Source organism: Alexandromys fortis, unplaced genomic scaffold (assembly GCF_014885135.2).
Source record: "Alexandromys fortis isolate MF-2015 unplaced genomic scaffold, M_Fortis_MF-2015_v1.1 scaffold_97, whole genome shotgun sequence".
Lineage (NCBI taxonomy): Eukaryota > Metazoa > Chordata > Mammalia > Rodentia > Cricetidae > Alexandromys > Alexandromys fortis.
In genome coordinates this window covers 2,110,305-2,385,002 of record NW_026067981.1, presented here as the reverse complement: position 1 = coordinate 2,385,002, position 274,698 = coordinate 2,110,305, and the positions used below count along the sequence as shown (strand labels likewise).

Genomic DNA, 274,698 nt, shown 5'->3' with positions numbered 1-274,698 from the left:
CCCCCGTGGTCCTGACATCCTTGCTCGTGTTCTCCCTCCATCTGCTCCTCATTGGGACCTTGGGAGCTCAGTCCAGTGCTCCAGTGTGGGTCTCTGTCTCTATCTCCATCCATCACCAGATGAAGGTTCTATGGTGATATGAAAGATATTTGTCAGTATTGCTATGGGATAGGGTCATTTCAGGTTCCCTATCCTCAGCTTCCCAAGGGACTAACTGGGGACATCGCCTTGGGCTCCTGGAAGCCCCTCTAGGTTCAAGTCTCTTGCCAACCCTAAGGTGGCTCCCTTAACTAAGATATGTGCTTCCCTGCTCCCCTATCCAGACCCTCTTTTATTTGTAACATAACATATGAACTTAATTATATCATTTTATTTTGTCTCTTACAGACTTTTGTTTGTTTTTAGTTTTTTTACTTGAAACCTTTATGAAAGTTTCAACTATTTCTATCTTAAAATGATCCTTCCATGTATGTTTAAAATAATACTTAATTTAGCTAAGCTTTATAAAAAACTTTGAGTTTGATTTTATATAACTTGGCACTATTGTAAGTGGCAGAGATTTTTAAATTTATTTTATTGAGTTTGTTTCTTTGTTTAAGATGGGTCTTGCTGTATAGCCCTGACTGCCTTGGAACTCTTGACAGTCCTCCCATCTCCGTCCTAAAATTACATGCCCAGTTTGAGAAAGCTTTGTTCAGGAAATTCCTTAAAGATTTTTTTTTTCTGGCAGTAAATAATGTTTTATTTTTTATATCTATATATTTATATATATTTCCAATTATTACAGATTTTTATCTTTTGACATTTTGATTCTCTAAATTAACCCTGTTTATGACATTATTTTACCTGCTAATTGTTAACTTCTATTAATGCTGTGCTCAATGTTCTTAATTTTCTTGCAGGATGTCCCTGTTCAAAGCCATTTTCTACAATTTTGAGAGGTGTTCTGGTGAACTGTCTCTGACTGCTTGTTTACAGGGAGTAGAGGGTAAAGGGCAAGCCGAGGCGTCTGTTACTATATATCAGCACGTCTGTGTTCATCTGTGTGCATTTGTTGCTTCTTTTCATCCCTCACTGTTCCCTGAGCTGGTAAGTGCGCTACAAACTTGGAAAGTGGGGCTTGCACTTTGCATTGTATTTGTTTTGTAGAAGAACATGAGAATTACTGACTGTGGTAAATTCAACCTAGTCAACATTTTGTTTTGTTCCATTTGTGTCTTAAGAAATGGCAGTCCTTGATCATATAATACTACATGTACTGTTTAGCTAAAACATTTGATAAAACATTTTGTGTTTTGTGTGGGGAGATATAAGAAAATTCTATGAGAAGTGGAAACACAAGAAGGGGATGTTACCTAATGTACTAGTTACATTTCGATTGCTGTGATAAAAAACAGGAGGACTTAAAAAAGGGAGAGCTTGTTTTGGTTTTACGTTCCATAAAGAGAGTCCATATAATGATTGAGGAGGCACAGCATTTGGTGACCAGAATAGGAAGCTGAGAGATCACACCTCAAGCATAAACAGGAAGCAAACTCCACTTTGAAAATGAATCAAGTCTATAAACGCTCTGTGTCTGCTCCCAGTGATGTACTTTTTCCAGACTTCATGTCCTGAAAGTTTGATCACTTCTGACAGTGTCATGAATTGGGTCCAAATGTTCCAATACCTGAGCCTGTGGGGAACATCTTTTGTTCAGACTACTATACTCTTTCATAAAAAATGAATAGTAATATATAATGATTAGTATTTTTTAGGTGGTTTTATTTTTAATGGAATTAGATTTAAAGGTTGAAGATATTTTAGAAAAACTTGTCATATTGTTTGAAAGCTTTCAGAGAATGGTCTTTGTGGCTCACAAGGCTGAGTTAGCATAGGTAAGATTGCTTTCTGTTCCCCCTCAGCTTAACACAATGTGTAGCATATAGTTAGGTGCTCCACAGATAAAGGAATGGCGTTATAGTTCTTGTAGATACTAGCCTGTGGAGGTTTCCCGCTGAGGATCTCTTATTTTGATTTTTATAGTGCTTTTTGATTTAGTGTGAGAAATGTGACGTTAATATCTCATGAGCATCTGCCAAGGAATAAGTTGACATTTCTGTTTTCTCACTAGGATGCTGCTCTACTGAATGCAGTGCTTAGTACTAACATGACCACCTCGCTGCTAGCGATGGACGTGTGGTGTTTCCTTGCTCGGTAAAGAGTGCCTTTTCTGTGTTTGGATTGAGTTAGTAGTGACCAACATAGTTTTAAGTTAATAGAAAAATTCTACTTCTGTAATCTTTTAATGGTTAGATTCCATGCCAGTATACTAAGTTTGGAAACAAGTGCCCTTTTTTTAATGTTTAAACTAGGAGGTGAATGTTTAGGCAAATCTGTTTACTATGATGTTCCTTGGTGATGGGTATCCAGTTTGAACATGCCTAATTTGAAATCCAAAATGTCTTAAATTCCAAGCTTTGAGCACTGATGGTACCAACAGTGAAAAGTTACATTCCTTGAAACAGTTTAATGCTCAAGATTACTAGAAATATTGAATAAAAATTAGGTTATGTATATAGTCAATTATAAAAGATAAATATAATTATAAAAGATAATGTTTTGATTTGAGCCCATCCCCAAATCTCATTGCATATATGTAAATATTCTAAAATCTGAAACACTTTTAATATAAGACATTTTAGATAAAGGATATTCAACCTGTAATAGTTCACATGTTCTCACCAGGGTGTTTTCTGTGTTCTTGTTCTTCTCCTAACTGTAAACTCGTTTAATGTCTAGATATGGAACTGCTGAACTCTGTGTGCACCATGTCACCTTAGTGGCTCATCTGGTAAGTAGAATTAAATGACTTAGAACACCTACTTTCTATGTTTTCTTTGGAGATAAGATTTTATTTAGTTATTTGTTGTTTTTGAGACAGGTTTTCTCTGTGTAATAGCCCAAGCTTTCCTGGAACTTGCTTTGTAGACCATGCTGGCCTTGAACTTACAGAAATTCACCTGCCTTTGCCTCGAAAGTGCTGGAAAGAGTGATATTTTTGGATGTTAATAAAAATGGGAGAAATAATAGCTAAATTTAATGCTAATTGTTATTAATTGCTAATTTAATTCTAATACGAATACAAAAAAATAATAAAAATCCCTCTGTATAAAGTGGAGAATTTTTTCATTTTTAGAAGGGGGAAAAAAGCCTATGTCAATTGATAATGTGTTTAAAATTGAATGTAACGTGAAGGTGAAAATGTGACGGTGATGGCTAAGTGCTCATCTCCCCCTCTTCACTGTAACCTGAGGTCTCCTGTGGTTGCTGTGTTTAGTCAGGATGGTGTGAAAGGGATTCAGTGATTGTGATCCTGTTCTCAGGAAAACGAAGGAGGTTTTTACTGAGGACAAGCATAAATGGACTTAGCGATTTTTTATCTTTAATGGTGATTTTAATTATGAGGTGTGTTCCATATGAAGTACTTATGACTCGTCACTGTTTTTAATCATAGCCTTTGATAATGATCATATCTGAATCCGTCTACCCTTTGCTTCTTAGTCATATATTTCTGCATGGACCTTTAATGATGGTTATATTCCAGTGATGAGTAGCATAACCTGAATGGCTGACTTTATAGCTCTGGATGTAGCTCACAGCCTGACACATGCTGTACGAAAGAGAGGGATGCTTTACATGTCTCAGAACTTCAGTCTTTGTTACTTACTTTTTAAAATTATTATTTTTGAGTAATAAAGATATTAGTTTTTTAGATTCTGTGTGCCTCTATATGTATGGTCATGTAAATACAGGTGTGCACAGAGGCCAGAAGTGTCAGACCCCTGGGAGCTGGAGTCACAGGTGGTTTGTAAGTGGCCTAGCCTGAGTTCCACATGTTCTTCATGCTGTGCCATCTCTCCAGCCCTCGTAATGTATTTATTTATTCTCTAGACTGAGATATCTTACTTAGTCTAGTCTGGCTTTGAACTCAAATTGTGCTTGCCTCAGCCTCCGAGGGCTAGGATTACCTTATAATTGCTAACTCAACTTTTGCTATACTAATGTATATAATGTGCTTAGATCCTTAAAATTACATAAATTATTTTGAGTAATAACATTAACATACTAGCTTATTGTTAAAGTGATAGTTACTGTATTACTGTGTCCTTAAGTGTAACATAAAAGTTCCTTTCTCATTATTAAAGCAACCAAGTTTCTTTGAAGCAAAGAAATTAAAGAATAGCTATGAATTAAAAATAACAAAAACAAATTTAAAATTAGTTATAGTCCAGTCTCTCAGAAGGAGTCATTAGTATTTTGGTGTAATTGTGCCTTACAAACCGACTCTCTTGTTTTAACTCTTCTCTTCTTTCTCTCCTGTCTTTCCAGATAAAATCCTGCCCTGGAGAGTGTATCCAGCTTACCAACCTGTCAGTCCTGTTGAAGCGTCTCTTTTTCTTCATGGCCCCACCCCATCAGGCAAGGATATTGTCTGTGCCAGTGTCTTTAGTCAGCTGTGAGGAGCACAAATTAACACTGATGCTTTGGTAATTGATTTTAGGTCTATGTAGATTTTGATGTCCCTGTTTCAGTTCAGGTTACAGATGTAATCTGATTCTGTTGTTCTGGAATACTCCCTCCCTTTTCATATATTTAAGATGGACAATGAGATAGCTTTGTGTCTTTGTTCCATTTATTCTATTATGCTTTGGATGATGTATCTTAGTTTTTCAGAGTAAGTAAAATTGATTTTTAAGGAAAGATTACAAGTATTTAGCCTCAGTTGCTTACTGCTGTGAAGTCAACAAGATTTGCCATGGTTGAGTTTCTTATCTCATGGGCCTGCGTAGCCTTGTGAAGAGCTGTAGACGGGTATCATTGGAACTTCTGTAGCAGGTTTTTCTTTGTGTTTAAAAACAAGTTTGTGGACTCTGGCCTATAAATGCAGTGGTGGGTGTAAATAAGGCTCAGCAATTGGCTTTTGTTGTTAAGCACTTAATGTGATTCTGACAAGGAGTCGAGCTTGGAATCCACATGAAAGAAATTTGCCTGTAAAGCCTTTGGTCTTGGCTTGAATCCTGATTATATTAGTGATGCAGCATTAACACACATCAGAATGAATGTGTTTTACTGAAAGCTGACACATGCTAAGATGTGTTTCTCTTTCCATAGGAATAACAGTTGAATGTGTATTATAACTCAGTACTCTTACTTTAGTTGTTTCCTGATTGAGGAAAAAGGAATGTCCCTTATTTAGACATACTAATAATTGTGTGTTACAGTTTTCTATTGCTGTGATAACAAACACCGACCAAAAGCAACTTTAAGGAAGAGAACATTGATTTGGTTGAAATTCCAGGTTTAAAAGTTCATCATTGCAGGGAGGTCAAGGCAGGAAATTCATCACACCCACAGTCAAGAAGAGAGAAACGAATGTACCCATGCTCTTTTGTTTGTGCCTTGTTGAATTTTTCCACTTTTCTCACAGTTCAGGACTCCCTTCCATAGTAGGCTGGATAACTTAATTAAGGTAACCCCTACAGGCAAACCTAGTGTAAACAGTTGCATATTGAGACTCTCTGCCCAGCTAATTCTAGATTGTGTCAAGTTGCAATTAAAGGTAACCATCACATTGTACTAGTATTTTTAGGTAAGGTGAAATTTACTACATTTTCATTTTAAGCCCTTCTTAGTTTTAAGGAGGAATCTAAATTTTCTGCACAGTGTTTTCTTACATGTCACTCTTCTTGTTTGAACTGTTAGCCCTAGTAGCTTTAAAGTGATGTTTGAACCTTAGCTTAGAGTCTTGAACTCTGAAGTGATCAGTTTTGGTAACACCTTTTAAAAACATTTTTATTGTGTAGGACATAATTATATGTCATATATTCTTTGAACGGAGACACATATGTTGATTCATTTAACCTTATTATAAGGAAGAATGGTTCTTGAATTGGCTTCTCAGTCGAATCATGGCTTTCTTGTTGCACTTTAATTTTCTGCTGAAGTTGCTTATTATAAATGACACTCAGCTCTCTCTTTTTTTTTTTTTTTTTTTTCTTTTTTGATTTTCAAGATAGGGTTACTCTGTTAAACGGTCCTGGCTGTCCTGGAACTCACTCAGTAGACCAGGCTGGCCTCAAACTCACAGAGCTCCAACTGCCTCTGCCTACCGAGTGCTGAGATTAAAGGTGTGCACCACTACCGCCTGGCTTGATACTCAGCTCTTGAAGTATTCTTTTTTTCTATTTGTAGACTCTGTCACAGCAAGTGACCAGTCTCTTGCTTGTTTTGATGCACAGTTAATAAAAACTCAGAGACAGATATTGGGGTTTAACCTGAAGACCAGAGAAGCAAAGCAGCCAGCCACTGGCTTTTACCTCTACCTCAGTCTGAAAATGGTGATCCTGCTTCCAGGAAACCTCAGAATGAGACTGAGACTAAGAGCCGTCTTTTCTCGTTTTATAGTGCTGGGATAAAAGGGTGTGCGTCACTACTGCCAGGTTTCTATGGCAAGCTAGTGTGACTACTGAGGTTAAAGGTGTGTGTCATTGCTGCCTGGTCTGTAAGGCTGACCAATGTGACTGTTTTACTTTTCTGATCTTCAGGCAAGCTTTATTTATTAAAATATAAATGAAATGCCACTACATGTTTTGTCAGTTAGATATTTATTTTCTGCAAATTAAATAGAGTTCATATACAAATATATAATAGAAAAGCCCAGCACTATCAAAATTAGTTGTATTGCTTTGGACTTAGGAGGAATTTTTGTTTAGTTTTTAATGTATGACAAGTTTTCATATATTTTGTCAAGTTTAAATATTGTAAATTGAACTATCTCATTTCTTTAAAAATATACTAGTATACTTTTAAACTAGATTCTACAAATTTAGCAATTAAATACACTATTTTTTAAAATCTAACAGTTGGACTGTCTTTTGAACTTTTAGTTCATATTTTTATTGAATCTTCTTGACATCTGCATTTTAAAAGAACAGTATCTCATTTCTCTTAACACAATACATGCTTTGGATTCCATCTCAGTAGAAGACTGTATTTACCTATCACAATCTTTATTTGTGGTTGTTTTTTGTTTTATAGCTTCCTTTTGGGAAATTAATTTAGTATGTCCTCTAAGGCCGAGCAGAGCCAGCTAATCCATTTGAAACAGAACATATCATGTTCTCAAATGCAGTAAGCTAAGATAAAAGCCAGGAACATGGTGGATTATTCTTGCCATATCTGGAATATTAATTTGACTTAACTATATAAGGTGATGAGTACTTGGAAGATAGCAGATCTAATGAGTAGAAAGAAGATAAAATATCTGATGTGAATAATAATGAAATGCATTATTTATCACTTAGTGTTTTTTATATCATGCTTCATTTAAGCATGATTTTTCATTTTGGAAATAAATACAGTAGCAATAAAAATCTTTGTGCTTATTTATGTTATGTTGATCTGGTACCCAGTGATCTTATTGTGCATTTAAGAAACAGATTTTAAAATATTTTTTGTTGGTTCAGACAAACTTTTGGTATGTGGCCCTGACTGCCCTGGAATTCACTTTGTAGACTAGGGCGACCTCAGACTTGCAAAGATCCTATACTCTGTCTCCTGAATGTTGGAGTTGTGTCATACACCACTACACCTGACATAAGTGTTTAAGTTATTATTCAGTTCTTGTATATCCAATGATCTGAAGTTGCTGATTTCATTCTCAACTTATTTCAGGTGGAATTTATCCAGAGATTTTCTCCAGAAGAAGTAGACAACTTGCCTCTGTGGCAGTGTATTTCCTTCCAGGCATTATCTGCTGATCTTAGGAAACAAGCTGCATGCGACGTGATCAGAGTATGCACAGTGCAGTGCATGGACTGGTTGAGCAGCAGTCATACTCTGGCAGAACTTGATTCTCTGGTGAGATAGTTTTGATTAATTCAGCAGTTTACTTAGCACTGTTTTAGGTAATCGCTAGTCTTCTCTCTTTCAAAACATAGCAATATTTTTAGATCTATACATTATAAAAGGACCTTTGAGAAAATTTTATAGATTAATGTAAATTGAGCAGGAGGTTTCATCTGTTGGGTAAGAGACATTTGGAAAGCAGGACAGCATTTGATTCCTATCTTGATTAAGCAGATATAATTCACTCCCTCACCCTTAGAGAGGATCTCATCACTGAGTAGGCCAGGTGGCTTTGAACTCATGATCTTAGCCTCTTTAGTGCTGGATGACAGGTGTGTACCATTATGACCATCTTAGATATGATTGTTTTATTTGACAAAATACAACATACATTTTATAGAAAACTACTCTAAGCCTTTACGTAGCTTTCTCTTTAACTGATTTCTCATAAAACAAAAAAGAGTAGAAGATATATAAAAAGTGGACTAGACACAGCATATACAGTTGAATTTTCCACTTTAGTCTTCATTTGATTATTCATTTATTCAATAAATAAACTTTGAGTGTTCTTATATAATAAATTGTTTTAGTCATTGGGGGAATAGATATAACAGGAAACAATGAAGAAACCCTTCTATTCTTGTAGATGGATATTCTAGCTAAGCAGTGCACAGTATAATAAATACCGTTATGGTAAGTATAAAAAACTTAGCAGGGATAAAAGCATATATTCAAGGACTTGGAAGCTTTCTTTTTAATTTTTGATTAGAAGTTGCTGAAGGCATATATTTCCATACTAAGTTGTTCTTCTATACTTTTGTAAAATGGCAGTTGACCACAATTATTAAGATAGTTTAAAACATTTGCATAAAACCAAAGAAGTTTTGTTTTGTGGCTTTATTTATCACAGCTAATCATGAGTGGGTCAATTTAAGTTTCTCATTTGTATTTAATATGAACTAGTTTCTAATCACTCAGGAAACCCAGTCATGTTGTGATGGAGCGGCAGGCCACTTCCCGCCTCCGGCTAGCTTTACCCGAAATAATAACACACCAATTGTATTCATTTAAACACTGCTCGGCCCATTAGTTCTAGCCTCTTATTGGCTAACTCTCATGTCTTGATTAATCCATTTCTAGTAATATGTGTAGCACCAACCACGAGGTGGTGGCTTACTGGGAAAGATTCTAGCCTACATCTGCCTCGGGTCGGAGAATCATGGCGACTGCCTCACTTCCCTTCTTCCCAGCATTCTGTTCTGTCTACTCCACCCACCTATGTTCTGACCTATCAGGCCAAGCAGTTTCTTTATTAATTAACGAATGAAACAACAGATAGATAGAAGACCCACCTACATCATAGTCAGTAGACTCTCAAGATGTATTACACTTACATAATAAAAATATTTTGGGTGTATTAGGTAAAAACACTACTGTTGTAAAATTAACTCCTTTTAAATTATGGGCAAAACTTGTAAAGGAAGTAGATTAATCGTGAATGAAATGGTATAAGGCAACTTTAACATGGGTTGTAGCTATTAAATTATAGGAGTCAAGTCAGTGTTACTGATTACTACATTAAAATATGACCTTTTCCTTATATATACCATCCCAGACGTTAGTATAAGCCAGAAAAGAGATCTGAGTATTTGTATGTAGAAACAAAAATGAGTCTAGAAAAGTTTGTTTTCTGTTTCAAATTCTAGATGCTATATTTCTTAAGTATTTCATTTGCTTATAAAATTTGTTTCTGTAGCATCTCATGGTAAAAAACAGAAATAATAAAAAAAAAATCTAGTAACCTATACAGATTGCTGGGTGCAGTGTTGAAAAAAATAATGTAGCTCTCTATTGATGAGTACTTTAAATTAGGCTAACCTTGCTCACCATGTGTTAGGTTTCTATTGCTATGACAACAAAATGACCATCAACAACTTGGGGAGGAAAGGGTTTATTTCAACTCAGTCCATTATGAAGGGACAGCAGGGCAAGAACTCAAGGCAGAAACTGAAGGAACAGGACTTCCTGGCCTACTCCCATCACTTACTCAGCCTGCTCTTATTCACAGTCAAGACCACCTGCTCATGGGGTGGCATAACCCCCAGTTGACTGGGCCCTCTCACACCAGTAGCCAATCAAGAAAATGCCCTACACAATTGCTTACAGGTAATCTGATAGAGACATTTTCTTAATTGGGATTCCTTTTCCCGGATAATTCACACTTGTATCAAGTTGACAACAACAACAAAAATAGGACAAAAGCTTAGTAAAAGTCAATGTTGTTGCTATTTTAAATGAACATTTCAATCTAAAAGGAGAACATGCTTTTATGTGCAAGGAAAATTGATCTTAGTATTATAATTATACTAAAACTTTATATGTTTTAAAAAGCTGAAAAGAATAATGGCTTTATCTCTGTGGATCTTATGAACAGTTAATAAGTAACTCACATGGTGTTTATTATTGGGCCTCTGGTCCTTTAAACTAGATTTGGAAACTGAAACTTTCTTCTTTTCTCCCCCTTTAGAACACAGCACTCTCTGCTTTGCTTACTGTATGTAATTCTGCTGGTGATGCTTTTGATATTAGACAACAAACTACAGTTATTGAAGTCGTGGGTCGGCTTTGGGCTTTTATAAGCATTCAACAAGTAAGGAAAGCTACTCATCATTTCTTTAAAAACTATAGAATATTGACAAGAGAATATTAGAATATCCCTATAGATTAAATTTTCTAATTTCTTGAGGTTATAAGTAAAAGTTGTGATTAGATTTCACCTAATTGTATTCTCTTTCAGGTCGTTGTTATATATTCATATGGGGATAAAGGAGTGTATGCATATGTTTTTTGGTGTGTGTGTACCAGAGAAGACTTGGGTGTTTTCTTGACTACACTTTACCTTACTTTTTGAGACAGGAGCTCCAGAGAGCTCCTGGGATATGTCTGTGTCTGTTACCCGTTCCTCCCAAAGCACTGTGATTACAGATGAGCCCTGCCACATTCAGTTTTTTGTGGGAACTGGGGATCAGGAACTCAGGTCCTCATGTTTGACACATCAGGTACTTTACTGACGGAGCTGTCTCCTTAGGCCCTTTCAGGCAGTTTTTTTGTTGTTTATTTTATTCCAGTAATCTTAGACCCTACCACAGTGGCAACCACAGTTCATCTATCTGTGTTTATAAACTTGTTGGATCCTTTTAAAAATTAAGTTTCATCTTTTTGTTGTTGTTAGATTGATGTCTATTTGTGATTTTGTTTTTTTTTTTAGTAGTAATTCGGTTGACAAAACAGTGTGTTACTAGTGAAAGGGACTAGTAAGTGTCGTAGCTAATTTGTATTCCTCTTCCTAACAGAGCCAGGAAGTTAAGTGCTTATTAAGCTAAAACTAGAACATATTCCCTACATATGGTTGTAAACTTAAGTTTCTTATGTTAAAGATCTAAACATTTAAAGTACAATGTTTTCTTTAACTGAGCATGTGCCTCTGGTAACCAGTGGAAGTTGAGAGCAAAACAAAAACTTTGGGGAAGTAATAGAAATTATTTTGCAGATAATAGATTTTGGGGGTTCGGGTTTCCTGTGTGCTCCACCACGGAAAGACCAGGTTTATGATCCATTTCTATGGTCACCTGGCCATCCTGCAGTTGTGTCACTTCAGTAGTGGGCTGCCCTGAGTTGGACATAGCACTTAGTAGTCATTCCGGTGCCTGTGCTGGGATGTGGCTTCACAGCAGTACGACATACACACGATGAAGAGGTAGAATTTTACCAACATCCATGGATATACAGGTTTTTAAGTGGCCAACAACAGTAATTTGACCCCTTTAAATCATCTATTTGAATGATGGTGCCTCAGTTCCATCTTGATCTTGAGCAAATATTTTTCTTATCCTATGTTTTCTTCTTATTAAAATGGGATATTATCTACCACTTAGCTTATGTAAGTATATAGGTGAGGTAGTAATTCTAAACCACATATCAACTGGTATATAATAAATGCTTAGTAGACTACTATTGCTGCTATTTTCATGTGTGTCTAAGTTAGACTTTCTGCTGTGATAAACACCATGACCAAAAGCAACTTGAGGATGATAGGAGTTATTTTGTCTTACATCTTACAGCCCACCATCCAGAAGAGTCAGGGCAGGAACTCATGCAGATGCCTTGGAGCAGTGATTGTTTACTGACGTGCTCCTATTGTTTGCTAGTTATAGCACCCAGGACCACCTGTCCAGATGACACCACCCACAGAGAGCTGGGCCCTCCCCTATCAGTAATAATCAGGAAAATGCCCTACAGCTTATCTATCTACAGGTAGTGTGGTAGAGACAAAAACTGAGGTTCTTCCCAAATAACTGTGTATGTGTCAAGTTGATGAAAAACTAACTCTTCTATTATGTAATTGAAAATTCTCACCAAAATTACTTTGTTTCTTGTTCTAGGTACTAAGTCAACCCTATGTTCAACAAGCATTGAGACTTTTACTTCAGCTACTGACATTTTTCATCCAAACTGTAGATCCACAGCTGATAAGTCAGGTAATAAAGCGACCCAGTTGGTTCTTTGCTCATTGTGAATCTGCAGTGATTTATTTGGTTTACTTGTAAGCCCTTTAATCATTTCCCCTCTTCCTTCCACCTGTCTTCCAGACTGGCCTTAGACTCATTTTGTAGCAGAGGATGCCATTAAACTTCTCATCCTTTATCTTTAGAAGCATGTGGCACCATATCAGATTTTTTTGCAGTGCTGGGAATTGAATCTAGGGCTTTGTACATACCAGGCAAACACTGCACCAGCTGAGCTCCATCTCCAGCCTTTGTGATCCTTTCCTTGTAAACCGAATGTGTCAGCTTTACTTGTTTTCATCAAGATTGTCACCTTCTCACTTCTCTTAGTGTTCTTGCTGTTAACCCAGCCTTTGTCAGTTCGCAGTCACCTTTAAGCTTTATGCTCTGCTATTTAGTAGTCAGAATTTTGTGTGGCACAATCCAGGAAACAGCCTGCCAGACTGCCCAGGAAATAACCAAGTGTGCTGACCTCTGCATTTATTGTCCTTTCACTGCCAACAGCTAGCTTTGAGACTGCAACATTGCCATGTGTTTCCTTGAAAAAAATGAGATTGCTTTCAAAAACTGGTACTATGAATTTCTTCTTTGGACCCCAGCTTACCTGGCTGGGCATAGGCAGATTTACTGTCTGGAGTGTCTCTAAGGTGCTGCTTCTGAGGTAACAAAACATGGGAATGCCTTCCTCTTATCTGAAATGACTGAGAGCTTTGAAATGAGTCCATATTGGACAGAATTGATCTGCCAAATCCTGTTAGCTTTAGTTCAGGGTCAGGAAGCATAAAAAAAAAATAGTAGAAATAACTTGTTATTTAGGAAAAGTATGGAAGAGCTGGAATCCTGTCATCATATATCATGAAATGGAACACAAAATGAGCTAAAAGTAGGTGGTAAAGCTTTGTTTCAGGCTTTGTTTCTGTTTAATTGTATATACAAATTGGCTTAGTAAACAAGTACTTTAATTAGTTACATTCAGTTACAGTGTGTGTAATGTGGACTATTGCAAATAAAGAACGTGGGAAAACATACTGGATGAAGTAATGTTTGAATTTACTGACTGAAATTTCTGAGGTTCATGTTGAAAAGTTAAATATGACAATTTTAAGAAGTACTTAAGTCTTAAAAAGCTTTAAGCGACTACAATTGTACAATTGCAGTGTTCAAATAGGGATTGTGTAGTTTGTAGATTTCACTTTTGCCCCTTTCCATTGTTAGGAGCTGCCAAACAAGTCACTGGTTTAATTCACTTTGTTATTTTCAACCGAAGAGCAATGAATGGCTTTTTTCATTTTAAAGATTGTTGAGTATATGTTAGTATTGTGTGTTATTTGACATATTATTATCCATATATTCAACACAATGTACAACACAGAATGTGTCGCTTTTAAAGCCCAAATTTTTATAGAACAAATTTGCAAATCATTTCTTTAAATAATGAATTTCTTTTAGTAGAATTGAAAATGTAAAATGCTTAGCTGGCACAGATTTTGGAACACAGATGGTAATGTAAATTTGCCTATGCCCAGTCATGTAAGCTGGGGCCCAAAGAAGGAATTCAGCAGTATCAGTCTTTGAAAACAGTCTTACTTTTTCAAGGAAACAGGATCACCCTTAAGTTCATGGAGGCAGTGTTCTGTAACCCCATAGCTAGCTGCTGACAGTGCCTTTGAAAGTACTACATGAATGCAGAGTTCACCACAGCACCAGGACTCCTGACTCGGCTATTTCCCACAAAATTCTGATTGCTTATTAGCAAAGTACATGAGTTGGAGGCAAGAGACTATTATGGTGAGAAGAAATATTAACAACTCTTTTATCTGATGCTCTCCCTCTGCTTCCACAATTGAGGCTTTGCAGACTAGCTGCTCCCAATTTTGTCTTCTTTCCCTTCCCCATACAACCACACCTTGGTAGCAAGCAGCTCTACTTACAACTGCTCTTTTGTTCTTACCTCTTCAGGTAGTAACTTTACTGACCTCACTACTAAAATTGGAGCCTCCCGACCATGTCTGTCTGGCAGTGCTGGATTTTGTATCTTCTCTGAGCAGACTTTTTATACCTTCGGCTATCCAGGTAAGACACACTTTAACAAAAATGCAAAATCTAAAAACACTCTCTAGTGACTAGGGGAATTTTAAGCTTTTGATTTTTGTTTGTTTTTGAGACAGGGTCTCATACTGTAGCCTAGCCTGGCTTAGAACCTGAGGCAGTTCTTAAGTGCTGGGGTTATGATGTGAACCATGCTGGGTATAGGTTTTTGATTGCTAAAATCTTGTGCCTATACTAGCAAAGTTATAGAAAAAGAAATACTTTCTGATAAGAAGGGTCATTGTCAAAATAGAGTACTTTTTAAGTAATTTTCTTTTTAAAAATATGAGTTAGCATTCAAATAATTTATCAAGTCGCCTACTGTACTCTGGGATGGATTCTGTTATATGCCATTATCTAAAGGAAGAAGTCATTCATGTTTTACAGGCAGTAGTGTCTAGTGAGGAAATTTGGTAATGAGTTATTGTGTGGGTAGATTGATGAAACAGCATTTATTTTTTAGAGACAGTATTTTAATAATACTGTAAAGTATGTATAGATGACAAATGTGTATTTTGCTTCCAAAATTATATTCTAGTGACCTAGGGGAAGACTACCACCAAATTTTAAGACCACCTATAAAATTAGATTCTCTTAAGCCAGGAGTTTTGTTTTACTGTTATAATAAAATCCCAGGGTAAGCCGGGCAGTGGTGGCGCATGCCTTTAATCCCAGCACTCGGGAGGCAGAAGCAGAGGCAGGCGGATCTCTGTGAGTTCGAGGCCAGCCTGGTCTACCAAGAGCTAGTGCCAGGACAGGCTCCAAAGCTACAGAGAAACCCTGTCTTGAAAAACTTAAAATAAAATAAAATCTCAGGGTTTCTAGATTCTTGTCTTTGTTTTACCTTCAAAGGGGAGAATGTAAAAAGCTCTCTGGTGAAAATCTTTTCACAGTCAAAGATGGGCTGTATTTCAGTACACATGAATAAAAATCCTTGAAATGAAGTTGAATTCTAAAAAGATTTCTTTTACTTATTCACAAGAAAATGACACTAATTCACCCGTTTCTGTCATGTCAGCTTGTGATTCATGAGGTAAATATAGAGGGTGGCAGCCTTTCTCCTTTTGACAGAAATACCAACTGTATTTGAGCTGTCATCCTTTTTTTGGGAAAGGTCTTAACACGTAGCCCAGGCTTCATGTTTTCAGACATGTACTCTTTAACCACTGGCGGTGTAGTAGCCCCATTCTCAGTCTCTGAAGCAGCTGACAACAGAGTTGTGATACACGTGGTGTAGTGAGTGGTGAGCGCTATGGGAGAAAATAAAGCAGAAGAGGGGTAAGAAGAGGGAGCCCTTACTTAGGTGATAAGTGAGTATGAATATGAAAGGGAAGGAGAAAGCCATGATCTGAGCAGGGTATAGAGGACAAGTACAAAGCTTTGCAGGTCATTGTAAACCCTTGGTTTCACTCTAAAGGAAATTGGGAGTTATTAGGAGAATTTGAGCAAGGAATAGAAGAACATAATGTGTCCCAAAAGTAGACTAGTATTCTGTATTGAAGTTTTTTTCTACAGTAAGGTTTGTTTCTCCTTGTAGGACAAGGTGCTGCCCAACCTGCCTTCTATCTTTGCTTTACTGCTAACCAACAGGAATTGGCTGCTAGAGCAACATACTTTGGAGGCATTTACTCAGTTTGCTGAGGTAAGAGCAGTTTATCATATTGACCTCTGTATATTTTAGTATTTCTTTTTAAATTTTTATTTAGGAAATAATATTTTTATTGATTTTTTTTTTAAATTGAATTCTACATTTTTCTCTGCTCCCCTCCCTACCTCTCCCCTTCAACCATCTCCCAAGGTCCCCATGCTCCCATAATTTAATACTTTTAATATCCTAAAACACTTAAAAATACTGAGCTACTTATGTATCTCAGTTGTGAAATTTTCTGCTGAGAAGATATTTGTATGTTTACAAAACCTCATTATAAGGCCTAGAGAAATGAAGTGACTTTTCCCAAGGTTCTCTGATTAGCAGGGATTAAACATTTGGAGTCAACTGCCTGACTCAGACACTGCCTTCAGCAGCACTGGGGGAAGGTCTCCTTTGAAATTGCTACTGCTCTGACCCATTTCTGTGCAGTCACGCCTTAGGTTTAATAAGTAATTAAACCTTGCAGCACCATATATATAGAAGCCAAAATTACATAAGTCTTTGTAGAACTCTAAGAATCTTGGGTACTACTTCCTTTTAAAATGAGCTTTCAGGTAAGGTAGTTAAAAAACTTATTAGGTTGCTGAACTATGCGTGGTCTGTCTTGTTTACTCATCTTTTAATAGGTAACAAATCATGAAGAGCTAGTTCCACAGTGTCTCAGTTCTGAAGATATCAAGAACAAAGTTGTAGCCTTTCTGGAGAAGGTATTTATTTATGTATAAAGCCCATGTTTTATTTTTTATCATTTTTAAAATTATCTATTTGTAATCACCTTAGCTTCCTCTTGGTGCTGGGGTTTGAACCGGAGCTTTGCATATGCTAGACAAGTGCTTTACTACTTAGCCTATCTGTATTAGCATTGTGCAAAATACTAAGTAAACATCCCTAGTCCAGAGTACTTCAAAATCTAAAACTTTGTGAGCCACCAAATATGAGGCAAAAACATAAAATATACCTTGTAGTGAAAATGTATGTCATGCATAAAATTACTCATTTTAGTAATATTTACTATTTTACAAAAATATTGTATAAAATTACCTCAGGTATGAATTTCATGTTCATACTTGGAGCCTATCCCCATAGTATCTGAGTGTTTGAAAGAATTCTGAAGCATTTTGTATAAATGTAAAGGGAAACACAACTTGTATGAATCAGTTAAGAGCGTCCATTAGGTGGGCAGTGGTGGCGCACGCCTTTAATCCTAGCACTCGGAAGGCAGAGGCAGGTAGATCTCTGTGAGTTGGAGGCCAGCCTGGTCTACAGAGCTAGTTCCAGGACAGCTAGAGCTGTTACACAGAGAAACTGTCTTGAAAATACAAACAAAAGAACGTACATCAGAGAAGTAAATCACTTTAAGTCAATGTACCTAAAAGTTTTGAGATATAATAGCATTGATTACTTTGGCACTAAGATAAAAAAGTGTGAATCCCTAACATTGCTGATCATAATTGGCTATTCATGATTATAAGGCCTAGTATTATGGTTTGTATGATATCAGTATGTTTTTCTAATATACAGAGACAGACTTTATTTTTGTAGATAGGATCTCACTGTGTAGCCCTAGCTAAGTTTGCTCTCAGAGATCCTCCTGTCTCTGCCTCCCAAGTGCTGGAATTAAGAGTGTCTAAAGTGGTTAGTTTCTACAATTGTTCAGTACAGTCAAAAATTTTAAGTATAGGGATCCAGCATATATTCTGGCGTTACGATGTAAGGGAATAATTGAAATATTAAGACCTGTCAAACCAGACTTAGAATACCAGGAAGTATAAATTATACTTTAGCACATATTTAACTAGGTTCTATGTATTTTATAAATTACTTATGAGTTGGTACTAAACATTATAAATAGATGTGCTACAGTTGTTATCTGGGCTGAACTTTAAGTACATGTGGTGTTTTTTTTTGTTTTGTGTTTTTGATTTTTTTCAAGACAGGGTTTCTCTGTTGCTTTTGGATCTTGTCCTGGAACTAGCTCTTGTAGACCAGGTCTGCCTCTGCCTCCTGAGTGCTGGGATTAAAGGCATGCGCCACCACTGCCTGGCTTAAGTGCCTGTGTAAGTAATTGTTTTGCCAGCACCACACCCTGTACAGTAAGTTGAATGTGTAACATACTTATTTTTCTTGGAGAGATAATACTTAATTCTGGAGTGAAAAATGTTCTAAGGCACTTAGAACACTCTGGTCCTTAACCTAATAGTCAAAACCTTTGCAGCATGGGGTCACATATCACATATCCTGCATGTCAGATATTTATATTATGACTAATATTTATATTATGACTAATAACAGTAGCAGAATTACAGTCAACGAAGTAGCAGTGAAATAGTCACCACAACATGAGGTATTACAGGGTCGCAGCATTAAAAAGATTGAGAACCACTGCTCTAAGGGGATTGTATTCAGATTGCACTAAAGGTGAGTCTACCTAACCTAGAATTTGCCTGGTCACAGGTCAAGCCAGAATGGTTTAGTACTCATCATTTACAGACACATACATAAACTAGTTGGTTTCCTTTTCTAAATCTCATATCCCTTGGTATCTAGTAGAGAATGCTAATTTGTCAGTGATTTTTGATGATCTTTGACAGACAGGATTTGTAGATGAAACTGAAGTTGCCAGAGTGGATCATGTGAAACAGAAAGTTGCTTTCTTGGAACCCACTATAGAGGAAGCAGATGGGTTGGCTTTACAGGTATGGACTGCTTTTCAGTATGGCTAATAGTAACAATGGAACGTCTTTGCTCATTATTGATAAACTAGTTTGATTCTTGTCCTCATGTTGAATATCAAAGTCTAAACATATAAAATTCCCATTTTATGGTCAAAAGCACATCAAAAACAAAACCATACATCTTTCCTGAAATGTTATCAACAGACAAGAACTACAAAAAAATAGTTGTAAAACATTTTAACAAATATACTCTTTATTATTAGAAGTTACATATTGTATCAATGATGACATAAATGTTATTTTCTGACCCATAGATACCAATCAGCATGTTTAATTCATCTCTTGTCTCCTCATCCAGCCAGCCTCAATCACTTTTCTCTAATTATCACATGTACCTATTAATTGGAAGAACTTGGACACTACTACGTACATTCAAAATTGTGTTTTTAACCTAAGTACAATTATAGTTTGGGATTTTAGGCAATAGTAATTTTTGTTTTTTCTTTTAAGATGTAGCTGTAAGCCTGAAGTATATAAAGTTCAATATAAACCAGTTATACTCATAAGCCCTGTGAGTTTCAATTGTGACACCCCTTTGGAAAGCTGATGATTAAATATGTATGGGTCTCAGTCCCTCTTCCCCCTCCCTGTGCAAGATGTTTTGAGCCTGTGGTTCTCATCATTTACAAACTTAGTATTTGGGAAATAACATTTTATTTCTCTTAATGGTGTTTTAAAAGAATACTTAGTGATAGTTGTTGGGCAAGACAGCATTTGTCAGTGGGGGACCCTAGCATAGGAGGGTTCTCCTTGGCTGCCACTTGTGATTAGGATGAAATATGATTAGAGATGGGGAAGGGGCACTTTGGGATCCCATGACTGCAGATTCTCTCAAATTTCTCTTAAATTGTTTTCAGAATGAGCATTACAGCATTACTTTTTTTATGCTTTCCTTATTTCTCAGCCTTGTACAAAAAGAGCCCGGCATGAGTTCCCCTTTGAAGAAGAGTATAGGTCAGCCTTTCAAGCAGCAGTAGGGGCTTTGGACACAACTGAGTGGTTACTCCAACAGGCCCCTGCTCCAACCTGGCTGCCAGTGGAACTGGAGGCACTAAAAGAGAAGATTGAGAAGCTAAAATGCTGTATACCTGAGGGTAACATATGAATGGACTCTGATTCTTCATCAACCATCAACGCCTTGCCTAGATATTTTGTAAATGAAATTATGAATGTAAATTATGTTTGTACATTTTCATTGCACATATAAAAGCTTTTATAAATGTGAAAATAGTCTTTATTTGACACAGAACAAGATGGGGGATGTTTCTCATTGAGAACTTTGGTATAGTGTAATACACGTGAAACAATAACTGCCCAGGTAGGTCCAGAGGAGGGACCTTTCTTTTACTCAGATGATAAACTGTAAACAAATAAATAAGCTGCTTAAGGAACCTTAGCAGTCTGAAGTTAGAATTTCCAGCTAGACTTTTTTTTTCATAGTAGAGCTTACTCTTTTAAAGGAATGGCACAAAATTAAGCTTACTGGCTTGAATTTTTTTATTTTATTTCCAGAATTTTCCTGGAAAAAGCACTTTAGCTACTTACTTTTTATGGAACTGGCCTCGATCAAGTGCACACAGGCTCTTCCTAGAATCTGGAACCGAGAGCCTTCTGCCACGCACGGCTTAGTCAGCAACCTGAAGTTGGTCTCATGCTTGAGTTAGTTGGCACAGATTGCAAAAAGAGCTTCTGGTTTGGGGAACTCAGGCTGCTTTGGGGTTTAACATCCATGCAGCTTGCTTTGAGGTATTACTTCTTTTAGAATTCTTCCTGAAGTTTAAGCTCTCGCTCATTGTCACCAGTTGTTATCTTCCCAGGTCAGCTCTTCTTCTTCCCAGCCTTCTGCCTCTCCCTGCAACAGAACACACCAACTATCTGAGACAAACTATATACCCCGAGCATTTAAAAATGACCCATTTGTTTATAATACCAGAAGAGACCTATGCCTCCCAACCAAAAACGCTAAAGTGAGATTGCATTGGTTGTAATGCTACATGCCACATCCATTGGAGAGTAACTGTGTAGTCCAGTAAAACTGGTCAGATTCTTTCCTAAGTCAAGGAGTTACTTGTACAGGAGGTAGACCTACGCATGGCCAAGGACAGCCCTACACATGGTATAAAACAAATGGAGGTTTCTTTTAAAGACTTATTTTGATTTGATGTGTATGGTGTCTCGTGCGTATCCATTTTTATGCACCACGTGTGTGCCTGGTGCCTGTAGAGGTCAGAGAGCGACTGAATCTCCTGGAACTGGAGTTACATACAGTTGTGAGGCATTCTAAGGGTGCTAGGACTCAAACCTGGGTCCTTTAGAAGAATAGCCAGTACTGTTAACCACAGAGCCATCTCCAACCCCAAGATTTTAGTTTGGCAATGTGATTATTTAAACAGTTTTGAACTATAAACTTTGTATATGACAATAGCTGTCATATCAATAGGTTGGACATGCCTGAGGGATCAATGTTTTTTTTTTTTTTCCAATAACCATGAAAAGAAATCATTTATAGGAACTGGTTTTATTGATTCTAGGTTTAATTTGATCATTTTAATTAGCTATATATGATACCTTCATTGAGAAAAATACTTGTTTATTGTTAACTAGGACCTTCAAGGGAAACCCTGATTAGCACATTTAGTACAAAGAATGAACTCACCTCAGTCAGTTCTGTTGCAGCAAATTTTGAGGAAAACTGCATCACTGTGGAGACGTCGTCCTTGTCAGGGACCATCACTTCTGTCCTCAGTTCAGGCAAAATAAGGAAAGTACCTGAAGGTTTAATATCTGGGATCATATCTGCAAACCAGTCCAACTCAGGATCTTGTACTGGCTTCTTTTTTACTTGTATGGTGAACTCTTCTCCTAAACCAAGTTCTGACCGAACTTTAAAGGGTCTTTCTTGGGACACTTCTGGTGGTTTAACGTCCCCATGCTGTGTGTGACTGGTCTTTGAGAAAGGGATGCATTTCAAAGGCGTAGAGTGCTGAGTGGGAGGAAGCCGTGCTGCAGTGGGCTTCTGCTCTCCTGAGGTAACAGACGTGGCAGCAGAGGCGGCAGCCACTGTGTCTACTTGGGTACCAGAGCTAGACTCACAGGCATCCCAGCACTCTTCTGCCTTCAGATTCCTGTGCTGGGACTCCGCACAAGGCTTGTGGAGCCGCATCTGAACACTGGCAGTTTGGTGCTCGGACTCCTCAGGCTCACTCCAGTCAGGCCACTCCTCAGGCTTACTAGAACCTGCTGGGAGGTTTCCATTGTCCTCTGAATTGATTTTCCCATCTGAGATTCCATTCATAGGGAATTTAATAGAGTGAGAAAACTGATCACCTATGGGATATCCAAGAATTAGTCTCATAAAATGTTAAGAGCAAGCAAGCATAAAGTCTAATTACTTAAAAATATCCAAACACACAAACTCAAAGGAAGCAAACATACTATGCCACAATTAGCTCATCATTATATCTTTGACTAAATAGTCTCACACTCATTGGCATAAGTCTCTAAATAATACAGATGCAGTCTTACCTAGTAATTGTATCTAAAAACGGATGCTCAAGTAAATTGTTTTAAAAATTTTTTTTCTGTGGGGTCTCTCCCACATTCTGGGTGGTGAATGCCACAGTGCAGGTGTGGAGGCAAAGGACTGCCACGTAGTTGGTTCTATTTTATCTGGGTTCCCAAAATTGAACTTGGGGTATTATTAGCCTTTTACTGCAGGTGCTTTTAATTCCTGACCCATCTCTCCAATCCACTTTATTTTTCAAAGATTCACTTTTAATTACGTGTTTGTCTGTGCGTGGGTATACACAGGTGAGTACAGTGGCTAGCATTGGATTTTCTGGACCTGGAGTTAGAAGCCAGTGCTAGGGACCAAACTTGGATTTCCTACAAGAGTAGTTTGGTCTTTGAACTGCTGAGCCATCTTTCCAGCTCCCAAATAAGTCTGAAACAGATTTTCTTAAATGCTATCAAGGTGCTAAGAAATCTAGGTTTACTCAGCTACCACTTCCTCATACTTATTTGCAAAACATTTTCTGCTACATCTTTATTAACATCTTTACAACTCTTTATTTTTGGTATAAGACAGGTTGTGTCCACTGAACATGGTGGGGATGGGACAGAACTATGAAGCATAACATAGATAAAATGTTTAGGAAACCTTGGTATGTTATAGTTCTTAAAGTCATTTTGGTAGCAATCTAAGCCCTTGATTCTGACTCTTTTAAGAATAAAAGGCTAGTATAAGAGTACAGAGTGAACAATATTAATAACTTAATACCACAAAATAATAATGCTGAAAATAAAATAAGTTATGCTATGGATATCCGACCTTGAATGAGGAAAGCAGCTGTCTTTAACAGTTTACCAGAAAGCATATATTCAAGATTGGATATTGATCAGAAAGATTTAGTAAAATTACACTGAGTATTTCCCCTACCTTAAAGCTAGGGTAAGGGGAGTCAACTGTCATAATAAGGCTTCAGCTCTCTCTAGCACCTCTCTCTTCTTCACCCTCAGCCCTCAGGGCCTAGCACTACAAGCCAAAGAACTGCATTAGAGAGACCAGAATTTTGTAATGAAATCTTGGTCATATTCAAGGTCATACAAAGTAACAAAAAGGCAATGACATTGTTGATCTAAAGTTCTTGTGCTGCCTCCCACATAGAATAGAGTGGGAACAAACCAAAATCAAAGATTTCCTGAAGTACTCAAAATAGCTTTTATTCAATAGTCCAACAAAATCAAAAGAACTTAAGGATCTAGCGTTAAAAAAGGTCTTTAATAGTCCCTACTAAAATTCAAATATATCCTCTATCCCACAAAGTCTCCTTCTGAGACTGACTTATCCTATGACAGTGGAACTCCATATAATAACGATGCATCTGCAAGGATATTTATGGTACTACAGATTATATATACTGGTTAAAAATCTAGCAGTGGATACAACAGCTATGGCTATAAATCACTGAATTGGATTCAGTGAAATAGGTGTAAACGTGAAGTTTTTCTGTATTGACCTTGAAACACATTTTTAATATACAATACATGAAAATAAGCTATAGAGCTGGGCACAGCATTATTAAATATAATCCTATAAAATCCACATATATTGAGTGTGTAGTTTCTGTATCCCTTTGTGGGTTTAAAAAAGGAATTTTACTAAACCATTAAAGGTCACTTTGTACCCACTATGAGAGTCTGAAAAGGGAAATGAACTATCCTCATGCTTGACCATTTACCTCAAAATAAAACCTGTATCATAGAATAATAAGAACTTACTAAAATAAGGTTGAATCTTACCTTCAGGGGAAAGGTCACTAGTTTTGGTAAAACTTGGAGCAGTACGCTTAAAGATCTTGGTTCTTTCTCCACCCACAACCACTTCTGGTCCAAGTAGAGATACCAGCACCGCTAGGCTACGAAGAGTAACTGCCACAATGGAATGGCTGGTGTCACGAAGGCCCAGTAGTACCTAGGAGCAAAACTAGTCATGAGTGCAGACAGCCACTACCTCTGCCTCCTGGAGAAGAGCAATTGGCCTGCAGCCATAATGCTTTAAATAAATAATATTTTCGTAGACATTCCTCAGCAGTTCAATGTTTTGTCCTTCCAGTCCATCATGGATTGCCAACCCCACTCCCAAATAGGCAAATTATGAGCCAGCCCCAGAGCAAAGGCTCCATGAAAATGGGTGTGGACTGCCTGATAACAGCTGTCCAACAAGATACATAAACTATCATTTCTGGGAGCATCAAGGCTTATAATTTGCAGGCCCTTAGAAGCAAGCAGCTGCACCTTGATTTCCCACTTTAGTTTTCCAGTGCTTCAGTATATTTTTGTTATTTTGATCCATGCCATTGTGGTTTTTTTGGGGGGTGAGGGAGTGGGGGAGGGATACAGGGTTTCCCTGTGTAACAGCCCTAGCTATCCTGGAACTCGATACGTCGATCAGGCTAGCCTTGAACTCCCGAAGTCTACATGGCATGCACCGCCACAGCCAGTTCTGATAATTTTTTATGGCATAAAAAAATTATTACAAACTTTGGGCAAGCAAATTCTAACATTCCCTATGGTGGATAAACATTCCCTATGGTTGGCAATCACTGCTAACAATCTCATGTTCTCTGTGGTAATTATCATAATGTAATTATTGCACAAATGCTAGTGAAGGGCCATGGACCGGTCTGCTTAGGCTTGTTTTTGTCTTCTCATCCATTTACCTACAAGATGAGCAAACAGAATCATAGCTGCTCACAGACTAAGACTAAACATCTTATGTTAATTGACTGGTCAAGAAGACTGGAATGAAAATATAATTTCACCTTTTTATATCCTAGTAACTTTTAAACTCAGCCATTGTCTCAAGACTTTGCTCTACTATCTGAACAGCTTCTCCCTCCTCTCGTCTCCTAAGGGGGCAGCAGTCTTGTGCATGCTCTCATCTTCCCACTGCCAGCGTGGTCCTAACCTGTGGCAAGATGATTTTCTTCAGCTGCTCCTGCGTGAAGTGCTCCACGTAGGCTTCGATGTGGGACAGTAACACCATCCGCACATGCTCCTCGTGGACCTCGAACAACTGGAGCAGCACAGGGACCACCCGTGACTGGAAGAGTGCTGGCGAGAGCAAGCACGGAGTCTCTCCTGGTGCGTTCTCTACCCGGCATCAGAAGGTACAGACAAATCATTCAGGGGGAAGGGTCGTCAACTGAGTCCAGAATTTTACACATATTTTACCTATTTGTCTAGAATTTTAAGCCCCAAGCTAAGGGATTTCTTATGTGGATTCAAAATTACTTAAAAGATTTACTGTCTCAAGTCCTGCTTGCATCCTGTCTGGCCCTGGTTAGTGGGTGGGGCAAAACTCATCTTTAAAGAACACTGAGATGATTCACGGATTCTCCCTCAAATCGAGCAGTGAGGATGGAAAGCTATAAGGGAACATTCAAGACTAAATATGTTCAACCCAGGAAAAAAAATGCAATTCTAAATTGAAATTAACTACCCATAGTATCTGTTGGAATGACACCATTTAAGGCAATGAACTCGGGGGCAGGAGAGATGGTTGGTTAGTTAAGAACAATGGCGTTTGCAGAGGACTCAGGTTCAGGTTCCAGCACTCATAGCAGCTTACAATAATTCCTAACTCCAGTTCCAGGGGATCCAGTACCCTCTTGTATCTTCCATGGGGACCAGGTATATATGTAATACACATACATATAAGTAAAACACTCATATACATAAAATTAATTTTCTTTTTAAATTTAAGAGAATGAGTCAGGCAGTGGTGGTGCAGGCCTTTAGTCCCAGCAGTTGGGAGGCAGAGGCAGGTCTATAAAGTGAGTTATAGGACAGCCAAGGTTATACAGAGAAACCCTATCTTGATAAACAAACAAATGAATTCTTAAAGCAGGATTTAACCTAACTCTAAATTCTTTAGCATATTAAAAATAAGTTCTTTAATCTGATGTGTTACCATCTAAGACTTACAAATCTTATAAAGTTTGAAAGCAATTGCTTTGAAACCCACAGTTCCAAGAAATAAAAATGGTCTTGGAGATTTTCAACCTTTTTACTAAAAATACAACATGGGTTGCTTTCAGTAACTTAGGAAGCACAGGTCTAAGGATGACCGCAAAGATACCTGAGAGCGTATGTCTTATCCATTAAAGGTTCATATACACATTTGCATTTGTGTGTGCCTGTGTGTGTGTAACCACTTACGATGTAAGATGTTCCATATTTACCCGTGGGCTTTGGTACCCGAGTCAGAGTTGAAGCTACCATATTAGGGAGGAGTAGCCCTTCTGTGCCTTTAGAGGCAAACATTAGCTTTAGAATACTGCAATAGTACTCCATTCAAAAAAATGAACTAATAATCGCCAAACTCCTTCATAACTAATAACACTGGGAAAAAATTCACCTTTCTTAGGGCCAAGGAGATACGGAAGAAAACTCTTAACAGCCACTGGCTCAGCAAACACCAACTGGTTAAGCAGAAGAGGCACCAATCTCGAAGCTATTAACTCTTCTGAGAAGCAGCTTACTCTGTCCAGCAGAAATCTAACAAGAAAGAGATGGTGAGTCCCCAGTCTGCTCATGTGACCTCTGTTCTCTGCTCGCTGTGCTAGTCATGCATCTACCTCTGGCTAGTTCTTCTTTTACTTTTGCTTGTTACACACTTAGTGTTAATACATGGCCTTCCTGGGCCGCTGCTCTACCGCGTCGTCTCCCGCCAGTTTGCTGTCTCCAGCCTCAATTCCAAGTGCTCCCTCCACTCCCCCACTGGCTCTTCCCCTCAGCTTTATCTTTTCTATCTTTCATACCTCAGTGTCTCCTTCACTGGTCCATAGTACCCCTACACCAACCTCTTACCCACTGCTACATACTAACCAATCCCAGCCTCCCGTGTCTAAGCCTGCCCCCATGAACGGAACGCTCAGTAAAGAGAGATCTAGCTATCTCACAGACGCCTTCATCCCCTCAGTGGTTTCAATGCAAGAAGTCTACTACCTACAAATATCATCTACGAGGACCACCTCTTACCTGTTCTTGTTTTGAAATTTGCCCTCCAGTAGGATTCAAGTGCTTGCCATTTGCTACACAAATCACAGCCTTTGTGTGTTCACTCCTGTTTCTCTGTCCTGAGACCTCCCTCCCAGCAAAGCAAGACTTGCGCCCATCTTCACACTTAAGTTACCAGACTAGCTATGCCTGCATTACCTGTACAATCTATCCTGGGCATGTAGGAAAGTTCAGTAACCACTATGAAGTCAGAAGTCTGATCCACCCCTACCTAGATCACCGACATGCTTAACATAGGTTTAATTCAAGTTAGCAAACCTAAGTTTTTTCTAAACTTACTTGAAAAATTCAGTTTTTTCATCTTCACTTTTTAATGTCAAACTTCTCAAGAAATTCACAACTTCTAGAAAATCATTCCTAAATGCAGGGCAATAAAATAAAATAAAATAGGATAATAGATTAAAGGCATGTTAAGTATTGATGTTATTATCAGAGACCATACCATTTTCAGTGATGAAATGTTCTCTTTGTCATATGAAAGATTCAAAGTAGCTGATGAGATTTATGCAATGGAGCAAACCTGGAAGAGCCTCATGTCTTCAAATTCCAGAAATATCTGCCAGAGGCTATAAATGGAGACACGCATGCTAGTGTACTTTAGGCTTCAGTAGCAAGCATACTTCCCCCAACTTTCCACTGACACAGGACACTGGCACTGGACTGTCCTGGGAAATGGCATAAACATTTCAAAGAAGCTGCTGATTCCCAAGTCTCTCCTTTGGGAAGTGGAATTTCTGTAGGAGTCACAAGCATTTTCTCACTTTTCTGACTTTTGCGCTCAAGCAAGGTCAGTTTCTAAGGAATCCACAGATGGTTCCAAACCTGTAAACTGTTCCAAGAGAGCACGGCTCACAACTTACCATACGGGAGCTATTGCACGGCAGTTAAGCACACAAGCTTGGCAGCCGACATGGCACGCACAGTTACTGCCTCCCTTCCCATGTTAACATCTCCATGCGACCCTTGGACAACTCATCACAGGGCACTGACTTCCATGACTTCTTCCGCAGAGAAAGTCACGTGACTCTGACTTCTCCAAAACTTAATTCCCATTAGCCTGGTGTTGACCAGATGCTTTAATGAAAACAGTCTACTAACACACTTTTCTATGGTGCATGAGTTAAAACACAATGGAAAATACACAAGAAACTCAGAAAACCTCTTTGTACTGCATCAGCCATTTTTCCGCTTTTCTGGAGCTGATTCATATCGCGTGCTGTTCCAGGGCAACACCTGCAGTGCTGTATGCAGCACCAGGAATATGTGTACCTGTGAGCTTTCCTAGTTCATGTGTTCGTGTCTCGCTGTAAATGGTACCATATGGTCTAGAAATGTATGAGTATGTGTTCATAAACTTTAGCTTCTTATAAGGACAACTTGTTTATACTTCATGGACCCAAATAATAGACTATCTACATTTATTTTATGTGTCTATCACAATCTGTTTCTCCCTTTGATATTTCTAGGCTATGAAATTTGTCTCAGAGTTTCAATTTTTTAAACTTTAAAGATTCATGTCAAACCTAAGTGGACCTGTGCATCCTGAACCCGTCATCAGTGTCTGTCCAATCCTCTGCAGCAGAACCTAAGCACAGTGTCTTGAATCGAATGAAACTGGCTCAGCTGCCTCAGTGATGGGTGCTGACCTGCTTCATCCTGTGGCCTCCGACATATTTACTCCTCACCACAGTGGATGTGTCAAGTGTGGGTTGGAGTGGTCTTTCGTTTTTTTTTTTCTTCCCTCTATATTAATACACATTTCTTAGAGAACTTGTATTACACATAGTGGTGACAATTTACTATAGTGAATTATCTTTGTAGAGATTTTATATCATGAAAAATAGAGGGTTTCTAAGAATCATCTGCAAACATAAGAAAATACATGTTTATAATAATAATTGTTGAAAGACTTGTACATGTAAATATATACAATTGTATTTGTCAATTTAGGAACTAAATGGAGGCCGTAATCTGCTACACTGGAAAAACTTAAAACCTTAAATAGCAACTGTACTTCTGATAACTACAGGCACTAATTCAGTAGCAACCCCAAAATGTGCCTCTCTAGAGGTGGCTCATCTCAGGAGCAGCACAGCTGTCCTTTGCTCTGCTTCCTGCTAAGCTCTCTGAGTACAACACAAAAGGTTAGCTTTGCTAATAAAATTCATAAACGTGGAACTAACCTGGGCACAAGGTCTGTGGTTAGAGAAGTGAAAGACCATATGATTAAAGTACTCTTGACAATTCAATACCATCTGTGAATCCAGGAAAGTATTTACACTGTGTCCTTCCTTCTAACCGACTTCTACATATTCTGGGACAAAGGAAACAGTCTACTGCTGAAGAAACAAAACTTGCCCCCTCCCAACACATACCAGAGAACATGTTCCAGTAATGCAGTGGCAGCAGACAGAGGCCACGTTTATCAGTTAACACATAACTGTAAACTATTCCACACGGATTAGTTTCTTTATAATCAAAATCCCTAGTGAATCTGAATAAAATTCCTTCATGACAGCTAAGAATTCCTAAAACTTTCTGTGATGGGAGCCTGAGAGGCAACCAGTCTCTCTCCATCACGTCACCCGATGCCTCACCTGAAGAAGTCATGGGACAGTAGGGTGCTGAGCACTGGTCGACAGGTGGGCGTGGGATTCAGTAGAGTTGAGTGCAAGGTCTGTAGGAAGCTGGAGAGAACACCCGCTGAAACTGAAATCCAGAGCTAAGTTAGTTCCAGTGCCTTCTCCCTCTTTCCGGACCTCTCTAGCTGGAGACTGACGAGAGCAAAAACCAACCTGTAAAAGCCCAAGCACACAGAGCCCCGCTGTTGCTGCATGACTGGCGTCGGGCAGGCCAGATCTGCAGCAGGTGCACAGCGCTGCCCTGCCAGCACAGCACACGGCCACAGGTGCCTCCCTTCTGCATCCCCCCATTTCCTCATTTTAACCCACCATGTCCAAAATGGTGGTTCAAAAGGGGGCAGGTTTGAAGATCTTTCTTGGGCAGGTCCTTCTCAACATGGTGCTGACTGAATGCCTGTATTTTCAACTCTTGTACACATTTGCCACATTTATAGGTGCATAACAACAATCCCTTAGAGCCTTAGGCTTTAATTTGCAAATATTCAAGTTGATAGCCAGAGCCTTCTAATACCAGAACACTGCACATCATGGTAGGAGCTATACTGGCGCTGGGGAAGTGTCAGCAGAGTGATAGGCCACTAAGGACCTGATGTGGCACACACCTCAGTAACCTTCACAGGTGCAGAATTAATGTCCTGGAGTCCACCCCAGGGGAGTGACACAGCCTGCCGAGCATGCCATTAGAGAACAGAAGGGAACAGAGAACTGTCTTTAAGTAGACGGGCTTTAGGAGGACACACAAGAAAAAATACTGAGTAAATTTTAGCAGAAGTGGGCTTTTACATCTCAGTCACTAGGGCATTTATTAGCCACAGGAGAACTCAATAATAAACTCTGAAGACAGTCACATATGATGGGGACAGCCACTGTTCAAAATGCTTCCTACTTAAAATTCTTTTTTATTATTCATCCTTATGGAACCCCGAGCTTCTCCCCTTTTTGGTGCTGCTATCTGTCCTAAGTAAACAGTGTGGTGAGCGGCGGGTTCCCCACTACACTAAAGACTGTAGTCCTTGGAGTTCACGCGGAGCGGGTCGGGTGCTTTCCTACTTAGTCTATGCATGTGGCCATACAGCTCCAACTCACCCTGCTCATTCAAGATGGGGAGCAAGCTGTCCACCAGAGTTCCGAAGGAATAGGCATCTCGGGCATGGCCATGGGACTCGGGAAGGGCTGCAAATTCTGGAGACTAAATGCAGGAAGACTATTAGAACGAGAGGACCTGCTGTATAAGCTGTCTCCAACATTCTCCCATGTTTGCATTTATTATACTTAATTCTAACTTGATGGTACCACACTCCACAGGTTTTAAGAATTGTTAGTACACAGTATGTGACAAATTGGTACAATTGTATGTCAGTTAAAATCGTAGGTCTCTCTCAATAATGGAAAAATTTTTGACCTATTAGTTGATGAAGAAGTTTATCAAAGATTTAAAAATATCATATATGAAAAAAGAGAAAATACTTATCTGTGGCTTTCTGAATTGTGTTTGACTGCAACCCAGGGTTAAAAATACTATACTATACACACACAATGAAAACAAAAGTTCATAAAACAGTGTTTTTTCTTATACTCTGGCATGCCCAGTGATATTTTCAACATTTTCAAAATGCTGATGAACTGACTTAAAATCCACAAATCATCAGTTTTAAAAAAAATCCCTAGTCTATGCATATACACAGATTTGGTTAACCTGCGATCGCAAATCTTAGGTCTCTAGCTTACAGTTGGGCTTGCATTTCCTGTAGAGCACATTGTCTCTGGAGGTTGGGGCTTTATTTAGGGCTTGTAAAAACTGTGTAAAGGGCTCACCTTCTAGACTAGTAAATGGTCCTTTCCTCACCACGGTATTAACAACCCCTCTTGCACATGCCCAGGAGTTCCAGCTGTGAGCAGCTAGGAAGACGTGTGGCTGGGATGATGCAGAGGAAGGAGGAGGCCACTGCTTCCCCCAGAATCACGGCCTCTAGCAGAGTACAACAACTTCTCCTGAAATAGATATGATGCTCTCGCCACACTGGGGCATCTCCATCTTTAACACATACACAGTCCATAAGCTGGCCTAACTGTGACAGTAAGATTAGTCTCAGGCATTTTCACGGTCATCATGAGACACCTCTGATTTAGTAAACTGGGCAGAGGAAATGGTGAGGGTCTTAGTTTTCCGCTGTTGCACAGCAGAGGCTGACTTAGTTTCACAAATGGCATCTACTCACCATCTCCTCAGGAGGAATAGACGCTGGGTCTCTTACTGACTGGATACTCCTGAGAAACTAGACAAAGAAATAAATTAAGAAAAATAACTCATATTTGGTAACTTAATCTTAGGTCAATTTAAAAAAGAAACAAGCAGTGGAAGCAAGAGCCTGGAAACCTTTTGATCAGTGCCACACACCCCACTCTTGAATGTCCAGCCTTCCTAATCTGATGTGACTGTGGTCCCCAGCACAGCATGGGCGCAGGAAGCATCAGTGGCAGCTGTTCTTCCGTTGGGCTTGTCATCAGAGGCCCCTGAACTATCCACTTTCCCACAGACAGAATAACTGTAAGGTGCTTCGGTCAGATATGACCCATGCCTATAGTGGCCACTAGTAAGGAAGCTGAAGCAAGGTTACTTGAGCTATAAGCTCAAGGCCAGCCTGGAAGGCATAGTGAGATCCTTTTTTTTGGGGGTGGGGAGGTCAGCACACAACAAAAATTTACCACGGGAATCTTAAGTTTTGCTGTCACAGACATTAAGGCTCAGACCATATGTCACAAGCCATATGTGAGGCTCATATGGGCTGTACAGATAAAAACAACACCCACTGAATAGGCACACCTATTCACCTATCCAAAGATTATTTCTGAAAAGCTTACATTTCCAAAATGCCATTTCTAGCACAAGGACTATGAGATGAATGGACAGGATCTCCTGTCCCCAACCAGTGCTTACAACCTGGAGAGAAGCTAGCAGTTCTAATAGATGTGCCGAGCACCACGAAGCCCACAGTAGTGATTAATTCTTTCAGATAAGGAAGGATTCAGATGGACTTAGGCTCGATCTGTGTTTCCATTTTCTAGGAGGCCAACAGGAGGAAGAAGGCAGTTCGGCAGCAGAACCACATCAAAAATAGGGAAGCATCTGAGCTGCCCCCCGTGTAAGCAACAGCTCAGGAGTGTGGGGCTGTGGGTGCTAAACAGAGCTAAGGTGGAATGGGCAGGTACTGTGAGCAGCTGTGTGCCCCATGGCAAAGAATTTATGCTATGGACTACAGACTAGTCAGATCGGAGATGAGTTCAGAGAAGAAAGTGTACAACAGAGACAGAGGTAAGGAGAGGATATTTACAGAACTGGCAGCATCAGAACACAGTACCACTCATGAACGTCTAAGGGTAGAAACGGCCCAAGAAGATAGACTGAACCAACACATCAAAGGGAGAGTGTCCCCATCTTTTGGAGGACCTGAAGCCAGTTCCCAGCACCCATGTAAAGTGACTCACAACTGCCTATAACTCCAGGTACAGGGGGGATCTGACATTATGAAGGGAGTGATTTTTTTATTTCTTTTAGAAAAAGTAAGCCAGGAACCACATGCAAATGGTGAAAGAAACAGAACAGAGAATAGAGCAGCTTGTCTACTAGGGTGAATGTATAGCAAGTTCCATGGCAACAACAATTTCACCCACAACTCCACACAATATAGTGTCCTGACACGGGGCAGCTTAGACAATGTCCAGTGAACACTCCTGGCCTCCTAATAGCAGCTGCTATCGCAGGAGGAGATACAAAGTACGACATGCGACTGCCGGGACACAAGAGACACAAAAAGCCAACCTTAGCACTGAGCATCATAATGAGGCACAAAGTAGCTATGGGAACAGAGAGGCGGGCAGCTGGCTTCAATGTTGAATAAACCATTTACCTCTCAGTCTTGGGCTCCTTACATACTAAATGATACGGGATACATGAACCTCAGAACTTCTGAGCAATAAACACTACAATTTTCTGAACATGAGCTTTAACACAGAGTTCAGCTCTTCAAATCTACAATCCTAACAGTTAAGGACACTGCTGGGGTGTGAAACCCACCCCGCATCACCATCACTGGCTCACCTCTGCCGTGGCCTCAGGAGCTCTGCACACCGTTTCCATGCCTCCGAGCTTCCAGTGCCCGTCTTCACTCACAAAAATAGAAGACAAGCAGACATTGTTGTGTGTCAGATGTCCCTGGGAAAGAGACAAACAGAAAAGGAACAAGACTGACAACCCAAAACCTGAAGGTTTTAAACAATTAAATACTAGTCACCACACACAGTGCGATGTGGTCTTTGGCACCCGCAGCATAACCAATGGAGCTGTGCTTAGTTAGATGAACAAACCAGACGCAGCTAAGAAAGGAAAGGCTCTGCCTAGCGCCCCCACCTGGCAGGAAGGTCGTGAAGACACCAAATCCTATGCACAGATAGCATCACTCCCATTTCTTGGGAATTAGGAGCCACACGTCCTTAAACATCCACAAGTCTCCACGGCCTGGATCAGCTGCTTCAGTACCTTAAACAAAAGGTACAGGGGCTCCTGCATATTATGTCCCTTTCCCCTTAAAGTCTCTCTTGCCTGTAGGCTGTCATGAACCCAGATCACTCCACCCGAAAGCCCGGCAGTCAGTAGGCATTAACAACATCCTACCAGAAGAGGGGGAAATGCAATGTCAAGAACCACCACCCACCACAGAAGAATCTAGTTTAAAACTATTAAAAAAAAAAAAAAAAAGTACACTCAAATAAGTATGAGGAAGGAGAAAATGAGACCAGGGTTCGAGTAGTTAATTTTCTTTTTCAAGCCAGAAATCATCCATTCCAGGACACAAAAAGTACACTAGATATTCTACTCACAAGATCCAATGTGTACATATTTTATACAGAAGACTCTGATATATAGTAAAGGAAGGTTTTTAACAGTATAATATGCTTCTATTGGGAAAAATAGGAAAATAAACAAAATATTTGCTTGGCATTCACACAAAATTTCTCTGGAATAATGCACTGAGCACCACAGTTGTCTCAGAGGAAGATTAGATCCAAGGACGGGACAGAGGGTTAACACGCCCTCTAATCCTGCTGCTTTTCTATTATAGATAGATTTTCATCAACAAAAAAGACATTCCTCCCCAATGAAGCATTAATAGTTCTTGCTGCCATGTGAACCTCAACAGACTCTGAAATTCTAGGAAATTATAAACTGCACATGACAAACAGCTTTAAGATGCTGAGATGAGCCTGGGGCCAGCATGTGTAGCCTGCGTTGCTGCCATCCCATCTCTGCAGACTGCCGAAGATATAATGCTTCAGAATGGACACACCATACAGTGACAGCTCAGAACAGTGACAACAAACAGACCAGAAGTGAGCACAGACCCGACATCTATCCCAGAAATCACCAGAGCCAAGCTTACTAGCCAACCATGGGGCTGTCTCCTCACTGGATTCACCCACCCATTTCTTCTGAAAAAATGGCTATTTCTTTCTTTGAAATCTAGAGTGGAGCAGAGCTTCTGAAAACAAAGAGGGGCTTTGGTCTATAGCAATGGCTGGCCGCCCTTTCTCTTAGCCAGTGCTGACTGGCCATGTTTAGATAGAGACTTAAAGAACAGGGAGACAGCAGACGGAAAGAAAACTGTAAATAACTGCTCAGGGACAGACAAGCAGTGCTGAGTCCACAAATGATCTGTAGGATCCCTTGTTCCTTCCACTCTGGCTCAGTTTCTCTCTGTATCGGTCTCTAAGTACCACCGCCCAGAGGGTCACTTCAGTCCCCATCAGTCAGTCCACTTACTCTGTCATGAAGGAAGATAAGAGCCAGCAATACGTCATAGATTCCAGCACAGACTTCTGCAGGAGACAGGGTTTCCAAAGCCACTTCCAGAGGCTGCACTCTCTCAGTGACAAGATGAATGCCATCTGCTTCCACAGTACAAGATAAAAATCTTAGCAAGCACGGGTGACGAAGGGTCTTTAAGTGCTTTGAAACACAAACAGAGAGTTGATGAAGTTAATGACTCAAGCCACATTAGTTACAGGTTCATACGCACTGGAATCAAGGCATGCTTTTTGTTGAAAGTCCTTTAACTTCCCTATGCTCTCCCAGATTTCAAGGACAAAAAAAGAATCTATAACCTGTTCTAAGTTGAATAAATTTATTCAATTTACCAATGCTTAAATAATTCTACAGAGACTTCCTATTCCCTCATAAGTCCCTGGAGCTCTCACGCCCTCCAACTATCATTGCCATGCAATTGGAATGAAATGCCAGAAACGGCCAAGAACTCTGCAGAGCGCCCAGATTATGGAGCAGAGTCAAGGAGCTGTGAAAATGAAGCTCACCTCTCCTCCTGTAATGAATCACACACTAACAGCAGGCCTCAGGCACGGAGTAGGGTAGCAAGGGTACCAAACTGCACCAAAAATCTCCATATCTCTCAGGCTACACTCAGAAAGGAACCTAGGGAGGGCAGAGCATGAGACCACTGTTCCAAAAGGTGGAGAGCTGGCGAAGGACAGGCCCCATTTTCTGCACAGCTATAAATCTTCAAACTCTGGAGTCAGCAAGCAGGCACAGGGAAAGACCTAACCAGAGGAAGGAATTTGAACTACTATTCATGGGAACTTGAGGTCTGAACCTAAGGAAGGTTAAATTGGTGGCAGAATCAATAATCTCTGCCATGCAACATTAAAATATTCAAAAGGGAATTCAAAATATATTCAGCCTGAGAATGTGATCCATTTTTAATGGGAAATTATTAGAAATTAAAAACTCAAGGTAGGAATTCATTAACCATATGAATATGCCATAGTATAGAGTGAGGAAATCTGAAGCTATTAACCAATCCAAGGAATAAAAAAATGTTGCTTGTTTTAATGATTAGCACCAGAGGAACCTGTGTGACAATAACAAAAGGTCTAATCAGGTAATGAGGTTCCCCAAAAAGGGGAGAATAGGGGCATAAAAAAGCATCATTACTAAAAATATAAACTCTGGAGACAGTGGGCCCCAGTGGAGCACCCGGGCTCAGGTATGGGCAGACAGGTGGAAATGCAGGGCAGAGTTCAGACAGAAAGTCTGGGCAGTTATTGGTTTGGGGCACACTCCACCATGAAGAACACATGCACTTGAGAATGCCAGAGAGAGCAGCTGAACAGCTGTGCAGCTGTGCTGGAGTCCAGTGGACTCTGGGACCACTTCTAGAAGCTCGTGATTCCCATGAAGCCTATCTGCATCTGGACTGCAGCAAACCACAGTAACCACATTCTTAGACTGTTTCACTTCTTACAGACTGTAGGCTGGAACTGAACTTGAGTCCCTGTGAGAAGACTGTGCTCTTAGTTACAGTTGATGCATTTAAGATAAAATGTGGTCTAACAGACATTGCTACCATTTATACTGTTCTGTGACAAACCAAATAGCTGCATTTCTTCTTCCAGAGGCCAACAGTATAGTATGGTTGTTATTTTTAATTTATAGTAGAGAAAGAATAGAATTGTTTCCTAGTAATAACTGAATCTCTCAGAGGTAGGACCAGGAACCCTAGAGGCGGCTGCTAACTGCAGTTGCTTTAGTACTTGTGTATCTAGGGCATGACATCCCTAAAGCAACATGTCATGCCATATACTTCTTAAGTGCCATGGCCACTTCTTCAGACTCGAAGACATCCTGGTAACACCAACTCCTTAGCATTTTGTTGTCGTCCCAGACTTCTCAGTGTGGCTGAAGAAACAGGGAGGGGCTAGCTGCAAAGTTTCAGCCAGGACTTAACAGGGAATCTAGAGACAACAGCGGAGAACTCTTTACTCTAAGCTTTAAAATTCTTACAGCACAAAAAGTCTTCATCTCCAAAAGCAGATCTTTGGGATTTTTTCTTTTACAAAACGTATGAGCTGTGTTATTTTTACTTCAGGGCCCATATGCTACAAAAGGTAGTAATTAATAGTCTTAGGGACAGGAGGAACTAGAAAGATTGTAAACATAAGTGCCTCACTGGCTACAGTCACTCTAAGTCATAGAAGACAACACACACTCTAACAGGGCAAGTCAATCAACACGTTAGATGCTAACTGCACCTAAGAGTAGAAAGTCTGATGTCTCATCTTTTGTAAAGTCACAATAAAAATCATTAACAATACCTAGATGGCGTATGATTTTTTGCCGCGCACCGCGCCCCTGTGTCTGCGCTCTGTGCGCTGGCACCCAGTTCACGAGCTTCGGGCAAGGGGGCTGGAGGTTAAAATACACAGACACACACAGACAGAGAGACAGTGACACGGGTCATCCTTGAATTCCCCAAGAATGCCCCCTTTATTGCTTTCAGGGGCAGATTATATAGAGATAGCCACACCCCAGCCAAACCCACCAGAAACCACTCTCCTGCCATCAGGAACTCCTGAAGGTCTCGTGCTCAGAGCAGCTGTAGGCACTCAGATCAGGGGATTACAAGAAATTCAGGATCTGGGGTCTCATTGCTCCCAACAATTTTTACTCAGCATGTAGCACTCCCAGGGTGTGGGCAGGCGCACACACACAATGAAAACTATGTCCTTTCCCATAGGAACCTGTCAAAACTGTCAATTCTGTGTTTAATCTAAGACATAACATCAAACAACTAATGAGTGTGAGCAATGGAATACCAATATTGCTAACATAATCTTTATAGCCATTAAAGAAATAAAGCACGTAAGCAGCTTATGGAATTATGTTCTCCATCTATGGACTCTTAAAAAGGAACTCATAGTGACACAGGCCACGATTCCAACAAAACAGCTATCAGTTCAAATGGAAAACTTCCCAGTCCTATACAGAAACACTGCAGAAGGAACTCAGGAACACAACTGTGTTTTTCTCTAGAAACTCGCTGATGATGAGTTAGAAAATATGTGAAAGTTGGTTATCCAAGGAACTGCCAGCACACAGCACTGCTTTCTTTAAGAAAACAGGTTATTTTATTAGAGATATTCTTCCAAGGTGGGCTCATTCTTTCTTTTTCAGTGCTAGTTTTCCTTTTGTTTTTTACTTTTTTTTTTTTTCTTTTTTGGAGGACAGATCCACCTGCTCAGCCACGCCACGGGAGTACTGCACGACTGAGCCACCAGCCTAGGCATCATTTCTTCTCTGTCACCGTCCCTGACACTGAATCACACAGCAAACCGACTGCAGTGACACTCTCAACTAAGGGGCTAAAATGGACACCTCCAGAAGTCAATGACCCTGTAAGGTCTCTCGCCAAGAGCCAAAGGCAGACTAAACACTGTCTGTGACAGCCAATCTAACACACAAATTCAAAATGGTGGGGCAAAGGCTGGAGAGACGGCTCAGCAGGTAACACTTACAAAAGAATACAAATAAAATTCTTTTTAAAATGCTGTGACATTACAATGTTTCGGGGCAAGAGAGATAACATAAAATTCCTAAAAAACTATATTTTCAACACATCAATACACTAATGAGAACATCAATAAGCAGCATTTTTGTTAAACTAGATTAATCCCATCTCTTAGGTCAGCCATGTGAAGTCACCCGCCTACCATTCTCCTTAAAAGCCCTGTGATAAAAACCATCACAATAAGTTGTGTGACGCTCTTTGGCTGTGGGATGGTGTGTTAGGGACAGAACAACTGTCTTTATGGGACACCGATAATAACATACCACTGCTTGTGACCACACCTCCCTCCATCTTTAGGAAGGTCACTGGAGAGGAAACGAGGTAATAAAAAGCCCTATGAAGATAACCCCATTACAGTACCTTGGCGGCTTTGTTAACCTTGTCTTCATTTTCTCTCTTATATACAAACACGGAGGCACATTTCCCATCTTGCAGTGTGGCGGGATAAACAGCAAGTCCAGAAGGCAAGGTGAACGGCGACTCTTTCAGTGTATAGCTCTTTAAAGCGCTGTTCTCTGATCCCATCCCTTCTGCAGTGGGGGGAGTTCCTCCTCAGATCAAGCAGGTCTAAAACACAGGAGAAAACATTACATATCTGCAATATAAGCCAAGCTGGCTCTCCAGCTCACACCGAAATGTCCATTCAAACTTACGTCATTTCTGCAGTGATGACAGCTTCATTTGATATCACAAATGGTCAACGAACAGCAAGTTATCAGGAATGCTTGTTAATTAACAACTAACAACTCCAGAGAAAATGTGTGCCACCAGTCACAGGTACTTCCTTCCGCAAACCCAATCACACACAAATTAAAGGCTTGTAAAACTTTGCAGTTAAAAATAAACAGTCTTAGACGGTGGTGGTGGTGGTGCATACCTTTAATCTCAACACTTGGGAGGCAGTCAGGTTGGTCTCTTAGTTCAAGGCCAGTCTGGTCTACAAAGTGAGTTCTAGGACAGCTAGAGTTCACAAAGAAACCCTGTCTTGAACCCCTCACCTCCCAAAAATAGTCTCTGTATAAATACAAACCTAATAGTCACGACACAAGTCTCTCTTGACTTAGATTTTCCTTCCACTTGAAGAGCCACAGAATAATTTGTTATTTATGTAATGATGCTTAAAAAAGAAGCCTGTCATAGAATTTAAAACATGTATGGATGTATACACTTCGCAAGGAACACAAAATGCACTAGGGAAAAAGCTACAGAAAATCTAAGACTGTCTGTAGGTAAGAACTAACTTTGCTGTTTAGCAAACGCACTGAGCTCTTAAGTCACTAGCAATTTATCTTTCTTAGGCTCAGGGATAATTGAGGAAGAGAGAGCTTGTAAAAGCCAGAGGAACAGGAAGTTTGCTGTGGTATTGTATCTACTAGAAAGCCAAAGAGGTGATACCATTCAGTCTCATTAACATGCCTGTCTAACTAAGACCTGAACAACGAGGACCCCAATGGACATGCTAACATGAAAGGATGAAAGCTCTCCCGACCCTAGCCAAAGAACTACAGCAACTGGGGAATGCTGGGAATCAGAAGTGTTCTTCCAAAGGGAAGAGTGCCCAACTGCAAGTCCAATAGCAAGTGGTCAACCCTGACATCGTGTGTGTGTGTGTGTGTGTGTGTGTGTATACAGGTAACATTGTACACACTGAGCAGGTTGTATTTATGCATTTAGAACACACACACACCAATTAAAGAAAAAGAGACCATGAATTTGAGAGAGCAGTGAGGAGGGGGATGCATGGGAAGGTTGGCAGGAGAAAAGGGAAAGAGGGGAATGATATAATTAAGGACTAATTTCAAAATATAAATAAAAAGAAGTGACATTAAGAACAGTATCAAAATATTCAACAGCCTCAGTTATAAGAAACACCCACTTTTGACTGGAACAACAGATAAAAACAGTTCATGCAGAAAATGGAGAAAAGCAACTCCATTTATCTGGGGATGCATAGTGCTTGCTCAGTGAGGGCCTTCCTCCTGCACCTGGCCAAAGTTAATGACTTGCTTCAGGTCAAAGAGCAGTCAACTCACAGACTGTCTTCAGTGTCTACAACCGGAACAAAGGCGCAGACTCACCAGAACTGGGCAAGGCTTTTCTCCATCACTAGTAGCACATCTGGAGCTGGGGGGACCAGGGGGTGGAGACTGGGGTAGCAGGGGGTGGAGACTGGGGTAGCAGGGGTGGAGACTGGGGAAGCAGGGGGTGGAACTGGAGCTATGTTGTAGGAAGGCACGGGGAGCAAAAACTTGGTTGCAGCGAGGTAGTGAGTGGTAGTGGCGTAACAAGCTCAGGCTGGGGGAAGGGCCAGACACACCCGCAGCACCCCCATCTCAGACCTGTCTCAGGTCTGGAGGATGAACAGCTGGTTTCTAATAGTTTCTTCACTGACTAACTCTCTTAGAGTCCGTAGCTTTTCTGACTGGCCTACGCTCTTTGAGACCAACTGCTATTTCCACTCTAAGCCCTGCTTGAAACACCGCAGGCATGAGTTAGAGAAGGGTTACTTTGAAAAGTAGGTGGAGCTGGCCTGCAGGCTTGGCTCATTCCAAAGCAAAACTTTTCAAGATCAGCAAACAATAAAGGAAAAACAGAAGGAGGAACTACAAGGTGAGTGTCTGCCTGGCAGGAAGTCATGAGCCTGAGTTTCATTGTTAGTCCTCAAGGTTCATGAGCTATGCTACCCAAGGCAAGGACAATGGATATTTCATTTATTCATTCTCAATAGTAAAAAAGGCCCTTGTTGGAATACCAGGCTTTAGAATATCTATGAACCTTTAATTCAGTATTCTAAGTACACACGTGATAATAACTTGAGGTTTACAAAAGGATTAGAAAGATACTAAAGCTGCTCATTTTTCACAGCAGTGTATTGCCTATGACCCTAAAAAAAAAATCACTTTAAAAAAGGGATGACTCCGTTTCTAGTGAGAACGGTATGCCTTGTACTGCTGTCCTGAAAGCTTGGCCACGGAGAGCTGTCTACTGACACCGACCAAGAGCAGAGCTTTATGCCCAGTGCAGCAGGAAAAGGTACTGAGGACTGGATTTGACAACACCCTAAAGTGGCCATTGGGTCTTCCCACCACTAACTGAGAACATACTGGAATGCAAGGCGCAAATAACACTCCGAGCTCCAAATATTCTTTCTTGGTTTTGGGAGTGTGGAGGAAAATATGAAACAGTGCCACATAGATTTGAAAGTCACCCGAAGGTAGAAAAGGCTATTCTAATATGGCACAGACAATTTACAGAATACACTTCTGCTTTCTACAGTGAAACGTTGAGTTGACAGTCTCCTCGGATGTGAATATTCACCATAGCTATCTTTATAAAAAAAAAAAAAAACTCGTTTACCTATTTTCCTCCAACCTTCTTTCTTTGCTTCAGGTGAAGCTTCAGAAGGGACCACCTGTGGCTGGGAAGCACCCTTGCCTAATTCTCCGGGCAACATCTAGACTCAACCATAAAACCTGTGTCCTCTGAGAGAAATATGTCTCTGTTAGTTCTCCCAACAATCAGTAGAGATCCTCTTGGCTCCCGTTTCCTTAGCTTCAAAGTGCCAAAGCTTACACCATTACCCCGAGAATCCTGAGACTATGCCCTATCTGCTGGCACTTAGCTCTTGGGTGATAAACCTAGCAGCCCTGTGCTTTGATGGGTTTCAGCCATGGACGTTCCCGGTCAAGAACTCAAACCACAGTGCTAGGTGATCATGTAGTCTCTGCTGTCTAAAAGTACCCTGCCTGACCTCAAGCTCAGGATACACACGAGTCCCTCAAACCAGCGGTAACTATGATCCCCAATTTCTGCCAAAAAAAAAAAAAATGACTTTGGGAGAAAAGCGTCATTTTTATTCTACGCAAGAAGCCCCTGGGGGCCTGGCGCTGTCTGGGACCCTGCACCGCGCGACCTTCCTGCGAGACGCCAGGCCCGGCCGCTCCGCTCTCCACCGAGCGGGGGGTCACCCGAAAAGCCAGGGAGAGGGCACCCCGAACACGCCGGAGCAGGCGGCACTCAACCGGCCGCCCCAGCGCTCCCCGCGAGCGGCGACCCCGCTCCCGCCCTGCCCCGCCGCCCTGGCCGCTCGGCTCCCGGTTACCTGCGGGCGGCGGGAGGAGGCTGGCGGCTGGCTCCGACGCGCAGGCCTAGGCCCCTCCACCCACAGTCTCCCGAGCACCGGGCTCAGACCGCACCACCAGGGCCCGGAAACGGGTCAACAGACCGGCCTCCAGTTCCTCCGACGCCACCACCGAGGTGCGCGAACCCGGAACCGAGCTAGAGCGGCCGCGCAGGTGATGCTCGGGCCCGTGTCATCTTCAGGGCTGGGCGCCGGGGAAGCCTGCGCCGCGCGCCTGCTCCCAGCAGCCTACTCTGGCTGCAAAGAAACCCGTCTGCGTGTGTTTTTAATCTTGATTGCACAGGTGTCCTAGTTTAATGTTTGGGTTTTTAGCCGGCCTGATTGGAGTTCATTTCCGCCCGGATCCAAAATGGCCAACTCTGGCTTCAGACAAGTACGATATTTAAAGGGGCGGGGCAAAAGCAGAGGAGTTTGTGGCTGAGCCAGAACTTTTCCGGTAGTGACTTGCCGCATCCAGGCCATCGTGATTGGCCACGCTACCTGGGAAGGTATTTTTTTTTTTTTCAACTACTCGTGAAGTTGTCTGAAATCATGGTTGTTCAGGCTTTAAGACTTAAGGTTTCAGATGGAAAGCCTGGGATCAATTCAGTGGAAAAATAAAATTAGAAGGAATTTCTTTGGTCCTCAAGACCAAAGAAGAGTGGAAGGGAGTGGAGGAAAGTAGAGAAGGGATAGGAGGGGAGAGGAAAGGAGGAAGAGGAGGAAAAGGCGACCGTACACACTATAGGGTTACTAGCTCCGACATCGCTGATGTCTCCATGCTTGTTCGCCTTCAGCATAATATAGCCTAAGACCAAATGATCTCCCCATCTGCGCGTGGGCTGTCGCAGGTTGTGTCTAGTGAGACATAGCAGAGCTGTGCAGATGCTAAAGGAAGGTCGGTGCAACACAGAAAGCCTCTGCCTTCCTAGTAAAGAATGTGGGCATGAATGAATTGCAGCTACTAAGTCATGTAAAGAAACTCAGCATGCTAAGACTGAGTTGAAAGGCGGAAAGAACGGGATTCGCTTGGTCTTTTTGTTCCCTTTTCCTGGAGGAGTAGAATTGAGTCACTTCCACCAGCACGTGAAATCTGCCATCAGCACAGCTACTTTCCTGACTCACCTTCTGTGCAGTTTCCTTAGCCCCGAGTTCTTGCTGCCATTCTCATCCACTATGTGATCATTCAGCCAAGTCTAATTGTAGATGGGATCTTGGATAGCCTATATCCCTTTTCCCAAACACGATGGTCATCTCCTCCTCAAATGAACAATACAATTTCCTCCTGAATGAACAAGAGAAGACTGGAAGAGACTCACACTAATACTTTCTCTCCCCACTATTTATCTACTCACTCACTTGTCCCAAACGTCACTCAGGTCTCTAAATAAATCACTTCTTAAATCTCTGGATTAAGATTCCAGATGTTTTGAGGCTACAGGTTACCTTGTACAGGTCCCTCTACTAGGGACGACAATCACTTTGACTCTGTAAGAAGAGGGAGCAAGCAGTATTGGGCTGGCACACAGAGATCCAGCTATCCTAACTGGACTTGGGAGACAGTTTTGTTAGTGTGTGGAGGACAGAGGACAACCTCAGGTGATATTCCTCTGTAGGACCATAAACAGGCTCTCTCATGGTCTCACAACTCACTGATACGCTAGGCTCTCTGGGGACACCCAGGAACCCACCTGCCTTTGCCTCCCCAGTGCTGGGATTACAGCCTCCTGCTGGTACTGCACTTTTAAACACAGGTTCTAGGGATCAGACTCAGGTACCAAGCATTTTACTGAGTGAGCCATCTTCCTAGCGCCCCCCTCCCTGCAACAAAATTACAGAGTATCTGCACATGAGCCTGGGGTGAAATTCGAAAACCATGTGTAGATTTGGGCCTCACAAGATTCTTACACGCTAATGGAAGGCTGACGGCGGGCAACCTTTCAGCCTTTTTGACTTGTCTTGAAGTTACTCATTTTGGCAATGCAAATTCAGTTTTTAACATCCTTACAAGTACTATGTAGTCTGCCCGAGATGTGAGAAGGGCATTTTTCATAGGATCTTGTCTCTGAAATATACATTTCCTATTGAAATCCTTTCGATGCCAGCCCCTGAAGTGTGAAATGCTTCTCAGCTTCCAAGTGCACACGAATTATTGCAGACACTTGTTCAAATAAAGAGAGAGATTAGGGAGAAATAGAGATGGGTTGAGTTGTCTAGGTCTCCTTGCAAGGAGAATATTTCATATGGTGATGTAATTTGTTCCTTAGGGATGGTTAGTGCTTCATCTGGAAACATGTTAAAGATGTGAACTATGGGGCCCATGCAGCTGGAGTTGTGGCTTAGCAGTTAAGAGCACTTGCGGGTTTTACATGGGACCTAGGTTCATTTCTCAGCACCTGCAGGTAGCTCACCTGGAACTCGAGCCCCAGGGGATCTGATGCTCTCTTCTGGCCTGTACTGTGATCTAGCACTTTGGTCCTGTGACCTCATCTCCTTTCAGTCTTTCACTCACTTAACCTGTCCATCACACTGGCTTCCTTGATATCCCTGCAACTCAAGTGGACATTTGTTTAGGACTTTTGTACTAGCTCCTCTTTCAGTCGGCCATCCCTCAGCCTTTGATAGCTGCCTGCCTCTCTCGTGTCCTCCTACTGTGCTCAGATTAGTGATGTGTACCTTGTCTATGCCATCTAATATCACAGCCTTTATCCCTGACGATTCCATTGCCAAAGCTTCTTAACCTTTGCATGTTCCCATCACCCTAGAGTTCTAACATCGATGTTTTATGAGCTGTAAAATGACAGGTTTTCTTAATGTTGCTAGAATTTGGAAGCATTTTAACCATAAATAGCATCCCATAATTTAAATGTAAAAGTTTTTCTTAGTGTCATCAACTGTACTGGTGGCCCTTGTGTGATGGCATCATAGACTGATAAAGCACGGGAATTCCTACCTATTATGTTTCTCGTGCATTTCTAGGGGCAGAGGTTAATTTTTTTTTTTTTATTTAACAGAGACGCAAATAAGACCCAGGTACAACCAATAACTTTAATGGTTACTAGTACCCTGACCTGTAGGGCAAACATGTTAAAACAAAATCAATTACAAAGATTTTAGAGTTTTATTAGATTTTGACCTCATTTTTGGCAGTAAAGTTTATTTTCAACTATTTTCTTCCAAGAGTTTTAAAATTCTTTCACATCTTCCCCCAACTGCCGTCTTCCCCCTTGTATGGTACAAAGGCCATTATGTAAAGAGTTTACTAACCCAGTGAACTGGTACACTGCGTGTATAGAGCGAGAAAAACAAAACATACAGTACAATGGCTGCTCTTGGATTCTGGCTAGAAAGAAAAGTAGAAGACGCCTCTGATTGCCTTCTTATCTTCTCCAAGCAAAAGACCACTTCAGGAATCCCATGGAAATGTGGCCAAATCACAGTACACAAAAAGGCGTTTTAGCAATAGGAAATCAGACAAAAATGGTAAGGTTGAGGATACGCAGGGACTTTTAACAAAAACAAATGTAAGTAAGCTCTAAATTTAGTTGGTGGCATGTGCTTATAGTTCTGCTACTCACGGGATGAGGCAGGGGGAATCACTCACTGCATATTGGGACCAGCCTGGATGACATGGTAGGACCCGGTCTCAAAACCAATATAACAAGAAATAAACAAGAATGGGGAGGTTTAGGAAGAATGGTTCTTAAATGGATGCCTACAGAAACTATCAAAAGTCTGCCAGCACAAGCTTGCCCAGAGGCCACTGAAATTCTATAGAAGAAATGCCTACAAGGACATCTGCCTGGCAACTGACCCTTCAACCTTGGGATACATTTCTTATCATTGTGGCCAAGGATTTTTATTCCTAAGAGTATGTAACGATTCTCATGTTTGTCTTTGAAAACGTTTCCTTGTCCTATCACATTCAATATGCCCACAGTTTATTCTAACATGCATATTCCTTTTGCAATGTTGTGCTATTTCCAAATAAGAAGTATTCTATTATCTTTTATTTAGGTAAAAATAATAGGAATTAGATGATAATTTGATTGTACCAACGGTGTTTTCCAGAAGGAGCCACTGAAAGGGTGAGGAGTAAATTTAGTGACAGAAGGGAGCTGGGTGCATTGGAGGCTCCCTGCTCCCTCTGGTGGCAAGTATACAGTGTCACCTACTTCTCTGGGTAGATAGGACATTTGGACCCAGATTGGCTTGTAGTTTGCAGGCTGAAATACTTTGCGTGCTGTCTTAATTTTGAGAACTTCTATGGCTGCCTAAAAAGTGGAGAGACTTATGAGAAAAATACAGTACATACATCCAATAGAATTACTCCACTATAGGAAGAGATGAGGTCTTCAAGGCCTGCCTGTGAGAGATGAGCTATGAGAATGATCAGGTATACATCCCCTTCTGTGTAACATAACATAGTTATGTTATGTGAACATTTCAGAATGGTTTTTCCCCTCCTCTGAAAGTCTGGTGCTATTAAAACATCAGATTCTGGCTAATAGTGAATGATCTCATCATCAAAGTCTCATTCAGGCATAAGTAAGGCTGCTTCAGCAGGGTCTCTTCTAGTGTAGCTCCTCTTGGTCCAAACACCCGAAGGATTCAAGAAATCATCTGTCCTGACTGTTCATCATTATTTAACATACACTGGCGACTCCTAGACCAGATAACTACAAAGGACACTCTTGTGTCCAAACACATCTAACTAGTTCTCTTTACTCTGATCTCCAGCTGCATTCCCTAATCTGAGTCCATTTTGATTCCCTGGAAGGGACTGGTTTCCTATTCCATTTCCAGATGCTAGCCAAGCTGGCCTATCGCAACTTCAAAACAAGGGGGAAAAAAACTCCAGCTCTTCATGAACTTCACCAGTTTCCAAGCTGTATAAGAGCTGATCCTATAATAAACTCCCCACTCTGTATATCTGGTGGTTCTCTCTTGATACAATTCTGATACAAGATTGATTGAAAATAGCTGAGCCCATTACTATAGAACTTTTTTTAAAAATATTTATTTATTCATTTATTATGTATACAATATTCTGTCTGTGTATATGTCTGCAGGCCAGAAGAGGGCGCCAGACCTCATTACAGATGGTTGTGAGCCACCATGTGGTTGCTGGGAATTGAACTCAGGACCTTTGGAAGAGCAGGCAATGCTCTTAACCACTGAGCCATCTCTCCAGCCCACTACAGAACATTTTAAATGGAACTTCTCACTGGAGTTTGGATCTTAAAATTGTGGTGATCCCTGTCTGGTAAGGAGAGGTGTGGCAGCAGCTGTGGGATTTTGATGGATGGAATTCCAGGAGGAACAGACAAATTTATAATCTTAGACAAGCCACTCATTCCTATATGCTGGGGCTCTCTAATTTGGAAAGTCTCAGAGGTGTAGTGCCTGTAATCACAGCAATAAAACTCCCCATGTCCATGGGAGCAGATTAAATGTTGAATAGCCCAGAGGACAGCGAGGTGCTGATGCAATTAAAACAGCGGTTGTGTTCTAAGGAAAGAGCCAAGCCATGAGACTCCCAGTGACACAGCAGAGCAAACAGTGCTTCTTCAGGGCTCCAAGATCAGAGGGATTTGTGCACTCAGATCAGAGGGAAGCCCCTGCTAAAGGGAAACATCTGCGATGTGACTCACAGTGGGGACACAAAGACCACTTGTGGGTCAAGGGTAGCAATGACACCATTACCTGAAAATGAGGTTATGAGCTTATGCCTTCTACCCCATAATCATTTAGAGAAGGAACAAGATAATTAACACAATGTGCTTAGCTCTGGGTTTTGCTGACTTGCGTACAGGAAGCCAAGTGAATGGGGTGGGGGGAGGCAAATTTACTGACTATACTATGGTCAAGCAGATGCAAACCAAGTGGTGAGGAAATTAACACTCAACTCATTTGGGAAGAGAATCATCAAAGCACTGGCACCCATGAAGATGCCAGGCTGATGAATGCTAAGATGGGTGCTATAATTTGAGCGACAGGACTATAGGAAGGAAAGGCAGGATGGTGGGAGTCACACCCACCACATAGTACTTCTGTTCAAGTGTTAACTAAGCTTGTGCAACACCTTCAGTGGTGAGCACAAAGAATTTATAACTGATATGTCTGTTAAGTTTTACCATGTCAGAAAAATGTTTTTGTTTTTTTTTAATCTTCATATTTCAAAAATATTTTTCTGGGCCTATTTTTCAGGGATCTCCTGAGAAACCCAACCAATAGTATATACATAGCTCTTTAAGGGAACTTACTATGGGAATCAGCTTATGAGACGAAGTAGGTCATGAAGTCCCATAATATTCTATTTGAAAGATGCATAACCAGGAAAGCTGGTGATGCAATTCTGTTGGGGAATATTATTTTCAGATGTGTTATTTTTGTTTGTGCTGCATTTGATTAACTGTGAAGCTGTGATTCTTTGCTTTTCTAAAACACTTGATGGTCTAATAAAGAACTGAACAGTCATTAGTGAGGGAGGAGCAAGGAGGTGGGGTTGGGAGGCAGAGAGGATAAATAGAAGGAGAAAGGAAGAAGAGGGGGAGAACAAGAGAACAAGGAGAGGAGGACACTAGGGGCCAGTCACCCAGCCAGCCAAGGAGTAAGAGTGAAAGAAAGATATACAGAAGTAAAAAAAGGAAGAAGCATGGAGGCAAAAGGTACTCCAGGATAATTTAAGAAGAGCTGGCAAGAAACAAGCGAAGCCAAGGCTGGGCATTCATAACTAAGAAAAAGCCTCCGTGTGTGATTTTTCTGGGAGCTGGGTGGTAGGCCCCTCAAAAAGCTGAAAGAGCAAAAACATATCATGACACAATTCAGTCTGAGTGTAAACTTCTAAGAAGCAGTGGAGGAGTCAGTGGTGTAGTCCTAGTTTGAGGGAAGGAAGCTGCTGGTGTAATTCCCAGTGTTCAGTGGCGCAGCAATCAGGAGCAGCAGGGCCCTTGCTACAGAAGAGGGAAGTCATGCTCTTTCCTTGTTCCCACGAGCTATCAGCACTGCTGCAGATGGTGCCCACATTGGTGAGGGTGGTCCTTCCCATTCAGTCTGCTGAGCTGAAGGCTAATCTCTGCCAGGAGCACACCCACAGTCACCCAGGAAAATATTATTTTATCAGATGCATTTTTTAGCCCAGTCCAACAGATAACATGGAAAAACCATGATGGCAGGTATAGAATTCTAGGTGACCAGTTTATTCCTTTTCACATTGTTTCTGATGAGAGATTTATTATCACCTTTATTTTCTCCTCTGTATATGATGTCTTTTAAAACATTTTTTAGTTCTTTGAGAATTTCATAGTGTGTTTTGTATTCATCACCCTTCCCCATCCATCCAGCTCTGTCCTTTTATGTCTCTCAAAAACCTATCAAATATTGTGCTGTTCCACTACTGTCTTAGAGTCGTGGGGTTTGAATGGGTGGATAAGTAAACTTATCTCCATAGTGCACATATACATGATGTTAGAGACTGAGCTTTGTCTCCCTCTTAAATCCTAAAAGGTGACCTTCTTCAGAGTCTTTACAAAGGCAGTCGAGTTAGTGAGGTCATTAGAGGGGCTCTACTCCACTGACTATTGTCCTGCTGACAGGAACAACTGAACCTAGAGACCTGCAGAGAGAAGAGGATGCAGCCATGGTATAGAGTGCTGCATCTATAAAACCAGGGAGCCAGTGATTATAGCAGCACCAGATGCTAGAAAACTTAAAAACTTCAGAGGAAACATGGTACTGCCAGCACTGTGGTTTTGCACAGTTTGTTTCCACAGCTGTGGACGATCTGTTCCTAAAGCCTCATCCCACCCAGGTTTTTAGCGTACATTTACAGCAGCCCTTGAAAACCAACATGCTTCATACGTGTGGCTGATCTGGAGCTTGTACAATCCCCACTTACTCTATCCTATGCTCGGAAGAAACTTGGTTCAAGAATCCATCAAAGCCAGGCTTATGGGTTCACACCTGTCTCACAGCACTCAAGAAGGTGGGAGGGTCTCTGTGAGAAAAGCCTAGATTACAGAGTGAGCTCGTTTTAACAGAATAGTAAAGATGATGATGATGATGATGATGATGATGATGATGATGGAACTCCATGCTAGTGGCGTAGGATTTCGTATCTAGGGACCACTGTGTCTGGGTCAACTGGTATTATGTTAAAGGGACCACTGGGAAATGATGGCTGCTGCCATGGCGAGTTTTTAACACAAAAGACCAGTTCCCAAAGCCAGGGAATTAGCAAACTGGCCAAACAGAAACCATTCAATTGTGAGATTGGTCATTGCTATAAGCCACTGTTTAAAATTTGTTATATAAAATGATAATTAAAAGTTGACAAACCAGCCTAGTAACGTTCTTGCCTTTTTTATACCAAAATATTTAAATCTTTTTTTTTTTCTTGAAAAAACAACCCTAGGAAATTTCGGTCTCTGTGCGTTATTGTTTGTTTGGCAGTTATTTTCTCTCAGTTCACGAAATGCATTCTATTGGCTATTTAATTTCTGTGATATGTTATCTGCCTAATTCTTCAAGTATGCTTTTCAGGCTATTGCTTTTTGATACATTGGAGTCTCCTGCTTCTGTATCCTAGTATTGTGTGTTGTGTGCTTCCTGTATCAAACATTTCCTTCCTGTGTAGATATGCTCCTTTTGTTAGCTTGGAAAATTTGCTCTGCTCCCCTCCTTCCCCCACTCTTCCAGCTTTGAAAGCCAGGTTTAGTTCCCATTCATATCAGTTCCACCACACTACAATGAGATCTTCACATTTCCAGTTTCTTTAAAATTAGAGTGACTAACCCAAACCTGGACTAAATTAAGGGACTTTAACAGATTGCTCATGCTGACTAGAAAGACACATAGCTTGCATCTCAACCTGTTTTTAGCAAAGCTCTTTTGCTTGCGGTAGCTGTATCATCCTAAACTAGAAGAGTTTGGCTCTCTGTGGTAGAGACAAGCAGTGAAGCACTGGGAAAGGCTTTGTAAATATCTGATATGCAGGATATCTGATATGCGACCCCTGTGAAAGGGTTGCTTGACCCCCAAAGCAATCACAACTCACAATGGAGATCCACTGGTGTAGACCTTTGCTCTGTCCACCGAGCCTTGCTCCAGTCTCGTTTTCAGCAGGGCAAAGGGGTGAGGGGGAGTCCCGAGTCCATTCTTTGCATCACATCAATGTGGCTCGCTTGAGCTGGAGCAGCAGGGCTTACTCTTCTGCACTGGCCAGAGTATGGACAACCACCAATAGCCAGGACCTCTCAGTACTTTGTGCCTATGCCCACAGGAAGCATTCAAGCCTTAGGCAAGGTCACCCCACCAGTGAAAACAATACATAGCCTAAGTACTTATAATTTCAATTCTTGATCTCTCTGATATGTTTGGTTAGTGGCTAAAAATATAGTGTCAAATAGGCAGTTTTCAAAAGATGAAATACAAATAGTAAACATTAAAAAATGCAAAAATACACTAAACATCAGATAAATTAAAACTCTACTGATGTTGATGAGAGGATGGAAAGGGTGGAGTACTCTGGAGCACTGCCTTCCAGGTAGGACATGCTTGATGTCCACAGGAACATATAGGAGTGTGAATATCTGTACAAGACCCACACCACACTGAGACTGAACAGTTCAGTCATGGAAAGGAGTGTCTCAGGAGGCTCCACCTCTCCTGACGGTCGGCAGGCAGTCAATGACTGCTGGTGGAGGAAGAGACATGTCCCTTAGTGTTGCAGACCCCGGTAAGTTGGCTATGCTCCTGTAAAACCCCTCACCCGTGTTCCTGTACGCAAACCTAATCAAACACCAGTCACACACAAGCCCATGCAAGACTGTCGGAGTAGAGGGGACAGTTGGGAGGAAGAAGGTCAGCAGGAGTGGGAAGGAGATGAGAGGGTAATACAAAGTGAATCTCTTCATAATAAATTATGTCAGAGGTTCTCAATTTGTGTGTGACAACCCCTTTCAGGGTCATGTATCAGATATTCTGCATATCAGAATTTTATATTATAATTTATAACAGTAGCAAAATTACAGCTAAGAAGTAGCAATGAAATAGTTTTCATTCCTCAGTGGTCACACTGAGGAACCATATTAAAGCATCATTCGGAAGGTGAGAGCCACCGCTCTGCATGCTAGGAAATATCATGATGGAATCTATTACTACATGTAATTAATATATGGACAAAAGGGAACCCTTACACACTGCTGACAGGGATGTAAAACTAGTGAAGTCACCAAAGAGGTTTCTTAATAACCTAAAATAGATCTAGCATTTGTCCCAGCTATAGAGATCCTGGGTGTTTTCTTGAAGGACCCAAATTCAATGTATCAGAGGTTTTGGAGTATACATGCTTACAGCACCCCTACTCACAACAGCTAAATTGTGGAATCAGCTTCAGAGGAATGGATAAACAGTGTGGTATGGATGCACAGTGGATTTTTTCAGACTGAAATAAGAAAAAGCTTATGTTATTTGCAGGAAAATGGGTATGGCTGAAGATAATCATATTAAGCGAATTAAGCCAGTCTCAGAAAAACTGATTTTTTTTTTATCTCATTTGTGGTTCCCAGATTTTTGTCTGGATACATAAAACTATGTAATACATCATGAAAGGAAAAGTGAAATGGTCTGGGCAAAAGGGGGATTGACAGGAGGAAGAGGGGGAGGTAAAGAAGAGGAGGTGTGAGAAAAATACACTTAATGTACAATATATACTTGTATAAACATTGAGGCGAATAATTCAGAAAGCCTAGCATGATTTCCTTATCTGTCAAATCTGGTTCTCATCAACACAGTTTAACTCTAAACATTTAGTTTTACATGCCTGACCTTTGTCATATTTCTTGCACATGTTTTGGTTCTAAATTTGTTTCTTAAACTATTTGAAAGAGGTTTGTTTTATCGTCTGTATATGGTGGAGGCAAGGGGCTTCAAAGCGCTCTCACTTGTTAATGTAATTTTTCCACGGGAGCCTGTGCTTAGGTACCTTACCCTCAGGGAATGAATGTTGAAACTCGGGTTCACAGTACCTTCTTCTAGAAGGGGCCTGTGTTTGTTCCTGCCAGGTGCTCCAGATCTGACAGCTCTATAGACAGTGTCTCTCTGAACTCTTAAATTCAAAGAGATCTATATAGAAGGTAAAAGAATATTTAGTGTGGTGTCTAACTGCTCAAGGAAGGCATCTCCACTTATAGTAAAAGGCCTCTGAAGTAAAAAAAAAAACTCTTATCCCTTCAATTACTTCTTAAGTTGTCAAAACTATGTAGTCATCCATGAGTTAATCTCCCATGCATATATTTTCAGGAAAAATAATTTAAATTTGCATTTTGTTTTGTAGTTAATATTTATACCTGCCAAGCAACTCTCAAAGTCCATCAAATCCCTTTGTGGGGTCTTCCTCCTGAACATTATATAAAAAATGACACTATTAGGAATGGAATAAGGGTCTACTTCTGGCACTCTTTTTTTTTTTTTTTTTTTCTGAGGTAGGATTTCTCTGTGTAGCTTGGTTGTCTGGAACTCACTCTGTAGACCAGGCTGGCCTCAAACTCAGAGATCTACTTGCCTCTGCTGAACACTGGGATTAAAAGCCTGTGCCACCACTGTCCAGCTTCCTGCAATCATTCTTAAGACTATCCACCTGCCAAGTACACTTGAACGCATTGGCACAGGAGACCACTTCCTAAATGTAACCCCAGTAGCACAGACACAGAGAGAAACAATTAATAAATGTGACCTCCTGAAATTGAAAAGCTTCTGTAAAGCAAAGAACATAGTCAACAAGACAAAACAGCCTACAGAATGGGAAAAGATCTTCACCTGCTATAGAGATGGATAATTTGCAATAAATTGCGTGCCAACGTCGGTAACTACATCCACATGAAAACTTGAGAAAGCTTAAAAATTAATTCTAGACAGAAAAAAAACAGAGTTAAGAACAGAGTTTGCTAGTGGCATTTTCTTGGATGGGCTTTGTTTGCTAGAGGCAAGGAGAGGCACGGCTCCTTTAAGGGAGATTTTCCTGATTCAGCCATAGCAGGAAAAAAACTGCGGCTGTTTTAAAATGCTGGCTTTCTGGGCCCTGCCAGTGTGACCTCTGGCTCTTGCGGAGACAGAGCATTTGGTGGGGTTTATGAACAGATTGCTGCAGCTTCCTTAACGACTACATGGACTGGCTGTGTGCCTGGAATTGGGGCAGTGTGTGCAGCTCCAAGGCAAAAGTGGCTCCCCCATGCTGGACTGTGCAGAGCTAGCAGTCAGTACTGTATTTATCATAGGAATAGCACAGCTTAAGTTTTAGACTGAGCAGACAGTACCATATTTGACCTAGTAATGTTGCAGCTTAGATTCTTAAGTGCTTAGCATTTTAAGAAGTGCTTCTCATCAGAAAATAATTACAGATATGCAACAAGGACAAATCCAGATGAAAAAGACCTATAAATGGGTCACAGTGTTGAATAAATTTAGGTAGGCTTGGAATAGAAAAGAAAAAGAATATAGAGCTTCATAAAGTAAAATTATTGCTTTAAAAAAGGGGTAAAGTCTTTAAAGAGACACACTACAAATAGACATAGATTAAAAGGAGTAAAGAAAAATAAGCCATGTAAAGATGGCCTATACACAGAGGGTCTGGATTATGTATATTATTGTGTTATCTTTGAATTTTTTGGCTGTGAAGGAGCTAAGTACAGAGAGGCATTTCATGGTATGGGCTGCTAAGCTAAACCAGCACGTGTATTATAAAGGTATTTTGAGTACAGACTTTTTGTCTAAGGATATGTTGCATTGGAAAAGAGGTTTTCGTTTCCACAGAAGATGAGAACCTGTGGATTGCTTCCAGACCAATATGGTATGATGGACCAAGACCCCCTGAAAAGTCACCGTGAACACCCCAAAATTACCCCAAAAGAAAATACTTTGCCAAATGGACAGCAGGAAGAAGTTTGGACAAAACTATGCCCATATTCCCAAATACTGTTTATAAATGTTATTTTACACTTAAAGGGGGATATAATATAGATATGAATAATTTGCATTGGTATACATCTTGGTTTATTGATATAAATTTAAGGTCAATCTTGTTATATGTATATTTATGCTCTTGATTAAGGTGTTGTGATTGTGTAGTTCTTTTAAAAATGTAATGTATAATTAAGAAATATAGATTAATAGATAATCATCTATAATAGTCAAGCTTGTAGTAATGTTAGATACTCTAGATATATAGAGATATATTTCAGTTAGATAGGTATTCTTCAAAGCTTTCAGAGACCTTCAGGATATGGCATTTAAAATGTTTTAAAAATTTAAGACTTTTCATGACAACGAGACACATCTGCTCAGCAGCACCAATCTACTTCAAGAGGATGATGTGCATTGATGAGGCTCCTTATGGAGTTGGCTAGCCATTTGGGTAAGAAACTGCTCTTGCCTGGCATGCTTCATTGGACATGCAGGACCCACAGAGAAATGACTGCTGAACTTGCCTAACAGTGAGATGATCCTTTGGGGTTCCTGCTTCATGGAAGAGTCTACTAGAAGCCGGGTGGTGGTGGCGCACACCTTTAATCCCGGTACTCGGGAGGCAGAGACAGGCAGATCTCTGTGAGTTCGAGGCCAGCCTGGTTTACAAGAGCTAGTTCCAGGACAGGAATCAAAAAGCTACGGAGAAACCCTGTCTTGAAAACCCAAAAAAAAAAAAAAAAAAGAGCCTACTAGACATTTTGCAGGACACAGAAAAATGTGATGGACAAACTGCCAGTATAGGCGAAACTGTCTTTGGAATTTCCTGCATTGTGGAAAAGTCTGCTGGCCTGTAGGCTGAAGATGGATGCCCCAAGGGTACAGAAGACTTTGGGTAACTGTCCAGGCAGTGAGATGTCTCTGTCATTTCTGGAGTTTTGAAAGTTTCTTACAATGCACTTCCTGTTTACTTAGGTAATATTATATCCTTCTGGAGTCTTTGATGGAGTTGAAGAATTGTTATAGTTTTCCTTACTTATGATAAAAGATAAATAGAAATATTGTAACCGTAATTCTTGCTTGATACCTGTTTTGTTATATGTAATTTTACTATGTTAAAGCCTTCCTTTTTGTTTAAACAAAAAAGGGAAAATGTTGTGGGAGGTCCTTATGTCTATGTGTTGCTTGTATTGGTTAATGAATACAGAAACTGCCTTGGCCTGATAAGGCAGAACTTAGGTAGGCAGGGAAAATTGGACTGAACGCTGGGAGGAAGAAGGTGGAGTAAGGGGATGCCATGGATTTGCCACTGGAGATAGACATGCTGCAACTTTGCTGGTAGGCCACGACCTTGTGGTGATATACAGATTAATGGAAATGGGTTAAATTAATATGTAAGAGTTAGCTAATAAGAAGCTAGAGTTAATGGGCCAAGCAGTGATTTAATTAATATAGTTTCTGTGTGATTATTTTGCTTCTGGGTGTTTGGGACAAACAAGCAGCCTCCTCCTACAAATGGAGTACTACACAGCAGAAAACATAATGACATCTTGAAATTTGCAGGCAAATAGATGGAGCTAGAAAACATCATATTGAGTAAGGTAACCCAGACCCAGAAAGATAATTATCATATGTACTAACTCATAAGTGGTTTTCAGACATAAAGCAAAGAAAACTAGCCTACAAATCACAATCGCAGAGAACCTAGACAACAATGAGAGGACTCTGAGAGACATACATGGATCTAATCTTCATGCGAAGTAGAAAAAGACCTGAGTAAATTGGGAGCATGGGGACCGTGGGAGAGGGTTGAAGGGGATGGGGAAAGACAGGGAAGGGAACAGAGAAAAATGTAGAGCTCAATAAAAAACTTGGGAAACGGGATGTTTGGGATAAAGGAAGGTCGGATAGGGGAGCAGGGAAGCACACATCTTAATTAAGGGAGCCATCTTAGGGTTGGCAAGAGATTTGGTGCTCCCAGGTGCCCAGGGCGATGTCCCCAGTTAGTTCCTGGGGCAGCTGAGGACAGAGAACCTGAAATGACCCTATCCTATAGCCATACTGATTAATATCTTGCATATCACCATAGAACCTTCATCTGGAGATGGATGGAGATAGAGACAGAGACCCACACTGGAGCACTGGACTGAGCTCCCAATGTCCCAAGGAGGAGCAGAAGGAGGGAAAATATGAGCAAAGAAGTCAGGACCACGAGGGGTGCACCCACCCACGGAGACAGTGGGGCTGATCTATTGTGAGCTCACCAAGGCCAGCTGGACTACGACTGAAAAACCATGGGATAAAACCGGACTCTCTGAATATGGCGGACAATGAGGGCTGCTGAGAAGCCAAGGACAATGCCACTGGGTTTTGATCCTACTTCATGTTCTGGCTTTGTGGGAGCCTAGCCAGTTTGGATGTCCACCTTCCTAGACCAAGATGGAGCGGGGAGGACTTTGGACTTTCCACAGGGCAGGGAACCCTGACTGCCCCTCAGACTGGAGAGGGAGGGGGAGAGGAGTGGGGGGGAGGGGGAGAGGAGAGGGAGGAGGGGGGAAAAGGGAGACGGGGAGGGAAATGGGAGGTGGGGAGGAGGCGGAAATCTTTTTTTTCAATAAAAAAATTATATTTAAAAAAATATAAAACCCTGTAAAAAAAAAAAAAAGAATATCCACCCGCCTGCCACTTGGGATACAGGTTGGGGTAATGCACTTGCCTATTATATGCAAGGGGCTCAGGTTAAATTCTTAGTACGGCACAAGAAAAAATGAGGAGAAACAGATGAGATAAAGAAAAGCTATCTCCTTCACAAAACACTAAACAAAATTATTCAAGTGTTTTTGAGTTCTGAATCTGTCTATCCCTCACCAAAACCAAGTAAGACTACAGTTCTCAGTCTGTTCTCTTAGTCACTTAATAGCTAAAGACCGAGGGCAGCTTATTCTTTGAAACATTTTATGTTTTCCTCTCCAAGTCATTTTAAAATTTAATTCAATTATTTTATTTGAGGAAACAACCTAGTACATACATGCTAAGTAGATCTTGACCCACTTGGGTATAGCCCCAGATCATCTAAAATTCTTGTGGAAACTATAGTTTTTATCCCATAAGAAATTTTCTAGTATATGTCATTAAGTAAGTGTGACCTTCATTTATAATTCAAATCCAGTGAGGCCAGGATATAACCTACAGGAATGAATGTTATTCTTACAAGGGTCAAGTGCTGACCCTTTTCTGTTCTCTCATTGATACAATATTTCAGTTATTCTTCATTATTGATCTTACTGGCAAGCTTTCATAAACCAGGGAGTGAAACTAGTCAATGACTGAGTGGAAAAATTATAATTCTATAAATCTGTGAAGTCTTAAAACAATACAAAATATATATAAGAAATTTGTGCACAGCATTAGAAATGTTATACCTTATCTGGAATGTCTTTGTAAGTGTGTAAATGTCACTTTATTTTTGTGTACTTATACTGTGTATGTGATACACAACAGGAAAGCATTTGTACAAGGACTGCTATGTTAAAACAGAGACCGGTGTCATCACTGACTAAAGTCATTTAAGATCTCATCTCAATTTTAAAGGAGTCTATATTTTACCCTTATTTTATATCTGGGTTTGTGTAGTGGTACATATATTATACACGCTGTATAGGGAAGGTCAGAGGACAAACATGAAGGAACTGGCCCTCTCCTTCAACCACGTGGGTCCTGGCACTTGCACTCAGGTTTTCATGCTTGGTGGCAAGATGCTTTACTCACCCGGCCATCTCACTGGCTCTCACTTTAGATTGTTTGTTTTTTAACTGTAAAAATGAGAGTTGCACAGTACTGATTCAAACTTTTCTGGCTTTAATATTTTGTGGGTAAAAGGGAAACAAAGACACAAACTCTGCTGTGAGTTCACAAACAAACATCATCCCAGATTGTATACTACTTCATAAGTACCAGGTAAGAACATACCTGTTGGCTATATTCACATTTTTAAGTGTTTACTTTCTCCAGCACATGAACTGAACTGTTCCAAAGGACCTTCCCCGCTCCAGTACTGTGTGCTACATGTGTGAATGAAGTTAAATAGTATAGTTAGATTAGTGGAATTTTCAATTTAAAGGCAGAAATCTTACCTTTGATCCATGTTCTTTGGAAGCTTTGTGTTTTTTTAGTAGGAGGTGATCAAGAAACAACCTATACTAATAATTAGTTCACTTGCTTGGTTTTTCAAGTAAAAATTTCAACATTTTAAAATCAATGAATCATTTTCAAAACTCATTATTAATCCATTCCCATTACCCACTTCCATCTTAAGTTAACAAAGAGAGAAAGAACCCTTTCCTTAATTTTTTTAGGTAAGGTCAAAATAATTAGCTTGTCCACACTGTATATTGTACATTTCAGGGGAAAAAAAACCCAAAGCTTAGAATTGCAGTGCTGCTCCTGCTATATTTACAGAGGTTGCCCCAGTATTCTGCTATAGTCAAAAGGTCATGAATCCAAATCACTCAGGAGTATAATCGATCATTTAAGGTACAATACCACTTACAACATATGTTCATTTTTAGTTAATAACCTTATGAGAGAAGCTTCCAGACACAGCATGAAATAAAAGACTGAGTGAGGGTCATTTAAAAAAATTTAAAGGTAGCAGAGCTCATACAAACACTTAGGAATTTATAAGTAGAAAGAGAAACCAAAAAAGGGTACTGTATTCCATGAATATGAATAGTTCCTATGAAACACAGTAAATATGAACACATGATTTCGCTTATTCCTTTGCATGAATGCCACTTTTTAATAGAAATTAGTCACTTAATGTACATAATGTAGTATCTGCTTTTCCAGGCTAGTAGTTTCTCAACAGTCTCATGGGAAATATTATTCTCCTCAAGATGTGTTTGGATGAGTGAACACTGGAGCATCAACTGTATTTAAGAGAAGGAGTGAGGGTCAGAGTTAACCTGTAGCTAACAACGTGGAGAAAGAAGAAACACAGCCCCACAGGAGTATAAACATGCATTATTAAGTCAAGATTCAAGGTTAACCAACACCACACAGATTTCTCCTCAGCTGAGGGTACACATGGAAAGGGGTGACTTTATCGAGACCCAAAGCTGTAGTAGTAAGGTTCATCAGGGCGAAATCCATATGCAGTGGCAGGACGTCCAAGAATTCCCACAGGTTGGCCAAAGCCATCCATTCCGAGGCTGAAAAGAGAAAGACAGGTGATAAGCTTTTCTGTTTTGAACCACACAGCCACAGTGCAGGTCATCGTCAGGATCTTTGAATGTCACACTTCTAGGATTCCCCAGCAGTGACAGTGATTTTCAGAAATATTATTAATCTTTCTATTCTCATTAACATACAAATTCTAAAATATCCACCTCTGATGATCTATATTCAGACACCAGAAACCTGTCAGGCAGGTCTATTCCAAATAAAGTGAAAGACTCAACTCAACAGTTTGAACTCACAAATTATATATGAAAAAAAATCACATTCTGGCAATGCTCAGCACTACTCTACTGGGAAATGATAACAGTGGTAACTCTCTGTCTTGTGGAGATGGAGCCTAACCCCTGTGAATAGGATATGCAATCTGGAGCATTAGCAGTGAGCTCCTAACACATATATCTAAGTCATTCGAGCCGAGAAGGACAAGAGTGAGGGCTCTGCACAGCCTGCCAATCAGCTGGAGCTGACCTGTAAACTCTTAATGCTAAATTGTGTGTCTTTCTTTTTAGTAAAAGCAAGGCTACTGTAAGCTCTAGTTTATTCTGTGCAAACAGAAGCCAAGGATTTGTAAATATAGCCTGAAGCATAGATACAGTTTATTCTTAATTTATAATGTTCTTTTGTTTCTGAATAAAAGAAAATCTGTTCTACAAAGCATTTTAGCAAAGTATTAGTCATAACTGAAGAAAAGGACAAAAATGTTATTTTGCCAGGCAAATATGGCAGCTTCAACATGCTCATGCATAGCTCATGCAGCGAATGCCAGTGAGCTCAAAATAAAACGAAAGAAAATCATTTATAGTGTGGAAATGTAAGCTTTGAAAACAAAAGGTACATTTGACAACATTATTTGAGATTCTACTAAGCAGAATAATTTTCACCAACAAATGTCAATTTGATTAGAGTAAGTATTCACATTTATATTAACTTCTCACAAGAAGGATTACACTGAAACGCACTAGTAGGTATTAAGGTGCTAATCACACACATGTTCAAGTGTTTGCACATGGATCGGACCATATCTAAAGAGTAAGTGCTATGGCACACGATGCATAAGAATTAAATATAAGACATGCACTTCAAGTGACTCTACCTCTTGGGGTAGGTTTCTATACCTTTCAGCTTAAGATTTATACTGAGTGATCCTGGGAAATAAAACTTAATGAAAAATCTTGGATCCGTAATTTACCAAAGCTAGCTGCAAATTTTAAGTCTGTATTATATTTTGTTCCATGGAAGAGATAAAACTTTGAGAAGAAGGGAAAGTATTATGCAGCTTCAGAGAGGGTGGAGGTTGAGAGTAATCAGAACATATTATATCCATGTATGAAACTGTCAAAGAATACATTTAATTACTTAAAAAGATGTTTCAGAAATTAGTGGATTTAACAAAATTCTATTTATTCACAAGGTACACCTATTCACAGTTAGGGGAACAGTTTGGGAGAAGTTCTGGAAGAGACAGAAACCATAAATACAAAGGGGAGTGACGCAGCCAAACTTATGTCCTTCTGACTCAGGAAGACTGGACATGGCATTAGCAGTCCAGGGACAGTTGTGTGCCCTTACCAGCGACCTAGCAACCAAGGAAACTAAGCTGGGTGTGTGACATCTGCTCTCACTCTGTGTGGCCACTGCATTAGATAGTAGTTTGTAATGTGCGTTTATACATATGAGAATTTAATGGTGTCCTGCTTAGTATGTCTCTGTATGGACCAATTCTTTCTGCTGCCCTGAACATATGGAAAACTTGTAAATCCCTCTATATTAGCTTATGAAGCCCACTATGCTACTTTTTCTTTACAAGACTATTTATAGTGATACTTAAACTTTTGTCTTTAGTGTTAAGATAAAACATTTTAAACCACTGAATTACCCAACCTCAGTATATTTTCTTGATAATATATAATTTTAGTTAAAAAAAAGTCCCTCTCTGATAAGATAACAAGGGATGGAAATGTGACTTTGGGTACCTGGAAAAGAAAATGGAAACAAATCCTTGAAAGTGAAAAATATAACCCAACAATAGTATATTAAACACTTAGAATTTGTTTCTATAAATATACAGAGTAATTTGACACAGAGAAAGCAAAAGCTTGAAGTCTGTCAATATCTACAGTACGTGAAACAAGTCCTCAAGCAGCATTCACTGAGACTCTAAACTTGCGATGGTTCAGAGGGAAACGAATTTGAAGATGACAGGTGACCCTTTACATGCAGCGCATTCCAAGGACACGGCAGCAGCAGGAATCCCTGGCACACTCGGGAAGACAGGCACCTACCTCAGGCTGTTTGGGAGGCTTAATTAGTGCATGTTTGTAAAGCACTTTGAAATCCTTGGATGAAAAGCACTGCGTAAGTGAAAAGCATCATCATTATTTTACTATAATTACATCAGAGCAACACGTCTGTTTCTTCTTTTAAATTCCTAAGTCAGCAATACAAGTACAAGCATGTAATAAATTTATTAGTGGATGTTACTATGAAAAGTACTTTGACCATTTTTTCTTTCATAACCTCATAGTATCTAGGATCTGAAAATCTCCTTTCGAAACAATCTTGTTTGCACTTCAGTTCACAACACTCTTGAAAGCACTCATCCAGACCTTGTCTGAACTGGAAAGGAGGTGCTTGTGACTCTGAGGAGATATGTCAGGCTGCTAGAAAGTTCTCTATTACAGTCCTCTGGAACCCTATCCAAGTAGTCTTAGAATTACTCTCTGATCCATAAGTGAAGTCTAATTCTTTATGTACTGTCTCATCACTGTTTATTCAATCATCAGGACACAATCTTCAATCTCTGCTTCTCATTTGTCTTCTGAAAAACTTTGATTTACCTTTAAATCAAATATGAAGTTTGTATGATATTTATGATGTGGTCTGGAAACACTACAGCAGTGGTGATATACTATCTTGAATGTGCCCAATCTCATCTGAACCATGCATAGCATACAGTGGGAACCTCTCTCTGACTTTATTAATGCAACAAACTCCACTGACCCTAAGAAAAATGTTAAGGAGCTATTATGACAAAGTAGTCTAAGATCGAGTGTATACGTGAATGTATAGTTGTGCATATAGACAAAGACACACCGAGTTTTCACCTGCCAATAAACTGGATATCTTTATTTATAGTCTGTGACTGCCTTTGTGGATTCTATACATCATTACACAGAATATTTGGTTTCAATATAATTATAAACAGGAAACAATGACTTTTAAAATCACTCATGTTTTGTGATTCACAGGTGACATTAAAGGCTGGAGTTAATCTTGGATTGTCAAGTAAAAGTAGCTATCACTGGAGTACATGTTTCCTGACTCTATAGAACTGTCATTACATAATCTCTTAACATTATAGATTATTTCATTTGTATTAATTTAGTATCAATTTATGAAATGATCACTGAATAAAAAAATCAGCATTTTATACTCATAATTAAATAATAAATTGATCATCAGAAGAATTTTGGCATAACTATGATCTGTCATGGGAGTTCCAAGTCTGGTAACTGATTCTTTGTGCATACATCTGCTCATTCAAACAGAACAAACACCTGTTGAATTCCTACCATGTGTTAAGCACGGTGTTTGGAGTTAGCATATAAGCTCATAGGGAATGGCACTATTAGGAGGTGTGATTATTTTTGAGAAAGTATTGCCTTGTATTTTTGAGAAAGTATTGCCTTGTTGGAGAAAGTGCGTCACTGTGGGGGGTGATACATGCTCAAGCTACTCCCAACATATAGTTTATGTCCTATTGCCTGCTAATCAAGATGGAGTACTCTCAGCTTCTTCTCCAGCACCATGTCTGCCTGCATACTATCATGTCTTACCACAATAATAATGGATTAAACATCTGAAACTGTAAGCCCAATTAAATGTTTTTCCTTTATAAGAGTTGCCATAGTCATGGAGTTGCTGTACAGCAGGAGAAACCCTAAGAAAGACAGAGTTGGTACCAGGAGTGGGATATTGCCTGACCATGCTTTTGTTTGAAGGAATATGGACCTTGAAACTGTGGATTAGAAAAGCAGTTGAATACTTTAAGTGCTGCTTAGTGGGCCATCCTAGTAGGAGCATGGAAGACAGTGGCACTGCGTGTGATCTTGGCTTAAGTGGTTTCAGAGTAGAGGAATTTTAGTATGTTGCTTAAAGATCATTCTTGTAATATTTTGGTGAAGAATGTGGCTGCCTTTTGCACTTGTCTGAGGAGTCTGTCTGAGGCTACATGAAGAGATTTGGAATAATTCTCTTGGCAGAAGAAATCTCAAAACAGCCTAATATAGACTCTGTCATGTGGTTATTAGTGGTGTTGTTATTTAAAAAAAGCAGCATGGGCAAGAAAGACACCATACAATAGAGCTCAGGTGGAGAGGTGTTTTGTTGCGGGAGAGTGAATGGGAAAGGGGGGCTATTTATCAACAAAGGTTAATAAATGGTCTTCCCAGGGCTTGGTTATTATCTCAAATTTTCTCAGGACCCCATAAGATCACCAGTGCCCACCAATGAGCAGGAAATAGTCTAGAAAACTACATCAAAATTTCTAAAATATTGTTTATAAATGTTTGTTTTAATTTAAAGGGGGTGGATTATAAACTGTTATTGGTTATAGTCAATCTTTTTCTAAAAAAAGAAAAGGGGATATGATGTAGAAATGATGGGAGTAAAGGGTAGATTATTGAATCTACTTTTGTTAAAAAACAACTGTTAATCTCAAAATATTTTACATTGGTATGGATTTTAGTTTATTTAGTTTATGACATAAATTTAAGGTCATTTTTGTTATAGTGTATGTATATTTCTACTCTTGTTTAAGGTATTATATTTATGCAGCTCATTTAAAATGTAACATATAATTAAAAATACAGATTAATAGTCATCTATAATAGTCAAACTTATAGCCATATTAATTAGTTTTTTTTAGGTATATAAAGATATATTCCAATTAGATAGGTAATATTCAAACACTTTAAAGACCTACATGTTTTAAGAACTTAAGACTTTTCTCGATAGAGACATGTCTGTACTTGGCAGCACCATTTCCTTCAAAGGAAATGATGGGCATTGAAGAAACTCATTATGGGTTTTTGTTCAATGTGGCAAGGCTAGCCATTTGGGCAAGAAACTGTTCTTGCCTGATTGCTTGACAGTATGCTGTATAAACTGGAAATGCAGGACCCACAGGGAAATGACTGCTAAACTTTGCCAAAACAAGGAGTGAGTGTCCTTCATATTCCTGCTTCACAGAAGAAACTACCAGACATTTTGCAACACATAGAGGAAAGCGACTGACAAACCACCAATATAAGCAGGAGAGTCCTTTAAATTTCCTGCTTCACTAAAATGTCTGCCAGATACTACTGGCCTGTAGGCTAAAGATGGATGCCCCAGTGTTACAGAGGAATCTTGGGTGACTGTCCAGGAAGTCAGATGTCTTTGTCATTTCTAGAGTTTTGGTAGTTGATTGCAATGTACTTCCTGTTTACACAGGTAATATTATATCCTTCTGGGGTCTTTGATGGAGATGAAGACTAGGTAGTTCTAATTATAGTTTTCCTTAGTTATGATAAATGATAAATTAGATATGAAACTTTAGACTCAGAAAGACAGGATAGATGATAGGGTATTAAATTTTATCAAATGCAAATAGACTAGATATTGTAACTGTAACTCTTATTTGATAACTGTTTTGTTATATGTAATTTTACTATTTAAAAAAAATCGCCAATTTTGATTAGACAGAAAATGGGTATGCTATGGGATGGTCTTTCTGTATTCTGTGAATATGTGTTGCTCTCATTAGTTGATAAATAAAAAGCTGCTTTGGCCTATGGCAAGGCATCATAGAGCCAGGCAGGAAATCCAAGCAGAAATATAGGACAAGGGTGGAGTCTAGAAGACGAAAATGTGGTAACAAGTCATGAACCATGTGGCAAAGCATAAATAAAAATATGGGTTAATTTAAATGTCAGACTTGGCTAATAATAAGCTTGAGACATCAGCCAAGCATTTATAAGTAATATTAAGCCTCTAAGTGGTTATTTAGGAACAGGCAGGTAAGAGAGAATCCTCTGATTACATTAAGTATTTAATATACCCTGAGTGCATGTGTAATGCACGGCACTGCACTGCTTTAAAACCTGTACAACAGGACACTAAAATACAATGTGAGCATATTAGAGACACAGTACAATCTCTACAGCAGAATCTTTGAGGTTAGACGGTCCTTACATCAGTTAAATTTGAAGGCATTTGTCATTATATTTCTGCCATATATTTTGGTTGTTGCTTCTTGTATAAGAATGTAAGTACCATGGAGGGCTAAGAATGTAATATCCTTTGATGCATATGAAGCACCTAGCATACTCTAACAGGGAATGGACAAAGAGTACCAATGTATGAATGGAGGGGTAGGGCAGATAGGGTTACACAGGTTAAAAAAGAGATGCAGAAGGCAAAACAGCAGCATTTACAAAGTAGCAAGCAAGCACTGTGTTTTGGTCAAATTCTTTTTTTTTTTTTAAGATTAATGCATTTTTAAAAAATTGATTTTATTGAGCTATACATTTTTCTCTGCTCCCCTCCAACTCTCTCCCAGGGTCCCCATGCTCCCAATTTACTCGGGAGATCTTGTCTTTTTCTACTTCCCATATAGATTAGATCTATGTAAGTCTCTCTTAGGATCTTCATTGTTGTCTCGGTTCTCTGGGATTGTGATTTATAGGCTGGTTATCTTTGCTTTATGTCTAAAAACCACTTATGAGTTAGTACACATGATGATTGCCTTTCTGGGTCTGGGTTACCTCACTTAATATGATGTTTTCTAGCTCCATCCATTTGCCTGTAAATTTCTAGATGTCGTTATTTTTTTCTGCTGTGTAGTACTCCATTGTGTAAATGTACCACATTTTCCTTATCCATTCTTTGGTCAAGAGACATTTATGTTGTTTCCAGGTCCTGGCTATGACAAACAATGCTGCTATGAACATAGTTGAGCACATGTCCTTATGGTATGATTGAGCATCCTTTGGATATACACCTAAAAGTAGTATTACTGGGTCTTGAAGAAGATTGTTTCCTAATTTTCTGAGAAATTGCCACACTGATATTCAAAGGGGCTGTACCAGTTTGCACTCCACCAGCAATGCAGGAGTGTTCCCTTTACCCCACACCTCTCCGGCATAAGTTGTCATCAGTGTTTTTGATCTTGGCCATTCCTACAGGTTTAAGATGGAATCTCAGAGTTGTTTTGATTCACATTTCTATGATGACTAAGGATGTTGAGCATTTCCTTAAGTGTCTTTCAGCCATTTTAGATTTCTCTGTTGAGAATTCTCTGTTTTGGTCTCTACTCCATTTTTTTTATTGGATTATGTGTTCTTTTGATAACCAATTTTTTGAGTTCTTTGTATATTTTGGAGATCAGACCTCTGCCTGATGTGGGGCTGGTGAAGATCTTTTCACATTCTGTAGGCTGCTGTTTTGTCTTGTTGTCTGGTCAAATTCTTTAGTGTATGATACAAGCAAGCAACAAGGCTACAGGTCTGAAGTGTGAACAGGACTATATAGTAAAACTCTTCATAGGCTGTGCTAAGAATTGCATGAATTTTGAGAACTGTCAACAGTTTTAAATAATCGTCTAAATCTGTCTTTTAGAAAGTTATCTGTGGTAGGAAAGGGAGTCGGGGTGAATTCGAATACACACACACACTCAGGAGGTAGTAGAGCTGCCCAACTTAAAGAAATGAGAGTTTTAAGCCAGCAGCTTTGTAAACAATGGTGAAAAAATTGTTACAATTCACAATAAATGATAATGTGTGTGTGTGAGCATGTGAGACTGTGTGTGAGTGTATGTGTGAGCATGTATGTGTATGTGAGCATGCGTGTGTGGGGGGGGAGAGAGAGGAGAGAGAGAGAGAGAGAGAGAGAGAGAGAGAGAGAGAGAGAGAGAGAGAGAGAGAGAGAGAGAACACCTGTCTGTACGCATGGGAATGTTCAGCTCTCTCCTCCCTGTGCTGGAAGCTAAACTTAGGCTCTTAGGTTTGGAGGCAAATGCTTTAGCCACAGAAGCATCTTGATGACCTATCATTCCTCTTTTGAAGTGATCTGTTCAAAAAAACTTTACTAGATTAGACATGAAAGTCAAGGGGGAGAATTTAAAAACTGGCTAAAAATTTTATTGACTACGGATAATCAGAATGAAACCACCTTGCTCCATTAGTATAGGAAATGCTTCATGAAATAGCTAAAAGGCTACTGTAGTCCACGTGATGCAGTCAGACAGGCTGAGAAGCCGCTTGTGTCACAGTTTTGAAATTACTGTTGCAGGAAGAGAAATGATGGACAAGTAAATAACACCTAACAAGGTGTGGTCTTAGCAGAAACCCGGATGTAATTTACAGAATAGCCACTAGATGGCGAGCTTGTCTTACCACTGTACTTACTGCCCACTAGTTTCAAAGCAAAGCTAATGGGATTTAAACTGTATTTAACACTGATGGAGTGCAGTTTGTTTTGCTTCCTCATATGATTAATGTTTTCATCTTATAAGAGTGAAATAATGTAGCTCACAAAAACCAGAAAATGTAAAATCTGTAATTGTGGGTGCCTAAAAAATAAGTTAAAATAAAGAATGTCAATTGTCTGACCCTGACAACTTAACTTGCATGTTAAAGTACTATTTTTACAGCATAGTTTGAAAAATGTCAGGAACATAGTGTTTTGTAAGCTTTCCTATAATACATATGTTTTAGGTTTCTCTAAGGATTAGGTAGTCCTGGCTGTCCTGAACTCGCTCTGTAGACAAGGCTGGCCTTGAACTCACAGAAATCCGCTTGATTCTCCTCCCGGGTGCTGGGATTAATAGTTATTGTTTTGAAATCGAATCATTGTATCATTCAGAAAATAAAATCGAGGAGCACAATTATGTAGTCTTTTGATAAATCTGACATATATATGTATATATACACACACATAAAGAATACCTGTAATTTTACATTTACTTTATGTATTGTATAATTATAATTACATTTTCTTTTATTACTAATAAAATAAAGCATTATAGATAATAGTTGGGGATTTCGTTTTTAAGGTGTGTCTTTGTGTGTGCTGTGTGTACCTTCAGAGACCACAAGAGGGCGCTGCACTCCCTAGAGCTCGAGTTAAATGCATGGGTGCTGGGAACTGAACTCAGGTTGGAAGAGAAAAAATGCTCTTAATTCACTTAACCAGTTCTCTAGCCTCATAAGTAATAGTTTTTAATAAATGCAAACTAATTGTTTTTAAAATAAAGGCCAAATTACATGATTATTAGGAAGCTGTACTTAAGTCACGTATCTGGGATTCTTTGAAGTTTTTTGTTAAGGACATTTGTCAGTTGTAAGGAGAAAACTCTGCAGGGGCAGATTCATTTAGATTAGCGACTATGCTGATACCTCAGACGAAAACTAATTTGTGCCAATGACAGAAGAGGCATGTGCAAAACTGTCTCTAATTTATTCCGATGGGTAACGAAATTCCACCTTGCCTCTAATCTCAATACCTGTCTTAATACATATGTAAACTGCTGTTTCCTTCTGCAATGTGTTGTTGAGATTCATAAAGAAGATGAAGAACACCTCAACTACAAAACTTAACACCCCAATTCCCGGGAGCGCTGATGAGCACACTGCCCAGCACGGAAGGTGGTAATGAAGGGACACAGGGACTTATCTTTTTATCACCATCTGAAGAGAACTAGATGTCTTTATTTATACTGGTCCAGAGCAATGGCTAGAGCTTGTCTGGGTAAGAGCAGAGGACAGTAAATTAGGAAGAAAATCATAAGCATTGCTGTGGATTTAAGTGCTTTCTCAGTTCTGAGCTGCTTTTTTCTTTTCTTTTATGTCTACACAGGAGGAGGCCTTCCTTGATCTAGCTTGCCCTCTTACTGGAGATTTTTTCTGTTCTTGTTTTATCTATTCTGCACATTCAAGGAAACATTTCTAAATCTTGTGTTGCTGTGATTTAACACTGACTTTCTGAAGAGAACAATGGCTTGAAAGAAAGAATCACAGCTATTAAATGGCCTTTACTTTTCCTTATTTGCAGCGTAGGTGCCTAAGCCTGTAATGGTCTTAGGCCGTCTAGAGCAGTCTTTTAGTTAGGGTATACCATTTACCTGTCTTTAAATACATATCTTCAATTAAGCATGAGATTCCTTTAAACTGTTGGGTTCTATAATGTCAAGCGATGCCTTGATTCCCAGCACTTAGCAAGCGGCTTAAATAACCTCTGTGCCAATAATCTGAGTCATCAGCACCTCTTCTGAGTAAGTGTTTGTCTGCTACTGAGTCTATATTTATATGATGTCATAATGCCTTTGTTCTTCTAGAGCTACAAAAGTTAATGTTAGAGGTTTCAACAGAGACTAGCATCTCAGTAGCAATGTTTTCTCAGTGACAGATTAACTGTGCCGTCTGGTACCGAGTGGGTTAACTGTGAACACCACAGCTAATTACTATGTAAGGCTAACCTTAGCTGCTGCCTCATTTGGAGACTCTTTAAAATATGAACTGTGGATTTTACCCTATGCACTCTCTTAATGATTTGTTGTTTTAGACTGAAATCACTTCCAGCCATCAGTTATACCCTTGGTCTCTACATATGCACTTTTCCAAGCACAAATATTTCTTTTTCCTATTGGTCTGCCAGCCCTGTCAGAGCAAATTTCACTTTAAACTAAATGCTATGATACTTAAAACCTCTTGGATTACTTGGGCTGCTAGTGTGATCTATGACCTTCCAAGAATGACAGCTGAACTTTCCAATTTGCTTATACTGCTTGGGGAGCTCGAAAGCACATGCCAGGAAGGGGAATGTTTCTGATGTTGAACAGAGAGGAGAATTCTTGTTGGAGGAGGGGGCAAAAGACTATTGAGGACCAAAAAATACTAATAAGAAATGAAAAGAAACCAAACATGCTGTAAAGTGGAATACCTCAAACATAATTCCAAAGTTAGCACCAGCACTAACTGCTCTACTTGGAGTTACTGTAATTTAAGCACCACGTAGAATCCTAGTTAGGCTGCACTACTGGAGTAAGTCCTAGAAATGGAACAGCGTCTAACACCATCCTCATTACCACCAAATAACCAGCCTGTATCAATTTCCACTTTTATTTATAAAATAGAAATTTGACATCTGAAAAAAAAAACAGAAGCAATACAGTCATATAATATGCATGCTATCCCCATTGACATGCTACTTTCTCTTAAGTGAGAAACTATTGCTAACTTTCTGTGAAAAAAAAATCCTTAAATAATCAATACAGTTTGGAAAAATTTCCAGTATAGTTCTGGAACTTTTCTCTTTGTATATCACATAAAACAGGATGAACACAGATCTTAAAAAAACTAAAATGTCATAAAAATAAGGTGTTTAACATAAAGTTTCCAACATATCACCCACTTCTTTCCTTTATTTTGCTGAACAACAGACAAATCATGTCTTTTGAAAGAAATCATTGCAGTTTGTAAATACAGACTTTTTGGAAGATAAATTGAACTAAGTAATGGTTTCCAAACTTAAGAGAGATCCGTTGATTAGAAAACTATAGCTAAACACGTTAAAGATCTAGTTATGTAAGTAGCTAAAAAAGAACATCTGACAATTTGATAATAAATAATTTTTTAATTGTAAATATGCAAAAAAGCACCTTTGCCTTACTAGGCCATTCTTAACACTGAGGGCAGGAGGTGCTATGGCTACTTTGCAGCTGCTCATTCAGCCATCTCCTCAGTAAGCACAGGTAGATGCAAGATACACGCCTCAGAGCTGGCCTGCCCACCAGCCTTAAAGCAGCTCTGCATGTACTCCCCAGGCTTCCTTAGGCTGCGAGCATACACTCTTGTCCCTACACTAGCGGTCTGTCCAAAGAGCTCCATCCATTTTCTACTTAGGTTTGAGGTTAACTGCGGATCATTTGGTTACAAGTCTTCTGATAATAAAGTAGGACGTCGCGTCGCTATGCTGTCTTCAGAGTAGACACTGTCCTTGTGTCAGGCAAATGCGGTGTAGACAGGATACCAGTAACTGCTCTTCTGACTGACACCCCAGGGCCACACCGTAAGTTGTTCTCAAAGGCAAATGGAGACATTGCAAATCCTTTTCTCTATCAGTGATGCATATGGCATTTCTATTTTTGTTAAAAGACTGGGAACTGAATTTACTGAATTCAGCAAAATTAACTGACATGGACTCACTGACAATTCCTGAGCTTTATTAAAGCTAGAGAGGTACTACAGTGACTTCAAAACAAGGGCGTCTGGGTGAAAAGTCTCCCTTTACTGATAAAAGTTGTTTTAGTCTCTTTCTGTAACTTCATAATTTCTTTCTTTGAAGAAGAATGACTATCACACTTTTATTCAGGTCACTACATTTTCAGGTCTTTTTCAACTCTACTCCACTCTTAAGTATACATTTGGTACTGTTTGTATTTGGATTATAACTGCCATGTTATATGAAATGATTAAGGCGTGCCTAAAAATGCTTGGGAAATTCTGACTCCTACATACAATGCAGTAATGGTAAAGAGACAAAGAGACACTGCACCACACATGGTACGCCTCCTGCACACGCTTTCTGTTTGCCTTTCCAAGGCTTCTGCATAAGTCATGAAGATTTATGTCTATGCAGAGGCATGCTAATTATTGTTGCAGTAAAATAATGTCATGGCCAATCAGACTTTCCTTTTCCCGAAGCAAGAGTAGACTGCTTGTATAAACTGGGTAATTCAATCAAACATGTAGATTCTACATCATGATAAATGCAAATGCACAACACCTTTAGGAAAACTGGACAATATCTTACTCTACATCCCGCAGGCTCATGTTAAAGGATTAAATCAAGAGGATTTTTAGCTATTTCATGCAAATCGCTTCCCACACTGCACCTGTACCCAGGCAACTGCTAGTGGCTGTTTCTTTAGTCAGGAGCACAGGACATGAAAACAGTTGGGGTACAGTATTTTATTTGGTGGTATCTGCTGTCTGAGGTTGTAGAAAAGCTTGACAATCTGGGACTCACATGTAACTTGGGCAAAGATGGGAACTGTTCAGGGTGATGGGAATGTGCCTTCAGGTTGCAGTCAGTTGTTCCAATGGACATGCAGATGCACCTACATAAGTTGTTCCAAGTCTACAGGGCCAGGAACAGCAATTCCATTAAAGACAACTCTGGACCCTACTTGATGATGATAAACAGTACCTCTTTTTTCCAGGTGTTGAAAGAAAAAGGCAAAAAGGTGATAGTTTCTTTTCTCCATGCAGAAAATAAGGTAAATGTACAATTAATTGTATACTATTTAAATATACATTTAAAATTGTAAATTTTTGAAACCCATACATACATACATACATACATACATACATACATACATACATACATACATTTCTTTCCCCTGTTACTCTTGTGGTACTTGGTAGTATTTTTTTTTAAATTAGCTTCTCAATCATCATCTGGAAAGAAAACAGCTCTGATAAAGCACGGTCACTACTGTGTATCATAAAGCAGGGACAAGCTATTTTACACTCACAGATATGATACAGTGCTGTCCTACATCTACAGTGCTGCAGGATACAATGGAAAAGGCAGGATTTGAGACTTGATTCTACTTTTCCAGCGGAGGATGGCAAGACACACAGCCAGAAACCTTCCTTAAACTTTTTTTTTTTTTTGACAGGATCTCAGTATGTAGCCCCAGTTGGCCTCAGAGATCTGCCTGCCTCTGCCTTCAGATGTCTGGGATTATAGGCATGCGCCACCACACCAAGCTAACTTTTAAAAGCTGCTGTTTCCTTACCTCACAATATCTCACACCATCTTCTGACCACCATTCTAACTTTATGGAACTTCCCGTCTGATTTAACAGTGTCATTTCTTTGATGCTGAGGCTACCATCCAGGAGTTCATATATGTTACCACTGAGCTACATGTCCAGACCTTGAGAAGATACCTGCTTTGATTACAGTTGCAGTTTGAACTGTATTTGCCTATGCTCACAGAAGTCCCCTCTGTCCTTTCACAGCTGAGGGCTCTAAATCAGCCACATGACCCTGCAACCAATTCTGGCTTCCTTAAGGAAGCTTTGCCTTATGTGACAGTAGGGTGGTTCTTGTTATGGATTAAAACCAAGCAAACCCTAAAATGGAAAGAACTCCTCAAAAGGTGGAATATACCAATTTTAGATACAATTTCTTCCAAAGCAAACAAAGACACCACAGGTTTGTGTATGATTATCTTTCATCATTTGAAACAGAACGTTGACTACACTCACAAAATTACTGATAGTTTAAGTATTGAAAACTTAAACTATTTAAGGTCTTTAACTCAAAGAGCAGAAGGAAGCACTTGCTATGTCCCTATAGTCTGAAATTATATATAAACTCTGATTGAAAATTCAACATAGAAATTGTAAATGTACATACACATATATAAGGTATGTATAATCACCTTTAATGGAAGCACAAAGCTTACTATTTTAAAATTACTCTTTTACTATTTTTTATTATAAATTTTAAAATTACTATTTTAAAATTACTCTTCTCAACCAAAAACACAATGCAGTATTTGAAACACCTTCAATTAGAGTGCCGACCTCGACCCTCTGAGCAGGTCTGAATTCTATTTTAATCATGGAGGCTCTGGGCAGCTGGTGACAACAAATGCTTTGCCCTACCCTCTGGAAACACTGCATGCTACCTAACGTTCCTACCTGTAAACTGTACAGGAATACAGTCCTCAGTTTACTCTTCTCACTGCAGACAGCTTCATATGTGAATAACCATCATGGCAGTGCATTCTGCTTCTTTTTAAACCTGACACATTTCAACCATTCTTCTGTAATCTAAAATTCTTTAAACAAAAAGTTGCAAGAATCTTCCAGTAACTAGGATGTCAACTGGATGCTCACCTTTCTAACCAGGCATGGTGACTCATGCCTGAAGTCCCTGGAAGCAGAGGGAGGAAGTATAAGGCTACTGTGCACACATGACATCAGCTGTCTGTTGAGTTCCTTCCCAGCCACCAGCACTGTACAGTAAGACCTTGTTAAACACAAATTCTGTTTTTTGTTTTTGTCATTTGTTCCCCTGAGAGTGTATGTTTGTGTATCTACCTATGTAAAGTGAAAAGTGAATTTCCACTGAGTAGTCCTTCCCCCACGAGATAGGAGGTATTAAAATCAGCTTCTATATCATATCAACATCATCTCCTTGACACTCTGATGCAATAGCTACGCCAAAACTCACACTTTTCCAAATTACATTGTGTTGAAATAAGAGCGGCGGGGCTGCATCCCCAGCACCCCAGCTGCCTGCTAGCTCATGCCCGAAATAACAACATACAAACTGCATTCATCCAAACACCGCTTGGCCCATTTCCATCTAGCCTCTTCTAGGCTAACTCTCGCAACTGGACTAGCCCATTTCTAGTAATGTGTGTAAGCACCCCAAGGTGCACTCACCGGGAAGATTCCAGCCTGCATCCATCCTGGGTCGGAGCTGCCTGAGAGAACAGAGCATGGCGTCTCTGCTCCAGAGAGCAGAGCTATCAGGTCTGTCCGGGAGCAAAGCAGAGTCTGACCTCACTTCCTCTTCTTCCCAGAATTCTATTCTGTTTACTCCTCCCACCTATGCTTTAACCTATCAGGGCCAGCCAAGCAGTTTCTTTATTGCTCAATGACCTTCCTCCATCAACATTGTATAAGACATTAACGTGTTCTTAAAGAGGCAGTGTCTCTATTGCAAAACCACAAGCTGCAATATGGTCAACTCTTTTTTCGTTTTTGTTTTTGTTATAAGAAACCATCTAAAAACTCTAGCGAATTATTAAAATATATAAGCACAAGATTTTTTTAAGACAATACAATTTAGGAGGCTAGATTTGGTAAAGAATATGATTCTTGGTCAAATACCATACTTCTTATTCAACACATTGGGTAACCAATTATTTTTCCCATGAGAAAATACTAAAGATCTTTATTTCTTAAATAGAAGTTAAAGAAAAGCAACAAAGCAATAGCATGCTTTTCAGAAAAAAAGTGGGGTGGGGGGAAAGGGCTTCTTCATATTTTTTCAGATGACCTAGCCATCCTTTCTAAAGATCACTAAATCTATTTCCTATGAAGATATGGTCAAGTTTAAAATACATTCAAGTGTTTATTCTACTGGATGTACACACACATACAGACTTTACTCAGGGATAAGGGTAAGAACGAGCAAGAGAAGATAAAAATTGATATCCAAATCCAGATCTTAATACTATCCTTTTCTAGGCCTGAGAATACTACTGCCCTTTAAAAATGAACACAATAAGAAAGTTAAAGTAAGGAATAATAAACAGGGTACTTAAACACATTATAAATTATGTATTATATTGATATCTGTCCTAGGTCCTATTCAAACACTTATCAATTAAACAGACTACAGCTAAAAATTTAAATGATAAGACATTGGATGCATATCTTCTATCTTCACTTTGATTCTATCTTTATGTTGTGTTCTTTTAGATCTGAATAACACTTCAGAAACTACATTGAAAGCACCTTAGAAATCACAGAAACAGCAACAACAGGACTCTGAGGCAAGCGTGTGCCTTCTAATGTACTAGCCAACTACTGCTCCTTAACAGGAGAGAACGGGATGAAGGGAGTTGGATAGGATTTGTTGCTGTAGAATGTCTGCTATTTGACACTGAAAGTTAATATGAGATTCCGTAATAATATCCTTGATTATATCATCATTTCCTAGAAATACAACTTTAAAATGTATGCTGCAACTTCAGCATGGACTCATATAACACCTTGAACAGATATTCAGGGCAAGTAACCCTAATATTTGACAACTTAGGAAATTATGTGATGTCTAAACACACTGTATTTATCTTTCTGCATGAAAACTTGTCTTTCAAATAAATGTTAACTACAGAAAAAAATGTATATAGTTCAGACAGTGTCTTATGTAATTTTAGCTGGCCTCCAATTCACAATGTAGTCCAGGATGGCCTTGAACTTCTGTCCTACTTCTATCTCCAAAGTGCTGGGAGTACTGGAGACCAAACCCAGAGCATCCTGCCAGCATGCTACCTACTGAGCTGCAACCTGGCAATTCCTCTGAAAATCTAAAACTTGGTTATAATTAACTAGACTTTTAATGCTAATACTATTCTCTTTCACTATCATGGTGAAGCTAAGCTATGTTTCTTTAGGATGGATGAAATCAGATGGATTGCTGATGTGATTTTATATACTCTAATTGTAATTTTGGAGCGTTCTTTCTTTTGGAAATAAAATGTTACAGGCTATTATGTTTTACATTTAGCACAGATGAGTACTTCTTAGTATATTTAATTTGATATATAGAAGTATTATACAGCTTTACAAAGAATGTTAACTAGGTCTTAATCATAAAAGCAAGTATCTAAGAGTTTAAACCTTATCTGGATTACTAAAATATTTGTTCATAAAGCAAAGTCATATGCCAACAATTTATAAATAGAAGCACATAATGCTATATGCAGGATATATAGGACAATATATCATGGTAATGTATATTTAATACATGTTTTTTATTATACTCTTGAAAGGATGACATAGAAGAGTAAAGGTTAAGCATAACAGTAAAAAATTATGAAAAGTTAATTCACATTGAAAATAAGATACAGCATGGGAAGTGAAATAAGTTCATCTGTGTTGAAAGACAGGCCCTGCCCTTTGTAATTCATTAATTCAATTCAGCCAATGTTTATGAGAATCTAGTGTGTGCCAGGTATTACAGACACAACTCTGAATGAGACTGTCAAAGTTCTTGTCCTAGCGTCTACATTCTTGAGGAAAAAGGGGTTATTATTTTAGTAATCCAGATAAGGTTTATTTCCTTGTGGAAATGACAATCAGAGCAGATGGAGTGAAGGGGTTGCTTTTATGCAGGAATAACATTTCAGTTGAGACTCAAAAGACAAAAGCTAGGTAGTTAAAAAATCTGATGACTACTCGAGCTAAACACAAAGGTGTCAAAGTAGGAAGTACCTCTTCATGGAGGAAGGGACACAACTGGGACATAAGTAGAGGAAGCTGAAGGAGCAAAAGTGTCAGACAATGTAGAAATGCCCAGAGCATGCTGAAGAATTTGCCTTTTCTTAAAGGTGCAGGGGAGCCAGGGCTTGACTTAGGAAGATGATGTGGGATTTCTCTCTGTATGCTGTGATTACCATTAATGAATAAAGGAACTGCTTTGGGCCTATAGCAGAGCTATAGGGGAACAGAGCTAGGCGGGGAAACTAAACAGAATGCTGGGAGAAAGGAAGAGGGGTCAGAGAGAAGCCATGGAGCTGCCGCCAGAGACAGACACTGGGAACTTTACCCTGTAAGCCACAGCCATGCGATGATACAGATTAATGGAGATGGGTAAAATTAATATGTAAGAGTTAGCCCATAAGAAGCTAGAGCTAATGAGCCAAGCAGTGATTTAATTAATACAGTTTCTGTGTGATTATTTTGGGGCTAAGCAGCCAGGAACAAACTAGCGGCCTCCTTACTACAGGAAGACTGCAATGACTACCGTGAAAAAGAGTGACATGAAATGAGAGGAACATGAGGTGAGGTGGCTGCAGAATCAAGGTAATTAGGAGGCTACTGGGTAGCTCAGCGATGCTGGTAGTAGCATCATGAACTAGAGTGGGTAGCTTAGTAATGCTAGTGGTAGTATCATGGAGTGCTAGCTGTAAACTGTAAGAAAAGTCCAAATATGAGACAGTGTCCTAAGTGGAAAAAAAAAAAACCAGAAGATGGACTGAATATTGGAGAGGGCCTAGTGGGAAAGAGGAAAAATCAAGGAAGAGTCCACAATTCATGACTTGACTACTTGGTGAATGGTTGTAACATCTATTAAGATAGGACAGTGTTCATATAGATGCAACAGTTTGACAATCTTACAAGTATTTAACTGGCTATGTCAACTAGGAAGAGAGAAAAGGATAGTGTTCAAGTAAGTCTCTGAAAAAAGAATAAGATGTCAGATACTACTGAAAACCAACAGGATCTGCTTTATATCCTATAAACAGTGGGAATGAAAAGGTACTCTCAGAATAGGGCCAGGCTGAAGTACCCAACATTTACAGGTGGGGAGGAGAAGCGGTTACAAGTCAAGGAACAGTGGAAAGGAGTGAAGAAGGGCTGATGAGAAAGATCAGAAAATGGTATGATTTGAATTGAAGTAAGGGATATTTCAAGGAGCAGGGCTCCTTGGTGTTAGGCACAGATAGATGAGCTAAAAATAAGAAAAGTCTACTGCTTCAGTAATACAAAACCTACTCGCAATTTTGGCAAGAAAACTGGAGAAGCACAAAATAGAATTCAAAGATTTCTTTTTTATTTTTAAATTCCCCCTGCCTCTCTGTGTATGTGTGTGTGTGTGTTTGTTTGAATGCATGCATGTACCAAGTTCAGTCAGAAGAGGGCATCAAACTCCCTGGAACTGCAGTTACAGATGGCTGTGACCCACCATGTGGGTGTGGGATGAAGCCCACGTCATCTGCAAAAGCACCAGTGCTCTTAACTGCTGGTCCATTTCTCTTACCCAGAATTGAGTATTTTTGGAGAAGTTCTGAGTATGAGAAAGCAAGCAGTAGTTGGACTGTAATATGAGGTCAAGTGGAGTTTACAAGGTGACAGGATGAGAGCCAGTAGAAGGAAGGGTGGGACATGAAAGTCGTCTTCAGGAAGGTAGAGGATTGGGTCCAGAGGGTTAGGCGAAACATTTGGACAAAGGTCACTGTCATCATTCTAACAAGGTGGAAGACAGGAAGGTGGATATAAATATGAGTTTCTGGATTGTCCTGGGTAACCAGCTTTCTTCTGCATGCTTTACAAACAGAATGTCTGCTTTCAGTTGTGAACATTAAATGAATAAAGGCAACAACCAATAGAAATTAGCACACTCCTTCCTACGCCTCTGGGGCATGTTAGTAAATGCTAACCATCACTATTAATGGCTACGAAAGATATCAGATTGGAAAGCATTAATGGAATAACCTTTCACACACTCCAGTCTGAATAAAGATAACACTGACGTGGCATCGACACCAGCGTTGCTTCTGTTGTTCTGCAACGTTATTTTATCATTTGAACCTGTTCTGGGCTATTCCAGTCACACAGAAATGAGCTCCTGGGAACAATTTCATTTGTCTAAGATGTAGTTTTCCTTTTTAAAGAGCTTTAAAATTGTAAAAAAAAATGTTTATCTTATGGAGAAATGTTCTGTAGACTTTCAATATCAGAATTTTGGGTGGACCTAAAATTGCAAAAAGACAACACAATTCTTGAACAGCTTAAGAAGACCGTAGCCCTGTTTGAAAGCTAGGCCAGAGTAGAACCCATAGCTTCCCAGCTCACCACTGCTACACAGTACCAACATCTTCTGGAGAGCCAAAGACAGCACCTACTGTACTTCTTCCTTAAAATGCCAATCACTCTTTTTTTTTTTTTATTTTAAAGAAAGAATACTTTGAAAGAAGAGTATGGGCTGGGTGGTGGTGGTGCTTGCCTTTTATCTCAGCACTCGGGAGGAAGACGGATCTCTGTGAATTTGAGGATAGTCAAGTTTACAGAGCGAGTTCCAGGGCTGGCTCTATAGCTACTGGGAAAACCTGTCTCAAAAAAACAAAAAGAAAAAAAAAAGAAATTGTGTGTGCGCGTGCTTGTGTGCACACCCACATGTGTTTCTGTGTGTATGTGTGCATATGCACTGGCATGCATTTGGAGGTCAGGTCAGAGGACATTTGGGCGAGTTAATTCTTTCCCTCCACTATATGGGTTTCAGAGATCCAACTTAGGTTATCAGGCTTGGTTGCAACTGCCTTTACCTAACAAGCCACTTTGCTGGCCAACTACCCTCTTTTTTAAATAGAGCAGCCAATTAGTATTTTCCAAAGGTGGATCTTCTACGCTCAAGAGAATTGATTGGATGGTCTCTAATTCAGAAATATTCTCCTCAATTCTCAATCTGTTTTTAAGCACTGCTTTATGATTAGCTGAATCAGTGAATGGACATTATACACTACTCACTCATTCCCACGTTCTGATTTTTATGGAAAATTATTTATTCTATGGAAGGATTATTATAACAGTAACTGCAAATTCAGTGATGAGAAATGATAAAACTGATTTAAATTTTATTTTTCTTAATAATATTCATATGTATGGTCCATAGGAACACATAATAAAATATATTTATTTTGGCTATCATTCAAAATTGCCATAGGAGGATAAATTTCATGATACAGACAAGTTGCTAAATACCAACTGCCAATCATAACAGGGCAATATAAAAGGTAAAAGACAAGTGAACAATAAATTCAATATACAATAATTGAGTTTATCAAATAAAGGAAATGTTTGTACTTTACTATGAAGATGTACTTTCTTTTTTCTTTTCCTTTTGGTTTGTCAGACTAAAGGCATGTGTCACCACCGTCTGGTGAAGTTACACTTCTTAATATAGAAAATTCAGTAACTTCAAGGTAATTTTGAAAGTCTACAGATTTACTGAATAATTGTTATATTTATTCTACATGTATAGAGATAATTTTTTCACCGGATAAAATGGCTGAGTGGGTTTAATAATGTTATTTTTGTTCTAAGAGTAGCTCTTATAATGTGGAAATGAAGATTTCTGAGTCTCGGAACTCCCTTGGTACAACGTGATCATTTCTGTCCCTGAAGTAAAAAATAGTGTTCTTACTCATTAAATTAATTAGCTATAAGTTTATATTCACACTAAAGATATAGTCTAACCAAAGGGGACAGAAGGGTTTTGGTTGTTTAAAAGCCTTCTAGTGGACCAATTTTAACCTTAATGGCAGCATGTCAACCCCCTACTGCCCTACCCCAGACCAACTCTCAGACCTATTCACATCCTAAAATTTTCTTTCAGTTTTGGTCTTGCAACCATGTGATTTGATAAAAAGTAGGTCACTTGAAAAGGAAGAAAGCTCAATAAAATGAATTACAAAGACAACAAGATTAAACTGATTGCACTGTTTTCATACACCCTCGCAGAAACCGTGCAAATAGGCAGTTGGCTGTGGTTTGGCATGTAGCAGCATGTGACCAGTGAGGAGGAGGAAATTTTATTCTCATTAACTGTTGCAGATTTACTGCAGTGAAAAAGGGCTATGTAACCCGAGATGTGACAGTCCAGAAAGATCAAAGCCTCGGACTGGAAACTAAATAAACCCTCTGGCTACTTCCTGCAAGGAAAATTCACTTTGGCAATGTAAAACAGAGCCCAGTTAAAAACTACTCTCAGCTTTATGAGCTGTCATAGCAGCCCAAGCAGTTTGGGCTGGCTGAGTTTAGAACATTATATTTCCTTGTTTTTGTCTTAGATACTTCTATAAGGAGGTTTATAGACTAACTTCCCACCCCAACACAACAAGAAACTTCTTGTAGTCGAAACAGCACAGCCACTAAGCATACTAATGCAGGTCTTCGTTTGTAAATACCTTTTCCATTCATTACAACTTAGTATTTTGCTCTTAGATTTAACTTGGGAATATGAGATTTACTTTGACATCTCACCTACAACCTGTACAATTCCTATTCAAACTAAATGCAAATCAGCTACACAGCCCACATGGCTTTTATATGTTTAGTAAGCTATTTGTACAGCACATCCAGAGTGACTATGGGCAACATGGAGAATAAGGCAATTAATATTACATTAAAAGGCCTACGGCCCAGCATCGAGCTTCAGCTGTTCTCTTAACAATTTGAAGACAAAAAATTCCTGTTTGATGTCTTTAATATATGAAGAACTTAAAAACTGTTCATAACAGGTCACATCAAAACTGACAGGGCTGGAATGAATAATTAACTCTACTTTGAATTACACAATACTCTCCAGGTAAGGAGTAAGCTTAATACCACTGACTCCAGACTCAAAGCATAAGTGACTGCTCCACTGCTCTCATTTTAAAGGGGTGATATTGCTTATACATTTATTATTCAATTTATAATATGAATAAAGAAGCATCTGAAGTGATAATTTCCATTGCAATAATTTTTTTTTAATGCAAGCACTACCTAGGCCAAACATCTCTTATGAGCATTCACCTATGCTTAAAGACTTTAGACTGTTTCCATTTATAACTGCAATTATTTTGAAACAGGATCTCATAATCACCCAGGCTGACCTGCCTTTAGATTCTCCTGCTTCAGCTTCCTGAATTCTGGGCTTACAGATATAAGCCCAGAATAATACAGATTATATACAGATATAGACCAATATACCTGATTAAATTCATTCTTGTTTTATCTGTAGACCCCACAAAAATGTAACTAATACACTTGAAAAAGACATGAACTTTAACACTGACAATCACTCTTAAAAGGTGCCTATGTGTTTAATTTCCCAGTCACGCCAGCATTAACACCCGTATCATGTCTTTGAATACAAGGCTATACACATTGATGTGCTAACATTTTTACAGGATTTAGCCCTATTATTTTATGTCTAGATTCAATTATACCATTTTTTATCCTAAATGAAAGTCTTAATGAGAATAATGCAATTTTTATTGTTGTTATTTTCTGAGACAAGGTTTCACTGTGTTGTTGAAGCATTGTGTGTCCTGGATCTCACTATGTAGACCACCAGGCTGGCCTCCAACTCACAGGGATCCACCTGCCTCTGCCTCTCCAGTGCTGGGATTAAAGGTGTGCACCACCACTGCCTGGCTTATAAATGTGGTTTATTTATACACAGCTAATGTGCATGCCGCCAAGGACCTTGCTCTGGCACTACACTGATGACAGCAGTTCTACTGTCAAGTTCTCTTGCCTCTAAATTTGCAAAGGAAAGTAAATAACTGAAAATACCTCTCCAACTAAGCACTACGACCTCTCTAGGATAAAACATCTTCCCAAGTTTCCAGTGATTTTTGGCTTGCACTGTATTTCTCAGTAAAGTTTATAGTTTGCTAATGCTTATGTGTGATAATCTAATAAAATCTAACCTTAAAGGTTATAGGCCCAATTTACTAATAAAATCTAATTCAATTTTCCATGGGAAATGCAGATAATTAGTATCGAAGCAGTAGAAGAGGCCTTTCTCTGCTAGAAAGAACTGTCTCAGTACATAGTTTAAATAAATGACAAGTAAGGCTGAAGTACAGCAAATTCATAAGGATGTATTTTCCAAGAAAAACCAGAACCATCATGTAGAAAATACTTTACACGGGTTAGTTAGCTGAATAAATTATTTGCACAAGGCATTTATCCTTCAACACTGAGATAATCTCATTCATTTCACTCTCACTTTAATACAACTGGTTTTAATTTTTAGAGGGAATTTAAGGTAATGAACTAATTACTTAATGTGTTAATAAACTCACAGCAGCTTGCCTCCAAGTAAATGTAAATTACCAATTTGCAAAAAAACATGTCAAATGTATTAAGGCAAAATAGGTTAATGATTTGTCCTACTGAGAAATGAATGCCACATCTCCCTTTAAAAAGCGCTCTAAACTTCCCAAAAAAGGTCACTGGTGATTGATGTATCTCCTTGTCATCTGGGTCCAGTAACTGTGCAAAAACCAAGGTTGTTGCTTAAGGACTTCAGTGTTTATTACCACCCAGTCTGCTTCCATAAAAATCTCTGAACCTTGATTTCCATTTCCACTCTTCGCCCTCTCTTCCTCACATACATGATTTTGATCGAATGTGATAAGTGAAATTACACAGATTAAGTTATTTGCTTTTGTGTACTTAGATTAAATTTTTAAAAAGTCTTAAACATTTTATTCTTTGAGAAACTTAAAGGCTCCTAGGAATATTTTATCTTGAAAAAATGAAACTGGTAATATCCAGCAATATAAATAAGATTTCCCCTAAGGACTATCTTACATCACAAGTCTCCTGATGTGAAATGCACACCACTGTCACGCAGTCGCTGCCACTCCTGCTCAGCAGACTCACATCCTACAGGTCTAAAGTAGAATACCCACATCACCACTATCTTAGGCATCATATCCTCTATCATAAAGCTTATGAATGATTGTTAATTTCAAGAAATTTTGTGACATATTTCTACTCTCTTAATACAAAACTAGAAAGAGGTTAGAATTATTTCTCTGGGTTAGACCTGGACAGCATATATTACTGGGTTATAGATGAATTTTTACATATATTAAAAATGTCCTTTGGATAAATGAATATCTATTTATAATTAATTTATAATGTATTATAGAGGTTTGCATAGAGACAAAACACTGACCTCTGGCAGAATTTATACATGCACCCCCGTACACACACACACACACACACACACACACACACACACACACACACACACACATGTATTTATAAAGAAGTTGCTTTTGAAAAAACTATTTTTTTAATTTCTATGTATGAGTGTTTTACTTGGATCTGTATGCCATTTGTGTGCCTTGTGCCATGGGGCCAGAAAAGGGCATCAAATCTCTTGGAATTAGAGGTACAGAAGGTTTTGAGGCAACATGTGGGTCCTCTGAAAGATCAGGTGGTGTTATTAACTGCAAAGCCATCTCTCCAGTCCCTCTTCTATATTTCCTTTAGTCAAGACTTAAAAACTCTAGAAGCGGCCCTTTTTAAACATCCCTGCAAATATCCAGAACTAAGAATGAGTCAGTAGGTACCAAGGTAATTCATGTCAAGAACTCATATGTAAGAAGTTTAACAGTGCATGGAATATGGAATATAAAGGATATTGAAAGGTTTTTATTTACTTATCTTTAAAGATGGTATATTGCTTGATAATGGCCTAGTAAACTAGGTTTGTGATGGAGGATGATAAAGGTTGCCTTATAGTAAAAGAAATTTATATATATAGAATCCTAGTCTTAGGAAAAGCAATACATGAAAAATTAAGGAGCTGTTAAGATGGCTCAGGGTAGTAAGAATGCTACCTGGCAAGACTGACAACCTGAGTCTAATACCTAGGATCCACGATGGAAGAGAGAACTGATGCCTGCGAGTTGTCCTCTGCCCTCCATATCCATGCATTGGCATGCACTTCTACTCAATAAATATGTAAATGCAAATTATACATAAAATCACTATAAAGCATATATTTTATTTAGGGAAATAATGTTACTTCTATTCATTATGATCTTGCAACTAACATTTCAGCTGTTATTTAACGGTTCACAAAATAAGAGACTTTAGCAAAAGGCATGCATGTATAGTATACAAGCTTATGTACAAAACAAATAATAGTAAAATACTCCAAGAAAGAAAACAAAAGGATATAACACACATAGAAAATGAAGACATAGGAGGCAGAGAAGAGGTCCCTGTGCAAGTCCAGTCCACTTTGACCTCAGCAAGATAGTCAGTGACTGACATCTCTCTACCAACCACAAAGAATGCCAGGCTCTCTCAAAATTATTTTTCAAAGCCCCAAGGAAACTTAAGCAGACTCTGTAGTTTTTTTCCAGTTTATGAAAATTGGATTCCTATAAAAGGAAAATGGACCATTTTTACTGCAACAAAACCTGATTTGTAAAAGCTGGAAGCAGTTTAAGGATACTCTTAACATGAGGTTCTTGTTAGTCTTGAAAAGTAAGAGTTATAATAAAAAAAGCTCCAAAAATATGGCACGAATACGTAGTACATAATAGGAAAAAAATCACCTCGCCTTGCTCCCATTATTTTTAATTAGCTTCAATACCAAGTCCCACTTTACCCCCAACACCAGTTCAGACTTGGGAGATTTGCATTTGACACTCTGATTGGAAACCCCATAGCTAATGCCTGGAGCCCTAATGCATTTTGCATTAACTCTAAATGTCGGGAAATCCTGGCGCCAAGAGGTTCAAACCAATAGTGACACATGTCTAAAGCCAAGGATTTGCTGTTCAACTGCCAGTATCTATTTTATCAAACGTCTGGTCTCTCTTGTAGACTGAGATAGATGAGTTTAACAGCTTTCACTGTTTCCAATTAAACTGCCTCACCATATTACAAAGATGCCGGCATTAGGACTATGAAGCACCTTTGACTTGGACTTTAGGAAAAACAACAATATAGATTAGGTTTAACACGTCTTTCAATTTGACTTAGTTTCTCAGATTTTAATATATATATTTACTTACTAAACATCATTTAAGGAAAAAAGAAATCATTCTTTGAACCATTAAAAAATATATATGTCATATAAATTAGTAACTTATTCTTTTCCAGAAGTCACTTGGGATCAACTACTTTACAGGAATCTACTCAAATTGAAATGCTCCCATAACAAAGCCTGAAAAGCCATGGGGGTTGATTGGCAGGTGGCGCTTTCCACTTGTGTAATCTGTCTCATGCACTGTCCCACATATCGCTGGCAATCATTAAAAACAATGTTGGTGATACAGTTTTACCTTTTATACATTAATCTTCTATTATTCTTCCCCTGGATAACTTTGCTAGGCTTATCGATGAAAACAGTAATGAAGAAGCAGGGGAGAATTTGCGAGTCCTCTGGCTTAGGGGAAGCACCACAGATGCAACACTTGCCCCCTTTAAAGGTATTTAGAGTCAGGATTGTCAGGGTTTAAATCCATAAGGACAATATTTGTTCAAAGCCTAAGTTCTTCTTTTCAATTCCAGGAGAAGTGAAAGTAAGAATTCAACAATTTCAGGTTAGTGAATGGGACATTTATTGAAATATTCTTATATTATTTGAAATAAGTTAATAACATGGAAATTTTTATAATCAGCATTTTGAATGGATATTCTTTGATGAGTTTTAAAGTCCACCTACTAGATATTAGAAACCGAAAGCTAGCCACTAGTATAATTTTCAGATCAGGAACATTATACACCAAAATCACCATAGCCAAATATATAGCAATCAATATGCCTAAATATTTCCACAGTCAAAATAAGTACACCTAACTGAAGATCCATCGTTTGCTATTATCAAAGGAGAAAATAGCTATATTCAAAAGCGAATCCTATTTTTGAGGAGTTGTAGGGAGGAAGAAGAGGGTGAAGGCAATCAAAATACAACTCATGTATCTACGAAATTCTCAAAGAATAATTATAAAAAATATTAAATAGGTAAAAAAGTAAATTATTCCAGAATAAAATGTATTTAACTAAGAATTATTCCAGAATCACTCCAACCAAATGTGCAAAAGGTCTATGACAAGCCCGCAGACACTGTATCTCCACTCATTAGCACCTCTTTCATTTGATTTATTAGGTACAAAAAAGTCAATAGTAAATTATTTCTTCTACAAATAAAAATAAAAAAGTGATATGCTTATAGGATTTAAAGCATATAAAGTTATAAAAGATGATAAAAGACAAATTTTCTTAGGGAAAGTTCTTTTTAAAGGACAAGCAATTCTCAAATCAAGATAGTTGCAGTAAGTACATTACTTTTTTTGATTATAAAGGAGTCTCTCCAGAGTCTTTTGAAGGGTAAAAATATTTAAGTGGCTTCTTTACTTCATAACAGAATTTATCACAGTAATTTTCAATAAAAAGTCCTACCTGAATATTCCCAGTCATTAAAATGTAAAAGAAATAAAAAATACTGAAATATTTAAACATTAAACTTTATCATTAATTATCTCTCAATAAAGCTATGTCCTTTTATAAAACTATCATTGAAAATAATAGTCATTGTTGAATTGGTCTCAAGATTTATTGACTTGTATATTCAATCCAATTATCATACTGGTATTTTTTGAGACTGGGTCTTACCATATGACCCCAACTGGCCTAGAAGCATTTTGACTTTTGTCCCCAAGGGCTGAGGTCATAGGTATATACCATAGTCCTGACTATTTATTCAATATTAATCAAAATGTTTAATTTCTTTAAAGGCATATAATTACATAAAAATGAATATAAGTCTTATTTAAGGAAGGCAAAATTAGTAGCAGTTTGCTTTATTTAGATTGGCAGTATCTATAGGATGATATAGGATGATAAGAAACATACAGGGAAGAATAATTACAATGGTAGAACAATTAGGTTTATAAATGATATAAGCCATTTTTTGCTATAAATATTAAGACCATATGCCCAAATTATCTTTTATTTTTAATTTTATGGAAAACATTAATACTGTGAATTGTTATATGATAGAATTATAATTAAACAGAGACTGTATTTAAATATTTATAACTGGAATGTCAGACACCTCAGAAATAATCAAAAGTCAAATGTTTTTTGTTAAAAAAATCAAAAGATAACTATCTGTAAACTAGATTGTATACACTAGATGATCAATAATATTTATATCAACTATTATAATTATAGTTATATTAAAAAGTTTATTTCAACTGATCATTGAGAGTTATAACATACTGGTCAGGAGAAGACAGATAATGCATCACTTAAATTGATTTAGCCTTTGCTATTGATTACCCTCCACAGCTTCAAAGTAAGATGGTATTGCTGAAATACCGCTCACTCATGCCACTGACCATGGAGAAACTGAGCCACTGCCCAACTAGACACTGCACTCCTATTCACTCCTATAGTGGTGAATGGAAGGTACTTTGCAGGCTACTTGGGAGGGAGAAATCTTCAGTATTACCTAGCTACTAACACTGCAACCTACAATAGCAACCTTTCTGCAAATCATACTGGCATAATAGAGGCACAAGTGTTATAGGAATAACTGCCACTTTTTGATTAGATTCAAAGACTGTCCATGAGATGGAACCCATACCTGCCACTGACAAAGTGGCCAAGAACCTGAGAACAGGTAAGTCACAGGCCTTAGGAGAAAACCTGCTCTTATGCTAAAGAAATACAGCGATAAAATGACTCCTAATAGGACATCACTCAACCCTTTCAGACAAACTCCTTGCAATCAATGATAATTAACACAGAAACTCACAACTGGGCAAGGCACAGAGCCCTTCACCCTACACGGGAAGTAGTTATCAAACCCCTACTCTTAGGGCTCGGGGATCTTCTTGGAGGAAGAGGCATAGGTGGTGGATGACTCCCAGGAAACAAGCATCTTACAGAGACTATAGGGCTGACGCACATGTGAACACACAGAGACTGACAGACAGCATGCACAAGACTTGCACGGGACCAAATCCCAGCACAGGGAAGGAGACAGGGACACACAGTCCCACCCTTAATCAAGAAGTCACTTTCAGTTAACACCTGCTGGGGAAAGGGAGATTTCAGTTGAAAGTCAACAGTCAGACTGAAGGAAAGCGTTAAACCTTAGTGATGGCAGAAGGAAGAAAATGTCCACACATTTTAGCAATAGTTTAAAAATCTGTAACATGATTGAAGAAGCTGGACGGCTGCTGAAGTGAACTTTATTATACTGAAAAGCAATGCTGTCTTATGAGATATTGTTTTCTTTATGTATTTTACTTACTGCTAATCCTACAGTTATAAGTCTTCTACTGCTGTGCAGTGTTGTTGCACACCTTTAATCCCAGCACTCAGGAGGCCAAGACAGGTGGATCTCTGTGAGTTCAAAGCCAGCCTGGTCTATGAGGTCCAGGACAGACAGGGTACATAGAGAAACTGCGTCTTGATACCTCCCGATAAACAAACAAAAAGATAAATAAAGTCTTCTACTAGTCGAGACAGAGCTTTTTAGCAGACTGCTCTATGAATGTTAAACTATATGCCGTGTGTCTTTTGTTTTGGACACACCAGGAAACACACCTAGAAACAACTGAGTTTGTTAGTTTGCATACTACTATCTATTTCAAAGGACACTGAATATTTTTCAAAGTAATAAAACATTATTTTTTAATAAACTAGCTGAAAAATAATCATTCTCCTAGAGAAATAGGAGGTTTTTATCCTCCTTGTAATAACAAAGGCAGAGATATTGAGAACTGAAGAAAACCCTAGCTTTTCAAAACAAAGGAGTTCACACCTGAGTTCTCTCTTGGAACATAGCTTACCTGCCGGGGAATGAGTGCTGCCCAACCACATCTCCATTCTGGAGGTGAAAATCATTGAAGAAATCTGGGCTTATGGCTCCTTCAGCAGCAATCAATCCATCTAGAAAAAGTCAAAGCAGTAACTAGTGAAACATACTTACAGGGAATAAAATAGAATTACCTTATTGAGCAACACATTAGAAACCTATTTATTTAGTCTGGAAAGAAAAATGTCAGAATGGCATGCTGTTGTCCTGAGAGTATAGAGTATGCACAGAAGGCAATACTACATAAGTGGTCACCACATTTTATCATCATAATAGAGCTGTCACCTAGTCCCTACTGTGTGCTAGGTAATACCAGTGCAGGTAGACTTTCCCCAGGGGACTTAAAGTACTATGGGTAAGAAAAGGCAGGAAAAGATAAAGGCATTCTTTGTGTTAGTCAGGGACAGGCTAACAAAAGATCATGGATAGAGGTAAAGGAGGCATGGAACACCACAATGCTGGTAAACAGTAATACTTCAGCATGCATCTCATCTTATAACCAGAGAGCTTTAATTACACAGCATGCTTGGAGAATATACCAAAAATAATTTGCTGATACTAAACACTTAACAATTTAAATGGCAAACATTAAAACACACACAGACATGTATTTAAATGTTTATTTTTAAATAAACGTGATTTGCACATTGTGTTAAATGGGTAAACTGTATAAAATGTAAATACTTCTTGATGACTTGGTCTTTATTAGGTATTAATTATTATATAGCTATACCATCAGGTTATCAGATATATTTGATTTCCTGAAGAGCTCTACACTGCTGTTTTTGCTTATAAACATTTATTCTTCTAAATCTCAGCCTGTTAGTATTTCTTAAAAATGATGTAAGAATTGTATCACTTTCTCAGTTGCCCCAAGATTCTAAATGATCTGCTATTTGTAGGATAATGCAGAGGAATAACAGTTACATGTGTTTTGGCTTCAGGCTGTCCTAAGCCTAGAACAAACCCTTAGTATAAGCCTTAGGATAAGCTGTTTGCAAGACTCTGAGGACTCTGTGAGTCGCCTGTGCTATATCATTGAATGTAGAAATACTGGCCAGGTCATACTGATCAGGCTAATGAAAAATATGGAATATAACTGGCATATTATTTAGTTACCAAATGATTATTTTCTATATAGTACTTTCATAATAGTGTGATCAATTTTGTGAAAAATATACAAAATTAAAACATACAATCTCCTTACAAAAGAATTTCTCTTTGGATACAATAAAATAATTTATTTATAAATTATAGACAACAGTAGATATATGTATCATGTGGGTATTAGCACAATAAAATATAGAGGAAATTACTGTTTATAGTGGTTAGAATATCTAACTTGGGGAGAGGAAGAATCAAAGGTATAACTGATTTGACTCTTCAAATATCAGCAGGACTTAAATGACATTTGTTTGAGGGGGCAGTGAGATGGCTCAGTGGGTAAAGGCCCTTGCGGACAAGCCTGATGGCCTGATTGACCTGAGTGATGCACTTGATGAAAAGAACCAGCTCAGGCAAGTTGTTCTTTGGCTTCTATACACATGCCACAACATACAAATAAATAAATATACATAAGTTATTTGAGATAAAGGTGTATTCAAGGGAGATTCAACATACCACACTGCAACTGTTTTACTTATTTGCATATTGTTTGTCTCCCAACTCTTCCTAGAATGATAGCTCCAGAAGGACAAAGACCTGCCTTATTCACTGACACATCATTGGCACCTAGTAACCCCATTGTTATCCTCTCAAAATACTTGATTGAGAACATCATCTCACTTCTGCTTTGTGCTGCCAAGATGTGAACAGCTCTCCTACACCACGCCTTCCCCACCATAAGAGCCCTGAAAGCATGAGCCAAATAAACATTTCTTCCACTGAAAACAAAACAAACAAAAGTGTATTCAAAATTGCTCAAATTCTAAATTTAACTAATATAGTTAGCAAAAGAGCGGGCATAGTGCTTTGTACTTTAATAAAACTTCCACACTAGTAACTTGGTACAAATCATGAATTAATGGCTTTGGTGGTTATTTAATTGTTGAGTTGTTAGTATATAAATGCAGGATAGTCCTCTATACTGTGTGATACACATTACTGTGATTGGCTTAATATAAAAATTGACTGACCAATAGACAGGACTTGAAGGTAAAAAGAGTGCAAAGAAGAGGAGGAGGAGTCACAGGGTTGTGAGCCAGATGCATAAGGAGCAACATGGGAAGGTCATAGATGAGGTAAACGCGCCACATGGCAGCACATAGATAAATATAAATGGGTTTATTTAAAGTTGTAAGAGTTGGCTGGAGACAAGCCTAAGGTATTGGCTGAGCATTCGTAATTAATAATAAGTCTTTGTGTGGTTATTTGGGGAGTGGTTGGCAGGACAGTGCTGATCAGTGGTCTAAACGGAAAACTCCACCTACATACATAATGGGTATTAATTTTATTATTTTACTAAATTTAAAGAACTTGAACTTCAACTAAAAGTAACATTTGGTTCTGATTTTACATCTGCTATAAGTTAAAGATTCTATGAATCAAATACTGGGTAAACATTGAGAAGATACAAAGACAAAATCATGGGGAAATCTAACACAACAGAATGAGAGGAAAGAAGCTAAAAAGATAAAAAACTCAATTTTGTATTTAGTATTTTGTGGCAATCTGGTTAATGTTAACAAGGTTAAGATTAAAAAACTCAAGCTACTTTGCAAAATGAAAACCAAAATAACTCAGGATGAGAATATGAGAAACCTGTCAATTGTAGAATAAGTAAAATACCAAAAGATGTTAATTCTACACTTAAGACCAACACAAAGAATTTACCTGATGTTTCTGAAATATAACTGTACACAACAAAAGGGGGAGACATTGTCTAGATCTCTATGCAATACATCAAGAAATAACACAGAGGTTCATCTAATCCCTGGTGGACTTCATGGAAACAAATGGCAAAAATTCATAAAATGAAAACTATTGAGAACTTGTCTGTAGGAATCCAAATCTCCAAACTCACAACATAAAGCCTGCACTGCTAAAAGCTCAGCATCTTCTGTCAGATGAAGGAATGTAAAAGACAAAAGACAAAGGATGTCTAGGGATGGTCAAATAGTCACAACTTATTTTCCCAGCAGTAGTCACTGTTTCTAAATTTCAGTATACAAGATACATACATACACATACATGTATGTCTATGGATAGATACATAAAACATGTATCTACACATACACACATGTGTGTGTAACTTCAAAGATACTATGATTAAATTCTAAAGAGTCTTGCAGAAAATATCAACTTACATTCTAAGACACTGATTTAAATGAATTAATTTTTAGAAATGTGGTATAACTTGATGTGTTCTGACATTTTAATTGTATTAAAAACCAAAGTTGAAGATACTATGAATAATGATTATCTGGTGTGGGAGGTCCTTCTGTTTATGTGTTGATTCCATTGGCTAATGAATAAAGAACTGGCTTGACCCAGCATGGTAGGAGGAAGGCGGGGTCAGGGAGAGCCATGAATCTGCCACCTGAGACAGACACTTGGAACTTTATCTGGTAAGCCACAGCCACGTGGTGATATAAGATTAATTGAAATGGGTTAAATTAAGCTAGAACTAATGGGCCAAGTAGCATTTTAATTAATAAATAGTGGTTATTTTGATTCTGGGCAGCCGGGACGAATATGTGGCCCCTCCTCCAACAATTATCTTTCAATATTGAGAACTGATTGATTAGGATTCCTCTGAATCATATACTTTGTATTGTTTTCCTTCATAAATTCTGATCATGGAAGGGAGAGTTACATGCTATGACTCAGAAACCCAGGTTGGCTGGAGCACATGACCTACAGGCTGGAAAGGAGCAGCCCTTCCTAACTGCTGCAGAGTTTGGTTAGGAGGGAAGCTATTCCATTTGCAAACTGGAGCAGAAAAGTTTTGGAATTCAGGTGCCTTTATTAAATATAAAATGGCATGCAATAGTGAAAATTTTCAATATGTATTTATGAAATACATAAGTGAATATGTGAACAGTATACTGATTAATATGATATCAATCATTAGTGATTAGATATAATGGCAAGTTATATTAGCATTTAATCACTGATCGTACACAAACTGCCATTAATTTGGTTAGGATTACTTGAATTCTTTCGTTCTTTTGTCGGTAACAGACAAGAGCGCATGGTTAGGAAAGCTTTCTACGACCCAGTGCCCTCCAGTCCAGCTAACACTTTCATTTTTTAAGCCTTTCACAAGTCTTTACTGGAACTCTTCTCTTTTGTCTCCTCAAGTATAAATGATTTCAACACAGTATTTTTAATATTGGTGATAATGTAAAAACATTTAAAGCAAAATATAGAAAAGTTTACTGTCTCTGTGCCAAACTCATTACCCCTGGAGACAGCCATGCTCAACAGTGTTATAATAGATACATTTGTGTAATTTTGAGTAATATCTTTTTTTTTAATTTTGGTCTTTTGAGACAGGGTTTCTCGGTGTAGCCCTGTCTGTCCTGGAACTTGCTCTGTAGACCAGGCTGGCTTCAAACTCAGAGATTCACCTTCCTTTGCCTTCCAAGTGCTGTGATTAAAGGTGTGTGCCCGGTTAGACTATTATCTTTAAAGTATTAGCAGCGTTTAGAAGGGAAAACTCTAAATATTCCGAATTATCACCATATGTAATACAATAGTCTAGAATTAAAACAAAGTAATGGTAGCATTAAACTGCTTAGATAAAATAAGAAAACAAAATAAAATTAATAAATTATATATTTAATAGATGTAGAACACAGAACAAATGAGTGTCACATTGTTAAACTAGAAGTCAGAAATCCTGGAGATGTTTAACTTACACATCCTAGAAAACAGGAATCTTCTAACAGCCATTAACTATCCTGGCTACACATACTTTAAATGGAAGTTACACCGAAGATTAACTGGGAAAAAATCTTACTAGTTTTCTATGTGCAGGAACTATTATCTGAAATTATTAACAGAAGACTGCTTGTATACTAAAAATGTGATTACAAAGCTTGGGAGCATGCTTGACTGGCAGATAAAAGCCCCTTTTAATAGCACACAAATGAAGCATGTGTTTTCGCTTTGGTTATCACCTTACCTGAGTTGTAGAAAAGGTCAGGCCTTTCGAGAATGTCCCCTTCATGGATGTATGGCTCAATTCGATCATCACCATACAAGTACTGTTCGCTCTCATCCATCTGACGACTCTCGACCATCTCCAACCACTGAGAGTTATGCCAGCGAAACTTCTCACTCTGAATTTTCTTTGCCCATTCTTCATCATATTCCTATTACACACAAGCAGCAAGTGTTACCATGTAAGTCTACTTGCTTACTGCTCAGAAACATTTTCTAAGAGGGCCTTCATTTGGGTCAAAGGAAAATTAAAAATACCTGCTTAGAATTGTGTTTCAGCCATAAAGAACAACTAAGTATATGCCAAACAGGTCACTGAATAGGTGACTTGGCTTTTCTTTTATCCCTAAAAGATGACTTAGTTACAAGTCAGCCATAGTCCAAGAATAAACCTTATAACACCAGAAATCCTATTAATGCCACAAGAAATGCCAGAACTAGATGTTTCTGATCTTTTAGTTTAGCTTTTAGAAACAAGGGGCATTCTTAAAATAATAGTTGATTAGTAGCTTATTTCATTTGGCAAAAAAGCTAAAACTAACTTGTGGCTTTGATTAAAAAATGAAAAAATCTGTTTGAATTATTTGAACAAAGATATATTCAAGGGAAACATACAATCTAATTCTTTTATTAGAATTTAACTTTCAAGCACATGAGTTGAGTTGTTGGTGTAAAAATAGTAACTGAAATTCAGTTGTGGCCCAGGGCATATAAAACCACGGCTGAGCCATACCACTAAAAGCAAAAGTGGCTTCCTAATAGTAATTGTGAGATGTTACAGATATAGATAAAAGATACACTCCCTAATATATTCATAAAGTTTATTTACCATAGCTATACTCTGAAAAAAGAAAAAACCTTATTCAGTTATTATCTCATACCATTTTATAATATTTTATTATCCTAACTCAAAACAAAAATCCATCTGGGCTGGCGACATGGTTCAAAAGGCAAAGGCACTTGCATCAACGCCTGATGACCCAAGTACAATCACTCGAACCCACACAGTGAAAGGAAAGAAATGACTACTGCCCTCTGACCTCCATATGTGTACTGTGGTTTACACACACACACACTAAATACTAAAAGTTAAAAAATTTAAAAATATCTAATAAATGTAGAAGCAGAAGGCTCATCACAAGCCCAAAACTTTAGCTTCCTTTTTACCTTATGTACACTTAATGGTATTTATGTGTATGTATATTTTCTGTGTGTCTTCATGTTCACATGTATGGGTGCATGTGCATATAGAAGGTCAGGAAGGTCAGCCTTGAGTGTTGTTACTCGGGCTATCTACCTTGTTTTTGGGGACATGGTCATTCTCCAGCCTAGAACTCACCAGTGAGCCACAGGGACTCTCCTTCCCTGCCGACCCAGTGATGGGATAATAGGTGCCTCTGACCTGCTTTTTAAAAAGTGGATGCTAGAGATTTGAATTCAAATTTGAATTTGAGACTACCTGAGTCATCTCCCCATCCTTCCTCTTCAGCAGTATAACAATTGATGAACTTGAATGTAAAATATTATGAAGACTGACAAGATTGCAAACACAGAAACCAAGAATATCCATGAATATCCATGGCTGCCTTGAAACTCTTCTAGTAAAACAATTTTTTTTAATACAGTGAGCATAGAAGTTAGCAGCAAATATGACAAGGTCACGCCATGCATTCCTTTAAAAATCTTGCCCTCCTCTTTTTTTCAAGATCAGTTTATGACTGAATTGTCCTCTCAGCCTGATGCATCACGACAATATAAGAGTAAATACATATACACCAGGAATGACAGACTATACTGCAATTTTCATTAAAAATAAGCTTCTCTGCACTGGTGAGATGGCTCAATAGACAAAAGATGCTTGCAGCTAAGTCTGACGTCCTGAGTTTGATCTCTGGGACCCATGGAGCAGAAGAAAACTGCCTCCAGCAAGGTGTCCTCTAACCTCTGCATGCACACTGTGACAAGTGCATGCTACACAGACATGTAAAATGAAACTAAAAGAAGCCTTTTCTGATTTCAAGTATATATTTTTAATAACTAAAATGGCCTTTGACCCTCAGCACTGCACTCAAAACAGGTCTAATCTCTGCGACCAGCATAATGACTGACGTGTGTTATTGCCAAAAGGGTCACAACAAAAACACTCTGGGGAAAAAGGCAAAATTAGAAGGTAAAAGGAGGGAAGTTATTCAGTAGTAAGCTGTTACCACTTAGGAAATAGAAAATTACATCTTACAAGAGCTTCAGCAATATTTACAGAATCCTGCTACCAAAAACATTTGGCCATATTCAGCAGAGCCAGCATGAGAGGTTCCTTGAACTTTAATAGATACGAATACTTCTATGTTGTAACAACGTATTATAAATTCAAAGAACAAGAAATCTCAATCAAGGTGATCAAGTCTTTAAAAGACTTTTTAAAAATCTAAATGAGCTATAACATTACTTTTTGAAAATATTTTGATCTTGCAAAAGTATTTTTATTGAAATATGAACACTATTAAAATACAATATCTTTATGTAGAGAAAACTGCCTTACATCCCAGTGTATGTGCACATGTGTGTGGTTTTTAATGGGTCTCTGAATTTCAAGTTTATTCGCTTATTTATTCACTGTGGGTGGGTGCATTAGTGCCATGGTGTGCACTCATGGGGGTCAGCGGGCAACCTTGCTTCTGGCCCTCCTTCTACCATGTGGGGCCTGTGGCTAGAGCTCAGGTCCGTAGGCTGGGTGGCCAGTGCCTTCATGTGTGAGTCATTCACCACACATAGCTCATGTGGAAAATTATCATCTTTTTAATTTAGAGGCTAAGTATGACACATTTTAAAAACAATATATTGTGTTAGTTTCTTCTAATGAGTGATAACCTAACTTATGTTTTCTAATATTTACCAAACAAAATGTTTTAGAACTAAGCATCTGTTTTGTGACATACTATTCATTTAAACACTTTAAATCTAGTAGCAGTCAAGAGATCTAGATCCCAGTCATACTTCTGCAGCTAACTGAAGTATACATCTTGCTAAAAGATATTATTTGTAGTCTCAGGTTTTTCACTTGTAAAAAATAAAAATTTGGAATTACTTAAGTGCTAACATTCTGTAAATATAACCCTATAATAAATATCTTTTACTTCATAAAGGTATTAAAGATTTACCCCCAAATAGCTAAGAGTGGTGGAACCCCAAATGAGTAGAGTAAAAAATGAATAAAGGCAAGCTATTGCTATCAGTTCCCTATGGCATCGCTTTGTGGTTCCTAAATGCCCACTTTCCATCCCACAGCAGGAAACAGCCATGCGAATGTAAGCGGTTCAGCCACAGCTAGCACATATCATCCAGTTCTACCAGCCTCTGTAGGAACGCTCAAGGGAGACACTTATGGTTGACGCTCTTTTCATGAGGGGTATATCCCTGGGTTCTGTCTGCAAGTTTTGATTTTACCCCGAATTGAAAGGAAAACATGGTTTGTCTTTTATTTTCTTCTCTTCTCAGTTCCTGACATTAGGATCTTAAGCACTCAGGTTCCATAAACTCAAATGTGTCACAAAAGATTTATGGTTTGATTTTACATGGAATGTGCCATCCTTTTTGAAGTCCTACACCACACTGTTTACTAGTTAACCACTGAAACATTCTGAAGGCTTCCCCAGCCTATTATCAGAGTCTGGGCACTCTCAGGGAAACCCTTGTCACTGGCTTCCGTCACACCTTGTATCTGATTAACACACTCTAGGATAACACAGAGCTACACAGATCTGCTTTGTGTCCTGGAGCAATTGATGAGAAACAGATTTTTCCCCCTTCTTTAATCTGGCAGTCCCCTAATTGAGACTGCAATATGGTTTATTTAATAAAATTTTTCATACTAAATTAAAACAAGTCTAGGATAGTCCAGCCTTTTAAGGCTAAGTAGCTCCAAAAATGAGACTTTCTATAGTTTAAAATATTTTCCCCCCAATACACACATATATACTTATAGTAAACATACATTTAATAAAGTTGTTGGGTTTTGTACATATACTAGCTCTTTTCCAACATGGTTGTCCCTATATGGACCTTTATATAGTCTGGACTGAGACAAAATTTAAAGCAGACCATTAGGTACGATTATCTCCTCAGACAAACTTTTTTCTAAAGTACTGAGAAGACTAAGCTGTACAATAGCATTTCAAATATGCCACTTTAAACCTCAAAGTAAAATACATAGATGAATAAAATTTAAATAAGAAATCATGATATCTCTTTTATGCTTTGTTTGGGTTTCAAGTCCAACTGTGATCAATTAAATAAAAAAAAATAAAGATATGTAAGTATCAAGGAAGGAATATACAAACATTCATGTATATGTAATTTTTAATTTCTAACAAGCTGGAAAAATATCTGAAATTTCTGCTTTTGCTTATGTGATACAATAATGAACTACAAAAGAGGGCCAACCAAACTTTTGGCATTATGTTTAATTTCACTGCATAGAATTAAGAAAAAATACTTTTAAATGTACTTACATTGATACATTAAAAATGACCATGTCTGTAACCATTCAGAAACCAGAGCTAGCTTTTGACAAGCTTATTGAACAAGCTTTAGCAACAATTTATTTGAAAAGTCTCTGCTCTGTATCTACAACCAAGCTACATACCAATAAAAGTGAGAGTAAGGCTGGGGAGACGCCTTAGTGGTAAAAGGCTTACTCCTCTGGTGTGAGACCTGATTTCAGATCCCAGAACCGACATAAAGCTGACAGCCATTGTGTGCCTCTGCTATCCAGTGCTCCCACAGCATGATGGGAGGCAGACATGGGACAATAACCAAAGGCTCATGGGCTAGCTAGTGTGGCATGTGTGACGCAGTGAACGCGTCTCTAAGGTGAAAAGTGAGGACCAGCAACATAGGTTATCCTAACCAACACAGGTACCTCCACTTAACTTACACATATACACACACAGGGGTGGGAAGAGGTAAAGGGAGAGAGATTTTTAAATGTTAACTATCATGTACCCATTTTATTCAATTCTTAAGCATTTTATGATGTTTGAATGCCAGATTTCTAATCTTAACCCAATGCATTTTCTCTGTAATTTTAAGTATTTTCAGATACATTTTAAAGTATTCTCCTTGGTAGCAAGATTATTAAAAAAGCAGCTTTTCCATCTGATAGGCCTTCTTGAAAATCTTTGTGAGGAAAGTTAACAATGTATAGAGACTGCATTTATACCTTGAATAGTTTATCTCATTTAAATAGGTCATCAATCCTATGCAATATAAAATTTTCTGTACTTATAATACCTTACTTTTCCAAGTTAAAATACTAAAGCTGGGTATTAACTTGATTATTGAAACGCATTCATTCCATCCATGATCATAATTAGTTGCAGAAAAAAGAACTACTCTTCAAAATCTCAACAGATTAGTTATGAAAGGACAACAAGGACACTGGTGGTACTAGGACAGAGACATCAGTATTGTACAGAGGACATAATCACACCTCTGTTGTAAGCACCATGGAAATAGCACAGGACATCTGTTTATGGGGCCATACCACACTACTGTTCTGGGATGACTAGCTTCCGTGTTTAGATGGCAACTCTCAGTGCTCTCCAGAGTCTAGACTGTTGCGTTCTATATGCCAGTAGTTACATCAGTGACTGGCACACACTATGTGCACAGTAAACATATCTTAAGCGTATGACAACCCAATCATGTCCGAAGAGGTATTTGTCTGCCAGTTTGAAATTTTTGAGGTTCTCAAACACCTCACATGAAGTTGAGGCCATACTAAGGACACAAGGAACTGGGTTTTAGAAGCCCTGAGGAAGTCTGTGTAGGTTCTCTTCCTTTCTTGATTCCCAAGGCCTGGAGTCTTAAAACAGAAGTCCAAGTACCTATGTTCTCTCATATGGCCTCACTGCTCACCCCCACACTGGTACTATTCATGGCTCTCTAAGCTACAAGCAGCCTCAGTTGGATAGCAACAATTTACTGTTACCACTGGAGAGATTGTAGTATGCAGTATGTAATCCTCTTTGGTTTACAAAGAACCATCACACATGTTTCAATTCATGAATTCAGGATTCTGGCCCAACTACATTAAACAAATAACCACTATAACAGTATTTGCAAAATATTGCAAAATTTGGGGATCAAATACTTTACTGAAGATGGCATATTTTCCTAAGGCATTCAGTGTTTAAAGTTTGTGTTATTCCACATTATATGTCTTGAGCTGCAAATAAGTTTTTTCTTTAGATACCAATGGCCTTCAGCTATAAACAGTCCCATATATATGGTCATTTTAAAATTATGATATAATGGTTTCTGTAGGAAACCAAAATCTAGTAGTGAAAGCATCTTAAAAGGTCATCCGCTCCTATCACAGGCAAGTTGCTAACAAAGTCCTCACAGAATGAATTACTTAACCATTATTACTTGGCATTGCCAGAGATTTCACATTGTCTCTTGATAGCTTTCTTTAGTGCTTTGCCACCTTTGCTGTTTCCAATCACTGTTTCTCTTGTTTCAAATTATGCCATGCTTCTTTTCCTTCCCTTCTGAAACAGATTTAGGATGGACAATTTGCACCCTCTATTGTGATCAGTAACACTGTTCGGCCTCAATGAACAGCTCTTGTGAGGGTAGAACCGTGCGTTAAGATGGCTTCCTGCAGATCACTGCAAGAGGGGCAGAGGACTGTGAGCCAGAGATGGTGCCAACTCCAGAAGCAGCATTTTTAGGATATAACAGCACAGTTGAACATATGTGCTCAATGCTAAGACAGCATGCACAAGACCTGTATGAGTTCAAGTCCGACAAAATGCCAGGATGGGGGCGGTGAGGGACACAAAATTCCATCCCTAACTGAGAAGCTATTGGTAAAGGATAGAAAGGGAGCAATTGATTTACTTAAGGGTGTAGCCTTGGAAGATCTAACACACTTAGTAGATGGCCCCAAACCCAAGCATATATAGGCAGTACTAATGAGACGTGGTGGGTTTTAAGAAAGTAAATGAGGAAACACAGGTTGGTATGAAATAGGGGGCAGCTCTGGGAGGAGATGGAAAGTGGGTCAAATGGGAATATGATCAAAACATAATGCATAAAATTCTCAAATGATAGAAATTAAAAGATGCTTTTTCCTGAACAAGGATGCTCAGAAAACTGGGAATATAATTTTTGTCTGAGATTAACTTAAAAATTGAATCTAAATTAAGTTATAAAATCAGAGTATGGATCATTTAACAAAAAAGATATTTCCACAGCAGAAAAAGCAATTTCCTTTTTATTTTTTAAAGGTTATAAAAAAAAAACAACCTTTTTCAGTTAATTGTCATAGCATGGAACATAAAAAAATTTCCAAATTCACTCATTCTGTGGGATAGGTTCAAATATAAACAATGAACACTAATATATCTGTCCAAAGTACATATGTAGAATAATTTTGGGTTAATTAAAAGTAAACAGGTTATCTTCTTATGTCACTTAAAAATCAAAATGAAAACAAATAATACAGTTATTAGTTGTCCCAAGGAAGGGAAATGTTGGTCCATATAATTTACATATAAATTCCTCAACTAGATACACGACCATCATCTGTTAAATGTGCATGAGCATTTCTTCTAGTCCTTACAGCAAGTCTCTATGGATCAGAAACGCCATTGAAAATTGGTCACTATTTTAAGTGGTTCACTGAGATTATTTACCGTATCTGTAGAAAACAAAACAAAACAAAACAAAAACTGGTTGAATTATAAATGTAGTAGATCAGGTTGCCACTTTCAGAAAGTCAAAGATTGAATTATCATCAGAATGTCTACCTAAGCGAGGGGAAGCATGTTTTTAGGGCCTGCTATAGTTCTCTACTGTCTGGCTAAAGCTGAACCTTAAAGTTTAATAGCGGAAAGGTGAGATAGATAAGTTTTCAGTAGAACAGTTTGTTTCCACACCCTCATGCCTTTCCATTGGCTCTACAGGGTTTCACTTCTAAAAAGCACAACCTGCATATGAGCCAGTTGGACAGCACAGTAGGGCTTCCAAATTACACAAACCATCCCATGAGTATCTTTAAATACTTTAGTCTATTTAAAAAGTAAGTTATTCAAATGAATGTTTTCCAATGTGAAAAGACAACTACCACATGACATCCTATCAAATACTGATTTTACACACCCAGTGCAGAGAGCTGTACAGAGAAATCAAGTGAACTAAGTCAACCCATGTTTGGGTTTTCTTTTTATACTAACTTGAAAGAGATCTGATGACACTGTGGGGAGCCACATAAACATGGCAAGCTGTTACATCACAGCTTAATTTTACTGATTCTTCTTGAAATTTTCATGACAAGAAAGCTCTTTACAATAATTATCTAACACTGTTCTCTTTGTGGCTTTAATTTTAGTGCTGACTAAAATTTATAAGTCTCTCCAGGCTGGATGGGATCAACAGTAAAATGAAGGCTGGGAATGTTCACTGGGCTTTGACAAATGTAAGCCTTAAAAAAAAAAAATGAGTACCATTTCAATACAGTCTTGGAAGCAGAAGTCAAGATTAACATAAATTGTAAGGATGTTATGAGAAATGAGGGAATAAGGTAAAATATAGACCTTAAGAAAACACCAACATAAAACTGGCTGCAAAAAAGAAGGGTGGCTGCAGTGTCTAGGAAAAATCGCGCATGAGAGGGAGGCACCTCCAAGTATAAGATAAAGAAGTCAACTCAGATTGCTTATTTAACTACAATAAAATATTTTATCCTATAACATATTTGTATCTGTGCCAAATATTTTTACATTAAAGCTGAGGCTACTGCCAGGCAGTGGTGATACACACCCTTAATCCCAGCACTTGAAAGGAAAAAGCTGGTGGATCTCTGAGTTTGAGGCCAGCCTGGTCTTCAGAGTGAGTTCCAGGACAGCCAACGCTGCAAAGAGAAACCCTGTCTCAAAAAAGACTGAAGTTATCGTTAGAGCTACCATTCATTTACATTCTAAAAGAAAACACCTAGTATACCAATCTAGACATATCTTCCATTTCTCAGTGAGGGGAGCTGGAGCACACAAAGGTCATGCACAACACTGATGGATGGCTCACGGCTGTCCTCACTGTTTAAGCAGACTCACACGTAGAACTTTATGATGCCTCTTATACCCATTGTACAAATTTTATCAACAATGACATTGTGATATATTTGAAAATGGTAAATATGCCATTAAATTGTTCCCTAAGAGTATTAAGTATTTTATGTTTATTAGCTCCACTTTTATCAAGATATGGTATACTGATAAAGATTCTCTCTATATATACATATACATGCACACGTGTGCGCTGCACACACACACACACACGAGAGTATCTGTCTATCTACCATCTACATCTATCTATCTATCTATCTATCTATCTATCTATCTATCTATCTATCTATCTATCTGTCATTTCTCTATTCTGACTTAGATCAAAGCTAAAACAACATTGTATCAATAATTCAAAACCACAGTGAGGTAGTCAAATCTAAAAAGCAGCTGGCATCAAATATGATGAATTTCCAAAATAAAATCTGGGAAATTAACAAGAAAGTTCCTGCTGTTAATTGTCTACTTCACAACGACACCACTAACAGAAATGTTAGCCCAGTTTATTTTCAATGAATTAGTTAATTGATTTCTAAAAATGTTTATCTGTTTATTAAAAGAGGTTGCTAAGCTCCCAAGAGCACTGAAGGTGGCAAGCAGGCTGTACCAGCAGTACACAGCTAAGGTTAAACCAAGGCACATACTAGCCTAAGGTTCAAGTCCCAAAGAACTCTACTAAGTTTCCGAGAAAAATCTTTAGGATCAGCCAGTTTCCCACCTAAAATGTAGATCATCCCTCTACTTATGCATACTTTAAAATGTCCCAGCATCAACAATAACGTGAAGACATTTGTACTTCCTCATTATTAAGTACCTCATAAAACTAATCTATATATAGAACAAAAATGATCAAATAACTAAAAAAAATCATTTTCATGAAATTTGATTCATTTTATAGGCACTGACAGCACTTTTCCTTCTTTTACATGTTTCTAAAAGTGAAATGATTCTTGGATGGCACAGAGACCAGCCTGTGTTCTGTGGTGATTTACAAACCTCTCTAAAGAGCCTTGGGTTAAAAGTTGAAAGCCAAAGGATCTACACTCAGATAACAAAATTTTCTAGATCTTCACAGAATACAAATATTGTGTTGCCACTCAATAGTTCTAATTGGGTTTACATAATTTTTTCATATTTCATAAAATAAAATCAGATTTTTTTGTAGAGAGAATACTTACTGCGATAATATCTAATGTGTTATCACAGACTTTCCGGATTTCATTATTCTTATCATGCATCAGGTCTATGAGATATGCTGGAGCTTCTGAATAAAAGTGGTTAAAGACACAAAATGAACTGAGATTGTAGCTCTTCAGTTATATAGAAATTACACACATCATTATGGCAGCACAATTGCTTTCTTTCTTTTTTTTTTTTAAATTCATTTATTTATTATGTATACAATATTCCTTCCATGTCTGCCTGCGGGCCAGAAGAGGGCACCAGATCTCATTATAAATGGCTGTGCGCCACCATGTGGTTGCTGGGAATTGAACTCAGGACCTCTGGAAGAGCAGGCAATGCTCTTAACCACTGAGCCATATCTCCAGCCCCCACAATTGCTTTCTTGATCTGTCATGTCCATGATATTCAGGGAAACATTTCATATGAAAGTGAATAACATCAACTAATCACTCGAATCTCATATAGTTGCTATAGTAAAAAAGAAAAAGAACTGGAAAAAATATGTCATTTTAAATAAGGCATTTTAAAACAGAATTTAAAAAAAAATAGTAAAATATATATGACAAATATAAATCAAAAGAAAACCCAAGGAAACAAAAGTTCAATAAAGAACATGAAAGAGAAAATGAACATAAAAATAAACACAACAGACTCTTAAGTATAAGGCAGACAATAAGACAACTTATATATAAAAACTAAATGGACAAAAAGGTTAGAAAATTTAAAACACAATAACGATAGGCAAGGGAGTTAGAAAGACAGCTCACAGTAGAGTGCTAGCCTTGCAAACTTGAGTACCTAAACTCATTTCCTAGAAACTATATTTAAAAAGTGGGTGTGAAGGTGTGAGCTTGTAACCTCAGTGCTGGGAAGGTAGTAAGTGAACCCGGGACTCACTGACCAGTCAGCCTGTCTACTTGCTGTGTTCCAGGCTAAGGAGAGGTCAGGTATGGAAGAGTAAGAGAGATGGTTCCTGAGGAATGACAGCTGAGGTCATCCCCTGGCCTACACACACACACACACACACACACACACACACACACACACACACACACACGTGCCTATCCACTTGCACAGACACATGCACCTGTACACACAGGAACATGTAGACACAATACACAATAAATAAAAAATAGATAAGGAACTGCAAATTTAAATCCCTAAGACAAAATCCAAAGCAATAAAATATTAAAAAATAATAGAAACTAAGTTCAAGAGAACTTTCCAGGGGGTCGGGGAAACTTTATAGGTGAAAAGTACATTTGAAAAATTTTACTGTGGTTTCTAAGTCTACTTACAGCAAAACAACTTGATGCTAAAGAAAGTAAACATTCTTTTACTTTTTCTGACCAAAAGACCTAATCACTCTAGGACAAAGGAAATTAAACTATTCTCAAAATTAGGATAGTAAGTACTTTAACTACAGAGCTCTCCTTGGAAGCAATGCTAAATGGATGGTAAATGCCTCTAAATTGCTAAAGAGAATAAGTGTCAACCCAGAACTCGATATTTTGCTAAATTATCAGTAAAATGAGAAGCTGTTATTTTCAGATAACCCTATTTTATTATTTATATATTTACTACATATAAAAATACCTCATTATAGTTAGAAGTCAATTCAAGAGCATAACAACATAGAATACAAGCAGAGATAGGAGCCAAGGAAATAAAACAAATATATAAATTTCAGGTAAGCACTCATTTTTAAAAGGTAATAATTAAAACGTTAAGTTGTATGGAAATATTTTACAACATACACTCACACGAATTTGAAGGGAGATTCTCGAACATCTACACAATGTTGCTTCTAGAGGCAGTGAGTTACTAAATAAAATCCCCAATGTCATGTGGGAGACTTCCTGATTTGTTTTTGGTCAGGGAGACAGACCATGGAGGCCTCCAAAACAAAACATGCTCTTGTCATTACTGTTGATGGTCCACAAAAACCAGATGATAAGACCTTAACTGCATAAGACAAAACACAACTTGGCTTTAAGATATTGAGAAGCTGAGTGGCAATTGAGGTAGGAAGCATCTCCTTGCTGGCTAGCTTTCAAAGTGCCAGAAGGTAATACGATGGCTGCCAGGAGAAAAAAACGGTATCGAAGGGCTTACCTCTTTCTCAACTCTATGAACAGCAAAATCAATTTGCCAGGCAAGATGAGCCCACCTGTGTAACAGTCATGACTGTTTGGGGGAAACCAAACACTATCTTCTTGGATTTGAGGCCTGCTCCACAGGAGAGAACCCATGTCAGACACTGCAAACTCAGTCAAAAACCCAAGCCTGGAAGGATTATAGGCCCTAGAGAACACTGACTACTGTTGTTTAGATAAACTGATAAGGCATCAAACGACCTTCTAAGTATCTATGTTTATACACAGAGGTAAATGCTAGTCTTAGCCTCTGTAAGTGAAGCCCGATTTAGAACTCACAAAAATCTTTAAGATAAAATAGGTTGTCTTTCCAAGAAGTCCCCTAGTAACACATGACTTGTCATTCTGTTTTATGTCTTAACTTTTCATAAACAATTTTTTATGGTCTAAAGAGACACCTTAGTCTTTAAAGGCTATACTCACTACCAAAACTTCAAGAATACTTTGATGTTTTGTCTGTGTTCTGAAAATTTGAGTGAGGGAGAATTCAAAGTTAATGGACTAATTATTTGGTGGAAGATTCAGGCTGAAAAACCTTTCTGCTTCTTTTAGCTGTTTTTTTTTTTTATGTGTGTGTGTGTGTGTGTGTGTGTGTTTGTTTTGGAGCAAATAGCAAAGCTGTGGAAAAGATACAGATTGACCAGGAGTAGGAGTGCAATTACAGCTTAACATAGAGAGGCTCTGGGTGCTAAAGAGATCAATAATATTAAGAAAAAGTGAAGTAATTAATTTTCAGTCAGACAATAGAACAATAGGAGAGGAGCTTTGAAGGCATTTATGGACTCCATCCATTACAAGTTCTACAGTGCAAAACTTCAAACTAAGACTTCCCTCTGAAAACAGCAAGTCTCCAGGACACCCTCCTGAAAAAAAAAAAGCAACTTAGGCGAATAGAGATTGCTGCACCACCAGTGCAAGGGGGATATACTAGCATTCAAGTAGATGTGTGCCCCGGCATTGTCCACATGGACTGGTTTTGCAAATGTGCAAAATGAGAATTTATGGGCTTATGGAGGGTTGTACCAAGGTTCCAGAGAGAGTCCATGAAGGCAAGCGGGGTGTGGATGTCTTGGATTTCCTGCAGGAAGCCCCTCTGAGGCTTATGCATGAAGCTGTGAGAGAACAGTAGAAATGGAGACTCTTAGGTGTTGAAGATAGCAGGAATGCTACAGGCACCATTTTCTAGGCTAGTCTTGTGTACTTAGGTTGGTCTGTGGTCTGTTAGCTGAAGTGGAGGTTTACACTGGTGGCATTTACAGAGGTTCTGATTCTGGAATACTGCCGATTTCAGATTTCCTTTATTTCGTACTACTTTCATGCAAACAATTGCCATAGAAGAGAAACTGCCATTTAAATTCATTTCTAAGTCTGCTGTTTTCTACAGCATTTCAACATTTGAAAGAAAATACCAAAACGGAATGTTTCTGCAATTGTAAATGGTCAAATATTTTAAACATTGAAAGGATACGTGTTTCCTTGATTATGACATCTCTTGTGGCCTGATGGAAAACCATCTGGTAGAAGACATAAATTATCTGACACACAAATTCATCATCTTCTTGCTGAGCTGAAAGGAAACAGAAGCTTCCATGACAGAATTCTGTATTAATACACTGAACTTAAAACATTTGGAAACAACATAGTGATAGTGACAGGCAGACAAACAACAGCACTTGAGTTAATCACCACCCCATGTTGATTTCACATGGAAAAAGCACTGACAAAAGGATGCCATCTAGAGTTTAAGTCTTAATTAGGAATTGGGCTACTGGGGTAAAAGGCAGCTCTGTGATAAAGCACTTGCCTAGTATTTATGACAACCTGGGTTTGACCCCCAGAAGCTCAAGGAAAGAAAATGGACTATTATAAAAAGACATTTTGTTGAATAATATTCACCAAGTTAAACTTTACATATATTGGCTTAAAAGAGGTATTTTTATTTCAATCCAATTATTATGATAAAATGCTATCATAAAGGCTACTTATATTTATATTTTATGATGATAATAAATAATATAATAAATATTTAATATGATAAACTTGTTATTGCTCTTTGTTACCCACCATAACCACATTGTAAGACTCTACTGCTAAAGACAGTGTACATTTTGGTTCAGGACACTAAATCTAATCTCCAACTGACTGGGAAATTTCCTGTTGTCTAGTTTTCACAGAGCCAAAGTGCTATGAAGGCTACTGGGAGAGAAAAGACATGAACTAACCTAACACCAGACTCTGCATAGAAAGTACAGCACCAATCTGCCAGAAAAGATGTGCCTCTTAGTACAGAGTGGCAATAATGTTGTGAGATAACGAACCACCTTCTTACTGAGTTTGAGGCCGGTTCCATAAAAAGGAATTTCATGCCTGGTACTATAATCCTAGTCAAAGCTCACAGTTAGGGAGGTCATAGACCCTCTGCTAAATGGTCATGTTGTCGAATAGCCTAAGTATTTATGCTTATGCCATAGATCCGGGTTCTTGTCAGCTTTGGTCAGAGAAGCTCACTCCTGCAGTGGGCAACAGAGATATGCAGAACTGGTCAAAGTCTGAGAAAAAGAGACTTAAGTGCTTCACCCTAATGGGACATCTCAATTTCCTGGACTACTAACATGGCTCAGGTAACACTATGGAAGCAGAGGTGGAAAGAACATCAAGAGCCAAGTGATGGGCAGGGATGCTGTGCAATGCTGTCTTCTGGACATTGCACACCTAGTGCAATAATGCATACATAGTAGCCATGGTTGCCTGTCTAAGACCCACCACATCCAGCTAGCTCCACCCCTTATTGAGGAGCTACTAGCAGTGAACAGCTGCTGGAGAGGGAACAGTTGCTCACTCTTTTGATAAAGTAGCCATTGCTAGGTTTCCCAGTGGATGGCCACACCTATGCACATAGGGGCAGCACTAACTGGATTTAATGGGTTATAAAAAAATGAAGTTGGAAAATGTGGTACATTTACACAATGGAGTACTACACAGCAGAAAAAAAACAACATCTTTAATTTTTCAGGAAAATGGATGGAGCTAGAAAACATCATTTAGAGTGAGGTAACCCAGACCCAGAAAGACAATTATCACATATACTCACTCATAAGTGGCTTTTAGACATAAAGCAAAGAAAACCAGCCCACAAATCACAATCCCAGAGAACTTAGACAACAATGAAGACGCTAAGAGAGATTTACATAGATCTAATCTACATGGGAAGTAGAAAAAGACAAGATCTCCTGAGTAAACTGGGGACCTTGGGAGAGGGCTGAAGGGGAGGGGAGAAGCAGGGAGGGGAACAAAGAAAAATGTAGGGCTCAATAAAATCAATAAAATAAAATAAAAAATGAAGTTGGAAAGAGAGTGTCTTGAGGAGGGCATGGAAAAAGTTAGAGGGGGGAAATGGGATGATCATATTTTATTGTACACATATGTGAAATTCTCAAAAAGAATGTTCAGAAGATAGAGATCTCTCAATGGAAACATTAAGGATTGAGAAAACAGCAGATGCACTTCTAGAGTGCCAGTAATAATTACTTCCCTACATGGGTAATGCAGTATGGCTATGCTTACTTTGAGTTCACTGAATATAAACCTATAATTTGTGGATTTTCTTTATGTATAGTATACTTCAATCTACTAAAATTAATAAAATGTATATATATATACACATCTTATAAATGGCACTGGAAGGGCTGAGAATAAGAAATGTGCATTTTTTAGATGTCTCACACTAGCAAGTTCAATTTTCATATAATTAGCTACTTTTAGTCTCTAAGATGGAATAGAAAATTACCTCAATGAAACAATGCTAATTTCAGATAAATTTGATCTGAAATGGGAAAATAATGAACCCTAGACCCTTAAGAGAGATACGGAGTAAGGGAAGACTCTAGTTCCCCACTAATATTGTACCCTCACACTATTGTAGCTAGTTCAATTTAAATTAAATTGAAAATTCAGGTTCTCAGTCCTGACAACTTCATTTCAAGTGTTCAATGGTTACATGCGTTAGGAAGGGAAGATAGATATAGGACATTTATTTTGCTGACAAGTTCAGAGGGCAATAACCTGTGGATCTAAAAGAAAATATGATGTTTAGAATCAGCTTCTAAGTTAATGTTCTTACTGAGAAGTTAAGATATAAAAAGAAAGAGTTGCGCAACAGAAAAAAACACAACTCAAACCAAGATAAAGTTAGACAGAAAGAAGTGATTCCGTAATACTTGTTGAATCTGGGAAAGGAGGGAAATGCACATGAAATTGGCACAGAATTGCTTCATAGTAATGTCCTTAGCAGCACCTCAAGTCCTTTCATATTATTCTATCCTATCCTAGTTAGTAGCTTACTTAGTTCATTTTTGATACTACATAATTTAGTTAATTCTTTGATTAAAGAAAGAAAATACTGAAGAGATGGCAAAGCATCCTGTGTTCGGGTACTCATTTCAGCTTCCAGACATCCCAGATTCGAGATCCACTTCTCTGCTGAGGCTGGTCCCCAGAAAAACACATATAACATTGTAGATTCTGTATTTTACATTTTAAATGTAAAAGAATACCCTTTACACATTGGCATGAAAATGTGAATTACCATTCAGAAGTTCAATGAGTGCTGGGATTATTCCAGATTTTGCTAGCAGTGCAGCACAAGAGTCGTCCATAGACACAGTTCCGATCATTATAACCACTTCCAAAACAAGGTCATCCTCTGCAGCACCTGGCAAAATCAAGACACGGAAGGTTTGCATTGAGTGTCTTGAAAAAAAACCCATTTGTTCTGTTAAATTTAAGTGCATAGAAAAGATACTAAAAGATGTTAAACCCATCCAATGGATATCTGGCATGCTTATAAACTTGTCTTTTTATTTCAGATTTTTTCATGTTTCTCCAGGATAGCCTGTAGAACTGGTGAGACAATAGGATGGTGTAAATATTATATTTGAAAATACAACTGAAAGATATTGTAAGCAGATGGTAGAAGACGCTTTACTGTGTGGGGGGGGGACACTTGTTAATAAAAAAGACAGTAAAAATCTAAAAACAAAAATAAATAGGGAAGAGAAACCAATGTTAAGAAATCACTCTTAGCTGGGTAGTGGCGATGCACACATCTTTAATCCCAGCACTTGGGAGGCAGAGGCAGGCAGATCTCAGTGAGTTTAAGGCCAGCCTGGTCTAAAGAGTGAGTTCTAGGACAGGCTCCAAAGCTACAGAGAAACCCTGTCTCAGGAAAGTAAAAAAACAAAATAACAAACAAAAAAGAAAGAAAGAAAGAAAGAAAGAAAGGAAGGAAGGAAGGAAGGAAGGAAGGAAGGAAGGAAGGAAGGAAGGAAGAGAAAAGAAGAAAAAAAGAAAAGGAAGAAATCATTTTATGACAACTTAGGACAAATGAGGCCTTATAGAAAATAGGGGGCTTGGTAACAGTCTTTCTAAAAACCACACTGTTGGAATAGTGTGCTGCCTAGAACAACGGACTCACAATACTTGGTGAGCAACCCTATCCAAAACCCAGAGCTTAAGCAAAAAAATCTGTAACATAGACACAGACCTGGCTTCAGCTTATCTTTGAGGAACGGAACTAGCTTGTACTCCTTCAGAACCAGCTCCCAGTCTAGGTCTGGGATGGTCAGATTTGCCAGAGTTCCCAAACACTCAATTACAAACTCCTCCTCTTCATCACTGGAAATCTGGGCTGCAAGGTCCCCAACATAGTCCTGAGGAAGCAGAATCGCAACAGAGTTAAAATGTAGGAAAGGATCTAATCTAGTAACTGCTAGGAAAAAAAGCAAAACAAAACATAGTTCTCAATTTAACTGAGTTAATTTGTTAAGGATCCAATGGTAAGCTCCAGAGGGCATGCTGACTGGACAGCTGTAACATTACAATGAGGAGTGGGCTTTCTTTCTCTCTCTCTCTCTCTCTCTCTTCCTCTCCTCTCCTCTCCTCTCCTCTCTCTCTCTCTCTCTCTCTCTCTCTCTCCTCTCTCCTCTCCTCTCCTCTCCTCTCCTCTCCTCTCCTCTCCTCTCCTCTCCTCTCCTCTCCTCTCCTCTCTCCCCCGCCCCCTCTCCCCCCCTCTCCTCTCTCCTCTCCTCTCCTCTCCTCTCCTCTCCTCTCCTCTCCTCTCCTCTCCGTTTGTGCTCTCTCCCTTTGTCTCCTCTCTCCTTCTCTCTCTCTCTCTCTCTCTCTCTCTCTCTCTCTCTCTCTCTCTCTCTCTCTCTCTCGCTCTCTCTCTCTTTCCCCAGCATATTGAAATAAGTGATTATGGTAATTGTGCACAAAGGACCATCGATAAGGGAAGAAGGGATGTTTTCTCCTCTCTGGTCAAAACCTGCAGACCCTTGACTCAGGAAGACTTGATCTCAACTCACAGATCCATCATTCACTTGCTGTGAACCTTAAGGAAACTTCAATTTCTGAAAATAGGATGACTCCTTTTAAGAATATAATGTTGGAACTATCATCTACACAGTAGCTACTTCACACATATAAAAGCAATTATTGTCATTGCTTCGAAATAAATCTTAATATCTTATGGCTGGAAGTTAGATTTTAAGTCAAAGAGAATTTATTTAATACTAATATACTCAACAAATATTAAGTACCTGCTAAATGTGATTAATATTGTTATTGTGGCAGAAATGTTGGGGAAAATATAAAACCTGTTCTCACAATGCATTCAATAAGTCATCAGCAGCATTCTGAGACTCTCTATATGGCAAGCAAATGAAGAAATCAAAGTGGTTAAGTTTTCACTTTTGTACCTGGATAAACTGTACCCTTTTGAAAAGATGGTGTGGGAGGTCCTTCTGTCTATGTGTTGCTTTTATTAGTTAATGAATAAACAAACTGCCTTGGCCTGTTGATAGGGCAGAACTTAGGTAGGCAGGGAAAACTAAACTGAATGCTGGGAGAAAGGAGGCAGAGGCAGAGAAACAGACGCTGAACCTTGCCCATAAGCCACAGCCGCACAGTGATACACTAATTAATGGAGATGGGTTAAATTAAGAGTTAGCCAATAATAAGTTAGAGCTAATGGACCAAGCAGTGATTTAAGTAATATAGTCTCTGTGTGATTATTTTGGGGCCAAGCGACCGAACGATCAAGCAGCCTTCATTACAACAGAAAGAACATTTAGATAAATTTGCTTCTACTGGAAGTACCAAGCTGATCTACCATCTTTAAGATTTTATAGCCTATTACTGCAGAGTATGGAGATGTGGTATCTGGCAAGTTGTGGTAGGTAATGGAGAAAGAATTCTGGATTAAGCAGGTACAGCTGAATAAGAAGATCTGAACATAAGCCTGGGTCATGGGAATGTGGATATATTGTTTACGCTCTCTCTGTTGAAGACACGGATTTCTAACATCAGCTATCCACTGATGTCCAGATGTCAGTATAGACACATTTTCAGAGAAACAAACAGATAACAAAATGACCCTCACTCTGGGAAGCAGCACCCAAGCAATAGTTGGTGCAACTGTCCAAAAATGGGAAGCAAAGTGGCTTGGGCTGGAGCAGCCAGGAGGCAGGAAGACTAATTTCTGTCCTTATTCCTGACATACATGGTGCTGGGCCCTGCAATCACTTGGAGCAGCGGTGTATTTCCTGGTTGTGCAATACAACCACTTGTGAAGATTTAGCAAATGCATGCTCAGTCATTTCACTCCCATATGAAGTAAATTAAAGCTCACTAGTATAGAGCAGTAGAATCGTTTGATTAAGACACAGCATAGCCAGGCACAGCCCTTTCAGGCTCTCTTACATCTGGGTTATTGGACTTAAATTACCTCAGAAATCCTGACTCTCATAAGGTCACATAACAGTAGGAATGACTGATCAATAACCATCCTACCAACTTTAGCAGGATGCCAACTACACAGGAACTTCTTACTGTAGCTTAAACTGTATTGTTCTGAAAATCTCTGGGTCCAAATTCCCTATTTTGGGCTAGTTCATGATCAGAGAATTTAGGCACTAGGGATATCTGAATTACCTCCTTTGTCTTCTTTTTTTTTGTTTGTTTCATCTTTTTGAAGTATTTACAAATTGATGATGTGTGTTCTGTAATAGGCATGTGAATAAAGCTTTAACTCTGGAATGGATTTTAAGTAAAGTAATCATGACAGCTAATTTGTCTCAGCACTCAGTTACAGCAGGCGTTTCTCAACACTTCATTATTATCATGGCTCCTTGAGAACAGGGCTCTTTCTGTAGTCCACAGGAGAGACAGTGAGGTTCATGGAGGTTAAAAGACTTGCCCAAGCATCTGTGTGAGACCTTGGTTCTTTACTATCCTGCTCATTAGCTTTCTCCTTCAGAACTCTGGGGAAACAGTGACATAGTAACAGGAAGCACCCTTGGCAATGCACATGTGTCTGCCACGCTGGGCCTTTGCACTATACGTCCATCAAAGCAGAGGACAGCAAACCAGGTGCTCCAACTACTTTTTGAAGCTAAAGAATTTTTGTTTGTTTTTGTCCCATATTTTTTTTTATCATTTATTGCTTATATTTGTGGTGTGTATGTATGTTGTGTCATATGGAAGTTAGAGGACAACTTGAAGGAGAAAATGTACCAAACTCATAAATAAATAAAATATTACTATGGAAATATATATGTAGGTATGCATGCACACATGTGCAGACGGCTGCATATGCATGGAGGTCAGATACCAACTTAAGGAGTCGGTTCTTTCCAGTGTATGGGTTTTGGGATTAAACTCAGGTTGTCAGAGAGTAATTTAATTAGGTTAAATCACTGTTTTTTAACTGTTCACATTAATGAGCTTTGTTATAACACAGTTATGCACAGACAAAACAATTCTGACTATATCCACTCCTGTCATTACCTTACTCCTGTCTCCTTCCTTTTCCTAACAGCCTCTTCCAAGGGTTCTTTTTTTTTTTTTTTCTTGCAAACACTGTAGACAGGGAAGTGAGACTCAGAAAGAGAGATGCCTCTTGTTCTCTTTTGTGGATACCAGTTCTGAATCTTTTCTTCATTTAATCTTTTGAGAATTTTACTCATTAGTGTCGTTAAGTTAAGCTCATAAAGGTTCTCCCAAGCGCAGAGGTGGCTTGAGTCCTGAGTAAATGTTTGAAGAGAACCCAGGAAGAGCTATCTCCCCAAATGCAGCAACTTAAAACTGGGGTCTCAAGGTTTTAAGCTGGAAGCTACTCACGATGAACAAACTTTTGGTGGGTCCATCGTGCTGGGAGACATTTCTGATCATCTTCATGAGCAGGGGGTCCTTGAGCTTCAACGCTCTTTTCATGAGCATCTTTAGCCCGTTTCCTAAAACAGAAAAATGGAAATTTCTGGACCACACTGAAGTGACATTAAGCTTAAATGGCTTTTGTTTGGGTACATCTAATACAATACGGGATCCTTAAGTGTACAATTTGAATCAGACAAATGCATGTTCTGTGTAACCCAAACACACACCATACAAACTATGCATAGAATATTCTTGTTCATTCCCGTGCCCTGCCTTTCAATTTTATCTTCCCACACAACTATTTTCCTTCACCCCTTCTTTTACTTCTCTTATTTATCTTTTTAGACACAGCTGAGCTTTATGATCTAGAGCTTTATCAAAATAGGCTCATATAGTTTATGCTTTCTTGGCTTTGGATTATGGTCCACAAATAAAAAACACTTTTGAAAAATATTATACTTCTAGGACTTCTAAAAATATAAAACTGGAAACATAGAAAGAGCTAGAGAAAGGATAGTTTCTACAGCACTGTTTATGCTTGAAAAGAGGGCAACAAGATAACTCTGCAAAAGAGTAGACAATGACAAAATCATAGCTCATTTATGCTTTGAGTTTTAAAATGTTTGTTAATATTGTTTTTGTGTATGTGTGAACAGGATGTTTGCATGCTTGTGTGTGTTATGGCATGAATGTGGAGGTAAGAGGTCAGCTTTGAGTAGTCAGATCTTATATGGATTGAATTAGGTCAAAAGGTTTGTGTGTCAAGCTCCTTTATCTACCAAGCCCTCTTGTTAGCCCACTTTTATAAAAGCATTTTATCATATAGAATGATAGTCAAAATATTATTTTTATAAGACCATTTTATAAGGTATAGAGAGAAAAATCACCTTTTTATTAAAAATTTTATAAAAGCATTATACAAAAATTGATTATATTAGTTTCTGCGTGATAAGAATAAAGATTTAAGGTTTTTGTGCTTGCTCATTTGTATTTTTTATAATGAACATGTACTCCTCATAAGTAAAAACTGATGGTTAGTAGACATTGAAACATCCTGAGTAAGGTAAGTCATTTTATCAGGATACTATAGAAACAATATCCTCATATTCTTATAGTTCATTATCTTTAAAATAAATGCAAGCTGATTGGTGTACTAAATATTACCAAGGAGCATATCCATCAGAAAAGGATATCCTATGAGACCCATAAGAAGTATAAACATATTGAAGAAACTTAGAAGCATATGTTTACATTGTATTCTTTCTTCCTTCTATTATCTATTTCTCATTATATGCAAGTTACCATATGTTTAAAAGGCTACCTGTGAAGCTCTGTGCACTGACCTTCACAGATGAGCTGGACATTTCTCTTGTTAGCGGCAAGATTAATGCAGAAAGAAATCAGCTCCAAGTCAATCCGTTCATCTGAACATTCAAAGAGCATCTTCATTAACTAGCAAGAAACAAAGTTATACATTATTCAAAACACCAAAACAAAGCCCAGAAGTAGAAGTATTAAGTATTCTCTTAAATTATACATTGGAAATAAGGTAATCTACATTTCATTACAAACAGGAAAGCTTTAACTGTTAAATAGCCACAATGAGTAAATAGGTGGTAACAAATAACTAAATGGCCAGTAGTAAGTAGGAATTTCCAAGGAGTGTAGAGAATGCTAGGAAACATCAAGCAACACCTCAGCACATTAAGGAACTAAAAATATTGCCTGGAAGCTGGGCAGTTCAAATGAAGAAAACAGCTCATATAAACGTGACAAAGGAGCAAGGAGCACAACTGTTCTGAAGAACTGAAGGAAGCCAGGCACGGCTGATGAAAAAGGGGCTGAGAAGGCTAGAGCTAGATCCTGCAGCTCCTGTAACACGTTAAGGACTCTGGGCTTCATCCTAAAGACACACCAAAATTACTTAACGTTTCTGAGGACAAGAGTCAGGAAATAAAGTATAAATCAGGACAAACTGTTTTGTAATACACAGAGATTAGAATCACATTTTATTTAAATTTACAAAGAAAGATTACACAAAAATAAATAAGTGAGTAAAAAAACATATATGCAGAGGGAAAACTCAACTAAAATGATAGCTACCTGTGCCAGCTGTGTTGTGCAATTGGGGTAGAAATAAAAGAACTGATTAGATATATATATTTAAAGAAGAGAATCAAAGTGGGACTTAATAACTGACTAGATAGTGGGGCTAATGGAGGAAAGGAACCAAAGATGAATCCTGGGATCCTGCATTGAGAATGTTAGGGGTGGTGTTGCCAACATCTAGTGAAAATGTTGGAAGCTAAAAAGGGAAAAAACAGTACTTCGGGTTTAACACTGGTGGAGTTTAAGCTGCCAATGCGTCTAACTACAGGCTAGAAGCTATAACCAAGGCCTAAGCTTATGTGTTTATTGGATGTCTATTAAGAAACTGCTACATATGGCTGATTTAGAAAGCTGCAGACTACATACTGAAACTTGTCCATCGATAGAAAATGAGAAAAGAAAATCAGATAGACAGATATGAAGAGAGGGCTTGAGAAGTAACAAACAAGTCAGGTCAGAAGAGACAAGCTATGCATGCCAATAGTGATATAGTCATTATGTATATAAGCATGTGTTTCTTTGTGTGTGTGTGTGTGCAGGTGCATGGAGGTCACACGACAACCTTGGGGATCCTTCTTCAGGTGCTGCCCATCTTGTCTCTTATTGGAACCTGGAATTAACAAGTGGCCTAGTCTGGCTGACCAGCATTTCCCCACAGCCTCCACTCCAGGCTTTTTCTTTGTTAAAATATAGTTGCTGGGCATCAAAGTTGGGACTTTCTGAGTGTGTGGAAGACATTTTACGACTGGGCTATCTCCCCAGCTCCATGTCAGCAGGTGTAAGTGAGCAGAACTACACAATTCAGAAACACTCTTCTTGGGGAAATCAACAAGCTAAATTAGTTACATATTAAGTAAAGATATTTTTGGTAAGTCAAAACTGCTTATAAGAGATAAAGATATGAACATATAAGCTTTATAAGATAGATATAATAAAGATAAAACATTTGAAACGTTCTAAGACATATAACCTAAATATTTCCATGTTATATTTTAGGAAAATACCTTTTAGAATCACATATTTTCATTAAGTTTTATACTATTTCTATTATATTTTTATTTTTTGAGATTATAATTGCATTATTTCTACCATTTCCTTCCCTTCCTCTAATTCTTTCCATGTACTCCACCCCCACCACAATACTCTCTCAAATTCATGGCCTCGTTTTTTTTTTTAAATTCTTATTTTGTATATAGTAAAGTGAATAAGTTTTTATTTTAGAATCTAGCCTGAAAGCTATGGTTTTATTTACTTTCTGTGTTAGCTCCAGGTATCTATAAAAAGGACAGTCAATACAGTCAAAATCAATAAACTTTTCTTGTGAGCAACCAATAGCTTGAGAACAAAATTAATGAAAAGCACTATCTATTCCAATTGTCATGCACAATTCTAATAACATGGTGGTAATTTATATGCAGAAACTATATAAGACTGGCATGTATCATGTCCTCCCCAGAGGGCAGGTCACAAACCACAAATGTGTCACTAATGAATCTCTGAGTAAAAGATCATTAACACGTAATAATGTTGTACTATAAAGAGACTCTAAGCCAAAAATAAAATTATCTTAATTTACTGGATATGTATTTAACAGATCTTCTGTCAGCCAATTAAAAAATAAACAAATTAGCAAAAATGCAGGCGATTATCCACTAATTAACATGACTACATTTTCATAATAAAATTCAAAATCTGTTACTGCTATCTTCCTTTAGAACTTTTACTAATATAAAACTTTTTATAATGAAAATCTATTACATTGAAGCAATGCTTTAAGAAGGTAAAATATTGTAATAAATATTTACTTTAAATTAGCCCTGAAGTATAAAAATTACCCTTGAAAAATGAGGTTACAGATGACATATTTAGAAGCTATGGATTAAAAAAATAATTTCCTTGCTAAATCTCTTGTAGAAACAATCAGATATGTTTTTAAAATAACATCTGGTTTGAAAAATTTATTATCCCATCTGCAAAACTGAGAGAAAATTTAAGTATGAGTGAAATGTATCCTAATAGAAAATCATTGCTTCATCATAATGAGAACACTTCTATTTTAAAGCACTCAAGTCTAAAACCAGCTTAATTCAAACTCCAAGAGCCACAGTGTGGTTGTCTTTAATTTGATTGCTACCCACGGTACTTCAAACACAAGGGTAATTACTGACAACTAGGAAATATTAAAACTAGATTTGTTCTGTTTTAACTGTCTGTTTTCATCTTTTACTAATCTAACAGGAAAGCACTAAAAGGTCTTCAGCCTGTGCAATGAAGAAGCAATAGTGTTCAATCAGACAAGTCCCATATTGAGTATCAGATACCAAAGACCCAAGACTGAAATCACTGTGTCTAGACTCTCTGGCACCTGACTTCACTTATTTACCAGTGACCAGAGGCCAACCCCCACAGCTCTCTGTATTCTCATACACCTCTACTCCCCACCCCCTCTACTCAAACATCTTTGAATGATTATGCCAGAACTGTGCATGCCGCAGGAATCTCTTCTGACTGGCTACTCCCTAGCTCTCTTGTTTGAAGTGATGCTCTGGTTTCTGAACTCAGCAGATAATGGCAGCAAGAGCAGAGAGTGCTGTCAGAAAGGACGTTTGCCAGCGTTCAGCTAAAAAGAAGCATGCAGATCAAAGTGGGGCCAAACAGGACAACTGTGGTGGAAAACATGTGGACCACTCTGACGACTCTTGCATGCTGTTCTAGGGCAAAATATTAAATAACACCATGACATCACTACCTAACCATGTACTTTGATTGGCCATTCTATTACCAATAAATACTTTTATAAGCATCTGGATGGCATTTGCACCTATTTAAACAAAACATGCAGCTCAGAGGTCTAAATAACAATGAACTGTTAATGTGTACTTTTAACAATTATTAGACTACAACCATTAACTCCTGGTTATCCAAATATGCTTACCTGAAACAATCCACCCACTGAGCCCATTAAGATCATACATAAAAAAAGATGACCTGAACTCAAATTTTGATAAATAATAACAAATAGGGAAAGAAAATGAGAACACATTGAATAATTACAGGCAATAAAGTACAAAGGAAGAAAGTGATGCAATACGGGGTGAGATTATGGGGAACGTTGCATGCACACCCACCTATTTTGGACATTTAATATTTTCAGAATCTGAACTCTAACCTAATTACAGGTCCATCCTGTAAAACACTGTACAACACTGCACTATGAATGAGTCAGAAATGATGAGAAAGACTCACATTTTACAAGCCATACTTTTATTTGCAATCTAGACAGCACATACATATCATCTTATGTAATTAAGAATATAATCATGTTAACTATTCTCTCTGATCACTAAAATAGATGTGAATCCCTGCTGAGCCACTGCATTTCTGCCTTCAGGTTTACTATTGTCTTCTCTGAAAAATTCAAGTGTAATACACCAAGATCTTTATTTTTAGTATTTAATGAAAATATAATATCAGTAATTCAAAAAGAACAAAACTCCCATTGACCTGTGGACACTGCCACCATGATAGGGCTTTCTCTAATACACAGGTCAATTGGTGTGCTGCCCTCAGAAAGTGTAAAGTCCATTGGAAACACAAATGCTGCCCTGGACAGGAGCACATTTCTAATTTCTGAAGGGTATATTCTATTTTCATTTAACTTTTGTTTTCCTTTCTATTATTCTTTTACTTTGCAATGAACAATGGTTGACAGCAAAAGCATGTAAGCTTTTATCTAAGTATGCCCAAACTGGACAGTGTGAAATAAAATTTATAGGCCTTAAATGTACGTAAGTATATTCTAGACTACTACTTTGTTTTATTAAAATAACTAAAAGTTCCAATATAATATAATTTCGTATTCCTTCAATAATCAACATTTCAGAAAGATAAAAGAAGAGAATAAATAAAAACCTTAAAAACTGTCAAAATTTTATGATCTCCTGACAAAACTGGGAGTATGGGGGTGGGGGAAGGAAGGGAGGGTGGAAAGGGAGGAAGGGGGGAGGAGAACTTGAGGGAACAGGATGGTGGAGAAGGGAGAAGGACAGAGATGGAGAGTAAGGAAAGAGATATCTTGATTGAGGAAGCCATTATGGAGCTAGCAAGAAACCTAGCACTAAAGAAATTCCCAGGAATTCACAAGGATGACCCCAGTTAAGACCCTAAGCAATAGTTGAGGGGGGGGCAATCTTGCCTTGCCCTGTAGGCAGACTGATGAATATCTTAAATGTCACCATAAAACCTTCATCCAGCAACTGATGGAAACAGAGGCACGGATCTGCAGTGGAGCACTGGGCTGAGCTCCCAAAGGACAGTTGAAGAGATGGAGGAGTGAGAATATGAGCAAAGGGGTCAAGACCATGATGGGGATACCCACTGAAAGAGTTTACCCAAGCCTACAGGAGCTCATCAACTCCAGCTGAGCAGGGACGGAATAAGCCTGGGACCAAACTAGTCCTTCTGAATGTGGGTGACAGTTGTATGGCTGAGGCAGACTGCTGGGCCACTGGCAGTAGCACCAGGATTTATCTCTACTGGCTGTATTGGCTTTTTGGAACCCATTCTCTTTGGATGGATTCCTTGTTTAGCATAGATATAGTGGGGAGGGCCTTGGTCCTTCCTCAAAACAATGTGCCTTATCCTCTCTGAGAAGTAGATAGTGAGTTGGGTGGAGGGAGAGAGGAAGGGAGGAAGAGAGGGAGTGGGAATTGGAATTGGTATGTAAAATATAAAAAGATAGTTTGCTTTTAAAAAAATAAAAATTGTCAAAACTTGAATGGGTTTAGGGAATTTGGCTCATGGAATACAAATGACAAATGTTTTAGAAATTCCATCGTCGACATGTGTGATATTAGAACACTCTGTCAAGTATACATAGAAGAAGACTGTTTTGGTAAGGATGGGGGAACTTTTGTAGACACCAAGTTCTAAGCTGCACTTACAGCCATGTCTAAAAATTACCCTAAATGGGCTCTTCTTTTTGAGTCATTTGAAGTTTCATATTTTATTTTTGAGACTATACATTCTGTAAGAGTAGGATAACTCCAAATTTAATATTCAATGTAACAAGTTTTCCATCTCTTCCTGGTTTGTATTTATTTCTCTCTTAATGCTATTATTTTAAAAAATCTAAATCTGGGTAAAAAGTCATTCTTTGAGAGAATTTTTTTTGGCTGCTTTTCAACTAATATCCTGAAGTCAATAAAGGTCAGACACTGAAGAAGAAGGAGAAGGAACTCCCTTTGAAACTACAAAGCAGAAACCTCTGGAACTCTTGGAGCCAGGCTGCAGTGAATCACCTGTAATCTCCCCTGGACAGGGCTACTCTGTGGACAGCTTGGTCACACCGCACAGGCTGTGTGCTGACACAGGTCAGCACATGAGGATATGTCTTAGTGAAAGGACGTGCTCTGACTCCTGGGAAGGATGTCTATCTGCTGCAAACACTCGCAGGGACCCCCACAATGCAAGAGGAATGACTCTTTGGAAGAGCACCAGGTTTTAAATACATGTAAGGAAAACCTTAAAATCCTTGAAAACAGATTGTTAAATTCTGACCACTGATTGAGAGTGAATAGAGAGGGACAGTCAGAATAACAAAAAGAGAAATCTGAGTCAGTTCTCTTCGAGAAACAAGGAGTTGTGCAGCAGTAGAGTTAAGAATGACTGTATTAAGTGTGATCCAGTCTTGTGCTCAAGTGTCCTTGCAGCCTTTTATTTTAGCTATATATCTTGTGAATTTTCTTTTGCTATTCTAGAAATCTTTTCCACACAAACACAGTGAAAAGATCAATCATTGTTGTGAGCATCCAGGACTCACATTGTTGGAGTTTCACTCACTGGCGACTAACGAACACAAGAGTGAGTCCATGAGGGTAAGGTCCCCACGCCATACATCTCCAGCCTTAAATAATAGATTAAAAACAAGAATACTTCGTTGAGACCTACAGACCTAGCAGGAGATATATCACATGGATGAAGCAAAGAAAACCCGTGAGAACAGCACTATAAAACCAAAAGAATCTGGATAAGGCATTTTGCTATCACAGGATACAAAGTACTTCAAACTGTCAACTATAAACAAAACAAAACAAAAAAAAAAGGGGGGGGAGCTCAGTTGGAGCACCGGACTGAGCTCCCAAGGTCCAAATGAGAAGCAGAAGGAGGGAAAACATGAGCAAGGAACTCAGGACTGCGAGGGGTGCACCCACCCACGGAGACAGTGGGGCTGATCTATTGTGAGCTCACCAAGGCCAGCTGGACTGGGACTAAAAAAGCATGGGATAAAACCGGACTCTCTGAACATGGTGGACAATGAGGGCTGATGAGAATGGCACTGGGTTTTGATCCTACTGCATGTACTGGCTTTGTGGGAGCCTAACCAGTTTGGATGCTCACCTTCCTAGACATGGATGGTTGGCGGGGAGAACCTTGGACTTCCCAAAGGGCAGGGAACCTTGACTGCTCTTTGGACTGAAGAGGGAGGGGGAGACGAGTGGGGGGAGGGGAAGAGAGGTGGGGGGAGTGGGAGGGAAATAGGAGGCTGGGAGGAGGCAGAAATTTTTTTCAATAAAAAAATTATCAATGAGATGCAAATTTAACTGATTTCTTTTTACAAATCTTCCAGGTGCTTGTTCCTTGTGCAAGGGTCTGATGGAAGAACTAATTATTGCTACCGCACTCTTGTATTTAACTCAGGTACATGATACAGACCATTATGCAATTGCACTTAGCCTTACTTAACAACACTAATGTTTATATAGATGTAAAAAAAATTCTCATTAACTTTGTCTCTTAATGTTCCCCTAAAATGTTGTACAAGGATTACCTCCTTATATAACCCAATTTTTAAAAAAAATGTATATTAGTAAACTTGTTTTCTAGATAACTGCCATTCGTTAAATTTTACTGTGGCCCCTTGGATGGAACCTCTTCTGATATGCTCTAACTGCTGCTCTTTCTGCATAACGCCTTTTGCCAGTCCTAAGAAATTAAGAGATATATGTAACCCAAAGGCTTAAGAGAATTTCTGTTGAACTTAGAGGGGAGAGTAATAGGCAATGGGACTTTCAACTCATCCCTCTTCTTGTCACTCTATGGATATTTTTTTCAGCATTCAGAAATAAAAGAGTTGGATTGAAAAAAAATTTAAAAAAAAAAGAAGGGGACAAACCTGGGAAGTATCTGTAACATGACAGTTAAAACACTGCAAAATCAATCTTATTCATCAATAATATGAATATGCCACCAGAAAATAGAATGAAAATTTATACTAGAATAAAGATGCTAAACAGATGAACTGTGTTTACCTTCACCAATATTCTGGAAATGCACATACATCAAAATTTTGAAGCACCCCATTTTTAGAGAAATACTGCATCATTATTGTTAAGGGTGAAATGGTGGCTGGAAATACAAGCATCTTTGGTAGAAGCTAACTGGGTCAATACGTACTCAGAGCCCATTCATTTGGACCTAGGCATCCATCTGTTATGGACTGCAGCTAAAGAAAGCTCAGTGCAGAAGCACACATGGCTGCAAAGACATGGACAAACTTTCAAGACTAACTTTATCATGTGCTCATATATGTTGATGGTGCTATGCGATAACCTGGGAAAATCTGAGGATATAATTTAATTGTGGTCATTCAGCACAGTATTATATGATCACTAGAGACAGTTTGTAATTTACATGAGTATACTGATCTATTCAGCAAATAACTCCACGCATGAAAATGTTATTAATATATTATTTCTTTCATAACATACAAGGGGGCTGGAGAGATGGCTCAGAGGATAGGAGCACAGAGTGCTCTTCCAGAAGACCTGGGTTTCATTCCCGGCACTTACATGATGGTTCGCAACTGTTTTTAACTCCAGTTCCAAGGGACTGGATACCTCCTTTTGGCCTCTGGGGGTTCTGTATACATGAAGTGCACAGACAAATATGTAGGTAAAACTCATACACATCAAAAGTAAATGGATCTCAAAAAATGAAGAGGAAAGGGTAAGAAAGTGTTAGTTATCACTGGGGTGTGGATAATTATTCTGCATTCATTGCTGCTCTGACAGGCATCAAGCATTCTGGTGCTGTCACTAAGCTACACACCCAGGCCTAGTTCTATGCTTCCAAAATTCTTTTGAATTTTTTATTTATTATACATATGATGCTCTGTTGGCATGTACAGGCCAGAAGAGGATGATGTGAGCCACCATGTGGTTGGTGGGAACTGAACTCAGAACCTCTGGAAGAGCAGCCAGTGCTTTTAACCTCTGAGCCATCTCTCCAGCCCCCTTGTACATTATGAAAGTAATAATATACTAAGTTATATCACATAAAACATTTTCATACGTGGAGTTACTTACTGAATAGATCAAGTATACTCTTATGAAGTATTTTAAGGAATAGGGATCTAAGAGACAACAGTGAAAATACTGACATTTCCTTTAAAAAAGATTTAGTATTTTGTCCTTTTAACTAGGTCTTTGAGGATTTTGTACAATGTGTTTTAATCATAATCACCCACTTCCCCCAACTCCTCTCAGGCCCACACCCCTTCCCTAGCCACATAACTTTGTGTTCTCTTTATTTGCATTCATCAACTCCACTTGTGCTGCTCACTTGTTCTTCAATGCATGACCTTCTAGAGGAATACAGAAGACTAGTGGGGCAACATTTAAAAAAAAAAAAGTGGCTCTCTTCCAGCAGCTATCAATTGCTAGTGGATCCCTGGCTAGGGACAGGACATCATCTCTACCTTACCTCTCTGTAATGAGATCTGGCCTGGTTTAAATTGTACAGGGCTGTATATACTGTCATAGCTGTGAGTTCATACGTACACCTGCTTTGCTTGGCCTGCAGGACACTTCCCCAAAGTCATCCACTGCTTCTGACTACTAGTTTTCTCACCCCCGTTTCCACAATCATCCATGAGCCTTGAGGAGTGGGGATTCAATACAGATGTCCAATTTAGGGATGAACGTATTTCTTAAATGCCTTTCTCACTTAAGCCTCTTACCTGTGGTATGCAGTCAGTATATGCAAACATTGATTTAAAGCGGTCATCCATGCTTATATGGTAAAGTACACACATTGCTATTTGTTTGTAGTTTTCATTGCCTAATCACAAAAAAAAAATCATGGTTATAATGAAAGATGCCATATATGTATATATACCATACTCAAGTTAGTAAAGTTATATATAAAAAACTTCTAAACTGCTAAATCAAATATTTATATAACCTTGATCAGGAAAAATTTGGAGATCCTTATTTCAAATCTGAATATTTAATCACACTTATATTAACTGGGCAGTATAAAGACAGATGTCCATTTTACATGATATAATTTTGGGAAAAATAATTCAATTTCTAGAAATTTACTGTCCCCAGTAGCCTAGTATAAAACAGATTGGGTCATTAGTCTCCCCTCTCTTACAAATGAATAAAAATACAAGATTAATTCGGTTGATTTGCAGTCACTAGGTAAAAGATACTGTAAACAAGTATATTTGAGTTCTAAGTATTAAAGCCTGGATCATCAGTGAATTGCTGAAACAAGTAGAATAACATCAGTTTAATCACGAACTGCTAAGATCACAAATTCATTACAGTCTGGGGAATGTTCCTGGAGTTCTGAGGTACTAATATTCTGGGCTAGGGGTTTCACTCAGTGGAGAAAGCTTGCCCGGCACGCATAAGTGACTTAGTCTGATTCCAAGATTAGCACGTACAACAAGGTAATAATAGCAATAGTGACTAACAGTAATCACACATTAAGCTTTTAGCATGCAAAAGAGCCATACTTTAGACAGATGGCACAGAACTGAACCTTCCTTCAGAATAGTCTTCAGCTGACCTTATCATCCGTCACATAAGGAACCTCAAGCTTAGAGAAAGTAGATACTGATCATATATAGCCTTGGAAATGTTGGGCAGAGATTTAAAACAGGCCTGTCTGCCTTCAAAATCTCTTTACAGTTATAATAGTTTTAAATATTTTTATATCACAGGGAGGAAAATTTTTACCACATAAGGTATTATCAGGTGCCAAGAACTTTAAAACTATTAGATGATCAAATAGTTATTTCTCAAGTAGCATTCTTTTAAATTGAGGAAACATATCTTGTAAAATTGGTTGTTTTTTAGCAACTGTGACAAGGGTCATATTATTTCCAACTCTCCTAGGAAGCCATGGCAGGAAGATCACAAATTCAATTCCTGGCCTACATAGTGAGTTCAAAGCCAGCCTGAAAATTTAGTAAGACCTTGTTCAATTTAAACAAACAAACATTAAAAAAAAAAGTAGGCCTGAAAGTGTAGTCCCTTGGTAGAATGCCTGATTAGCATGTGTACAAGCCCCAGTCCAATTTCTAGTTATGCCCAAACAATTTATACCAGCAAGAAAAATAACTCCAAAACCAGATAAATATATATTATGTGCTTTAAATATGAAAAGACGAGTAAATATTTTTACCTTGAATAAGACTATGAATAATTCAACTCATTAGAACAGAATGTATGTGGGAAAGAAAAGTATTTTATACCTGAAATATTTATTTTTTCTTTATAACATTATAAGAAGTTGAAATCTGACTGCAGGAGAGAGTGCAATTTGTGTTGCTGTTTTCAGACAGGGTTTTTTTTTTTTTTTTTTTTTTGTAGCCAAGGATGTCCAGGCTGTCATGTCATGTCATGTCATGTCATGTCACAGAGATCCACCTGCCCCTCTCTCTCAGTGCTGGGATTAAAGGCACACGCTACCACACCCAGCTAGTGTGTATTATTTTTAGGTAAATTTCCGATCTCTTATTGGAAAGTGAGAAGAGTTGAAGACCTTGAACGATGAGTGGTATGAATAAAGAACATCATCTTAAAGGTACAGTTAGGAAACAGTAATGGAGGAGGAAGTAGTATTTAAAATCTTAAGATGGAGGTCAGTAATTCAATGGCTATACAAAACATAGTATTTATAACTATTATTTATTTGAGAGCATGAATTATATTTGGAGTGAAGTATGATGTAAAATTTGTGACATTCTTTCAAATAATATAAAAGCAGGAACTTCTGATGCCAGCAATTTGAGACTACAGCAATCTATAATTCATAGATTTTAAGAATCGTATTTTATATTTTGGCATTTAATGATGCTTACCTGCCACAGAAAATGTTACATGGGTTTTACGGTATATATGTGCAAAGTAAACCCATTTTAAATCCTGTTTCCTCCGAAGGCAGGTATCCTAGCCCAAGGGACTGAGCAATTACAGCATCTTTTAAACTAGATACCAGGGGAACTCTCATACTCTGTAAAGGCAACCATCTCTTGGTTTTCCAGTTATTTTCTACAAGAAACATGGGCCGGATGGTATATTCTCATCAGGATTCTTGAGATGTAAACTCCACCTAACCTGGTACAGCCTTTCTATACACATGGCAGGTCTTCCAAACAGACACTCCTTTAAGAGTTATTTATAGCAATTTTCCCTAATGGCATCACAAGCAAAAACAGGCTTCTAGCTATTGGTATGTTGGTGTGATGTGCAGGTGATGCTCAGGGCTCTGTGAATTTTGGGCACAGCAGAGGACAGATGGAATATTTTGGGAAGTATATCTTAATAAATGGATGTGAATTAGCCAAGTCTGTTCAAGTAATAAGAGTGGGCTTGAAAAAAATAGCCCAGGTATTATGATTCCTATGGTATTTATGGCTATAAACATGAATCATGATGAGCTCACTGGCTATTAAATGGAGGGTATAAGCACTTTGATTGGATTTCCTCAGAAATTCACTGTTAACTAGCTGGGCCATTATTTGAATGCGTTACTGAGTTATCTTAGTATTTGAGCAGCCAGTCTCCCCCAAACTGTTCACTCCTAGCTGAACAGTGTTAATACCTCAACAAACAGGTCATTAACTCCAGTAACTGGTTTTGTGGGAATTGCTGCACTTACAAAGTATAGTCAAGAGTTTATAAGAAGTATTGCCCCCCCCCAACCTTCTTTTTAAAGAATTTTACAGCTGTAGCTCAGCTGGAGCAGCTGAAGTCAGAAGAAAATAAGTTTTCTGGGGCACGCTCACAATTGATTTTCTGCCAACTAAAGAGAAAAACACATGCTGATCAGTTTTGCGTTTTAAAATGTCTTCATTTGTTTATTGCTGAAGTGATCAGTAGAAACACTACTCAGTCACTAATCTTGTAAGACACTGGAGATTTTCCACTCACAGATCACTCAGGCAGAAATGTGAGCTTTGAACATTAGAATACAAACCCAAATGCCTGCTCTTGTGACAGACCCAGTTCTACACCGGAGAAGAGAGTGAGAATACACATTATGAGAGATGTTATTAGCCAGACTCTCATTGCCTTCTATTCCCCACGTCATCTTTGTTCAAAGCAGAACACTCCAAGCAAAGAAAAATAGGAACAGAAGCACATAAAGCACAGCATTAGGTGACATGTTATCCTGAAAATGCCCTATGAATATAGCATGCTGAAACTGTCTAAGATTAATACAGCATTAGGGCTCTTAATGCCTATTAACAATATAGTATAAAGTAAATGTCACAGGCTAACAACCTCTCAGAAATTATCTCCAGCAATTATTGAATACATTTATCTTCTATATCAAAATATACTAAAATACATTTAAGATTATCATGAAAAATTATTTTCTGGTATTACGGATGGAATCTGGGACCTCAGGTATGCTGGATAAGCACTTTACCAATGAGTCACATCTTTATATTTCCATATAATTTATTCTTAATTTATTACAGTAAATATATAAAGATTAAGATTAAGTAGATTTGGTTTAAATTGGAATTTGGACAAACTAATTTTTAAGACTGCAACTCTACTGGCTGCTCCTTTATTTTATAATAGACTTATTGACAGCAGATATATAAGGGCTTGAACAGATAAAACAAAATAATTTTAAAATGAGTTAAGTGGGAAAAGCAAAAACATCTCTACGGTCCAATGATCAGTATGAAAGCCCAGCAAGAGCTTTGTGGTCAAACTGCTGTATTCAGTTACTTATCACAATGAGAAGCAAAACTGAAAATCTATCATTAAACTAAACACTAATTTAATTATACATTAATGACTGTTTCAAGTACTCTAACATTCAAAACTGATAAATTTTCATTTTTAAAATATGTTCAACTAGTTATTTTCAACAGATCTTCAATAAGTTCATTGCCTTGTTTATAAATTTTTATTGTGCCTCAAGAATACTATAGCAACTTGTTTGTAATAAACCTTACAATATGACCGACTTCAGATACAAATGACATAGACCAAAATAAAGCCCTTAACAAGGACTGATTTCCAGCTCAGAGTCCACACTACCCACTTAATGTGCTTTGGCCAAATTTCACCATGTAGGATGGAGACACCCCAGGCAATATTCACACACACACAGTATTAGAACCAGCTGGTGATAGAAGAATCTTAGGAAAAAAGGCTCCTCGATTTAATTGGGAAAACAGGAGGAAGCATAAATTTTACTGCCATTAATAACTTCAAGCATCGTGATATGGTTCTACCCCAGCCTGAAGGGGACATGTGCTTTTTGTTAAAGTGTTTGCCACATCTGACCCCTATTGGTTGTTCACTTGATCAGGTAAGAAAATATAGGTTTATTTACAGGATAAATGAGGCCTATTAAAATTGAACAATGCAGTAGTCTATGAGGAGCTAGGTTCTGAAACAGATGTGTGAAATTCCCTAACAGTTTGGTAATAATAATAAGGCAAAATTAGGTTACTCTTTTTTTTCTTTCTAAATTGCCTTTAATTTTCTTAAAGAAAAATATCATAAAAGCAAACTAGTCTCAAATAACTAGGTTGGAAAAACATTAATCTGACCATTTCCAGTTTTTAATAAGCCTAAAAGGCCACTCCCAAGGCACTGGTGCTCTTTCTCAAAATAGACAAGTTTCACTCATTCATTTATGAAGTTGTTGGCAAATTAAAAATTAATTTACCAACACACACAGCACGCACGCACACACACACACACACACACACACACAAATTTAACCTGGTGAGAGAACGTCAAAGATGGTTGGAACATAACTTTGCCAGCTTTCCTTAAGGCATATATATGAGAGAATGGACATAAGAAATAACTTTTAGTGTCTATGTGGTCAATGTTTACACCATAACAGTACCTTCTGGTGATCTCCAACAATAATGGGAATCAGGATTGTGTAAACCAGAATAGTCAAACATCTATCACTTAACTCTTGACCTGGATTAATTAACTCCCTTCATTTTGATGAAATTTTTCTACAAACCAAGAAAATGCTGTGAATCCCAGAACATTAAACACAATCCAGGAAAAATAAACCAGGCAGTGCTATCACCCTCAAACCCAGGTTTGAGTCTGCTCATAGAGCGAGAACCACTGTATCAGTTAAGACTCCTAATAATGTCTGCCCACGAAGACTACATCCGACACCACTCTCACTGAAACTGTGCAGGAGGCTCAACAGAAGCTTTGGAACCTAGGACCCAATAAAGTTAGTTCATGCACAAACCAACCAAATAACTACCAAGTTACATTTTAAACTTTGAAAAACCAAAGTTTGTGCAGATAGAAATTTGATTCAAGACTTAAATTTTGAAGAAAAGAGAGGGACAAAAACAGTCATTTTTCCGGGTGCCTGTAATGCAACAACTAGAGGTCTGTGGTAGGAGGCCAAGTCTAGGCAGAAAGCAAGACCCGATCTTAACAAAGGAAGAAGGGAAGGGAGGGAGGAAAGAAGAAAAGAAGACACAGAGACAAAACATACATATGTATGTAAAATAGATTCAAAGCATCATGCAAATAGCATTGAGTGTCACATCTGGACCAGAGACAGTGCAGCCTTGATGATTAAATGAGAAAATGTTTGAGTTAATTTTTTTAAGTTAACTTACCTATAGGTTCATAAATATGTGAAAATGCTTAATAAATGCTAGTCTCAAATTACATAAAATATGAATCGAATTCTTCACTTTTAAAAGAAACATTCTAATTTTTGCTTATAAATGAGTTAATGGCTATCCCGGGCACTAGTTAAGCACTGTAACTTCTAAATAATTATTCTTATATTTATTTTTAACTATGTGTCTCTGTGTCTCTGTGGGGTTATAGACACAAAAGTGCAGGTGCCCCAGAGCCAGAGGCATCTGATCCCTGGGAGCTGGTGTTATGAGCATATGTGAGCCACCTGACATGGGACTAGGAATGGAACTTGGGTTCTTTGCAAGAACAGTATGTGCTCTTAACCCCTGCCCCACTTTTGAGTTCTTTTAAAGAACATTTTGCTACCCAGGCAGGTGGCGCATGCCTTTAATACTAGCACTGGAGAGGCAGAGGCAGGTGGAACTCTGTAAGTTTGAGGCTGGCCTGGTCAACAGAGCTAGTTCCAGGACACCAACACTACACAAAGAAACACTGTCTCAGAGGGATCTCTGTGAATTCAAGGCCAGCCTGGTCTACAGGACAAGTTCCAGAACAGGCTCCAAAGCTGCATTACTTAGACACTGGACAAAATTTTATGTACTTATGTATAGAGAATATTGAAACTTTGATTAATTCATTTGTGAGTTATAGTTTTGGTGATTAATATAGGATTTTTCAAATAAAAGATTATACAATTTGGAAATAAAAATGATTTTTACTTTAAAGAAGCTAGAGAAACCCTGTCTTGAAAGACAAAAAAAAAAAAAAAAAAAAAAACANAAAAAAAAAAAAAAAAAAAAAAACACCCTATCTCAAAAAACCAATGAGAGTTAAAAAGAGAAGATGAGAGTGAGTTACCTGTGGGGGTTGAGCCATGAATTTATTTTCTTTCCAATGTGTTAGAAACCAATATTTGAGTAAAATATAATAAAAAAGAAAAAATTTTAAAAGATATACAATACAAAATAAATGTAAAATATTGTTACTACATTTAGGCCACAATATTTTATTTAGTCAAACTGTTGGATATGTAGTTTCAATTTCTGGGCTTACTCATTAAAGACTGGTAATAGATTAAAAGACTAATAAATAGATTAAATTGTTCAGTGGACCACACTCGGAATATAACTCCTGTCCTAATGAATAACAACTCATTAGTGGAAGTATGTGAGTGAAATCAAGGTACTATCCTAATGATAACTAAAGAAGGCAGATGATGGAAAATGATTTTGTTCTACCATATCTCACTGTGCTATCAGTATCCCATTCTCTTTCTTCATCTTTATCACAATGAACATGAGTGAGGCTTTCTAGTTACAGAATTAATAGAAAGCAATTCTCACACCAGATACTCTGACCAAGCTTTTGGGATAGGTCCTACTTTGCTTTCCATTTTCTAAATAAGACAAAAGGTTGAGCGAAGATCAACTGATTGACCCAATATCACTCAGTCAATAGAGGGCAAAGGGAAAGTGAGTGCATGTCTCTTGATGTGTGTTTCTTTCATCCATTTACCCACCTAACTACACACCAAATACTGACAGCCTACGTTCTAGTCCCTGGGAACACAGAAGTGAGGAAAAGTAATACAACTTTATTTTCATGAAACTTACAGTATTGGAGCCATGATGGGTAGTGGTGGTAGTAATTGTGGTTAGTAGTACAGCAAGAAAACACAAGATAATTATATAAAATATCTAAGAAAGACAGAGAAAAATAAAGCAAGAGCAAAGTGACATCAGGCTTCAAAGTTTAAAAATGTCATTAAAATTAACCAGACACTGAAGCATGAGAGACAAGACAATAGGCCATGCAAAAATAGTGGGGACTGACATTTCAGGTAAGAGGACCAAGAACCAGTAAAGGAAGAATGCTTCTTGTTGTGTTCAAGCAACAGCCAAGGAAGTCGATGAGGCATCAGCAGAAGGGAGAAAGAAAACACTAGGGGATGCAATAGAAGAAGTGAGGAGACAATATTCAACACACACATCTCGGAGGACATTTAATGGGCTCTGACGCTTTGAGATGTGTGAAGTTATTGGAGGTTTCTGTTTAATTTCTTTTTTAGATTTCTATTTCTTGTTTTATGTGTGAGTGTTTTGCCTGCTTTTATGTATGTGCACCATGTGTGTCTGGCACTTGTGGAGGTCAGAAAAGTGTGCTGTGCTGAGTTTCTTGGAACTGGAATTACAAACAGTTGTAAGCCACTATGAGGGTGCAGAGAACTGAACTTCAGTCCCTTGCAAGAGCAACAGATGGTCTTATGAACCCTGCCTCTCTCCAGTCCCCAGTGGTGGGTTCTGAGTAGAGAAGATTTTAACTTGGTCAACAGGATCACTCTGCATGCTGTGTTAACAGACTATAGGACAAGAGAGGAAACACAAGGACCAGTGAGAATGTTATTACTATGTTAAACCAGGAGAGAGTGTTGTGTCTGGGATCAGGGTTGTAGTGGTTCTATTCTGAAAAGAGAGTAGTCAGTTTAAATGCAGAGAGGGAGAAAATAAAGGACTCAAGGACAAATGGCCCAGTTTGGTCATATTTAACTAGAAAGATGAAGTAACATTTGCCAAAATGAAAAAAGATTGGAAATACCGAGTTTTATTTACAGGTTGGGTAGAGATCATGAACTTAATTCTGAACTCAGTAAGCCTTTAGTGCTAACAAAACTTATAAATTATGACAATAGGAGTCAAGACATCAGAGAGGAGGCTGGTACCATATATTATTTTACTAATATTCGGGGTCATCCTAACAGGCAGAGTATTTAGATGGAATGGACAAGTTACCAGAGGAATAAAACAACTAGAAAATAAAGTCCAGGGTAAGAACTGAGACACATTCTAATGTGTAGAATGTGTACAGACTGGGAGAAGAGGCGGAAGCAGGAGAACAAACTTGACCGGGAACCTAGGTCGCAGGAAAAGCCTTAAAGGTACCAGCCGTATCCTGGAAAACAAATGGTGACAATTCCAGGAGGGGCCACTGCAGAAATGCTGTCCAATAGTCTAGGAGCGTGTGTGTGTGCGTGTGCGTGTGTGTGTGTGGCTGTAGGAGGAGAGAAGCGGGGAGGGACAGGAGGAGTGAGGTACAACCAGCTTCCTGCATCTGCCTTTCCCAAACCCATGGATGAGCCAGCCAGGGAGTCCCCTGCCCTGTCCTGTCCCTTTCACTTCAGACATGTGCTCAGGAGGGGATTGTTGATGACGAAGTGGAGGAATAGAATTCTCACCTAGTAGTATGTTAGTCATCCAGAATTACTGTGCTTAGGACCTCCTGTCTCTTTCAATTCCATACACACCAAATAAATTGGGAAAACATGAAGAGATAATAAGGCAGGTGCTCTAACAATGTCTAAATGTAAAATGTCTGGGTCAAAATGAGAGGGTTTGTGGCCTTACCTACATACAAATATAAGATTATTAGTAAGAACATGGGGACATAAAAGAATAAATAAGCAAATAAATAAATGTAATAACAAACCCATCAAAATCCAAGAAAACCCACATACATAAAAACCTAGAAAGTATATTCTGGCAAAACTCAAAAACGTCTTTTTAGTAAGATTTGAACTGCTATCTGAAACTCGTGCATGATTCTACGGGGTCACGAGCATGACATGAGCAGTGGCAGCTGCAAAGCCAAGCTCCGAGCACCAGCTTCCCAGTGTGGTCTCACAAAGCCAAGCTCTGAGCACCAGCTTCCCGGTGTGGCCTCTCAAGACTCCGTTAGAAGGACTCAGAATCACATCATTCTATGAAACCTCTAATGCAGTACTTTCCTACTTCATTACGAAAGTTTTTAATTTTTCATTTTTATAGGTTTAAAGCTGATTTAAATAATATATGATACCAGAGAAGAGTCTGAGGGAAATATTAGAGTTAGCTGCGCGTGATGAGGCTGAATGAATCTAAAGACATGTGCAAAATGCAAAACAGGGCCACTCTTCTCACTACTGAGGACATGTGTAAAACTAAAATTAAGTTAACAGGTGGCAGGTTTATTTATTTTCACAAATGCAAAGATTCACATGTTTAAGATGAGACTTGTATATTTGTGTAAGTTTTTTAAACTTGAATTTAACTTCGTTTGGAAATGAAGTTAACATTTTAAAAGCTGATGTTAGAACACCGCTCAATTTCAAAGGTATGCCAAAGCACCAATAAAGCTATAACTTTACAGAACAGTGCACTCTGCTAAGGTGTGGTTATTACTATTATTATGAAATGCACACTTCTGACGCTGTATCAGGAGGTGGCCGTGCTTTTTCACAAAAACCACTGTCATGATCAGCTAGCCTCTTCAAATAGTCAAATTTAGTCAGGTATCGGGCTAGTTTCTGTGCTAATGCTAGTCTCTGACATACCAGTCGTTAACTCACAAAACTCCTATGCAAATGTCACAGAGAATCTCAGCAAATGTTCGCCTGGTACATCAGTAAAACCTTAAGCAGTGTTCCCCAGAGCACTGATGAATGAATGGACTGTGACAGGAATTTCCATGTCACCTCCAAAGCTTGAATACTCTGACAGAAGGAAGCACTCTCGAGACACATCAATAAAAATGTCTTAAGGAGTTTTGACAGATTCTTACATGAGCCAAAAACAAAAAAATCTTTAAGCACTTTTAGAAAGTTAACACTACTCAAAGCCAGAAAACATCATGCAAGTAAAGCCAAGCTTTCTAAATCACTCAGTTTGCATATAATCCCACTCACTGAAAGAGCAGCATGGAATCCACCCTCCCAGATGGCCAAGTGAGCAGACTCAGAAGCTCTGCTCAGAGTGTGTAAGGACCACAGAACACGAAGGCTGCTAACTGGCATGGCTGAGCAGGAATAAACAAAGGGTCCTTATGAAACATCAGTAAATCTGATAGCAGCTTAGAAAAGGAAGACAAAGGGATCTTATTTATATACAAGGTTTTCTATAGAGCCAAACAAAATTTTGTAATGATTTAAGAATTAATGCCTTCTTTTCTCCACAATTAGGAACACACGAAACTATTCAAACAAAGCAATTTCAGCAAAGACAGAAAAAAATCTAATAATTGTTTTTAACATTCCTTATCAATTATTTTGTGTCTTTGATATTAAAAAGGAAAAGCAAGAAAAGAAAAAGAAAAAAAAGAAAAAAATTTAACTTTAAAATTCTTAAACAAAATAATTTATATGATAAAGTAATATTAAAATAACTTTTGATTCTATTTAATTTTTGATTTTCTCAGAGACACACATACTAAAAGAGCTGAGGTCTAACACAATTTCTCCTTTGCCTTTAATAATTATTCAAACTATATAACATTTTAAGTGTTTGTGTTACTTCAGTTCATTTCTCACCTACACTAAAAAGTGTGCAGCCTTTAAGGCCAATCTCACAACCGCTGGGGTTGCAGTGCACGAGTCACACACCCAGGAAACAGCGCGGTGTGAGCAGGGCTCTAAGACTCATATTCATTGTACTGTAGTTAAATCTATTATTAACAAAATGAAGAAGCTTAAATTATGGAGCCCTCAAATAATAAAAAGAAAATGGACTTAAAATTGATAATATTTTTTACTGAAACAACATAAAAATCACTTCTGGAAACTTCCACTACAAGCATGGCCCTATGAAAGTGTCAAAACAAGGTTTTTCCATTTTCTTTCAATTTCAAGTTCATGGAAATCACTCTTAGGACACGCCAAAACATAACCTAAAATAACTTAGTTTATAAAAAGCCCAAGACGTTAAAATTATTTGAAAATAAAAGAAACCTAGGGAAAGATCAGAAACAGTGACAATTTCTAAAGTCTAGAGGAGAACAAGTCTAATTACTTCCCCTGGTTAAACATGTTTTGGGGCTGAACATTACATCAATCAGTGAACATAAAATTAATGAGTACAAAATAATTATTATGTAAAAAATAAGTAAAGTATATACTGCATACAGAGGAGATAAATATTGCTTTGTAAATGTTAAATTACATACACCAAATGAAATGTATTTCATACATATACATGCAGGTATAAACAAATGCTTGTATGCATATCATATATTCATTTGGGCACTGGATTGCAGCAATGTTAAATACAGCTTACTCTGAGTCTAAAGTACCTTTTCAAACCACAGCTTTTGTAACACTCTCTTTTTTCTTTTTGAGACAGGGTTTCTCTATGCAACCCCAGCTGTAATGAACTGTAGACTAGGCTGGCATCTAACTCACAGAGATCCACCTGCCTTTGTCTCCTGAGTGTTGGGATTTAAGATGTACGCTACCACTGCCCAGCTAACACTTTCTTACTATACTTTTTACATAAGCTTCATGGCCAAACATCAAACATGTTAAATATATCACTAAAGATTCCCCTGGGAAGGTTAGTTTATTGAATTAGGGACTGAAGATTCAATTTTCTACACATAAACCAATATGCTAACAAACGTAATATCAGAAAATCAAGTATATGTGAAATGCAATCTTTATGAACAAACCAGAGAGGGACAATAAGGGAAGCAGGTTTGTTCATTTCAAAATGTTACAAGTCCATGCAGAAAGCATCAGAGCATTATTACCAGAATGGAAACCCCTGAGAAATTAATTTGGAATTCCATTTAAAAATATACAATTCAAATAAGTTCAGTAGTCAGTTTCCAAAGTCTCAGAAGATTAGAAATAACACATCATTATATGAGAGGGAAATTGCTGCTATCCACATGCTCCTGGTACGAAAGAAATGAGACATGATGGCCAAGCAGAGGGGTAAGAAAACTATATTAAATGAAAATACACAACATCTTGAAGTCATTCAGAAAGTGAAAACTCTTGAGTATACTAATAATATTTAGAGCCTTGTACTAGAAATTACCTTCAGAACTGTACACTTGAATAAAAGATAATGATAGCTATGCATATACAGCATAGCCAGCACCATGAAACTGCTTTTGCTAAAACATCCTAACTTCTAACTCAGCCCACAGGGTAACTAAAAGCTGGGTAAGAAGCCTTGTGTTTAGTCACTGTCCTAAAGACAATGTTTCCTGAGATTACAGGAACAAGAGGATCAGTCAGTGAGCACCTTTATGATAGCATAAGAATCCCAAAGCACCCTCGAATAACTGACAGCCACCAGACTACCATGCAAACGAGAACAATTATTTATGATAGTGTGAAATCCCACCTCAACCCTGGAGAGCAAAAGAAATCACCCTGTGGAAACCACTGTACCCCCTGAGGACTTTCCAAGTCACCTCACAGGACAGAAATAAGACAATGACCAACAAGACAACAGCTTGCCCAAGACCGCTTATTAATGTCTATGTTTTCCCCTCCCCTGACGTGGGTCACTGAACTCCTTCATCTCACTCTTCCCAGTGCACTGCACTGACTGCATCCTCTCACTGGTCTCCCCAATCACCCACAGGTCAGCCAGGCAAGTCTTGAGAGCCAGGGCTCTTGCCCTAAAACTGCTAACAGCTCCTGATCACGGTCTTTCAGTTCACACTTTCAATTACAACATTACTGCTTTAATAGTACGTGAAAGAAAATGTTTCAGAAAATATAGTCATAATTGACTTTAAGAGACTTGTTACAAACTGAAAGACTATATCCCTCACACACCAGACACTGAAACCTGACCGTCAGGGTACAGATGTTTCAGGGTGGGACTCTTGGGAGGCAGATACATCATTAGGTGGAGTGCTCTCTGGAATGGACCATAACGTGTGTGTAGAGCACATCGTGGGTAGAGTCCAGCGGCAGTCTCCCCACCCACACCACTCATACACACTCGTGAGAACTGACTCCCTAAGTGAAGGGCACCAGCTGAGAGATCACAGCACTCAGTTTTAGATTAGTAATCATGCAGATACACTGAAGAAAGAAAAAAGGAAAGTTCCTTGTGTCTCAGTTTCCCCAAACACAAGCAATGCTGTATCCAAGGAAACATCTTCCACTTTCAGAGGAAAGGGAATTCACTCTAGGCCTTAAAGCAAGACCCTCCCCCATGTGAGCACCATGTGAAACAGCACTGAACAGAGGTCCATGGCTAGTGCCCCTGGCCAGTGGCCTTAAACAGACCCTCTGGACTATGTCTGCTTGTCAGTCAGCGGACTGCTTTCATTGCCCTTGGTTTTACAGAGGATAAACGAAGAACAGGTCAGTTCTAAGTGAGTGAAATCCCACATCAGTGGACCCAACAGTCCTCGACTCCAGGCTAATGTCTACAGACAGAGCCTCCAGGCCTGCCTATTGGCATACTGAGACCCAAGACTCCAATGAGACGGAACTGCATTCTGGCCATCATCCCCTGCAGCTGGTTACAGAAGTCTCAGGTTGGGTCTTGGTTGCGCTCCCAAGAGGCTCTGGGTCCTGGTGTAACCCAGCGTTATGGTGTAGGTGACGAGAAGACTGCCAGCTTCACACCATCTTGAAACCCAGGCCTCATAACAGAAAGAATCAAGGTCTACTTGGGAGGAGGAGGAGGAGAAGCAAGGAGATACCACTCTTTCTGCATTTAGGATTGGTCCTTCCATGTTAACTAAGAAAAATCCCGCTGAGTCTGAATGCAGGAAATGAATAAAGATGAATTTGTGTCTGCCTTAGCCTCAATAAAGGTTTGAAGTGATAAATTATCCTTTTAGGGCATTCATGAACTCCATCTTAAATAATACATTAAGTTCACACTTGGCTTTGAGTTTGTTTTCTTTTTTATTTTTAGTTTTTTTTTCATTTTTATCTATCTATCTATCTATCTATCTATCTATCTATCTATCTATTAAAGAATTCTGTCTCTTCCCCACCACCATTTCCCATTTCCCTCCTCCTCCCCCAATCAAGTCCCCCTCCCTCGACAGCCCAAAGGCCAGCTGGCCTGGGTCTGAAAAAGCCTGGGATAAAACAGGACTCGCTGAACATAGCGGACAATGAGGACTGCTGAGAACTCAAGAACAATGGCAATGGGTTTTTGATCCTACTGCACGTACTGGCTTTGTGGGAGCCTAGGCAGTTTGGATGCTCACCTTACTAGACCTGGATGGAGGTGGGTAGTCCTTAGACTTCCCACAGGGCTGGGAACACTGATTGAGTTTGTTTTCTACAGCAGAAACAATGAAGGCACACCAAGTACTGACACACTGTAAACTTGTACTTAGGCTACCACCTGGTGGTGACACAGCAACAGTGAACACAAGTGCAGAGAAAATAGGCGTCCTGATTTAGAAGTCTGAACAGATGACAGAGAATGGATTTTATCTAAACGTTAAAAGAATAGGCTATTCCAACAAACACGAGTAAATTTCAGAGACCTATTTTCTCTCCACATGAGCATAGCATAATAAGGTGCCAGAAATTGAGCAATTGATGTTTATGAACTCAGAAAACTTAAAACTGCTATTCTCTGACAACTCAAATTCAAGTAAACACACAGAAAGAAATCAATAAGAACTTATCAGGCAAATCAGAAGAGGGAATAAAGTAACAAAATCCAAGCAAATCCTTGAGCTGGAAATCATGCTAAATGATATGGAAAATGTGACAGAAGGCATCAACAGTGGAACAGATCAAAGTTCAGAGACAGGCTATGGGAAAATACAGTCACAGGGGCGAACAAAGGGCTAAGGTGAACGGAAGACATCACAAAAGATGAACTGTTAGGTTACCAGACTGAATTATACTTGAGGAGCAAAAGCAGTAGAAAGTTTATTCAAAGACAATAACAGAAAACCTCTAAACTCAGAAACAAATTCAAATAGCTAAATACAGAAAGCTCAAAGGTTACAAGTCAAATTCACAGTTTGGGTTTAAGAGAGAGGAAATATTAAAAAGAGGTAAAATAAAATATCAAAAATTCAAAATGCAGAAAGAGTCAGAATGCAAGCATACTGTTTTATTTGAAAATAAGACAGGAATTACAAAGGAAACAAAAACAAAACAAAAAACCCAAACAAGTTATATAATGGTTATAGGAAATCCGGACATGAAGAATGACATTAAATTTAAACCAATTAAATTCTCCAAGTAAAACACAGAGCAACAAGGGAGAGCTGGAGGGCTGGCCAACTCTGCAATTACCCAGGTTCAGAAACAGGTTTGAGTTCAATATCTACCTCATCAATGATCTGCAGGAGCATGTGAAGCGGCCAGTCCAGCAGACCCAAAACTGCAAAATCTCCATGACACAGGGCAACAACAGGATATTCAATAGGAGTCCCAGTGAGGGCCCAGCACTGATAGTGTAGCAGAAACCAGAGGCCTTGAATCAGACCAATAATCTTTGCAAAGAACACTTGCAAATAAAGATATATGGACAAAAGGGTTTACTACGTGACTCATTGTGTCACACTACAGATTCTAGGACGAGGTTGATTTTTTCCCTCATTTTTCTTCTTTCCTATTTCTCTCTCTCTCTCTCTCTCTTTTTTTTTTTTTTTTTTTTTTTTTTTGGTTTTTCGAGACAGGGTTTCTCTGTAGCTTTGGTGCCCGTCCTGGAACTAGCTGCTCTTGTAGACCAGGCTGGCCTTGAACTCCCAGAGATCCTCCTGCCTCTGCCCCCCCCCCCCAGTGCTGGGATTAAAGGCGTGCGCCACCACCGTCCAGCCCTATTTTTCTCTCTTAAATTTTATTTTTGGGAGACTGCAAAGGCAGAAGGCAGATAGGAAGGGACAGGGAAATGAATGGAATTGAGATACATGATGTGAAAGACACAGAGAATAAATAAAAAGAAATTTAAACAAATAAACAACAACAAATGCCTGGGTAATAATCTAATGAACACAGATGAAAAAATACTTCCTACCAAAATATTAATTCACTAGCATATAAAAATGCTCACTACCATTAAGTGATATTCATGTCAGAAATGCAAGGATGGTTTAATGCACCCAAATCAATAAACATGATATAACACATAAATAGAATGAAAACTCTATCTAATTAGACAAAAAACAAAGCAAAGCAAAGCATTTAACAGAATAAAATACCCCTTAATGAAAGAAAACTCTGAGCAAATTATGTGTCAGGGCATTGTATCTAAATATAATGAAAGCGACACACAACAAACCCATAGATAATATACTAAACAGACAACAGCTAGATTTCCTTCTAAATTGCGATCACTTGCAAATTATATGATCTCATTTGTAGAAAACTTCCCAAATTCTACCTTATTTAAGTTAATTTTAAAAACTCAACAAAATTTCCATATGCAAAATGAACATTTACAAGTTAGTGGGACTCCTCCGTAACAAACAGTGAGTTACAAAATAGACATGGTGGATGCAATCTCAGTTTAAAAAGGTAAAAAAAAAAGTGCCTGCTAATGAAGTTCAACCAAAATCAAAGAGCTCCAAAATGTCTACAAAACCCTGATGAGTGACAGTGAACACTGAAGGACACACACACTCACACACACTCACGAAATGCACTATGTGTTCATGAAATGGAAAAACAAATACTACTAAAAGCCCATGTTGTCCAAAGCAATTTATAGATTCTGTACAATAGTTATCAAATACCAATGACATTCTCCATAGAACTAATAAAAACAATACTAAAGTTCAGATGAAGCCACAAAATCCTGACCAATCAAAGCAATTTTAGGAAAATAAAAGGTAAGAGACATTACTTGCTTTCAAAATCTATTAGAAGCTACAATAATTTGATAATATAGGTGTTGGAACAAAAATAAGACAGAAAAGTGAAACAGAAGAGAGAACCTAGGAGCAAACCCAAATCTACATGAAATTGATTTCCAACAAAAGGTGCTGAGCACAGGTGTCACATAAGGACCAAGAGATGGCCTAAAAGAACATCACATACATACAGAAGAAACTAGACATTTTAAATCATTATACATAAAAATCAACTTAAAATGTATTAAAGACTTAAATATAAGATGTCTAACTATGATAATATTGGACAAAACTACATGAGAAATGTTTTGAGACATTACTTTTGGAAAAGATCCCAAAAGCTTAGAGACAATCTATGGAATGAAAAAAAATGTTTGTTTTTTTTTCCAATTCATAGGGTGTTGAAATCCAGAAAATAGAAGGAACTCTAAAATTTCAGTGTTAAAAGTGTGCAACAAATCTAAACAGATATTTCTTTAAAATGGCAGGGCAGTGCGATCAGAAGAGCTGGTCATGCGTTGACAGTCAGGAAGCAGAGAGGGAGTGGGAAGTGGGACTGAACTATAAATGTTCAAGACCTGCCCCCAGTGACCACTTCCTCCAGCAAGCCTCACATCTTAAAGGATCTACAAGGACTTCCCAACCAGCACCAGGCACCAAGTGTTCAGGCACATGCGTCTACAAGGGTATTTCACAAAGGAGTAGTAAAGTCCAATGGTTTAAGTGTCCTATTCCAGTTCATTCTACAACGAGGAAATCCTGGGATAGGCTACATTTTATCAATCTGCTTTTTTTTTTTAACTATTCAATATGTAGTTGAAGAACTTATAAGGGATGATTTTTCTCAGAAGTCTTTTCTATACAAAGTTCAACTTTTCATTAATGCTGGACATTTCCAGAACTATCATCATCAATGTAAAGCATACCTAGGAGTGCGGTGAGCTTTGGGAGAAGCCCAACTTGTACCATCTTGTTCCTCAGGCCTGTGTCAAACGAGAGGTTTAATAAAAGCCGGAGGGTAATATTTAGGAGATCTTCATGTTCACAGGGTATCATTTTCACCAGTTTTTCAACAATATCCATCTCCACCTATAGTAAAAAAATAAAACACATTTACATTAGATGGCAAAATAAGATATAAAAGGTTACACAGCCTGTTTTTATATGAATTAGTAACTATTTCCTAAATATGTATTAGCTTATATTCTCATTTCAACCTATAAATGAAATTTTTAAGGAGGAAACACGCACTCCTATATCACCCATTCCCTTCCCTCACTTATCTGTCTTCAACCTGATAACAAATTGCATTTGATCCTTGAAAACTGCAAATTGAGCACGAGCCACTAACATTCTAGAATTCTACAAGAACAAAAAAGGTTTCATTTGGTTTTCAAGAGTATATATATATATATACAATGTGATAAACAAGTAGTATATATATACACAATGTGATAAACAAGTAGTATATATACAATATGATAAACAAGTAGTATATATACAATGTGATAAACAAGTAGTATATATACAATGTGATCCTTTGCTATCTCAGCGTAAAATCAGGAAGCTAGAGTGACTACATGTATTGAGGCACATAATGTCTAGCTTAGTTCTAAAATACTAATTTCATAAGATGCTGTCACATATAAGGGCATTTCTCCCACATAAAACTGGAACATGTGTATCTAAAGTAAAAATCTGAATAAGATTAAACACTTGTAATAACTCTGGATGAAAAATTAACTTTATTGAACCTCATTATTTTCTTCCCCAATAAAACTGATGTATGATGAGATGTACTGCTTTCTATCTTCTGATTCTATATTACTGGATTTAAATGTAAATGAAAACTAATGTTGAATATATCTGGTAGGTTGACCACTTCAAGGTTGATCATACTTAAATATAAGCATTTGGGCTAAACTGCATACACTAAAATCAGAAATGCAAGACGTTAAATAGTTAAACACTAAATGAACCTGAAGTATAAGCTATTATTTTTAAGATATCATGTGTGTCTATTCTATGTCATATTAGACAATACTTTTATCTAGAAAGATGCAATTATCTAGAAGAGAGATGATATTGGCTATATTTCCTAATGAGGCTGTTACACTTACTATAAATTACCTGAGTAGGGATTAACAATGTTTACAGTTTATCAGAACATGCTAACTTACAAACAGCTAATACAGACCATTTGAAATAGCTTTGTACCTTACCATGTCATTTTTATTCTCCATAAAAATACTGAGTTTCTTTAAGAATGACACAACTAGAATGAGCAGCTCAAAATTGTCCCGATCAAGAGCCTTCACCAACATGTGAACTATATTCTTGTTCCTCATCTTCAGTTCTGTACGTGTGTCCTCAGCAAGATTCAAAAGTAAATAGAGAGCAACTGAGAAAGAAAACACATGAGAGTTGAATGGCTGGCATATTGAATCAATAATTTAAAAAATCAGTTCTACTTACCAAGGTCATGGACACAGTTCTAAAAAGTTCTAAAAATATTATTTAAAAATTTTTAACATAATTAAAACATTCAAACTTTATCAAATGAGATATGGATATTATAAAACACAGGATATTCCTTTAATTAATCTACTTTATTAAGGTTTTAGTTAACACACAATATATTAAACTTCATTATGTATTTTCAAATTTCCTTTGTTTTTGCTAATCCTCCTCACTCTGCAGCATACCCAAACCACCTTGTGCCCAGGAGCCTCATCTCTGCTTCCATGTCACATGTTCTGTGTGCACTATGTTCTTATGAAGCCAAAACCATAAGAACGAGTCTAATGGTTTGCACTCTCCAGAAGTTTCGAGTTTAACAGTAAATAAATGACGAAGATTTATAAATAGGCAAATAATAAACAAGGGGAATAACTTTATACATACAAAAATAAGGAGTTATCATTAAACAAAATTTTAATCTCTAACAGCTTCTTGCCACACTAGGGATACATTTGACACAACTGAGGATATGAAAGTACCTATTTCTCACATTTAATCACATCTTCTGTTAGTCACTACAAGAGTCAAGAAATACAACTGTTATGTCAGATGGTGCTAAGGGCAAGCTCTACTAGTTCTAAGTACAGTTTCCTTTAGAGGCCTGCAATAATGACATCAGTTCCCTACAGAAACTCCACAGTCCTTTCTGAAAGTGAGAATTGTATGATTCACTGGCAGGTAGTAGTTTTCATTGCCTTGATACGAAGTTTCATAGTAATACTTAAAAGATCTTTTTCTGTCAAAATTATGTATATTATTGATGAATATAATCCTTTTGCCTTTTCTTTAAAGTCTGAATGTTACTCATTATTCTAACATTTTATCTATGATTCTGTCTGTTTAGACAGGAGTTCACCATTAGCCCATGCTGGCTCTGAACTTGTGATATTTCCATCTAAGTTTCCCCAATGCTAGAGTCACTGGTGTGCAACACCTTCCCCAGTCCTCTTTTAATAGTTCTTTATCATCCACCTTGAAACCTTTGTGCAAAGAAGATGGAAATATATACATGTGCTTAAATATATTAATGTAAGTTGATAAAATCTATTTAGCAAATATTTACGACAGAAAGGCAAATGATATGTGCCTATATGACAGTTATTATACTATTTAACAAAAATAAACAACTCATTTTAATTCTAAAATATTTATAAGCAAAATAACATAAACATCTTAAAGATGGGAAATACATAACTTACGCAACTTTCCCTGTCTACACAGGTAGGAGGCAGCAGAACTAAATGAAAACACAAGCTCAGCGGAGTCTCCAGCTCTATGCTGCTGCATGATGCCAAGCTTCCATGTAAGATAATGCAAAACTTTAAAGCTATGCTGAAAGCATACAGAAACCTTCTGTAAAGTAGACATAGTAAGTTGAACAGTGCCTACCTAAAATTTAATAGGACCTTAGCATTGGGTTTTATCTGGAAATATCAACTTTGCAACTGTAGTACATAAAATGATGCAATAATGAATTAAGAGATACTCTTAATCCAGTAGTTGAAGCCCTAGTTGAAGATGAAAGCAGGCACTGGAGTGATTAGCAACAAGCCAAGAAATGTCAGACAGTTGAGAAATGCTAACATGACAGAGAGGTAATAAGCAATTCTTCTCTAGAACCAGCAGAAGAAACATGATCCTGAGATCACGTTGATTTTGGCCTTCTAGCCTTCAGAACTGTGAGAGAATAATTTCCATGGTTTTAAGAAAGCCACTTTGAACTACTTCATTATAGTAGGCATTGGCCTTAAATTGTCATAGAAACAAACAACAAAAGATTAGAATAACAAACTCAGTTTTTCACAATAATAGACATCAAATAATTAAGTACAGAGTAATCTGAGAGGTAGGAAACAAAGGAAATAGCCATGTGACTGCCGAGAAAGCTGTCTGGGGAGTTTCTACATCACCACACCAGAAAGAAGTCAGGCAAAACCCAACCAATCTCTAAGCAAAGCTAATGGACTGAAGGGTCTGATGGAAGCCAAGAGTTCACAAAGAAAAGCATTGGAAATCAAACTGTGTTCTCTAGAAAGGCAGCCAGTGTTCCATTAATCCAAGTCTCTAGCCCTAATAGGGTAAATTTTCCAACATCAACAGAGTACAAAGAAATGTTCTCCCTAGAATTCCAAACCCCATTAAAATATTTTAAAAGAAAGAAAAAGTTATTTCCAAATGTCAAAAGATTAAACAAAAATAAACAAAAATAAACATTTTTACCAATGAACCTTGATTTATAAAGAATATTAAAGGAAATCCCTTAGACAAAAATTAAGAGCAGAAAGGAATATATGTCCACAAATTAATAAAATCATTGGAAATGATCACTATACATATCAATGTTTAAACTCATTTCTATATTATAAAATGTCAAAATTAAATATAAGATTTATAATGTAACAGATTTTACAGTTGAAAGGAGAGAAAAATGTTTTCTGTTTGCTTGTATTTGTGTTCTGAGGCAGAGCCTTGCTAAGGAGCCCAGGTTGACCTTAAATCTGTAATCTTCCTGCAGTATCTTCCTAAGGGGTAGGATTACAAGTACCTGCCATCACATGCAGTCAGAAAAAAAATAGCTTTATTCACTAAATAAATGAGATATCACTTGACAGAAAACTTAATATGAGACAAGTTAATGATGTACACTTAAATACAGACAACTGAAAACGAAACCCCATGGGATGTAGCAGGCTGCATATTCAAGTGTACATATGACCTTCACTGAGAAAGACTATATTCCAGACCATAAAATAAGACTCAGTAAGTCTCAGAGGTGTGAAAGCATAGAAAGCATATTTTCTGATGATGGTGAAATTAAAGATTAATGATATTAAGATTTCTAGAAAAGCCCTACTTATATGGACAGAATACTGCTGTGTAAATAACCTATGGGTTAAAAACAAACAAAAATAAAATGGACATTAACTTCAACTAAATAAAATTACAAATGAAAACAAAACAGTTGAAAATATGTGGGTTGCTGACAGAAGGAACATTTGTGTTCTAGAACCAAAAAAGTGACCTCAGTTTCCATAGAAAAACAACAAAATAGAGCAAATTAAACCCCAAATATGCTAAAGAAATGATCATCTTGTGCTGTAGTCTTTAAATGACTGTGTTGAAGGCAAACTATTTTAAGTTGATTTTAGAACATTTGATGCCCTACACATGATGTGGGATTCCCCTCTGTATGCTGTGATACTATTGGTTAATAAAGAAACTACTTTGGGCCTATAGACAGGGCAGAATAGAGTTAGGTAGAAAAACTAAACTAAATGCTGGGAGAAAGAAGGTGGAGTCATGAGAAGCCATGGAGCCACCAGTCGGAACTTTGCCAGTAGGCCATGAGCCTCATGGTAAAATATAAAATAATAGAAATTGGTTAACCAAAGATATAAGAGCTAGCTAGCAATACACTTAAGTGATTGGCCAAGCAGTGATTTAAATAATATAGTTTCTGTGTGGTTATTTTGAGTCTGAGTGGCCAGAAACACACAAGTGGCCTCCACCAACATACACAGCTGACTAGAAACATGTACAGTTGTGCATGTAAAATTCACGTATTATATAAAATTAACTAAGTTAAAAAGCATGTAAAGTTCACCCATGCAAATTAGGCAAGAGCTGTGGCTCAGAACAATGCACCTGTAGCAGCCATTGTAGCTCAAGAAGAGATCGCCTCAGCCACCTGAACTAACAGCACAGCAGGCCAGAATATGCCCTGCTTCCCTCTGACCATGGACCAGGATAAAAAGTCTGAGCTAACTCTGAGGACAAAAAGACTCAAGTAGCCACAACACCTGTATGAGAATGTGAGACTACTCCTACAGAAAAACAATATAAGCCTTTTAAAGATTGAGAGCCATTAGATATTTGTTAGCATGTATCCAAATTCTTATTTTTCAAAATAGTTTTATTTTTTATTGCTGTGTTCTTTGTAAAGCCTTCTAGCTAACCACTGTGTATTATCTTATAGTTGTGCATCTATAAAGTCTTAGAAGTAAAGTGTTAACATTCTACAGGACTACAGCATCTGACAAGGGAGCCAAAACATTTCTGAAATGCTATGACATTTCCTACAGATAAAGCAGAATGAACTTCAGATAAACCTGTCTTAAGAGCCATATCTTCTATATTTCATTGCTTAAATTGGGCCTAAAGGGCTTATTGGCACTAACTCCTTGACATCTTTCCCCAGTGTGGGTCCAAATCAGACCAACCAGGATGAGTCTTTCCCTAGCATTGTGGAACAATGGAGAACAAAACATCAGACGGTTAATCAACAATGTCCTCAGAAAGTACTGAGAGAATAGTGTTAGGGAGACTGTCAGAACTGAAATAGTCCCAGTGGGCATGGAACCCACCTCAGGAAAACTCAAACAAGAGGATCATAATTTTGAGGCCAGCCTAGGATTTATGATAAGACCCTTTCTCAAACCAACAAATGGAATTGCTTGTGCCAACCTTCCAAAAATAACTAAAAGTCTGAGGTTATGAAAAAAAATGGCTCTTACACATGGTTACCTGGCACTAATGAAAACCACTCTAACCTCAGTCCCTAGTTGCATCTGCATATTTGTTTCAGACATATTTATGTTCCCCTCAAGATTAAGGAGCTAAAACATGAAGTGGGGAAATGTCAGAAGTCTGGCAGGAATGATGACGTTCTAAAGAGATAGAAGCAGACTGCTGAACAATGAACCCCAAAGAAATGGGAATTTGCTCAGGAATCTATGCTGAAAGAAGGAAAAGGTCACAGCCAGAGGGGGATCTTGTTTCTGATAAAGAGACTTCTTCTACACAGTTCTAAGGACTTCTCAGATCACCGCACAGGGTAAGACTGAAGCCCAGACAAGGATAGGTCAATAGTGGGATGGACCACACCTTGATGTGCAAATTTTTGACCCTCTGTTTAAATATTGATTTCACTTCAGAATACCAAAAAAATACTTGATTGGTTCTCCCTAGCTCTTTGCTCCTCTTTCCCATGTGACTACATTGAATATGTCTTTTTTTCTGCTTTATACTTAAAACAAAGTTATGTAAAAACTTTTCTATAGTCAGAGCACTGTGCTACCAGCAATAAACTACACAAAAGTGATGGACAGAAGAGGACAGGGTGCCAAGCAGACATGCACATCTATGTGCAAGTAGTCTTAGAAACAAACAGGTGCATAAATAGCAACACATTCATAAGCAAAACAAAGAGCTGATTCATTCAAATGTATTCAAAATGCATCACTGACTTAATTGCAAATCCTGAAGTGATAGAATCTAGAACAAAACATAGCTGAAAACCATTGTACACTCCAGTTAGGTACAATGTTTTAGATGCAATGTCAAAAAACATGATCCAAAAAAGACTAAACAAATTATAACTCACAAAAATTAGAAATTCCGATTTTCAAAAGACATAATTTAGTGAGTAAAAAGATATAACCACAGACTAAAAGTCTTTGTAAATCATGTATTTTATAAAGGCTTGTATAAAGCAGATCATATAATCACACACACATACATATAATGCATATACATATATGCATAGAGAACAATCCCACTAAGGACTAAACAAAAGACATGAAAGGGTATTTCAACAAAAGATATAGAGATCAATATATGAAGAAACTCGACCTAAATAATGGGCAGGTAAATTAAAATCAAAACTATGATACATTATAAGTTAACTAAAATTAATAAGATTGAATCATGTCAGTCTTTTTTTTTCTTCCGTCTTTCCTTTCCTCTCTCTTTTTCCCCGTGTTTATGTTTGCTTTTGAACACAGTTGTAGCCCTGGTCATCCTGGAATTTGCTCTGTAGACCAGGCTGGCTTCAACTCAAGACATCTGCCTGTCCTTGCTGCTGGATCCCAAGTTCTAGGATTAAAGCAGTGTGCCACCACTACCCATCTTATACCAGTCTTTTTCAAAAAAGTAATTTGAGACTTTTCTACACAAATGGTTGGACACTGGGTAGGAGACTGCAGGGGCCCATTTCTTTGTAATACCAGTCTTCTATGACGCTAAGCTTTGCTTACTATGCCGTCTCTAGGGATGGATATAGATGGAGGACATGATGATATCTGCCCGTATAAGGATACTAAAAGGAGCATAGCAATTGCCAAAACTGGAAATTTTCCAAATGACCACTAACAAGAGAATACAGAGAATTATAATGAGTAACTAAAAGGAAAAATTCCTGATAAATCCAACAACATGGACATGTCCTTATTCTGCCCAAGCAAGAAGCTGTGTAATTCCATTTATATCTCTAAAATTACTAGAGAACAAAGGGGAAAAAAATGAAGGAGAAACAAACATATAAGGAAGCTTTGGGAATGATGGACATGTCTACTTTGAATATGGTCTCAGTACTGTAACTATTTTCATACATTGAAATTTACTAAATTGTGTATGTTAATAGTATACAGTTTACTGCCTATTAATCATCTTTCAATAAAACTGTTTAAACAGAACATAAAACATTTGCTTAAAGAAAGTATTTTGGTTAGGAATAGAGTTCACTATTTTACATATTAAAAAATCAGCTTAGTGTTTTAAAATTCTAACAAGACAATTCTTTTTAGAGATCTAATGTTATCATGACTGACATTCTAACCCAGGTAAAGTTACTATGTTCTAGTCTCTTTAAACATTTGACATTGACAAGGTGGCTTTTTCTACAACAGTCTGAACTTAACCACTCAACTTCAAATCTTTAAAACAGGCCTGAGGAGACATGGTTCATTAGTAATGTGCCTGCTTAACAGTGCAGACTTTGGTTTGGTTCCTAGTACTGCCAAACCAAATAAAACAACAATAAAACTTGAAAAATTCAGTATAGTAAGAAAAGTTAAGAACTATCAGGGAATAAAAATTTATTCATGTGCTAACATTTCCATGTACAAAGTTCATCAAATAAGCAATGAAATAAACCACAATCCACAGTTCATTCTAAGCTAGGATTTGAATATTCACTTAAAGGATCCATATCATTCTAACTAAACCTTAAGACTTTGCATCTAAATTGACAGCAAAACTATATAATATTAAAGTCTCTTATTACTCAACAAACCCTTAGAAACAGGCTTTATTCTTTATTAAGTGAAAAATATTTTAAAATTTTGTACCAGTTTTCTAGTGTCAGATCTCAGGAAGTGTTCAGGAGCTCATACCTCTCAATAGCTGTTCTTGTTTTACCACAAGTCCCTGGTACTTTTTAAAGGTTTTATCATAATCCTTTCTCAACGTTTGATTTTCAAGGTCTTCGTCAAGTAAAACTCAAGTTAAGGATCACAAGTATGAAGTGAAGAAAACCTACTGAGAACAGTGCTATTATGTTTTATCTGCAGATTATTATTTATTGAGACAGGGTTTCCTTGTGTAACTCTAACAGACCTGGAACTTACTATGTAGACTAAGATGGCTTCAAACAAATAGAGACCCACCTACCTCTGCCTTTGGAAGCTGGTATTAAAGACACTGACTACAACTTTATTTCCCATCCAACAATTCAACTAGAATCCTAACTGCAGAACTATGCATAATAAGACATATTAGCCAAAGTACCCATAATTTCTTTTAAGTCCTACAAGGATGAACTGTTTGAACTTCACCAAATACTTGGATTCTCAGTAATATAAGCCAATATCTTATGAAAGTTGCCAAGTCTATAACTTCCAGCAGACTATAAGTGAGTCCATTAAAAATATGACTTACTTTAGAGAAATTGATGCAGTTGCTAAGAATAAAAGACTCTATTTAGGCAGACACCTAAAATATGTAGATTAAATTTGATGCTTTTTAGAAACTTGCTCAGGTTAGAGACTTGAAGAGAAAGAAGCAGGGCAATGGTGGCGCATGCCTTTAATCCCAAAATTCGACGCAGAGGCAGAGAGATCTCTGTGAGTTTGAGGCCAGCCTGGTCTACAGAGAGAGTCCCAGGATGGCCAGGCTTATACAAAGATATCCAATCTCAAAACACCAAAAGATAAAGAGTGGGGAGGGAGGAGAGAGGGAGAGGGAAAGGGAGAGAGAGAGAGAGAGAGAGAGAGAGAGAGAGAGAGAGAGAGAGAGAGAGAGAGAGAGATTGTTCTAAAGAATAAGGCCCATGAGTTTCACATGGAGATTTAATAAATGCACCACACTCTAGCCAGACAGGACTGGGTAATAGCCTTAGGCCATGGGGAGTTGAGTCAGGGTATTGGGCAATAGCCCCTAGCCATAAAGAATGGCTTAGCCCCAGCCTGACTTCAGCTCTACCTACACAAACAATATGCCCAGGTATGGAAAACAACCCACTCTGGTCCCATTCAAACCACAAAATATAACCGTAACTTCCTAGTAGCTATCTATGTGTGTGTGTGTATGTGTACCTGTTCCCCAGCCCCTCTAAAAGCACTCAGCTTTCATCTTGTGGAAAAGCTGGGGCCCCTTGCTATTCCAATAAAGCAGCCTCAGCCTGTTATGATTAAGTCTATCTGCCTCTCTGCCTCATTTTTTCTCTTATAGGAATGATGCTTTCATTTCCAATAAATACAAATAAAAACATTGTATTCAAACTATGCCATGCCTGCACCTCACTGATACGTGAAACTTCATGTTAAGACACATATGAACAGTTGAGGACCTTTGAGTTAGAATTAAATTGTAAAGACACTATAGTATTTTCAAATGAGATTACAGTAATTTTAAAAACAGCATCCTTATACTATACTCAGTATGAAAGACAAATCAAGAGATAGAAATGATCAGAATGTAGACTATAGCTCAAAAAGCAAAGGGACACTAAAGTAAATGGAATTCCAACCCCAAAATGCCTTAAGCCAATGGGCAATGACACTGTTAATGAAAAGTGTGTGAAAGCATTTGTTAAGAAACCTAAAAAACAATTCCTAGACCATAAAATACGTTAAACCAGAATTTCCAAGGTTCTTTTCATAGGTTCTATCATTCTATAGATTTCTCAATTCTGCACTAATATTTTTTTCACTTAGCCAGAAAAACTGAACTTCATAGAAAAGTAGAACTGTAGTTTCCTGGAAAAATTAGGTTTATCGAGAAATTTAATCCATCCCATCAAAGTTCCTTGGAAGTCTACTGCAGCAGTGGGAAGCCATGGTGCTCCCATAGTGCTGTCCTGCAGAGACTCGTCCACTTATCTAGCACTGCTGCTGACCTCACTCTTCTACCTTCTAACCAGTCGAATGTGGACAGGCAAAACGTCTGCCAGCCTGGAACTATTCTGATAATTCCAATCTCTATCTTTACTTCTGCAACATTTTTACATAATTTTCAAATAATATGACAGGAACTAAAAACGGAAAGAACACCCCCACCCCGCCACATCTGTCAAAAGCATCTAAGCATAGGCAGCAGGTCAAAATGGCACCTAAAGGATATCAGCTTTCTTCTTCTTAGAAAGTTCTTCTTGCCAAAGCTCATGTCTTTTTAACTCATGATCAATGATATTCATACACAGGGCTCCAATTTTATAATGTGTGATGAGTCCATGAAAATGAGAAAAGCTTTAAAGGAGAGATTTAAAAAGAATACATCTAGTTCAAATAGGAGATTTGGTTTTGGCCTAAACTACCATAAACTATACAAAACATAAGTATGACACACATTTCAATGAATGAATATACTACAGTAATTTTGAAATTATGAGATTATTTTAAATATGTATTAACATGCTATCCTCATTTTAAATATTAATCAAGTTTTCATTCTTAATCACAATAAGTACTAAGACAGTCTCATAATATGTTTTGGAATATTGTCTAACAAACTAATGTTATAATAAGGCTTTATTTGTATAAAATTGATGAGAGAGAATAAACTAGTAACATATTAGCAATCAGGTTATATATATGTATATATATATTGCTAAATAATTAACTTCTTTAAGTATTTATTCAAGAAAATATCTTTGCCAATGTTGCTTTATTATTAAAATCCAATTGGCTAGAAAATTTTCATAAAATCTCAATAATACCTCTATTAATAATATATACATGTAAATAGAATATATTCAACTATTAAAAGAATAAAATTTCATAATTTATTAGACACAATGGAACTGGAGGACATTATGTTAAAATAAGTCAAACAAAAAAAGTAACTGTCATATGTCCTTGTTCTGATATCTGGAAGGAAAGAGTTGACTTCATATAAAGAAAGTAGACTAGAGACTTCTAGAGATTAAGAAGGGTTAAAATTAGGGAGACTAAAGGGGAGTTAAATCACAGGAGGAATAAGTTCTGATTGTGCAGCACAGTAGGGTGACTACAGTTCACAACAATTTATAGGATATTTTAGAAAGAACTGCAAGAGAGGAATTCAAACATGTACAACACAAAGAAATGATAAGTGTTCACAGAGTTGGAAATACCAACCACCCTGATTTGATCATTTATATACTGTCACATGTAATCAAACTATCAATCTGTATCCTTGAAGTATGTACTAAATTGGTAAAAAAAAATGAGATACAGAAGTATGTGTATTATAAATATGCTATTATTTGCATATTCATAAGTATATCTAAGTACAAGAGTACTTACTATGTACCAGGCTTTTAACCTAAGTTTCTTAATCATTTAATCCTAAAAACTACCAGAAAAGAATGTGGCTATTACAATGAAAACTTTACACAGGAACCAAGGCCCAGGGTGATTAGGCAAAATAACCAAGAGTACATAGTGAGTAAACGGTAGGCATTACATTCATACTGAGATAATTTTCCTCCAGAATTGTAAACACATTCCAAACTATTATGCCGAACTGGTGTATATGAACATGTGTGTGCATGTGTACAGGTATAGGGAGTTGTAGACACAATGAAAGAATATTAGAGTAAAAAGCCAGCAGTAAGAAGCAGAGCATGGACAAATACACAAAGACTGAGAGAACCAATGGGCTGCACACTGGTACAGGCAGGCAGCAACAGAGATCAATTAGTCCTTTTAGAATCTTTATACTTACCTAGAGAAACAAAAGAAGATATAAATGATGTTTGTAGCTAACTCAACACTTTGTTTCCAGTCTTCTCTCAGGACTCTTGCTAGCGCACCAAGGGCAGTTTCTACAGAAAAGGAGACATACGGATATGATCATTTACCTGGGCTTTGATATAAAGGGAGGTTGGTTTTAAATGTCTACTTATGAATAAGTAACAAAGCCAAGATGGAACTGGGACAAAGAAGTAGGATGTTTCTTTCCAATACAGAAAGCTAATTTAGAAGTATAATAAAACTTTCATTCAAAACTCCTGACATACAAGTGTGTGCAGTAAAGAAATTGAATGTGATTTAGATAAATGTGACAGCAGATCATCAAAGGCTGCCTGCTTCCTGATTGTCTGCTTCCTGATTGTCTGCTTCCCGACTGCCTGCTTCCCGATTGCCTGCTTCCAGACTGTCTGCTTCCTGCCTGTCTGCTTCCTGCCTGTCTGCTTCCTGCCTGTCTGCTTCCCGCCTGTCTGCTTCCCGACTGCCTGCTTCCCGACTGTCTGCTTCCCGCTGTTGGCTTCCTGACTTTCTGCTTGGAATCCTACTACTGCTGTGCTACCTTTGTTTCTCTCTCTCTCCCTCCCTCCCTTTCTTCCCTTTTCTTTTTCTTTTCTTTTTTTTTTTATTTATTGAGACAGGGTTTCTCTAATAATTCCTGGAATTAATTTGTAGCCCTGGCTGTCCTGGAACTTAATTTGTAGACCAGGCTGACCTCAAACTCACAGAGATCCACCAGCCTCTGTCTCTGCCTCACAAGCGCTGGCATTAAAGGTGTGAACCACCACTGCCCAGTTTTTGTTTTCTTTTTTAACATTTGATTTACTCTATTAAGACAAAGACTAGAATATACCTAGAATATAAATGAGCAGTTTAGCCATCTTAGCTTCATTAAGGTAAAAAAAAAATAAAACTTACGTGAAGAAAAGTAACATTTACATATATTACATACCAACAGACATAAATAACAAAATAGAAGTTTCAGATAACAACTTCTTGGAAGCTTGTGAAAAGCTGGGCTCAAGGGGTACAGGGAACATTCAGTTGTCATTTGTTTGACTTGGAGCTTGCTGTGCCTTAAACAGCCTTATGCTGTTAGAGAAAAGCACTGTGGCAGCATTACAATGCCCGAGATAGGCTTAACAGTTTGTTAGCAGGATTAACAAAAGGTTATTGACATTTTTTAAACAAAAGCTAAAATCAGGTATTTTCAGGAGCTTTAAAGGGGTCAGATGTACTTTTGTTAAGTCTAGAAAGCCACATATAGACAGGTACACAGTTGTAGGCCTCTCACAGAAAGACCCAGAAAGTTCTGGCTGAATTTTGAAACTGTCTAAGAAGAAAAGCAGAGTCTTAAATGTGAAGTGCCTCAACACTTAGGACACACCCTAACATACACAGAGGTCTCCAGTAAGGGTGGGAGATATTATCATCAAGCAATTAAAGAAATTGTAGCCCAATCATTGTCTAATAAACTAAGTAGAAATTGCACTGCTTCTAAAAGGATATCAAATTTGTAGAATTAATCCACAAAACTTGGCAAACAAACAAATGGCATTAATAAAAAGCCATGGGGTAGCATGACTGATTTCCAGAGTTACCATATATTGTTTCAACAAAACCAACTCACCAGAGAAAGAAATAGAACCATGTGACCCATGCTCAGGTAATAAAGTTATCAATAGACTGTCCATGAAAAAGTAGATTCTGAGCTTATTATAAGACAGAGTTTAAATCAGCTATTATTACATTCAGAAAAAGGAGGGACCGGAGAGATAGGCTGGCAGTTAAGAGTACTTGTTGTGCAATCATGAGGACCACAGTTCAGATTTCCCAAGCAAGTCACCATGCTTCTCTCACACCTTTAATACAGCTCCATGGAGGTGAAAACAGGAGCACCCCTGAGGTTTGCTGGAATCTAGCCCAGTTGTGAAAACCTGTGTCCTAGATTTAGGAAGAGACTTTGCCTCAAAGAATGGGTAGAAAATGATAGAGGCATACACCCGATGCCCTCTTCTGGTCTCCAAATACACACGTACACAGCTACACACATTCAAATGCACAGACACATATACACAGAAATAAATAACATTACAAGATTAAAGTAAACCATTTCTATAGATTTAAAGGCAGTTAGTTACATGAGTGAACAGGGATGACATTTTATCAACGAGACCACAAATTATAAAAAAAAGGCAAAAATAAGAAATATGTACTTGAAGAGTACAAAAGCTAAAGTTAAAATTTACTGGAAATCTAAGCAACAGGTGTGACATAAGAAAAGTTAATATAAGCATTTTAGATTGGTCAGTCTGAAGAAAAAAAGAGGAAGTCAAAATGAACAGGCCCTCAAGGACATCTGGAGGAGAACAAAGCACAGAAACATCCATGATGCAGGTCCCAGAAGCATATACAGGTTCAAGCTGAACATTTAATGAGAAAATAGCTAAAAATTTCCTGTTTGCTGAAGACCAAAAAGGTAAACACACCAAATATACCACACTGAATGATATCAACACTTAAACATGTCACAGTCATAGTCAGGTTTGCAAAAAGGCTAAGAGAACCAAAGCGTGAAGAGAAAAGCAACGCTGTGTGTTTACCATCAATAAGATGGTAAACAGGTTTACCTCACAAATCATGGAGACATGCAGATAGGAATGACACATGAAAGTGCAAGAGAATTTCTGTCACCTGTTGGGGGTACAAAGCTTCTTGTGCCCACAGAGCACCGTGAAACCAATGATGCTAAACATGCAGGGCCTCTCCTCAAAGGAGAAATTACCTGTTTTTCACCCGGAAGGTCGGGAGTGAATATTGTTAATGACCAGGTGACCTTTCTGCTATTTGAGAGGCAGACCTCACCCACATTGTGCTATAGAGGCAGACCTCATGCCGAATGTTTATACCAGACTCTTCCCTCCCTAGATCTTTAGCTCTCAGTTATTGGAACCCATTCTTGGGGGAGATGTCACATGTACTTCTCTACGACATCTTCGACAGAGACCACACTAAATTCTAGACCTTGTAGTTACAGAAACCATTCTTATGGCCACATGTACTTTGTAAAGGAGTTTCTATGTAGCCATACCTTAATCTTTATTGTGCACCTGGAATGGGAATAACTGTTGCCTGGAAACTTTTACCCAAACTGTACTGTGTTTTAAATATGAACCTCCTGGCATTAGACTTCCCAGGTTTGATCCAGGTTGATGAAGGCGATCTGAACTGAGTTTTCATTTTCCCATCTTCGCGGATCACTGCCTGAACTGACACTTTACAGGGGCCCTCAGCCACCTGCCTGTAACTCCAGAGCTCTGAAGGTGGATTACTGGAGCAAGCTAACTAGCTAGACCAGCCATATCCTCATGCTCTGGGTTCAACTAAGAGACAATAAGGCAGCCAATGATTGAGCCAGACTCTTGATATCAGCCCTGGGCCTCTACACACACATATGAGAATGTATATTTCTATAAACAAGTATACTCATAACACTTGTAAACATGCATACAGATATGCATATAGCACACATATACATATGCAAGAAATAAATCAGTATTATTACAGCACAAAGGAGTGAGGAGGGAAAAGAGCAAAAGTGTATATTGGAACAAATTTCTGTATACTGTTAAAATTAAATTAGTTGTAATTTGAACAAGATTGTTTGAAACTGTCAATTGTAACGTTGGGGAATCACTAAGATAATAACTCAGGTAAACATAATAATAGAAAATTAGCTTAAAATGATAGACTAGAAAACATCTAGTATAGAAGGAAACAATAGCAGAAGAAAACAGAAATAGAAGAGTAAAAAGAGTTAAGAATCATAACATTTTTCATAATTTACAAATATATATGTTAAAAGTTTCATCATTCATAGCAAATACAAAATAAAAAAACCTACTTTATGAGTATTACATCAATGTTAAACAGACTAAAGACACCAATAAACTGAAATGGAAAAAGAACACATGGTGGTCTAGTCATATGCTAATTCCAAGAAACATTTGAGATTCAAAACCATAAACAGTGTGAAAATAAAAGAGTGGATACAGAGACCTACCATGAAAAGAGAGGAGAGGACGATAAAAGATTTAAAATATTCCTAATATATACAAGAAAAAAGAAACTTCAGAATATAAATATTTAAGACATGAAAACAAGTATATGTGCATTTGTATACATAAAATATTTAAGATCTGAGTACAAACTTTGAGGGTAGGTTTGCTTTCCATAATTTTCTATGTTCAATATTTAGGAAAAGAAATTACCATTTAATAGTAGTTCTTCCAAGTTATCAGGATTTCGAGCCAGCTGTAGGATCAAGGCAGAACCCCGAACCTTGTCTGGAATATCTTCATACAACAGCTCAATGTACTCATCCATGTCATTAATGTTGGCCACTTCGTCAATCTGAAACACAGCAGGAAGCACTCAGCAGCTCTGATAGGCAGATCGCTGTCAGATAGATGACGATATTTGTGACGAATATATCACTTACAAACAATTTCCAAAAAATGGATAATAGCCTCTTTTGTGGATGGAAATTTTAGGTCTTTGTATAGTAGAATGATAATACTAAATTATAAACACAATAAAATGGAACATATCTAAAATTTGTCTCTTAATGTATTTTTAATGTAATACAAAGTTATTTGTAACTACTATAATAGATTAAATATTTTAAAACTTATTCCAAAATGTTGAGAATATTTTTGCTACTTACTTTAATAAAATTAAAATGTGTTAAACAGCACTACCAACAATTTTTGTTTTAATCAATTAAGCATTGATCAAATAAGATGCCTTTTTAAGGTATCTCTAAAGTGAACCATTTAAAATTCTACTTCTGAACATGGCCATATGCAATACTGAAAGGAAAGGTGATGTCTGTAGTATTTTGTTGAACAGATCAGAATTCACACAGTCTTACCTCCATCCCTTCAAAAGGAGGTGGATCTTTAGGCTTGCTTGATTTTTCTTTTTTTTCTGTAAAAAAGATTTTAAAAATCCTAAGAATTAGGTTTTAAAGGTTTGGGAGTAATTATTTTCAGTAGTTGAGATTGATGCTGCCTAACCTGGGAGTATAAAACTAAATATTTGATGAAATTTTTTTCAGTGCATAAAATATTTCCATGTAAAAATCAGCTATTTGTTCTAATGATGCTAGTAAGGAGAACATAAACTAACAAAATCTGTCACAAAATTATACTTCTTTTAAGATGGGAATGCATAAATCAATAAGGCAAAGAAAACAGTGTAAGTAATACAAAAATGATGAACATGAAAACTAACGTTAACACAGGAGGAGTAAGAAATAGTAGTTAAATTATAAGCTAAAGTAACTAAGAATGAGTGATTTTTGTCTGAAAAGTTAAAGGACATAAATTAAAAGACGAATTTTTGATATTTACATCAGCTTAATCTTCATTTATTCCCAAGGAGGCATTCAAACGTACTGAACACATTTATTACTCTATTCAGTTAAAAGCATATTTTCATATTCTAAACAGAAACAATGCATTAAATCAATAATAAATTAAAAAGGAAATTAAATAAATTAGAAAAAATAAAAAACTGTATAATTAGCAAATAAATATGGATATAAAAGACTTGGCCATTACAGGGGACAATTTAGAAGAAGAGGATCAGCAAGGATGCTGGAAGTAAATATGAACTCTACATTCATGTATCAATCTGTCCTAATGAAAATCACAGTTTCACACAATTAATACATGCTACGAAAAGAAATACTGCTATGAAGTACGAGTGATGGAAAATGAGAAACACACTGTTGACAATAAAAATGTCAGGACAGCCTACTCTTCCAAAGAGACACAATACAGAATTAACCATTTCCACTTCCAAGGGCATTATCCATGAGAGGTAAGGGCATATTATCAAATAAATTCTGTGTCAAAAAAAATTTTAGTTAAAATTATTTTTAATTTTAAATAAAATAACAGTAGTTCTGACTGGCAAAGAAAAAGAAATCACTGAAGTGATGAATCACTGTGCCACAGTTTACTACAGTCCTCCTGCCATCTCCTTAGGGGGAGGCTTCTGGCTCTACATTATCACAGTAAAAAGTTATAAACATCTTGATCATTTAGACAAGTACAGTTTTAATATGCAGTAAAACATTATATACCTTCAACTACTAATGTGCAGAGAGAGACTAATACTGACTTGAATTATTTTATCCATATATAATGAACACTTTTCACAGTTCTTTTTTCATATATTCTAATCACTAACATTCAATAATCCATTGGGATAACCTTTTTATTTGAAAATATCTTCTATATTTCCTGAGTTCTAAAACACTAATGGTACAGTTCTTTCATGAAGGAGTTGAGAACAGGAAAATGACAGCAATGAAGACAATGATAAAAGAAATGTGATACTTTTCTTAGGAAAATTCATGAGAGTAATATCCCAGGGTTATCTAAAGCACGAGACATCTCTCATATGTATATTAAAACTTGAAATAAATAATTCACTAAAGTTATAAATGATGTATAAACCAGAAATTTAGAAAAATAAGTCTAATTAGAAAAGAGAAGATCTCTGCCTTCAATGTTCCTTTTATTAGTCTACTACCATGATGACAGACTTATCTCCTTATTCCAGCATATGTGTGCATGTGCACACACAGTGAAACAGAGTCTGCCCACTGCATGTAGAAGCATAAAACCTCCAATTCAGGAAACAAGTACATCTGGTTATCCTAGCACTGGTAAGAACTCACAACCAAAATGAATACAGTTTTCATAACTAGATTTGTTTGTTTGCTTACTTGTTTTGGTTTTTTGAGACAGGGTTTCTCTGTAGCTTTGGAGCCTGTCCTGGAATTCACTCTATAAACCAGGCTGGCCTCGAACTCACAGATATCTGCCAGCCTCTGCCTCCTGAGTGCTGGGATTAAAGGCGCATCATGGCCCAGCTATAACTATGTATTTTTATACTACACATCTATTTACAAAGTAAACATAATATTTGTGAAGGCCACCTTTGGTGTTAAATCTAAAACCCTACCTCCTTCCACTCACCTTTTCCTGACAATGAATCACGGCGGTTCTGTAGATAGTACAGCAGCTGCTCTACCTCATTCAGCTTTGAGGGATGAATGAGTTTACATTCTTCAACTACTTTTCGGGCCAGAGAGGTGATATCTGTGTTAGCATTGAGACTCTTCAGACGAATGCTGCAAGCACATCCAAATTCCCAATTCAGATATTATAGAAAGTACATGACAGATTCAAAAATACTATTTTAAGATAATTTATACATTATACATAGTCTATACCTATCTAGCCATTGAATCTTATTAAAGTAATAATTTAGATACAATTAGGCTTATATAAGTTCAAGGCAATCATTTCCTGTGAGCTGCATAAAAAAGTAGTAAAAGCAAGATAAATCTTTTAAGACTTTCTGGACAAGATATCCCTAAGCCCTGTTTGAAGCAGTACTTCTGATGTAAAAACACAGTCTTTACTTATTACTGAATATGAAATACACACTGTCAGAAATTATATCATTTATACTTAAATATGACAACATTTTCCAACTTTTCTTTACTTGTGCTGGGATTGGAACCTGCCACTTGCTAGGCAAATACTATAAACTGTGAGCTACTCTGCCATTCCTTCCTCTTAATTGAGTCCAAAACAATCACTGGGAGTCTGTCCTAGTGAAAAGGAAGAAAAGACAGTGCAGAGGAACACACCAGCCTGTTTACATGGACTCATGGCATGAGTGACAACTATGAAAACATAAAATCAGGACTGTTAAGTAAATCCTCCTATACAAGACTCATACTCAGTAGGAGAAAAAGCCAAAGTACCCACTGCATAAAATTATTTCTTTGTGAAGATAGCTAATTTTTGTAGGAAAATAGCAGGCTACTACAGGGATAAGTGAAAAAGAATCCTGAGAAATATTTTTAACATAGCATCTGTGAAGTCAGTATTCATAGATGACTTCTGCTAAATCTAGTGTTAGCTTGAATTAGATATCCTTCCCAGCTTAAATTTTCTAGAATAACACTCTTTACCTGTTCTGTCTTAAATCTATTTATTTTTGCTGTTGACAACTTTTAAGTGTTTAAAATAACTGATTTTATTTTGGACAATTTTAGCTGAACATTAAAAGGCAGATGTAGCAAGGATAGTCCACAGAAATAACCCCAAAGACATCTTTTTATTCAATTTTAACAAAAACTCAGAAAATTTGTCAATAAATCTGATTGAGAAGAGATACAGGAGAAACTACATCAACAGCTGGGCATGATAGGAAAACCCAGTTCCAGCACTTGGAAGGAAACCTGAAGCAGAACCGGTGAGCTCAAGACCAGCCTGGGCTATACAATGAGACTCTATCCCAAACAAAACAAAAACGAAACTCAATAAGCATACCTTCAAATTTGTTTTAGGCTTTTAGAGCAGATTAGTTTTCTAGAAATAGTGTTCACAAATTACAGAGAGAATACACTCACCTCTCTCCCAGTTTCTACTGTGTGCTTCTTCTACAATTAGCATCTTGCCTGTACAGCATATTTACTATCTTTATCAAAACTCACAAACATAAGGAGTGAACCCTAATGTAAGCTAGGAACTAATATTGATACATTTAATTATTTATTAACTGAGGGCCAGAGCTTATATTAGCATTCATTCTATGTTCTATGAGTTTTTATAAATTATGTATCAATCATTATAGCATTATACATAGAAGTTTTATTGTTCTAAAAAGTCCTATCTTTTGCCCATGGTAACCTCTAACTTCTTTATTATACTTACAGTTTTGAGTCCTCCATTAATGTCAGGCAGTAGGAATTGCATAGTATATAAACTTTCCAGACTGACTTCTTTTGTAGGGTCCCTCCATGTCTTTGTGTGCTTACTAATTCATTTCTTTACATTCTTGGATAATGCTTCATGATATGGTGGTGCCAAAGTTGATCCACTCACTATTGGTCATATTTTGGTTGCTTTCAATTATTAGGTATTTTGTATAAAGTGTCTATAAATATATGTGTAGACTTTTGTATAGACATAAATTTTTAACACATTTGAGTAAATATCTAAAAACATGATTAATGGATATTTTATGAGCCTGTGTTTAGATAATTGCCAGTATCTGGTGTTGCCCGTCTTAGGGGCCTTAGCCATTATAATGGGTGTGACATGATTCTTGACTGCTCTAATATGCACAGATTTTTAAGTCTCTTCTATGTCTCTTTTGTAGCAACATACACATTGGCAATGCAGTTCAGCCTGAGCTGACGGAAGCCATTTTAGTCGCAGTGTTAGCCTCCTAAACCTGCATCTATTAGAGGAAACTGGAGAAAAGGTATACTTTCATTTTTCCTGTTTTTGAACATGGCAGTTGTGATTACTCACCTGTTTTTAATCAGCATATGTACTTTTGTTAGGCACCCAACATCTATTAAAAGCTAACAAAATTTCATCTGTATGATTTCTACACCATAACCATCAGTTTCTCAAAATGAAATCAGAAAGGCATTCTAAGAGGCGGAAGCGCCAGGCTGTGGATCTAGACAGTCACCGGTCTCTCTAGTTTGGTGACAGTTTATGTCATCCCTATCTCAACCTACACAGACTTTCTCTTCTCCACCATTAACAAAACCTTTCGGATTAACAAAACACATTTTCCTTTTGGTAGGGTCTTGTGGTACATACCTTTGGTTAGTGAATGTGACATACCTTTTGTTAGTTAGTGAAACCCTCAGAACTAAAAATTAAATTCCTCTCCTGAAGTGCAGGTTTTGAGATTATAAAGTTAAAGACAGCTTTTCTTTAGGAAATCTAATATTGAAATCTCAAGAGATTTTCATGAATGTTCAAGTCTTATAGTCTCAGGTAAGGAATGACAAACAGAAAAGAACAGAGAGAGAAAGACTAAAAGGGTGAGCTGGACTGCAGTGTGAGTATGCACACATATTCGTCAGTGTCTTGTATAGTCTAGAGGATTCATTTATCGTCATGAGCCACTAATGTCAGTCTCCTGATCCCGACAGAAAAACCAATGAAGACAGTAAAATGAGACACTAAGCAGTTTCTCTTTGTAGGGTGAAGCAAGCCAGGGCTTTCAACTATAGCATTACTGAAATTCAGGCTTAATAAGTGTTTCTTGTAGGAGGCGATTGTGTACATATAGTACTTGGATTCCACCTCTTAGATGAAAATGTGACCGACCATCTTATAATGACAACCTAAAATATCTCAATGGGAAACAATGTTCTTTGTGGGGAAGAAACCATCCCCAGAGTGTTTAAGGATTTGGAGTCAATGCTTATACTAAAAGTGGCACCATCACATGCATTCCTAGTAGCTCGAACACACTCAATTCCAAACATGGCACAAGTAGAAATGATTTCTGACTAATTACCAAATCAACACTGTGTAGCTGGGAGAGGGCTGAGGGTGAACATTAAGTGATATCAAATCTTCTCTATTACCATAAAACTATGGGGATAGAGAGATGGTTCAACAGTAAAGAGTATTGTCTGCTCTTCCAGAGGTCCTAAGTTCAATTCCCAGCAACCACATGGTGGCTCACACCATCTGTAATGATATCTGGTGCCCTCTTGAGGAAGAGACCTGGCCAGTGGTCCTCATCAACTTAGACCCTGAAACCCAATATGAACAAGTTCAACAAAACCACCATATATGGGCTGCCCACATATGCTTCAGCATTGCCAGGGCATAAATTTCATTTTCATTTTATTTCACCATAAAACTATAGGAGGAAGGTAAGATAATTAGCAGAAAACTGCAGAATGATGAAAAAAGGACAGTTCCTGAGGGACTCTCTCAAAACCAAGAAGAAAAGGAAGTAGGACACCAGAGGATCTAAGAGCACTCTTATTACTAGCATTTTTCAGAGGACTAGGTTGTTTTCAAGGACTAATTAAAGATCTGTGCCCCATTTGGGAACATCTGAACATCAAACCACTCCCAGCAATTCTAGGGGGAAAAGGATACAGGATTTTAATACTTAGATTTTCCAAACTGAGCAAAAAGTTCCTATATAAATGTAGCTTTTGTGATTAATTTCACTTAGCATTTCAAAAATATTACTTTCTCTAGAATATATTCCATATTTATATAGTCTAATGTAATCTTTCATTGACTAAGATAAAGTCTGTCTAGAAGTGTTCAATAAATATTTACTACCTATAAAGATTAAAATATTAGATTTGAATAAAGTTTATATAAAGTCCCCTATTTTAAAGATGTATACAAATGAAGAAAACTTACATTTTTTGACATTCCTTTCTTTCCCCCAACATGGGATCCCCCATTTCTCCAAGAATGGTAGCTTCCACTTCATACTGAACGATGAGAGCTTTTTCTGATGGATGGACATCAATATTTCCCCCTTTAACTTTCCTACAAAGATATAAAAAAGTACATTAAAATCTCACAGAACAGCCATAACTTTCACACAGTTTATGTCTAAAACATGAGGGTGAGACTGACGCATGCCATCCAATCTCATTCTGTGAGTCTGGGACAAGTATGTATTTCCGCCCAGCAGAACGTATTTTCATGAATAGTCTTACCTTGAAAAAAAAATGTATTTACCCAAAGAACCATGTATAAACGCAAGTGAAACATTTATAATTAAAATTGTCTTTGCAGAGGATGGCTCTGACTAAAATGAGCTTTTTAATCACAGCCATTTTGATTCGCATTTCCCTAATTGCTGGGGATAATTAACATTGTGGGGAGATATTTCTTAGTCATTTTTAGATCTCCTTCTAAAAACTCAATGTTCAAATCCATAGCCCATTTTTCGAATGAGTCATGTTTTTTTTTAAGTTTCCTATTTCTCCATATATTCTGATATTAATCCTCTATCGAGGATAACTCGCAAAGATTCTCTCCCATTCTGTGAGCTTCTTCTTCACTCAATTGTTTTAGTTGTGAAGAAGTCTTTTAGTTTTATGAAGCCCCACTTGTCAATTGTAGGCCTTAATTCATGGATAAATGGATCATATTCAGAAAGTCCTTTCCTATACATATGCCATTTATATACCGTGTGTGTGTTTTATTCTAGCATATTCAGTGTTCCAGGTTTCATATTTAGGCCTTTGATCCATGTGAAATTAGTTTCTCTGCAAGGTGATAGATATGGGTCTAATTTCATTCTTATATATGTGGAGCATCCAGTTTTCCTAGTACCACTTGTTGAAGATTCAATTTTTCTCCAGGGTCTGATTTTGACATTTTGTCAAATATGAGATGGTTATAGTTACTTTCACTGTACCATGTTTGGGTCTTCTATTTTGTACCACTGATCTACATGTCTGTTTTTGTTCTGGTGCCACGTAGATTTTATCTGATGGCTCTGTACTGTATCTTGTAATCTCTAACAGCAATCCATCCAACACTGCACTTTTTGCTAAATATTGCTTTGGCTATCCAGGGTTTTTTATTGTTCAAAACAAATTTTAGTATAGTTCCTGCTTTTCTACTTTTGTGAAGAATGACATGGAGTTTTGATTGGGATTGCTCTGAATCTGTAAACAGTTTTTGGTAGTCATTTTCACAATATTAATTGTACCATTCCATGAACATGGGATGTTCTGCCATTGCCCAGTGTGTCTCCATCTCTCTCTTCAGAGATTTAAGGTTTTCATTGTAGAAGTCCTTCCTAGAGATTTTATTTTCTCTGGGGTTACTATGAATGGGAGTGTATCTATGATTTCTTTTTTGTATGTTTGTTGTTGGTGTATAGAAAAGCTCTTGATCTTTGCGAATGGATTCTTATCCTGTCACTTTGCTGAGATTGTTGATTGTTTCTAGAATATTTCTGGTGAAATTTTTGGGGTCTCTTATGTGTAATATTGTACCATCAGCAAATGAGGATAGTTTGACTTCTTTTTTCCCTGCTTGTAGCCCTTTACTTTCTTTTTCTTGATTCACTGCTCCAGCTAGTGCACTGAGCAGTGTATTGAAAAGAGGTGAGGGTTGAGGACAGCCCTGTCTCACTCCTGACTTCAGTTTGCCTGCTTAAAGATTTTTTCTATTTAAGATGCTGCTGGCTGTGGGTTTCTCATATATAGCTTTTATCATCCTCAGGTATTTTCCAGTATTTTTGCTAAGCCATTTATCAAAATGGCATGAAAGATTTCATTGAAGGCTTTTTCTTCATCTATTGAGATAATCATTTGATATTTAAGTTCATTTATGTAACTTATTACATCAATTCATGGTGAATGGTTCCTGTGGTTATATGGTATATAATCTTTTGGATATAAGCCTACATTAAATTCATAAGCATTTTAATGAGGATTTTCAATCTGTGCTCACAGGATATTGGCTTATAGTTTTCTTTATGTTGCTGCAGCTGTGCCTTAACTAGTTTGGGTATTAGAATGGTACTGGCTTCTCAGAAGGAGTTTTGCAGTGTGCCTTCTCCTTTTGAATAATTTAAAAAGGATTGATTGCAAACCATGTTTGAAAATATGGTAGGATTCTGCTGGGATTCCATGTGAGTATTTTTTTTGTCAGAAATATTTTGCTTATATTTTATGTGCATGGGTGTTTTTATGTGCCTATGTATGTACTTAAAATCGGCAGAGACTCAAAGAGGGTATCAGGTCCCCTCTAACTGGAGTTACAGTGGGTTATGAGCCACTATGTGGGTGCTGAGAACTCAACTGGTGTCCTCTGCAAGAACATCAAGAACTTTTAATTGTTGAGCTAACTATCTAGCCCCTAAAATTGTTTACACAATGGATGTACCTCATTAAAATTTATATTTATACTTTATTCTGTTTTTACTTTTATAAGATGAATGATTTTATTTTAAATGCTAAACTGTCAAACAGAATTGAACATAGCATTTACAACATATGAGGAATATCTAACTTCTGAGATAATTATCTCTCAAATATTTTATCTCAATTCTTAATTTGATAAAATTATTGAATTTTTTATTTACAGCATCCTATTACTAAATTGATATCTTTTAACTGCCTGAAAATGCCTTCTTAGTAACACCACTTTGTACATATGTACCAGAGAACTGCACCCAAAGATGATAACCTAGCTTAGAAATATATTTATATTTATTACAATTGAAACCACAGAAATATTTATTAGAATCCTTTGGCCTGGAGTGAATTAGGCAATAAATTGAAACCAAATGAGGAAGTAAAGAAAACTGATAAAGGTAACTATGTAGCTAAACAGAAAAGCCACTGTGTACCTTTAGTCTAGAATACTTCTTTAAACAGATGTAAGTCTTAATTATAAAGTAACTACTTTATAAATTAAATTCTAATAAAAGGCAATGACTTCAAGAATGGATAATTAAGAAATGAAGCAAATACATATACATATGTATGATGTGTATATGGTAGACACTTCAGCTCTAAAAACATGAACAGATTAAAAGTTAAAAGATGGGAAAAGAAATACAAACAATATAAAAGAAAGGTAGGGCACTTATACAAAACCGGCTTTAAAGTAAAAGCTAGTACAAAATGTAACAACAAATGCTGTGGTGAGAAACCAATCAACACATCCAGAATATCTAACTATTACAAATGTAAACTTGAGAGTAGAGACCTAAACCATATGAGGCAAGGACTGAAGTAATGAAAGAACAAACAGGTCTATAACAATAGTGGCAGACTTCAATATCACTTGGAATAACAGATATACCTATATAGATTACTATAAATAAAGAAATTGAACATTATAACCAATTAGACCTAATACATATAAAGGAGATGAACGTCCCCTTTACAAAGTGTAAACTGGGTATTTTAAGAGCTAGATCTTACGTTATGCACAAGTCATCAATTTGAAAACACTAACTTTATATAGTGTATGTTCTTTAAACACAAATGAATAAAACTAGGAATCAGCACAGAAAGCATTCACAAAAATATGGAAAATTAAATAATCCACATCCATATAGCTACTAGGTCAAAGAGTAACTCACCAGAGAAATTATAAATAAAAACAAAACAACAAAATTTAGGGGTGTGACAGAGCATTGCTGAACAGAAATTTGTAACTATAAATGCCTGCATTGGAAAGATACCCAAACTTAATAAAAGCAATATACAGCAAGCCTATTGCCAACTTCAAAATAAATGGAGAGAAACTCAAAGTAATTCCACCAAAATCAGAAACAAGACAAGGTTGTCCATGCTCTCCATACTTATTCAATATAGTACTTGAAATTCTAGCTAGAGCAATAAGACAACTAAAGGAAATCAAGAATCTCCCCGGGAAAAGGAAACATAAGGGATTTCATGAGTGGACTGAAGGAGGGTGGGATTGGGAATACAAGCAATCAGGCTGGGGAAGTAGGAACCAAGGGGGAGGGGTACTAAAAGAGACTACTGGAAAGGGGGGCGGCATTTTGGGGTCAAGTAAAAATCTGGCACAAGGGAATCTCCCAGGAGTCTATGGGGAAGACTCCTAGCAATAGCGGATATGTAGCCTGAACTAGGCATCTCCTGCGGCCGGATGGGTGCCTAGCCTAATTGTAATCAAAGAAGCTTCATCCAGCAACTGATGCAAACAGTTGCAGACCCACAGACACAAACAGGCAGAGTTCAGGGAATCTTGCTGAAGAAGGGGAGAAATGATTGTAGGAGCCAGAGGGGTCAACGACACAAGAAAACTCACAGACTCAACTAACCTGGGCTCATAGGGCTCACAGACTGAACCAGCAACTAGGGAGCCTGCACGGGACTGATGTAGGCACTTTGAATATATGTTACAATTGTGTAGGTTGGGCTTCCTGTGGGACTCCTAACAGTGAGAACAGAGGCTGCTCTTTTAACTGGCTTTTGAGACCCTACTCTCCATACTAGGTCATCCTGCCCAGCCTTAATACATGGGGAGATGCTTAGACTTACTGAAACTTGATATGCCATGTTTTGCTGATACTTGTAGGATACCTGTCATTTCTTAAACAGAAATGGAAGAGAAGTGGATTGGAGGGGGTGGGAACAAAGGGGGTGGGGGGAAGAACTGGGAGGAGAGAAGGGAGAGAATGTAATATATATATATATTATAAATATATATAAAGAAATAATTCAATTTTACACCTCAAAAAACTAGAAAAGGCTGAGAAAAAACTACTAGAGTTTGTAGAAACAATAAATAGGAAATAAATGTTGGTTGTTTAAAAAGATCAAAAAGCCAGGCTTTTTTCTAGCACTCAGGATGCAGAGGATTGGCAAATCTCTATGAGTTCTACGTCATCCTGATCTACAGAGAATTTCTGTCCAAGGAAGGTCACAGTGAGACCCTATCTTATTGCCTAAACAAGACCTAAGCAAGGATTACATCAACAAATGTTTGTACAGGTTTACTTGTAATTTAAAGAAAAATAAACACCCATCCTTCTTAAGATCCTCCAAAAAATAAGAGGAGACAGAAAACACTTTACAATACGTTACATTCCAAAGTGAGGCAAAGATATTACAAAAGTTGTAGACTAACATTCCTGAAGAACACAGCTGGGAATATTTTCAGAGTGCTAGCCAGCAGAATCTGCAGCGCATTAAAAGACTACACAGGCCATGCGATATTACTCAAGGAGTTCAACTTATTAATAAAATGAAGAAAAATAGTAAATGATTATCTCAACTGACATAGAAAGCCCATTTCATAAAAACAAATTCTTCATTCAGAAATTGGTAAGGAATAAAGGAAAACCCCCTCCATATGATACAAAGCATGAATGAAAATTCTGCAGTTAATGTCATAATGATGAGAAACACCTATTTTAAAATCACAAACATGGCAATGTCCAGTTTCACCATTTCTATTTCAAATATCCTAGAGATTTGAACCTAATGAGACCTATGTAAAGAAGTAAAAAGAATCTAGATTTGAAAATAAGAAATAAATTATATCCATCTGTAATGAAATTATTTCATTTTTATATTCTAAAAACTACACAAAATTGTTTAAGTTAATAAACATACTCAGCAAAGTTGTATGTTTAAAAGTAAATTGTCTTTTCATTGATAGTAATTAAAAATTTAAAAACTAAATTAAAAAATTCAATTTCCCATAACAACAAATAGATCTGTTTACAAATAAATGAAAGTAGGGAGACTCAACACTTAAAACTCTTAAAAGTTAAAGAAATTAATAAAAAATTAAAAAAAGGGAAAGCCATCCTATGTTCAAGGGCTGGATAATTAATTTTTTAGATAGTACTATTTCCCTTAGATGATTAATGGAGTCAATAGAACCACTATCAAAGTCCTGACAGCCGTTTCTGTCAGAGACGGAAAAGACAACACTAAATTTCACATGGAAACAAAAGACTCTAAATATTAACATAAGCTTAATAAAGAATAACAAAGTTGTAGGACTCACACTTCTCAACGGAAAACCTCCCCGTTTAGGCAATAAGAGTTATTAGCACAAAGAGACACACATTAGTAGACCTGTTGATGAGGACTGACGGTGCAGGAACAAACACCTACCTTTATAGTCGATTTTTAATAAGGATGCTCAAATATCAACGGAGAAAAAGAACAATATCCTTGACAAATGATGTCAAGATTAGATATTCTTTTCCATATATTTTTGAAGATTTTATATGTGTGAGAGTTTTGCTTGTAACTTTTTTTATTAGTAGAGAAAGCACCAGCTGACCTTCCTCCTCAGCTGATGTCCCAGAAGGCTCCCCTTGTCCGACTCAAACAAAGAGTCTCCTTTCTAATTCCTGTGCACCTCTCTATTCACCCTCCTGACTCCCCTGTATTCCATAAGGTTTTTCTTAATAATCTTATGTTCACGTCCTGCCAACTAGTTATTTGCTCCATCTTTTGTGCTCCTACTTTTAGCTGACTTTATTTAATCCTGTTTTGCTTTTTTTAAAAAAATGAGATACATTTATTTATACATTTATTTTTGAGACAAGATTTCTCTGTGGAACAGTCCTGGCTGTCTTGGAACTCGCTTTGTAGCCTATTGCTGGGATTAAAGGCCTGCAGCATCACAACCCATTTGATTTATTTATTTATTTATTCATGATTTATACAGTGTTCTGTTTGCATGTATGCCTGCAGGCCAGAAGAGAGATCCAGATCTTATTATGGATGGTTGTGACTCACCATGTGGTTACTGGGAATTGAACTCAGGACCTCTGGAAGAGCAACCAGTGTTCTTAACCACTGAGCCCTCTCTCCAGCCCCAAAATTAGATATTCTTAAGCGCCATATACAATAATTAACTCAATTGCATAAAAGGCAAACATTTAAAAGCTAAAACTATAAAACATAAGGGAAAGCTTCATGGCCTTAAATTTAGCAATGGCTTATAAATATGTTTTCAAAAGCAACAGTAGCTATTATAAATTAGTCTTCAACAAATTAAAATTGTTGACACTTGACATATTCAACAGAGTAAAAAGACAAAAATAGGCTGCGAGAAATGTTTGTAAATTGCATATTTACAAATTGTATTGAGAATATATTTCAGTAAAAACTTTTTCCCAAAATAGGAAGACAAATGGCTAAAAAGCATATGAAAGAAGCTCAACTTACTTAGTTATTAGGGAAATGGAAATCAAAATCAAAGAAAGACACCACTTCATACCCCCTAGAATAGCTACAGTTACAGAACACACACGCAGAACAGTACAAAGAGAGAAGATAACAGGCATTGGTGGAAAAATTGGAGCCTACATACATAAGAGGGACCATAAAAGGTACAGACACTGAAAAAGTTTTTGTTGGCTCTTCCATGAGCCCAACATAGAATCACTCCATGCTTCTGCAATCCCAAGCTTATGTATGTACAAAATGACTAAAGAGAAGTGTTCACAGAAAATCTCATCAAGATCCTAACAACTTTGTTTATAGGCAAGTGGCAAAAAAAAAAAAATCACCTAAATATCTCTACACTTGGGTCACAGATAATCAGATTATGATATACTCATGCAATGAAATATTATTCAGTTACAAAAACGGAATAAAGTGTCAATGCACAGTATAAGTGGAACAGAATTATACAATGTGAAAAACTGAACAAAGCATCCTACTTATCATATCCATCAAGTTCCTGCCTTTTCCATTAGCTCTGTATATCATATATATAATAATCGTCTCTCAGATATCCATGTGTGCATGCATATATTTAACCTGAAGGTAATGCAAAGTTTATTCTGTCAAAATTAGATAAAACTAAACATAGTACTTTCAACCCCTTTCCAGATGCTAATTCCAGCTTAAAACATCATGGGAACTAGATCAGTTGCATTTATTGTTTCCTAGATGATGCAATTTTAAGAGCGCCCACACTAGTCTGAGGACCCTGAGGAAAACAACACCATAGCATATGGAGCAACCATAGTATATGAAAATCAGAAAATGGTACAATAGCAGCACTTTCTTTAAAATAAACTCAGGGTTAATGTGAAATTAGAAAATTTAATGCTCTGGACAAAAAATTTGTGTGTATATGCCTGGAGGTGTGGGGGTAAAAGTACATGTGTGCATGTTGTTAGCAAAATGATGTAGGGAAAGGAGTTCTGCCTCCTTAAGTATTTCTTATGATTATGTGTTCCATTTACAAATCTCTATTCAAAGTCTCTTCATTTGCCATAAACACATAAAATGAAAAAGACAAAGACTATGTTTCCCGGCTTGCAAAGGCAGGATAGTTGATTTATCTTATAAACATTGGACTCTGTTTAAAAGGCCACTAACATTTGTAAGGTGTTTTTGTGACAGCTAGAACCCTACCAAGCAAAGGAAAAAATATACTCATTAAAGCATATTAGGACCTAGGCTGATCTCACCACCTAACATGCATGGTTTCTCTCTCAAAAGTATTATGTCCTTATGGCTCTCATTTTAGATGAATTATGTCAAAAAAAAAGTATGTGTTTTTTGTAGGGAATCAGCAACAAAGCTTTAACTAAAAATAGAGACCCCACATTAGCCTTTAATTTGTTCACTGCTCGCTTGCTCTGGTCCAGCAAGAGGTGTATTCTTAACCCTGATGTCCCTATCTTTGACAGAAGTTAAGGAATCTCTATAAATTTTCTTTCTTTCTTTTTGGAACAGCTAACACCACACAAACTTAAGGTAGAAAATGGGGAGCTCTTTCATGCCAAGGTCTTGATAATAATGCACTTCCTATATAAATTATATTGTGAATATGACAGTCAAGTGGGTGAAGTGGACCAAGAACAGCTGGCTGAACATCTCAGGCCAGTCTTGCACGAAGTAAAAACCACCACGTCCGTCTTTATTTCAAAACCCCTGTGATTTATGAATCTCAAACTAAACACAAATTGGTGCTGTGACAGAAATCACTTCCACGCTCCCATGGGATTCATCTATTGAGAAAAGCAGGAGAATGGGTCAGGGGAAAAACAAAAACCAGAACAAACGAAATAGAGGGCTTACCTAACCCAACCTGCCTCTCACTGCGGATATGAATTAAAGAAGCAAGGAAATCAATTGATGCTGTCAGGGCCCCGCCAAGCCAAGGTGCATTAGGGACCTCGCGCCCCACAGGGCCGCGTCTTTCATTCCACCCCATCACTTCCCCTCTCTTTCTTTCTCCTTCCCTGCACCCCACCCCTCCTCTCATCTAGCTCTGCCCAGTGACAACCCATATCAGTGGGGAAACGCCTAAGGACCTGTTCAGGGCGGGGCCCGGGTCGTCACCTTTTGAGGTATCTGGCGTCCTCGCCTTGCATGGCGGCGGCGGTAGCGGCGTGGGGAGGATGGGAGTGTCTGAGAGTCTGGGAAGGCTACTTCCGGGGACCCGGCCAATGTACCCTCACAGCCGAGGCGGTGACAGTCCCGAGGCCTGCAAGGCTGGGCGGCGGCGGTGCTGCGGTTACCACGGTGAGGCCGCCGGCTCCTCCCACGGCTCCTGGGCCCCCGAAACACTGGAGCAGCCCAGACCCGCCCAGGTCTACGCAGGCGCATGCGCCCAAGCGACTGCTGCAGTACGCGCAGGCTCAGTTGCAGGCCCTGGCTCCCGCGACTAATCTGACGCTCCCAGAAACAGTGCAGGAAGGGTTTGGTGCTGATCAGGGAGTCTGTGGTTAATAGTGAGATTCCTGGTCACTGCCCCCTGCAGGATGGGATAGGAAAAGGCATTGCAATCTCCAAAATTGGAATTCAAAGTCCTTAGCGTGAAATAAGGCAAGGGTAACCAGTTAACTTTTTAGTTAACTGATTGCAGGCTTCAGGTCAGCCTTTGACTAACAACCTCTACGGCGGGGCTTCTATTTTGAATATGTGAAAAGTTCTGCTTTGATTGCCCCGAGTTCTAGCTGGTGGAAATACTGTGTATGATGGGATGGGTAGAATTAGGGTCAAGTTTGTAAGTAGCCTTTTAAATCATAGATGTAGAAAGTACCCCCCCCTCCATCAAAACAAGCCAACTTCTGAACTTTAAATCGCCACTAATTAACCTTAACTCAAAATTCACTAGTAATTGTTTCTTCTAAGGCAGGTGAAATTGCTGACAATTTGTAGCGAAAAGAGCTGCTTTTTTAGCGGTAGCAAGCCACCTGCTCTGCTTTGAGATAGCCTTTCCTCTAACCTGTCCCTCGTTTACTATTTTCTAGTAAACATTATTACTCACTCCTTCTTCAAATGAGTTACTATAAAACTGACCGACCTTTCTGTTAAAATGACATACTGATACACTGTATGACCCATACACTCCAGAGAGACATTAAAAAGATGTGTTATGGTCCCACCCATTCACACCGTCTATACTATTTCTATAAAGTCATAACTATTCTTTCAATCTATCAAGAAAGGAATTTGGAGCAGACTCCAAATTTGTTTATCAAAATTTCTCACTGAACTGTCACGAAATTCCCGAGAGTCCTGCTAGTCTGCTCCTTCTTCTCCATCCACACTCCGCTTAAGCAGTTCATCTATAGAGTTCCTCCTAACTAGGCTTGCTGTTTTCTGTGTTTTCTCAAATAGTCATTCTTCAAACTAATGCAAAAATGGACAAATTATCATTCACAACATTTTTAACAGTAATAAAAGCTGGGCGCATTACTTTAAAGCAGTGGTTCTCAACCTCTGGGTCTGAACAACCCTTTCGCAGGGGCTGCCTAAGACCGTCGGAAAACAGATCTTTACAGTATGCTTCGTAACAGTAGCAAAATTACAGTTATAAAGTAGCAATGAAAATAATTTTATGGTTGGAGGTCACCACAACATGAGGAACTGTATTAAAGGGTCTCGGCATTAGGAAGGTTGAGAACCATTGCTTCAAGTTTCTATAAAGGTTGGCATGATGGGCCATTGGGTAGCAACGCCTGCCTCGATTTCTTATGTTGTGAGTTCTATCCTTGGGACCCACATTATGAGAGCTTAGGAACCTACTTCTGCAGATGTCCTCTTACTTACACATGTGTCCTGTGACAGACAAACACACCACAACATAAAAGAAAAAAGACGTAAAGCCTCCATATACCTGAGATTAGAAGATCAAAATGTAATATATATTAAAATGAACAATTAGTGAAGATTCAAGCAGTTTAAGGTTTTGTCCCAGATAATCTGTTTTGCTCACTCTTTTTATACATATTTGGCACTGAACTAATATTTGACTATGAATCGTGGTTTGAAAAGACAAACTAAAACCACAGCAATGAATAGATAAACGGAGATGGGATAAACTAGAAAATCTCAGCTGTCAGTTTGTGCCAGAAAAGGTAAAATATGAAATACGAAACTGGCACTTTTTACGTGTGAAGTATGGAGACACACAAAGATAAATGAGGCTCTGAAATAAGGAGAGTGGCCAATTTGAAATAATTTAATTTCAGGAGGACTAATGACCCAGGTGAATATATATAGTAAAATGTGCCATACACTGCTAGTAGTACTGTTCAGTAGGGAAGTACTCTAAACCTTGTAGCTTGAAACACACATGTATTAGCTTACAGTGCCACAGGTCAGAAGCATCCAATGAGTCCTACTAGGCTAAAGCCAAGATGCCATCAAAAGATTTGTTCCTCTCTGAAAGCTCTGCAAGGCTGCCCATGTCTCTGCCTTCCCCATCTTCTTGATGCCATTCCTTCATACTCCTCTGCTGTGGCCCCTTCTGTCTCAAAGCCGGAACTACTACCCCAAACCTTTCTCATCCTGATGTTTTCCTGATCCTTCCCTCATCATATCGGTCTCCCATAGGCAGGAAATATTTTATCCATATAAGAACTTACATGGACCCATTTGGAAGCCTCAAGACAAGCTCTCCATGAAGTGAAAGCAGGCTTTTTATTTTAATAAAATCTGTTAAATTTTCTCATAAGGGAACACATTTATAAGTTTCTGGAGAATGGAGTGTGAACATCTTTTTTTGCCTGCTACAATACACTATAATAATATTAACCTGTTAGATAGTAGAATGCATTGATAAAAATGTGGAGCAACTGAAGTCCATACACACCATTGAGAGAGCAAAACAATAAACATTTTGAGAACAGTTTGGCACTCTCAGCCGTTAAATACATACTTACTGTATGGATTTAACAATTCTATTCCTGTATTTTTATTTAGAAAATGAAATGCATGTTCAGAAAATTATTGTACACAGGTATTCATGAAAGAACTATGAACAACTCATCAATTGATCCAAATGGTGGGATAATGTTTGGTATAAATCAGAGTAAAAGAATATAAATATTTCAAATGAAAAAAGTATATGTCTTATTTCTTTCATAAGAAGTTCTTAAGTAGAAAAGCTGACCTATTGTGCTAGAAAATAAGACAAGTGGTTTGATGGGACATGTGCTAAGAACAGGTAGACTGCAGATAATCAGCTGGAAGCTTTGGGGTAATGGCTACTCATTAGAACGTGTTTATCAAACTTTCACTGTTATAGGAGGCTGCTTGTTTGTTTCCAGCTGCTCAGCCCAGAAATAATCACACAGAAACCCTATTATTTGCAATACTGTTTGGCCAATAGCTTTAAGTGTATTTCTGGCTAACGCAAATCCTACACTAACCTATCTCCATTAATCTGTGTATCACCATGAGGCTGTGGCTTACCTGGTAAAGTTCTGGCAACTGTGTCTGGCAGGGCTACATGGCTTCTTCCTGACTCTGCCTCCTGTCTCCCAGCATTCAGTTTAGTTTTCCCCACCTAGATCTGCTCTACCCTATCATAGGCCCAAAACAGATTCTTTATTAACCAATGGTATTCACAGCATACAGAGGGGAATCCCACATCACATTACAATGTAAATACGACTCCTTAACAGATTGATTTAAAATAGTGAGCCAAAACTCATGGATTAAATAGTGTATACACATTTGAGAAAATCATCTTTGAATAAAAGGGTTAGTGGGGTGAGGGTAGGGTGACTCAGTCAAACGCTTGCCATGTAAGCATGAGAACCTGAGTTTAGGTCCCCAGTGTCCAGGTTATAATCAAACATACACATCTGTCACAGCACTGGGAGTGGGGTAGGTATAGACATACATATATATATACACATATGATACACGTATATATATATGTGTGTGAATATACATACATATGTGTGTATCATATACTGCACATGCTAGACAGGCACATATTCACCTGACAACATGAAAAGATACATATGCCATGTACACATAAACAAAGTGTTCTTTTGAATTCTTTACAGAAGTGAGGGAACAATTTTTTGAAGATTAAAATAGGAATGATATTGAAATTATGAGATCATAAGAGCTGTGGTTGCCTGCATTGGGCCCGCTCAAGACTGGGTCCATAAACAGCTAACCGTGGAGAGGGGGAGTCATGAACTTTTATCATTTTGGGGAAACTATGGGCTGTTGATAAATGCTGGAGGTTGAATTATGTGCGATTGGTTAGCCAATCAGGCTCAAAGAGATAATTCCACACCCATGGTCATACAGACAGTCCTGGATAGCCTCAGTGGGTCACAAGATGAAACAAAAAGACATGAATGTCAGAGAGGACCTAGCAGGGAGGAGTTGGGGGACGAGAGGGTTGAGGAGGAGATAGAGGGCAGAGGTATGAGAGTAATCGAGATGCATTATACTTATGTGTGAAGTTTTCAAAGAATATATTTCATTAATAGAAAGATAGGAACAACATAGAATCTCTAAGTATTTTATACGACTATTAGAATAAAATAAAAGACAGAGCAGGGACAAGAAAACATGTAAGAACTAAAAACTGTCCTGAGTTAGGTCATAAATCCCAGGTAAGGTAAAGAGACAAATCAATACTTAGACATAACATATTAAAGAATTCTACAGATAAGAAGAACTACCATGATTCCTTTGGAATTGTACATATTTATTAATTTTATCTCTCTCTATTTATTTATTGTGTGTGTGTTTTCACTTGTGTGTGTGTGTAAATTAGAGGACAATTTGCAGGAGTTGATTCTTTTGCTTCCATTATGTGGGTCCTTGGGTTTGAACTCATATCATCAGTCTTGGCTCCAAGTGCTTTTACCTAATCAGCTATCTGCTGGTCTTATATGTTATATTAGTTTTGCATTTCCCTCCTATTCCAATCTCCTAGAGCTGCCATTCTTAACCTGTGGGTCTCGACATCTTTGGGAGTCAAATGACACTTTCACTTCAGTCTCATCAGAGATCTTTCATATCAGATATTTACATTACGATTCATAACAGTAGCAAAATTACAAGTATGAAGTAGCAACATAATTTCATAGTCGGAGGTCACCACAACGTAAGAAACTGTATTGCAGTGTGGCAGCATTAGAAAGGTTGAGAACCACTACTCTAATGTATTACAACGTGCTTGGGGTAAGAGATGAGCCATTTTCATGACTGAGAAAATATTAATGACATGTAACAGTTAAGAGCCTGACTTCTGGAGTCAGAATTGGGTTTAAAGTACCCAAAGACATTCTCAAAAGATGAAAAAATGTTTAGCAGAACATATAACAGGGATGTTCCAGGAAAGACAAGAGTACAGGGAGGGGCAAAAGTGTGAGATCCACATTGGGTCTAGGTAGCAAGAAGTAGTTTGAGATAGAAAATTAGGTCTGAGTGAAAGAGCCAATGGAAAGCCAGTTCAGAAAAGTCAGCAGGGTTATCACTATGGGGAACCTGATACATTTGGAAATGTCCTACAGGCAAGAGGAACCATGAACTTTAGTATGGGAATGTGGTAGGCTAAGATTTATTACTTAGAGCAACCTTCATTATTCTGCACTTATATAAATAGCAACTGAAAACAGAGGTGTAGCAATTACATTTAAAAATAGTTCAAAAAACTGTTTAAAATTTCCATCCTGATTTGCTTCAGTAAGTTTTTTATAGTTTTTCTTACCTTGTGACTGCCTTTGGGACATCATCAAATGGCCATTGTGGGCCAAAGAGTCCACATCCACTGGATATTAATGCAGTCATCTTCAAATTTCAAATTAGTTTGAGCTCGTGATACACATCTTAATACAAAGGAGATTTCAATTAAAAGGAGTCTTTACAATTCATCTTATTCTTGATGGTAGCAACCTCTATCGACAACCAGTATGACATAGGAAGCAATTATGACATCACTGGGTGCCTCCAAGAGTCAGAATAGGGAGGGAAATGGCCCTTAGGGATAAGGAATCTTGAATCTCTGTTTTTCGCTTACAGTGTGATTAACCCTTTAATAGCTGTGTGCCGTGTGAACCTGATGATGCTTGAAGACACACATTCAAATGAATGTAGTATCTTATATACACAGTTGATATGAGTTTAATCACACACACCTGTCTTTGCAATTTTATATATGTGGGTTATATGTTCAAATAGAAGTTATAAAACAGTACAGCTACTGCTACTCTTGTGTATTCTTTTTGGAGAAATGTACTTGGGATGATGAAGAGAAGATCTGAACTTAGCATATTATAAGCTGACTTATTAATTTCCCCAGAATTTCTACGCAGGTGTTTCTTTAGACTTGGATATACAAATATGCGTAGTCATAATTTCTGACTTGAGTACATTTAAATGTAGTACAAGTACTCAGTATTTCTGCTATCTAAGACATATTTTCCATACATCTACATCTTGATTTTATGTGTTGTTTTTTTCCCTTGACCTTTCTACTGAATTTTTTAACCTATTAATTATATTCTCATGAGCCGGGCAGTGGTGGCACATGCCTTTAATCCCAGCACTCGGGAAGCAGAGGTAGGCAGATCTCTGTGAGTTCGAGGCCAGCCTGGTCTACAAGAGCTAGTTCCAGGACAGGAACCAAAAAAAAAGAAAAAGCTACGGAGAAACCCTGTCTCGAAAAAATCATATATATATTCTCATGAAAGATGGCATACCATCTCTTGTCGCTTTGTGGCTTCCAATTCCATAACCTCACACAAATATTTGAGCTAGATATTCAGTGAATACAATCTTACTACATATTTGTTGGTGTGTATTATATATTCCACACATGCTTCAGAGCTAAAGTAATAGGTAAAGCAGTAGTCAAAGATCATTCTGACCACTTGGAGAAAATTTAAGCTATGGAGATATTGGCTTTCAGAGATTTCCTCTGAAGCTTTAGTAGCAGTATTAGAAAGAATTTAATGCTGAAAATGTATGACAGCTGGGGCACAGTTCTGGAATGACTTGAAGAGGGTATAGTCATCAAAGAGGTTCCTTCATCACCTCTGTAAGAAAAGTTACTGCTGTAACACGAATGTTTGTGATGTAACCTCTGGATCATTAAGAACAGAACAAGAACTGCCAGGTCATTCCAGCTAGCACATATTTCCAGGATTAACATAAATTGTTTTCCATTGGGTAACATCATCGCACCTTACTTTGGAGCCAAAATCTTGTCATCTTTAATTTGACTCTAAGATTTTAACTTTATCCCTCCCTCCCTCCTCCTAAACTACCCCCTTCCTTCTGTGATAGGCAGAATACATGTTATAGAAATAACTACACTTCAGAAAGATTGTTTCCAATCTGTAAACTTTGTCTTTCTTCACTAGTTGTCATTGTCCTCTAAATTCTTTTTCACAATTTCTTCATTTGCATGATTTTTTCTTTTAACTTTCTATTTTAATACAACATTTTTATATTTAGTCATGCTTGTGTACTAGAATAGATTATTTTTAATTTTTTTTAAATTGTTTTTATTGAGCTATGTAGTAAGGAGACTACTTGGTCATTCTGGCCACTCAGCAGCTCAGACCATAAATAGCCACACAGAAACTGTATTAATTAAATAACTGCTTAGCCCATTAGCTATAGCTTCTTATTGGCTAACTTTTACATGTAATTTAACTCATCTTCATTAATCTGTGTATTGTCATGAGACTGTGGCTTACCAGGTGAAGTTCTGGCATCTGAGTCCGGCACAGTTACATGGCTTCTCTCTAACTCTGCCTGCTTTCTCTCAGTATTTAGTTTAGTTTTCCCTGCCTAGCTCTGTTCTACCCTATCAGGACAAGCCAGTTTTCTTTATTCATTAATGGTAATCATAGCATACAGAATCCCACATCACCTCCCCTTTTCTGTTTAAATAAAAAGCAAAATTTTAACTTTAGCATAGTAAAATTACATATAACAAAACAGTTATCAAGCAAGAATTATAGTTACAATATTCATATCTATTGTTTATCATAACTAAGTAAAGCTATATTATTACTATGTACTCTCCAATTCCATCAAAGACTCCAGAAGGATATAATATTACCTAAGTAAACAGCAAATGCATTGTAAGCAACTTCTGAAACTCTAGAATTGACAGAGACATCTCACTGCCTGGATAGTCACCCAAAGTTCTTCTGTATCACTGGGGCTTCCATTTTCAGCCTGCAGGCCCATACTATCTCACAGACTTTTCTAAAAACCATGAAATTGGCAGTTTGTCAATCACATTTTTCTGTGTCCTGCAGAATGTCTAGCAAACGTTCATGAATCAGGAACCCCAAAGGATTCTCTTATCTTTAGGCAAGTTCAGCAGTCATTTCTCTGTGGTTCCTACATGTCCAGTCATCAAGCAGTCCAGAGAAGAGCAGTTTCCTGACCAAATGGCTAACCAAGTCCATAAGGAGCCTCTTCAATGCCCTTTTCCTCTTGAAGTAATTGGAGCTGCCAGGAGAAGATGTGTCTCATTCTCATGAAAAGTTTAAGTTTTTAAAACACTTAAAATGTCATATTCTGAAGGTCTCTGAAAGACTTGAAGAATTTCTATCCATCTGAAATACATTTCTGTACATCTAGAAAATCTAACATGAATACAGGCTTGACTATTATACATGATTATCTATTAACCTGTTATTTCCCAATTATACATTTTATTTTCAAATGAGTTGCACAAACACAATAACTTAATCAAGAGCAAAAATATATATACACAGTATAACAAAATTGACCTTAAATGTGTATCAGTAAACCGAAATCCATACCAATGCAAATCTCTATAGCATATCCCCCTTTAAATGTAAAGAAACATTTACAAACAATATTTGGGAATATGGACATAGTTCTCTCCAAACTGCTTCCTGCTGTTTATTGGGCAAAGTAATTTTTGGGGGTGTTTATGGCAGCCTTTTGGGGGATGTTGATGCATCAAACCACCTTAGCCTGGAATGAGTCCATAGGTTCTCATCTTCTGTGGAAACAAATAAAGAACTTCTTTTCTAAGCAACACATTCTTAGATTCATATTTTGAAATCAAGATACCTTTAAAATATATATGTTGGTTTAGTTTAGCAATCCCCAGAATCAAATGTCTCTCTGCAGTCAAAAAAATTCACAGAATACAGAATAGTATACACATTCCAAACTCTCTGTGAATTTTCCATCTTTACATGGTTTATTTTTTTTCCTCCTTTTAATCTATGACTGTCTGTGTCCAACTCTTTTTCTTCTCTCTCCCAAGCCTATGTACATTTATCCAACACTGTGACCCATTTAGAGGTCTTTTCCATCTGAATTTGTCTTTATTGTGTATTTATAATTATTTTCTGAACAAGACTGCTTATTAAAATGCTATGTGCATCTTAAAAACTTAAGCTGCGGCATTGCTAGGACAAATATGTCCTTGCCTGCTTGCTCCACTCAGTCTAGCATGGCACAACTGTTACTTGCCTCTGAGAGCCATGTACATTGCCCCATTTCCAGGCACACAGTGGGTCTATGTTGCCATTAAGCAAGTTGTAGCAGTCTGCTCACAAACCCCATTTAAATGCTCCATAGCCAGACCTTGTCAGAGTTCGTACTGGCAGCACAGCCCAGGAAGCTGCACCTGTTTCAAAACAGCATGGCTTTTTTTCCTGCTACCACTGAATTAGGAAAATCTCTCTTAGAGAAGCTGCAGCAAGCAAAGCCCATTTGAAAAAAAAAATGAAGTTAAACTTTGTTTTTTAGTGTCTAGAATATTTTTTAAGCTTTCTCAGATTTGACATGGGTTTAGCCAACCACGTTGGTGTGTTAATTTGTAGTAAGGAGGCTGCTTGATCATTCTGGCCACTTGGAAGCTCAGATCCAAAATAACCACACAGAAACTGTATTAATTAAATCACTGCTTAGCCCATTAACTCAAGATTCTTATTGGCTAACTTTTATATCTTGATTTAACCCATCTCCATTAATCTGTGTATTGCCACAAGGCTGTGGCTTACTGGGTAAAAGTTCTGGCATCTGTGTTCAGTGGGGCTACATGGAATGGTATGGGACAATTGTCTGTATTCTGTCAATTATATTTTAAATAAACACTGATTGGCCAGTAGCCAAGCAGGAAGTATAGGCAGAACAACCATGCAGGAAGTAGAGGCTTCTGGGAAGAGGAAAGCTTATTCCACAGTTGTGACCTCGCCAAAGAAGAAGCAAGATGTGACTGCCTTGCTGAATAAGGTACTGAGCCATGTGGCTAGCATAGACAAGAATAATGGACTAATATAAGTTATAAGAGCTAATAAGAAGCCTGAGATAATGGGCCAATCAGTTTATAACTAATGTAGACTTCTGTGTTATTTCTTTGGGACTTAATGACTGCAGGAACTGGGTAGGACAGAAAACTCAGACAACATAACTCTGCCTCCTTTCTCCCAGCATTCAGTTTAGTTTTTCCCTGCCAAGCTCTGTTCTACCCAATCAGGCCAAGCCAGTTTTCTTTATTCATTAGTGATAATCACAGCATACAGAAGGGAATCCCTCATCAGAGCTATATATTTTTTCAGTTCCCTTCCTATCCTCTCCCTTCTCCTTTTGCCCTCTCCCATGATCCTCATGCTCCAAATTTACTCAGGAGATCTTGTCTTTTTCTACTTCCCATATAGATTTGATCCATGTATGTCTCTTTTAGGGTCATTTTGTTGTCTAGGTTCTCTAAGATTGTGAATTGTAGGCTGGTTTTTCTTTGCTTTAGGTCTAAAAGACACTTATTAGTGAGTACATATTATATTTGTCTTCTTTTTAAATTTCCTTCTTAATTTTGACATTTGTACTTTTATAGTATTTAGTAGTGTAATTTAATGCACACATATAATCTTTAAATCTTTAAATCTTTAAATCTTTAGATAGTCTTATTTATATGTAATCGGAACTTTTAACCACTTCCCTCTAGTTATTTTTAAATGTATAATTGGCTGTTTTAGACAACAGTTAGCCTGTGGTACTATAGAGAATTAGAACCTATTCCATTCTAACTCTGATATACACTGTTGACTCTGTCTGTATGCTTCCCTCAACCTATGCCCCCTAGCTCTAGTGAATTTTAGTCTACTCTTAGAGCCTATTAAGTTTTACTTATTTATTTTGCTACTATGAATAAATGAGGCATTTGTTTTTCTGTTCTTTATTTCCCTGAACATGATGTCTTCCAATCTGATCCATGTTGTTACAAACCATAGGGTTCTGTCCTATGATGTGAGCCAGCAACATTCTATTCTTTATACTTCCTTTGCATAGTCCACAGATTCATCTTGGATATCCATGTTGCAAGTTTGAGTCATGTTGCAAGGTGTATAGTAAGCAAAAGGAAAATAATAAATAGCGAGGAGCAGGTTGTAAAAATAGCAGATACATACCAAAATATCATCAAACCAATGCACACACTATCCAGTGGAGACAGCTGGAGTAGCTTGATTGGGAAACTAAGCAAAGGCTATGTAATCGCACCAGGAGTTTACAAACACAGCAGACACTGACTGCTGCAATTTGAGCAGTCAACTGGCGTTCTTAATGAAGAAAATCCCAGGCAGATTATATTTCCCTCAATGAGACTCCCTCAGTTTTTAAATTTTTATTTGAATGTGAGCTTTAAATAATTATCTCTACTTTTGTGCTTAAAGTCTTTAGTCTTTTCTACATATAAGATATAATCTATAATCAAGAATACTTTGATGAGCCTAGCAGTGGTGGTACACGCCTTTAATCCCAGCACTCTAGAGGTAGGCAAATCTCTGAAACTATCCTGGTCTATAGATTGAGTCATAGGACAGACAGGGCTACACAGAGAAACCCTGCCTCAGGAAAAAAATACTTACGTGATCTATTTGAAATCTTTTGTGACTGTATACTGTCTAATTATTTTTCTTACTCAATTGCTCTGGATAAGTCTCCTAATATTATCTTGAATAGGAATGATGAAAGTGGACATCCTTGTTTTTCCCCAGAAATTCTTTTAGAATTTCACCACTTATTATGATATTGTCTGTGGGTTTATTATAGTTATTTTTGTCTTTTAATATGCTGATGTGTGCACACCTGTGTGTGTGCTTGTGTCTGTGTGTATGCATGTATGCGCAGATTCCCAAGTTCACATAGCTGGTGCCTAAAGACAAATGTGAGTGAATGGATCTGACCATGTCCGATCCAGATTCTTGTGGAATATTAGTTAAAGATGTATTACATTCTCTTGTGCTCTGGAATATTTGTTTAATGATGCAAAGATGTGTTGTATTCTTTTATGCTGCATTTGTTTAACTCTGTGAAGCTGTGTCTAAAACTCTGCCTGTCTAAATCACCTGATTGACCTATTAAAGAGCTGAATGGATAATAGGCATGCAGGAGAGGGATAGACAGGGCTGCCAGGCAGAAAGAATTAAACAGAAGGAAAAAGGGAGAGAGAGAGAGGAGAGGGAAAAGGAGGAAAAGAGGGTACCAGGGGCCAGCCATTAGGCCACACAGCCAGACACAGAATAAGAAGTATAGAAAAGATATATAAAAATAGAAAAAGGGAAAAGTACAGAAGCAAAAGGTAGATGGAATGATTAAGAAAAGCTGGCTAGGAATAAGCCCAGCTATGGCCGGACATTTATAATTAATAATAAGTCTCCATGTAATTATTTGGGAGCTGGGTGGCGGGGCCCTCCAAAGAGCAAAGGGCAAAATCAACCAACTACATCAGATAAATGAGTTACGCATGTTCTTTCCTTGGTCGTTTTTTTTTGTTTTTTTTTTCTTCTCCTTTCTTTCCTTCAATTCTTTCTTTTCCCAGAGTTCATATATACACTAGTTATTTCTTATTTCAAAGCCTCTGCAAACACATTATTGCTGTATTCTATTCCATAATGTGAAGTCACTGAAACTTTTAATTAAAGAAAAACATTTAAGCAAAACTAATTTCACTACAATTTAAACTAGTCCTGCTGTAAGAGCATTCTTTTTTGTTGTTTTTGAGTATATATGGTTTTCAAAGAAAAGCTACTAATGCCTAATTCCCTGACACCTTCCTCATCAAAATATTGCCTGCTAAAAATAAATGGATGCCTTCAAAATGAAACTGCATAAGCATTTCATGTAGTTCTTTGAGTATTTTCTTTTACACCTTTCAGTACCTCTCAGAAAACCACATGGGATAAAAAGCAAATAAAATGTGAGGGCTGGCAAGATGGCTCAACAGGTAAAGGCGCTTGCTGCCAAGCCTGTAAACCTGAGTTTGATCCTCAGAAACCACGTGATGGGAGGAGGGAACAAATTACTACGAGTACCATCTGACTACCACATGTGTGCCATGGCACATGCACCCACACATATTCACATGCACAGAAAATAAATAAAATGCAAAAATCTTTAAGCCTGAAAACTTCTGTTCTAATTTACAAATTTATAATCTCAGAACTTAAAGGTATTTTAAACTTGGTCAAAGTCAAATGACCTGTTTTTGAAACATCTTTTAAGATTAGGAACTAGGAGTTAGCTAGTCTCTGAGATACAAGTTCATAAAATCCTAAAATGCTTTAGTTAGAGTTCTTGGCTCCTATTTATGACTAATTGGCTTGCATTTATTAAAATACAAAAAGCAAAACCCAAAAGTTTACCATTAAAACTTCCAATGAATTTATAGTTTTATGCTCTGTAATGTAAACATTAGGATTTACATTCCCAGACTATTCTACAGATGGCCTATTAGTAATTCTATTTGGGGGAGCACAGTTTTGTCAAGAGATAAAGTCGCCACAAGGTCTCAGAAATTCTATTTCAAGCCAGTCCCTTTATAAAATTCTGTTCCAGGTTTGCTCTGTAATGGGTTTCCCAGGTTGGTGATATGCCACCCAGAAAATGCCTTTCCCTCATTTCCCCTCTTTCACTTCCTGCTCTTACTGTGAAGGCTTAGTTTATACTACTCAAGGTTGCGTGTTGTGGTTGGCACAAAATTACCCTTCACTCATCTACACATTGTAGATAATGGTTATTTGCCTATAAACCTAACAGGTACTGAGTCTTATTTACCCTCCTGCTCTGTGGACACCGTCTGAACAAACGGGCAGTTGTTTTCCAAACACTTGCCGTTTTTAATGGCACTTGGAACTCTTTTGCCTTGTTGCTTGTGTGCTTTTTAACAGCTCGGGTCTCCTTTCATGGTGTTGATTCTGGAGCTGGTGTGAACAGAGGCTCTTGGAAACGCTGGAGTGTTAATATCCTGGCATGTGTCTTGCTGTATGCAAAAGACAACTTCTCTAGACTTCTGGGGGCTGGAGTGGCAGTAGGCCTTCCACATTAGATACAGACACACCTAGGCCTGAACGATCACATACCTATGGTATCCTCTTGTGCTCTCTGATTTCACTTGGGCACAACCAGGCCAGGAAACCTGACCCCATGTTGACTGGAGTGTAATGCTTTGCATCCATTTCTAGACTGCATGGCACTGCACATATGCTTCTAATTAATGCTCATGTTTAAATGTTTTATGCAACTTTTTAAAAATTAAATAATCTTGTATAAAAATGGTCAATTTGTGTTAAAAAAAAAAAGCACAGTTATGTGCCTTTAGAGATGAGAGAGAGAGAGAGAGAAAAAGAAAGGGAGGGAGGAAGGGAGGGAGGGAGGGAAGAAAAAGCTGAAATATTTCAGCCCCCTTCCGTATATTGTTATAAATGAGAGTGATGTTGAAACATAGTCACACATTTGAGGTTCAAGGGGTTTTTAAACAGCTTTTGAACAAATCAAACACAAACTAGTATTACTTATATTAAGAAACGTATTTAAAACAGAGCCCATTAATGAAATGTGATTTAAAACATGTCTGTTTTAAATATATGTTCAGAATTAAGTTACTAGGCCAGAAATTAAAAGTCAGAAAACTGATACCTGAATATAATAACTCCAGCTTTTGAGGCAGATTTATTATTTCAACCCATGAGGAAGGCATGATTTGGTAAATTACCATATCCAGTGTAATATAATTAGACCTAGAGAACTTCATCCATTTCTGAAAGTGTAGTATTTTGGACTGCATTTCACCCAATAATGTACCAGCTATCCAAAAATGGCCTGGTGGTGCTGTGGCCTCTTTCACATAAAAGGGAAAAGCTGGGTGGAGGGAGTGCAAAAGCCTTAGTAACGTTATAATGTTTATGTTTATATTTAGGTAGAACTTATGTTTCAAGACCAAGTATCAGATTGATGTTACCATCTGACTCTTATCTAGTCTCTCATTTTTAGATAGTATTCGGTTTGGCTATTATGCTTTTTTCCTATATTTTATGGTCTCTGAGATCTTGAGATCAGGAAGGACTTCCGTCCCCACAATTCGTGGATGACTAGATGTAACAATCAACTTGCCTGGAAGCATGCCATTGATAACAAACCAGCTGCTCAGAGCTCACACTCTGATCAGTTCCCTTATCAAATTGTCTGTATGCCAACCCAATACTTAACCAGTTAAGTCGCTCGAGGCAGGCACCAGGTAACCATGGACTATGCTGTGCTCACAAAAGCATATAAATTATTGAAACCATCCAGTCCAAAGCTTGCAGAGTGTCCTGCCTCATCTATTCCTTCCTGTGAGAACCATTACAGTCTTTGGTCTTCTCCTTTCCTCCAGATATTTCCTCATCTGTGTTTGTATAGGACATTGCTCTCCTCCTTCTGAGTACTATGAATAATAAGTTATATTTTCACTGCATTCCCCTATATTTGCCCTCATTCTGTCTCATCAAAATAGAACCAAAATATATTCTAGTATATTTTATCATCCTTTGCTAACCATTTACTCTTGGCCTCTCCAAAATCCCTTTGTATTTATTATTCTTTTTTATTAACTAATCAATTAATTATTTTCCCAACTGGATCACAGTTTTCCCTCCCTCTCTCCTCTCCTTACAGTTTCTCATCTCGACCTCCCCCTCTCCCATCCACTCCCTATCTCTTCCTGTCAAAAAAGTGCAGGCCTTCCATATACATCAGCCAGTCATGGGATATCAAGTTGCAGCAAGACCAGGCACCTTCTCTCTTATTAGGGCTGGATGAGGCAACCCAACAGGAGGAAAGGTGCCAAGTGCAGGCAACAGAGTCAGAGAAAGCCCCTGCTCCCTCTGTCAGGAGTGCCACAAGAAGACCAAGCCACACAACTGCAAGACATGTACAGAGGACCCAGGTCAGTCCCATGCAAGTTCTCTGGTTGGAGGGTCAATCTCTGTGAACCCCCATGAGCCCAGGTGAAGTTGGCTCTGTGTGTGTCTTCCTGTGGTATCCTTGGCCTCTATGGTTTCCAGAATCCTTCATCTCCTCTTCTGCAGGATTTCCTGAGGTTCACCTAATGTCTGTTTATGGGTCTCTGCATCTGTTTCCGTAAGTTGCTGGGTGAAATCTTTATGATGACAAATGGGCTAGCCACCAATATATGAGTATAGCTGAATATCAATAGGAATCATTTCACTGATTTTTTGTTTTTTTGTTTTTCTTTTTTTTTACCATCATGTATGGTTCTATCCTAGGTCTCTGGGCTGCCCAGCCTATGTATGGATCCTGGCCCTCTAGACATTGTCAGGTGTGGGCTCCCTCTCATAGTGAGGGTCTCAAGCTGGACCAGTCATTGATTGACTACTGCAATAATTCCTGTGCCACCTTTGTCCCAGCATATCTTGTAGACAGGGCAAATTGTAGGTCAGAAATTACTGCTAGAAAATTCTCTTTTTGATGAGGTTTCCTCTTACAAAACTCCAATTCGTTGTTTAGTTTTGGAGTACTTGAACATCATTCCAGAATCTTGCCTTCATGGTGAAGAAACTCCATCCTCTTAAGACTAACCTAGTTTCCACAGCTGCCTTGGAATGGACATGACCAATTGCGATGTACTTCTCTTTGTGAACAAGCTCCTGGTCCTGTTACTCTATCACAAATAACTCATGACTTTTCATACCTTAAGTCCTTCGTGAGATCTGAAAATGTTTGTCCAGTCTTCTAAGCTCATTTCTGTGCTTTTAAATACATTCTCTCAACTACTTCTCTCCAACCATCATATTGTCGTCAATCCAAAGCCAAGACTGTCCTCTATTAAATAGTCTCTAATCATTTTTCCTCAATATGATGATATTTAATAGGACATTTTGTAATGTGTTGTCTCCTGTTTGTAATGAACAAGATATTAAAAGTTTATCATAAAAGTGAGCCCTGGAACTAAACTTTCATTTGTATACTACAACCACTATTTCCCATTGTCTATACCTATATAAAAAAGTAATTTTTATAGAAAATGTTGTTATCCTCTATAACTGTAGCACTAAGCTATTAATCTATGGATATATCCATAAATCCTTATATTATTAAAATGAATTTCCAATTAATGGCTTTGTCACCTGCCTTTGTGTCTTTGTGCACAGCATTCATTACATATCCTGAAGCTTCCCCTTCTGAGCTTGCACCTGCTGATTTTCTTTGGAATCCTAGCTCATCTGTCATCTTGTCTGACATCACCCAGACAGACCCCTTATGCATATACAAGTCAACTTTTTATTGTGTTTTCTTTATATTCACTTTGCAAATGACAAACTTCTGTCAATTAAAGAGGCAGGATCTCTCTTGCCTGTGACTAGTCATCACATCAACCCTAATGTGTTATGCTTTACTGTGAAGGTGTTGAGACACAAGGCATTTGGATTAAGCTGTTCACACAGACCGCTTTATGAAGAAGAAGGGCGAGCAAAAATTTTGATCCAGAAACACCTGTCCCTGATTCTAGGCTTCTAAGCTGCTCTCCCTCATTACCTTTTCCAAGAAGTCTTATTTCAACATTTAATGGAGGCGAGTAGCTTATAAGGCCTGCCAAGTTCCAAGGAGCGTGTAATGAGAGCAATTGGTCATAAGACCACCATTAATTAGCAGGAAAGTAAGCCCCCATTTAACTTGGAGTCTGTCCCCTAACTTCATAGCTTTAATTAAATCAGTTAACCTTCTTTGATTTGTAATTTCCTTAGATGAAAACCAAAACTGAACAAAGCAACAATTCGTAATCTTTCTTCTCTGTGGATCATTTTAAATGAGAGAAACTCTAACGTATTGAGCTTCAGTACCCGAGTCTCTTCCAATGAGAAAGAGCTTCACTGAACTACCTGTTGATTCCTAGGGTTGAGCTCACTGTGGTGATGATAGAACTCTCTCTTGGGAACATTGAGAGAATAATATAAATTATGTTGGTATTTTAAAAAGGTTGATGATAGTGTGAATTAGATGCAATTTAATCTACAGAATAGCTTTTAAACTAATGATGCCTCTTGACTGTCTACTGGAAAACTACTTGGAATACTAGAATATGTATTCCAACTTAAAAAAAATGTTGCTTGTTTTATGTTCTGATATTAGAGTATATATGGTATGTGTGCTCTACATTATAAAAACCTGCATTATAGTCTGTGTTCCTATAAATTAAGATAAAGAGGATGTACTTCTTGTGTTCTGATACTTGCAAGTAGGAAATGTGGTTATCATATATATATATGATATATATAGAATTTTCTTAGAAGCATACATTCATTGTCCTTGGTTAAAGATCAAAGAATAAAAATGATGTTACAAGATAGTCATGGTTTTAAACATTTTCTATCTAGTCACTGATAGCACACTACCATGATTATGGTAGCTGGAGGGTACTGAGTCCTCCCATATTGTTGACTGTTTTGTTAAGATGGGTTCACATATTTTAGTCTTTGGATTCTCATAGATAATGACATAGTTACTTTATTGGTATATGTGGGCCCTGCTGTAACTTTTCTGTGTCTCTGTGGAGTGTGTGTGTGTGTGTGTGTGTGTGTGTGTGTATGTTTGCATGTATACGGACATATGTGTTTGTGGGGGGGTACATGTGCACATGCATGTGAAACTCCAAGCTGAAATTGGAAATCTTCCTCAAGCATTCTGTTTTGTTCTCAACCCCCAACCTGTAGTTGTGAAACTTCCCAAGTTATCTGCGAAAGAACCACAATAATTGGTAAGTGGTTTCACAATGTGATATAATATAAGGTCAATATATAAAACTCAATTTTTCCCCACTGTATCTATGTTGGTGCTGGATTTCTGAACTCCAGTCTTTGTGGTCTTCATGTTTGCACTTCCCCCACTGAACCATCTCCACAGCAACTCCTGCTATAATTTTGGTTGTGATTATATTGGAACAAGACCAAGGTGGCAGGGTAGAGAAAATGAATTATGTTTTTCTGTGTTTAATATAGTTCCATTTCTTTAGATATGTTTTCTTTCCATAAGGTTTTATACTTTATAGTTAAAAAAGTTTACATATCATTTGTTAGGTTTATTTGTAGGGAGTTCGTGTTTCTAGATGCTATTGTAAATAGCATACTTTAAGATTTAAAAAAAATTGGTTGCTACTGCATAGAAATACAATTGAGTTTTATATATTGACCTTATATTACACCACATTGTGAAATACCACTTACCAATTATTGTGGTTCTTTCGCAGATAACTTGGGAATTTTTACAACTACAGGTTTTTTTTTCAGTTTCTATGATTGTTTTCTGTTGTCTGAATGCACAGCCTAAGAACGTCAACATATATTTTCAAGGATGGTCATCCTTGTTCTGTTCTCAGTGTAAGGAATATATAACTTAATTAATATTAACTTTTTGGATTCAAAATTTCTTTCTAGTATTTGCTGAAAAAGAACAGGATTCTGTCAATGGATTTTTGCTGGCAATGAAATGTTCATAGAAATTTTTCTTTAGTAAAATAATGTGACAAGTTACTCTGAATATTTATATGTTAAATAAATGTTATAATCTGGTGCCAAACTCAATTCATCATGGTGTGCTATGCTTTTTACATATTTCTGGATTTAATTTGCTAATATTTCATTAGGGGTAACAGTCACCTGGACTGTTGCTCTTGAGAAAAACCTGTGAGCCTCCAGATGGTTGTCATTAGATTACCTTGTGAAGTCAAATTTAGCTTTTACTTTTCTAATTTGTACTTATCATTAAAATTTCAGTCCAATCATCATTTCCCAAGGGTTCTGTTGAATTTATAAATCATGAAATATGTTTGTCTTTTCTGTCCACAGGTTTTTGCTCTCCTGTCATATTCATAATAGTCATTCTACTTACACTTGCAAAATGTCCAAAGTTTCCAAAATGTAGAGTTTAGGTTGGTCTCAGCTCACGGTTACAGCTCCTAAGCCCAGCAGAGTCTTTCACTTTAACCAAGGAAATGTTAGTAGAATTCTACTGAAATTCTTACTTGATAACCTAGAGGATAGTTATGGTTCCCTACTGAGTGATAAAATGGAGATCAATTCAATTTGGATTTTAATTTTGTAAACCAAATCTTGGTAGTTCCTGCCGAGTTAAGAAAATTATTATATTTTTATTTCTGAACTTCACATTTTTCATTTTTTAAATGAGGTTAGTAAGACATATATTAGTTGTTATAGTCACTCATTGAATTAATGTATTCAGAAACTTTGCACCTAGTACACTCTTAGTTCTCAAAAGGATTTCCATTTATCTTGTTCTTTTCCTTCTTGTTTTCCCAAGAAGGGATGAGAAAGGTTAAGACAGCAGGCAACTATGAACGTCTCCTTTCCCTGCAGAAAGTATGTTTTTAGGTTATCCCTTTACCTTTTCTCCTCTTGATCTCATTCTATTATATAACTCCCAAGGTCAAATATGATATCAGTCTAATGATGTTTAATCAAGAGCATCCCATCCATTTTGTGGCGCTGCTATTTAAAGGGATTGTAAACAATCCAGAGGCCTAAATTAGGTTTTAAGTGTGACTATTTAGCTGGGCTTACAGGTTCTGTCTGTGTCGTAGGAGGCTGCTTGTTCATTCCCGATTGCTCAGTCCTGAAATAACCACATAGAAATTGTATTAATTAAATCATTGCTTGGCCCATTAGCTCTAGTTTCTTATTGGCTAACTCTTTTATTTATTTATTTATTTATTTATTTATTTATTTATTTATTTATTATGTATATAATATTCTGTCTGTGTGTATGTCTGCAGCCAGAAGAGGGCACCAGACCTCTTTACAGATGGTTGTGAGCCACCATGTGGTTGCCGGGAATTGAACTCAGGACCTTTGGAAGAGCAGGCAATGCTCTTAACCACTGAGCCATCTCTTCAGCCCTATTGGCTAACTCTTACAACATCATAATTTAATCCATTTCTATTCATCTGTGTATTGCCATGTGGCTGAGGCTTACTGGGTAAAATTCCAGCATCTGTCTCCAGCGGGGCTACATGGCCTCTCACTGACTCTGCCTTCTTTTTCCCAGCATTTAGTTTAGTTTTCCCCACCTAGCTCTGTTCTGCCCTGCTCTGCTATAGGTTCAAAGCAGTTTCTTTATTCACCAATGGTATTCACAGCATATAGAGTAGAATCTCACATCACCTTCCCTTTTCTGTTAAAATAAAAAGGAAAGTTTTAACTTTAACATAGTAAATTTACATATAACAAAACAGGCATCAAACAAGGATTACAGTTACAATATTTATATCTACTTTATCTTTTATCATAACCAAGGAAAACTATAACTATAAATACTTTAACACCATCAAAGATTCCAGAAGGATATAATATTACCTAAGTAAACAGCAAGTACATTATAAGCAACTTCAAAAACTCTAGAAATGACAGAGACATCTTGCTGCCTGGACAGTCACCCAGAGTTCTTCTGTACTGTTGGGGCATCCATCTTCAGCTTACAGGACAATATTATCCAGCAGACTTCTTCATGGAGCAGAAAATTTCAAAGACATTTCTGCATATATTGGCAGTTTGCCAGTCACTTTCATCTATATCCTGAAGAATGTCTAGCTGAGTCTTTCATGATGCAGGAACCCCAAAAGATCATCTCACCTTTCGGCAAGTTCATCAGTCTTTTTCTATGGGTCTTGCATGTCCAGTTCACACAGCATACCATCAAGCAGTCCAAGCAAGAGCAGTTTCTTGCCCAAATGGCTAGCCAACTCCATAAGGAGCCTCTTTAATGCCTATCATCCTCTTGTAGTAGATTGGTACTGCCAGGAGCAGATGTGTCTCATTGTCATAAAAAGTCCTAAGCTCTTAAACATTTTAAATGCCATATTCTGTAGTCTTTGAAAGGTTTGAAGAATGCCTATACATCTGAAATACATCTCTGTATATCTAGAAAATTTAACTAACATGACTACAAGCTTGACTATTACAGATGATTATCTATTAGCCTATATTTCTTAATTATACATTACATTTTTAAATGAGCTACACAAACACAATACCTTAATCAAGAGCAGAAATATGCATATAACAAAATTGACCTTAAATTTGTATCAACAAACCAAAATCCATATCAATGCAAATCTCTATAGCATACCCCTCTTTAAATGTAAGCAAACATTTATAGATAATATTTAGGAATATGGGCATATTTCTCTCCAAACTGCCTCCTGCTTTTTATTGAGCAAAGTATTTTCTTTTGGGGGGGGCATTTAAGGTGATCTCTCAGGGGATCTTGGTTCATCAAACCAGATTAGCCTGGAATGAATCCACAGGTTCTCATCCTCTGTGAAAATAAAAGAAGAACCTCTTTTCCAAAGCAACATATTTTTAGATTCATATTTTGAAGACAAAATACATTTAAAGTATATATGTTGGTTACTTAGCTCATTCACAGTCAAAAAAATTAAAGAAAAAACTCTCTGTATATATTCCATCTTTATGTGGCTTATTTTTTTTATTCCTTATAATCAATGACTGTTTTACTCTGTCTCTTTCAATACTTTACGTTTTTTTATTAAACCATTTACTTCTTTTTATAACTGTTTATATTATTTTTCTTCTCTCTTCCAAGCCTACATACATTTATCCAGCTCTGTGACCCATTTAGAGGTCTTTTCCACCTGAATTGGTCTTTATTGTGTATCTGTAATTCTTTTCTGACCAGAACTACTTCTTAAAATGCTAAGTGTTTCTTAAAACCCTAAGCAGCAGCATTGCTAGGCCAAACAAGGCCCTGTCTGCTTGCTCTTCCCATTCCAACATGGTAGAGTCAAGGTCTATTTAGTGCAAGGCATGCTCACAGACCCATTTCCAGGCACACAGCAGGTCTATGTTGCCATTAAGCAAGTTGTAGCACTCTGCTCACAAACCCCATTTAAATGCTAAGCCTCTTGAGTCAGAGTTTGTGCTAGCAGCACAGCACCATGTGGCTGTTTTTCTGCTATTGTTGAATCAGAACGACCTGTCTTAAAGGAGCCACAGCATGCCACCAGCAAGCAAAGCTTATTCAGGAAAAAAATGTGGCTAAACTTTGTTTTTTAGTGTCCAGAATTCCTTTACAAGCCCTCTCAGGTTTTACCTGAATACAGTCAACCATGTTGGAGTGCCAATTTGTAGTAAGGAGGCATCTTGTTCATTTTCAGCTGCTCTGAAATGATGCCACAAAAACCATATTATTTCCAATACTATTTGGCTAATAGCTTAAGTGTATTGCTAGCTAGCTCTTACATCTAGAATTAACCCATCTCCATTATTTTATATTTTACCACAAGGCTCATGACCTACTGGCAAGTTTTCAGTGTGCCTGTTTCTGGTGGCAACTCCATAGCTTCTCCTTTGACTCTATCTTCCTTCTCCCAGCATTCAGTTTAGCTGTTTCTGCTTAGATCTGTTCTACCCTATCGGGCCTATCAGGAAGTTTATTTATTAACCAATGGTATTCACAGCATACAGAGGGGAATCCCACATCATGTCTGAGTTCTGGGAGTTAGACTTTTTTATGTTCATGGGCTCCAGAGATTTTACCAGTCAGCTGCAGGGTTTCTATAAGCTTCTTAACTTTTTGTTGGACAGTTTTCCCTCTCTGACAAATCTCACTGCTGACCCTGGAGTACAGGCAAAGAGGGGCTCTGTATTAGCTGCTTGACTTGTTGTGATGGCAAACTACTTTGCAAAAAGCAGCTTAAGGAAAGTCCAGTTTACTTTGGCTTAATTTTTGTGCATGCAGGGATGGTATGGTGGCAGGTATAGGAGGCCACTGATGGAATCCCTAGCGAGCATGCAGGAAGGGAAGAAGAAGTAGGGCTGGGATATGAGGTCAGGAAGCCTGCCGTCAGTGACCTACTTTCTGAGCAATGCTCCAATTGCTAATGGTTCTACAACCTCACAAAGGGTGCCAGCACCTGGAGACCCAGTGTTCAACCTCATGAGCCTATGGTGGACATTTCACAGCCAAACCGCAATAGGCTCTGCTTGAATCTAAGAATGTGTATCTGTGATTTTCTTACCCTAGATTCAACTTTAATTTTCTTTATCATTAGCAGCAGCCCCTGATTTTACTTGTCCAGCCTTAGTTTACCTAGAGAGATTTGCTTAGTCACTTTTAAACAACAGTTAACCAACACAGGCATGCTAATAATACTTACAGGAGAAGTTTGGATTATGTGACTGTACTAATAGAAACAGTGTCATGTATAGCAAACCAAAATTCTCCATCAATGAGGGTGACCACAGGCCCAGCTTGGGGTGCTACACTGGCCTGAGATAAAGCAAGGTAACCTTGGGAAGTAACAACTGCAGCAAATTTGAAGAAAGCCAAGAGTGCAGAGTGTCAGATCAGGTTTCTAGGCCCAAATTAGGGATATTAATGATAAGAGTCAAGTTACAAAAACAGGGGGATGACCATGGAAAATCAGAACATAGGAAAACTGCAGAGGCTGCTTGCTCAGCTGAGGTATGAAACTCCTTAGGCTAGCAACAAGGACAGTGAAAAAAAATTGATTTAGGATTTCAGATCTGCAGAACTTCAAAGAGGTAAATCTCTAGTAAGAATAGGAGAGCCTCAAGACCTTCAATGCCTGCTTGTTCTTGGAAATAGTATCAGCATCCATCCGTTGTCTTTCCTTCTTTCTAATCTTCTCTTTTCCCCAAGCTTCCTGGGAATAAGAACTGAACAACATTGTCCGTCTGCCAAATTTTAATAGTTTCCACCTCAATCCTAAGTATCTTTCTATATTGATGAACTACATGATTGCTTCTAGAAACCCTTCATATTAATTCTAGCATCTTTGTACTGAAGGTAGCTACATCCCAGTAGTAAAGAAAATGATGGCCAAAGGTCCATTGGCCCCTGTTTCATTAACCCATGTCATTTCTCTTATCTGTCCGTCAAAGCCAATTTTGGGGAGGAAGGGGACGTTTTTGAAGCCAGGTTTCCCTGTAGTTTTGGAGCCTGTGATGGAACTAGCTCTTGCAGATGAGGCTGGCCTTGACTCATAGAGATCCACCTGCATTTGCCTCCTGAGTGCTGGGATTAAAGATGTGTGACACCACTGCCTGGCTCATAGGAACTTTTTAAAATTTTAATTAATTAATTAATTTTTAAAATGATCTTTTTTCATTTTATATTCTTATCCCAGTTCGCACTCCCTTCACTCCTCCTGCTCCCCCAACTTTCCCCCACCCTACTTCCCATACTTTTCTCAGAGAAGGTAAGGCTTTTCATGGGGAGTCAACAAAGTCTGGCATATCACTTTGAGGCAGGACCAAGGCCCTCCCCTCTATATTTAGGCTGAACAAGGTATCTATCCAAAAAGAATGGGCTCCAAAATGTCAGTTCAAGCACTTGGGATAAATCCTGGTCCTACTGCCAGTGTCCCCACCGACTGCCCCAGCCACACAATTGTCACCCACATTCAGAGGGCCTAGTTTGGGTGTATGCAGGTTCCCCCGCTATCAGTCCAGGGTCAGTGAGCTCCCACTAGCTCAGATCAGCTGTTTCTGTGAGTAGTCCCATCGTGGTCATGATCCCTTTGCTCATAAGATTGCTCCTCCCTTTCTCCAGAAGCTCAATCCAGTGTTTAGCTTGTAGATCTCTGCATCTGCTTCATCAGTTGCTGGATGAAGGTTCTATGATGACAATTAGGGTGGGTAGTCATCAATCTGATTACAAGGGAAGGCCAGTTCAGGTACCCTCTCCACTATTGCTTATGGTCTTAGCTGGGGTCATCCTTGTGGATTCATGGGAACTTCCATGGTGCCAGGTTTCATGCTAGCCCCATAATAAGTCCCACAATCAAGATATCTCTTTCCTTGTTTTCCTTCTATTTCCTTCCCCCATTTTGTTCCCTTATGTTCTCCTTCTCTTTCTTCTTTTCCTCTCCCCTCCCCTCCATCCTTCCTTCTCCCTCCTCACCAATGCTCCCAATTTTCTTAGGAGATCTTGTCTATTTCCCCTTCCCAGAGGGATCCATGTATTTCTCTCTTGGGGGAGGGTCTCCTTGTTACCACTGAATCTCATAGAAGAGAGAGTGGGAAGTAGCCTTAAATGCATGGTCACAGGAGACCACTTCCTTAATAAAACACCAGTAGCACAGACACTGAGCACAACAATTAATAAATGGAACCTCCTAAAATTGAGAAGCTTCTGTAAGGCAAAGGACACAGTCAATAAGACAAAACGGCAACCTACAGAATAGGAAAAGATCTTCACTAACCCCACATGTGACAGAGGACTGATCTCCAAAATATGTAAAGAACTCAAGAAACTAGACATTAAAATACCAAATAAGCCAGTTTAAAAATGGGGTACAGAGCAAACAGAGAATTCTCAACACTAGAGTCTCAAATGTCCAAAAGACACTTAAGGAATTACTTAACATCATTAGCTATCAGGGAAATGCAAATCATAATGACTCTGAAATACTATCTTATACCAGTCATAATGACTAAGACCCAAAACACCAATGATAACATATTTTGGAGAGGATGCAGAGTAAGGGAAACATTTCTCCATTGTTGGTGGGAGTGCAAACTTGTACAGCCACTTTGGAAATCAGCATGGCAGCTTCTCAGCAAATTGGGAATCAATCTTCCTCAAGATCCAGCAATACCACTCTTGGACATATGCCCAAAGGATGCACACTCATACCACAAGGACATTTGCTCTACTATGTTCATAGCAGCATTATTTGTAATAGCTAGAACCTGTAAACAACCTAGATGCCTCTCAACCAAAGGATGGATAAAGAAAATGTGGTACATTTATAAAATGGAGTACTACTCAGACATAAAAAACAATGGTATCTTGAAATTTACATGCAAATTGATGGAATTAGGAAAAAAATCCAGAGTGAGGTAACCCAGACCCAAAAAGACAAACATACTTACTCATAAATGGATATTAGACCTAAAGCAAAAGATAACCAGCCTATAGTCTATTATCACAGAGAACATAGCCAATTATTTTGAATTCTTAAAATGTATTGATAATTTCATGCACGTATATAATGTGTTTTGATTATATTTATGACCATTACCCTCTCTTATTCTCTTTCTGCTCTCTATGAGCCCCCTTTTCTTCATAGTTGATCCTTTTCCAACATCCATATCTTTTTTAAAATGACCTACTGAATTTAATTATACTTGCTTGTTGAGCATGGGTGTGAGATTATTAGTATGAACTGAAGCACGTGGAACTTACCGGCTGCTGTACTGATGAAGAATGACTCTCTATCCCATCATCAAATACTAACGACCAGTAGATCCTCAGGGAAGGGTAGGACTTTATAAGCCTCACTCCCATCAAAGATGGAATCTTTTGGGGCTCAATATTATGTAGGTCTTGTATAGGTAACCCGAACTCTCGTGAATTCACGAGTGCCTCAGTTGTACATGTACAGAAGACAGTGTTTACATCAGTCGCCTCATTTTCTGGCTGTTATAATCTTTCAGCCCCCTCTTCCGTGATGTTCCTGAGCCTTGGAAGGGCATACTTTATAAGTCTCCTTGGAATTGACTATTTGGCAACATTTTGTCATATATTTGCAACATTTTCAACAGTTAGGAGTCTTGGCATTAACCACTGCGGACTGTACACCGCTTAAAGAAACTCATTTCACAAGGCTGAGAGTATCACCAAGCGATGTGTATGAACATAGCTATTTAGAAGGCAGTCTGACACATGTGCTTTGCCTCCCTGCCTACGAGCCTGTGATTATAGTGCCAGTCAAGAATTCCCTCCGATGGCACTTAATGTCTACTGCTGGGTAAGGCTGGTGATCACGTTTCTTGGTTAGAGGGCTGCATAGTGCCTTCTGGCACCATAAAAGTTAGAATAAGAAACTTTTTAATAATTCGTCTGCATTTGCCTGTTTACTTATAAATAATATGCTTTGATCACTATTTCTGGCTCCTTTGCAGTTTGCAGTTCTATTAAAATCTTTGTGTTGGTAGGGGAAGGCAGTTTAAGTATATCATACCTTCTATTCCCACTTCCATTTTCTCATGTTATTTATATTCAGTATTGGTAACATTGGGATTATTTAGACAATATTAATACCTGTAACATGTAGTTCAAAAGAGAACATTTTAAAATTCTTTTAAAACAATTTTCCCTGGGATCAATATATACCTCCTATGGTGTAGTTTGGGTGAGCATGGCCTCCATAGGCTCATATATTTGAATGCCTGGTTCCCAGTTGGTCGACGAGTTTAGGATTAGGAGATATGTTCTTGTTGGAGGAGGTGTGTCCTTGTTGGAGGTGTGTCACTGGTGGTGGGATTTGAGACTTCAAAAACCCACACCAGTCCAGTCTCACTTGTTCTCTGCCTGCTGCTTATGGATCAGATGTAAGCACTCAGAAACTGTACCAGTCCCATGCCTGCCAGCCTGCTCTTTGCCATGCTTCCCACCATGATGGAATAGACTTTCAAACTGTAAGCAAGACACCAATTAAGACACCTCCATTTTAGTTTCATAATTTCTCATCTACCTATCACAAACTTATCTCTACAGTGCATTATTCTATTCTCACTATATATTTGATGTAATTAATCTATGTCATTCCTCTTGTGAGACCCCTGACCCCTTTGCACCAAATTGGACTGTTAATTTTCTAGAAATGTTGCATGCCTGCTGTCAGGAGGTTCCTGGCCCCATGAAAACGCATTCTTTATTTCTTCTGCAAGGTCTTCATTTCGTGTTTGATGATGGGCCTCTGTTTTACTGGGATCCTGAAAATTAGAACACCATGTGTCCCACAGTTTATTTTAGAGCAATCACATTCTGTCTTTAATTCCCATAACACAAACTTTGGCTTACAATGATCTGCTAATTGTTTTTTTTCCCCCTCAGTGCTGACTAATGGAATTCCATTTCTTTGCCTTAAATACTTTTGGCTTTCCTAACAACTGGTGAAAGAAATCTGAGGAAAAGAAAAAAGATTCTCTCATTCATCACAGTTGCCTAATGTAGATACTTTTCTATATTGTGAAACTTACTCTGATTAAACAATGATTGGAAAAGGTTTACAACAGGGCAATTTTACCCTCCTTCCTAGGGCTGAGAGTTGCATAAAAATAGAAGTGCCCACCAGATACAAAAGGAATTTAAATGTTCAGACATGAAAATATGTTGTGAACCCCGTGGACTATTATGAATTACTTCTAAAGTCTACAAATATCACTGATTGTCTTGCAAATTTATTTCCCAGGCAATGATATTTAAACGGGCACACTGTTTTGCGAAGTTATAAATACTTCAAGATGTATTTGTTGAGCTGGAAAAAGATGATGAATGAAAAAAGCTTTGCGCTTCTTTTCTATTCTAACACATTATACGATTTTTATCTCACTGAGGATTTTCTCTGCCTTTGCGCTTGATTTATTCTTTCTTTTTGGCACTGCATGCTTGTAAGTTTCCTCTGAAGTGGTGCACGGGAATTGTTTCTGGTGCCACTTCATGCCAAAAAGTCTTTATTCTTATACCCCACAATGGTTCATTTGCCTAAGTGGACACATGTGCAAATTTATCTGGGAATTTTAAAAAATTTCCCTCAATTGCCTGCCAGGTGCCAAAATTAATTTTATCCCAACTTCATAACAGATAAAATATAAAATTAAATGATTTTTAAAGGAGTTAAATTCTAACAACAACCTTTTTTGAAATTGAATTTAATGTTTTCCAAAATAATTCATTATTTTACTCTAAAGGCTTTAACTTGGAAAGTTGTAATATCCCAGAACTACAGTGTTTATTTCCATTCTACCTAGAGAAATGCCAACGCATTCAAGATCAGACCTATCATATGGTATGTAGAAAGGTCTGTATGCACTGAAAACCAGCAAACATAAGTTGCTCTTACGAAATTGACTGCTTTGTCCAGAATCTAGAATGATTCAGGAAGCAGAAATTACCTTTTGAGGTTACCTTATTAGAACATTCTGGAAGTCTGTAAATAACTGACACCTTCATGAAGACCATATCTAAGAGATATTTCCATTCATATTTTGCTTCTTACTTCTTAGTCCTCCATGTCAGTCATCATGGAGAGCTTTTTATTTATTTATTTTATTTTTAAAAATTATAATTCCATAGTTTCCTACTTTTTCTTCCTCCTTCCAAACCTTCCCACTTAGTCCTCCTTTCTCTTTCAAATTCAAAGCCTCATTTCTTTAATTATTATCACTTACATACATGTAAATGTATATGCATACATATATATTTCTAACTACCTACATATAACCTGCCCTATCTGTATGATATTACTTGTATTTATGCTTTCAGGACTGACGACTTTGTAGAGGATAAACATTGGTATGTTCTGCCCTGGAGAAGACCATTTCTCCTCCTCTAATATTCTCTAGTTACCTGAAGTTCCCAAAAAAAAATCTTAAAATATTGCAGTACAGGAGGAATTGGAGTGAGAGGCTGACAGAATAGCACCCATTTTAAGTAGGTCAATCAGAACAGTCCTGTTTGATATGTCATGCTTTAAGCAAAAACTTGAAGGAAGAGGAGGGTCTTTTTTGCTGAGTTCTGGTGGAAATCTGCTAGCTGAGGAACAGTTAGTGCAAAGTCTTTAAGGTGTTAGGAAATTTGTTATGTTTGAGGAACAGTGTCTGGGCTGGTGTATATAGACACAGCAAGCACAAGAGGGGACTGGAGAGGTAGGGCCAGGGAACTCCCAGGGCCCACATGAAAGCCTCTATAAGACTGAGTGGTCACTGCTGACATTTGAATAGATGAGCGACATAATTTGACTCCTTATTTAAAGGATCACCTGGCTGTTGTGTTGGAAACAGATTATAGTCAGACTACCTAGGGTTCAGCTAGAATGCAGGAAAGAGACAATGCTGGCCAGACTCCCAGCCACTTAACTTTTAAATGGCAGCAGTGGTAGCTTGGAAACAGAGAAAAAAGCTGCAAATTTCTGAGGTAAAATGATCTCTCGATTTTGTAACTAGCATAGCCCCAGTACCTAAAATATTTCATAATCAGTGCATCTTCTGTGCAATGTGACAGTCTTTATTTTAGAAATATTTCTATTAGAAAAATGACATAATAAAACTTTTCATCATTTTACTGCCTCCATCTGTTTTCCACATTATAGATAATCTTCCCAAATGTAAACCTGGTGATGGCAGCTCTTCTCCACTCCTTCTCTTCCTCCTCTCTACTTAAGGCAACCCAACTGGCTGTTTTTGCAATTAAGATAGAATTCTTTGACATGGTCTATGAAGCTTTTTGTGAATTACTTTCTGCCTAAGCCATAGAGTCTTTGCATAAGCCCTTCTCTCTTCTTTTCCTTTCTTCCTTCTCCTCCTCCTTCTTTTCTTTTCTTTTTTTTTGTAAGGCTTACCTTTTCTTTATTGTTTAATTAATTGCAGGAGCAAAGTCACATTCTAAGGGTGTGGGAAGGGTATGGGGGAAAAGCCTGGAAAGAGAGTCAGACAAGACACTTGAACAAGACTTTGTTGAGAAAAAAAATCAGTTTTAAAATAGCTCAACATATCCACAGAGGTTTCTCTATTATCTATTCATCCCACTCTTAACAATTAGATAGTTATTAAATTAGCTCTAAAAGTCTTGAAACTATTAGAAGATTACTTTGATAAGAAGTAGCCTTCTTTCTGTCCAGCTTTTGGTTAACTCTTTTTTATTTCTCAATTTGGAACTCTGGGATCAATATCAGAATGCAAACTTTTTTGGGTAGATTCTTAACAATTTGGTAGGCTGTCTTTGCATTGTTTGTCTCTTCTTAATAGAGTGGGATGTGATTAATTTTGTTACCCTCATTAGATCTCATAAGTATAGGGGATTAAGGCCAGTTTTCTTCTCAACTTATTATTACTTCCTAGTACAATATTTAAATCATGAGGTGTAATCAAATAGAATTTTAATGGAGGCACTGCTGTAAAATAGACTGATTTAACATCATCTTTCATTACATATTAGTTTATCCATGCACCAGCATTGTTGGTTCTTGCTAATTGTTAATGTCTACTATGCTTGAGGGTTTGTTCATTCTTCTTGAATTGATAGGTAAAAATCTCTATAAAATAGATCCATGTCTATCACCATGCACAAAACTCAAGTCCAAATGGATTAAAGACCTCAATGTAAATTCGACTACACTGAACCTGATAGAAGAGAAAGTGGGAAGTAGTCTTCAATGCATGGGCACAAGAGACCACTTCCTAACTATAACCCCAGTAGCACAGACACTGAGGGCAACAATAAATAAATGGGACCTCCTGAAACTGAGAAACTTCTGTAAAGCAACGGACATGGTCAATAAGAAGAAAAGACAGCCTACTGAATGGATCTTCACCAACCCCACATCAGACAAGGAACTGATCTCCAAAATATATAAAAACTCAAGAAATTAGACATTAAAATTCTAAACAACCCAATTAAAAATGAACTAAATAGAGAATTCTCAACAGAAGAATCTCAAATGGCCAAAAGATACTTAAGAAAATGTTCAACATCCTTAGTCATCAGGGAAATGCAAATCAAAACAACTTTGAGATACTATCTTATACCTGTCAGAATGGCTAAAATAAAAAACACCAGTGATAGCTTATGCTGGAAATGATGTGGAGCAAGGGGAACACTCATCAACTGCTGAGGTGAATGCAAACTTATACAACCACTTTGGAGATCAGTATGGTGGTTTCTCAGAAAACTGGGAATTAACATACTTCAGGGTCCAGCAATACCAGTCTTGGGCATGTACCCAAAGGATGCACACTCATACCTCCAGGACATTTGCACAACTATGTTCATAACAGCATTATTTGTAATAGCCAGAACCTGGAAACAACCTAGATGCCCCTCAACCAAAGAATGGATAAAGAAAGTGTGGCACATTTGCATATTAGAGTACTACTCAGCGGTAAAAACAATGACATCTTGAATTTTGCATGAAAAATGATGGAATTAGAAAACACTATCCTGAGTGAGGTAACCCAGACCCAAAAAGATAAATATGGTATTACTCACTCATAAGTGGATACTAGCTACAAACAAAGTACATTGAGCCTATAGTTCATGATCCTAGAGAAGCTAAGTAATAAGGTGAAAAACATATATAGATCCACCTGAAAATTGGGAACAGACAAGATTACCTGGCAAAATTGGGATCATAGGGATTCGGGGGGGAGGGGGGAGAAGAGAGGGTGGAAGGGGAAGAGGAGGGGAGAAAGGGATGGTTGACGAGAATTTGAGGGAATGGGATAGTTGAGATGGAGGAAGGACAGAGATGAGAGCAAGGAACGAGATATCTTGATTGAGGGAGCCATTACAGGGTTAGCAGAAACCTGGCCCTAGAGAAATTCTCAGAAATTAGATGACCCCAGCTAAGACCCTAAGCAATAGAGGAAAAGGGGCCCAGTCTTGACTTGCCCTGTAGTCAGATTGAGGAATATCGTAAGTATCACCATGGAGCCTTCATCCAGCAGCTGATGGAAACAGAAGCAGAAACCCATATCAGAGCACTGACTGAGCTCCCAAAGTCCAGTTGAAGAATGGGAAGAATGAGAATATGAGTCAAGAGGTCAAGACCATGATGGGTTCATCTACTGAAACAGTCTACCTGAGCTAATGGGAGCTCACCAACACCAGCCGGACTGGGAAGAAACAAGCATAGGACCAAACTAGTCCCTCTGAATGTGGTTGGCAGTTGCATGGCTGGGGCAGACTTAGGGGCCAATGGCAGTGGCACCAGGATTTATCCCTACTGCATGTACTGGCTTTTTGGGATCCTATTCTCTTTGGACATATACCTTGGTCAGCCTAGACAAAGTAGGGAGGCCTTGAACCTTTTACAGTGTGCCCCTTACCCTCTCTGAGGATTGAATGGGGGATGAGGTGGGAGGGTGTGTGGAGGGAATGGGAGGAGGGAGGAAGTGGGAACGTAGATTGGTATTTTTTAAAAATCTAATAAATAAATAAAATTTTTTAAAACTGAACTGTGTACATATTCTGCTATAAGTATTTTTTTGTGTTCTTAATAATTGCTGGTGTATTTTTTTAAATCTGAAATTTTTATTCCAATCATCATATTAAAANGCACTTGGAATAGATACAGTGAAGTGTCTCTTTCAGTAGGAAAAAATAAATGAAAATATTACTCTGTAAGAATGGGCTGATTAAATTCCTTGCTTTAAAAGTTGTAATATGGTTATGTCATCTTAAAAAACATGGAAGCAGGAAGCATTTTATATTTTCTTTTTTTTCTTTTAAACAAATTATTTATTTATTTATTTATTTATTTATTTATTTATTTATTATGTATACAATATTCTTTCTACATGTATGCCTGCAGGCCAGAAGAGGGCACCAGACCTCATTACAGATGGTTGTGAGCCACCATGTGGTTGCCGGGAATTGAACTCAGGACCTTGGGAAGAGCAAGCAATGCTCTTAACCGCTGAGCCATCTCTCCAGCCCCCATGGCCAGGACTTTTGACTCACCAGATCTGTAACCTTTATTCTACAGAATACATGAAAGTAGAAAAACGATGGCCATTTTTTTGATGTTCAGATTACAACACTTGGTTTCAGGATTTGTTTGTTTTGAAATGGATTTTTCTCTGTATAATGATCATTCTTCCAGCTTCATCAGTAATCCCCGTCCTTTTCCCAGCAGAGGTGACAGGCCTTCTGTGATTCAGCTTCAGTCCTGATCCTGGCAGCTTTCATGTATTCATTAGAGAGATATTAGGGACCCAGCTGATGGTTATGAAGAGGAAAAGGCATTACTAGATTTCATTTGGCTCAAGTGTAAATCGGCTATGCCTATTTTCCAGGAACCCTGGGTGTGTGCACACACTCAAGTAGAGAAACGTATTACTTTAAATTATGGCTCCCACCCCAGCCAGTGTTCATAACTACACAAAACACATATGCTGGCCAAAGTACTAATAAAATCATCCCGGAAAGTGACTCCGGGGAGTCAAGGAGTTTACGACTTTGGCTGTCACTGAATATTTAATTCATCTGAAGTACACTTTATAACTAGAATGATAGAAGATTGCACAGTAATCTGAGAGATCTTGGTGGATGCAGTTCGAATGAACAGCTTTTCAGCCTTGCTCTGCTGTTGCCTGGCTCTCCGAGAGCCAGTGGTTGAGAGTGATTGAATCTGTGCCGAGGACTAAATATTGTCGGGTTGCTCTGGACTGACGATGGCACGGCCTAGGGCTATGTCCTCTGTGTGGACAGTTTCACTGCTGGTGACATCAGCTGCAAGAATCTACATAATAATTCATTTGGACATGGTGGGACTGCAAAAAAAAAAAACACACTAGAACAAATATGCTCTCACTTCTAGATAATCTAAAAACAACTGCAGTTAAAACCAAAAAGAAACATGAAACACACTTAGCGTAGTACGCTATTCTGTGTGAAGAAGAAAGAACGTCCAAGATGTATAAATCATGGCGACTTCCTTCTGCAGTAACCACTTTCTCCACTGCCAGAATTGTCATTTTATAATCAGAAAAGCCCTGGAGTTTAAAGTATGCCTCGTACAAATGTCACTTCCAAGCTTCAGTGCTAATCCAGAGGAAATATTATCCAAGTGGTCTCCGAGGCCCAATGTCTAGGTGTTGGCTACATGATAAACTTACGTGGAGCTTTCTTAGTGAGATATAGTCCTCCAGAGGATTGAATTTTTCAAGGCTTAGTACAACCCAGCCCTTTTAAATAAGATTTAAGCTTCTCTTGTCAAATTCTTTTAAGAGCTTTTTAAATATTTTTTATTTGCTGCCCTGACCAGGTTTTAATTCCTAGTCCCCAATGACAGCTTTTGACCATCTCGGGCACTTCATGTCTGCTTTCCCAGGGCATAGAGCAGTTTGCACAATGAAAGGTGTTTTTCTCTCCCCTACAGAAGAACCTTGGGGAAATAACTTGAGACAGAAAATGAAACATTGTGGATGATGCTGTTGTTGGTAAGACAAGATGATTTTTTCCTACTATAATATCACAGGCCTTTAATTTTTTTAGGTGTCTTATAGACAACTACCTGGATAGGTTGAGTAATGATTGAATAGCAGGTATTGGAAATATAGAATGATCTGCCAAGTTGGACATTCCAAGGGGTGACTAAAATATAATTTTACTGAGCACATACAAATGGCATCCAAGGGTTTCTAAGAAGTCTAGCAAGGAATTGTAGGTAATTATCCAGATGGTCATGGAATCAAAGAAATCAGAGCTGTGTGCTTAGTAGCTCAGCAAATCACATCCATCCACTAAAATGATATGCAATTGAACTAAACTGCCCTCAAATTGCTTATAATTTGAGAAAATAATGACACAGTGATTCATGTTTTAACTGGCAGAAGTCCTTTTCTGTTCCCCTAGGATGCCGGACAACTCCGTGCAGTAAGAACAGGAAGTGGGCTTTCTTAAAATATCAGGTGCTCACGTTCTCTGTGGTCTGGAATTAGTCGATGTACCTCAGATTCTTCTTCAGAAAGGGACCCAGACCTGAGTCCTGGGCCAGTACTGTTTGAGCAAACTGTCTGTAGGGAAGGAGATGGTCTTCTCCACAACAGAATCCACTGGCCAAAGAGACTGACAAGCGCTTGAGAGGTGGCTAGTGCAACTGGGAATCTAAATTTAATATTTTATTTAGTTTTAGCTAGTTTAATTTTAATATGTTTAATACACAAAATGAGTTGGAAATGAGAACTCTGTGTTGGCATTTTGAGTATTTTCCAGATAGGCTGCCTGTTTTTTAGGAAGGAGCCAGATCCTACTCCACACTACCACCATCCACCCTTATGTCACCATCACTACCTCAAAGAGATCCAACTTTTGGGGCACACCCTCAGTAGACCATATATTGAACCCCCCTCCCTTCTCTTATTTAGTCCCATGTTGAATGAGCTGAGGGCCTCTTCCCACAGCCCGGCCCTGGCCGCCTGGCTAGCTTATACCCCAAAATAACAACACACAAACTGTATTCATTTAAACACTGCCTGGCCCATTTCTATTAATGTGTGTAGCACTGAGGTGCGCTTACTGGGAAGATTCTAGCCTACGTCCATCCTGGGTCGGAGCTTCATTGCATCTGCCCCAGAGAGGAGAGCTATAGAGTCTTAGCTCACTTCCTCTTCCTCCCAGCATTCTGTTCTGTTTACTCCACCCACCTATGTTCTAACCTATGAGGCCAAGCAGTTTCTTTATTAATTAACCAATGACCTTCCTCCATCAGTCCCATTTCCTTCTAAGCTTTCCTGAGTAAGATAGAGTGGGATCTCTCTTTAAACACCAGAACCATCCATGTTTTTTACAGCCACATTGGGTTTTGCTTTTAAGGAAAAGGTAAGAGCATGCAATTTAAACTTTAAATGTGAGTCTAGCTGACTGTGATGCTTACTCAAACAATGCTCCACCAAGGCAAATGGAAACCTAGGGTCAGACCTACAGTATCAAACAGCTTGGAGGAGCCTCATGAAGTCTGGTCATGAAGGTAATCTTTCTATTGCCACAAAACTATTTTTCTTGATATCCCAAGTTCAACCCGCAACATACTGTTGCTCAGCTCTGTTCATATCAGCTTTTTTTGTCATAGCCAGAACATGGGAACAACCTGAATGCCCCTTGACCAAAGAACAGATAAGGAAAATGTGGTACATTTACCCAATGGAGTACTACTCAGCAGAAAAAAAAAAACTGACATTTTGAAATTTGAGGGCAAATGGATGGAGCTAGAAAACATCATATTGAGTGAGGTAACCCAAACCCAGAAAGACAAATATCATATTTACTCACTCATAAGTGACTTTTAGACATAAAGCAAAGAAAACTAACCTACAATTCACAATCCCAGAGAACCTAGACAACAATGAGGACCCTAAGAAAGACATACATGGATCTAATCTACACGGGAAGTAGAAAAAGATAAGATCTTCTGAGTAAATTGGGAGCATGGGGACCATGGGAGAAGGTTTAAGGGAGGAAAGAGGAAGGAGGGGAGCAGAGAAAAATGTATAGCTCAATAAAATCAATAAAAAAGCCATGCTGCCTGTTGCAAATAATAGCTAAATATGAATAAAACAAGTTTCATGTGCTGTTGTGTGCATATTGAAACGAACTCATTTTGGTTAATTCTATAACTCAAGCATCGTAAATTTCATCTAGTGTGTAGTGTATAGTGGAGCGTAAGTGTATAGTGGAATGACTTTATCAAATTTAGGAATGTGCTAACATAATTGTAAACCCTAGCGAACACTATCCAAGTGCTTGTAATACAAACTCAGCTCTTCTTGACTGGAATCCTTGGGATTATTTTTGTCATAGGCATAGTGACAGTTTGAATTCTTTCCTAATTTAAACACCCTTTGTAGTTTTCTTAAGTTTTTATAATGAATTTAACTGTCAGGTTAAGCATACTAATCTTCTTAAACATTTGTTATTTTTTTATTTCTTAAAGATTTGTACATATACATATTACATGTTGTGTGTATGACACCTCCTAGCTCTTCACTCTCCCCTTTCTCTCCCTTTCCACACTTACTATCATTGTATTTGTTTATTTTTATTTTATGTTTGTATAAGCTTGCCTGCAGGCTTATATATGCACTGGCTTCCTAGATAGAGTCTGGCACTAACTTTTACACCCTGCTCTTACTTTCTTCTTCAGCAAATGGGGTCTCACTCGGTCGTCTGAAGCGGGGCTAGAGACACCCAGCATCTGTCTATTGAAGTTTTAGGAGGTCAGTCGGGCATACTGTCCTGGCAACTAAGGCTGGTGGGGATTTTTCTAGCAATGGTAGTGCATTGGATACTGGATTTCAAGTCTGAGTTCTGACCCTGACTTTTATTTCTCTTTCCACTGGGAAGGTAGAAGGAGTCTGGGTTACTTAGAAGTCGGGGGTGGACTGATGCTAACTAACCTTTGCTTCCTGTTTTCTTCACTGTGTTTGTTTTGCTGTATGGCAAACAAATACGACAGTTTCTCATCTGGTTTTACGTTTGTGGAGGTTGTCTGGTGAAGGCATAGCTGTTTAATTAGCTGTGCTGTTGGGGGTGGGGGGATGATCTAGACTCTTCATTCCTCTCGCTCTACATCCCAGTTCTTTTCATTCTTCTCTTTCTCTCCTCTTCCTTTTACAAACCATGCCTCACTCCATGCTAGACAACTACCCTACACCAAACAATATTTTAGTCTATCAATTCTTTTAATTTTCAGGACTTAAACACTTTCCATTATAGCACAGGAAGAAACTTTGAAGAATTTTAAAGTATTTTTAGAAATGAAACTGGAGAAAATTATACTTCTGACATGACAGTTTTGTTGATGTGTGATAATCAGCTGTTTACTTAATACACCTAAGCTTTGTTTTCTGCATCTGTAGAGTGGGAATATTATTGATGTCTTGGGAACGTATAAAACATTAAATGTACATTATGACTAAAAGTTCTTTGCTATTAAATGGCAGTGTCAGTAAATTGATACTATGACCTGATCAAGAAAAGAACATTTGAGGGACTGGAGAGATGACTCAGAGGCTAAGAGCACTGACTTCTCTTCCAGAGGTCCTATGTTCAATTACCAGCAACCACATGGTGTCTCACAACCATCTGTAATAGGATCTGGTTCCCTCTTCTGGCTTGCGGGCATACATGCAGACAGAACACCATGTATACATAATAAATAAATAAATCATTTTCTTTTAAAAAAGAAAACAACGTTTGATTTTTTTGAAGATTCTGAACAGTATGACGTATGAGAGTAGTCTCTAATTCCTCATAAAAAGGAGGTCTATAGATGAAGAAATAATTCCATGGATTATACTAGTTGTACCTAAACATAGGCTTTCCTAGAAACCTTTATTTTGCTTCCCAGTGTTGAAAAATTCCTGTAACAATTTTATTTAAGGCCAGTTTTAAAGAAGTAGGCTTGCTAAACAGAAGAACCTTGTTCTAGTATCTTTCTGTTGTTGTGACAAACACAATCATGAAAAGTAACACAGAAGAGGAAAGGGTTTACTTAAGCGTACAGATTACAGTCCACCATGAAGAGCAGTGAAGGCAGGACCTCAAATGAGAACTTAGAGACAAACCTACTTGGTATTGTATGCAGCATACTCGGGAACGAGGAAATAGGGCACGAACTATGGAGGAATGCTGCTTGCTGACTTGCTCACAGACCTCTGCTCAGCTAGCTTTCTAACACAGTCCGGGGAGTGGTGCTGCCCAAATGAGCTGGGCCCTCCTACATCAATTAACAGTCAACATAATCCAAAACAGACATATCTATAGGCCACCCCATTTGGTCAATCCCTCAGTTGAGACTGTTTTCCCAATGACTCCAGACTGTGCCAAATGGACAGGTAAAGAAAGTGACATGCTGTCACTGTCTTCTATGGCTTTCTGTACTAAGTCAATGACTACTAATTTCTGTAGATTGTGACGGTGAGAAGGTAGAAGAGGAAGAGGAATTTTATGCCAAATATTTCATTTGCAATATCGAGTTACTAAGAACACTGATGTTTATATTATTGTTAACTCTTTATGGTTATAAACGTAACTTTGCTCAAGACACATTCCCAAACCTGGATGCCAAAATATTCAACCTCTTTTTATTTTCTCATTTGGTTATGTTTTTGAATCAAGGTTTTGCTATGCTGCACTGGTTGGTTTAGAACAATCTATCTAGCACAGGGTGACCTTAAAGTTGCAGTCACCCTCCTGCCTCAGTTTCTTCAGTGCTGGGCTTATAAGAATGTCCCACAGCTTTTGACTGTCTAGACTTCCACATACACTATCATGGCCCAGTTCTTAAGGTATCAAAGCAAGTCAACTCTAGACTTAGACCCTTGGCCTCAGGCATGGTAGAGGGAGGGTTGTGGCTGATGCTACAGCTGCCTTACTATATCACACCGTTGCAATCACGCAATCAGCATTAATTGTGTCTAGAGTCAAGGTTCTGCAACGTCACATTGTCTTTTTGTCCTTGCCATTCTTAAGGGAGAGCATGAGCTGCTGCTTCCTTACTGGCACAGATGCAAAGTTCTTCGTTAGAGTGTCTAAGTGGCTCCCCAGAATGTCTCTGGCTTTGACAGGCAGCTCTGCTTTAGGGTGAATGGGCAGTGGGAAACTCTACGCCTAGTTCCTGACCCTGTTTTTAGTGTGTTTTATTCAGAAATCACTGCTCCAGTAGGTAGGAAGAGTATGTCTGTCTTTATTCGCATGGCTATTTAATAAAAAAAAACCTACCTTCATGTAAGAGACCAATAAAGTAAATAATATAATTTTGCTTACAATTTAGTTGCAAGCATAAGCATTGTCAATATATAGGTCCCTTAGTATTCTGTTCCTGGCACATCCCTGTCTTTATCCCAGGGTCCATCAGTATTTTCATCACTGTGTTTGTTTTTCTCTTAAAGTCATGCTGTTTGGGCTGAGGAGTGTGGGTTAGACATGGAGCTAGCTTCTGTCAGGCAGGATGTTCAACCTTTAGCTTGGCAACAAACAAACAAAGAATAAAAATTGATAAATCATTGTTCTTTTAGATGTTTGAACTTTATATGCTTAGTAACCTTTATGCAACAATTTTGCCTTTGAAAATTGTGGTTTGTATAACACTGTGGTTTTGAGTATTCACCCATATTTATGGGTGGCAGTAGTGGTGATATCAGAAGGCAAGGCTTGAGTTAGTCTTAAGGTTCCTGAGTCATTGATAGATCCAGACTTTTTTTCACTTGAGAGTAGCTAAAGAGGTCAAGTGGCTGGTTTGACCTACTCACCCATGATGTTAGAGCAAGAAGGGCTAGCAGACTGTAACAGAAGTTATAGAGCCTGTGCCACTAGGAAGCAATTCTGGAATGGGACTAAGTGGTTTTATAATTGATGGTTATATCCTGTGCTTCAGCAGTTCCTGGGAAGTGACACAGAACTGTCCATGATATTATCTCATGGAATATTCTGCCATCCCAGACTACTCACCTTTCATCCAGAGAGGGTCACATCATGCTACCGGACTCAGACAAGCTATAATCCCATTCTGCAAGGCATGTGTGGAGCCTGCGGGTGTTCCAGGAGAGAGTAACTTAGCCATTCTCAAAAGTAGTAATTAATTAGTTACCATCACTGTGCTTTGGTTTGATAGTCTATAAATATATGTTATTTGTCAATCTAATGCTATTCCATATATGGGTTGCTATAGAGTTTTTGTTTGTTCATTTATTTGATATTCTAAACACAGCCATACAAAATGCTTTTAAAAATTTTAACATAATTTATTACATGTGTGTATATGTGCACGTGCGTGCGTGCGTGTGTGTGTGTGTGTGTGTGTGTGTGTGTGTGAAGGGGCATGTGTACCATGGCATCTATGTGGAGGTCAAAGGGAGTCTGTTCTCTCTACCACGTTTGAATCTCAAACTCAGCTCATCAGACTTAGTGGCAAGTGCTGTTATCTTCTGGGCCATCTTGTCAACCCCACACCAAACATTCTTGTACATATTTCCTGATGCAGACAAATAGGACTGTTTTAGAAACTGTACTCAGGACATAGGCCATAAGCATCATTACATTTATAAGAGGTGGTCCTGAATTGTTTGTCCCAATTGTCACTGATCCACAATTTATAACAGTGACTTCTGCTGCTCCATAACTTTGCTTTACTGGGCATTTGGAGTCTCCATTTTTCAAAACCTCATGCTACCTCTTGTTATGATCACAATCTATATCTCAAATAATTAATACATCAAACATTTTTAAATGTTAATTAGCTTTATATTTACTTTCTTGCAGGGTTATGTAAAAATCCTTTCTCCTTTCTTACAGAGTTTGTGTTATTCTTTTTTATTTTTAGTAGTATTTTGTACATGTCAGACACTACATTTTTTAATTGACTCTTGAGGGTAGAAACACTGATTATTCATTTTGAGTTGAGTTTTTATTCTCTGGTTTCTTTTGATGTACAAAATCTTATTATCCTAATCTTAATGTAGTTACTTTACTATATTTCATTGTGGTTTTATTTTGAATCTTAAGATGCTCATTCAAAAACAGGAAATTGTCTTCCAAAATATGTTAAGAGGCTTTTATAATTGTAGGTTGAGCTATCTCAGATAGACATGTATATTATATGAGTCTGGAATCCAGTTGTGGTAATCATTAGAAACACTGCTATTGTAATATTATTGTAGAATTCATCAACTTAAAATATATTGTGTGTGGTCTCTGTCTTCTGCTTTATTAGTCTTTTACCTATTTGTCTGTAAACAAAATATTTTGTAATTTAATTTTTTCTGACATGAATTTTTAAAAAGTCATTCTTCCTATGAGTATCCTTAGTGACATGTTGTCCCTTTGGCTGAAAGTACTGTTATTCCATCCATTATCTTGAATTTAAATTAACATTATGGAATTTTAATTTGGTAGGAATTCTATATTGAGCACACTTCTTAAACATTAAACTTCCTATATTGCAGAACAAATATATTTCTTATGTGTCTTTTCTTCTGTGCCTTTCTTACTTCTGAACCTCTGCATGATAATCTAGTCTGTTTTAGCTCTAATTTGCCTTCCCACCCTGCACAGCAGATCCCTCATGAGATGAAATTCAAATGGATGAACTCGTTACCCTCCTTTTCTTGCTGAAGTTGTATTTCTCTCTTCTACTTCATTGTTTTTCTTTCCTGCCTAGAAATTGGATGCCTGAGGTGAACCAGAGGTGTACATCATAACTTCACCCCGTAGGTGTAAATGTGGCCAAGAGTGGTGTGTGTGGGGGGGGCAACAAATAGAGCGTTTCAGCTGGGAGAGAAAAATGATCACCACAAGGAAGCAAATGCAGCGAGCTGGAAACTAGGAGAAATAGTCACGGAATCTAAAGTGACCCACAGAAACAAACGAAGTTGACAACGGTGTTTTGTATGAACTAATCAGTCTTTCATCTCACTCAGAAATTATAGGTATAAGCTATAAAGATCTTAGAATGTTTAATAACCCTTGTCCAGATATAATACGTATATAATTCATCATAGACCATTAGTTCTGTAAACACTGAGAAACTTGCCAACATTAATTGTCAAGTAAGCAGTGTGAATAGTTGGAGTCAGTTAGTTCTCTCCTAAGACCAACATCTTACCGTGGGTTAAGAAACAGCATCCTGTTGGATATACTAAATACAAGTGACAAAGGAGAATAGTATGTGCACTCACTGGCCCTGTGAGCACAACACACATTGACATTGTGATACAACTTGTCATTGGCAAAGTTCACACTTAAGAACCACAGAATCAATTTGTAAAAACTCCATATGTACAATGTCCGTGTGTGTGTGCGCGTGTGTGTATGTGTGTTCATATCTACACCAGTGTACACATTCTAGAAGGCAGCCTCTCTAAGACGGCCTTCTTAATCTTCTACTTAGTTTCCCAACAATAGAAAACTCAAAGGACATATGAATAAGCTCCATAGTCCATTTCATTTGGATTTTGCTTCAATTTTTAACTTCATTGAATATAATTCATCTTCTCAGAATGTATGTGGTAAATTTCTTGAATAAAACCCAAGCTGCCAGATAGAAAGGTGTTTTGGAGGCCTGCACCTCATCGCTGGCTTTGTACCAACGCTAACGGTTAGCAGTTAGTGAACATGTGTGTTAAGCACGCTCATGTTTTAGGCTGAGTGCTCATTTAGTGTTCACATCATATATAGCATATACCATTATCATTATCTTCATATTACAGAAGAGGAAAGTGAGGCTCAGAGTGACTAAGAAATAAGTCTGTCAAGGTTACTCCATATACATATTGGGGAATTTTTAACTCAGTCATATCTATTTGGTCTTTAAATTTTTATCTGGTCTTGGTTTAATTTTGGTATATGGAAACTATCAAGAAAGTTGTCTACTCCTTTTAAATTTTCCAATTTTGTGGAGTATAGGTTTTTGAGCTATGACCTTATGATTCTCTGAGTTTTCTTAATGTCTGTTGTTATGGGCCCCCTTTCATTTATGATTTTGCTATTTTTTTAAAATATTTTTTCACGATTATTTTTATTATTATTAAATTTTTTTAAAATTAAAAATTACCGCCTCCTCCCACTTCCCTTTTTCTTCCCCCCCCCCACTCCCCACACCTCACTCCTCTCCTCCCTCCCTCTCCAGTCCAAAGAGCAGTCAGAGTTCCCTGCCCTGTGGGCAGTCCAAGGTCCTCCCCCCTCCATCCAGGTCTAGGAAGGTGAGCATCCAAACTGGCTAGGCTCCCACAAAGCCAGTACATGCAGTAGGGTCAAAACTCAGTGATTTTGCTAATTTGGATATTCTCTCTCTGATTTTTAGTTAGTTTGGATAAGGGTTTGCCTACTGATTTTTTTTTTTTTTTTGAAGAATCAACTCCTTGTTTCATGGATCCTTTGTATTGTTCTCTTTGTTTCTATTTTATTGACTTCAGTCTTCAATTTGATTATTTCCTGGCATCTTCTCTTTCTGAATGAGTTTGCTTTTTTTTTTTTTTGTTCCAGAACCTTCAGACATTCTGTTAATTTGCCATTGTGGGATTTCTTCAACTTCTTTAGGTAGGCATTTAGTGATATGAACTTTCTTCTAGGACTGCTTTCGTAGTGTCCCATAAGTTTGGGTATGTTGTACCTGCATTTTCATTTAATTTTAGGAAGTCTTTAATTTCTTTATTTCTTCCTTGACCCAGGTGTGATTGAGTTGAACATTATTTAGTTTCCTTGATTTTGCAAGCTTTCTGTAATTAGTCTTGTTGTTGAATTCTAACTTTAAGTCATTGTGATTCAATAAGATATAGGGGTTATTCCAAATTTTTTGTATCTGTTGAGATATATTTTGTGACCAAGTATGTGATCAATTTTAGAGAAGGTTCCATGAGATGCTGAGAAAAAGGTATATTCTTTTGTGTTTGAGTGAAATTTTCTATAGATGTCTATTAAGCCTATTTAAGTCATAAGATCTGATAGTTCCCTTGTTTATCTGTTAATTTTCTGCCTGGAAGACCTGTCCATTTGTGACAGTGGAGTATAGAAACCTCATACTATTAGTGTGTAGGGTTTGATGTGTGATTTAAGCTTTAGTAGTGTTTTCTTTTTTTCAAACATGGTTTCCCTTGTTATTTGGGGCACAAATGTTTAGGATTGAGAATTCATCTTGATGGATTTTTCCTGTCATGAATATGAAATTTCTTTCTTCATCTCTTGTGGTATGGAGGTTGCTTGTTCATTTCCTGGCTGCCTACACTCCCGAAATAACCACACAGAAACTGTATTAATTAAATCACTGTTTGGCCAATTACTTAAGCATATTGCTAGGTAGCTCTTACATCTAGAATTAACCCATCTCTATTATTTTATATTTTACCATGAGAGTTGTGGCCTACCAGCAGGTTTCAGCATGTCTGTCTCTGGTGGCAGCTTCATGGCATCTTTCTGACTCCACTCCTTTCTCCCAGCATTCAGATCAGTTTTCCCCACCTACCTAAGTTCTGCCCTATCAACAGACCAAGGCAGTTTCTTTATTCATTAAGCATACATAGGGGAACCCCACATCAATATCTTATGGTTACCTTTAGTTTGAAATCTATTTTGTTAGGATAACTACAGTAGATTTCTTCTTACATCCATTTTAATAGAACGTCTTTTACCTACCCTTTATTCTGTAGAATTATCTGTCTTTGAAGTTGAGGTGTGTTTCTTGTAATTTGCAGAAGGATGGATCCTGTATTTATATCCATTCTGTTAGTTTGTGCCTTTTTATAGGTAAGTTGAGTCCATTAATATTAAGGAATATTATGACCAGTGATTGTTAATTCTTGGGGTTTTTTGTGGCTGTGTGTGTTTCCCTTTAAGATTTGTTGGTATGAAATTATCAATTGCCTGTGCTTTTGTGTGTAGCAAGGAAGAGCTGCTTGTTTGTCCCAGCCACCTGGCTAGCTTAGCACCAAAATAACTACACACTATTTGGCCCATTAGCTCTGGTTTCCTATTGGCTAATTCTTACATCTTAATTTAATCCATCTCTATTGTGTATCACCCTGTGGCAGTGGTTTACTGGGTAAAATTCCAAGTGTTTGTCTCTGACGGATCCATGGTGTCTCAACTCCACCCTTCTTCCTCCCAGCATTCAGTTCCATCTTCTCCGCCTACCTAAGTTCTGCTCTATTAACAGGCCAAGGCCGTTTCTTTATTCATTAACCAAGAAAAGCAACACACAGAGGAACCCCCACACCATTTGGGGGTACAGCTAACTTTCTTGGGTTAGAATTTTCCTTCTAATGCTTTCTGTAGGTCAGGATTTTTTGATAGGAATTGTTTAAATATGGTTTTGTCATGGAATATCTTGTTTCCTCTATCTGTGGTGATTGAAAGTGTTGCTGGGTATAGCAGTCTGGGTTGCCATCTGTGGTCGCTTAGTGTCTGCATAATGTTTGTTTAGGACCTCCTAGCTTTCAGAGTCTCAATTGAGAAGTTGGTTGTTATTATTCTGGATCTGCCTTTATGTTACTTGGCCTTTTTCCTTTATAGCTCTTAATATTCTTTCTTTATTCTATATATTTTTGTGTTTTTATTATAAGTGACAAAGGGACTTTTTGGTGTGTGTGTGGGTCAAGTCTATTTGGTGTTCTATAAGCTTCTTGTATCTTCATAGGCAATTTCTTCTTTCTGTGCCTTTGAGCTGGTATTCTTCTTCTATCCCTATTATTCTTAGGTTTGGTCTTTTCATTGTATCTTAGATTTCCTAAGTTTTGTGTTTTGACTCTGTTGACTCTAATCTTTTCTTTGACCAATGTATCTATATTTCCTCTATTATATCTTCAACACCTGAGAGTCTCTCTTCCATCTCTTGCATTCTATTGGTTATACTTGCAACTGTAGTTCCTGTTTGTTTACCAAGATTATCCATTCCCAGGATTTCTTTGGTTTGTGTTTTCTTTATTACCTCTATTTCAGTTTTCAAGTCTTGAACTATTTCCTTTAGCTGTTTGATTACCTTTTCTTGACATTCTTGAAGAGATTTGTTTATTTCTTGCAGTGTTTTTGTTTGTCTTTTCCTCCATTTCTTTAAGGGTCCCTATCATCTTTATGAAGTTATTTTTAAGATTGTTTTCTTCTATTTCTTCTGGGTTGGGATGTTCAGGCCTTCCTGTTGTAGGACTGCAAAGTTCTGGTGGTACCATATTGTTCTTTAGGTTGTTAAAGGTACTCTTACATTGGCGTCTACCCATCTCTTAATACAATTATTGCAGATAGCCTCTTCATCCAATTGTTTGGTGTCTGTGTCTCAAGGATCCTCTCTTTGACTGATAGATGCAGCCACTTTCTGTGGCTCATGGAGTCACTTGGTCTACTCTGTGCAGTTGCTGGCTGTGTCTCAGGGAGCCACCGAGGTCTTGGTAGATGGGTAGTTTGGGGGCAGTGTGGGACTTCTAGATTACAGGGTGTGGTGGAGGGGTTCTAGAACAACCTGACTTGCCCTTGCAGCTTGGTGGATAGGGGAGGGGCCCTGGGTTTTGCCCCAAGGGTTCTAGAGTCTAGAGCCTGGGCTGTCCAGCTGAGAGGTCACTTACTCTTGCTTCTCTCTGTGCAATCACAGTCTGTCACAATACTATTCTTGGAGAAGACTTGAGTTCAGATTCCATCACCCATATCAGGTGACTCAGAACTATAACTCTAGCTCCAGGAAATTTGGCACCCTTTTTTTAGAATCTGGGCATCTGTACTCGCATATGCACATACCTATATATACATGCATACACACACATAATTAAAAATAAAAAGGCATCTTTCAAAAAGTCTTTCTTTGTGCTTTATGAAAGAATTCCTTTTGAAGTTTCCTTCTTCTCATTTGGAATCATCTATCAAGCATTTCCAGCTGGTGACCCACATGTAGTTGAGGGTAGCTATGAATTTGGACCAATACAAAATTGTAAATCTATTTGAAACCTTATGAGATATGTTTTGATTTTATGTAACTCCACTGTGCAGCTTTCAAGGGCAAACTTTGTGGATGTCAATATCCTGCTGCAATCAGAAAATTAGAGATTCTTATGTCCTTCTGAGAATTAAGTGAGTAAAAATTATTAATGATAGTGTTTTCACTTGCAAGATTTCATTTGCTAGCACAGAAAACACTAGATGGCCTGAAGAACAATGGATAGCATATCTGTATCCTTATGGAAAACATAGCCAAGGGAATACCATCTGAGTAAAGGCCTGAGGAAGAACCTATTCATGAACCAAAAGGAAAATTGTTTAACAAATTATGTTCTCAGCAAGTCCTGGAGTCAGAAGTGGAGACAATGCAACCAGAATGCTTTCTGTTATGGCCAATGGGAAAAGGAAATCTAGAGGCACTTGGAGGCTATAGAAAATATATTAGAACCAAACAAATGATTCTTTCCTTTTCCAGTAAAAGTAAACTTTGGGAGATTTCAGTTCAATTATCAAGCTTACGTGGGTGAAGGGTAAATTAATCTATGGCACATTGTAACACAATCCCCCAAAGATCAGCTCTTAAAAAACAAATTACTGTGGGTAATAAAACTGGAGTGGCTTAACTGGATCAGGGTCTCTCATCAAGTCACAACCGAACTTCTGATTGGTAAATGCTTTCTTCCAAGCTCACTTATGGATTCAGTTCCTCCTGGATTGCTTGGGGGTCTTCATTTCCTTTATGTGGTCCACACCATAGGGAAGTTCATAACAGGCTGTTGGCTTTAATCAGAGAAAATAAGTAAGAAAGGGAAATGAGATGCTCAAGACAGTCACTTTATGATCTCATCTTAAAAGTGCCATCCCATAACTTTTGGTATGTGTTTTTCTTTTGAGTTGAGACAGCCAATTGAGTCTACATTAAAGGAAAAAGGATAACAGAAAGGCATGAATTAACATGTGCAGGAAAGGTGAAGATGCAATTACAGATGACATCTTTGTGTCCCCTCAAGGTGAAGGGGTTTGGAGATGGTGTACAGAAATGGTAATCTGCAGAAAAAGTGAGATCCTCCTGAATGAGTTTAGTATCCTGTTAAGATGAGAAATGAGGCTTGATCACATGCTCTGCTCTCTGGCATGTGAGTATGTGATGAGAAGAGAACCAATGGGACACCAATAACAGGCATCTCAGTAAATACAGTGTGCACCAGCATCTTGACCTTGGATGTCCCTGCCTCCATAACTACGAGAAAGCCACCCATTCTATGTAATGTTATAGCAGCTGGAAGTAACTAAGACAGAAGTCATCTTATAAGCTGTCTACTTTAATGTGTCCACTGTATATAGGATTAGTGAGAACACATGGTATAGATACAATAGCATATGGAGTATGTACATATATGTATGCATATACATACACACATGTAAATGTATGTATTTTTCTGTTAGGGATATATGAAGAGTAAAATAGTAGTCATGGTCCATGTAGACAACAGGTGCCAGTCACAAATTGGACTCAGCTGATTTTGAAGGGGACTATTTATAAAAATAAAGGTGAAATCGCAGGCACTAGCCTGACACACTGGTGTCCCTAGATATCAAGCAATAAATCAAAGGAGAGATAATGAGGACTAGGAGAGGATATTTAAATGAGAAGACAGATTTTTTTAAAAAGCATTTAGTGATCTTGTGGTATCTCCAGGGACGTGCTGGTGCCAGGGGATAGAATAAATACCTTGACTTCATCATTACTCTTTCCTACAGCTTTCTCTGCTGGCTGAATCAGAGGGGAATGGAGGCTGCTGCTATAGTCAGCATAGGTTGGCCTCTAGAACATATAGTGTATCATGCAGAAGGCAGAGAAATGAGTTGGAGAGACAATCAAAAGGTAGAACATAACAGAAAGGTACTTAAAAGGAAAATCATATTCGTAGTAAACAGAAAGGAACAAACATGTTTGCATGAATAGGCATTGCTCAGAACGAGTTAAGTGGAGGAGTTTGCTGATAGAGAAGGGTATTCAATTTCAAAACGGGCTTTCAAATAATTGCCCCTTTGGAAGATCCTTAAACATTGGAAACACATATCCACCTCTATGAAATGATTTGGGAAAAAAAACTGTACTGATGAAAGGAATGTGAGTGGCTAAGATGACTTTGAAGGGTCCTTGTAATTTGAGGACTCAGTGTTCCAGGAGCAATGGAAATCAGGGAATAGGATCTCCTGCAAAATATTCACAACTCTTTGAAATGGAAATTAGGCTAGTCCAATTTCAGAACCAAATTAAAGCAAGTATTCAGGGTGTTAGCAGGCAGTGCTTGAGCCTGTTTGAAGCAGTCTATAAAGGAGGGAAGCGTGCTCTTCCCGGGATGAAGCAGGATCTCGCTCAGCCTGTTTCCATCTTTACTTTTAGCACCTGCTGGCTTGGAGTAGTGTCGCGCAAGCAATTAGACGGTGGGTGGATGTGCCAAGAGCCTGACCTCCCCAAGTCTGCTATCCCTCCCCCTACAACCCATGACAGCCTGTCCTGATATAGATGGACCTGGGACTGGTTTAAAATGACAGTCTCAAGTTCTTTGAGGAAGAGAAGAGTAATTCAAAGGAACAGCCAGACAAGCTTCCTTTCTCTGCAGGAATAATTATCAGCCCCCTTCCCCATGGCCCACCTGGGAGCCCATTTTGCCTTTAGATCCCGCTGGCAGAAGACCGATGATGAACTCTGTCGACATAGCATGTCCTTTATCCTTCACAAGGCCATTCGCAATGACTTCTTTCAGAGCTATCTCTACCTGCTGGAAAAAATTCCCCTGGGTAAGTGAGTCAGAGCTGCTAGACGAGGGAGAAGAAGGGACTACTTGGGTTGTATGAGGTTACGGGGCGTCTAGGAGAGAGGTTAGAGCAAGGGGACTTTCCAGCCATGGAGAATCCAGACCAGTGTCAGCGGGTGAGATGCATGCAATGACTTTCTTTTATGGAGAGGGGAAGATCAAGTGCTGCCTGGCAAGCTTGAGCTTTATTTTAGGGTTTTCACGCCCCCTCAGGCATAGTGACTAGCTGCTCTAGGTGTCAGCTGGGTGAGGCTTAGAGAAACTCAGTTCTTGGGTTGTCACTGGTGTGTTTCCTAAGTGCTCAAGTCGGAAAATTAGGTAGCTCATAGTTAAGAACATTAAGGTAATAGTATGTTAAGCAAAAATTGAAAACAGAGATTGCATAAGAAGGGAACAAAGTATGTTTGGGGCATGAATGTTTCTGTATGGGTGGTGTGTGTTTATGTGTGTTGTGTGTGTGTGTGTGTGTGTGTGTGTGTGTGTGTGTGTGCTATCTGTTCTGGCCTCCCTAACTTCCCTAAGTCACAAGTATCATAAGGGAACTTCAGAAATCGAGGGGTAATAGTCTGCCTTCATCCCACCCCCCCCCCATACTTTCAGGGAAGTGGGACAAGAGAGCAATAGAAGCTTATCCTTTAAGCTTTCAGCACTGATTTAACCCGTGTAGAGGTAACAAACTTCGGGGAACTCTAACTAGCACTGAAGAGGAAACGACTTCTGATTAAAGAGTGAAGTGCCCCCTTCCTGTCTCTTTGATTTATATTTTCTCCAAGTGAAAACAAGAATGCTGTTTCTCAGCCTTGGTCTGTTTGCTTAAGGTTGTCTGAAAGCCCCATTGTGCACTTGAACTGGCCCCCGTTTCCTGCTGTGGAAAGAACGACATAGTTCTTAGTGTTTCATTCAAGAAACTGGATGTTAGCAGCTATCAAAGTCTCATTTCATACATTTACTTCTGAGGTTTCTTTAATTCGAGCCCCACAGATACTTTCATCTTATGTCTATACAGCTTTATATGAAAATGTCTATACAGCTTCTAAAATATTGATGCTGATAGTTACACAACAGGTAAATATCACTATTTACCCTTCCAGTTTCCTACTTCTTCCAGACAATTTTAGTTTTAAGTGAAAGAAAAAAGGCTCAGAGACGTGTTAGTTAATTTAGAGTGTAGCCAAAGCAAGTTGAAGGATTTCCCAGTAAAGCATATGCATCTCCTTTACCCTAAGAAAAAACCTGGGGTGATCTGTGGGAGGGTTATAATGCCCTGGTGGCTCCAGACAGGCAAATCACTGCCTGCTGGGGGGACAGTCTTTGCTCTAGTGCTCAGTATGAATCTTCAGGAACACTGTGTGATTTAGACTAGAGGAAGCTACCAGTGATGACAACTGAGAGAAAAGTCACTATTGGGCAGATGACCGACAGCCTTTAAAGTGGTAGCCAGACAGAAAAGGGACTCATTTCTGAACGTAGCTGTAAATCAGTTAGGGATAAAACAATCTTTGATCGAAATCAGATGACAATTAGTTTGAAACACGTAGCCTACAGTTATACTTGGTCATTTCTTAATCTAATGTCATCATTCTGATTTTATGGTGTTTTATTTTATCCATCTTCTCCTTTATGAGTGTGTAAATAGTTGATTAATCATTTGCAAAAATTGATGTTTTTTAACAAAATAGTCCATGGAAGCCCAAAGTAAAACGAAGGGGAAAGTACAACTTTTCTGCTTCGGTTCAGAGCAAAAATCCTGTTTCCAGTCTTTGCTCTTGCCTCACCAAGGGCTTCTGAGAGACTTGGAGGGTTCCTTTAGTGAGTGTAACTGGAATAAAGTTAGTCTTCTCCAGGCCAAAGTTGGACTTATCATTACTTAACTCTATTTTCTCTATCCTGAGAATTCAGCCTGGACGGTAGTTTTCCCCGAGAATCCACAAACCTGCATAACAACAGTAACTAAGAATAATATCAGTTGGAATGGGTTAGGCTCTGCTGCAGTAACAAATGAACTCGGAGATACCATTGGTTGCACACATGAATCCATCCTTGTCATTTTTTTTGACATGCAATATTTATTATGATGAAGGCAGCTATATTCCTCATAGGCATAAAAGGATCCAGGATGATAATCAGCCAGATAACACCGGTTGCTAAAGGCCTGTTTGGTAGCTTCAGGTACTTTAACCCAAAATTATTATAATTTTTTTAGAGTTCATTGGCCAGAAATATAAGATAATGGGTGATATGAGTATATATATAGTCATAAAGTACTTCTGTGAAAAAATTGCTTCTTAGAGATGATTATTTCAAACACTTATTTTCTGATCAAGATGGTCATATTCAGTGCAAGAGAAAGTTATGGAATAACATTTGAATAAGTATTATGGTCTTATATTACACAAACAAGAGAAGTAATCTTCTTGCAAGTCATTAATACCTATGAGCATCAGTTTCCTCAAAACTGTAACAAGGACCTGGAAGAATTACAAGCAGTATACATGTAAAAAAAAAAAGTCAATTTTCAGTAGGTGTTAGATTTTCCTTTACTTCTTCTGTGCCAGGCTTCTTCTAAAGTCACTATTTAAAGTTTTTTAGAGCAGGAATTACCAAAGACGATAAACTTAATATGTATGAGTTTTCAGGCTGTAGCGGATATTATTCCTTTTAGGTTGGAAATAAAACAGCCAGCAGAGATGCTGCCTCCCCAGCCCCACAGAAGTGTTTTAGTGTTTGGCTTCCCTTGTTCTTGATGCCTTTGAGACTTCATAAAAATGAAAATAAAGCCTCTCTTTTTAAAATGTTAGGGAATCCTGCCTGTAGGGTCTGCACAGAGGGCTGGTTGTTTAGGGGTAATTATGGAAGGCACCAGAGTAAACCAGTCTTTGATTCCCTTGTTTCTTTCCCCATCCCCCAACCATCTGTGTAAGATGCCCAGTTTTATTCCAGTACACTCTGTGGTAAGATCCATGATGGAGAACTTTCCTCAAACATCCCTGACCAGCTCCGAAGACGCATACAAGCGCTGAGACCCAGAGGACTGAAGTGTGCAATGGTAGATGAAGCACTGCTGTTTGCCTTAGGAGATTTTTCAGGAGAAGGGAAACAAGCTCACAACTTTTAGTGTTTTACATTTTTTTTTAAACCTCAGCTCATTGTCCCAACATCCTATTGGGCACATTCTTATTCCCCATATCATATATTTTGAAACTAGGCACAGAGGAACTAGAAGGTTCTGTCAATGGTTTAACAGTGGTGTGTGGCAGGGCAGGATTCCAGCCCAGGTATCTGTATCCCAGGTTACTTTAGAACTGTTACATATCCTACCTACCAATGGGAACGGACACTCAGCTAAAGTGGGCAACAATGCACATTTTTCCACATGTAATTTCCAGTTTGACAGCAAAAGAAAACATGGCCTGTGAAGAGAACTGAACCTCTGGGGATCAAGGTGGGTGGGTCACTGAGTAGGTTCATAGGATCCAGTGACATCGGTCCATTTGGAGATTTGAGTTCAAACGTTTTCTAAAGGTGATTGTTTATGAACAAATAGGAACTAGTATAGAAAAAGATGTCAGTTAAGTCTTTAGTCTGTCGGTTCTTAAAGGGCCCTGTAAAATAACACCTTTTCCTATAAGTGGAGATCAGTGACTATCTGTCAGTTGTTTTACTTGGATTCTATGGCTCCTGGACATTGCTACGTAAAAATGGTTTTGGGCGATCTGTTAGAAGAACAAAAACATTGTTCAAATGAACTTGTGTTGTGGCCTCCTCTCATACGTCTTTTGCTAAGTGAAACTATACTCAATCCTATTCTCCCTGCACTCGTTTGGGAAGTGACACTCTAACTCCAGTCTTCTAAAATATTAAGAACCAAGCTTAAGGGGTTAAAAAGAAGTACTATGAAATGCCTACGACAATGCCAAGCACATAAATACTTAGTAGGTACTATTCCTCTGTCATTGCCTATGAAATGCCTACAACAATCCCAGGCACATAAGTACTCAGTAGGTAATATTCCTCTTCTGTCATTGACCCTCCTAGAAGATCAGTCTTTGAGAGGAAGTCAAGAGCTGTGGTAACCTACTCATTGTACAGTTAAAAATGAGAATTACTAAAAACATTTTTCACTAAAACAGTTAGAACTTCCACAACAAACTCACCATACAGCTCGTAACTGTAATTGACTTCAGCCATGTGACTGGCATTGCTACACACTTCAGTGTGCAACCTGAAAAAATTATCAAAATACAGTGTATAGAATTCTTGAATTAATAAAAATATTGTATCTAAAAGTTTAGGATACTTGTTACTTTTGTAGTGCAAATGCTACAAGGGCATTTTTTAAAAGAGTGAAGAGAAGATAATTTCTTTCTTTTTAAAAAACTTATCTGATGCAATTTTGAGTCAAAGTGTATGATGAAGAAGCTATGGGTGTTAGGTTTGCACAAAACTGGGATCAAATCTCAGTTGTGTCATTTGATCTGGATAATTTAACACTTACTTGTTTCTTAACTTTCTTACTTCTTTTTTCTTCCTTCTATAGACATATATATATATATATAACATTTATCTTACATCATCAATGAGACAATGAGATAGGTTCCTTGCATGTATATAGATTTGATCAATTAAAGGTAATATAGGTCAGGAAATAAGTGCATTTTTTTGGTCTTATTTTTTGTTGCAAACTATCTCAAAATTTACAGAGACATTGCAATTCTGTGACAAAATACCACTACATGCATTTCCACTGTAAAAAGATGTGGGCTAGTGACTAGCTGCCTTATTTAAGCCAACACGAACTATGCAGGAGCCATCAAGAAAGCAGAACCTGGGATTGGCCATGACACCTCGTATATCTGCCTTAGAGAAATGCATCTGTCAGTTAGGTGAAAATGAGAACTCAAGCCCCTAATCATAAAAGCCCCCCCAGTGAAGCTGAAACCCGCTGAGCTCTGCATTGACTTGAGACCAAAATGTTACTGATGCAATGAACCATGCCCATTCCTAGATTAAGGCATTTAATATACGCTACTAACTTGCTGACTTAAGCAGTTGATGATGACTGTGGCTAATCTGTTGCTTTACCTGAATCAGGAACTCTGGGTGGGGGTATCATTGAGATGGCTAGGCAGGTAAGTAAAGATAATAGTTGCCAAACCCAAGGACCTGAGTTTGATTTCTGGGACCCATGTGTTGGAAGGAGAGAACTGATTCTTGTAAAAGCTGTCTTCTGATTTCCATAAATGTGTTGTATCAAATTTCTCTTTAGTGGTGTGTGTGTGTGTGTGTGTGTGTGTGTGTGTGTGTGTGAGAGAGAGAGAGAGAGAGAGAGAGAGAGAGAGAGAGAGAGAGAGAGATTGAGCCACTGAGCTGTGGTTAATCCACAATCCCAGAAGAGCATTCAGTCCTGAGAAGACCCTGAATTGTGCTTTTCTACTTTGATGTTTTGAAGACTGCAGAAGAATTTGGAACCATCATAATGTTGGGAGGGTGGTTCCTGAATTTCCTATCTCTATGAATTTATAAATATTTGTTGATTTATTTGCAAAGCGATTTAAGTACAGTTGACTCTACGTAGAAAAGTAGGAAAGAGATGAGGTGGGTCAGCGGTGGTCACTATGGCTTTGGATCATGAGAGCCCTACTTCCCATTCATATCATCTCATTCAGTAGTCAGTTGTGCATAAATTGACAAAAGAGTCTATACATAAGCAGCTTGAAAAGATTTGCACTTTAAAACTAACATGCACATATAATAGTTATTATACATTGAGGAGACTGTGTATAATACTATATTGATTTCCAGGAAATAATCTGTTTAGAAACTGACTTCTGTAACCCTTTCAGAAACCCATGGTCATTTGTGACCCAAACATTAGTTTCAGTGTCTTCAAGATGGAAAATCTTGACTTAATTCTGTTTTGGGAGCACAGTTCTAGTCACATGCTTTCTATTGTACCTTTAACTTTTAGAATACGATTTTGGAATTATGTAGTTATTGATTTTAGAATCAAGCAGCACCCTGCTTTAATGTCACAATCATAGGAGTTACCTAAAGAAAGCTAAATGTTCCTAGTTAAGGCTAAATACTATTTTTCTTTTGACTCCTACTAAAAATTATGACCTATTTTGGTTTTCATCTCATGATAATAGTAAGTTTGAGCCATTGTATATTTTATGTAGAGCTTTTAACTATATTTTAGTTCTGGTTGCTGTGAACGAAAATGTGTCTTTTTTGGAATTTTACCAATGTATCCTAGATTCTTGGCTACTTTGGCCGAATTCCAGCCTATGATTTCTTTGCAGTCTGAACAGTTTTATTCCAGATCTGATACGTAGTTGTCATTTGCAGATTTCTTTTTACTGGATTCCCAGGTTAGTGGCATCATCTTCCTGTACACATCAGCTCTTGATTTTAACCCTTGCTGGGTTGAAATACAGCTTTAAGAAACTCCTGAAAATGAACCCATAGGAAATAAAAATCCTCACAATTAAATGAGTATTAAATTTAGCTTCAATTACTTCTAATTGTTCTGGTGAAATTTGTTTTGTTTGCTCAACTTCAGCTCCATGCTTTGTAAAAGATTCAAGTTACACTGAATCTGACCTTACCAACAAATAGTTTTTGTTTATAGGTATGTCTCAAGTAGAGTGCGATATTTTAGGCATACTTATACTATACATTATTGTTTATCTAAAATTCAAATAGGGTTTAAATGGTTTTCTCAATGTTATATAGCATGCAAACCTCTGGGATAGAACTCAAACCCAGATTTTCTGATTTAAAACCATTGTCCATGCTGGGCAAGGCAGTGCAAGCCTTTAATCCCAGCATTAAGGAGGGAGAAGCAGGCAGATCTCTGTGAGTTTGTCCCCAGCTTGGTCTACAGAGCAAGTTCTAGGACAGGCATAGCTATAAGTAAAGACCTTGTCCAAAATCAAATCAAATCAAATCAGTGCCCTTTCATCTACAGCACAAATTCATGGAATTTTGAGAAAACCATTACATTGTTTAAAAATGAGCTCATTACATTCTATACATCTAAATAACTCTTGATAATATTTTCTTTGCAGTAAAACTGTATGCTTTAACAAGCCAAGTCATTGATGGTGAGATGCAGTTCTATGCCAGAGCCAAACTTTTCTACCAAGAGGTACCGGCCACAGAAGAAGGCATGATGGGAAATTTTATTGAACTATCCAACCCAGATATCCAGGCCTCTCGTGAATTTCTTAGGAAATTTGTTGGGGTGAGTTTTTTGACTGATGCTTGATCCTTGCAAACTGAGCTCACGTGTTGTTAAGCCATGTGACTCAGCTGAGTGGTCAGCCAGAAAGCCTGTTAAGATATTCAGAGAAATGAAGTTCAGCAAGCCCTTGGCTTATCCTACTTGGCTCGTCACCATTGTAGCAGCAGCTAGTCTTGCATGCTTTGGGGGAAGGTGAACTAGTAGCACAGACATGACTGCATTACATGACAGAGAGACATCTGCTTCAGAGAATCAGAGGTAAACAGCAGACACCTAGGAGATAGCCGAGAACTCATGCTTCATTGCACTTCAGATTGACTTACGAAGTCTCTAAACTATAAGAAATGTGTGCCTATGAACAGTTTAAAAGCAAAGATGATAGAATCTCTTTATGATTGTTATACATAGTCCAGCTTATTACATGATCAGATGAGATTCTTTTGTAACTCTGGATTTGATTAAGCTTCTTTCATTTTGCGGATGAAATTTCAAGGTCATACAAGACAGTAGGACACCAGAGCCAAAATTCTAAGCTTTTTAAAGCATCATGGTTCTTCAACCTAATGTACAAATTCCTTTCTCTGAGCATGATATTCCCATGTATTTAGCTTCAGTTTTCTCATCCATGGCTAGGGACTAACAACAGAATCAGTTTGGTGGAAGAAAGTGAAAATCAAAGATTAGAGATGTTGGGCTCTTGCTTTAGTCAACAAAATGAGCATAAAACAAATCTAATGTGTGGCTATTAGTAATAACACCATGGTGTCTTATCATATACTCAACACATAGCATGCAACATTATTTAGTTTTTAGGCCATTTTAACCCAAACAATAAAACTGCCATTGGCCTTATTGAAGAAAAAACTCCTAGTTACAAACAAAATTTGTTGCAGGTTAATAAAACGTAATTTGATTAAAATGTGGGTAGTGTTTTATTTTGATAAAGGAAACATAAATATTTAATTTTAGGGTAAAACTGTCAACCTGCTCAAGATAGTGTGAAGATCATATTGGTGTTGAAGTGAAGTTCTATTCATTCTAAGTCCTTCTGTGGCACCCAATATCTGAGTAACGAGTCTGGCAGTAGAGACATGTTTTCAGGATGAGATAGCGGTCAGACTCAATGTCTATCTGATGTAAGTCGCAGCCACAAAGCTTTGAAAAGTGTAGGGTTTATGACCATGGATGTTTACATGTCAGAATAATCTGTAATACTTTTAAACAAGTGTTGATGACTGATTTCATGGTATGTATACACATACATACATATTTATAATTCAGCTGGGCATGGTGGCATATACCTTCAATCCCAGCATCTGGGAAACAGAGGGAGAGGCAGGCTGATCTCTGAGTTTGAGATTAGCCTGATCTACAGAGTTCATTGCAGGCTGACCAAAGCTTAGGTCAGTTATTTTGCTGGGTCTTTTAGGAACACCATCTCTTTACTCTTTAGAATCTTTAAGAGTAAAACTGTTGTCAGTTCTGCCTTTGTAGTTGTGGAAATTGAGGTTTAAAGGGATATAATAAATCCTTTAGATAGCACACACTGAGACATCAGTTCAGTCAGGTTAGTTTTACACCAAATTCCTTGCTCTCAACCACAACTTATTTTTTTTTCCCATTTGTTTCATGAAGCAGAAAACTCCCTATTTTTTACCCCCTCAGACTATAGACCTCAACTCTCTTCTCTTTCCTGGCCTAAGCAGTCCCTCCTGCTTGCCTCATGGTGAGGCCAACTTTGATCCCAAGGCATTTCAGAAGCTTAGCTAGTAATCCAGCTGTCTTGTCACTCTATGAGGAATGCCAAGCTGACCACAGGGATTCTGCTCAGACAGAGCCCAGAGGCACGCCCAGGGACCTGGGAAAGGAAACACTGTATGCTTGCATATTTATGTTGGAAAAGAGGCAGACTGCTCCTTTCAAACAAACACAAGAGTCCTTCTTAGTAGACAAGGCTCATTGTAAAGCTGTGACCTTGAACTAAGAACAAACAGTCTGTTTAAACAAGTGATATTTTAGTGCTTTGACCTCAATAATCTGCTAAATTAGTATCTAGGTCAAGAAACAAGGACTTAGGGGATATGAGTATCTGACATGATTTATTCTTGTGTCAACTGGGAAAAGGCAGGCTGTTTAATTTAAAGCTTTGCTTTCCTTTCAATGCTCAGTGACAGGGGACAGTGGGAAAAGCTGTTTAATCTAGTTGCAAATGTATTTGCTTTAGACAATCCACAAATGTAGAGCGTAAAGTTTACCGATAGGGTAAAGGTGTAGAACTTGCTATTTGATGGATTTGTTTTTTGGCTATTTGTCAAAGATTGGATGACTAAAATGATAAGATTTGATTTGCATTTCACAGCTTTTATACAGGACCATGAAGCACTTAGATTTGAGTTTTCAACTTGACTGAATGGGTTTAAGATAATGTTATCCAAAATAAAACAATTAGGCATAATAAGACCAAAAAGCATAATTAAGAGTGTTTTTACTAATTTGCAATGACTCCATAGACACGAAGGCAAGACAACGAATGAAAATGAAATAAAAACCATCTTGTTTTGAAATCACACATTGTGCGAGACCATATTCACATTTATCAAGGGCATCCGATTTCAATCCAGTCACAGCTTCACCAGACATCGTGTCCAAGAGGAGAGAGCAGCTTCTGAGGGCACCCTTTAAATATCCCTTCTCAGAGGTGCTGCCTGTGAGTGACAGACAGAAAATGACCAGCGCTGCCAGGACAGGGAAGGCATCGCCAACCACTTTGGATGAAGCACAACAGAGCAACTAGGGGATGGTCAGAGAGGCTGGAGGGTCACAGCACCGGAGTAAGAGTAATATTTGTGTCTGTTTAAAAACAGTTTCAGGGATAGCTGTAGCCAAACATCAGACACCTGAATTGATAAGTCATCATCGGCGAGGGTGAGAATCTTCCCCAGCAGTGGTTCTCGTCAGTGGGTCATGACCCTTTCGTGGGGGTCACATATCAGCTATCCTGCATATCAGACATTTACATTATGATTCATAACAGTTGCAAAATTACAGTTATGAAGTAGCAACAAAATGATTTCATCGTTGGGGTTCACCACAACATGAGGAACTGTATTAAAGGGTCGCAGCATTAAGGAAGGTTGAGAACCATAGTTCCAGGGAGTTCTAATTGGAACATTTCCCCTCTTTATCTTCAGTCTGTTTGCTGTAGGTACCCTTCCTAATGTAGACTGGGTTTGGCTCAGAAGGTTCTTGCTCAAATTCTAGTTCTCCCATTAGCTGTACATTACCAAAAGCTGGAGTTTTCTCATCTCCAAAATGGGAATCATCATCTTAAAATACATACACACATATGTGTGTGTGCATATGCTATATGTGTGTGTGTGGTGTGTGTGTGTGTGTGTGTGTGTGTGTGTGCTCTGTCACCTTCCTGTACATCTGCATGCCAAAAGAGGGCATCAGATCTCATTTTAGATGGTTCTGAGCTACCATGTGGTTGCTGAAAATTGAACTAAGGACCTCTGGAAGAGCAACCAGTGCTCTTAACCACTGAGCCATCTCTCCTACCCTAACATCATAACCTTAGGAAAGTTTCTTTGGTTATTGTAATTATTGTGGATATAAGAGCATGTGACATATAAATAGTCATTTATTATGGCCCTTACTGTATTTGGAAAAAAAGATTATCATTGTCTCCTTTCTGCATTTGTACTTGTACCTTTCTCGCATAAGGAAAGCCTTTTGGATGGACTGAAAGGCAAACGTTTTGATGTTTCCTCCTGCTCATACTTACCTTTGATCCTTAGCCAACTGCAGTTTTCATCCTTAGTTCCTGAGAAATCAAGAGGAGGCTCTCGCCGTAAGATCTTGATTGGTAACTCCAAGTATCCTATTACTGTAATTTCTAGCATGAACCTATTACTGTCCCAATCACAACTAAATAATTTAGACCAGCTGAGTCTTCCTTCATAACTCCAAAGCCTTTCTTTAATTGTATAGAAGCAAGTTTGAGAATGTTTATGTTAGCTAATTTCTCAATAGGCACCACCTTCCCTTTCCCCTTCCTAGTTAATGTATAGCCTTACTTAAAGCTTTTTTCTTTCTGTGAACTTGTAGTTTCTGATTATGGGTGTGTGTGTGCATGTGTGTGTGTGTGTGTATGTGTGTGTGTGTGTATCAGCATTAAAGGAGACAAAGAGTCTGAAGAAACTACCCAGATGAGTGTTTGTGTGTTGCCTGACCCATATTTACAGTGCACTCTTGGTTGAGACAGACAGTGGGACAATGGCTATTCCTCGGCTCAGGCCTCAAACGTCACCACTCATAGGAAAGGAGTAGTTGCTTCTGAGCACTTCTAAACCCAGCTTAGAGGAACTAAAATTTCATTCATCCCAATATGAATCTGAATGTTTCCAAGAAGTGAATGTTTAGAGCAATTTTGAAATTCATGAAAATTCCTGCATAGGCTCCACCCACCATTTTTTCAAAGTAATAACCTATTGTATGTGTCCATTTTGCTGCTATGATCACCAAAGCTATGTCTTCATAGAGCTGTCCATGGTTCATTTCTTGGAGAGACTTAGCCTGTACTGGAACCTAAAAAAATAGTTTGAAATTCTTTTAAAAGAGTTAAATTTGGCAAAAAGAGTTACCCTTTTTGAAAAAAAATGAAATGTTCTATATATTGATATGATAATAGATAGTTATCTATGTGCATTTGTATTAACACATCAAATCATAGACATAAATGAAACATTTTAGAGTGCAAAATTGAGCCAAAGCGACTTGATTTGAAGAAGTAATTGTAATGTCTGAGACTCGAGGTGAGTCTCTATACTGAAGTGGCCCACAAGGTATCTTTCCGCAGGGGCCAGGGAGAGCGGGCACTGGCTGTGCCTTGGACTGCGGCTCTGGAATAGGCAGGGTCAGCAAGCACGTCCTGTTGCCTGTTTTCAGCAGCGTTGAACTGGTGGACATGATGGAGTCCTTCCTCCTGGAAGCCCAGAGCTACTTGCAGGTCAATGAGGACAAAGTGGAAAGTTACCACTGCTACAGCCTGCAGGAATTCACGCCTCACTTAGCAAGATATGACGTCATCTGGATTCAGTGGGTCTCAGGTCAGTCTTTCAGGGCAGAACTTTTGCCCTTCGCCATCTCCCAGCTAGGAAAGATGACACTTGGGACACAAGGGGAGATGGAGTTGGAGGTGCCCTTACAGCGCTTTTGTTAGCTCTAGCTGTCATGTGATCTCCTGACAACTCTGGTCCCTTAATATTCTCTAACACTGCTGTACAAGCCTGGCAGTTCTTACTGTTAGGGATAGAACAAGTCCTTGGGAGCAACCAGCATCTTTGCAGAAATATAAATAGTTGAAAATACTTAAAATGTGGGCCCATAAATGGTTAATCCTCATTATTTACTGACAGAACTAAACATTCTGAGACTTAAATCCTTAGGAAATGAAACAGCAATGAATTTTATTGTGGTAACACACACACACACACGCCACAAAAAGTGATTATGTTGTATAAGGACATGCAATGGCTCCTGGGAGGGGCAGTAGTATCTTGTGCCTATCAGGTACATGGTCCAAGAAGCATGATAGAAAGACAAGGAATTAAAACCCCTAAAAGAGGATTTGTTTCTTTTTATTTTTTGCCTAAGTTTCAAAGTCTTATTCAAAGTCAATTCAAGCTATTAAATAATTTGTGTGTGTACAGGTGACAGTCTCTTGACTCTTAGCTTTGCTTGTATTCTGACGCACCTCCCTCCTGCCCATGTTTCATCTTGTCTTTTTCTACCAATCTGGCCCCACTTGCAGGGTACCTGACTGATAAGGACCTGCTTGCATTTCTTTTGCGCTGTCGAGACGGCCTGAAAGAAAATGGTGTTATCATCCTGAAAGACAATGTAGCACGGGAGGGCTGTATCTTCGACCTGTCTGACAGCAGTGTGACTCGGGACATGGACATCCTCCGAAGCCTCATCAGGAAGAGTGGGCTGGTGATTCTGGGCCAGGAGAAGCAAGAGGGCTTCCCTGAGCAGTGCGTTCCAGTGTGGATGTTTGCCCTGCATAATGACAGACGGTCCTGATCGGCAGTGGGAATGAACAGCCAGACCAGATGGTGGGGCTTTGCTTCAGGACTGGGTCTATCTCGAGGTGCCCCTTGTGGTGCAGACAGAGATGGAAAGAAGGGACACGGTGCGTGTCTAGAATGATTGATGATGTAGTATGTACAAACTATTGCTAATATGATGCACACGTTATGATGTGTGCACATTTTCTGAGAGATGGAATAAAACACCAAGAAAGTGCTTTAAGGAACTTCCTGCTTACACCTGAACTGCACAAGCGTGTATGAAGACCTGAAAAAGAAACAGCACTCACAAATGACAGACTGTGTTGGTCACTGATGATTTGTGTTGCACAACTGATCACAGAATGGGGTAGAAAGTCCAGACCCCTTTCGCTGGCCCTGAGTCAGCCACACTATACTTTCTTCCTCTTTGCTCTTATAGCTCCTCTTGAACAAACATCTTCACCTAATTAAGAAGGTACTAGTCAAATAATCTTATGAAAACAAGTCTATTAATTTTGTCTTGGGCCTTCTTTTGGCAGAAAAAGTATATGGTTTCACTTTCTATTTTGGGACGGTTTTACTACCAATGATGTAATATGGATGTAATCTGATAACAGACGCTTGCATTTCCATGATGAGGAAGTGTCTCCTTTCAGGAGAAATGTTAGACACTGGAGTTTCACCCCAACCATATAAGTAAATGTTGTCAATGATCTAATTTTAGCCACTGGCTTTCAACAGTGCCTGCTTCTTTGCATCTGCTCCTCATTCCTTGAATGAAATGAACGTACCTTGAAAGAGAATCATCAAAAGAAATAGGCAAATAAAATGAAGATTAAATATTGACTTAGCTGAGTTCAGATAAGGAATTAGTTTAAATAAAATAATCTAAAATCTTTCAAAAAGAGAAATGAAGTTCAGTTTTTATTAGCACAATGCTTAAATATGACTATTTTGTCTTTAAAACATTTCAGCACCTTTGTGTTGCAGCACAGTGATGTGTTTTGGCCTTGAAATTCAAAGAACCAATTTAAATGAAGAAAATCTACTGCATGGTTATATACCACCACAAAAAATCATATATTTAAATTCATAGCTCTAGAATAATAGAAAATAGTTATAATGTATTGTTATAAATGCAGCATTACCAAGATAGTTCTCTTTTTATACCCAGAAAAATACATCACTTCTGTCCTTGGTACTTTGACCATTCATGCCCCTGGAATGATGCAGCGAAAGTGAGTCAGAACAAGACAGAGGATAGAATGAAATTAAAGAGTAAACTCTTATAGACAGACAGAGTATGGCAGAACTTGCACTTCACTCTTCATGTGTCTCTGGACAAATTAGAATCTTCTTTTGAAACTGATTAGAATCTTCTTTTGAAACTGATTTAGGGGAAATGTTGTGGCATTTCATTTGTGTTTTAATAAATAAAGTTTGCCTGACGATCCGAAAAGTAAAACAGCCACATGGGCCAGCCTTATAGACCAGGCAGTGGTGACATACACCTTTAATCCTAGTAGCCACACTAGCTTGCCGTAGAAACCAGGCAGTAGTGATGCACACCTTTAATCCCTGAACTAGAGAGGATTATAAAATGGGAGGAGACAGCTCTCAGTCTCAGTCTCATTCTGAGGTAGAGATAAGAACCAGTGACTGGATACTTTGCTTTTCTGACATTCAGGTTAAACCCCAATATCTGTCTCTGAGTTTTTATTAGTCATGCTTCAGGATTTCCTTTATACCTGCAACTTCAATTCCTTTATCTTTTTTTNTTTTTTTTTTTTTTTTTTTTTTTTTTTTTTTTTTTGATTTTTGAGACAGGGTTTCTCCGTAGCTTTTGGTTCCAGTCCTGGAACTAGTTCTTGTAGACCAGGCTGGCCTCGAACTCACAGAGATCCGCCTGCCTCTGCCTCCCGAATGCTGTCCTTTATCTTTTCTACTTTTCCATAATTGACACGTTTGCCAATCTCCTCTGCTTGCAGTTTCCAGACCTTATTGTGTAAATATGATTTCTCATTGGCTACCAGCAGATCAACTTTAACTCTGTTGAGTCTTTTAGATTTTTAATAAAATAGTCCCCTTTCTCTTGTTGAATCAAATCATTAACCACTTTACTTAAGTCTTCAGATTTGTATTATTCTATAAAACCTTCTGAATTCTTAATATGTTTTTAACTAAGCTGAGAAAAAAATGAAGGTAAACATTGTCACTAGCAGACCTCTGTATTGCTAGTAACCAATACAAGATAAAAACAACTACCACAAAACAAAAACAGGAATGTCGTGAGGGACTACAAACCAGATGAAGTAGCCTTAAGAGGTTATGTTAAATTTTGGGTCTGTTTCTGAAATAAGAAGTTTCTTAGAGGTTGCAAGCAAGGAATTTCTTTTGCTGGTGCTGTCGGATGGTGGGAAGGAGACACTCAGAGTGACACCCAGGTCAGCCCCTTCTGTCAAGGGAAGCAATGTAAACAGGCTGCTGTGTTTATCAGCACATCTGGAAACCAGTGGTCTAACTGGTAGTTTACTTTGTTCCCAATACTGCTTCACAGCCCAGCTGCCTCCAAGCCAACGGGAGAGATTCATCAGTGGAAATTTTCAATTTCAGCTCCATCAGAGTTTGTTTCTATGAGGTGGGATCAGATTATTCGTATCTACTTAATAAGTTATTCAACTGACTCTAGGGACCAGCTTTGTTTGAGAGCACTGGTTGGGAAGGACTCATGAAATTGGAACTTTTTTCTCACCTTGGTGCTAGTTACTCTAATCTGATGGTTTCACGCATAATCTTTCAGTGATACCCCATTCACGCTCAGCATGAATTTCCATGCTCTTGAGAATGCCTTATAATAGCATCACAGTCTTTCCCTGGCTTCCCTCCCTAGGCTGTTTTACCCCCTTCTCACAGCTGCACCGATTTGCCACTCCTGATAGACTCATGATGCAAGGCTTAGAATATTTACGAATGACACCTTTTAAAATGTAGGCTAGATGGCATTAATTTTATTAATTTTTCATCTGTATCAGAATGCTTAGGTGTGTTGATTTCTATTTTTTTTTTTTTTTAAAAAAAAAAGCTTTCTCAGGCCTCTCCCAGCTGCTGGGCTGGCTAGTCTGTGCTCTACTCTGTTTACCATTGGCATCACTGTTTGCTCAGCCTTTTATCTTAGATTCTGAGCTCTATGAGAGGATATTCATAGCTAGAGTGCCCGCCCGTCTTGACCATACATCCACGTTAGTGCACTGCAGGAATGCAAAGCTCTTGGTGAAGGCATGCAAGGTAAGAGTAGGAAGAGTCAAGGCAGGTTTCTGGAAGCAACCAGCAGGAATTAGAAGAAGCAAGGGCAACTAAGGGCTCCGGAACTTCCAAAAGCACTGGGGTATAGATGGCAAGTCAAAATATTAAATAATGCATGTGACAAGAACCAGAAAGTGCGCAGAAATACGAAAGCCCTGAGCTCAGAAATCAGGCAAAGGGGAGACTATAACAAGATTAGGTCCCGAGACAAAAACACTGCCTAATTAGGGCAGCATTCTCAGTTCCTATGCATGTGTCCACAACCATAAGGCTGTGTGACCTGGTGGGAAGGAGATGTGTTCAAAAGGTGCGCAGGCTATAACAAAGGAGCTCCTAGTTCCCATTGCATTACCACGAACAACATGTCCAAGACAACAAGGTTCTGGCTGAGGTTAATCAAACTCTGGATAGTGAATGGAAGGAGAAGGTGCTTGCCTGCACTCTACAAACAAATGAATTCTGAGTGTGTCTGCATTCTGAATGAACTTTGGAGGACCCCACAGGTTGTACGGTGATCCGTAAAAGGGTGTAAATTTTTACCTGCTCCCTGATTTGAGAACTGTTTGAGTACCAGCCTAGAAGGACACCATGTTTTAGGGAACAGCAACGTTAATGGTTTCAGACTATCATAAAAACAAAAAAAGGAAATAGGTAAGGTCGCCTGTGAAAAAGGTCACCTGTGAAAAAGGTGATCTGCTTTGTATTATGAACATACTTTGGTCCCATCTTCATTTTCTCTCTCCATCATTTTCTCTAACTGGCCTTTTTGAGTGATGTATTGAGGAGAAGCCCTGTGTCCAATATATTCAGCTGCCTGTCAGGAGTAATTAAAACCAGTTGTGTTATTGCTTTCCTTAGCTCCAGCTGACCCTTTGATGCTGTGGTGTCCATGCCAAAAAACTACCTCTTATGATCATCACAGACCAGTGTTTCTGCAGAGGTCACTGCAGGCTAATTAAGCAAATATGTGAAAAAATGGTTTCAAATTATCTCAATTAGTGAGTGTTTATATACAGATACTTAGGGTAGAGGTTGATGACTTTTGAAAAAATAACTAATTTGCAGAGCTAGTAATTTGATGTCAGAGAAATCTATGTATTCAGCACCTTTGTGCTGGCATGATTTGATCTTTTACTACATAAAAGACATTATACTTATTTCCGCCAAGAGACACATAAAAATCTGTAAGGAGATCCTGGCTCAGGAGTAAGAAAGACTGATACATAAGCAAAAATGATTTAGAACAAAAACATTGGACAAACAGTGTGTATAAAGAGTTAATACAGAGAAAGATGAGCTCACTCCATCTCTGAGACTTCAACTACCCTACAAAGACTCATTCAACACATTTTTGAATGCCTACCATGTACAGCCACTGCTCTAAAATCTCAGGTTAAAAGAAGGCCCTTGGCTCTGTGGAGCTTAATCTCTACGTGAGACTGAGAGGCAATGAATAATCTGACATACATCACTTTGATGCTAGAAAGTGTACACTCTTGAGGGGAAAAGAGTAGAAAAAAAAAAGGAGGATTGGGCACAATAGGAAAAGACTGTAATTCCAAATAGTGTTCTCTTTCAGTGAAGTCCACATTGGCTTACTAAAGGGTATTTGAGCCAAGAAATAAAGGTAAGGGCACTAGCCCGGGGAAAGGGAACAACTGGAGCAAACGTCCTGTCTTGAGAAATAGCCAGAGAGTCGGTGCAGCTGCAGCAGATTGCAAAAGGGAAAGGCTGTAGTAGGATACAAAGTTCAAGGATGTCCCTGGGGTTCCTAAGGTTTTGGTCACTGCTCGGGAACAGGAGGTGTTGCAGAGTTTTGAGAAGGTGTTTGTAGTGATGTGACTTCTGTTTTTCTGGAGGGACTGTCCAGTTGTTGTGCTGAGAAAAGATGACTGGGTAGAGATGGAAGCAAGGAAAAGGGTTTAACGAGGTGGTTGTAAATTGTCAACTCCTGATTTGTATATGTTTTGTTGTGCTTTGTACATAGGCTTTGGAACATCATAGCCATTTCCTTAGAGTAATGGAGAGGTGTCAAAATGATTGTATGGTCTAAAAAGTTAAAAAATATCTGTCAATGGCTCTCTACAAAACTTTTTATTGACCCCCATATTAAGATATTGTAGCAATTCTGGGGGAAAAGTAGAGTATCTTGACCCAGAGAGGTGGCAATAAAGCAGTGAGAGGTATTTGGGAAGTGGATATATAAAAATTCTAGCTATATGTAATTCTAGAAATGGCAACACTACAGAGTTGCTGACAAAACAGTGGGTATAAGGAGCTCAGAAAAGAAAGGAGTATGGCTAGATGGGAGTCAGGGGAATTTCAGTGTGGCACAACCATTCTGCATGACACTATAACGGTGAGAATACGGGATTATGCTAAAGAATTGTCCATAAAGACCTGCTGACCCTCTACTGTTAGTTTTGATCTGCTTTTGGTTTGGATCTTCCTTTGTTTATTCTCCACTATTCAGTCCTGATATAACCACACAGAAACTATATTATTTGCAATACTGTTTGGCCAATAGTTTAAGTGTATTTCTGGCTAACTCTTGTTTCCTAAACTAACCCATCTCTATTAATCTATGCATTGCCAAATGGCTGTGGCTTACCGGCAAAATTTCGGCATGTCTGTCTCTGGGGGCAGCTCCATGGCTTCTCCTTGACTCTGCCTTCTTTCTCCCAGTGTTCAGTTTAGTTTTTCCCACCTAGTTCTACTTTGCCCTATCAGGCCAAGCCAGTTTCTTTATTCATCAACCAATAAAAGCAACACATATACAGAAGAATTTACGACATCATCCCTACTTGCCTTGATGTGGTTTATCTTCTTTCTTCACTAATGTACTATGTTAAGTCATTTCCAAAAACTCTCTATCAAAGAAGTATTTGGGTATTTACTACAATAGTAAAACTATCATCATTTTCATTGCTTTTTTGAAATCTATAAAATTTCCTTACTTTGTAAATAAAATATATATTATAAGAAACTTGGGATATTGACTGAGAACCTGGGGTTCCTAGATCCTGCCTGGCCTCTGGTAAAGCCAAAGATATCTTCCAAAGTAGTAGGCTGGAATATGGGGCCCAAAGGAGGGGGTGCAGTCTGGGGTTGTTGGACAGGATTAAAGGGATTTAGCAGGCAGTGGGCCTCCAGTACAGCTGTTGAGACTGTGGGCCCCAACGTGGAGCCCAGGGGACGAAGTCATGGCTTCTTACATGCATGTAGTGAATTTCAGTAGTCTTTATCCCATCCCCTTCTCTTATCTCGTTCCCACTGAAGCTCTTATTTTTCTCAATGTGTTCACCTTCTACTTGAATGTCTTCTTTCCTCCTATGTGTGACATGTGACTCTTCACAACTTAGACTTCTAGTGTTCTACGCCACTATAATGAAAAGTTTGTTGCTATGTACAAAGCACTTGTGTGAGTGTTCTAAATGCATTAACTTCCTAAGCTCTCACAATACTTTTTTGAGACTGGTACCTTTTTTATTCTCATATTACAAGAGAGGAAACTGTAGGATAAACCATATATAGAACACATCTGTGAACATATAGCTAGAGGTGAACATAAACAATGTGAGTCTCTGAGCTCTTTTTAAAAATCTATTTAAAATTTAATATATTTTAATAGACTTTAAATGTATTTTGATTGTATTCTTTTCCTTCTCCCAACTCCTGTCAGACTCTTCCTACTTCCCTACCTACTCAATTTCATGTCCTTCTCCCTCCCCTCTAAAAACACATACATGAAAAAAACAACAAAAAAGAAAATCAAAACAAACAAAGAAACAAAAAGCTCCAATAAAACAAAAAACACCCAAACAGAACAAAAAGCATACAAAAAATATAGAATCTTTTTTGTGTTTGCTAGTAACTTCTGGACATGGGATCTGTCTTAGAGTGTGATTGATATATTCAATGACCCTCCAAAGGAGAAAGTGATATTCACTTTCTCGGTAGACATCAATTGCAAACAGCTTCCTGGTTAGGAACAGAACTTTATGTCTACTTTCCCTTTTTAGTGCTTGGAGTTTATTGGGTTTGAACCTGTGAAAATCTTGTGTGTGCTGTCACAATTTCTGTGAGTTCATATGTGTATCTGTCCTATCGTATCTGGAACGGGTTGCATCTTGTTGATTATTGGTCAAAAGCATTCCATAGTCCGCCTCAAGTATCACAAGCTATTGCTAAGGCTTTTAGTTACTCTCCATCACCTGATGGTCAGGCCCTATTGCTGAAAACAGAACTTACTTATGTCATCAACCATGAAGAAATGAAACTGGCAGCCAAACAGAAGCATCACTCCTACTGAATAAACATTCACCATCCTGGAAAATAACTTTGCATGCTACTAGAAGAGAAAAGTAATCATCAGTATCACCCATCTTCAAGCTCTACAACCTGCAACAGTGATGTGCCTGTAAGGCATTCCTGGTACAGCAAGGCAGAAATGTTATGGGAGTAACCAACCACTGTTTGATTGGATTCAAAATCCCCTCCATGAGCTGGAACCCATACCTGACACTACTAAAGTGTCAGGCCAAGAGCTTGAGACTCCATTGGTCATTGGTCCTAGGGAAAAACCTACTACTACTCTCGTAAAGAAACACAATATTAAATGACTCCTCATAACACGTCATTAAACCTATAGATCAGCACATTGATCAAACCTCATCAGAAAAGTTTCTTCTTGGAGTGGCTGAGGATTAACACAGAGACCTACAAAAACAATTGGACAATATGCAGAAAATGAACTACTTTGGGCATGCAGACCTTAATGGGATGTCTTTACTAAACCCCTCCCCTCAAGGCTCAGAGATATATGTGGAAGAGGAGGTAGAAAGATTGTAAGAGCCAGAAGTGATGGATGAGTCCAAGGACCTCTGACCTCTTTATACCAAATATAAAAACACTCTACCAAAGATTCCCTTGAAAAAATTACTTTTATGCCCTCTAGCTCTCTGAAGCATAATTCTGTCCCTAGAGCCTTCCTCATATGTTGAAATAGGAGCGGCGGGGCTGCGTCCCCGGCACCCGGCCGCCCGCATGGCTAGCTTATGCCCAGAAATAATTACACGGAAACTGTATTCTTTCAAACACTGCCTGGCCCGGCTAGGTCCAGTTTCTTATTGGCTAGCTCTTACATATTGTTCTAACCCATTTCTAATATTCTGTGTAGCCCATGAGCTGGCTTACCAGAGAGGATCTTAACCTGCATCTGTCTGGAGTGGGAGCATCATGGCGACTCCTCCTCTAACCTTCTTTCTCCCAGAATTCTCTTCTGTATACTCCGCCTACCTAATTTTCTATCCAATAAAATGGGCCAAGGCAGTTTCTTTATTAGTAAGAAATCATTCCCACATCATTTCCCCTTTTTCCGTTTAAACAAAAAAGAAAGGCTTTAACTTTAGCATAGTAAAATTACATATAACAAAACAGTTATCAAGTAAGAATTACAGTTACAATATTTATATCTATTTTATCTCTTATCATAACTAAGGAAAACTATAACTATTTATTCTTCAACTCCATCAAAGACTCCAGAAGGATATAATATTATCTAAGTAAACAAGAAATAAGAAAACTCTAGAAATGACAGAGACATCTCGCTGCCTGGACAGTCACCCAAAGTTCCTCTGTACCGTTGGGGCATCCATCTTCGGCCTACAGGCCCATGGTATCCAGATACATTTCCATGAAGCAGGAAATTTTAAAGACAGTTCAGTCACTTTCTGCTGTGTTCTGTAGAATGTCTTGTAGACTCTTTCATGAATCAGGAACCCCGAAAGACCATCTCACCTTTAGGCAAGTTCAGCAGTCCTCTCTCTGAGGGTTCTCTGTGTCCAGTTTATGCAACAGTCCAGGCAAGAGCAGTTTCTTGCCCAAATGACTATCCAACTCCATAAGGATCCTCTTCGATGCCCATCTTCCTCTTGAAGTAGCTGGTGCTGCCAGGAGCAGACGTGTCTCCTTGTCATGAAAAGTCCTAAGTTATTAAAATATTTTAAATGCCATATTCTGCAGTCTTTGAAAGATATGAAGAATGCCTATCTAATTGAAATATATCTCTATATATCTAGAAAATCTAACTAACATGACTACAAGCTTAACTATTAGCAATGATTATCCATTAACAACCTATATTTCCTAATTATACATTACATTTTAAGTGAACTACATAATCACAATACCTTAATCAAGTTCAAAAATACATATACATATAACAAAATTGACCTTAAAATCCATACCAATGCAAATTATTCATATCTATATCATATCCCCCTTTAAATGTAAAAGAACATTTATAAACAATATTTGGGAACATGGGCGTAGTTTTTTCTCTCCAAACTGCTTCCTGCTGAATGGGGGCACTGTTAATCAGATCATTTAGGGTGTAACCTGTGTGTCAGGTTCATCTCGGTTGGCAGTTGAGTGAAGTAATTTTTTGAGGGTGTTCACAGCAACCTTTCAGGAGGGCGTGGTCTATCATACCATACCGGGATAGATGCAATCCATAGGGTCACATCCTCTGTGGAAACAAAAGAAGACCCTCTCCAAAGCATCATATCCTTAGATCCAAATTTTGAAGTCAAGATACCTTTAGAACATATGTGCAGGTTCAGCTTAGCAGCCCATATAATAAAATGTCTCTTTGTACTTAGCTCCTTCACAGTCAAAAATTTTAAAGAAAACACAATGTACATAATCCAGACTCTCTGTGAATTTTTCATTTTTACGTGGCTTATTTTTCTTTATTTCTCTTAATCTATAACTATCTGTACTTCTGTACTCTGTCTCTTTAAAGACTTTACCCTTTTTCTTTTTAAGACATTAACTTTATTCTTTATATTCTCTTTTTTTCCCCAAGCCTACGTACATTCATCCAACGGTGTCTGAATCTGTTTTACTGTGAATCTGTATTTTTTTTTTTATTATCCAGGAGCATTTCTTAAAATGTTAAGCATTTCTTAAAAACTTAAGTTGCACCATGTATAGGTAATACGGTACTGCCTGTGTCCTGCCCAGTCTAAACCTTAACTGCACGGTTTTAAGGTAATTACGGTAGTTCCTGCCTGAGATCAGCACAGTTCAGCAAGGAGCAGCCGCTCCTGCCTCAGAGTCATTTGGTGCTTTTGAGCTGAGCACAGTTACAGGCAAACAGCAGTTTACATTGGAGCCGCAATCAGCAATTTAATTTTGAGACTGAGTGTGCAGCACAGAAACTCTTTTTATCCAAGTTACAGCCAAATCTGACACGCAGAGCACTGCGCAGTCTGAAAACGCGTCTCTGTATGGCAGCAGGAATCCGCCATGCTCTTCCGCCTGCCTAAGCCTGATTCCGCCATCTGCCCAGGTGTAGGCAGGGAACGCTGAGCCATCGGCAGGTCTCAGAGCAATCTCCTCCGATCCCAAGTGGGAACAGAAACATCCAGTCCCATAAAAGCCTTGAAATGCTTTAAAGCCAGAGTTCACGCTGGCAGCATAGCACCAGGAAGCCGCGCTTTAAAATGACGCAGCTTTTTTTCTCTGCTGCTGTTGCTGAATCAGGAATCTCTCTACAGCATGTCACCAACAAAACAGCAAAAATCTGTGTTAAACTCTGTTTCCCTTATTTTTAAGCCTTCTCAGGTTTTTAAGTGGATTTAGCCCCACGTTGGGCGCCATCTGTTGAAATAGGAGCGGCAGGGCTGCGTCCCCGGCACCCGGCCGCCCGCATGGCTAGCTTATGCCCAGAAATAATTACACGGAAACTGTATTCTTTCAAACACTGCCTGGCCCGGATAGTTCCAGTTCCTTATGGCTAGCTCTTACATATTGTTCTAACCCATTTCTAATATTCTGTGTAGCCCACGAGCTGGCTTACCAGGGAGGATCTTAACCTGCGTCTGTCTGGAACGGGAGAACCATGGCGACTCCTCACACAGCTTCTTTTTCCCAGCATTCTCCTCTGTCTACTCCGCCTACCTAATTTTCTATCCAATAAAATGGGCCAAGGCAGTTTCTTTATTAATAAGAAATCACTCCCACATCACTCATATTCCCACATTTTGATCTAGTCAGCTCTTTTCATCTTTATAATCAAACCCTATAATACAGAGTTCTAAAACTACATAATAAACACAACAGGGAAGGCAAATAAATTGTGACAAATTGGATGTCTTTTAGGTCCTATAATTTTCATTCTGGGAAAAGAGTCTCACACCTGTAATATAGAACCCAAGTCTCTTTTCCTTCTTTATTCCAGAAAAACGCTCTCCTGGTGCTGGATATGAGCAGAAATGTCAAGTTGTGATAGAAGAAATCCTTCACACACCTGGAATGAGATATGATTTATCCATGGTGGGAATGTAGGAATGTCTTCCCTGATTCATCACGTGGTGCCTGGGAAAAATGACAAGTCAGGGCAGCTGTTCTCAGAAACAGAACTTCTTTGGCTTGTCTTTGTATAGGTCAGGTCCTTTATTCCTCACCATGGGGATTACATTTCTGTGGTTGCTAATCTAAGGACAGAGTGCAGACAGAGATTAGTAAGGAACTCCAACCCTTTCTGGAATGTGTGCAGAGCCCACAACCTCAAAGGTTGGCTGCAGAAGAAATAGCTTAGGAAGCCAGGATCCCAAGATGTCCAATATCTTGGCTAAGAAGAGATGAGTACTCTTAGCATAGGCCCTGGCATGCAGTTTACCATAAATGTTCAAATCAGTCTCTCACTTTTCAGATGCAATCCATGATGAGCAGAGAGAAAGGTGAGACCAGATGGCTCAGGGCATTAGTAAAATACCTAAACATTTAAGCTTCCTTGGGAATTTAGGATTGGTTATTTACTTATTTATTTCTTTATTTTAGAATTTATTATCTGGACAGATTAATTTTATTTTTATTTTTTATACATTTCAATTAAATATAATTTCAGGCTGAAGAAATGATCCGGCTGTTGCAGGCTAGGCTCACAACCAAAATATAATTACATCAATTTCCCCCTTACATTTCTGTCCCCCTGTCCTGCCTAAGTCCCCTCCCCCCCAACTACTTCCATGTTTCCCCACTCTCAAACTGATAGCCTCTTTTTCTTTGATTACTAGAGTTACATATACATGTATGTATAAGTATTCATAAATACATAAATATAACCCACTGAGTCCATCTTTATTTTTTATGTATATATGGTTTCAGGGATGACCACTTTGTAAATAGTATCTTCTATAAATGATTGCACAGACAAGACCAGAATATTCAGGCAGATTTTTTTAAAAAAATTAATCTTTAGAGACTCGTGTTCTCCTGACTTAAATATTAACCCCATGTTTCAGCCTACCTTCTTGTTCTTTGAAAGTCCTGATCATCTAGTAAGGAACTTGTTCCCAACAGCTGCATTTGGCCAGGTGTGGTGGCACAAACCGGAGATAGTAGCGTGGCGTGGGGCAGAGTCAGGAGGATTACAGCAAGTTCAGAACCAGGCTGGTTCACATAGTGAGCTCTAGGCAAGCCTGGGGTGATGAGTTATTTTTAATTCAGGTAGTGATGGTCATGGCCCTTCCAGCAGAGAAACCCAGGAGAAGACAAATTCTGATAACAAGAAGGATGTGATTAGTTGTCTCAAATGCTCCTTCAGTGCTATAACCTTACAAATATTCATTTGCTCAGTAATATATGAAAAAGCACAGTGTTTGGCACTGGAAACATAAGAGACAAGACAGATTTAAATAATGATCAAATCTGGTAAATTTGGACATGAAATGAATATAAATACATAAGTGCACGTGTATCACGATCTCTCATACCACACCCCAAAGATATGTATATGTACTGTTCAAGAAAAATGATCAAATCTGGTAAATTTGGACATGAAATGAATATAAATACATAATTTTTATTGTGGTAAATGCCACAAAGCAAACGCATAAGGAAATGGGAATGGTGTGGGAATGTCTATTTTATATTTTATATGCGAACACTTAGGAAGATCGTTCGTCTTGTACTTTTTGGGCATTCCAGTCAAGGCTGGCCTGTGAAGACTACAATGACATTTTCTGTGTGTGATCTCCATAAAAATCAAGGGATAAAGGTGGACTTAGAAGAAGTAGAAATGTCTTTCCTGCCTGTACCTCCTCCTGTATTATACAAAATCTAGGTATGTATCATTTCCATTTTTATTTCCAATATTTAGGCACAGTGGCTAGCATGTACTGGATGTCCAAAGAGTACTGGTTATATTGGTTACACGAACTGACCACAGCTATCATGCTGTGGTTTCAGGGAGAGGCTGGGTTATATAATTCAGTGGTAGAGTTCTTGCCTAGCTTGTGTAAGCCATGGGTTCAATCTGCAGGTCCCCTCCCCGATGTTTTATTTTTCTATTCTCTTTTAATTGTTCAGGCCAAAGATGAAAGTTAATAGTCTAAATAAACTTTTAGGGAATAAATTCAATTTGTAAATCCCAAAATGGAATGTGACCTACGGAATATGCGAATAGCTTATGGAAAACATCACACAAACAACACAAACATCCTGAAATGAAAAATTAGTTACAAGGAAAAGGGATGACCTGTCTCAGAGGTCCTCAAGCAGGACAGTCACTAGCACTCTGCCTCTCTGCTGTGTGTTCTGCCTTGGTAACAGATCCAGGTTTTACTTCCTCCCCTTTAGCAGTCTTCAACAAAGTTTTAGTCACATGGTTCAAAGAATTCTTGGGGTTTGAGGTACAGCATAAGGAAGATGGTCATCTTGGTTAATTTGAACATGATGATCGTTATCTGGAATATATGTATACATTTAAAGTCACTTTGCATACCTTGAATGCACATGACCTATACTTAGAATATGTGCAGTCTGTTAATTGAATACTTGACAAAAAGAAAGAGAAAGAGAAGGTAACCTTTGCAATTTCAGAGAGGCTGTCAAGTCAGGTGACGGTAGGTAGGTGAGGGGTGGGGTAGAGGAAGTGCCCAGACTCTCAGGTAGATGGCATTGAATAAAATCTGTTGCTATTTTCTGTTCTTCCTAAGGAGGACATAAGCCTACATCAGTATCACTTAAGATACTACCAGTGGTAGGACTAACTTTCTACCCAGAAGGCAATAGAACATCCCTGTAGGCTCAGGAACAAGGGTGTGGAAACAGCCACTGCCAGGAGGGGCGCTGGAGTACCGGCGCTGTCTTCTGTTAACTGTGGTGGACAAAGTTCTGCCGTCTTTTCCCTAAGCCTTCTGACCATCTGTCAGAGGATACTGAAAGCAAGGAAACTGATGTGTCTCTGGCTCACCGTCAGCTCCAGCTGCATAAGTGCAGGCTAAGTGCTACCCCTCTCCACCGCTCTCCATTACATCTTAATTTTTCTTAAACAGTGCGTATACATATCTTTGAGGTGTGGTATGAGAGATCGTGATACACGTGCACTGTGTGTAAGAATTTGTCTCTAACTTCAGGAAGCTTCAGTGAAGCTTATAAAAGATGATGCTTGGATGAATTTCAATCCAGGGGGGATGATTCTTCTGGCTCAGAATTTGTTTACTGTGCTTTGCTGGTACTAAAGAATAGTGGCAAATATGGAGGAAATTAGGACTTTCTGGGATCATTCTAAACTGTTCTACTAACCTTTATCCCATGGGTCTTCAACAGTTTCTCTGTACTTACTGAAAGAAACTCCAAGTTCAGAAATGAAAAGGACAACTAAAAATGGCTCTGTCAGTAAAGTGCATATTCTAAAAGCCCAAGGACCTGAGTCTGATTCCAGAACCTACATGAAGAACAACTGAGCAAGTGGCATAGTCCTGTAATCCCAGTCTTGGGAAGAAAGTGACACATCCTTGGGGCTTCCCAGGCAGCCATATAGTCTACCCAGGAAGTTCCAGGCCAATGAGTGACTTTATCACAAGAAAAATACATAGAGACAAATGTAGATGGTGCTCCAGGCTGTCTTTTGGTCTCCACACCCATAAGTGTGCACACACAGCGTGTGCGCGCATGTACACACACACACACACTTTAAAACATGATGTGGGATTCCCCTCTGTATGCTATGAATACCATTGGTTAATAAGGAAACTTTCTTGGGCCTGTGCAGGGAATAGAGGTAGATGGGGAAAACTAAACTGAATACTGGGAGAAAGAAGGAGGAGTTAGGGAGAAGCCATGTAGCCCTGGAGACAGATGCCGGAATTTAGCTGGAAAGCCACAGCAACGTGATGATACACAGATTAATAGAAATGGGTTAAATTGATATGTAGGATTTAGCCAAAAAGAAGCTAGAGCTAATGGGCCAAGCAGTGATTCAAATAATACAGTTTCTGTATGATTATTTCGGGGCTGAGCAGCCAGGAACCAAACAAACGGCTCTCCTTATAACAAAAAAATAAAAATAATTGGGGGAAAATGAAAAAAAAAAGGCACAGGCTAATTTATACCTGCTCCAAGGACATAATTTTGGATTTCTCCTCACAGAAGTTCTGTTGTGTTTTGAAGAAAAACATAAAACTTCAGGCTGAAGAAAGAGCTTCTCTTACCCCACCCTAAACTTTCATAGGCGGGGGGGGGGGGCAGACCTTTTAGATGTTCAACAGAGATCTGTTTACTTTGTATGGAAAATCACTTTCTTTTTGCCTGCCAGCTTCAGGGTTTCCTGAAGACCTGACAGACTTCTGCCTCTCCAGAGGTAGCCCCAGGGTATTGCTGGCAAGGGCAGAGGCCAGAAGGACTGCTCATTTTATTTCACAACACTTTCTGCCTACTTTTTAAATCAAAGAAGACAAACGGTTCTGATCAGTTCAGCAACCCCTTTGCTTCTGAGTTCCTTCATTGTCCTGAACTGTCTAGAAGAGCTAGTTCCAGGACAGGCTCCAAAAGCTACAGAGAAATCCTGTCTCGAAAAAAAAAAATTAAGGCCATATTTGCAGCAAATGGATGGATCTAGAAGACATCATTTTGAATGAGGTAACCCAGACCCGGAAAGACAATTATCATATGTACTCATTCATAAGTAGTTTTTAAACATAAAGCAAAAAAAAAAAAAAAAAGCCTACAAATCACAGTCCCAGAGAACCTAGACAACAATGAAGACCCTAAGAGAGACAAACATGGATCTAATTAATGTACATGGGAAGTAGAGAAAGACAAAATCTCCTGAGTAAATTGGGAGCATGGGGACCTTGGGGGAGGGTTGAAAGAGAGGGGTGAAGAAGTGAGGCAAGCAGAGAAAAATGTAGAGTTCAATAAAATCAATTAAAAAAAGAAACAGAAAATAGAAACAAAACCTGAAACCTACTTAGCAGGACAAACTTTCCCCATTCTCAGCAAATATATTGGAGTCGGGAGGAGGTAGTGTTCCCCTTCCCATCATTCTCAAGAATGTGACCCAATAATTTCCTTGTTTACTTACTGCACTCATGGTGGGTTGGAGTGGGTGGGTGGCATGAGGTGGGTAGTATTTATTACCCAGTTAGTAACTGAGTAGTATTTAAACTAAATAGTAATTTGCTGAATAAATCCTTACATATATTTTCAGCTCTTCATGCTCATATTTGCCTTATGGTGTCCACCTCTAACAAGTAGTCTTCATTTCTTCTTGCCTCACAATGTCCAGCACTGAGATCTCCCACAGCTGTGCTTGTTCTTCTAGTTCTCTGCCATCTCCTTTTCCCTTGGGGGGTCTTCCTAGTGTTCTAAGTACTCTACTTTTGAAGTGTGGAGTCATCTTCCATCCATTCTCCATCTCTGATTAAGTAGAAACATGCCCTCCATCTTTACTGAGTTCTAACACCGTACCTGGATTTCCTGGTCACAAACTCCAATACTGAACTGTGGTAACCTTGTAGGCTCTTGGCTCAGCTACATCTTTACCACTGACTCCTCTGCCAGCTCCTACTGCCCCTCAAACACTGTCTAATTCAGTTGTCCCTTTTCTGTTCACCATTCAGTCTTGCACCAAATCCATCCTTTGTTGCTGCTTCATAGCCCCCAAGTCTAGGCTCCTAGTGCCAATGTGGTCCACTTATTGAGTGATCCTGTCAGTCAATGCTGGCTCATTACAAAGTGAGTGTTGCGCTAACCCACACTTCCATATGGCCTTATGGTATTATTGTAATTGCATTCCCTTCTCCAGTAGGCAAAATGAAACACATACTGTGAAATTGGCTGTGCTTTATTTCGATTTCCAAGCCAGACTTTAAAAGAAAATGAATGAGGTCCTTGTAGAATCCTTTCCACCAATGGTTCTTTCTTCAAATGGTACTTACAATTATTTCTTGGTAAGTTTACACAAAAGGGTAGCTTCTGGGTCTTGTCTGTATGCCTTTAGATCTTGTAGGTGACAGACATCAGGTAAAGATTGTAATAACACAGTGTAGAGCATTCTGAAGTTTGTGGGAAATAAAGATACAAAGAAGAGAACAGATGTAGGTGGGTTTTGTTTGTTTATTTCTACTGAGAAACTACTTTTGGTCAGGGACTATTTTACATGTGTTCTATTATTTATACTTATTTATTTATATGTGTATGTGTGTGTGTGTCCCCACGCGTGTACGCACACATGCACACATGACACATGGAGACCAGAAAAAAAAAACCCTATAGGATTTGATTCTATCCTACTATGTTGGGGGTATTGAACTCTGGATATCAGGCTTGCCAGCAAGCAGCCTTTCCTGTTGAACCATTTTGCTATCCCGTGTTCTACTATTTAAATATGGCAACAGACTTTTAACTTAGAGTCATTACTAATTCAAACCTTTGAGTTTATTTTCATGGTTACTATTTTTTTTTGTATTTGATAGTTAGGGCATGAATTGATAGAACTTGAAAATATGAATTCAAATTGTTTCTTTTTCCTGAATGCAAGAAACATCTTTCTGTCATACTTTTCTGGACAACATTGTAATGATAAGATGCTTTTAATGGAGTTGATTGGGGAATCTGATGTGATCTAGATGAGGTGTCCATTGCAGCAAGTATGGACATTCAGAGGATTCTTGTGGGAAACAGATATGCTCAGTCCCTCGATTATGCTAATGGTTACACACACACACACACACACACACACACACACACACACACACAGTTCTTCAGACCAGACCTTTAACAGTGAACCAGGGTTCACTTACGGAGCTCCTATAACACAGAGCATCTGGTGAACATTTGACAGGGGGAAACACATCCTTCAAGAAAGAGCTTAAGTTCCCTGGAATTCAGGAAGAATAGAAGAAAATGTCATTAACATGAACAGTCAGCAAACCGGAGAGATGCTCGGTGGTGTATTCTTTGTTAAAATTTGCAACCTAGAGGTTTGCATCCGCATGTAGACCTCTGAGCCGAAACACATTCCAGGCTGCAACCTGGAAAATGCAGGTCCACTTGTCCTTTAATCCGGGACCACTGCAGATCAAGTTACCTCTTTGAAATCGGGGTTTTCCCCCTTTCTGGCCAAGTAAATGAATTGAAATTGATGTACTTAATTGTTTTCTAAATTGCAATTTTTTTTCGCCACAGATGTTTTTTATCAGTGTTGAGCCCAATGGGCTCTGTCAGTCACACGGGGAGATGAAGTCATGTGGTAATAAAAGAGAAGGGACTAAGGGAGGAAGGGAAATGCCATACTGTATACTGTCTAATTGAAAAATGTGCCACATAAACGCTGAACTTGGAATCTCTCCTTCCCCGGGGGCTACTCACAACAAACAATGCACACATCTTCAGCGCTGCAAAGATTAGATCTCTCCACTTTCTCCGTTAGTAATTCAGGCCAAGGCAATAGTTTCCATCCTCTGCCCTGGGTGAAGTCACCCTACTGGAATTGTAATGCAAAGGAACAAGGTCCTGAAGTTGAAAGTTGAAATGTGCAAGGTAATGACCTCAGGCCTAAAGGATGAGGGTTTGGGTAATGTGATGAAGAACTTGAGCACTGTGGAGAGAAGAAGGGGAACTAGCCATCATGTCCGTGGATGAGCCTGAGAAACGGTGGCTAATGAGGACACCACTGGCAATGGAGGGGATCTTGTGCAAGCACAGTCACTGGGGAAGTTAGAAACTCTTAGGCTTAAATGCATGCTAAGGGAAGCTGGGAACATAAGACATGTAGACCAGGAAGGGAAGGCTGCATGTGTTTCTCATAGCTACAAATGTAGGACTGAATCCATGAGATGGGAAGAGAAGGAGAGAGCTACTGCTTACCCTCAAACAAAGCTAAGAAGAAAAAGAACATTGCCTCCTCCACCCCCCGCCAGGCCAATTGTGGAAAACAGTAAGGATGGGTTTCAGGAAAGGCAGTGGCCTAGAAAGATCCCTGGGAACTCTTTCCAGTTTACCTATCTCCATCTCCATTGTCTCTTTAGCCACTCCTGAGTGCATAAATTAGTCTGGCTTTCTTTAGAGAATTCTAACCTGTTGGATAGCAAATAAGAGGCTTCTCAGCCCTTGCGGTCAATAATGCCTTCTTTAAGAGGAAAAGGCTCTCTTCCCTTGTCTCAGTGTCACCAAACAAGAACTCCAGGACCTTAGAGAAGTCCAATACATCACTTATTTTCATTTTCCATTTGATTAACTTAACTGTGACACATTTGGATAAACATACCCCAGCGACTTCTCCAAGTTTTGTGATTGCAATGGGCTTATAATGAGTCAATCGTTCATGTAAAATACGAGGATTATGGCCTTTATGAAAGACTCATTTTCTTTGTAGTGATGTCTGGAGTGGCAAGATTCAAGATGGATGAGAGAGAGAGTCAACCATTTAGAACACGGAAGCTTTGGGCAGGGGAGTCACATTGTGCAGAAGAACAGATGACAACTTTGTCCTGGATCTCAGACGTAGCTTAAGCTTGTATCTCTCATCCTTCTCCTCTGAATAACCATCTGTCTCTCTTCCTTCTCCCAGTCATTCCCAGCATCTTCTCTTTCTCTTCCTTATACCCTCTTCTTTCCTCTGCCTCCCAAGGCCTCCTCCTTTTCCTTGCTGGTCTATTTCTTTTTCGTCCTTTGCCGCTTGCCCTCCTCTGGATTTTTTTTTATCTTTTCTTTCTCCCATCTTTGATGCTTCTCCTTCACTTCCTCCAGTGCTCCACCCCCACATTTTTGAGACCATACTCTGTGCAAAGGTTCAGTGATGCAGTTTCTCATTTCATGTCTGCAACAGACCAAGATCGTGCTGTTTAAGTGAGAAAATGAAGTGTTCTTGAAAAGAGTTTACCTAATCATGTGGCTCATAAATAGACCCCGAGTCTTTCTGGCCCTGAATTCATGTTTTAAATCAAAATCTCTCTAGGAAGGAATGATAATTATGGGTAAGGACATGAAAAAACAAAGCAGAGTTACAATTAAACTTAACTTTGTGATTTCAAAGACTAAAACAAATTTTGCTTGTGAAAATTTGAAGTTAACCAGCGTAGGATAATCATAACATTGAGTAATCAAATAATTTAAAAGAGAATAAAATAAGATTTAGTGGAAGTCTGGTCTGCAAGGAAGAAATAAGATAGGGGGTAATGCGCTGTGATATGGCGAAGTCTTTGCAATAAATCATTGTTTATTAGACACGTTTATTTGACATCACAGGGGCTGTTCAAGGATGAATAAACGTGCTGTTGCAAAGGGCTCTGCATGCCTTGCAAGATGCATATTTGCGTTAGAGTCAGCTATCCTATAAAAGAAGATAGACTTACACTAGCTTTATGCTTCACTAAAAAGAAAAAAAGACAAAGCAAAGCAAAAACTGGAGATAGATTGTCCCAGTGAGAAGCAGCGGTGACTCGGTGGTGTCATTGAGACTCACATTCTTCCTTTCTGCTCTACCGTTGCCAGCACAACAGTTGGCTTCTGTTCCGTAGGCATATGCCCCATTATGCTGGAGGCTGGGGGCAATTCTGTCATTGCATCTCCACTGGATCACATTTGGAGACACGGGGACAAGTTTGTCATTGTGAAATTCTCTGTTTTTCTTTTTTGCTTCTCTTTATTTCTTGATGAGGAAAATAGCTTCCAGAAATTCCTCCCACCTGCTCCTTAGCGAACTTTCTCTCAGGAAAAGTTCGTTAGCCAGGGCTGTGTCAGAGGCCTGGCCATTAGCATACCCACCTCTGGTTACTGGTGAAGAGAAGACGCTCAGTTCAGGCTGAACGTTGCGGCAGGAAACTCCATCCTACAAGCATCGCTGGACTCCATTCTGAGAGGAATGTAGAAGCAGGAAGAAGTACTTGGTGGACACATCTGCCCAGCACCGCGCAGAAGCACAGACCGATAAATAATCTATTCCTAGAGGTCAACAGAGTACCATCCTAAGGACATAACAAAGTCAACTGGGGCCAAATCAACACACGGATACATTAATCCTATCAGGAAAATAAGGCCCAAGTGAAGGTGAGCTAGAGCACAACACCCTCTTGCCTAAGGAAGACAGTGATTGTTGTCTGACCACCCAGCAGCATGTGTATCAAAGGACCAACAGGCAAAGTATGCCTGACTGTCCTAAAAGCTTCATCTTTGCTCAGTTCCCACCATTACTGTGGCCTATTCAAACTGCTGCTATCTATTTTCCCATCTTGTACCAACTCTTACACTTTGCCCTTATCACTTCCATGGCCTCAAACCTCACTTCTGTAGCTCAGTTCAAACCTTGTGCTCTTGCAGCTTGGATTTGCAGCCTGCACCTCCAGTTCCCCAGGAGACGCCATTACATACCTTCTGGTTTAAGTAAAGGCGCTGTGTGTAGCAGGCTTTCTTTTGGGCCATCAACCAGCTCCCAAATCATGACACAGAGAGTTATGATTAGTTATGAATGTCTGTCTTTATCTTATACCTGTTCTACTAGTTCTTATAACTTATTAAAACCTGTTTTTCTTCATTTACATTTCACCTTGGGGTTTTCTTTCTTTCTTTCTTCCTTCCTTCCTTCCTTCCTTCCTTCCTTCCTTTCTTTCTTTCTTTCTTTCTTTCTTTCTTTCTTTCTTTCTTTCTTTCTTTCTTTCTTTCTTTCCTACCCCATGTAAGTATGTCTAGTGGCTGCCTGGTGTACTAGCTCCGTGGCATCTCTTTTTTTTCCTCTCTCTCTCCTCTTCTTTCCTGAGCCTAGATTTCTCCTCCTATTTATTCTCTTTTTTGTCAGCCCTGACTATCACTCTAAACAACTTTTTATTAGAACAATCAAGTGCCCTAGGCAGGCAAGATAAAACAGCAACACATCTTTACATAATTAAATAAATGTAGCATAAACAAATGTCACACACCTTTACATAGTTAAAATATGCTCTGCAACATAAATACATGTAACACATCTTTACATAGTTAAAGTAATATTCCACAACAAGTGTGAACTCCTTGAATGCTACTGAATCTTTTTAATCTCCCTAAACTAAGAGCAGATCCGAGTGGGATGATTTGCCAGGAAATGGTAAGAAAGCTAGCAGCCCATATAAGTTTACAGTTTCCTCTTTCTTTCAAGATTATAGATATTTTGTTAACGTTCTAACTTAAGCATCGGGAATTGTTTGGATGGGAAACGAGGGAAGGTTGGCTAAAAGTTAAAGAACAAAATAAGCTTTATTTTTCTGAGTGAAACAATAGGTAGGTATACAAGTACATAAATGGTGTCACTAAAGATGGATAAAACTTGACATGTGTCACAGAGTTAGCTTACGATCATGACAAAGGCATGGAATAGGGGCTCTGGAAAGCTCTGAAAGATCCAGACACCATCCAGCTCAGAATGTCAGTGGCCTCGAGGATAGTCTAGTGCTTCAGATATTTAGTACTAGCAAGATAGCAACAGTATAATATAACTGTTATATTATATAAAAAATTATATAACTCTATGTGGCACAGCAGAGTTCTGGCCATTTTTATCCATACTAATTTACTTAATTACTGTAAGTGCCCAATGAGAGTCTGTGATGATCATTTTTCAAGAGAAGAAATTGTGCCACAGACAGTCAAAAACTTCCCCCAAGCTTATAAGGCCAGTGAAGGCAATAAGTTTTCTTTTGGTCATTTTTTACATTCTCCTAACATGTTACTTATGCATATCTACTTTATGTACAACTATTGGCCTATTTGAATAATCATGTCAATAGTTCTAATTACATAGTTTACATTAAAGTGGGTTTAATAAATGCAATGGTTAATCCTGAATGCTCATTTGAAAAGGAGAGGTTTCTGTGAGACCAGTGAAACATACCTCTAGGTGTGCCTGTGAAGGAGTGTCCAGGGTAAGTCAGTAGGAATCTGACACACTCAGATATACTCCATCTCTGGATTCAAATCTCAAGAACACTTTGGGGCAGGATGTGTTGCTATGGAAAGTAGAGCTTAGTTGGAGAAAGGCTTCCTGGGTATGACTCCGAAGGACACATCTTCTGTTTCCTGGAAGCCCTGAGGTAAGCCATCCTGCTCCCCATATTCTCTTTACCATGATGCTCTGTCACCTCTGGCCCAGAAACAATGGGAACTAGTGCCTTGAATAGCAACCCCCTGAACTGTGAACTGGAATAAGTCTTTCTCCTGTTAAACTGTTCTCTGAGTATGTCTCACAGCAACAAACAATCTACTGGGAAGCATATCGGAACACGTGTTTTTCATTCTCATATATAAACACACTCTTTGTATATCATTACTGACTTTCTCAAAGAACTGTCTTCTCAGATGCGTGATATGAAGGAAGCATAATTAAGTAAATCTGAAATAAGTAGGCTGGAATACATGGGAGAGTTCTGAACAATTAACCTGTGTCCTGCTTATAGCAACAATCCCAACAGGAGAGTATTGTGTGTCTTCCACAGATCCCTAATTATAGCATAAATTGCTTATAAATATTTACAATGATTTCTGAGCAGACTTGGTCCAGTGGAGGTTTATCCCCTTATTTGCTTCTGTGTCTTTTCCCTCTGGGATCTTTTCTCAGCCTGTAGCATGCACGGTTCATGTGATGGTAGGGTCATCTGCATAGGGCCATGTGACTTTCTGGAAAAGGTAGCATCCTATCAATATTTATGATTTGACACCTGGAGTTTTCAGTCACTTTTCCTTGACCCATCAATTTCATAAATGACCTCGAATCAATTTCAGCACCACAGTCTGGTATTTTAAATCTGGTGTAGTAGGAGCTGTGGGGCTGCATTCTGCCACCCAGCTCCTGCCACCGGCTAGCTTTACCCAAAATAACAACACACAAACTATATTCTTTTAAACACTGCTTGGCCCATTAGCTCTAGCCCTTACTGGCTACTTCTGATATCCCGATCAACCCATTTCTAATAAACTGTGTAGCACCTGTCTTACCGGGAAAGAGTCTAGCCTACATCCATCATGGGCCGGAGCTTCATCGATCGCGTCTGCCTCAGAAAGCAGAGCTCTCGCGTCTGCCCAGGAGAGGGGAGCATGGTGTCTCTGAGCTCACTTCTGCTTCCTCCCAGCATTCTGTTCTGTTTACTCCTCCCACCTATGTTTTAACCTATTAGGGCCAGCCAAGCAGTTTCTTTATTTTTTAACCAATGACCTTCCTCCATCATTTCCCCTTTTTCTGTTTAAACAAAAAAAGGCTTTAACATAGCAAAATTACATATAACAAAACAGTTATCAAGTAAGAATTACAGTTACAATATTTACATCTACTTTATCTTTTATCATAACAAAGGAAAACAACTATAACTATAACTAACTATTCTTCATCTCCATCAAAGACTCCAGAAAGATACACTATTACCTAAGCAAACAAGAAATAAGTAACTTTCAAAATCTAGAAAAGACAGAGACATCTCGCTGCCTGGACAGTCACCCAAAGTTTCTCTGTGTCGTTGGGGCATCCGTCTTCAGCCTTCAGGCCCATAGTATCCAGCAGACATTTCCATGACGCAGGAAAATTCAAAGGCAGTTCAGTCACTATCTGCTGTGTCCTGCAGAATGTCTTGCAGACTCTTTCATGAATCAGGAACCCCGAAAGATCATCTCACCTTTAAGCAAGTTCAGTAGTCCTCTCTCTGCAGGTTCTCTGTGTCCAGTTTATGCATCAGTCCAGGCAAGAGCAGTTTCTTGCCCAAATGGCTATCAAACGCCATAAGAATCCTCTTTGATGCCCATCTTCCTCTTTAAGTAGATTGGTGCTGCCAGGAGCAGTTGTATCTCATTGTCATGAAAAGCCCTAAGTTATTAAAACATTTAAAATGCCGTATTCTATAATCTTTGAAAGATATAAAGAATGCCTATCTAAAATATATCTATGTACATCTAGAAAATCTTAACTAACATGACTACAAACTTGAAAATTATGATTATCTATTAACAACCTATATACATTACATTTTTATATAATCTACACAATCACAATACCTTAATCAAGAGCAGAAATACATATACATATAACAAAATTGACCTTAAATTTATATCACTAAAGCAAAATCCATATCAATGCAAATTATTCATACCTATATCAATCTGGTAGCCATAAGTTTTCTGTTTTCATCCATTTGGATCTATAGTTTCATTGCATTTCTACCAGCTGGAACATTCACCAATGAGGATTTAACGTTTATGGATTTCTTGTCAAAGAGCCTTCTATTGTTTTAATTGTCTAAATGATTGAAAGACATCTTATGATGAAGAAGGGCCTGATGCAAGAGTTCCTAACTGGGGAGATATAGGAAACAGTAGATCCAAAAACCACTGGCACTGTCTTGTCAGAGTCATAGCTAGAATTCAATCTAAGTATTACAGCTGCAAAGATTATATTCATAGTATCTAGACTGTACTACCCCTCTAGAGTCTGTTTTAACTGTTCTATTGAAGTAGAGCTTTGAAGTCATGGCAGGGCCACACAATTTCAATGAATAGTTAATAGGAATGGCCAGTCAAGACTGTACAATAGAGTTGAGGATGGAAGGATACATGTATAGCAGTGATATATGAAAATGAACATCAGTTATATGTTGGAAGGAAGAAGAAGTTTGTAGTTTCTGTTTGACTTCTGTGTTAGCCAGGGTTCTCTAGAATTTATAGAATGAATCCCTCTCTCTCATATATATACATATAATATATACACAGATAATATACATACATATAACATATACATATTTGTTGACTGAGTTTTCTGTCCTGCCTGGTTCCCTTGTCATTAAGTACCAAAGAAATCACATGGAGGTCTACACTAGTTATAAAATGATTGGCCCATTAGCTCAGGCTTCTTATTAACTCTTATAACTTATATTATTCTTGTCTTTGTTAGCCACATGGCTCAGTACCTTATTCGATGAAGCAGTCACATTTTGCTTCTTTTGTGGCTGGGTCACAACTAGGACTTCCTTCTTACCAGAATTCTCCTGTTCTCACTGACCTGCCTTTACTTCCTGTTTGGTTGTCCCGCCTATACTTCCTGCCTGCCTACTGGCCAATCAGCATTTTATTAAAATACAATTGACAGGGTACAAACCATTGTCCCACAGCTATATATGTATGTATATATATATATATATACATA

At 38.3% G+C, this 274,698-nt stretch overlaps 4 protein-coding genes across 15 annotated transcripts in view; 2 read left to right on the top strand and 2 right to left on the bottom strand.

Moving 5' to 3' along the window:
• The window catches only part of Firrm (FIGNL1 interacting regulator of recombination and mitosis), a 44,112-nt gene extending 24,070 nt beyond the window's left edge, over nt 1-20,042 (top strand). For 9 of the 12 annotated variants that reach the window (XM_050158409.1, XM_050158411.1, XM_050158415.1 and 6 more), the window contains 12 exons: nt 903-1,089; nt 2,114-2,196; nt 2,782-2,833; nt 4,372-4,461; nt 7,717-7,902; nt 10,418-10,540; nt 12,333-12,428; nt 14,415-14,528; nt 16,081-16,185; nt 16,821-16,901; nt 18,786-18,890; nt 19,834-20,042. In XM_050158409.1, the coding sequence (XP_050014366.1) occupies nt 903-1,089; nt 2,114-2,196; nt 2,782-2,833; nt 4,372-4,461; nt 7,717-7,902; nt 10,418-10,540; nt 12,333-12,428; nt 14,415-14,528; nt 16,081-16,185; nt 16,821-16,901; nt 18,786-18,890; nt 19,834-20,034 (1,423 nt within the window). In that variant the 3' untranslated portion in view covers nt 20,035-20,042. Of the gene's footprint in view, nt 1-902; nt 1,090-2,113; nt 2,197-2,781; nt 2,834-4,371; nt 4,530-7,716; nt 7,903-10,417; nt 10,541-12,332; nt 12,429-14,414; nt 14,529-16,080; nt 16,186-16,820; nt 16,902-18,127; nt 18,891-19,833 lie in introns of those variants that run through there. The other 3 variants (XR_007594666.1, XM_050158419.1, XR_007594667.1) reach the window with 3 other exon arrangements.
• A 590-nt stretch (nt 20,043-20,632) lies between these two features.
• On the bottom strand, nt 20,633-43,820 carry Scyl3 (SCY1 like pseudokinase 3). The gene is made up of 13 exons (XM_050158423.1): nt 43,673-43,820; nt 39,931-40,137; nt 35,973-36,158; nt 34,254-34,367; nt 32,374-32,430; nt 31,241-31,343; nt 30,110-30,221; nt 27,792-27,869; nt 26,851-26,990; nt 25,399-25,583; nt 24,231-24,402; nt 21,586-22,256; nt 20,633-20,781 (listed from the first exon to the last, which is right to left on the bottom strand). The coding sequence occupies exons 2-13, from the start codon at nt 40,093-40,095 to the stop codon at nt 20,725-20,727; spliced, it is 2,040 nt and encodes a 679-aa protein (XP_050014380.1). The 5' UTR covers nt 40,096-40,137; nt 43,673-43,820; the 3' UTR covers nt 20,633-20,724.
• Nucleotides 43,821-60,096: 16,276 nt separating this feature from the next.
• Kifap3 (kinesin associated protein 3) lies at nt 60,097-182,864 on the bottom strand. The gene is made up of 20 exons (XM_050158422.1): nt 182,626-182,864; nt 173,213-173,344; nt 168,977-169,131; nt 166,858-166,913; nt 166,196-166,337; nt 161,902-162,001; nt 160,318-160,442; nt 158,091-158,189; nt 150,621-150,799; nt 149,325-149,487; nt 130,854-130,954; nt 121,069-121,177; nt 119,690-119,802; nt 116,055-116,220; nt 115,098-115,223; nt 111,981-112,079; nt 108,350-108,435; nt 98,009-98,198; nt 92,855-92,954; nt 60,097-61,863 (listed from the first exon to the last, which is right to left on the bottom strand). The coding sequence occupies exons 1-20, from the start codon at nt 182,655-182,657 to the stop codon at nt 61,755-61,757; spliced, it is 2,382 nt and encodes a 793-aa protein (XP_050014379.1). The 5' UTR covers nt 182,658-182,864; the 3' UTR covers nt 60,097-61,754.
• A 51,594-nt stretch (nt 182,865-234,458) lies between these two features.
• Nucleotides 234,459-247,962, top strand: Ntmt2 (N-terminal Xaa-Pro-Lys N-methyltransferase 2). The gene is made up of 4 exons (XM_050158421.1): nt 234,459-234,612; nt 241,700-241,875; nt 246,737-246,986; nt 247,691-247,962. Exons 1-4 carry the CDS (start codon nt 234,459-234,461, stop codon nt 247,960-247,962), a joined length of 852 nt encoding a protein of 283 aa, XP_050014378.1.
• The last annotated feature ends 26,736 nt before the right edge of the window (nt 247,963-274,698 follow it).

Bases quoted from the DNA above. Each gene is read 5' to 3' on its own strand.
- Scyl3 (XM_050158423.1), bottom strand. From the start codon at position 40,095: ATGGGATCAGAGAACAGCGCTTTAAAGAGCTATACACTGAAAGAGTCG. The intron at 27,870-30,109 runs GTGAGGCATCGG...CCCTGCATTTAG, and splicing joins CTGTCCCATGACTTCTTCAG to GAATGATTTTCTAGAAGTTG. The intron at 24,403-25,398 runs GTTAGGACCACG...TTTTGCTCCTAG, and splicing joins AGAAAATCATCTTGCCACAG to GTACTACTGGGCCTTCGTGA.
- Ntmt2 (XM_050158421.1), top strand. From the start codon at position 234,459: ATGGCCCACCTGGGAGCCCATTTTGCCTTTAGATCCCGCTGGCAGAAG. The intron at 234,613-241,699 runs GTAAGTGAGTCA...TTTTCTTTGCAG, and splicing joins GCTGGAAAAAATTCCCCTGG to TAAAACTGTATGCTTTAACA. The intron at 246,987-247,690 runs GTCAGTCTTTCA...CCCCACTTGCAG, and splicing joins CTGGATTCAGTGGGTCTCAG to GGTACCTGACTGATAAGGAC.
- Kifap3 (XM_050158422.1), bottom strand. From the start codon at position 182,657: ATGCAAGGCGAGGACGCCAGATACCTCAAAAG. The intron at 115,224-116,054 runs GTCTGTGTCTAT...TGATTTTGCCAG, and splicing joins CAAAGATAAGCTGAAGCCAG to GTGCTGCAGAGGATGACCTT. The intron at 98,199-108,349 runs GTAAGTATTCTC...TGTGTGTAATAG, and splicing joins ACACATTAGATATTATCGCA to GAATATGATGAAGAATGGGC.